Source organism: Amblyraja radiata, chromosome 17 (genome assembly GCF_010909765.2).
Source record: "Amblyraja radiata isolate CabotCenter1 chromosome 17, sAmbRad1.1.pri, whole genome shotgun sequence".
NCBI classification, from domain to species: domain Eukaryota; kingdom Metazoa; phylum Chordata; class Chondrichthyes; order Rajiformes; family Rajidae; genus Amblyraja; species Amblyraja radiata.
Genome location: NC_045972.1, coordinates 40,730,135 through 41,010,369, shown reverse-complemented (window position 1 = coordinate 41,010,369; position 280,235 = coordinate 40,730,135). Strand labels below are relative to the sequence as shown.

General features: G+C 42.6%; 2 protein-coding genes and 1 long non-coding RNA gene across 7 annotated transcripts; 2 read left to right on the top strand and 1 right to left on the bottom strand.

The window, feature by feature from the left end:
* Positions 1 to 54,679: 54,679 nt before the first annotated feature.
* On the top strand, positions 54,680 to 167,531 carry nfatc3 (nuclear factor of activated T cells 3). Of its 2 annotated transcripts, none has more exons than XM_033036302.1 (10): positions 54,680 to 55,035; positions 83,459 to 84,572; positions 98,915 to 99,077; positions 117,361 to 117,560; positions 120,370 to 120,542; positions 121,541 to 121,681; positions 127,946 to 128,001; positions 128,618 to 128,744; positions 134,493 to 135,239; positions 163,319 to 167,531. In XM_033036302.1, exons 1-10 carry the CDS (start codon positions 54,948 to 54,950, stop codon positions 163,423 to 163,425), a joined length of 2,916 nt encoding a protein of 971 aa, XP_032892193.1. In that variant the 5' UTR covers positions 54,680 to 54,947; the 3' UTR covers positions 163,426 to 167,531. The 2 variants fall into 2 exon arrangements, with proteins under 2 accessions (XP_032892193.1, XP_032892194.1); XM_033036303.1 differs by lacking the exon at positions 54,680 to 55,035 and adding an exon at positions 55,580 to 56,445.
* Positions 167,532 to 193,958: 26,427 nt separating this feature from the next.
* LOC116982959 lies at positions 193,959 to 202,178 on the top strand. The gene is made up of 3 exons (XR_004414578.1): positions 193,959 to 194,058; positions 194,904 to 194,908; positions 202,139 to 202,178. It is a non-coding gene; the product is annotated as an uncharacterized LOC116982959 (long non-coding RNA).
* Positions 202,179 to 227,776: 25,598 nt separating this feature from the next.
* Positions 227,777 to 267,287, bottom strand: esrp2 (epithelial splicing regulatory protein 2). Of its 4 annotated transcripts, none has more exons than XM_033036300.1 (17): positions 267,057 to 267,287; positions 266,742 to 266,951; positions 266,398 to 266,526; positions 260,667 to 260,780; positions 254,833 to 254,947; positions 253,407 to 253,505; positions 253,264 to 253,318; positions 251,252 to 251,359; positions 247,820 to 247,952; positions 247,681 to 247,723; positions 246,337 to 246,638; positions 242,591 to 242,809; positions 238,580 to 238,778; positions 237,694 to 237,883; positions 236,010 to 236,190; positions 231,566 to 231,682; positions 227,777 to 228,657 (listed from the first exon to the last, which is right to left on the bottom strand). In XM_033036300.1, the coding sequence occupies exons 2-16, from the start codon at positions 266,868 to 266,870 to the stop codon at positions 231,593 to 231,595; spliced, it is 2,106 nt and encodes a 701-aa protein (XP_032892191.1). In that variant the 5' UTR covers positions 266,871 to 266,951; positions 267,057 to 267,287; the 3' UTR covers positions 227,777 to 228,657; positions 231,566 to 231,592. The 4 variants fall into 4 exon arrangements, with proteins under 4 accessions (XP_032892191.1, XP_032892192.1, XP_032892188.1 ...); XM_033036301.1 differs by having other exon boundaries at positions 238,592 to 238,778; positions 251,252 to 251,362; positions 267,057 to 267,286; XM_033036297.1 differs by having other exon boundaries at positions 251,252 to 251,362; positions 267,057 to 267,283.
* Positions 267,288 to 280,235: the final 12,948 nt, after the last annotated feature.

Sequence of the window (280,235 nt, the reverse complement as noted above, 5' to 3'; positions counted from 1 at the left end):
GCAACATTGTGAGCAAATGATAAATGAAGGGATAATTAGTTTGCTTACTACGTTAATGGACTTCCTGTTTGCCTTATAATTAGCTGTTTAATTGGGGCAGGATATATTGTAAATGCGTAGTATGCATTGTGCAAGTCCACCACAAAGTCTTCCAAGCCAAGCAAGCTTCACTGTATTACACAATGCTCCCAGAAATTCCACCTCCATCTCGTTCCTGTTGATGTAATTGCCTTTTCATGAATCTCACAAGCTTGGGCTGTGCAATGAATTATATTTGAAATGAATGCACCTACTTAAAGGTGTAGTTCCAAACTTCACTGATCTTCAGATTTTCTTCTTTGTTTTTTCAGTATCACGCGTGCAAAATTGCAGCCTGTTTACAAAACCTGTTGGTGAGACTGTGTTTGTAATCTATATATTATTCTAGACACCCATATTGTGGTCGTCAGCATTGTTTATTTTTGCACATTGAATTACAAAATCCACTTGGATTTTAGAAGTGAATGTTCACCAAAACATAAGGAAGAATGTGCTGGCCTCATTAAAGTAGTTCAACTTTCTTTGTGATTTGGTGTGCCCTTTCGCCTCTGCAATCTTAGCACATCTTTAAGGTCACTTGGTCCCCAGTATACTCTCAGATTTTGTTTTTGTTGGGCATCTTGAGTCCTCAGTAGTTTATTACTCTCCAATGGGCAACTATGGACTTAGAAAGAGCCTTATGAGTAAACATTTACTTTGTCCAACGTCTCCATATAGCCTCTAAAATACCCGTAAAATTGTAACATTTTAGATTGCATAATTGGCTTGAAAATGAAATTGAATCTCATGACTTGCAAGCGTGGGTAGTGTTATAAATGTAAAGTGTTGATGATGGTGGGGCAAGATAATAAAGCAGTTATCTTTTTAAAAAATCCTGACCTTTATGGATCAAAGCAAAGACGACAAGCAGCTGAAAAGATGTGGCTCACCCACGTCACACATTAGTTTGCCCTCAGCTGGAGGAATGTGTCCAATTCTGATCAGAAAGAATGTGAAAGTTTTGGATGACTTTTGAAGAGCTTTTTCAAGGATGATCCCAGCGGTGAACTATAGTCAGTGAATTTATCACCCTTGGAGCAGGGAAGACTAAGAATTAATCCATTTTTAGATGATTATAGTCGATGAACAGAAACTGTATCTAAAGGTTAAAGGGCTGTTAGAGTTAAAACTTCAACTTGATTGGAGGAAGAACAAAGTTTATTTTCAATCCAATTTTGGGATTAGGAATATGTTGCCCGATCAGATGATGGAAATTTAATAGAAATAGTTACTTGAAGCATTTTTTTAATGTATTGAATTGTGGTAAAAGTTGAGAAATTATAATAACTGGATTGTTTTTTGACCAGACTCGATAAATTGAGCGAACTTTGTGTACTGGTCCATATCGTTCCACATCCTACAGCCTAACACTGATATATGCCTCCTTTGTTCAGACTAGAGCCTCAACATCTTCTAAGATAGATAAAGTGAAGGAGTAACTCGGCGGGTCAGGCAGCATTTCTGGAGAAAAGGGATGAGTGACGTTTCAGGTCGGGACCCTTCGGACTGAATTAAGAGGGGGGGGGGGCAAAGTGGTTTCTCTTGAGATCACACCTTTCATAACCAACAATGGACCTACCAAGTTCCGCTCTGCCTGAGGTCATTTGTGGTTGGCCCTGATTGGTTCTGGTCTTTCTCGCCTCCAGCTCTTCCCCCCCACCCCCCCACCTTTCAGTCTGAAGAAGGATCCCGAACCGAAAAGTGACCCATTCTTTTTTTCCCAGAGATGCTGCCTGACCCACTGATTTACTCCAGCACTTTGTGTCTATCTTTGGTATAAACCAGCATCTTTGTTTCTACTCAACATCTGTCAACATGGTTCCCTAAATTTCTCAGCTTTGCCCTTGCCCTTCACCCTAGCATGAGCATGCTGGCCCATTTAAAAAACCTATTGCATTTTTAAAAGCCTCCCGCTTGCTAGACATCCTTTTACCTGCAGATAGACACAAAGAGCTGGAGCTGAAGCAATAGCTGGACCCGAAAGGTCAGCTATTCCTTTACTCCAGGGTTGTGTTTTGTGGATATAGAAAAGCCTAAGAGCCCAGGCAAATCTGAAGTGTGGTGTTGAAGACACACCAACATGAGCTAGCCGAGTTGTTTTATACAGCTACAATGTTAACATCATCCTTACGACTTAAACGTTTGTCATCATCTTCTAATTGTCAGTAAAGTGACATGTGGTGGAACCAAGTCACGCCCAAATTGTTAATGACTTATGTGTAAGCAGGAACAGCAGATGCTAGTTTATACTGAAGATAGACACAAAATGCTGGAGTAACTCGGCGGGACAGGCAGCATCTCTGGAAAAAAAAAGGAATGGGTGACGTTTCGGGTCGAGACCCTTCTTCAGACAGAGGGTTAGGGGAGAGGGAAACGAGATATGGAAGGCTACAAAAAAACATGTATGGTGTGAAAAGAACAGATCAAAGCAGATGATGATCAAGGAAATGTAGAATGGTTCATTGTTGGATGAGGGGAAGGTGACAACGAGACATACAAACAGTAAAATTAATCAGGAGGACAGTGAAACTAGTAGAAGAACTAGCCTGGGGGGGGGGGGGGGGGGGACAGAGAGAGGGAAAGCAGGGGTTACTTGAAGTTAATTACTGAACCCAATGCTCTCAGTTCAATCTCCGCAGAACATGCTCTGGTCCAGACAGCAACGTGATCTCAATGAGCACAAGTTGAATCCTCAGTAAAGGTGAAGAAAGGCCAAGGCAACTTTCTATGAGGGTTTATTTATAATCCACCAAACAATCTCCAATATCACAAGTGTTATTAAAATAATGGCTGAAAATATTCACAGATTTAAAAGCAACTCATTTAATAAGATTCATTGTGAAAAGCTGCAGCTTTAATATTTTCTAAAAGGAAACAACCTTCCTATTTACCTGTGGCCAAGAAAGCACACCAACACAGCTACTTCCTCAAAAGTCTAAGGTCTTCAACGACTCTTACCAATTTCTACAGATGACTCAGGGCAAGTAGCCTATCGGGGTGCATTGCTGTTTGGTTTGGCAACTGCTCTGCCCAAGATCGCAAGAAATTGCAGTGAGTTCTAACCCAGTCCATCACGCAGACCGACTTCCCCATCAACAACTCCATCTACCCTTCACACTGCCTCGGGAACGGAACTAACATAGTCAAGACCGTTTTCACCCTGGTCATTCCCTCTTCTCCCCTCTCCTGTCGGACGGAAGGTATAAAATCTTGAAAGTACGTAGCACCAGATTCAAATACAGCTTCTTCCCTGGTGTTATCAAATAACCGAATGGTCCTCCTGTAAGCTAGGGTGCCGTCTCGATCTTCCAACCTACCTCTTTGCGAACCTTGGACTTTTTCTCGAACTGTAACACCATAATGTGCAACACTACAATGTCCTTTGGCATTTTCCTCTTTGCATTGTTGTACTTGTGCATGACATGATTGTATCATGTACAGTACTATTTGACTGGATAACACACAAAGCTTTTCACTTTATCTCAGTACACGTGACAATAATAAAGTACTTGTATTTCTCTGCATCTGATTAGTCTTTAAGAAGGAACTGCAGATGCTGGAAAATCGAAGGTACACAAAAATGCTGGAGAAACTCAGCGGGTGCAGCAGCATCTATGGAGCGAAGGAAATAGGCAACGTTTCGGCCCGAAACACGATCGGCTCGAAACGTTGCCTATTTCCTTCGCTCCATAGATGCTGTTGCACCCGCTGAGTTTCTCCAACATTTTTGTGTACCTTCTGATTAGTCTTCCTGTCTTTATCACGGCTTAATAAACCATAACCATTCAGATTATAAAAGGAAGATATTTGAGGCACTTCCATTAAAAAAAAACTCGCACTGCAAGTGCTTTTCAATTAAAAGTCACAATTCCATGTAGAATTAAGTTAAAAGAATGGTTAACATTAAAAGCGGCTAAACTTCTGATTAAAAGTTGACATTACAAGATATCAAGGATCAGTGGAATGGTTAGTCCGACAGAAATGTGATTGAAATTATAACCAGCTTTACTGATTACTGGAGTCAACTGGAAAATGCAGCTTTTCCTGAATGCATTTCATCCAAGCTGATTGAAGCTACATATTTCTGGGATAACAGTAACAGCAGTTAATCATGGAATATTACATCGCTCACTTATATACATCTGAAAGAAACATGAGATGTTTCCAGATAGTTTCAAAAAATTACAACAGAATTATAATATCTGTTTTCCATCTGTAACCTTCTGCCCATTTGTTTACAGCTGCTGTTGAAGAAAATTATGTTTGCATACAAAATTACTCCATGGGTTTATGTGTCTGACCCAGCTGGCTAAGTATTTTTGGCAATAGAAAAGAGCTGAGTGTTGCAAGAACAAGGAAAGGTCATGAGGTGCAAAAGGTTTACCCAGCACTGGACCTCCTGTACTCACTGGAGTTTGGAAGGATGAGGGGTAGCACCTCATTGAAACTTACCGAATAGTGAAATGCCTGGATGAAGTGGATGTGGAGTGGATGTTTCCACTAGTGGGAGAGTCTATGACCAGAGGCCATCGCTGCAGAATAAAAGGACGTACCTTATTTCTTCAGTCAGAGAGTTGTAAATCTATGAAATTCATTGCTAGAGAGGGCAGTGGAGGCCAAGTCAATGGATATTTTTAAGGTGGAGGTTGATAGGTTCTTGATTAGTACGGGTGTCAAGGGTTATGGGGAGAAAGCAGGAGAATAGAGTTGAGGGAAAGATAGATCACTCATGATTGAATGGCAGAGTAGACCTGATGGGCCAAATGGCCCAATTCTGCTCGGACAACTTATGAGCTCAACTCCATTTTAGTTCTCAATTCTTTCTCCCTGGAAATTCGTGGAAGCAAAGTTGGATGGCCTTCAGTGCTGAGTGTGAGTGTCGTAGGTTGCATCAATCTATTCCCATTGATTACAATGCAGACAACGGCCACCGTTGCTGCCTACTTAAGAAAAGTTCACACTGCGCGTCAAGCTAACAGTTCTCATGATGTTGCTACACATCAGTAAAGACCTCACGATCATGAGCTGTGAGCACTAACTAGCTTCCATTGTTTAAAGCCAGGCAATTAAATTATATCTGGTAAAGTGAATCTAAATGCAAAAGCAGTAAATGATATGGAGGCGGTGGCAGAGAGCTCCAATATTCTTGGACATTATACTGAAGTCATGTTGGAAATGGGGGGAGAATGGGAGAGAGATATGCTAGAGCCACGAGGCTCTCCTGAGATCCATGCATCCACACCCGAGTGCTCAGTCCCTGCACAAGGAGACCACCGATTAGGTTTCTTTTCGAGCTGCCAGGAGTCTCCAGAAGCAGGACTTGGCTTAAATGTGGTAGCCTTTGACCCATTTCTATATCAACCACAAACTACCAGGATACATTGAGAGAAGATGCAACTGGAGATGAGGTAGGAAAGCTGCCAAATGGAAGTGAAATATTCCCTGGTGAAGGTGACAACAGGTTGTCTCGAGCATTCGGCTGTTGTGAAAAAAAGGAAGGCCGGTCATGTGACTTGGAGCCTCAGAGGAAGGGCGAGTAATATTGACAAAGGACACACATACAGCGATATAACTACAGCGGAGTAGACTCCATGGGCCGAATGGCCTACTTCTTTCTGCTCCTATGACTGATGAACTAATGTAATGAAGGCATACTTCAGGACTCAAGCATTTTGTGTGGTGTCTCACAGAAAATAAAGGCCTGGAGTTTGTTTTGCAGAAACGAGAACCTGCAGATGCTGGTTTACAGCAAAAGGGACTCAAAATGCTGGAGTGACTCAGCAGGTCAGGTAGCATCTCTGGAGAACGTGGATAGGTGCCGTTTCGGGTCGGGATCCTTCTTTGTGCGGTGCCACTGGTTAGCAGGTAAAGCGGGTATTGTATCACGATGGCAGTGCAGCGTCGGTTTGGAAGATTACGGGAGCAGTGATGAGGTTGAAGAACGACCCTGTAATGCGAGGTAACAAATCAGAAAATCGAACCAGAATGAGACATCCCAGAGGAAAAGATGTTCCTGTGAAGGTCCCACATCATGATTAGCGCTCGCTAAAGGCGTTATTTTGTTAGTGACACAACAAAGTCAGAACAATGGGACTATTTTCAGACTTTTAAACTTTAGAGATACAGCATGGGAACAGGCCCTTCGGCCCACTGAGTCCACGCCAGCCAGTGATCATCCCGTACACAAGCACTTTCTGACACACTAGGGACAATTTAAAATCTACAGAAGCCAATTAACCTGCTAACTTGTACGTCTTTGGAGTGTGGGAGGAAACCAGAGCACCCGGAGAAAACCCACGCAGTCACGGGGAGAACGTACAAACTCCGTACAGACAGCACCTGTAGTCAGGATTGAACTCAGACCTCTGGCACTGTAAGGCAGCAACTCTACCGCTGCGCCACCCTGCCGCCTCCATTCAAAGGTAGACACTTCACAGGAAGAGCCTGTCGACAACTATGTCAGTGAGTCCATAAACAAGGTTCAGTGCAAGGTCGTAGCCATTGACTCTGTCAAAAGCAACGCAGACCGAGAAGTTGAGGTTTCTGGAAAACTGGAAGAGCGCTGTTGCCACAAGACTCTAGCTGTTTGCAGGGATACTGAGCGGACTGAATCGAGCACAGACCTAGCTCTGTGCTTTGAGGGAGGAGATCATGGCAACACTGTGAAACTCTGAAGATCCTCTGATGAATGTTGCAGTCAGCTCAGTACACAGCAGCCTGAGTGCCACAGAACAGACTGAAAACAAACATGGCAGAGTTGAAATCCTTGGCAGCAATTGAGAAGGAAAGTTCAGAGAAGGTGACTTTATATCTTCAATGGGGTCAGCAGGTAAAAGCAAAGATTATTCTTACCTCGGCCACAATGGCCTGTTTCCTTTACCATCGTTTCTCTTTTGCATGTCTTTCTTTCATTTGTTCTATATCTCTACATCACCATCTATATCTCTTGTTTCCCTTTCCGCTGACTCTCAGTCTGAAGAAGGGTCTCGACGCGAAACATCACCTATTCCTTCTCTCCAGAGATGCTATGGGACCCACTGAGTTACTCCAGCTTTTTGTGTCTATATTTAGCTATTGCTATTATTGATATGAGTTGGATTCTGTGCCAAGTGCTATGTAACCTGAAAGGACTCAAAGTGTTGGAGTTACCCAGCAGATCAGGCAGCAGGCATGGAGAGGTTGGACTGGGTGAAGTTTCGGGTCGAGACCCTTCTGGGGACCCTTTATGTAAGCTGGACGCAACACAAAGAATGATGGTGATCCATGACGACAATGAGGTGAAAGCATCAGAATATGAGATGGCAGGAAGGAACTGGTTTACACCGAAGAAATACACAAAGTTCTGGGACAGGCAGTATCTCTGGAGAGAAGTAATGGGTGACGTTTCAGGTCGATACTATTCTTCAGACTGAGAATCAGGGAAGAGGGCGACTTAAGAGATATAGAAAGGTAAGGTGTGAAAACGAGGGATCAAAGGGGATGAAGCTCAAGGAAAATGAAGAATGGATCAATGTTAGTTATGGGGAAGTTGACAACGAGGCAGGCCCACCATCAATAAAATTTAATCAGGAGGACAGTGTAACTAGTCTGAGAACTAGGATGGGGGTGAGATGGAAAGAGAGGGAAAACAAGGGGTTATTTGAAATTGAAGACAATATTCATACCACTGGGTTGTAAGGGTTAAAACCGAGATGAGAAGAACTTTTTTCACACAGAGAGTGGTGAATCTCTGGAACTCTCTGCCACAGAGGGTAGTCGAGGCCAGTTCATTGGCTATATTTAAGAGGGAGTTAGATGTGGCCTTTGTGGCTAAGGGGATCAGAGGGTATGGAGAGAAGGCAGGTACGGGATACTGAGTTGGATGATCAGCCATGATCATATTGAATGGCGGTGCAGGCTCGAAGGGCCGAATGGCCTACTCCTGCACCTAATTTCTATGTTTCTATGTTTCTATGTAAGCTGCCCAAGCGAAATATGAGGTGCTGTTCCTCCAATTTGCGTTGGGCCTCACTCTGACAGTGGAGGAGGCCCAGGACAGAATATGAAATGGTACATCTGAGCACCTACATTGTGAATTCCTAGTGCCGGGAATGGGTGCAGCAGAGATGCCAACTCTGATTGTCTGATCAACAAGTGAAGAACGTTTGCGCACAGAGGCCAGTGAAGAATCTTTGGCAGTTCCCTTGGAGCAACTTGTAAGCATGGAAGGACCAAACATTTCTGGAATTGAAGCACCAAAAGACGAACTTTACTTTAGAGATAAAATCCGGAAACTTACCCTTCGGCCCACCAAGCCGTGCCAACCAACAATCACCTGTACACTACTTCTAAGGGCCTGTTTCCATGCTGAATCTCCAATCTAAACCGAATAAAGCACATTTTAAATGGAAGATGCTTTAAGTGGTGTCGCATTTGCTGTGGCAGTATGCTGCATCAGGAGATGCATCACTGTCGGGCATGCACCCATGCTGAATCACACAAGGCACTGAATGGTAGCCACGCATTACTCTGCTGGTGAGTACGTCAGTGGGAAAGGCATCTTCATTCCCTCGAGCAGAGGTGGATCGATCTGTTAATGACAGACGACTGGGAGAACAGGTTGAGCCGCCTCCTGTGTGTGCATCACCGATCCATGAAGACAGCCATGCTTCATCTGCTTGCCCAAGTGATGTGTTTGCTGCCAAGTGCAGACTCCGACCTCTGCAGCGAGTCTCTGTGCCAACACATGCCTTCTGAGCATCAATCTGGACATGTGGAGTGTCCAGAAACAGCCCCTGACCATTGGCCCTTTAAGACATCTGTCAAAACGCTATTAATATTTCTCACACTCAAAAAGAAAATTCCACCAAAAAATTGACCAAAATTTTTTTTGGAAAACATTAAACACCTGTAGATTGTTTTATTTTACTTTGGAGATCCAAGGAAATGCCGAAGTACTGGAGGAACTCAGCGGGTCAGGCAGCTTCTCCGGAGGACATAAGTGACATTTCAGCTCAGGTCCTTCGTCAAACTGGCTATCAAACACCACCTCGCCTGTGTCCACCTATTTATTACCCGCCACTCTTTGTCTTGCCTCTCCCCTCTTCTAGCGTTCTTCTCCCCACCCTACATAAATCAGACTGAAGAAAGGTCTTGACCCGAAACATCACCTATCCATGTTCTCCAGAGATGCTGCCTGACCTGCTGAGTTACTCCAGCACTTTTTGTGTATTAACCAACATCTGTAGTTCCTTGTTTCTACATCCCAACTGGAAACATCGCCCATCCATGTTCTCCAAAGATGCTGTCTGTCCCTCTGAGTTCCTCCAGCATTTTGTATCTTTTGCTTTCTAAAAACGGCATCTATCCATGTCCTCCAGAGATGCCGGGACCCGTTGAATTCCTCTAGTACGTTGTGTCTTTCCCGCCCCGAAATGTCATCTATCCATGCCCAAATGCGTACATAGGAACCTCAGATGGAGCTTTTAAACCGAAGATAGACACAAAAAGCTGGAGTAACTCAGCGGGTCAGACAGTATCTCTGGAGAAAAGGAATAGGTGACATTTCGTTTCGAGACCCTTCATCACACAAAATGTTACCTATTCCCTTTCTCCAGTGATGCTGTCTGACCCGCTAAGACTCCAGTTTTCTGTGTTTATCTATCCATGTTCTCCAGAGATACGGCCTGACCTACTGAGTTCCTCCAGGACTTTGTTTATTTTAATTGTATTTTCACATTTTACTTTTAAACTAGGGGGCTGCCTCTACCTACAGTCTCTGTTTTTTTCCATCTTTTTTAAATTTTTTAGTTTGTTTAAAAATATGTTGAGGAGGTTTCTTTAGTTTTTCTATGTGGGGGAGGGGCGTAGGGTAAGGGGGAAACCATCTCCCAGTCGCCTCCTGGCGAGGATGCGACTATTCTCTAGGTATGTTACAATACTTACCTTCGGCGGCGCTACAATTCTGCCACTGGCCGTGTGCGCGATTTTGGCGCGTTTGAGGGGGGGGCGGGGTTAAAACGCGGTTTTCTCCGAACTAGTCCTGGATTATATTTTGTTGGAGTGCAAGATGTTGCTAAAGAATCGTTCCGACGGCCGTTCTGTGTGGTTTTTTTTTTAATTCGCCCGACAAGTTAATCGCTGGAGTGATTTTAAAATCAGCTTCTGAAGCCGTCAACGCCGACAACGGGGACGGATTTTACGTAGAGGACAGGTAAAATAAAGTAGTTTATTTATATGTATAAAGTGTTTATTAAAAAGGCAACTATAACACACTCCTTAGTTTCCTGCATAAAACTTTATAGATTTTGGAATGATATTTTTGAAATATTTACAAAATTATTCAAGACAAGAATGGAACCTAATACTGAAATGATTATATTTGGCGTAATGGAAGATGGGAATAAATTGAACACATCTCAAAATCTATTCCTTAACTATGGTTTAATAATAGCAAAAAAATTAATTCTTAAATTTTGGAAGGGTACATCAATACCAACGCTTAAAATGTGGATTGCAAGTATGTTGGACACCACTCATCTTGAGGAAATGCGATTCCTCCTAATGGATAAATCAGACCAATTCATAACGAGTTGGTCTCCATTCGTCGTTTTTTTGGAATCATATGGTGCAACACAATTGTAAAAATAACTTTCAGGGCTGGACGAGGGTTGGTCAAGATTATAAATAATGATCTTTTCTTTTTTATTTTATTTATTTTCTCTATTCTCTCTCAACTTTCTTCATTTACTCGTTTTAGATGCATTTAATTCACATTTTAAGTTGCGAAACGGTGATTTTTTTCCCCGTACGAACCGGCAGTGTTTTTGCTGCCGATATGGGGGACTAAATCACCGCAACCGCAACGTTCCAAATGGTCGCGTTCCAGATAAGCCCACTCGCAAGCTGATTTAAATGCCCATTAATTTACAGGTATTAAACATTAAATTCCTTCCATTTGGTCTATAAACCCATGACAATGAGATTTAAAAATTGTTATATTGTGAATTATTGTGTGAATGTTATTTGGACACTTAGGCTATTTAAAAATGTTAATCTATTCTTAAGAAATGTTTAGATGTTTAGATCTAGTAATTGAATTTTGTAATTAGCTACAATTAGGTAACTAACTAATTATATGCTTTAATTTCGTGATCCAAGTAAGATTGTTTAATATTTGTTTCAGAATGCTTCAATCTACAATAACTGAAATTTCTTTCAGTTCTCTTAATTTTTAAGAAAATAATGGGCTTTTGACTGTTCTCGATCACAACTTTTGTGTTAAATCAATGAAAAAGCAATAGGGAACAAGATGCTAATTTCCGAGTATGTAAATGGCCATAACCTTTTTAATACTGAAGATATGAAAGTGAATTAGGTGTCAAATTAAACTTCTTTTTATGCTTTATCTGATGGGATAAATTACAGACTTGATTTTTTAAATCTCAAAATTTTGTAACATTGTTATATTCTCCGAGTCGCGCCTCCGCCCCCCTCCTCGCGGCCTACCACCTGGATTGGAGCGGCCGCAGAAAGACACGGTCCGTTTTGAATTCAGCACAGGAAAACTATTGTGTGCAAGTTGCTTACCTATCAGTAAGCAAAATACAGTACAGTACAGTACAATACAGTACAGTACTTGCATTCAGTTCTTCATTATGAAAATGGTGAACCTAGCAGACTCCTGTAATTATGGATAATTGTTGGCCAAATCGTTCCTGCTGCTTCATTAGGATTTATGTAGTAAAGTGATTTTTTTCGAGTGCTGATTGTGAAGAGATGCACAGCTTCCGACTATTTCTCCGTGCAGGAAAATACATCCGGAACTCTCCACTGAATTCCCTGCCACGGCGACGCAGCTGGTGGTGTTACTGCCTCACAGCGCCGGTGACCCGGGTTTGATCTTGGCCTCGAGTGCTGTCTCTGTGGTGTTTGCACGTTCTCCTCGTGACATCGTTGGTTTCCTCTGGATTTCGCTTAATTCAGAGATACAGCATGGAAACAGGCCCTTTGGCACACTGAACGTGCCGACCAACGATCACCTGTACACGCGTTCTATCCTACGTACCAGGCAAAATTTACAGAAACAATGACCCTACAAACCCGCACATCTCTGGCAGGAAAGCAGGACACCCACAAAAAAAACCCCACGCAGTCACAGGGAGAATGTGCAATCTCCGTACAGCAGTACCCGTAGTCAGGATCAAACCCGAGTCTCTGGGGCTGTAAGGTAGCAACTCTAACACTGCGCCACTGTGCCGCCCTAGGTTTTCCCATTTCCTCCCACAGCCCCAAAACATGCGGGTTTGTCGGTTAATTGGCCTCTTTAAAGATTGCCTCTAAATGTGTTGGGAATGGTGGAGAATGTGGGATAACATAGAACTCGTGCGAACGGTTGATCGATGGTCGACGGACTCAGTGGTCTGGTTTCATGTTGTATCTGCAAACTAAACTAAACTAAAGCTGTGTAAAAATTCCAATCAATCCATCAATCTGAAGACAGGTCTGATGATTGAAAATAATTGTCATTAGTGTTGTGAGAAAGACATTAACATTTGTAAACGAGTCAAGCGTTCTCTGCAAGGGGTAATCAAAGGATAATAGTGGCCAATGGTAACACTGGCAGAAAGTCAGTAATCTGTTTTGGATTATCATGGCAAAACCACTTACAAAATTGCACACTTATTTTTAGGTCTGAAAGGCAAAGTCCCTCCCACTGAAGGCTTTTAGCGCGATTAGAATATATTACATTGCACAAACTCCAAAGGATTTTATATAAAATAATCTAAGAAAAGAAATGTTACAGTTAATATAAATATTACTAATACTGCAAATTATTTGATATGGTGCTTACAGTTGTTGAAGACTTTTATTTTAGCTGATCATTCAGAATAATTTCCTGGGTTCCCCTCAACAATCCTCTTCCCCATGCTACAATAGCCAATTGTGTTTCAATGTTAGACACAAAATGCTGGAGTAACTCAGCAGGTGAGGCGGGATCCATGGAGAGAAGGAATTGGCGACGTTTCGGGTCGAGACCCTTCTTCAGGGTTTCGATGTTTCCATGTTATCTAGAAATCCATTCCTTTTATCGATCTTTCTCTTCCGGTCTAATTCAGTTTAGTTTAGCTTAGAGATACAACATGGAAACAGGCCCTTTGGCCCACTGAGTCCGTGCCGACCAGTGATCCATGCACACTTTCACTACCCTACACACGCTGGGGACAATTTATTCCAATTAGCCTAAAAACCTGTACGTCTTTGGAGTGTCAGAGGAAGGGGAGAAAACCATGCAGGTCACAGGGAGAACATACAACTCCCGTGATCAGGATCGAACCCCGGGTCCCTGGCGCTGTAAGGCAGCAACTCTACCGCTGCACCACCGTGCCACCCATAGTTCTGTAAGGGGAACCTCCAGCAGGAAGTGAATTCGTACAAGTGCAAGTCAAGAACATTTAACAGGTAATTTCAGTCTTTACTTTAGACTTCAGAGATACATCGCTGTAATAGGCCCTTTGGCCCCACCAAGTCCACGCCGTCCAGCAATCCCCATACATTAACACTATCCTGCACACTAGGGACAACCTACAATTTTACAGATGCCAATTAACCAACAAACCTGTATGTCTTGGGAGTGTGGGAGGAAACCAGAGCACCCAGAGAAAACCCATGCAGTCACGGGGAGAACGTACAAACTCCGTACCGACAGCACCCGTCGTCAGGATCGAACCCGGGTCTCTGGCGCTGTAAAGCAGCACCTCTACTGCTGCCCTAAATCGTAATACATTATGAGTTTCTAACCTTTAATTTTACAATCTGCGCTTCACTGGAGTGATGCTACAGTCTAATCGTCGAGTCAGTCCCGTTCCAGAACGAAGAATGTCCTCCCATTAGTCTTGCTCTGAAAGTCTGAAGTTGTACTATTTCCTATCTCATATGTGTGTATATATTATACTTTACAAATTGCTTTCACTCACATCTAAGCAGAAATACTCCAGCTTCCCCTCCAGACTCAGCCTGCCAGTATAGCAGCTCAGTGTTATGTTTCTTTGATCCACGTTCAGTGGTTGAAAGCTCCTTGCATCCTCGTGACTGGAACTTAGCACGACGGTCAGGCTGCACACTGAACAAAGTGTGACATTCAAAGGCACATACTCTACCATTTGTGCTGCATGCTCCGGCTTTTTATCCGATGGTTTTAAACCACATGTGTAAAATGCTATTTCTGTACGATTTTTCAGGGAAGTTATCCTTAAAGTTCGATGCCTTTCCAAACCCCCCGCTACGTTGGAGGAAAATGCTCATGAGGTAATCCCTGCGATTGATGGAGGAACTTCAGAACTGTAAGAGGAAGAACTCTTCACAGTGACACCAGACTGAGGCTCTTGCGGCACTTGGTTCAGACATGTTGAGGAAGTCGTGGGTATGTTGTCTAGCAAGTTGCTCCTCTAATGGATTATTTTCTTTTAGTTAAATCATAATCATAATCATATTTTATTAGCCAAGTATGTTTTGCAACATACGAGGAATTTCATTTGCCATATAGACATACCAATAAAAAGCACCAGAACACACAGAATACATTTTAACATGAACTCCTCCGCTTTCCCCACTGTGATAGAAGGCGAAAACAAGTTCAATCGCTCCCTTCTTTGTTCTCCCACGGTTGGGGGCCTCTAACCTTCCATTGACGGAATGATCTTACCCCCGTAGCCGGCAGCTGGCCTCCTCGTCGGGGCGATCAAGTTCATGCATCGGGGGGGGAATCTCAGCTCCTCCGCACCGGGCGATCTGCCCCAGGTCGATGCTAGTCGAACATGGTGCGGCTTTTGGAGCTTCCCAACGACAGACTCTGCCTGAGACCGCGAGCTCTCGATGGTAAAATTCGCAGGCCACGGTTGGAGCGTCGATCCCAGGCAAGGGGTGGGCTCCAATGGTAAGTCCACGTTCCCACGGTGGGGCTCAAAGTCAGTCCCGAGCAAGGCCTCCAGCTCCACCATGTTAGGCCGCAGAGCGACCGGAGGTAAGGTAAGAGATTGGAAAAAAGTTTCCCCCACCCCCCACATAAAACAAACCAGAGAATATTAACACAAACTTTCAAAACACACTAAAAATAACAAGAAAAGGACGGACAGACTGTAGGCGAGGCTGCCATCGAAGCACCACCCGGTGGTAATATTAGAGATACAGATACAGCACCGAAACAGGCCTTGAGGCCCACCGAGTCCGCGCCGACCAGCGATCACCCTGTACACTAACCTACACACATGAAAAAAGGCCCTTCGGCCCACTGAGTCTGCACTGACCAGCAATCCCGATACACGAGTTCCATCGTACATACTAGGGACAATATTTTACAGAAACCAATTAACCTACAAACAAGCACATCTTTGGAGTGCGGGAGGAAACCGGAGCACCTGGAGAAAACCCACGCAGTTGCAGGGAGAACGGACAAACGCCATACAGACAGCACCCGTGGTCAGGATTGAACGCACGTGTCTGGTGCTGTAATGCAGCAACTCTACTACCACCATGACACAGTACCGGCCCATTTGTAATGGGAGGCGTAGACTGTTGCTGCCCCTGTTGAACGGAATGGTCACCCTGCAGTCCATCTGAGGCCACAAAACAGGCCGCACCAACTGCACACGAGATGCTCTGGCAGCTTAGAATTACAACATGCTAATCAGAAATAGCAAGCTCACAACTTGACAAAGTAACATCCAGCTTTGTCTTGTATCCTGTAAAACTGTCAAAATTAACCTCTCAGCTCAAGTACTGTGAACAAAGTATTTCACTCAAAAGAGACAAGAAAGCAGTCAATCGAGTCATACATCACTGAAACAGGCCCTTCAGCCCAGCTCGCCCATGCCAACAAAGGTGCTCCATCTACACCTGCCTGCCCCAAAATGCAAATTGGAGGAACAGCACCTCAAATTTCACTTGGGTAGCTTACAACCCAGCGGTATGATTTTGATTTTTCTAACTTCAAGTAGCCCTCTCTCTGTCCCACCCCCACCCTGGTCCTCCTACTAGTTTCACTGTCGTGTCCACTCATTATCACCTTCTCCACCGCCAACAATGGACCATTGTGGGCTCTATATTTCATTGATCATCTGCTGGGGGCTTTGATTTTTTCTTTTCATACCTTTCATTCATTTGTTCTTTGTACCTTGTCATACCTCTAGTTTTCCTCTCCCCCGACTCTCAGTCTGAAGGAGGGTGACGACCCGAAACGTCACCTATTCCTTCTCTTCAGAGATGCTGCCGTGTTTCTCCAGCTTTTAGTGTCTATCTAAAAATGAATTGTGTTGTGAATGATCACTGCTTGACTTGCATACAGTTATGTACCCTTGTATCTTTATCACCAAAGATAGACACTAAATGCTGGAGTAACTCAGCGGGACAGGCAGCATCTCTGGAGAGAGGGAATGGGTGACGTTTTGTGTCGAGACGCTTCTTCAGTCTATCACCAACCATACAGTTGTTTCTCTCTCTCATGCATTTCATTTAGTTTTCTTTACCATTTCAGTTCCGTCACTTCTACGCCTCCTACGTTCTGAAGTTGTGTTTTATATCATTCCCTTGGGGTGACCATTTCTTCTTTGAGAACAAAGTGAGCTTTCATAATGTTCTAGGAAAACGAGTAGCAAGTAGCTCGTAACCTTTTTGTCCGAGTTACTAGGAATTAATCCTGTTCCTAAGAGTACTCGGAATTGTAGAGCATGCATCAAACCTTGCTTTAAGTAAGTTTGAAATCTTACCTACATTTAGAAAATGAAGGAGCAAATAACTTCAGGTATATTAGATTACGGGTGTACAGTAGCGAGCATATTGACTGGTTGCATCACGACCTGGTTCGGCAACTTGAGCACCCAGGAGTGAAGAAGGCTGCAAAAAGTTGTGAACGCTGCCCAGTCCATCACCGGCACTGACCTCCCCACCACCGAAGGGATTTACCAGAGTCGCTGCCTCTAAAAGGCAACCAGCATCACCAGAGACCCACACCACCTTGGCCACCAACTCATTTCACCCTTGCCATCGGGAAGAAGGTACAGGAGCCTAAAAACTGGAACATCAGGACCGGCTTCTTCCCAACATGTATGGTTGGTGATAGACTGAAGAAGCGTCTCGTCCCGAAACATCACCCGTCACTGCCGGGCCCGTTGATATTTATCATCTTCTGTAAATCAACAATTCAGATGAGAGTAGACAAGGAAGTTTGTTGGTGTCACTAAAACAGGTGATATATACAGTGAAGATGGGTGACAAGAATGACAATGGAATCTCGATCAGATGGGTAAGTGGACTGAGGAATGGCTAACAGAGTTTAATTCAAATAAGTGTGAGGTGTTGCATTTTGGAAAGTCAAATAAGAGCAGGGCTTTCACAGTGAGTGGTCGGGCACTGGGGAGTGTGGTAGAAAAAAAGGAGTAATGTACATTTTTCTCTGAAAGTGGAGTCAGGGTGGTAGTCAAAGTGGTGTAGAAGGCTTCTAGTCTTCATCAATCAGTGCACTGTACAGAAGTTGCAATGTTATGTTGCAGTTACATTGGGGAGGGTGCATTTTTAGTATTATGTTCAATTTTGATCACTCATCAATACTTCTTCTCCTTGCCTATGGCGTGCACAGCCTAAAGTTGTAGATCAAGGGTAGACATCCAGGCCAGGACAGCATCAGTTACTGGGTGGATGGCTTTGATGCCATCAGGGAAAAGCCTCAGTGGGCAGTCATTCACGGTGTGTAGGATGGTCTGGTCTGGATGTCCGCAGTCGCAAGCAGGGGTGTCTGTCATCCCCCACTTATGCAGGTGATGGGCTGTTCTTGCATGGAGGGTGCGGATTCTGTTCTGGGTTAGCCATTGCTTGCTATGGAGGTCAAAGCCCGGTGATTTCACTGTGGGGTCTGGGATGACCTCTCCGTTGTTGATGTTGGCAACTTTCCAGGCTCTGCGCCACTCACTCTTGGAGTGCTGGAAGGTTGGGAGATTGCAACCTTCACGTGGTCCACCCTGTTTCAACTAATGCAATCAACCTGACATGTACAAACTCATCAATAGGAAACATGCCACTAAGCAGGAAAGGGTGCAGAAAAGATGTTTCCAGGATTTGAAGGTCTGGGTTACAGGGAGAGGTTGGGCAGGCTGGGACTATATTTCTTGGAGGGTAGAAGACTGAGGGGAGGTGTATAAAATTACTTGGGACTTAGATAGGGTGAATTTTCCCAGGATTGGGGAATCAAGATCCAGGGGACATAGGTTTGCTTTTTTTAAGGTTAGAGAGGAAATATTAAATAGGAACCAGGGGGGACATTTTTCATACAGAGGGTGGTGTGTTCATGGAACGAGCTGCCAAAGAAAGTGGTTGAGACAGGGGCAATAACAGTTAAATGACATAGGAAATAGGAATATGGGTTAAACAGTGGGAAAAGGGACCAGGGCATCTTGCTTGGCATGGATGAGATGGGCCGAAGGGCCTGTTTTGGTGCTGTATGACTCTGAAGCTCATTGTACACTTTTGAGTTCATGTAGAGGCTGAATTTGGTTCATCCGTGTTCCTGGTCAAATGAGGACGTTTCCCCACGATGCCGTCTGGCCAGCGGATCGGAGTTGAAGGATCTATATAAATAGCTGAGAAATGGCTAACGAATAAAGACGGTGAATCTTTAATCTCTGAGGTCTTTGCTGTCTTGTTACCAAGTGTTTTTAATACCAAATGCATCAGGAAGGCCAGCATCTTAACTTTCATGGAAAATTCCCTTTGGATTTCTCAATTTCCATTGGGAATTTAATGTAATTGAGTTTACATTGAGGAAGAAGGCTGTCTTGCTTACAAATTTCCATTCAGTCTGGCTTTCTTTTATCTTACCCAAAGAGGCTTCTTTTTAATGGATAAAAGCCTTCATTCTCTTAAGTCCCAATCAAGCATTTTGCCACTTAATGAGGGTCGCGAACATCGGCAATCCATGTCCTCCAGAGAGGCTGCCTGACCTTCTGAGTTACTCCAACACTTGGTGTTCTACACAAGTTTCCAGCATCCGCTGTTCATTGTGACCAAGCCTTTTTCCCACTGCTCAGTCATAAGGCTAGTTTTGTTTAGAGATACAGCCTGGAGGCAGGCACTTTCAGCACACCGAGTCCATGCCGACCGCCAAACCCATACACTAGACAGCCTACGTCCACACCCCCAGTCTGAAGAAGGGTCTCGACCCGAAACGTCACCCATTCCTTCTCTCCAGAGATGCTGCCTGTCCCGCTGAGTTACTCCAGCATTTTGTGTCCATCTTCGGTTTAAACCAGCACCTGCAGTTCCTTCCTCCACAAACCCATACACTGGCTCTATCCTCCTGGGACAATTTACAGAAGTCCAATTAACCTACAAACCCACACGTCTTTGGAATGTGGGCGAAAACCGGGGCACCCGGAGAAAACCCGCGCGGTCACGGGGAGAATGTACAAACTCCATTCAGACAGCACCCATTGTTGGGATCAAACCCGGGTCTCCGGCGCTGTGAGGCAGCAACTCTACCGCGGCGCCACCGTGCCATGAAAGAAACAGTTTTAATACAGCATATCAAGTATAAATGTCCCCAGTCATTATGGCATTGGCCAATGGAGGCAAACATGTCTTAGCATCAATTCTGTCTTTATTCTTCGGCTAATTGGGCTTCAATTAAGTTTGAGCTACATTAATTCTGGCTTATTGGCCGATATTCGGTTTGCACAGACCATGTTGTTTTGACTGCTGTAGTCTTAACATTCTTACAGCTAGACTTTTATTTGGCCCTGTCAATTTTATCCTCTTGTAAATGAACTTTCTTTTTATGCAACTTCTAACTTTTTTAACGTTGTTTAGATTAAGTTCTTTAAGGGTTTCTGTTTCCAGTCAGAGGCTAATTGTGTGGAAAGAATATGTATGTGATGGGGAAAGATTGCAGTTCTTTTATTGCTCCACATACGTTGTTGGCTTCTTATTTTAAGCCAACTATAAAAAGTGAATGTAATCTGAAAGAGGCAATAAAAAATAGCAGAAATTCTCTGCTGTAAACATCCCACTGGGTCGTACCTCTGGTTCATTCCAACGGCCTATAAAATTTCCATACATTAACTAACACAGGATTTACCAACCATTACATACAGATTAAAATCTAATTCACAATCTTTAAATCAAACATGAATGTCAGAACTGACTCATGAAAAACACACCAAGATGGATTTAGCGTGACCCAAAACGTCACATATCCATTTTCACCTGAGATGTGGCCTGATCCACTGAGTTTCTCCAGCACTTGGTGTGTATCTTCTGTATTTAGCTTGAAGGGGTCAGCTTTAGACTTTAGAGATATTGCGTGGAAACAGGCCCATCGGCCCACCGTGTCCGCGCAGACCAGCGATCACTCTGTATGCCAACACTATCCTACGCACTCGGGACAATTTACAATTTTACCAAAGCCAATAAACCTACAAACCTGTACGTCTTTGTAAGGTGGGAGGAAACCGGAGCACCCGGAGAAAAAACATGCGGTCACAGGGGGGAACGTACAAACTCCGTACAGATAGCACCGGTAGTCAGGATCGAACTCGGCACCTTCGCGCTATAATGCCCCTGTCCCACTTAGGAAACCTGAACGGAAATCTCTGGAGACTTTGCGCCCCACCCAAGGTTTCCGTGCGGTTCCCGGAGGTTGCAGGTGATTGCCGGAGGTTGCAGGTAGGGAGACTGACAAAAAACCTCCGGGAACCGCACGGAAACCTTGGGTGGGGCGCAAAGTCTCCAGAGGTTTCCGTTCAGGTTTCCTAAGTGGGAAGGGGCATTAGGCAGCAAATCTACCGCTGCACCACTGTGCTGCCCGCTGTTGTGATGAAGGGTCTTTGATCCGAGACGTTAACCATGTTTCTCTTCCCACAGATGCAGCCTGAACGACTGAGTATTTACAGCATTTTCTGGGGGTTTCTCAAGATTATCAGCAGCCGCAGTTTAAAAAAAAAATGTCATTATTTAGCTGGAAGATTAGCTGCGCTTCTTAAAAAACACAGGTTTAAAAGCCTGTTGGGAAACGAGATGTAAAACAGGCCGAAGATGAAAGAAGTAACGACTTTGGCCATGACCTTCTGGAAACTAATACAAAGTAAAATAAACTTTTCTTTGACAAGAATAAATTTCATAAAACCCGTCACCAGCTAGATAAACTGAGAACTGACAATTTAGTTGCTCAAGAATATTGTTAAAGTCACTAATCAAATTAAAAGCTCCAATTAAAAAGTCAGTTGATGCAAAAACTAAAAGTACATGATATCATGGAACTAAAACGTATTGCCTTGAAACAACAACTGGAATTGACATAGCTTTCCATATTAAAGCATGTTTTCGAGGGGTTTGGGATGAGGGGAGGTATCCAGGCAGAAAGAAAATTAGTAATCATTGAACTGGTGTATTTTTGATTTTTTTTGGGGTTATAATAGGTGGAGCAAAATGTTTTTAGTTTAGTTTCAAGATACAGTGCGGAAACAGGCCCTTCGGCCCACCGAGCCCACACCGACCAGCAATCCCCGCACATTAACACTATCCTACACACACTAGGGACAATTTACACATACTCCAAGCCAATTAACCCACTGTACATCTTTGGAGTGTGGGAGGAAACCGAAGATCTCAGAGAAAACCCACACGGTCATGGGGAGAACGTACAAACTCCAGTCAGGATCGAACCCGGGTCTACGTCACTGCTAGCGCTGTAAGGCAGTGACTCTACCGCTGCACCACCATGCCACCCTCTTTTGAATGTTCCAAAACATAGAAACACAGAAAATAGGTGCAGGAGTAGGCCATTCAGCCCTTCAAGCCAGCACTGCCATTCAAGCCAGCACCGCCATTCAATATGATCATGAACTTCCAAAATCAGCCGGTTCCTGCTTTTTCCCCATATCCCTTGATTCCGTTAGCCCTAAGAGCTAAATCTAACTTTCTCTTGAACACATCCAGTGAATTGGCCTCCACTGCCTTCTGTGGCAGATGATAAACATATAATATATGAGATAAAAGATAAACATTTAATATATGATGCAATCAGACCACAGTACGTGCGCCTACAGAACAGTGTCTCGGGCACCATCTTGAGCAGCACAGGGGCTCCACAAGGAACTGTGCTGGCTCCGTTCCTGTTTACCATCTACACAGCGGATCTCCAATGGAACACCAACAGCTGCTTTTTGCAGAAATATTCGGATGATACAGCTGTTGTCGGCCTCATTAAAGGGGGCAATGAGGAGGAATACAGAGACATTATAAGTAACTTTGTGGAGTGGAGCGCACACAATAATCTCCATCTCAACACCAAAAAAACAAAGGAGATAGTGGTGGACTTTAGGAGGGGGAGGAGGAGGACTCAAGCAACGCCGATCACCATTAAGGGCACTGAGGTGGAGGTGGTTGCTAATCACAGGTACCTTGGGGTGCAGCTTGACAGTGAGCTGAACTGGAAGTGTCATATGGAGGCGGTGTACAGGAGGGGACAAAGCCGACTGTATTTTTTAAGGAGGCTGAGGTCTTTTAATATCTGCCAACCCCTACTGTGCAGTGTCTACCATTCAGTGGTGGCCAGTGCTCTGTTCTTTGCTGTGGCCTGTTGGGGAGATGGCGCCCGTATAGCGGATAAAAACAGATTGGACAAACTGATCAGGAAGGCCGGCTCAGTGGTCGGGGCTGAGCAACGAACGGTCCAGCAGGTGGCAGAGGCCAGAACTCTAAATAAACTAGGTTCCATAATGACAAACCCCACTCACCCACTCCATGCCCTGAAGGTGATCAAGAGCAGCATCTTCAGCCAGAGGCTGATTGCACCAATGTGCAAAACGGAGAGATACAGGAAGTCCTGTTTACCAGCTGCTATAAGACTTTTTAATGAGCATAAATAACTGCACTTTTTTTAAATTAATTGTATTTTAACTTGTATTTTAACGTATTTTAACTTGTTATGTATGAAAGCGTGGTGTTATGTTTGTCTTGAAGCTGTCGTGGCACTGTAATTTCCTGAAAAGGATTATTAAAGGAATAATCTAATCTAATTAGAATAGTTATGAATTTAAATTTGATTACCTGTTATGCCGCGTAGTCATTAAAGCACAAGTTCTGAATTCTCAAACAATGGCCAAGTTTACTTTTTTTCCAGATACAAGGAACTGCAGATGCTGGTTAACAAAAAAAGGCACAAAGTGCTGGAGTAACTCAGCTGATCAGGCAGCATCTCTGGAGAACATGGATACGTGACGTTTCGGATCGGGACCCTCCTTCAGACTGATGTTGCCCATCCATGTTCTCCAGAGATGCTGCCTGACCTGCTGAGTTACTCCAGCACCTTGTGTCTTTTTTTCCCCCAGAGATGCTGCTTGACCCGCTGAGTTACTCTCCCAATTTGTATCTTTTTTTAGTTTTGTTTTCTCAGACATAAGAGAATCTAATGACGTCAAATGAACAGTTCTCAATAAAAGCACTAACACAAATAAATAAATCCATCATTAGAAAGGCATTTTGAAGTTACAACAAGAATTTAAATTGTAAACATGGTCCTTCAAACATACAACAAGATGAAAATCCTGAATTATGATAAGGGGTGACAGACAGTAGGATGCTGGCAGGTTTATTGGTCATTTGGATTTGCCTAGGCCAACACAATTGCACAAGCTTGTGTTTCTTTTAATTGAGCTATTCCAATAATTGATGTTGATATCATCTCACACAGAGAGCTCGGAGAGGAATCATTCTAAATTCAACACACAACGAGGTGGAGGAACTCAGTGGGTCACCAGCGTCTGTGGAGAGAAAGAACAGCGACGTTTCAGGTCGGGACTTTGTGTACAAAATCGTGAGAGGAATAGATTGGGTAGACGCACAGAGTCTCTTGTCCGGAGGAGGGGAACCAAGAACCCAGAGGACAAAGGTTTGAGGGGGGAATGATTTAATAGGAACCTGAGGGGAAACCTTTTCACACAAAGGATGGTGGGTGTGTGGAGAAGGTAGTTGAGGTTGGTACTATCGCAATGTTTAAGAAACATTTGGACAGGTACATGAATAGAACAGATTTAGAGGGATATGAGGCAAACACAGGCAGGTGGGACTAGTGTATGTGGGACATGTTGGTCGGTGAGGGCAAGTTGGGCCGAAGGACCTGTTTTCACACTGTATCACTCTTTGACTCCGTGACTGTGACTTCTTTACTGATTCCGATGGTGAGGCTGGTGGGGTGAAAGGTGAGGCTGAGGCTTACTCTATCAATGTTCCATCTGTGGGAGTGGGGGAGGGGGGATGGGGGGGGGGAGTGAGAGCAGAACTGCAGGATACGGAGGGGACACGGGTGAAGGCGGTGTCCACAACAGGAAGGAAGAAGCCGAGTTTACTGAAAAAAATAGGATATCTGGGATGGCGTTGAGTGTGAAGCCTCATCCTTCGAGCAGATGTGACAGAGTCGGAGAAGTGGAAAGCAAAGGATGGTGTTCCATGTGACAAGCAGGGTGGAGGAGGTACTGAAAGTAACGGTGGGAGTCAATGGGATTGTACAAGATGGCTGGTGCTAGTTTGCCCCCTGTGGTGGAGATAGTTCAACAGTCTGAAGAAGGGTCCCAACCCGAAATGTCACCTGTCCTTTCCCTCCACAGATACTGCCTGGTCTTTAGACATTAGACTTCAAGCATACAGCAGGGAAACAGGTCTTTCGGCCCACTGACCCCGTGCTGACCAGCGATCACCCTGTACACTAGCATTATCCTACACACACTAGGGAAAAGTCACAATTTTACCAAAGCCTAATTAACCTACAAACCTGTACGTCTTTGGAGTATGGGAGGAAACCGGAGCAGCCGGAGGAAACCCTACGCGGCCACAGGGAGAATGTACTAAATCTGCACAGGCAACATCTGTGGTCAGGATCGAACGCGGGTCTCTGGCGCTGCAAGGCAGCAACTCTACTGCTGCACATTGTACCGTCCTGCTGAGTTACTTCAGCACTTTGTGTTTAGCTCAAGATTGCAACATCTGCAGCCTCTTGTGTAAGAGATCTAGATATGTAGCGTGTCTAGATCTGTAGCATGTCTAGATCTGTAGCTTGTCTAGATCTGTAGCGTGTCTAGATCTGTAGCGTTGTCTAGATCTGTAGCGTGTCTAGATCGGCTTGTCTAGATATGTAGCGTGTCTAGATTTGTAGCGCATCTAGATCTGTAGCGTGTCTAGATCTGTAGCGTGTCCAGATATGTAGCGTGTGTCTAGATCTGTAGCGTGTCTAGATCTGTAGCGTGTCTAGATCTGTAGCGTTGTCTAGATCTGTAGCGTGTCTAGATCGGCTTGTCTAGATATGTAGCGTGTCTAGATTTGTAGCGCATCTAGATCTGTAGCGTGTCTAGATCTGTAGCGTGTCCAGATATGTAGCGTGTGTCTAGATCTGTAGCGTGTCTAGATATGTAGCGTGTGTCTAGATCTGTAGCGTGTCTAGATCTGCTTGTCTAGATCTGTAGCATGTCTAGATCTGTAGCGTGTCTAGATCTGCTTGTCTAGATCTGCTTGTCTAGATCTGTAGCGTCTCTAGATCTGTAGCGTATAGATCTGTAGCTTGTCTAGATCTGCTTGTCTAGATCTGTAGTGTGTCTAGATCTACTTGTCTAGATCTGTAGCGTGTCTAGATCTGTAGCGTGTCTAGATCTGTAGCGTGTCTAGATATGTAGCATGTCTAGATATGTAGCTTGTCTAGATCTGTAGCTTGTCTAGATCTGTAGCTTGTCTAGATCTGTAGCGTGTCTAGATCTGTAGCTTGTCTAGATCTGTAGCTTGTCTAGATCTGTTTGTCTAGATCTGTAGCATGTCTAGATCTGTAGCGTGTCTAGATCTGTAGCGTGTCTAGATCTGTAGTTCATGCATCAATGGGGGATGGAAACGGCAACCTATAACTGGCTGTGTGACTCAGGGGGGAATCCTTCCACAAAGACATCTAAAGGGGAAGCCCTGTACAAACTCCGATAACAGTGAGGCCACTGCGTTCTTTAATTAAAGACGGTGTGGATGGAAAAAAAAACAGTCGGAACATTGGTGAGTCACCAGTTCCTGGTGGGAATTCTGCTGGAAGCATAAACCAGAAGATTGAGGAACACGAGGAGCGTGGGTGGGAGCCAGGAATTAAGTTTGCCTGGAAGGGTAAGACCCTGCTTTAAACAGTGTAACCGAAAGATTCCCGTGTATTGGAAAAAGTCTACAAGCCCGAGTCAAAATTAAAAAATTGCGAGTGGAAAACAATGATTCCAAAATATTTATGCCATGAAGAGAGAATTCCACTCGATTAAGTCCAAGAATATGTTTTCGCTTAACACCCTCGGTGAGAAAAACTGGGGAAAAGGCAGTGTGTTGTGCAGCTAAGTCATTGAGCAATTCGACCGTGATCCACAGAAGGCCAGGATTCACTGCAAGTCAGGCTCGAGGGATTTGGACGCGATGTATGGTACGATACCGAGCTCTGTTTCTTCATTTAGTTTTATGCTTGAATAGTTCACTTGACAATTTTGACTAATGCTTTATTGCTGGGTAGCATTTGCATCTGTTGAGTTACTTATTGGATCGGCTTCCAGACAAGGTGTAGCTTTCTGGTGTTTACACCCGTAATGTGCCACAAGTCAAATATTCTGTGCATTGAACCATGTTAAGAGTTTACAGTGCATTTTTGAAAAGGACTTGTATTTATACAAGAGTTGGATTTTAAATATATTCACTTAGAAGTGTATGAAACATAGGCAACTGAAACATCCTATCATCATGTGTGCTATACATCATGGAAATGGGCCCTTCAGCCCATCTTGTCCATGCCGACCAAGTTGACATTCTGGACTAGTCCCATTTGTCTGCATTTGGCTATAGACCTCAAAACCTTCCTTATCCATATTTCTGTCTAAATGTCTTTTAAAAGTCATCATTGTATCAGCCGCTGTAGCTTCCTCTACAAGTACGGACTACTCTCTGTGTGGAAAAGTTCCTGCTGAGGTCCATCTTAAATCTCTCCCTTCTCCCGCTAAGCCTATGCCCTCTAGTTTTAGAATCCTCAACCTGGAAAAAAAGACTGTGACTGTTCACTTTATCTATTCCCCCCCCCCCCTCCCCCTCATGATCTTGTACATCTCAGTAAGGTCACCCCTCTGTTTTTGCATTCTAAAGAAAAAAGTCCCAGCCTATCCATTCTCTTCCTATAACCTGACCATCTATCTATCCATTTTCTTCCTATAGACTCTGACTATCTTTAATCGGTCTTTACTGGACTTTATCCTGCACTAAACGTTACTCCCTTTATCCTCTATCTGTTCACTGTGGACGGCTTGATTGTAAATTTTGCATAGTCTTTCTGCTAACTGGATAGCATGCAACAAAAAAGCTTTTCACGCTACCTTGGTACACATGATGATAAACTAAACTTAATTAAACTAAACTAAACTAAACTAAACACACATAAATCCCAAAGTAACGGCATGATAATGACCATATAAAACCTTTCAGTAATGTTGGGTGTGGGATGGAGATTGCCAATTGATTAAATCTTGTACGATTCTTTGTATACAATGCTTCTTCTTCCTCTTTCGTGTCCAAGTTCCATGTTTCAAATGTTGACCTCGCTGTCATCGTCCGTCTTGAAAAGGACGCAAGCTTCCGGCGACAATCAGTGGAAGCCACCATTTGTTACAATAGATGATGGTGGTAGCAGAAATAGCTCGGGAAACTTCCAGCGTAGACGCTTCTGCTGTGGGGCCTAAACGTTGAAGCAATGTGAAGCAAATCTGAATTAATTTAAGTTCAATTCAATGTTATGGTAAGCCCAGTACAGGCAAAAAAATAATGAATCAGTAGCCAAGTGTTATTTTTCCTAAATCCATGTAGACTAAGTGCATAGGAAAGAACTGCAGGTGCTGGTTTAAATTGAAGATAGACACAAAATACTGGAGTAACTCAGCGGGACAGGCAGAATCTCGGGAGCGAAGGAACGGGTGACGTCTGAAGAAGGGTCTTGACCCGAAACATCACCGGTTCTATCTCTCCAAAGATGCTGCCCGTCCCGCTGAGTTACTCCAGCATTTTGTGTCTACCTTAGACTAAATGCATATTCTCTGTAAACAAGTGATTGTGTTAACAACACCTTCACTCACCTGTGTAACTGCTTGGAACATCCACTTTGCTATATTAATAGATCTACCCATTCCTTTGAGACAAGTTTAAACATTGAGGAATAAAGGCTTGCTGGCTGTGTTGTATATGGCTCTGTGGGCCCGGGAATTTTAGTGTGTTGTTTAGTTGTAAGTCATGCAGACTCCATGGAATATGATTAGAAACATAGAAAATAGGTGCAGGAGGAGGCCATTCGGCCCTTCGAGCCAGCACCGCCATTCATTGTGATCACGGCTGATTGGGTAGAAGAGGATGGCATAGGGTGGCACATCAGTAGAGCTGCTACCTTGCAGCATCAGAGACCCGGGTTCGATCCTGACCTCGGCTGCTGTCTGCACAGAGTTTGCACGTTCTCCCTGCGACCTTGTGGGTTTTTTCCGGTTGCTCCGGTTTCCTTCCACATCCCAAAGAGGTGGAGGTTTGTAAGTTAATTGGCTTCTGTAAATTGTCCCTGGTCTGTGGGTTAGATCTAACTGGTCGGTGTGGACTTGATGGGTGGAAGGGCCTGTTTCTACACTGTATTTCTAAACTAGAATCTCATCTAAACTAAAGATATTAATTTCATCCATCTGGATGAGAAGTCTAGAAACGGATGGAATGAGCCTGTATAGGTGTTGTCTCCTGTAAAATGTTCTGACAAATAGTTTTATGGTCGGGAATGTTTCAGTACATTAGGTGACGCACTAATGATAAATAAACATTTCAGAAATAACAAATTAATATTTTGTTTTAGTTGGAACATGTCCGGTTTCTAAGAGAAGGGAGATTTCTGATTGCAGGGGATTTGTTTTAGTCATTTGGACTTTGTGAATCTGTGAGCACTGGAATGTTGCTAATTACCAGAGAGGAATCTTCCAGACGAGTTTCTTAATGCCCACTGACCCTTGTTTTTCTTTCTCCCACTCCAGGACATAGTGTGGTCAAGAGAGGCAGCTGAATGGTGTGTGTATGGTTAACCTGGTGACTGAATGGAGCAGATTTCGTTGGGTTTAATGGTTTATAACACATCATTCATTTAGTAGCATCAAATATCTCTGCATATTTCTTCATGGCCAACAGAGGGGATTTTCATGACGTATTCTAAACTGGTTTTGACATCTAGTTCACTTCAGCAAAGATAAACCCAGTGTCTAGAAAGACCCAAAGATAGTTGGGTTATGGATATGGGCCAAAACACAGGAAGGTGGATTGGTGTAGATGGGGCATGTTGGTCAGTGTGGGCAAGTTGAGCCGATGGGTCTGTCTCCATGTTGTACGACTCTATGATTCGAAGGAACTGCAGATGCTGGAATCCTGAGCAAAATCACAAAGTGCTGGAGTAACTCGGCAGGTCAAGCAGCATCTCTGGAATAAAAAGGATGGATGACGTTTCGGATCGGAACCCTTCTTCAGACCGAAAGTGGGGGGGAGGGGAGGGGAGAGGAAGTGAAGAGGTTGAGGCCCCAAATAAGGACCAATCAGAGCCAGCCACAAATGACCTCAGGCGGTAAGTTGGCTGGTTGGCTTGGGATGTTCATAAGTTCATAGGTTATTGGAGCAGAATTTGGCCATTCAGCCCGTCGAGTCTACTCTGCCATTCAATCACGGCTGATCTATCTTTCCCTCTCAACTCCATTCTCCAGTCCTCTCCCCATCACCTATGACACCCGTACTAATCAAGGAAGGTGCGATCTCAAGTGAAACAATGTGGAGTAATGTGGAACTGGTAAAATGACTAGGGAGGAGGAAGGGGGCAAGGAGGGAGGGGAGAAGGGGGAGTATGAGATGAACTTACTTAAAATTAGAGAATTCAGAATTCATACCGTTGGTTAAATGTTGCCCAAGCGAAATATGTGTGACATCACTCTGGCAATGGAGGAGGCCCAGGACGCAACTTTAGTCTCAAATGTTGTGCCTCTCTGTGTCCCCACTAGCATCAGGTTAGTAATCGCAAGCGTGAGTGTTTTATCTTGGTTGTGACATAAATTAAACTTCAGATTTGTAATGGATTTTTCAGTCTTCAGACACCATTTTTGCTTAGTCTTAGTTTAGAGATACAGTGAGGAAACAGGCCCTTCGGCCCACCGAGCCCATGCCAACCAGTGATCCCCGTACATTAGCACTATCCTACACACACTAGGGACAATTTACTATTTTTACCAAAGCCAATTAAACTACAAACCTGTACATCGTTGGAATTGGGGAAGAAACCGAAGCGGCCGTAGAAAACTCACGTGGGTCACAGGGAGAACGTACAAACTCCGCACAGGCAGCACCCGTAGTCAGGATCGAACCCGGGTCTCTGGCGCTGTGAGGCAGCAACTCTTTAGTTTAGTTTAATTTATTGTCACGTGTACCGAGACACAGTGAAAAGCTTTTGTTGCGTGATGTCCAGTCATCGGAAAGGCAATACATGATTACAATCAAGCCATAAAGGGCCTGTCCCACTTGGCCGTCGTTTGCGCACCACGCAGGTGGCGCGCAAAGATTTTGTACATCACAAAATCCTGCCACGCCGCGCGCAGCCATGCGTCACTGCCTATGTCATCACGCATCATGCGCGCACCATGCGCACGTAATGTGCACCATGCACGCATCACACGCGTGTCACGACGCATGCGACGTGCGTCATGACGCGTAAATTATATCGCGTAAATGACGGCCAAGTGGGACAGGCCCTTAAGGGAATATTTAAGAGTGTGGAGCGATTGCAATATGTGATTGTAGATCTGCATGCAAATAGTCGCCTGCATTGCACCTTCGAAGCTCTACCACTGTGCCACCGTGCTGTTGTGAGGTTCACGCCTCCAGCACTTCACCTCCCCCCCCCCCCCCCTCCCCACTCCCTACCCTCAGTCTGTACAGCTGGGGCAGTTGTAATTGCCATTACCAAGTCTAGCATTTATTATCCATGTCTACTCATCCTTGAGAGGGTGATGAAAGGGTGCTTCAGTTTACAGTTGTTTACAGCAAGACAATTTCTAATTGCACCTCAGGGCAAGGTGGGGAGATTCATAGCTCTGAAAGTCCTTGCTATGTCTGATTGCTGGGGTTTTTTTTTTAAACACGCCTGAAACCTTCTGCGGGCGTGTGTAAACGGTGAACAAAACCAGAAGATTCCAGAAAACAGGTCGGGCAGCGTCAAGGAACCGGCTGGTTTAGGTTTTGGATGTGGACACTTTGTCAGAACCTGTCTGAAAGGTGGTGATGGAGAAATACTTGTGTGAGAAATAATCAGCACCTGATTCCGTATGAAACAAAAGGTTCACTTACGTGGGATCTACTGGCAGTGGCAAGGCAGTGCCACGCTCTGCTCTGCTGTCTGGTGGATCCACCCATTGCCAGGGATGGATCTTACAGCAGTCGCCTTTAACCTCTTCAGTGCCACCCTCGAGTATTCTCAGGTCATAGAAACATAGAAACATAGAAATTAGGTGCAGGAGTAGGCCATTCAGCCCTTCGAGCCTGCACCGCCATTCAATATGATCATGGCTGATCATCCAACTCAGTATCCTGTACCTGCCTTCTCTCCATACCCCCTGATCCCTTTAGCCACAAGGGCCACATCTAACTCCCTCTTAAATATAGCCAATGAACTGGCCTCAACTACCTTCTGTGGCAGAGAATTCCACAGATTCACCACTCTCTGTGTGAAAAATGTTTTTCTCATCTCGGTCCTAAAAGATTAGCCCCTTATCCTTAAACTGTGACCCCTTGTTCTGGACTTCCCCAACATCGGGAACAATCTTCCTGCATCTAGCCTGTCCAACCCCTTAAGAATTTTGTAATTTTCTATAAGATCCCCCCCTCAATCTTCTAAATTCTAACGAGTACAAGCCGAGTCTATCCAGTCTTTCTTCATATGAAAGTCCTGACATCCCAGGAATCAGTCTGGTGAACCTTCTCTGTACTCCCTCTATGGCAAGAATGTCTTTCCTCAGATTAGGAGACCAAAACTGTCCGCATGGCCAATAGTGTGTTAAAAAAATAGTGAACGAATGAAAAAAATTAGCCAGTGAACGGGTCAGGTGTTATCTGTTCCAACACGCCTGGCTCAGACCTCCCAGAGCAGGCGTCACAATAACTAGCAGAAATCCCTGCCACCCAATTGCTTCAAAATGACATCCCAGAAGTGTTGAAGATAGACACAAAGTGCTGGAGTAACTCTGCGGGTCAGGCAGCATCTCTGGAGAAAATGAATGGGTGACATTTCGGGTCAGGACCCTCTTCCTCAAAAAGTGCTGGAGTAACACAGCAGTTCACCCCCCCCTCCCCCTCCACCCCCTTTTCAGTCTGAAGAAGGGTCCCGACCCGAAACGTCACCAATTATTTTTCTCCAGAGAAGCTGCCTGACCCGCTGTGTTACTCCAGCACTTTGTGTCTATCTTCGGTATAAACCAGCATCTACAGTTCCTTTCTATACATCCAAGGGGTGCCACCAGGCTTAAAGGTTACCTCTGCCTATAGACTTTAGAGATGCAGCACGGAAACAAGCCCTTTGGCTTACCCACACCGCGCCAACCAATGATCACCCCGTACTAAAACTATCCTACACATTACCGACATTTTCCAATTGTTTTTACCGAAGTCAAACAATCTACAAACCTGCACGTCTTTGCAGTGTGGGAGGAAACCGGAGCACCAGGAGAAAACACACGCAGGTCATGGGGAGAACGTACATTCTCCATACAGACAGCACCCATGGTCAGGATCGAACCAGGTCTCTGGCGCTGTGAGGCAGCAACTCTACCGCTGCGTCACTATGCCGCCCACACATTCAGAAACATTTAAAAACTATTAAAAACTAATCACGCTAATGCCAAAAAAAAAATTTAAGTTCAAAGTAAGAAGTTAAAAAGACAAAAAGGGACAAGTAACCAGCAGAAGAAAACAAACTATTTCTAACTCGAATTTCTCCTTCACTGATTTTTGGCTCCATTGTAAAGAATAGAAACACAAGTTCAGAGCACAACTTTGGTTCATCCTCAGAGGAGTTTGCTAAAGGTTTGATGTAGTCTTGCAAGTTTAAGTATGCCCTTCCATTTCAATCTCTAGGGTTTGGCAATGATGGAGTCATCAGCTAATTATGTTGACAGCCCTGGCCTCACCCAATCAGACATACTCTCTTTGACCTAGAAACTATCTATATTACTAAAAGTCTGATCTTGACCGCTTTTGGCCCACTGTGGTGCGATTACCGAGAGAACGCCGCCACCTATGGCCGTCATTTTTGGCCACCTCGCTCAGCGACCCCCTCCGCCTTCCGCCTTCCTGGACCAGAGGATTTTTCCCATCGATGAAAAATCAGAGAGATATTAATGTTTTTTTTTAAATCCCCATTCTCTCTGCTGCCCCAGCTGGCGGCAGGGGGAGGGACTATAAAACCCGGAAGTGTAGTGCCTCACTCAGTCTCTGCCAGTCCCAGGAAGGAAAGGGTCACGGCTCGCTGAGCTGCGAATAACACTGAACGCACGTCTACTCCACGGTGAGTCCCCTCGATGCGGCTGTAAAGTGGCTGCAGCCCAATTGTTTGCCTCGCCTTTTTATAAAGTTTGTGTTCACAAAATGAATTTTGGTTGTCAGGTGGCTGCAGTAGCACAGCAGGAAATCGCAGCACAGAAGGCCAAAAGCGGTCAAGAACAGAGATTTAGGAATATAGATATAGATATATTTTATATATATAGGAAGGAATTGCAGATGCTGGTTTACACCGAAGATAGACAAAATAAACTGGAAAATCTTTACAGAATCTGAAGAAGGGTTTCGGCCTGAAACGTCACCTATTCTTTTTCTCCAGAGATTCTGCCTGACCCGTTGGGTTACTCCAGCTTGTTGTGTCTGTCTTCAGAGCTTATTTGGCGTTTGCAGTGTTTAATAGCCTGATGGTTGTTGGGAGTTTGCCTTTATCTAAATCTTAACTACAACTAAATCTTAACTGCCTTTAGCTAAATCTTAACTACATTGCACTTTTAACTTTTGCACTTTTTATAATGCATTTTTAATTTTGCTTTTCTTTTCTTTTAGTTCTTCTATTTTATTTCATTTTATTATTTCATTTATTGTATGACATGTTTTTATGTGAAGCACTTTGAGTCTGCCTCGTGTATGAAATGTGCTATATAAATAAAGTTGCCTTGCCTTGCCTTGCCTTGCCTTTATAAAGGTTATTGCTCTTAATGGTTGAAAATGTAGTTGTTATTGTCACAAATACCGAGGTACAGTGAAAAACTTTGTTTTGCATGCTCTCCAATCAAATCAAATACTATTAAGCATGAAGTACAATCAAGCCAAACTCAGATCAAGTAGGTAGAGTAATGTGAAACTTACAGAGTGCAGAACATAGACATCTGGTACCACAGAGTGACTGCCATACTCCATGGATTTACTGAAATCTAAATAACATTAAAGAGGAAGACCTTCCACGTCTTCCCAGCTTACACATCTTGGAATGTGGGAGGAAACCGGAACTCCCGGAGAAAACCCATTCAGTAAGAGGGAGAACGTAAAAACCCCATACAGACAGCACCTGTAGCCAGGATCAAACCTGGGTCACTGGTGCGGTAAAACAGCAACTCTACCATTGTGCCACTTTGCCGCTCAAATAATGTAGGCTTTCAACCATAAGTGACACTAACTTTCAAAATTAGTTTGGGGGGAACAGAAGATGTTTTTCTATGTTCTTTCTGCGTTGAGAGCAGATCTTGATATTGTTTAAATTAAATTTCTTTATTTATATAGCACATTTTTAGTCAACTTGCATTGACCCCAAAGTGCTTCACATAATTACATCCACACACACAGGCAAAGGTGGGTGAAGTGTCTTGCCCAAGGACACACACAGGCAAAGGTGGGTGAAGTGTCTTGCCCAAGGACACAACGACAGTATGCACTCCAAGCGGGATTCGAACCAGCTACCTTCCGGTTGCCAGCCGAACACTTAGCCCATTGTGCCATCTGACGTTTCAGGACGATTCAAGAGAGAACATAGAACACAGAATACAGAACAGTATAGTATAAGAACAGACCCTTCGGCCCACAATATCCGTACCAAATATCACGCCGTTAAACTTCTATTAACCTTTTATATCTGCACATCCTTCGATTCCCTGCACATCCACGAGCCGATCTTATAGAAACATATAAAATTATAAAAGGACTGGACAAGCTAGATGCAGGAAAAATGTTCCCAATGTTGGGCGAGTCCAGAACCAGGGGCCACAGTCCTAGAATAAAGGAGAGGTCATTTAAGACTGAGGTGAGAACAAACGTTTTCAACCAGAGAGTTGTGAATTTATGGAATTCCCTGCCACAGAGGGCAGTGGAGGCCAAATCACTGGATGGATTTAAGAGAGCGTTAGATAGAGCTCTAGGGGCTAGTGGAGTCAAAGGATATGGGGAGAAGGCAGGCACGGGTTATTCATAGGGGACGATCAGCCATGATCACAATGAATGGTGGTGCTGGCTCGAAGGGCTGAATGGCCGCCTCCTGCACCTATTTTCTATGTTTCTATGATCTAAATGCCTTTTTAAAAAGAAATTTGTACTTATTTCAGAATTAAAAGCGTATGCAGGCACGATATAATGTAGGATTGTTCCCTGTCGGGAGCCTCTACCCTGGGATACACATCAGAAATCCACACCAGTCTGCAAGTAAAACTAATGGAAATCTGTACCCTTGCAAAATGTTTAGAGTTAAATGCAATTCCAGATGTCATGCAAAGATTGAGATCCATTGGACCATCACTGATATATTCTATCACTGCACACTCGAAGGAGATGTATCTGGTTCAGATTTATTGAAGGCAAATCCTTTTCCATGACACAGTCCCAAATCCCAGCCTGACAGATTATTTCTTTCCCCTTGGTGCTATCTATTTCATTGTTTGTTTTGGTAACCCCTGATCTTCCTGCCACTAAACGCTCCCAGCTTTAATGATCTATTTTGGAGGATTGTATTCCTTCTGTTTCATGTATTGACCTATGTCTGGATTGACTCCAAACATATCCCTTTGGATTCTTAATATCTTGAATCTAAACTGCATTGTAGAATGCATCAAGACATCCTATAGTCTTCAGTCTGAAGAAAGGTCTCGACCAGAAACTTCACCCATTCCTTCTCTCCAGAGATGCTGCCTGTCCCGCTGAGTTACTCCAGCATTTTGTGTCTACCCTCAAGACTTATTTTGTTGCCTTTGTAAACAGCTGTACCTCTGCATTATGGAGGATGGTGACAAACGTTAGGATATTAGGAAACCCTTTTGTAGACATTTCTTCAAAACCAAAAAAAGTTGTTTACCTTTAATTTGTTCTTGAAAATATAAGCATCAACTTTGCTGTATTCATTTTAACTATGATTTTGACAAGTTTCATAAAGACTTTTACATATCTATGACTGCTGCATTGGTGGAACAATGATAGAGCTGCTGCCTCACAGCACCAGAGACCCGGGTTTGATCCTGGCCTCGGGTGCTGTCTGTGTGAAGTTTGCACATTCATCCTAAGACCATGTGGGATTCCTCCGGGTGTTCCGGTTTCCTCCCAGATCCTAAAGAAATGCTGGTTTGTAGGTTAATTGCCCCTCTGTAAGTTGCCTCTAGTGTCTAGAGGGTTGATGCGAAAGTGGGAAAACATACAACCAGTGTGAACGATGGCCGTCATGGACTCAGCGTTTCCAAGTTGTATCTTTCAATTAATTAACTTCTGAGTAAAACGTTGAGGCAGTAAGTTACTGAGGTTGTAAATGAATAAGAGTTTCTAAAGGATGAAAGGTCTGGCCTGAATCGATTGCAGCTAGTTAGGAAATAAATAGCTTTGGCATTACTACATATAATTAACATGATGTGAAAAATGGCAAACGGGTGTATGCGTGTATGAATGTGGATGAGTTGAGACACAAGTTCTCCCAATTACCTTGTTATTTTCGATTGCAATACATTTGACCTATTGGTGTTTATGGCAACATTGCTTGTCATGATTACAGATTTTCAAACATATTTTAGTGCTGTAAAGTTTATCCTCATTCGACTGTTTCGCCAAAACTTGCGCTTGGTCCACCAAGGCCTACTGGATCTCTTGGCTGCTGACCACATCCTCTTCCCATTCCCCATGCTGACCCTTCTGTTCCGGGCCTCCTCTATTGGCAGAGTGAGGCTACACACAAAATGGAGGAAATGCACCTCATATTCTGCATGGGTAGCTGCCAGCCCAACAATATGAACATTGAATTCTCCAATTTTAGGTAACCTCTAAGATCCTCCCCTCCCTCCCTTCTTCCCCATGACCCTCTCCCTTCTTCCCACCTCCTCACCCTTTCATCTGCCCCCCCCACCCCCCCGGACTCACACCTATTTCTCCCCTCTCACCAACATTCCTTCCTCTAGCTTCACAATTTGAAACTCTGCAATCTTCTTGTTTCACATCTCTGCCCTACCATCTGACTATCAAACCCTAACACCCCCCCCCCCCCTTGACCTGTATTAACCTATTATCCGCCAGGCTTTATGCTGCCCCTCCCCTCTTGCAGCTTTCTTTCCCTCCCCCCCCCCCCCCCCCCCCCCCCCACCACAATCAATTTGAGGACGGGTCCCTACCCAAAATGTCAACTATGCATGTTCTCCAGAGATGCTGCTTGACCCGCTGAGTTACACCAGCACTTTGTGTAAACCAGCATCTGCAGTTCCTTATTTGCTCATTCGACACTGTTGCAACCTTACCACAGCTTGGTATCAGTGTTAATGTTTTCCTGCACGGTAGATTGAATTAAAGAATGGTGTGGTTATATAAATTGAAGTATTGCACTTAATATAAATAAATAACATCAGCCTCCTGACCAACTCACGATGCTATTGTCATAACATAACAACATGTTGCTGGTTCTTTGAAAATGGGAATCTGTTTTCATGGGTATTTTCATTCAGATTTGCAATTTAATTGTCTTGGTTGACTGCCTTGCTGATTACAGACTTCTGCCAGGCCAGGGGAATCGTAGGATAGAGCAACTGAATGGATACACTCAGTGTAGACACAAAATGCTGGATTAACTCAGCAGGACAGGCAGCAGCATCTCTGGAGAGAAGGAATGGGTGACGTTTCGGGTGGAGACCTGAAGAAGGGTCTCAACTGGAAAGGTCCATTCCTTCCCTCCAGAGATGCTGCCTGTTTCGCTGAGTTACTCCAGCATTTTGTGTCTATCTACCAAATGAATGATATATTATTGGAGTGCATAAAGATGATTCATCACTGTATGAACTGTCACGTCTCATTGGATGCTTTTCAGGAGGAATGAGTGTATCAAGTGAAGTGCTTTTTACATCTCAAGGATACGACACTCTTTGCCTTTTGGCTCGGACTCACCCCCCCCCCCCCCCCCCCCCCCCCCCCCCCCGCCTCTTCTCCCCTCTCCCATCAGGCAAGAGGTACAGAAGTGTGAAAATGCACAGCTTAAGATAAAAGCTGATTCCCAGCTGTTATCAGGCAACTGAACCATCCTATCATCCACTAGAGAGCGGTCCTGACCTCCCATCTACCTCAAACTATTTTTAAATGGACTTTATCGTTCAATAAATGTTGTACCCTTTATCCTGTATCTATACACTGTGGACGGCTTGATTGTAATCCTGTATAGTTTAGTTTCGTTTAGAGATACAGCATGGAAACAAGTCCACACCAACCTTTGACTACATTAACCTACAAATCCGCACGTCTTTGGGATGTGGGAGGAAACTGGAGCACCCGAAGGAAACCCATGCAGTCACAGGGAGAACGTGCAAACTCCACACAGACAGCACCCAAGGTCAGGATCACGTTCACAAGTTATGGGACTAGAATTAGGCCATTCGGCCCATTGATTCTACTCCGCCTTTCAATCATGGCCGATCTCTGCCTCCTAATCCCATTTACCGGCCTTCTCCCCATAACCCTTGGCACCCGTTCTAATCACAAATTTGTCTATCTCTGACTAGTCAGGGCAGTCAGGATTCAAAACTAGCAATGACAAACACATGACTAGATTCACTGGTAATATTCAATGAACAACCAGGAACATAATGACTAGAGTCAGTAAAATCTTAATATTTGTTATCAGTTCTGGCGTTCTGATTACCGAATTAATGATGTAGGAAGGAACTGCAAACGTTGGTTTACACCAAAGAATTTGATCGGTGTGGGCAAGTTGGGCCAAAGTGCCTGTTTGCACACCGTATCACTCTAGGACTCGAAGGCTTTGTGTGCATTGGTATTCCACATCCATGCTCAGATGCTGTTATCCCCACTGACTCTTGGTTGACTGCCTTGCTGATTACAGACTTCTGCCAGGCCAGGGGAATCGTAGGATAGAGCAACTGAATGGATACACTCAGTGTAGACACAAAATGCTGGATTAACTCAGCAGGACAGGCAGCAGCATCTCTGGAGAGAAGGAATGGGTGACGTTTCGGGTGGAGACCTGAAGAAGGGTCTCAACTGGAAACATCCATTCCTTCCCTCCAGAGATGCTGCCTGTTTCGCTGAGTTACTCCAGCATTTTGTGTCTATCTACCAAATGAATGATATATTATTGGAGTGCATGAAGATGATTCATCACTGTATGAACTGTCACGTCTCATTGGATGCTTTTCAGGAGGAATGAGTGTATCAAGTGAAGTGCTTTTTACATCTCAAGGATACGACACTCTTTGCCTTTTGGCTCGGTCTCACCCCCCCCCCCCCCCCGCGCCTCTTCTCCCCTCTCCCATCAGGCAAGAGGTACAGAAGTGTGAAAATACACAGCTCAAGATAAAAGCTGATTCCCAGCTGTTATCAGGCAACTGAACCATCCTATCATCCACTAGAGAGCGGTCCTGACCTCCCATCTACCTCAAACTATTTTTAAATGGACTTTATCTTTCAATAAATGTTGTACCCTTTATCCTGTATCTATACACTGTGGACGGCTTGATTGTAATCCTGTATAGAGTTTCTGCTGACTGGATAGCATGCAACAAAATAGCTTTTTACTGTGCCCTGGTACATGTGACAAGCATAAACTAAACTAACACTAGCAGTGACTATGTTGTGGATTTTGCTACAGTTAATGTAATTTTCTGGTGCTAAATTAGGATGGTTGGTCTGACACAAAGACCTTTGTGCATGTTTACAGAAGCTACTTGCTTGGTTTCCACAACAGCTCTATAATAATTAGTCAAATTGAATACTCAGCCCTGTTCTAAAGGATCTGTTCTAAAGGATCACCTATCCAAGTTCTCCGGAGATGCTGCCTGTCCTGCTGAGTTACTCCAGCATTTTGTGTCGACACTGAGTGCATCCATTCAATTGAATTTCCACCTGGGTCTATAGTTATTAACGTATTTCAGACAACTAATCGCAGAAGGTTAAGGGGGGACTTGATAGAGGTCTTTAAAATGATGAGAGGGATAGACAGAGTTGACGTGGATAAGCTTTTTCCATTGAGAGTAGGGAAGATTCAAACAAGAGGACATGATTTGAGAATTAAGGGACAGAAGTTTAGGGGTAACATGAGGGGGAACTTTTTTACTCAGAGAGTGGTGGCTGTGTGGAATGAGCTTCCAGTGGAAGTGGTGGAGGCAGGTTCGATTTTATCATTTAAAAATAAATTGGATAGGTATATGGACGGGAAAGGAATGGAGGGTTATGGTCTGAGTGCAGGTAGATGGGACTAGGTGAGAGTAAGTGTTCGGCACGGACTAGAAGGGACGAGATGGCCTGTTTCCGTGCTGTAATTGTTATATGGTTATAATCAACAAAGAGTTAATTCACCACATACATTACTGCCAGACTAATTCTCATTCTCGTCAAGCTAAAGGATTAAAATAGCTTTCTTTAATATTCGTGGATCCCTTTTGTTGCCAAAATGTTGTGTTTGTTTTTTATAAACATGAATTATTTATTGACAGGAAAATTCATTGGTTGCTCTTGGTTAAACAAATGACACCGGGCTCTTTGCACCAACAGAAATCAGTTGTCCTTCAGCAAGTGGTCGGTAGAAGTAAAAGCTTTAGGGTAGAAGTTGCCACTACGCAAACAAGCCTCGGGAAGGAATGAAAGGAATTTGCATTGACAGTACATGGTCACAGGTAATCCCTGAAGGGATTCACTGTTAATGAAACGCGCCCAGAAGTGTTGTCACCGCTGGAATGTGCTGAAAGACACCCGCCAACTCCACACGTAGCAAGGCCACGAGTCCATCGGAACGTCCGGCAGGCACTGCAGGGAAATGACTCCATGGATCCAGTGGCGGGGTTCACCGAGCAGACTGTCCAGCTTACACAAAATTGCTGGGGAAACTCAGCGGGTGCAGCAGCATCTATGGAGCGAAGGAAATAGGCGACGTTTCGGCCCGAAACGTCGCCTATTTCCTTCGCTCCATAGATGCTGCTGCACCCGCTGAGTTTCCCCAGCAATTTTGTGTACCTTCGATATTCCAGCATTGCAGTTCCCTTTTGAACAGACTGTCCAGCTTGTCTGGCGAAATGCCTCATCGTCACATAACTCACCAACAAGCACCAAGCTGGCGGTGAAGGGAGCCCTCCCATTCAGATCCTCCCTACACCGTTAGAATCTCACGACCAGCGCACGGTTCCCTCGGGACGGCTGCTGCGGAGAGGAGACGGTTGCCCACCTCTTCGCAGAGTGTGGATTTGCAAAGGGAGTCTGGAGAGTTCCTGTCACGGTTTATCCCAAACAGTCTGGAACAGAAGACTCCCTGATTTACGGACTGTTCCCAGTGACGCATGCAGAGACGAATGTCGAGTGCTGCTGGAAGGTCATCAACTCGGTGAAATACGCTCTTTACTCTGCCCGAGCATTGTTGACCTCCCAGCAGCGTGAGATGTCCGTTGGGGAATGTTGCTGACTGGCCCATTCCTAATTGCTGGAGTACGTGCAGGGCTCCGTGGGGGAGGACCACAGTCTAGGGTCCTTCCTCTGCTGGACATTTGGGGGCAGGGTCTGGTGGAGACAGCCCTCAAACAAGGGAAGGGATGTCACCCCAGGGGGCCACATGGGTGACAAGGGTGTCGGGTAACATTTGTAAACACTACACTACAACACAATGCATGTATGTCTAGCCTCTGAGAATGTCGTGAGGATTTTTGCCCCTACCTGCTTTGTCAATTTTCTTACTCTGAATACTTTATTTTGAATTTTAAAAAAAAGGTCTGACAAACATCCGGAAATGTGGAATACCATGCACGTAAAGACATAGTCATAGAGTCATTCAGTGTGGAAACAGGCCCTTCAGCCCAACTTGCTAACACCAACCAACATGTCCCATCTACACTAGTCCCACCTGCCTGCATTTGGCCCATATCCCTCTACACCTGTCCTATCCATGTACCTGTCTAATTGTTTCTTAACTTCTGAAGCAAACATACTGTGGGACCAACGTTCTCCGTGAAGAAGGACATGTAGCCTTTAACCTGAAGATATCTTCACTAGAGGTCCACGCCAATTTGGTACCTTCCAAAGCGCAGGTCTGCAATGTTCAGTTGTAGTGAACGTCAAGCACACCTCTAGCAGACTGTGGATGTCTTTCACCCTATTTGGGGCGGCACGGTGGCGCAGCGGTCGAGTTGCTGTCTTACAGCGGCAGAGACCCAGGTTCAATCCCGACTACGGGTGCTGTCTTTACGGAGCTTGTACGTTCTCCCCGTGACCTACGTGGGTTTTCTCCGAGATCTTCGGTTTCCTCCCACAGTCCAAAGACGTATAGGTTTGTTGGTTAATTGGTTTGGTATAAATGTAAATTGTGCCTTGGGTTAGTGTGCGTTGGTCGGCGCGGACTCGTTGGCCAAAGGGCCTGTTTCCTAGCGGTATATCTTAACTAAATTAAACTAAACTAGGCATCATGTTCAGCACAAACATTGTGGGCCAAAGGGCCTATTCCTTGTGCTGTACTATGTTCTGTGGAAGTGGGAGTCTCAGTAACACCATTTGCTGCCCTCGAGATGTCTACGTTGGAGTTTGTATCATCACCCTTTTAAAATGTGTGTTTGCCCAGAAGCTCTGCAAGAGACAATGATCTTTTGTTAAGCTCCATCCCAATACGACAGTGCAACATGGGTCTCTGTGTTCTTTCGTCATTTTCCGAGGGATTCTGGCTGTTTACCAGATGCTTGAGGTGATGCTAACGTAACTCCACTTTACAAGAAAGACGAAAGAAACAACCCTGGAAACTATTGACCAATTTCATTGACATCAATTCCATGTAAGATTTTGGAACGTATCCTGCATCATCATCAGGACCAGCCTCAGGAGGTGCGGGGCCCAATTGGGAACAATTTTGGTGAGCCCCAGGTTCTCAGCCAAGGTCTGTCAGCCCTGTTATTTAGTATATATTATGAAATTGTACACTAAGGTGCTATGGATTATACACTATGTGAATCTCTCCTGCTCCTGTCAGTACCTCCACTGGCTTCCAAACCTTTACCGTAGCAGCTAACTACCATTAAACTGCATTATGTGATTGGACACAATGCCCTTGGAGACAGCGGCTGATTGGACGGGTGGAGACCGATTAGCTCTGAGGTCTAACAGAATCAAGGGATATGGGGAGAAAGCAGGAACGGGGTACTGATTTTAGATGATCAGCCATGATCATATTGAATGGCAGTGCCCGCTCGATGGGCCGAATGGCCTACTCCTGCACCTATTTTCTATGTTTCTGTTTCTATGACTAATAGAAATGCATGCTCCATTCCTGAAGGTATCTCGTGCGGGATTTGAAATCCCCGTCAAGTCATAACGTGCCAATAAAGATGCTCTGTTTTCTTTCCATAGATTATCTGCTCTAGTTTAGTTTAGTTTAGTGATACAGCACGGAAACAGGCCCTTCGGCCCACCGAGTCATCACCGACCAGCAATCCCCGCACACAAACATTATCCCACACACACTAGTGACAATTTACATTTGTACCAAGTCACTTAACCTACAACCTTTACGTCTTTGGAGAGTGGGAGGAAACCGAAGATCTCGGAGAAAACCAATGCAGGTCATGGGGAGAACGTATAAACTCTGTACAGACCTCCGTACAGTCCCGTGAATTTTATCCAAAGGAACACGGCGTCATTAATACTTGGTCAAAACACAATTACATTTACAGAGGAATGTGGATCGATGCATTGATGACACATTGTATAAATGTGAGGTTATCCATTTTGGTGGCAAAAACAGGAAAGCAGACTATTATCTAAATGGTGGCCGACTAGGAAAAGGGGAGATGCAGCGAGACCTGGGTGTCATGGTACACCAGTCATTGAAAGTGGGAATGCAGGTGCAGCAGGCAGTGAAGAAAGCGAATGGTATGTTAGCTTTCATAGCAAAAGGATTTGAGTATAGGAGCAGGGAGGTTCTACTGCAGTTGTACAGGGTCTTGGTGAGACCACACCTGGAGTATTGCGTACAGTTTTTGTCTCCAAATCTGAGGAAGGACATTATTGCCATAGAGGGAGTGCAGAGAAGGTTCACCAGACTGATTCCTGGGATGTCAGGACTGTCTTATGAAGAAAGACTGGATAGACTTGGTTTATACTCTCTAGAATTTAGGAGATTGAGAGGGGATCTTATAGAAACTTACAAAATTCTTAAGGGGTTGGACAGGCTAGGTGCAGGAAGATTGCTCCCGATGTTGGGGAAGTCCAGGACAAGGGGTCACAGCTTAAGGATAAGTGGGAAATCCTTTAAAACCGAGATGAGAAGAACTTTTTTCACACAGAGAGTGGTGAATCTCTGGAACTCCCTGCCACAGAGGGTAGTCGAGGCCAGTTCATTGGCTATATTTAAGAGGGCGTTAGATGTGGCCCTTGTGGCTAAGGGGATCAGAGGGTATGGAGAAAAGGCAGGTACGGGATACTGAGTTGGATGATCAGCCATGATCATATTGAATGGCGGTGCAGGCTCGAAGGGCCGAATGGCCTACTCCTGCACCTAATTTCTATGTTTCTATGTTTCTATGTTTACTTGTTAACTACTGGCGCGGGGCCCAATTGGGAGCAATCAGTCCAATCGACTTAAGGCCGGCCCTGATCAGCATATCATGAATCATTTTGACCAATATCACATCTTAGTCGACGTGCAACACGGTTTCCGCAAGGGACGTTCCTGTGACACTCAATTATCAGCTCTTGTTGTCGACCTTGCAAAGATTTTGGATAATAAAGACCAGGCGGACCTGATTATCATGGACTTCAGTAAGGCGTTCGATTCTGTGCCCCACCGACGTCTTTTCAAGTGGATTGAGTATTTCCTTACAAACCGCCACCAACAAGTTGTGCTGGAGGGTGTTACTTCCAACAGAGCTAAAGTTTCATCTGGGGTTCCCCAGGTTACAGTCCTGGGACCCCTACTATTTTTGGCATATATCAATGATCTGCCTTCGAAGGTCCACTCAAAGGTTAGACTCTTTGCGGATGATTGTATTATCTATAAAAGAATACAATCCATGGAGGACTCGGAGAGACTCAAACAAGACCTTGATGCTTTAATCAAATGGGAAAGTGATTGGCAGATGTCTTTCAATTCTTCTGAGTGCTTCAGTATGAGAGTCACCCATAGAAGGAACCCGGTTAGTGTAAATTGTAATGTAAATTGTGCCTTGGGTTAGTGTGCGTTGGTCGGCGCGGACTCGTTGGCCAAAGGGCCTGTTTCCTCGCGGTATCTCTAAACTAAATTAAACTAAACTAGGCATCATGTTCAGCACAAACATTGTGGGCCAAAGGGCCTATTCCTTGTGCTGTACTATGTTCTGTAGAAGTGGGAGTCTCAGTAACACCATTTGCTGCCCTCGAGATGTCTAAGTTGGAGTTGGTATCATCACCCTTTTAAAATGCATGTTTGCCCAGAAGCTCTGCAAGAGAGACAATGATCTTTTGTTAAGCTCCATCCCAATACGACAGTGCAACATGGGTCTTTGTGTTCTTTCGTCATTTTCCAAGGGATTCTGGCTGTTTACCAGATGCTTGAGGTGATGCTAACGTAACTCCACTTTACAAGAAAGACGATAGAAACAACCCTGGAAACCATAGGCCAGTTTCATTGACATTAATTCCATGTAAGATTTTGGAACATATCCTACATCATCATCAGGGCCAGCCTCAGGAGGTGCGGGGCCCAATTGGGAACAATTTTGGTGAGCCCCAGGTTCCCAGCCAAGGTTTGTCAGCCCTGTTATTTAGTATATATTATGAAATTGTACACTAAGGTGCTATGGATTATACACTGTGTGAATCTCTCCTGCTCCCGTCAGTACCTCCACTGGCTTCCAACCTTTACCGTAGCTGCTAATTACCATTAAACTGCATTATGCGATTGGACACAATGCCCTTGGAGACAGCGGCTGATTGGACGGGTGGAGACCGATTAGCTCTGAGGTTCAAGTTCAAGTGAGTTTATTGTCATGTGTCCCTGTATAGGACAATGAAATTCTTGCTTTGCTTAAGCACACAGAAAATAGTAGGCATTTACTACAAAACAGATAAATGTGTCCATATACCATGATATAAATATATACACACATGAATAAATAAAATGGTAGTGCAAATAACTGAAAGTGGTTGCTAATAATCAGAGTTTTGTCCGAGCCAGGTTTAATAGCCTGATGGCTGAGGGGAAGTAGCTATTCCTGAACCTGGTTGTTGCAGTCTTCAGGCTCCTGTACCTTCTACCTGAAGGTAGCAGGGAGATGAGTGTGTGGCCAGGATGGTGTGGGTCTTTGATGATACTGCCAGCCTTTTTGAGGCAGCGACTGCGATAAATCCCCTCGATGGAAGGAAGGTCAGAGCCGATGATGGACTGGGCAGTGTTTACTACTTTTTGTAGTCTTTTCCTCTCCAGGGCGCTCAAATTGCCGAACCAAGCCACGATGCAACCGGTCAGCATGCTCTCGACTGTGCACCTGTAGAAGTTAGAGAGAGTCTTCCTTGACAATCCTACTCTCCGTAATCTTCTCAGGAAGTAGAGGCGCTGATGAGCTTTTTTGATAATTGCGTTAGTGTTCTCGGACCAGGAAAGATCTTCAGAGATGTGCACGCCCAGGAATTTGAAGTTCTTGACCCTTTCAACCATCGACCCGTTGATATAAATGGGGCTGTGGGTCCCCCTCCTACTCCTTCCAAAGTCCACAATCAGTTCCTTGGTTTTGCTGGTGTTGAGGGCCAGGTTATTGCGCTGGCACCATATGGACAGTTGCTCGATCTCTCTTCTGTACTCTGACTCATCCCCATCAGTGATACGCCCCACAATAGTGGTGTCGTCAGCGAACTTGATGATGGAGTTCGCACTGTGGTTCGCTACGCAGTCATGGGTATAGAGTGAGTACAGCAGGGGGCTGAGCACGCAGCCTTGAGGTGCTCCTGTGCTGATTGTTATTGAGGCTGACACATTTCCACCAATACGAACAGACTGTGGTCTGTGGACGAGGAAGTCGAGGATCCAGTTGCAGAGGGATGCGCAGAGACCCAGTTCTGCGAGTTTGGTAACCAGTTTGGAGGGGATGATTGTGTTAAATGCCGAGCTGTAATCAATGAATAACAGCCTGACATATGAGTTTTTGTTGTCCAAGTGGTCCAAGTGGTCCAGTGCGGAGTGGAGGGCCAGCGAGAACGCATCCACCGTTGATCTGTTGTGGCGGTATGCGAACTGCAGTGGGTCCAGGTTTTTGTCGATGTAGGAGTTGATTTGCTCCATGATCAACCTCTCAAAGCATTTCATCACCACCGGCGTTAGTGCCACTGGTCGGTAGTCATTGAGGCATGTCACCTTACTCTAATTGATGCCCCTTTAAAGCAGGTGGGGACCTCAGACCTCAGAAGTGAGAGGTTGAAAATGTCCGTAAAAACTCCCGCCAGTTGGTCCGCGCAGGTTTTTAGAACACGGCCGGGTATACCATCAGGTCCAGGTGCTTTTCGGGGGTTCACCCCTCTGAAGGATTTCCTGACATCGGCCTCTGTGACTGAGACTGAAATGCCATCGCAGCGAATGGGGGATCGGGAAGGCACATCAGTATTCTCCCTGTCAAAGCGTGCGTAAAACGCATTGAGCTCATCAGGGAGTGATGTTACACCAGCATTCGAGCTGCCTCCTGGTTTTGCCTTGTAGGAGGTGATTGCATTCAGACCCTGCCACAGCTGCCGAACATCTGTCTCGTCCTCCAGTTTGGAGCAGAAGTCCCTTTTGGCCTTTTTGATGGCCTTACCAAGGTCGTATCTGGTCTTCATGTAGGCCACTGTATCATTGGAGGTGAATGCCCTGTGTCTGGACTTCAGGAGAGTGCGGATCTCAAAGTTCATCCAAGGTTTCTGATTGGGAAAAACTCGGAAGGTTTTTGTAGGGATGCAGTCCTCCACACATTTCTTTATGAAGTCTGTAACGACTGTGGCATATTCGTTCAAGTCCGTTGCCGAGTCCTTGAACATTGCCCAGTCTACAGACTCCAAACAGTCCTGGAGTTGTTCTTCTGCCCCCCCCCCCTGACCAGCTCTGTGCTGTCCTAACTTCTGGGGGTGCGCTCTTTAATTGCTGCTTGTAGGCAGGAAGAAGCAGCACCGCGGTATGGTCGGACTTACCGAAGTGAGGGCGAGGGATAGAACGATAGGCATTCTTGATGGTGGTGTAGCAGTGGTCGAGGGTGTTAGGTCCTCTGGTGCAGCAGGAGACATGTTGGTGGAAGTTGGGGAGTGATTTCTTGAGGTTCGCCTTATTGAAGTCCCCAGCAATGGTGGTAAATGCCTCGGGGTAAGACGTCTGGTGTTTGTTGACCACGGCCTGCAGCTCCTCCAGTGCCAGACGGACGTCTGCCTGGGGTGGGATGTAGACCGCGGTCAGGATAACGGAGGTGAATTCTCTCGGGAGGTAGAAGGGACGGCACTTCACCGCCAGATGTTCGAGGTGTGGTCTAACGGAATCAAGGGATATGGGGAGAAAGCAGGAACGGGGATACTGATTTTAGATGATCAGCCATGATCATATTGAATGGCAGTGCTGGCTCGATGGGCCGAATGGCCTACTCCTGCACCTATTGTCTATGTTTCTATGTCATAACGTGCCAATAAAGATGCTCTAAGGTACACACAATTGCTGGAGAAACTCAGCGGGTGCAGCAGCATCTATGGAGCGAAGGAAATAGGCGACGTTTCGGGCCGAAATATGCCTACTAATAAAGATGCTCTGCTTTCTTTCCATAGATTATCTGCTCTAGTTTAGTTTAGTCTAGTGATACAGCACGGAAACAGGCCCTTCGGCCCACCGAGTCATCACCGACCAGCGATCCCCGCACACAAACACTATCCCACACACACTAGTGACAATTTACATTTGTACCAAGCCACTTAACCTACAACCTGTACGTCTTTGGAGAGTGGGAGGAAACCGAAGATCTCGGAGAAAACCAATGCAGGTCACGGGGAGAACGTATAAACTCCGTACAGACAGCACTGGTCATCAGGAAAGAACCCGGGTCTCTGGCGCTGTGAGGCAGCGACTCTACCACTGCGCCACCGTGCCGCGAAGGTTTCTCGTGCGAGATTTGAAATCCCCATCGAGTCATAATGAACCAATAAAGATGCTCTGCTTTCTTTCCATGGATTATCTGTTTAGTTTAGTTGAGAGATACAGCGCGGAAACAGGCCCTTCGGCCCACTGAGTCCGTACCGACCCCTGCACACTAACACTATCCTGCACACAGTTCTTCAGACTGAGAGTCAGGGGAGAGGGAAATTAGAGGTATGAAAAGATACAGAACAAACCCCAGAATAGAATGATCTGTTGTGTACCTTTTCTCACCTCTAGTTTTCCTAATATTATGGAAACCTTTGAACCATTGAAACGAAGATAGACACAAAATACTGAACTCGGCGGAACAGGCAGCATCTCTGGATACAAGGAATGGGTGATGCTTTGGGTTGAGACCCTTCTTCAGACCCTTCAACCATTGAACCAGCTCATTGGAGGTCTGTGAAACAGTGCAGGTCAATGCACCTTCTAGTTTTTTCCAGCACATTGGGGAAGTGAGTTATGCTTTACTCTAAAACCTTGGCAACAAAAGTCAATGACCCTCCTCCTCCCCACAGAAAGGAACCGTCGATGCAGCCGTCACCGCAAAACGTCAATGATTCCGGAAATGCCGAGGCGACAGGGTGAGAGAGAGGGAGTGAGAGAGCGAGAGAGAAGTGAGATGGGGAGCGGGGGAGAGAGAGAGGGAGGGAGAGAGAGAGCGAAAGACAGATAGACACAACGTGGGTCGGTAGGTGAATGACTAACCTGCACATCAAGAAGAAGTTCGCTGTCCCGAGCCCTCAATCATGATGGTGAGTTTTAAGAAATTTTCAACGTGTCATCAATGCATCGATCTGCATTCCTCAGTAAATGTAATTGTGTTTTGACCAAGTATTAATGACGTTGCTTTCCTTTGAATAAAATTCATGGGAGTCCTGTGAATTTTATCCAAAGGAACGCGGCGTCATTAATACTTGGTCAAAACACAATTACATTTACTAAGGAATGTGAATCGATGCATTGATGACACATTGTATAACTACTTGTTAACTACTGGCTGTTAACAAGTGCTAACAGTAGTAGTTAACAAATCGTTTTTGTCTGATGGTCGGTGCAGTAGTTTTTATCCATGTTCGTTTAAAAAGGAAATGCGTATTTAACAACACAAATTCGTATTTACATACGAAATATGGAAAATTAGCGTGGGGCCCCCCTTAGGCGCAGGGCCCAATTGGGAGCAATCAGTCCAATCGGCTTAAGGCCGGCCCTGATCATCATATCATGAATCATTTTGACCAATATCACATCTTAGTCGACGCGCAACACGGTTTCCGCAAGGGACGTTCCTGTGACACTCAATTATCTGCTCTTGTTGTCGACCTTGCAAAGATTTTGGATAATAAAGGCCAGGCGGACCTGATTACCATGGACTTCAGTAAGGCGTTCGATTCTGTGCCCCACCGACGTCTTTTATGAAACTTCGCCACATAGGAATTAGAAACAACGCAGTGAAGTGGATTGAGTATTTCCTGGAGGGTGTTTCTTCCAACAGAGCTAAAGTTTCATCTGGGGTTCCCCAGGGTACAGTCCTGGGACCCCTACTATTTTTGGCATATATCAATGATCTGCCTTCAAAGGTCCACTCAAAGGTTAGACTCTTTGCGGATGATTGTATTATCTATATAAAGAATACAATCCATGGAGGACTTGGAGAGACTCCAACAAGACCTTGATGCTTTAGTCAAATGGTAAAGAGATTGGCAGATGTCTTTCAATTCTTCTGAGTGCTTCAGTATGAGAGTCACCCATAGAAGGAACCCAGTTACAATGAAGTACAAGATGGGGCAATCCACCCAGGAAGATGTGAAACATCATCCCTACCTGAGAGTGGAACTTAGCAGTGATTTGAAATGGTCTACTCACACTAACCAAGGCTAACAGAATGCTGGGATTGTTGAAGATGAATAGTTATTATTGCCACAACAGAATCAAGTCTATAGCCTACAAGACTCTGAAAAGACCCAAACTTGAGTATTGCTCCGTGTGTCTGGGATCCACAACATAAAACAGGTGGGGACAAGTTAGAAAGAATTGAAAATAGAGCTGCAAGGTTTACCGTTGGTGATTACAGCACGGAGTCCAGTATCACTAAAATCCTTGCTGATCTAGAGTGGGAAACTCTTCAAGACCGTAAGACCAAATTACTCCTGATGACCATCTATTAAGAAACTTACGGGTTTATTCCAAGCAACATAAGAATCATCTTCAATATACAAATTCATACAGACAACCAAAGACCAGGCAATCGGGGGTTTTCAAATACAACATCATCCAAATAAATAAGGACAGTTATAGGTTTTCACTGTACCCAAAGACAATTCGCGTAGGGAATCATCTCCACCATGACATTCGCACTGCACCCGACGTCAAGACCTTCAAGACCGTTGGAAACAATCGATATTAAGATGCTGACTTCTAAGGCCCACTTTAATATTTAATTGCGACTTTGCACATGACCCTCCTAACGTATGCAACAACCAATGATGGTGATTATACGTCAAGATACAGATACAAACTTGTTACGCATGAATTGCTGCCGGAAGATGATCATTTGTTTAGTTTTTAGTTTAAAGATGCAGCACAGAAACAGGCCCTTCGGCCCACCGAGTCCACACCGACCAGCGATCACCACACACTCACAGTATCCAACACACACTAGGGACAATTTACAATTACACTAAGCCAATTAACCTGCAAACCTGGACATCTTTGGAATGTGGGGGGGAAACCAAAGATCTCCGAGAAAAACACGCAGGTCACTGGGAGACGGTAAAACTCCATACAGACAGCACCCGTAGACCGGATCGAACCCATATCACTGGTGCTGTAAGGCAGCAACTCTACCGCCGTGCCACCGTGCCCCCCCCCCCCCCCTCCCCTCCCCAAATAGGGTGAATGACATCTCCCAGTCTGCTAGTGGTGTGCTTGGCGTTCACTGCAACTAAACGTTGCAGACCTGCCCATTGGAAGGTACATGACTGTGTGTTGAGGATTAAAAATCAAAATATACTTTATTCAGATTAAATCATATATACAAAACACGAGCAGTGCAAAAATTCTTCTGACATTCTTGAAGGCTGTGCATACATTCATTAGCATCGTATCATAGTGTTCCCAAAAATGTCATTATGCTCGCCACCATTGCCATTCATGTGCACCCCTGGGGTGATATCCGTTCCCTCATCTGAGGGGCGTCTCCACCACACCCTGCTCCCCAATGTGCAGTAGCAGAAGGACCCTAGACGGTGGTCCTCCAAGTCCCAGAACCATGGCGTTGGCTGCACCAAGCTACAGTCTGAGTGCTTTTACTAAGAAGCCGATCAGGAATTCCAATTCTAAGGTTTCTCTGTATTGACATCTTTAAGATGCTCATTAAAACCACTCTGATAAAGCCTTTGGTGACTATCTTTATTTGTCTTAAAGACAGGATATCCTTATCTGTTCGGTATCAAATTTGGTTGATAATGCCCTGAGGAAACACCTTGGAACGTTTTACGGTGTTCACGCAAAATGTTGATGTTGACGTGCGATGCAACATCAAAGCCAAACGTTGATAAATATTTCTTGTCTGTTGATAAACGTATTTGTGTTAACTCGTTATACAAAAGCAAGATTCTGCAGATAGTGGGAAACAAACAGTTGGTTTGAAACAGGCTGGGAATTAATTACTTCACTTTCCTTCCTGGCTCCTGCGTTGCTCGAGTTGTTTATGATCGCCTCCGGTAAGGGAGCCCACCTTTCAGATCTCTTATCACTCCATCCTCCACTCCATTCCAATTAAAAGAGGCTGGGAATACTCAACAGTGACAGCACCCTGTCACATTTCACCCATTTGCAAGTTCTGCAGTGACAGCGTGAAGACAACTTTCGAGACGCAAGGAACTGCAGGTGTTGGACTCTTGAGCAAAACACAGTGTTGGAGGCACTCCTGCCGGGCAGCATCTGTGGAGGGAAATGGACAGGGTCGGGTCCCTTCTGTAGACTGACTGTCCCGAAACGTCGTCTGTCCATTTCCCTCTACAAATGCTGCTAACGCACTGAGTTCCTACAGCACTTTTATATTTTGCTCAAGAAAGCTTTGAGACTCTTTTCCAACTGCATTTCATACAGGCACGCAAAAATAGACTACAAATGCCACCCTGAAGAAGAGTCCTGACCCGAAACGTTAGCCTAGCCATTCCGTCCAGAGATGCTGCACTTTGTGTCCCAGCATCTGCAGTTGGGACTTTGTAGACAAGTTTACAAACAGGTGGCACAAAAGCTGGAGTAACTCAGCGGGACAGGCAGCATTTCTGGAGAGAGGGGTTTGAGGACCCTTCCTCAAACTGAGAGTTGGAGGGAGAGGTTTAAACCAGCACCTGGTTCCTGGTTATTACAAAAGCGGGGGGGCTATTCCTGCACCTATTTTTCTATGTTTCTATGAATGAAAGAGTTCATCATCGTTACTTTTTTTTTTTGCATATGTTTCATTGTTCATTATTCTTCATCTCTCCACCTATATCTCTGGTAAATGTGGAGAGATGCACCCATTCCTTCTCTCCACAGATACTGCCCTGTTCCCCCCCCCCCCTTCCTCCGCTGAGTTACTCCAGCTTTTTTTTTTGTGTCTACCTTCGATTTAAAGCAGCATCTGCAGTTCTTTCCTACACTTTATTGGCGAGAAAGTGGGGGTGGGCGTGGGCGCGAAAGACTGCAAGTACCGTGGTGCGTTGCGACGGGCGCGCACGCGCGGATGAGAGAGAGAGAGGTCCCATTGGGGTGCGCTATGTCTGGTGCGTCGGCGGGTGCGCGCACGTACGTGTGCGTCAACAGCAGCAGCAACAGCAGCCGCCACCAACGGCGACGGGGGGGGGGGGGGGGCGCGTGTACGCGCGCGCACGAGGACGAGCGGTGGCGGGAGAGAGAGCGAGCGAGCGAGCGAGAGATGAGGGCGGGCAAAGTTTGAGCGGCGAGCACGGGGTTAATAAACCGCTCGGCAAACGGGACGGCGGTGCTGGCGGAGCGTGAGTGGAGAAAAGGACCGCGGCAAAAGTTGGCGCAGAGAGCGAGAGAGAGCGAAAACAAGAAGAGAGAGAGAGAGAGAGAGAGAGGAAGAAAAAGAGTTCGGGGGCTCCCATTGTTATGAACTTATTAAGCAAGTAGGCGAACGGGAAACTGATAACCGATGACTACTGTAAACAGTGGCAATGACGAGTTTGACTTTAGACTGATATTTGGTGAAGACAGTCCGCAGCCCGGACTAGGCCCTGCAGGTTTGTACCCGAGTGGGGGCGCTTCCAGATTGATGGGGTTAACGCGTTGCGACAACTAAAAAGTTCCCGTCGTTTTTTGTTGTTTTTGCATAGGCTAATTATCAAAAAATATGTGTGTGTTGAGATTTTTGTTGCTCATGGCGTGTGTTGTATATCTCTCCGCAGTGTGGATATCAGCAGTATGGGGAGGCGAGGGGGAAGGTTCAGCAACCACTCTATTCTGTTCGACTTCTCTTTACACATTCAGCAACATTTCCATTCTGTTACCTTTCCTCCTTTAAAGGTTCAGAAACGACAGCATTCTGCGTTCAGCAAACACTCCATTCTGTCCTACTTTCCTTTCTTTAAAGGTTCAGCAACTTTCCATTATGTTATCTTTAAAGGTTTAGCAACTACTCCATTATGTTCTACTTTTCTTTAAAGGTTCTGTAATCGCTCCATTCTCATACCTTTTTTTCTCCCCCCCCCCCCTGCTCAACGCGCGGAATATACGCGTAATTCATGGAGACAAATTGTATTGTTTACACACACAACTGGGCGCTGCTTTTGTTTTGCTCTACTGGTGAAAAAGTGTTCTGTACACAGTCGCTGTTTCTAGAGGTCATTTAGTTTTTCTTTGGACGTTTAACTTTTTTTGTACTCGGAGGGACAAAATCTATGATGCATTTGTTTTGGGATATTTCAATTACCGAGTTTAACTGAACTCCACATTCGCCTTTATTTAACTTCACCCCCCGCCCCCCCCCCCCCGCTCCTCTCCTCTCCTTGAATTTGTTTTTTAGAAACTGGTTTGGCAAAGTGCTTTTTTTTTTCTGTGCCTGTGTATTTATCGTTGGTGGCCTCATCAGACTGCACGCTGAACAACGTAAATAAGGGAAGGAGTCTCTGCGAGCCCATATGGGACGTGGGAATATACGAAAGTAGACTTGGAAGTTAGCCCAACATTCAAGTCATCAAATTTGCCGAGACACGCCATGTGCAGTTCAGATGACAGTGGAATTTAAGACGAGGGAAGTGATCAGAAAGGTAGATCCACTTCCAGCAGCGCATGGGATAGTACAGTTCTGCTGCTGGAGGTGATTGCTAATAAAATTGATGCCAATTTGCCACCGATTTGTCATATCGTAATATACTCGACCCTGCTCTTTCAAGCGGCCTCCGGACCTAATAGGGACATCGACAGTAAAAGACTCGGGAAAAAAAAGAAAGTGGAGTACCAGCTCCTTTAGTGCCCGTGATTGGACGACTGTAATTTCATCAGGCTTCTGGTTAATTATAATTAAATATCAGACTGACTTTGCCGTGAAAGGACTATCAACGTCTCTAAAGTTTGGAGGAGTCTTTCTTTTAGACTTCTAGCTTATTTTGCACAGTGCTGGGGCTACAAAATGCTTTGTGCCACATCAGCAGGTGAGCAGCAGTTTCTGAATTAGCTCTCATGGTTTCTTGATAATTAGAGGTGGATCAGTTGTTAACATTGTCTAATAATTAATTTCCTTTTCATGATTTTGGTGTAATTAAAATTGTAACTGCACGTTCTGTGTTGGTTGTCTCAGGACTTTTTAAACAAACTAATCATTCTTTTTCAGAACATTATATCTGTTTTTTTGTGATTTGTTTATAATGTCAGTCCTAGAAGGAACATTTCTATAATTTCCAAATTGACTGTTTTATGTACTGGTTACTATGTGTTTTGCTAAATAATGAGCAGGAGATTTGTTTCCATGGAGTAGAGATCAGATAGCTATGTGCGGTATTTCAGTAGGTTAAATTTAGTGTGATAGTAACTATAGAAGTGTAGTGACATGGCTGATTCTTAGTGATGTAGAATATAGTTACTGAACTGTAATCACATCAAATTCTGCTTTGTAATTCCAGGATTATCAATGGAATTTTACAATCGTCTTAGTTATTTCTTCCCAAGTCCAATGACTTTCTTTAAAATAATAGTCTATCTATTTTGATTTTGATTTAATTATTATTATGCTGTTAGACCAGGGGCTGAAAGCTGCTACTTTGTTCTCCATGTGTGGGACGGAACTGCAGATGCAGAGATAGACACAAAAAGCTGAAGTAACTCAGTAGGCCAGGCAGCATCTCTGGAGGAAAGGAGTAGGTGACATTTTGGGTCGAGACCTGAAACATCACCTATTTCTTTTCTCCAGAGATGCTGTCTGACCCGCTGAGTTACTCCAGCTTTTTATGTCTCACTTTGCAGTCCATATTGGCTCTGTGGAATGAAAGGGGAAAAAATAAAGCACTGTTTTTATTTCTGGCCTCACGCAACTTTATTTCAATGTATCTAATCTGAAGGTAATTAAAGCAATCATTTTCAATGAATTAGATGGAATACTGAAAAGGATAATTTTAATTGGTAATAACTCTGACAACATGTAAATGAAGCAGAAAATCATTGAAGATGCACATGTAATTCAGCTGGACTAGACAAAAAAGGAGATGAAATATTTTGTTTAAAAAAAATTAAGATTTGTCTGACTGCGCAATGGTTGCCTGCACCTGTAGATAAAAAGAATGGTTAAAAGATAGAGGATTTCTAAATTGATTTTGTTCATGGTTGAATTTGGGGGGGGGGGGGGAGCAGAAAAGTGTAGTAGAGCCAAAATCAATCCTGTTAGATTGATTTGAGTGGTGGAGCAAGCTACTGAGGCAACAGAGTGGTGCAGCAAATAGATCTGCTGTCCTGTAGCTCCAGTAAGCTAGACTTCTGGTGGAGTTGGCACTTCTTCCGAATGGGTTTCGTCATGATGCTCTGGTTTCTTTTCGCATCCTAAAGAAGTGCAGGTTGATGGGTTAATTTGCTACTATAAACGGCCCCCCAGTAAACTGCAGGTGAGCTGTAGAATCTGGGGTTGGTGGGTGGAGTCGCCAATGGAAATGTGAGGCAAAAGGGATTAATATTAACGTAAATGACTGCTCAGGGCAGACTGGCTTGAAGGGCCTGTATGTGACATTGACTCAAAGGGCCATTGTAGCTCACTTTGCATTTATTTTTTTAAGTTAGTGACAGGTGTCAGATTAAATTATGAGTAATGCAAAATTAGATTTCTTTTTGTACTTTGAATATGGGATGTAAAAAGTACTAAAATGTAAAAGTGATTTATTTATACCAAATCATTAGTATGCTTGTGTTTCTGCTCTTGTTGATCGTGCAAGATGGTTTATCTTAAGAATCGCATAATATTTAAAGTTTCAGCAGATATTGCTTTTGACTTTTGAAAACTAATTTCACTTTGATTTATTCAATTCAATTTGTGCAGGGTGTTTTGAACAATATTTATCGAATGGAACCATTTGATAATGTATTGTCATTCAGTTTAGATGATTATTGTTATATGCAATTAAAATAATATGAACTGTTCAAGAAGGAACTGCAGGTGCTGGAAAATCGAAGGTAGACAAAAGTGCTGGAGAAACTCAGTGGGTGTGGCAGCATCTATGGAGCAAAGGAAATAGGCAATGTTTTGGGCCGAAACCCTCTCCATAGATGCTGCCGCACCCGCTGAGTTTCTCCAGCACTTTTGTCTACCTAAAATAATATGAAGATAGCTTCATTTTGGCCTCACAGGGTTGTTGGATAATGAAATTCAGCTATTGTTTTCCCTGTTTATTTATGTAATATGTTTTCATTTTATCAATGAGTACAAGGTTTAGACATCAAAAAGTGGAAGTGTTTATCAGTAGGAATTTTGGGCCTAGTGTTGGTTTTTGTGTAGGTGGTAGCTAATTATAGCAGTGGTATTTTGAAGTAACACATCAATGTTGTGTTGACAGTTAGTAGCATTTAGAGTTGTTTGAGTATTTTCTGAGTGGATAAATCAACTATGGCTTCAGCTACATGTTGATTTTAGCTGATTTAAAAAAAATCTGATCCTGGGGTTCTTTTCAGTTTTTTTAAGTTTACCCATTGATTATTAATGTGATTATTTATTACAAAGTGTTATTTTTGTCACTGTAAGCATCTTATTTACTGGTGTGAATTATGCAGCTAATGTTTGAACTGTCATTTGCTTTAATACCAAATGATATCTCCAGCTGTGTTTACAAAACCTGTTGCCCTCAGTTCACTGAACTGTAGGGGAAAATTGTTAATTAATATGCAGTTCTTTGCAGAGCTAACTCTCAATATCTGTGAATGAATTTAGATGTTCTGGTAGTAAAATCGGAATCTTCTTGTACAAATGTAAATTAGTTCCCCTGTGGGTACAGTTTTAGAAAAGGAATGAAATTAGTTTTTATGTAAGAGTGGATATTTCGGTGTTGTGCTACCTGAAATGCCTCCTTGGCTATTTATCTCTAACTCTTAAGCACTTATCTGCAGATCAACTGTAAGATTTTATCCAACTAGAAAATATTGGCTTGCAAAATACCATGGATTAAATATTCCCAATTAAAATGAATAACTGGCAATATTATAACAAATGTAGCTCACAAGCAGTGTTTGTCTTCCCAAGGCTGCTTGGATGACAATAAAGTTTAGCAGTTTCTGCACAATAAGGTTATATGCTCCTCCCGATATTTATTTCATTTTCTTTCTCGTTGGCCTTTATTTAATGCAAGGTTGAGTAAGTGCGGCATAAGGCATTGGCTGAAATATATAGGCTTACAATAGCACATGGTGGCAACTTGATAGATACATTTTATTGGAAATTGGTATGGAGTTTGAGTTGTAGCTTGGGGTGCATATTAGCATGCATAACTTAAAATTAATGCCCATCATAGTTATTGACTCTTACATATTTCATCATTGTTTTTAGTATTAAACAATAGTTATTCATTTTTGGGTTCTATGGTTAGCTATATACAGTTAGAGAAAGACCAAGTGTTAGCCTGAAAAGCAGCCTGGCTCATTTTGAGCTGTATTATTTGACAATGTAAACTGAGTGTGACCATTCCTGCTCCATCAGGAGATTTATGGTTTTTAATTGGTGTTAATAGTGTTGAGTACATTTTATGTTTTTTATTGGCAAGCGGGATAGAAATCCAACCTATTTCTATGCTGAGGCATCGTATGCTGAAGAAAGCAAAGCTAATTTTGAAACTAGACTTCTAGCTTCTAAGGCAACTTGCTCGCTAGTAAGCCAGAATGAAATGGCCCCTGTATTTCCTTTTAGCATTGAAGTACAGTGGATACATGCAGTAGAACATATTACTATATATTGTTTAAAAAACAAAAAAAGGACTACATCCATCCTGAGTATCTAGTCTTTCACAATTCAGACTTAACACAAATATGCATTCAACAGTGAGTAGTGTACTTAAGAAGACTGAGTAAAGGCAGTAGGATGAAATGCAGTTTTTGTGAAATAAAAGCTGGAATCACAGGAGCACCAATGATTGCGACAGTGACTGTTCTAGGATGTCCACTGACCATACTTTAATATAGGAACATGTTTCAGCACATATTTGCTAAGCATGTACCACTATTTATTCCAAAGCTTTTGTAGTCCTTCTCAAAAACGGTTGAAATCATGGTGGACTGTTGCCAAGATCCCCAAAACAGTAATAAGGTAATGATGAAATAAGTTATTAACAGTAATGCTAGCTTCTGAACAGATATTAGCCAGGATATCCCAAAAGACTTTCCTGGCTATTTAAATAGTATCACATGTAATTGCATCCATCTGAGAGGTTAGATTGAGGTTTAATGATTGCACTTTGAACAGTGTACTCTCAATTTTGGTTTCCATGGATTAGCAATCAGCAGCTGTGTTGGGTATTTATGTAGAATTTTTGTATACAAGTTTGTCGAGTGGGACCCAAACCATTCAAGTGTTCCACTGAGGACGTACTTGATAACATTTGGATCTAGCTGATACAGAACCTGCACAAAGAGTTCAGCGATTCTTAGCGAGAAACTACCTTGGCCTTCCAGAAGATTTGGCTGTTGGTGTTTGGGGAAAAGGTAGAGAGAGCGCAAACGCAAGGGCGCTTTTCTTCATCTCCTTTGGCTCTTGTAGTCTACAGTACCACCCCACTAATATTTCAAGCACACATAGGTTTAAATACACATACCAGTGCAATCCACAAGCTAATGGAGATGACGTGTGCCATGAGTGTGCTTATTCTCTTACAGTTATCAATCAAAACTGAATCCAGCTGCATCATATTCCACAGATAGCCATGTGTAGACAACTCTGTATCAGGGTCACTATGTTTGGAAATTTTTAGATAATTATCCTACAAGCAGATTCTGAGCTCTATCTTGAATTTCCATTAATATTTAAACAAACCTGCCCAGTGTTTAATTAATATACATTTGCTTTAAAAGGACATACAACTACATGGTTAGGGCAGATTAATATACTGGACCAGATTGTTTAATCTGCTCCTTGGCTATTTTCTATTTTCTATGTTTAAGCCAAGGTGATGAGAAATGTCTTCATTTTGGGGCTAGTGAGCTGTGTTGGCTTAGTGATTCAAAGTAGATTTCTATATATTGAGGGAACCAAAGCATAGGCAGGAAATGTCTATCCCTGCAGGATTAGTCTATCCCTGCTCCTACCTGGGCCTGCACTTCATTCTCCAGCACCTAGACCGCCAGGGGACCTATGCGAGGATTTTGTTTGTTGATTTTAGCTGTGCATTCAACACCATTGCGCCAGAGCTACTGCACTACAATCTTTCAGAGTTGACTGTGCCTGAACCCCTCTGTTCGTGGATCACCAGCTTCCAGAAGGACAGGAAGCAGCATGTGAGGCTGGGAAAGCACATCTCGGACCCGCAAACCCTCAGCATAGGAGCACCACAAGGCTGCGTACTCTCCCCTCTCCTCAACTCTCTCTACACCAATGACTGCACCTCCACTGACTCCTCTGTCAAGCTTCTCAAGTTTGCGAACAACACAACTCTGATTGGACTGATCCAGGATGGGGAGGAATCTGCCTACAGACAGGAAGTGTCACAGCTGGCGTCCTGGTGCCATCGCAACAACCTGGAGCTCAATGCTCTTAAGACAATGGAATTGATTTTGGACTTTAGGAGAGCTCCCCCTCCCCTCACCATCAACAACACAACAGTCACATCTGCAGAGTCTTTTAAGTTCCTGGGAACCATCATCTCCAAGGACCTTAAGTGGGGGGCTACCATCGACTCCGCAGTCAAAAAGGCACAACGTAGGATGTACTTCCTGTGGCAGCTGAGGAAGCACAATCTACCACAGGTAATGATAGTCCAAATCTATACGGCCATCGCAGAGTCTGTCCTCACCTTCTCCATCATGGTCTGGTTTGGCTCAGCCACCAAGCATGACACCCGGAGGCTGCAGCTAATTGTCCAATCAGCTGAAAAGGATATTAGCTGCAACTTTCCCTCTATTGACAAGCTGTACACTGCAAGGGCCAGGAAGCGAGTGGGTAAGATCATCTCTGACCCCTCTCACCCTGGCCACGAACTCTTTGAATCTCTTCCCTCTGGAAGGCGACTGCGGACTGTCAAAGCTTTTTTCCACGAGTAACAGCTATACTCAATAACCAAAAATGTGTAGCCTCCTTTTGCTCTGGTATTTCATTTAATTCACATGCTTAGTCAATAATGTTTTATTATTAATGTTTAATGTTTTATGTATCATTCTTAACTGTCACTATGTCATGTTGTCACTTGTGGGCGGATTCCCAAGGCAAATTCTTTGTATGTGAATACTTGGTCAATAAACTTATTCTTATTTATGATTCTGACTGCACCATTCACTGCTATGTTACCCTTAATGTCCTCATGCTGCTGATGAAGTTTGGCAGCCACCATGTCTGGTGAATCCGTGCAGCATGGACAGCAGTAGTTCATGCTGAAGATCATTTCACCGTGTGCACTGTTGTCATAATTTCCTTCATTACGTAGATGGTTAACATGAAAACCTTTGTTCTCAGCTCTTTACATTTTTGGGGTGAGGATGTGAGCACAGTGCTACTTCATACCACAGGAAAATATAAACCAAGAAAGGTTTACACTGGAGGAAAGGGGCATTTCATAAAAATATTTAGACAGGTTCTGTCTTTATTATTCTTCCCCCGCCCCAATCCATATGGAGCCAGAAACTCCATTCCTTCCCAGGGACTCAGTCATTCAGTGGCATCGCTCCCTTCAATAGTTCAGCTGCACTGAAAAATGTTGGTAGTGCCTGTATTGCAGGGAGCAGAGGCCATCTGCCAGTTCTAAGGGTGGGTGCCTCTGAACTCCAGGAGAGCTCGGCAATGCAGCAACAATTTGGTTTGGTGCAAGTGATGGTTGGAGAATGGGAGGCATTTACTTCCGGACATGTACAATTCACTGAAGCACTTTAATTTCTTGAGAACGGTTTGCAAAAATAAACTAGCCTGCTATTTTTTTTTTCAGTAAAATTTATTTTACTTATAAATTCTTTTTAAAAATTGAATCTTTTATCTTTCACCTGAGCATTTTAAAAACACTTTGAATGCTATTGACATTATTAGGAGAATCTCAATTTGGAGAAATTGGTGAACATAACGTTGTGAGGGTTCAGAGTTAATAGATCACTGAGGTAATCTAGTTCAGTTCCATGACATTTGAAAATGGGCGTTGAAAATAACACGCTATTGAACCAGTTTGGTCTAATGAACAATTTTTAAAACTACCATGCGTTTGCCATAGATAGACTGGAGTAACTCAGTGGGACAGGCAGCATCTCTGAAGAGAAGGAATGGGTGACGTTTCGGGTCGAAACCCTTCTTCAGACTGGTATTCAGAATGGCATTTGCTATTGCAGGCCCGAGTGCTACTCTAGTCAGTTCCCACAATTATGTCATTAGCAGTCATTGTTTAATATACATTGTAAATTTATATTAAACACTGTGCCTTTTCACCAACCTGTTGTTTCTTGTTAGTGTTGCTGTTTATGCTGGTCCAGCTGTACAGGTTACCTGTGGCTCGTGCATTAGGGTTCTGCACCATGCAGTGACTAACTGGATATGATTTGTTTTTGAGGACTAAGGTGCATCGGATGGTATCAACTTGGATTTCAAATATAGATGGCACCTTTGATACCTGTAGTCTCTTATGTAAAAGTACAAAGATAAAGTGCATGAGAATAATGTAGTATATTTTAAAATATGGAAACTATTCTTCCTGTGTTCGTGTCTGTGTTCAAATTATCATTGGATGGGAGAGGTTTATAGTGTCCCTGCTTGCAACAATGTAAAAATCACAATCTGTTTAAAATCTCAATAAGCAGAGTTTCACTTTAAAACTGATCTGTGTACACACATTTTATATAATGCAAGTGTTTCAATTCCTAGTACGCTGCTTCACATTTGGACAGTACATTGGTAACTTTGTGCTAGGGATGGAATTCCATGACAGAGTACTGAGAGAATTAACACTAAAATGGATTATTACAGTGTTATTTATACTTTTATATGTTACTAGACCAACTGCAGACCCGTTGGGTCTGCTCACGCAACGCACCCATTCCCTACCCGTAGCCCCCAGAGGAGGCGTAGTCCTCCAACTCAAGCAGTTTCCAAACGTAAGATTCCAGAACTACCTTTTCCTACCTCGGCAGTGATCTTTAAAAAATAAAATAAAAATTAAAAAAATTCCAATTGCACTTGCCCTGAGTGTTACAATTGCAATTTGCCCTCCCCCCCTGATAGTCTATCCATTGTGACGTCATCAGTTGAAGCTGCCATTGTGACGTCATCAGTTGAAGCTGGTCGGTTTGAAATTGAAGGTATTTTGATTTAAAAAAAACTTTATTCGGTAATAAGTCGAGAAATAAAGCATAAAATGTTCAGTGAAAGTGGTCTCTGCCTCGAGGGGAAAATGTGAATCAGAATATGCAAAAATCTTGTGAAAGTTGCTATTTTTAATGCTTTGATCGCAAATAATGTGTCAAATGTCTTCATTCGGGCTGGTCTCAGCTAACTTAGCGATTGTGACGTCATCATTTGAAGCTGGTGCTTTTCATTTCAAAGTCTTTTCATGGCTTTAAACTTTAATCAGTAATAAGTCGAGAAATAAAGCATGAAATGTTCAGATAAGGTGATCCCGGCCTCAACGGGGTAAAATTTCAACCGGAATATGTAAAAATGTTATTCTTACTGCGTAGTTTTTTCACGAAGATGTAAAGACAACCACATATATACACAGACACACAGACACAGAAGATCAGAGTTGCCATGGCTCTCGTGCATGTGTCCGCCCTCTGAACTTAATTCAATGTGACATGGATGTCTGTGACGGCTGGTGTTGGGCCTGGAGGGCTAATGATGTTGGCTTGTCCCTGCTGGGATTCTTGCCTCAGGCTTGCGCCCTTGGGAAGCATGATGAATGTGGCCTTTACTGAGGACAGGCAGAAACTGCTCCATGTGTTGACTGACCACCTGAATGCTATGGTCTTGTAATCCCTTTGTGGATGTGATGGGAATTGTTGTCACCTCCATTAGCTCCACAACTCTTGCCAGTCCAGAGTTTTTTTTTAATGGTAACAAGCTCAGTGGCTAGTGACCACTAAAGTGAATGTGTTTTAATAAGATAGTTAATTCCATTACATTGTGCTTAATTATCCTGATCAAATCTATGGAACACGTCCCAATTTCCCCCATTGACTTTCAAATTAACATTGAGTTACAGTTTCAGCTCACCAATATTTACACAAAATGTTGGGTTTAATTGTATATAATTCAAGTGTACTGATTCAAATACAAATTCAAGTGTAATTCAAAAGTCTGAAGAAGGGTCTTGACCCAAAACGTCACCCATTCCTTCTCTCTAGAGATGCTGCCTGTCCCGCTGGGGTACACCAGCATTTTGTGGCTACCTTCAAGTGTACTGCCTTGCCTTGCAAATAATCCATTACCTCTTTGGATAACTGCTGTTTTTAACGCAGTTGTGAAGGCATTTTAAATGCAATTTCGAAGCCTCAAACCATCTTGATGTGGTGCTTGAGGTATAGATTTCACACATGTGAAGAAAAGCCTGGAGCTGACAAGAGACAGAACTAGGAATGGATTCCACAGAGGAAGGAAATAAAGCTCTTTTTAACTTTAGGGAAATAATCTCTGGATTGTTGTTTAAGTCGTGTGCAACTTAATGAATGGTTGAAAGAGTGGTGCAAATCAAGAGTTTAGATTCACGGGTGCTAGCACAAGCATTGGGTAAATATGGAGCTGCTACTTCATGTAAACCATGCTGGGATCTAGGGCCATTTGAGTCTGATAACTATGGTTAACGATGGAGCTTGACACATGGTCTTTCTGTTTATTAATTACAGCAATTGCAAATTAAAAATTGTTTTTCTGCTAATCGCATGACCTGAAAAGAAAATACAGATTTGTTAAAATAAAACTTTTTTACACTATCTCCCTTGGGCAAAATCCAGTCCAATAATGAATCAAACTATGTTCACAATTTGTTACAGATTTGCCACAGAAGGCTGTGGAGGTCAAGTCAATGGATATTTTTAAGGCAGAGATAGATTGTGTGAGGGGTTATGGGGAGAAGGCAGGAGAATGGGGTTAGGAGGGAGCAATAGATCAGCCATGATTGAATGACGGAGTAGACTTGATGGGCCGAATGGCTCAATTCTGCTCATCACTTATGACCTTATCTCCCCCTTCTGCCGGCCGGACCCCATCTGCCATTTGGTCATGGATTTGTCCCTCTTTCCAGCTTGCATGCCATAACAGAGATCGGGGAATTATGGGGTGGATGGGAGAAGGGCAGTTTGGAATATAAAATGCATCTTTCAAAACAAGTGTTTTACCATAAATCCCACAGCTCTTGCTGCAGGGCTGACTCTAGTGTATTGGCCAGTTGTACCTTCCTGGATTCCTAAACCTGATACTTCACACTTCATCGAAGAGACAGTACTTTATTGTTTAAGAATAAGATGTAAACAAAAAATCATTTAAAAAAAATTACCTGCTTAGATGTAATTTTTATGTTCAACAGCTCTAAAGAAAGTAGGAGGGTTTACGTATGAGTAAGATCAAAGTCAGAGCGGAGCAATTTGGAGCATTTAACAATAATAATGCATCAACATATCAAGGGAAAATATTAACAAGGTAAAATTGACGGCTCTCTGAATAGACAACACTCAAAACTAGATATGAATTAATTGAAATTAAAGTTTGCATCCATTTCAGAGATGTGGTTGCATGGTTTCAGACTGAAGAAGGGTCTCGACCTGAAACGTCACCCATTCCCTCTCTCCAGAGATGCTGCCTGTCCTGCTGAGTTACTCCAGGTTTTTGTGTCTATATTCTGGGTTACTTGATGTTTAAAAATGACCAGATCCCCTCATTCTACTGAATTCCAATGAAATGAGGGCCAACCTGCTTAAGCATTTCTTCATATGTTAACCTCTATCCTACAAATCAACCTAATATATTGCTTCCCTTGTGATTGCATCATCCCTTTAGTAGGAAGAGCTAACCCAAACGCAGTGCTAGTATGCAGCTTCCCCATTCCCTAATGATGTTGCATCAAATTTCCTATTATACTCTACTCCTTGCAATAAAGGCCAACATTGGCCTCTTTTATCATGTGCTCAACGTATATTAGCATCTGTGTCATCCTCACAATTTGTTAACCCACCTATTTTGGTATCTACATTTGTGGCTGTTGTATTGTTCATCACTTTCCGAACCAAATCAATGTAGAAATCAATGTAGATTGCAAATTATAAGGTGTCAGCACCGATCCCTGGGTCCCACTTGTCACTGACAACCTGAAAATAACCTATTTATCCGTACTCAATTTTCTGCTGGTTATTCACTCCTTTTTCATGCAAATGTATCTCCCAGCTCTTTTATGTGCCATATTATCAAATATCTTCAAGAAATCCAAATATGTAACATCTAATGTTTCACATTATGCTTCCTGTTTGTTACATCCTCAAATAATTCCAGCAAGTTTGCTGAACACTTTTTTTTGTTGAAAAATCAAGCTAAATCTGTTTGACTATTTTAGGATTTTCCAATAGGCCTGCTATCTCCTCCTTGCTAATCAATTCCAGTATTTTACCAGTGATAGATGTTAAGGTTAACTGGCCTAAGGTTTCCTGGTTTCTATCTCCTTTCTAGAGTAGAGTTGCATTTGCTGTTTTGCAGTCCTCTGGGATATCTTCTGAATCCAGGGAATTTCCGTAGATTGCAACCAATGACTGCATCAACTATCTTGGCAGCTACTTCCTTTTGAGAAGTTTAGGATTCGTTGGGGTCAGGTATCCGTGCTCCTCTAATTTTGGGCTTTACTTATCTGTAAATTCAATGTTAATGTAATCCCAAGAATACCCCCTCAAATTTTTGCCTCCCTTTTTAATGTGCTTTTTAAAGCCAAGACTTTGACCAAGTTTTTGATCATCTGCTTTAAGAGGTTCAGTATCCAATTGTTTGCTTGGTAATGCTCCAGTGAAGTATCTTGGTTGTTTACAATATTTTAAAGTTGCCCAGGAAGTTAATGAAATCCAAAGAATGTCCTGGATCAATTACTTATGATGTCAACTAGCATTTTTTTGTAAAAAGTGGATCAATAACAGCAAAAAATGGAGGATTGTGTTATGAATATTCATTGAATATCACTAGAAATGTGGTCCATCCATGGCGAGCTATGGTCACTAAAGTAACAGTAACCAGTAAGAGATAAAAGGATAGCTTTCCTTAAAGAAAAATATATCCATTCTTCTGATATAAAAGTTGTATAATAGTTATTCTTGGCCCAAAATTTAGGATAAAATCTCAGTGACTGTTGAACCTAGCAGTATTGTGTAGCTGGACAGGTTGGTTTTTGGTGGCTTCATGAACGTTTTAAAGGTAGGTGATCTTAACAGCACTGAAGAATCCATGCGTGGTAGTCATTGACAAATTGCTGTATCTGCCAGAATTGTTCTACCTACCACTTGTTCTTTAGGCTGCAGGTCCTTGTTTGGATGCCCTAATGCCCATATTACTGTGTTATTCCCCAAAAGTCATGGTGATATTGTCTTGTGTTTATTATTTATTTACTCCTGGATCTGTTGGCTGTCCTTAACAAATGATTCTTTCTAAGAGAAGCTCTTTGCAGGTGCTAATTATGATGAACTTCAATAAATCGTCAGTTCGGCTTCGGTGTTTATTGAGTAGAGCTTTCTTTTGCATTGTTTTTGACTTTCAAAATTAATTTTCTAGAAAATGCAGACAATATTGATTCAGGCAACATTTGTGGGGAACCTGGTATCTAAGTGTTCTAAAACAAAAGGCTACAGAGCCAGTGCATGTAGTAATCTTCCAAAACGTCTAAATTCTGGAATAGTCCCAGCAGAGCAGAAAGTAACATGTAATATGGCCAAGGAGAGTAAATAGAATTTTATCAAAATTAATAAAATAGAAATTGCTTTAAGTACCCTTTAGATGAATGACCATTGACTTGAAATGTTAATTTTGTTTCTCTGTTGACATCCCAAAGTCTGCTGAGTATTTCCAGCATTTTTGCTTTTATTTCATATGTTCAGCATCTCAAGTATTTTTTTGTAAAAGGGAAATTTTGTTTAACCATATTAAAGACATTCTTTGAGAATGTAACTTTCAGCATAGTTGGGGGAAACCGTTGTTTTTCTTTTTCCAAAATTAATAAGGTACCACACAAGATTCTTTCATAAAGTAAGGATTCTTGGGCGTTGGGTGAGAAGGATGACAAATCCTAAATTGGGATGGATTGACGATGAAGGACAATGGAAAAAGAGTTTGTTTTAGGTCGGCAGATGGTTATTTGTGGAATACAGCTGACTTAACACCACAAATTCTGACTATCGGTTATTCAGCAATTTGAAAACCCCGGCACACCTGGTTTACGCCCTTCCTTTGCTAAGAGTGATAGCTTGATCGTTTTAAATGTTTGCTGGACTAGCACAGTGTACTGACTTAATTTTATTGTTTTTGCAGTTTGCAATTTATAATAATTTGATTGGAGTAATTAGAATGTAACCATATTTGTTGCTGATACAAAGTTGGGAGAATGATCAGAGAAGCAAGCAAATAAACTGCAAAGATATTGACACCTTGTGTTTGTGCAAGAAATGGGATGGAATATAGTGTGAAAAGTGAAAGAAGTGGTCTGAGGAAGGGCCTTGACCCGAAACGTCACCCATTCCTTCTCCCAAGAGATGGTGCCTGTCCCACTGAGTTACTCCAACATTTTGTCTCTCATCGGTGTAAACCAGCATCTGCTGTTCTTCCTACATATAGTGTGAAAAGAAGCAAGGTTATTCATTTTTGTCGGAAGAATAGATCTTTTGGGTGAGTTGTCAGTGAATATTGATCTGGGTGTGTTGGTATACAAAACATGAAATCTGCTGATGTGCAAAACACGAATGTGTAGGCTCGGGAAGCAATTCGGAAGACAGATAATGCGATGATCTTTATTGCAAGGCAGTCTTAGTACAAGAGGAAGTTTTGTGCTTTATTGCAACTACAGGTAGTGCTGACAATTGTTTTGATTTCTGTGCTTAGGAAATTCTGTATTAACCTTGAGTGCCGCCTAGCTTGGATTCACTCCTGCGATAAAAGAACTCGACTGTAAGGAAATATTGAATAGAGTTGTTCTATGCCCATTGGTGTTTGAAAGAATAAAGTGATCTCATTGGAGCAAAATATTAGAGGGATTGATAAATACTAAAAGGCTGCTTCTCGTTTTTTAGAAGGGTATTTACTAATTTCTGGCTAATTGTGTACTTCGAGCTTATTTCTCAAATAACAGTGTTACATTTGTTACATTCTGATCTGCTCAGATATAATTGTAAAATGAGTTAACGGTTCAGGACACAAGTGCGGAATAGTTTCTATGCAGATTGAGTCTTCAGAATTATGAGTTGAACACGCCCAGTTGTCCGGTTCGAAAGATTGAGAAATGGTTGTAACTTTGGATGAACTGCAGGAATATCGGTTTGGGGGGAAGGTAATGTGGTTAGAATATTTGGGTTTATGTGGCTTATTGCTGTTACTGTGTTACTGTGAAATGTGTGGTTAAAGGTATTGGCCGATTCATCTAACAGTAATGCTGGAGAACCATCGTCACATGAACTGTTTGGATTGAAGAAGCTGTTTAAGAAAGAACTACAGATGCTGGAAAAATCGAAGGTAGACAAAAATGCTCGAGAAACTCTGCGGGTGAGGCAGCATCTAAGGGGCGAAGGAATAGGCGACATTTCGGGTCGAGATCCTTCTTCAGACTGATGGGGGGGGCGGGGAAAAGAAAGGAAGAGGCTGTGGAAGAGCTGGGAAGGGGAGGGGAAGGAGGGAGAGCAAGGCCTACCTGAAATTGGCGAGGTCAATGTTCATACCGCTGGGGTGTGAACTACCCAAGTGAAATATGAGCCGCTACTCCAAGTTGCGGTGGGACTCTCACTGGCCATGGAGTAGGCACAGGACAGAAAGGTCGGATTCGGAATGGGAGGGGAGTTGAAGTGCTGAGCCACCGGGAGATCAGGTTGGTTAATGCGAACTGAGCAGAGGTGTCGGGCGAAGCGATCGCCAAGCCTGCGCATGGTCTCACCGATGTAGAGCAGTTGACACCTGAAACAGCGGATGCAATAGATGAGGTGGGAGGAGGTGCAGGTGAACCTCCGCCTCACCTGGAAAGACTGCTTGGGTCCTTGGATGGAGTCGAGGGGGGAGGTAAAACGACAAAACATGTCCTGCGGTTGCAAGGGAAAGTACCAGGGGAGGGGTGGTTTGAGTGGGAAGGGATGAATTAACCAGGGAGTTACGGAGGGTGCGGAAAGCCGAAAGGGGGGGAGATGGGAAGATGTGGCCAGTGGTGGGATCCTGTTGGAGGTCGGAGGATTATTTGTTGTATGTGACGGGTGGAAGGTGAAGACAAGGGGGACTCTGCCCTTGTTACAAGCGGGGGGGGGGGGGGGGGGGGGGGGATGGGGAGTGAGAGCAGAGCTGCGGGATATAGAAGAGACCCTGGTGAGAACCTCATTTATAGTCGAAGAGTGGAACCCCCGTTCCCTAAAGAATGAGGGCATCTCCGATGCAATGGTGTGGAACAACACCTCATCCTGGGTGCAGATGTGGCGTAGACGGAGGAATTTGTAGTAGGGGATTGCGTCCTTACAGGAAGCAAGGTGGGAAGAAGTGTAGTCCAGATAGCCATGGGAGTCAGTGGGTTTGTAGTAGATGTCGGTGGACCTGCGATGGAGAAGGTGATGTCTAGAAACGGTAGGGAGATGTCGGAAATGGTCCAGGTGAATTTGAGTGCCGGATGGAAGTTAGTGGTGAAATGGATGAAGTCAGTGGGTGCAAGAGGTAGCACCAATGCAGTCGCCAATGTAGCGGAAGTAGAGTTCGTGGATAGGGCCACAGTACGCCTCGAACAAGGATTGTTCGACGTGCCCTACAAAGAGTCAAGCATAGCTGGGGCTCATGCCCGTGCCCATAACTACGCCTTGGATTTGGAGGAAATGGGAGGAGTCAAAGTAAAAGTTGTTGAGAGTAAGGACCAGCTCCGCTAGGCGGAGGTGAGTTAGTAGACAGGGATTGGTTGGTTCTGCGGTCGAGGAAGAATCTGAGGGCTTTAAGACCCTCCTGGTGGGGGATGGAGGTGTAGAGTGACTGGACATCCATGGTGAAGATGAGGGAGTGGTGGCCTGGAAAACAGAAGTCATGAAAGAGACGAAGAGCGTGTGAGGTGTCTTGGACATAGGTAGGAAGGGATTTGACCAGGAGGGATAGGATGGAGTCGAGATATGTGGAAATATGTTCAGTGGGACAAGAACAAGCAGCAACAATGGGTCTGCCAGTGCAGTCAGGTTTGTGGATTTTGGGGAGAAGATAAAATCAGGCCGTGCGGGGCTGGGGAACGATGCGGTAGAGGCTTGGGAGGGCAGGGAGCCGGAAGCGATGAAGCCAGTGATGGTGCTAGAGAAGTGGCGGAAGTGGCAGTGCTGTTAACAGCTGCGGCTCGCCTGCAGTCCGTCTGTCTTTACATTTTTCTGTTGTTTTTTTTTGTCTTGTTTTGGTTAAGTTTTAGTTTGTTGGGTTGTGTTAGAGGAGGTGAAACAGGTTCTCTGTCTCTTCCTTCGGGGGAATGCGACTTTTTCGTGTCGTATCCCCCTTCTCTGCCTCCGTCTGCGCTGAGGCCTAATGGCGGAGCTGGCGGCCTCCAGCCTGCGACTGACCCCAAGGCTCCGGAGGCAGAGCTAGCCAGGACTTACCAACGAGAGGCTGGCCGTCTTCGGAGCTGAGGCAGCGGTGGCCCGACTTGCTGGTGCGGCTTTCTGGCTTTCGGCGGCAGCCTGGAGCTGATACAGCGGGGCTCGGAGCTGAGACTGCGGGACCCAGAGCTGGGGCAGCGGCCTGGAGCTGGGGCGGCGGCCAGGAGCGGAGACTGCGGGACCCGGAGCTGGGGCGGTGGCCTGGAGCTGGGGCAGCTGCCCGGAGCTGATGCTGTGGCGGTCCGGCTTTTGGCAGCGGCAACATCACCATGGAGGTCCGCTGGACTGGAGGACGGCATCTTCGGCCTGGATCAATCGCCTCAGCGCAGAGGGAGAACAAGGAGGGAAGAGACGGAGACTAAGACTTTGCCTCCATCACAGTGAGGATGTGCTTGGTGAACTCACTGTGGTGGATGTTTAATTGTGTTATTGTATGTTTTGTTATTATTGATTCTATGTATGACTGCAGGCAACATAATTTCGTTCAGACCGAAAGGTCTGAATGACAATAAAGGAATCTAATCTAATTCTAATGGCCTGGTGCTCGTCTGTGGGGTCATGGTTCAAGGATAAGTAGGTGTCCGGTAAAGACCGGTAAAGGTCAGCGCGCCGGACTACCACGGCACCTCCCTTATTGGCAGGTTTGATCAACCAGTCGGGGTTGTTGCAGAGTGAGTGGAGCTGTACATTCAGGGGGGGAGAGGCTAGAGTGAGAAAGGGGAGTGAAAAGTTGAGGTGGTTGATGTCCAGTCGGCAGCTTAAAATAAAAAGTTCTAAAGCGGGTAGATGGCCACGAGGGGGAGCCGAAGAGGAGTGGGTTCGTTGGAGACAGGAGAAGTGGTCATTACTGGGACCCACCATCACACCCAAAGGGCAGAGGGGACACTCCTGCCCCCTCTGCCCTTTGCCCCCTCTGCCCTTTGCCCCCTCTGCCCTTTGCCCCCTCTGCCCTTTGCCCCCTCTGCCCTTTGCCCCCTTTGCCCCCTCTGCCCTTTGCCCCCTCTGCCCTTTGCCCCCTCTGCCCTTTGCCCCCTCTGCCCTTTGCCCCCTCTGCCCTTTGCCCCCTCTGCCCTTTGCCCCCTCTGCCCTTTGCCCCCTCTGCCCTTTGCCCCCTCTGCCCTTTGCCCCCTCTGCCCTTTGCCCCCTCTGCCCTTTGCCCCCTCTGCCCTTTGCCCCCTCTGCCCTTTGCCCCCTCTGCCCTTTGCCCCCTCTGCCCTTTGCCCCCTCTGCCCTTTGCCCCCTCTGCCCTTTGCCCCCTCTGCCCTTTGCCCCCTCTGCCCTTTGCCCCCTCTGCCCTTTGCCCCCTCTGCCCTTTGCCCCCTCTGCCCTTTGCCCCCTCTGCCCTTTGCCCCCTCTGCCCTTTGCCCCCTCTGCCCTTTGCCCCCTCTGCCCTTTGCCCCCTCTGCCCTTTGCCCCCTCTGCCCTTTGCCCCCTCTGCCCTTTGCCCCCTCTGCCCTTTGCCCCCTCTGCCCTTTGCCCCCTCTGCCCTTTGCCCCCTCTGCCCTTTGCCCCCTCTGCCCTTTGCCCCCTCTGCCCCGCCCCTTGCCCCGTCCCCGCCCCTTGCCCCGTCCCCGCCCCTTGCCCCGTCCCCGCCCCACTGCCCCTCTGCCCCCCCCCACTGCCCCCTGCCTCTCTGCCCCCCTGCCCCTCTGCCCCCCCCCACTGCCCCTCTGCCCCCCCCGCTGCCCTTCTGCCTGCCCCTCTGCCCTTCTGCCTGCCCCTCTGCCTCCCCCTCCCTCTCTGCCACACCCCTCCCTCTCTGCCACACCCCTCCCTCTCTGCCACACCCCTCCCTCACTGCCACACCCCTCCCTCTCTGTCACCACTCACTCTCTCGGGAGACCAGCCCTCCCCTGTGATGCCATGCGCCCCCCCCCCCCGGTTGGGGATGGGACCCAACGTGTCCCACGTGGTCTAGTTGCATTTTAAAATCTCATGTACGTACAAATGCTCATTCCTACAAATAACAGAACTAGTTTTCCCTCTCTACTTTTAGTAACTGTTCTTTATTAGCAGCCTTGTATACTCTTGATGTCATTCATTAAAATACTGAGGATGTATGGCTGCCATATCAAGGGATTTTTGTGTATTTTCTGACTTGTGGGCAACAGTAAAAATGAAACGTTCGCCAGCCAGGGAAGATTTGTGATTTGATCAACAAAAAATGTTCTAACCCTGGCAAATAGAAAAGAAAAATGCACAATTCTCGTTGAAATACATGGCTCCATAAAGTGGACTTAAGGGGGATAGCTCCCCAAGGCTGGATAATGTTTATCCCAGGCTACTTTGGGATGAAGTGGTTAATTATCTTCATTAGTTGGGCAGTTGAATACAAGAGCATGGAAGCTATGCTCCAACTTAATAAAATGTTGCTCAAACCTCGGCTGGAGTACTGCAAGCTGTTCAGGTCGCCTTACCATGGGAAAGGTGTGATGGCACCAGAGGAAATTTACCAGCATGTTGGAGCATTCCAGTTATGAGGAGAGACTGGAGGCGCCAGGTTAAGGGGGATATGATTGAAATGTATAAAAGTATGAGCAGTATAGACAGGATGGACTGCTAACACTTTTTTCCATAAAAGATGTAGATAAAACTGGGCACATAAATTAAGGCTAAAGAGTTGGGGGAGGGGTCCTGATGGGATATTTTTCACCCAGTGAGAGAGTACATGGAATTCACTGCCTGAGTGATTAATGGAAGCACAGTTGCTGATGGCAGTTAAGAAATGTCGAGAAAAGCATTGGATTGCCAAGGCACAGCAGTATGCTAAATGCTGGAAGGTGGGATTAAAATCTCATGCCCACTGGTCAGTGTGGATGTGGTGGACTGAATAATCTATTTCTATGCGACAAGATTTTCTAACCAGTGAGGTTCCCAGGATTCACCTATCGTCTAAGACATGCATTTATTTTCAGTGTCTTTGCATTGCTTTTCAACAATTTCAGATTCCGCATGATTAATTGGTAGAATCCCTATGAATTTGGTTGTTACATAAATGGCTTTACGCATCAGCTGAAACTCTGAGAAAAATCTCCAGAATCTGAGCTCTTTCCTGTTTAATATTATCTCATAAAACCCAGAACACAAGGATTAGCCAATTCAAAGTTTCCTTTTTTCCCCTTAAATATAAAGAGTATCATTGTTAGTTGGCTGAGTACCTTTAGTACAGCAAAGATTATAGTGACTTTCAGATTTTATTTTAATAGTGATTAAATATGGTGTTATAACTTAGTTGGCAAATGAAAACTGTACTCAATTGGTACCAATTTAGATGCTGCAGAGACGAGTATATTAATTTTTAAATCCATTAGTACAAAACAATGGTGCAATTCTGCTAGCTAAATGTGCTCCGATTGACTACTGCTTAGAAGCTCTTAGCATAATGCAGTCTATTTGACATTTTAATGATCAGTACTACCTAAAGTGCCTTTATTGGCCCAGCCCCACATTTACAGTACTTTCTAATAAGAAGCTGGTCATTGACTTCAAGAAGCAGGATGGTGTACATGCCCTTCGCTTTATCAAGGTGCTGAAGTGGAGAGTCGACTTCCTCAGAAGGCTAAGGAAAGTCAGTATTTCAATGACTCACTGATTTCTATTGGGATGCTTTGTAGCTTTGTACGGCGATTACTCTGCCAAAGACCATAAGAAATTGCTGTGTGGTGAACGCAGCCCAGTCCATCACACAAACCGTCCTCTTCTCTTTGCTCTCTCCCACACATATTGCTTCTGTCTGCATAAGCAGCCAACAAAATCAGGGGCTACTCGCGCCTTGGTCATTCTCGTTCCACCCCCCCCCCCCCCGCCCCTCCACTTCCTTCAGACAGAAGATACAGAAGCTTCATAGCACTTACCACCAGATTTTAAAAAACAGTGTATTTTCCATTGTTATCAGACTCTTGAATGGACCTGTTGTATGCTAAGGATACAACAGTGGACTTGTTGTATGCTAAGGATTCCCATATCCGCACTTTCTCTGGGACTGTAACCATATTCTACCTTTTTAGTCTTGCACTACCCATGCATGGTTTGATTTGCCTGGATGGCATGCAAACAAAGTTTATTTTTCACGGTATCTTGGTCTATGTGATACTAAATTAATGCCAGTTCCTGGAAAGTAGAATCTTTAACCATTTTGGTTACGTTTTTCACAACTCTCATCTTCATTTGTATCACACAAGCAATTGCATCTTTTATATAATCTGAACATTCTTTGGAAAATTAATCCTCGTTATGGATGTCCAATTTATTTGTTTACCCGAAGATTAATTCAGTGTTACAAACCAGGAATGCTTCTTGCTATCATTTCATAGGATATTATCCAGGTCAATTGGATGTTGTATAAAAATGTAAACACACATTTAATTTGGTGAATGATGCTTTCTACAGAGGTCAGTTACTCATAGGACCAATATGCATACACCTGATCCTGGGTCTGCCACTGGAGTGAAACTTGCAGCTGAAAACTATGAAAAATTTAAATAGAACATTTTTAAGATTTTAGTCAATCTCTGGAAAAATTCCCTAAAACCTTTGGTTCAATGTAGACTTAGACAATTAGCATTTTATATGGTGATAGGATAGTGTTACTGTTATTGTGGGCCTGGGTTGCACAATGGTATTCATGCCAGAATTGTTGGTCCATACTATTATCAGTCTGAGAAACTGACAGCAACTTCAGAATGTTTGAGATCGTACAGATCAATGAATAATTTGTGAAGTTGTTTTGACACGCCTTCACAGATTGTGAGGTTTTTGGCCACTCTATAATCAAGGGAACCCAATGGAAAGGACCTTAAATTCTTAATCCATATAGCATGAGGTTGGTAATATTTTTGCAGACTCCTTAATGATAAGTACTGTTTTGTAAAGTATCTGGGCCTAAAATACAAATTTTACAGCGCCTTCCATAATGTTTGGGACAAAGACCCTTTATTTATTTGCCACTGTACTCAACAATTTGTGGTTAAAGTGCACATTGTCAGATTTTAATAAAGGCCATTTTTATACATTTTATACATTTTGGTTTTACCATGTTAAAATTACAGCAGTGTTTATACATAGTGTGTGTTTTTCTTCCCCCCCCCCCCCCATCCCACATTTCAGGGCACCATAATATTTGGGACATTCGGCTTCACAGGTGTTTGTAATTGCTCAGGTGTGTTTAATTGCCTCCATGTAGGTAAAAGAGAGCTCTCAGCACCTAGTCTTTCCATCACCTTTGGAAACTTTTATTGCTGTTTATCAACATGAGGACCAAAGTTGTGCCAATGAGTCAAAGAAGCCATTATGAGACTGAGAAACAAGAATAAAATTGTTAGAGACATCAGCCAAACCTCAGGCGTACAAAAATCAACTGTTTGGAACATCATTAAGAAGAAAGAGCACTGGTGAGCTTACTAATCGCAAAGGGACTGGCAGGCCAAGGAAGATCTCCACAGCTGATGACAGAAGAATTCTCTCTGTAATAACAAAAATCCCCAAACACCTGTTCGACAGATCAGAAACACTCATCAGGAGTCAGGTGTGGATTTGTCAATGACCGTTGTCTGCAGAAGGCTTCATGAACAGAAATACAGAGGCTACACTGCAAGATGCAAACCACTGATTAGCTGCAAAAATAGGATAGCCAGGTTAGTTTACCAAGAAGTACTTAAGAGCAACCACAGTTCTGGAAAAATCTTGTGGACAGATGAGAAGAAGATTAACTTATATCAGAGTGATGGCAAGAGCAAAGTATGGAGGAGAGAAGAAACTGCCCAAGATCCAAAGCATACCACCTCATCTGTGAAACACGGTGGTGGGGGTGTAATGGCCTGGGTATGTACTGGCTCACTTATCTTCATTGATGATACAACTGCTGATGGTAGTAGTAAATGAATTCTGAAGCATTTGGACACATCCTATCTGCTCAAGTTCAAACAAATGCCTCAAAACTCATTGGCTGGCGGTTCATTTGACAGCAAGACAATGATCCTAAACATACTGCTAAAGCAACAAAACTGTTTTTCAAAGCTACATAATGGTCAATTCTTGTGTGGCCAAGTCAGTCACCCGATCTGAACCCAATTGAGCATGCCTTTTATATGCTGAAGAGAAAACTGAAGGGGACTAGCCCCCAAAACGAGCATAAGCTAAGGATGGCTGCAATACAGGCCTGGCAGAGCATCACCAGAGAAGACACCCAGCAACTGGTGATGTCCATGAATCACAGACTTCAAGCAGTCATTGCATGCAAAGGATATGCAACAAAATACTAAACATGACTACTTTCATTTACATGACATTGCTGTGTCCCAAACATTATGGTGCCCTGAAATGGGGGGTACAATGTATAAACACTGCTGTAATTTCTATGTGGTGAATCCAAAATGTATAAAAATGGCCTTTATTAAAATCTGACAATGTGCACTTTAACCACATGTGATTTTTAAAAATATTACAAATCTCAAATTGTGGAGTACAGAGGCAAATAAATAAATGATCGGTCATTGTCCCAAACATTATGGAGGGCACTGTATAGGGCTCTCGCTTAACTTTTTTTCCCTGTTGCCAGCCGGGCAACCTTGGCAGCTTTTTAGGTTGCCAAATGACATTTTAGGTAGTCATTTAAGATGGCTTGCATGACGCATGCTCGGACGAAGTGCGTAGTTACCAGTCGGAATTATGCTCAATGAAGCATTCACATATTATTTCTGCTTCAAATAAAGTCACAAACTAACATATTCACCAATCAAGACATGATATATACGACAATGACATGCAGCAAAATTATAATACGGTATCTCAACTCTTTTTACACATTGCAATGAATGCAATTTTTATTATTTCTTTCCACTTCCAAACAAAAATGTGGTTGGATTATTCAGCGTATGATCAACCTGTGTCAATAAATCCTGGACCTTGATAACATATATGCTTAACCATGCACACTACAGATTGATGCATATTTTCTGTGAAGGACTGAAAACTATCATGACATGGCAATAGCATGGGTCGTTATTGCTATTGGTACAGAAACACTCTCGCTTCCCACTTAATTTATCCACCACAAAATATACAGGTTGCAAGGAATTTTCTAAAGGCATTTTATAATAATAGCTGACAAAACTGACTATACCCATCTGACAGGTTAAACATTACACTAACTGACAAGAGATGGCCAAAGGACATAAATGCAGTAAATGTTTGGTAATATATTTAAAGGTGTCAAGACGCCACATTACGAGACATTCAGATTAGATGTATGTGGCAATGAAGATACCCAGTTTGTAAGCACCATTTAAAAAAAAAATTGTTGATAAACGCTTTTTCCATCATTCCCACTTCAGAATTAACATTACAATATCAACTGAAATATCTCCTGACCAGATTTGTGATGTATCTGACTGACTGTCGAAGTAAAACCTGGATAAATCCAACGTATAGTTGTGAATGTTGCTCATTAAATAACTACAGTACTGATACTCCATATTAACATCATTGATTTGCCATTAAAATGAATTCTGTAATAACGTGTCAGTGACAATCGAATACTGCGGTTTTAATGTTTCACGTGTTCAAAATTTAATTAATCCATCTTTATGGATTAAAACAAATAATAACATTGGGAATTAAAACATATTTGATTGCATTCCGTTATCAAACATAGTCAATGTTAGCTCTGAAGGCATTTACAGCACAATAGGGTCGGGAGGGGAGGGGGGGGGGGGGGGGGGGGGTGTGGTGTATGAATCAGTGCAGGATGGATAGATGGTGGTGGTGATGGGGGGGGGGGGGCTTGAGAAGGCAATCGGTGTGGATTGGATGGATTGAGGCAGGGGAATTAGTGAGTGTTAGTTGGAGTAGGTAAAATTATGAGGGGAGAGCGCGGGGGATGTCAGTGGGGTTGAATGGGGGGGATCTGTGCAGGATGGATGGGAGGAGCAGTGCAGGATGAAGGGGAGAAGCATTGCAGGATGGATGGGAAGGGGGGTCAGTACAGGATGAATTGGGGGACCAGTGTAGGATTGATGGGGAGTGGCAGAAGAATCAATGCGAGGTGGCTAGGGAGATCAGTGCAGGATGAATAGATGGGGGGGGGGGGGAGGGGGGGGAGCACAGGGGATGTCAGTGAGGACTGAATAGAGGCAGGAATGGGGATCAGTGCAGGATGGAGAGGAGGGGTCTCAGGATAAGGGGAGTGGAGGGGGCGTACAAGAGAGAGAGGAAGGGGCAGAGGAGGTGGGAAGGAAGGCCAGCGCTCCTCGGACAACATCTATCAGGCACAGAAATCGCAACCAAAATATGGAGGGGACCGCGGACAGAATATCTTGGCAGCCGCGCGCGCATGCGCTCACTCGCACGCGCGAGGATTCGGAGGCCCCGTGAACGGTAATTTCAGCTCAATCCAGCGCTAAATGCAGCTCAACTGCCTGTCTCGCCTACAGCCCTGTCTCAATCCAGACAGGGCTGTTGGTTAACCTGGCGGGACAGGCAGAGTGAGCTGGGTTTTGCACTGGCTGTGGGCCTGGGGGCACCGCGCCCGTCTGACTCCCGACGCCCTGGCCACCCCCGGGCGTGTGAAGGCTCTCGGGTGGGGACGGGGATGGCCCAGTGGTGGTTCGGCAGCGATTGCAGCGCCGGAGACCGGGATCGATCCTGGCTGCGGTGCAGGGCTGCCGAGAGTGTTTTGGCAAGTCTCCCTCCTCCAATCACCATCCCCCCCCCTACTCTACGTCCGCCTCTGACCGACACCTCTCTCCTCCAAGGGTCTGTTTTGAAAGTGCCGTTGGCGTGGCAGCAGCTGCTGCTAACAGGCCGGGCGGGTGCGGGAGGAGGAGATGTCGCCGTCGTCACTGCTGCCTGTCTTTAGCTCCGACCCTCCGTCATGCCACACTTAGCATCTTTCCCACAACCGTCGCCGACACAAAACGTCACGTTCCTTTTCTCCAGAGATGCTGCCGGACCCGCGGAATTATTCCAGTTTTTGTGTGTCTATCTTCGGTATAAACCAAGTTGCCAAGCCGGGCAAAATGACTCGCCGTTTAGGTTGCCCGGCGGCACTTTGAGTGGTTATTGGCACCCGGGCAACCGCCAATTTCGAGCCCTGCTCTATATGTGCACTCATTCCCTTTTAATAGTTTGAAATATTTCAATAAAATGAAAATGCTGGATATTTTAGCTTCTGCCTAAATGTGTCTTTTCTATTTGGCACCGTATTATGTTTAAAATATGTGTTTTTCCTGAAACACTTTGAGACCATTCTTGTGATTGACTGGTCATTCAATTTGATATTATTGACTTTCTTGAAGAGAAGATACCAGATAGTGGCAAGTTTCATTAAAGGTGTTCTTGTCACGGAGATAACTGGATCTTTGATAGCTTTCTAAGGTTAGCAGCTAATGCCACTACTTCACCATTGTTTGCAAATTCAAGGCCAGAGAAACAATGTTGAATGTAGTTACGTTCATCCTAATGTATCATTCATTGTATGTTTTAAAGCTGTTCCCCAGCGTCACAATTCTATGTTTAAAAGTGCTGTTATTTAAATTTAAAGGAATTATCTTTTCTTGTATCGAAAGATTTGCAAAGAAGGTTTTAAGACTTTCCAATTTCTTGTAAAAGTTTCAAAGCTCTTTGAATACGATGAAATCCAATATATTTATATTGAACATAGAAACCATGCTGTGCACCATAAAATCTTACAAAGTGCAGTGGCCTTCATTGACATCACTGCTGTTTGTTCTCGGGGATCTTTAAAATGCTTTGAATCATTGGACCAGCTGAAAAAAAAAGTTTTTATCTCACCTGAGGGACAGCGTCTTTGACAATTGTCTTTGACAATGTTGTGTACTTTGGACGCAGAAGTGCTAGCCTATATTTAATTGCTTTAAGTCTTGGAGTAGGTTTTGGTCTATACCAGTCAAGTTAAATGTATACTGATATAATATTGTACATCAGGATACAGAAGAGTTCAGGTAATTTTTCCTCTTGGAGGCTAATTCTGTCTCTTGGCCATGCATTTCTTGTAACATGCATTAAAAAAAATCAATGGTAAATACATTGGTAAATTTAGCAATGCTTATGCACATACACAAATCAATATCCCAATATCTTGCATCATTTACATGTGATAAAATAGAAAAGGGAGAGGGATGTTAGTGGACTTCAACTTTATACCACAAATGCAATTAATCTTGTAGTAAGTAGTTCTATAATGATAGTAGAAATATAGCAAAATAAAGGTATAACTTATTTCTCTTTTTCTTTCAGATACAGAGCCTGATGATTCTGCATCATTTTACAACTTTAATGATTGCAACCAATCGTCAAATATAATTCAACCAATAGGTATTCATCACCATGAAGCGCAGACATGTTCCACAATATTTTCATCGCCGCACCCACTGCAGGCTTCGAATGTCCAAGCGTCAAAGTATAGTCTAGTAGGTGCTCCTAAACCATTTGAATGTCCTAGTATTCAAATCACCTCCATCTCTCCCAATTGTCCACAAGGAATAGGACCTAATGAAGAAGTGCATGCAAATGGCACAGATAATGACTATTTGGACAGACCATCCAGGGACCATCTCTACCTTCCTCTTGATCCTTCTTATTACAGGGATGCATCGCTAAGTCCAAGTCCTGCTAGCAGCATTTCTTCCAGGAGTTGGTTTTCAGATGCTTCATCTTGTGAATCTTTCTCTCACGTATATGATGATGTAGACGCTGAGTTGAATGAAGCTGCTGCTCGATTTACACTCGGTTCTTCTCCTAGTGGATCACCTAGATGTTGTCCAACAGATGAGTCGTGGCATCCAAATTATGCTTTTGTAAATTCGGTATCGCCTAGACAATCACCTTGCCATTCACCTAGAGCTAGTGTTACTGATGAAAACTGGCTCAGCCCTCGTCCAACATCAAGACCATCATCCAGACCCACTTCTCCCTGGGGAAAGCGCCGGCATTCAAGTGCAGAGGTCTGCTATGCAGGCTCACTTTCACCCCACCATTCACCCACACCGTCTCCTGGTCACTCTCCAAGGGGAAGTATCACAGAGGATACCTGGCTGAATAACACTCTTCTTCATGGTGCCTCCAGTCTAAGTCCTGGGCTCATTCCATTTCAGTGTTGCCCTCCAGAGACTGACATACCTTTAAAATCGAGGAAGACCTCCCAGGATCAGGCTGCTACTGTGTCAGGGAAAATAGATTTGACTTCAGATGATCAGGGAAGATTATCACCTTCAGTTGAATCTCCAGTAGATGATCTGTCTGGGACTCTACATCCTTTAAAGAAAGATTTGTTAAGTGAACAGTTTCTTTCTGTTCCCTCACATTTTACTTGGAACAAACCAAAACCTGGTGGCCATACACCAATTTTTCGGTAAGTTCAGTACTTTTTTTTATGCATGTTGCCTTCAAGAATTTTTATAAAGCCAAGCCCACCAAATTGGAGCTAAGGATGTTTGCAGTTTGGCATAAGAATGATGATTAATATTTTTTTAATTAGAAAATTAAGACAGTAATGAGTGTTTCTGAGTTAGCATGTTCTTTTCCTTTGAAATGGCCAAAAATGAAGTTAAAATAATTATTGCATTAGGAGTCTTGATGTTAGGTTCATCTTTTGATTGACCTTAAGATGAAATTCCATGTAAAAAATAATTAAGTGCGCCAAGCGAGAGGCGTTTGTAGCAAAACCTGTAATTTGTAATTTTGTTCCTTGAGTGAATAGCTCCTACCATTCTCAGGTCCATAACCTCATTCAGTCTCATGAATTATTTACTCCTGCCAATAATCCCTAAATTTCTTTATATCAGTTAGGTTCCAATAATTTCTCTGTCTCTCAACAAGCCCATTAATACCTACCATATATTTGAGTTTTATGAAACTTTGGTAGTTCGCAAAGGGCTCCAGGCTGCAGGGGGACCTGGATTAGTGCTGGAAAGTGGGTGAATTGTTAAGAGTTGGTAAACCATATGGGAAGAGTTTCATAAATAAAGGCTTGGAATGTAAATGCAGGGGAGTTGGGATGAACTGTTTAAACCAAAAAGTAGGGTAGCAACTGGTAGCTTGGCTACATTTAGAATGAGATTGTGCTGCTTGTTTCAAATAAGCTTTGTTTTGGAGGATACATACAGGATTGCAACTGATTTAGATGGGGTTGTGGAGGGAAGCTGTTCTATTAGCAAATGATTCAAGGTTTAACATTTTGGTCAAAAGGTATAAGATGTGAAGAAAAAAACATTTTAGTACTCAAGTAGATAAGGGTTTGGAAAGCAATGACTAAAGTTGATGGAAAGTGAAGAGGGGCTTTGAAAGCCAAAGATGCTTGAGAGAGGACATTTTTTTGAGGGCTTTAGGAGAAGTGTTGGGGAATGGGACTGATGGGATTAGCCTCAATGGGTTGAATGACTTCCTTTGTTACGGTTATACGTTTCTTTGATTCCGTTATCCATCCCAGAGCTGAAAATTTCAAAACTCGTATTAACAGATTTTTGTTAAAGTTTGCCACTAACCATGTACTGAATGAAGTATTAAGTTTGTATGGCTTCCGATTTTGAATAGTTTTAGGAGCATGCTAGCACAGAATAATGTGTTCCTTGAGTGAATGGATGGGATCATTACCATGAATATTAAATTAGGCATATCTACACATTTAAAAGAAAACTGAGGCAGTACAAATGATGGAAAACCAAAGTTAGCATTTATTGACTTTGTGTATCCAGAATGTGCTCCAAGATCATTATTGACATGAAAGCAACGTATCATCTCTACAGGACCAATCCCTTGGAAAAATGCAACAATGAAATAGCGATCGTGCTTTTTCAATCGATCCTTTCCTGGCCAATGTGCCAGAATTCTCTAACCCTCCCTGCAGCTATCTGCAGTTGACTTGCAATCTGAAATGTGTGAGGTTGCTGTTTTAGCCAATCTCTTGTTGTATCAGAGCAAGTCCCTTGTCCCTTTGCATTGAGTTGAAATTTCAGAATAAGTGATCAATTCCTCCACCTGTAATTGGATTAGTAATCTTATTCAGAACAGTGACTTGGTGCTTTAAGGGAAAAATTGCCTTTGAAGACTTGTTTCAGGTGTTTTAATAGCAATATATATTTTGAAATGTTGTGGGGTTGCAGAGTTATTTTTCATTTCACAATTCCATCCTTTATCAACCTTAACTTTCCTGCACTCCATACCTTGCTCCCATTCTCTTCCACCATCAATTTCAATTTATTTTGTTTTTCACCTCTGCATTTATTACTAATTTCCCTGTCCACTTAATTCCTTGCATCTTTATGAAATGCTGCTAGATCTTGTTTAATTTAGTTCTTTATTCGAATGTGACCATTTAAACTATCACCTGATTTCTGATTCAATATTTAAATTATAGCATTCTATTAAAAATTTAATGGACCAATATTGAATAGAATGCTATAATTCAAATATTGAATCAGAACAATGTCCATATAGTTTTGTATCTTGCCCAAGTGATCATTATTAGAGAAGAAAAATAAATTAAGGTTTTCTTCTGAAGTTAACAGTACCCAAGGGAAACAATCTCAAATGGAAGAACTTCAGTTGCCCCAAGAATCTCCATGGTATAAATGCCAGAATTTGTTTGTTAACCCCTCTCCCTCTCCCTGTATTGTTTGCAACAAAATCTGATTCCTGATGAAGTTAGGACAGACTTGCAGTGTTGGCAACTGTCTCGCTCATCTAGACTCTCAGTCTGAAGTTACATTTGTATATTATATTTGCATCATAGCCTTGTTCCATTCCTAATCACTATATACTATTTGCTATATATTTCTTTTGGCATTACAGCTGCAAAATGCACCATATATTTGAAGTGGAAATAACTAGATTCCCCATGAGTCAAAACTAGAAATTCAAACCAATTCAAAAAATAAAATGTAATTGATTTAACAAATATGTGTTGTAACTGTTGATTCTGATACTGATAAGCATGTTCAGACAGTGCAACGACCAAAATAGATTTCTCCTGAGATTACAAACAGAAGTTACTTTGAAGTGTTGTTTGAAGCAGGTGTTATAAAAGAAAAGTACAGCTCAAACCTCTATATTCACTCCCCAAATAACATTTCCTCTTGAGCTAGACTTGCAAAGACCCGAAAGTCTGATTCAAACACTGGCTTCAGTGTATTCATTGACTTAATCACCAAGAAACCTTGAGACTAAATATACCAGGCTTGTTACAGTTTTAGTCCCTTGGTACTTTTCAATTTTGCTACTTGCTGAAATCTTTCAAGGGAATCTTGGCCTGTATTTTCAAAATAATCAGAAGATCGGCAACTAAAACAAACATGTGAAGGTTAAATAATTTACATCAGAAATTATATTTGCAGAACCAGATACTTGGAAACAAAATGCTGAAGGGGCAGATTCTAAGGGAAGGTTAAGTTATAATTTAAGATGTTTTAATGTTTTAGAATTACTTTGTTAATTAATCACGAGTGTTTCTGATTCTATAAGTATGCAAAACAATTACTCTGCTTGTTACCTGTACGAAACCTTCTTAATAAACCTGGACTAAATACCCTGGCAACTAGAATTATAGATTACTAAAGCAAGTAATTATAAGAATCAAATTTAATTTATGAACCAAAAATTGTTTTTATAAATCACTCCAGGCTGCCTGCTTCCCCATTTGCTTGTGGAACACATGATTACCTATGTGTTTCAATCTAATTATGTTGAAAGAACAGCCTTTGTATAGATTGGTGAAGTATCAGATTGAAATAGTGGAATTATTGTTACAGTTTTGAATTATTGCCAATGCAGTCGCAAATTAGTGTTCTATTTTGAAAACGACAATTCCAAACAAGGTAAATGGGAATAAATGTAATTCGCTCTGCAATTCCTAACTTTTAAATAACAGGTTATCAGTTTTAAATAACAGGTTATCAGTTCACATCTGTAGAAACAAAGAACTGCAGATGCTGGTTAATGCATAAAAGGACATGAAGTGCCGGAGTAAGTGAGCAGGTGAGGCAGCATCTGTGGAGAACATGGATAGGTGAAGTTTTGGGGTCGATACCCTTCTTCAGACCCTGATTTGTCCAGTATGAAGAAGGGTCTCAACCTGAAACATTTATCTATGTTCTCCAGAGATGCTGCCCGACTTGCTGAGTTACCCCAGCACATTGTGTCCTTTTGTGTCTAAATCACATTCGTTCTTAAATCCATTATAAAGTAAGATGGACAAACATTGATGTCTGGATATCGTTAAGTGTTTCACAGTCAATTAAAATACTTGTGTTTAATCACTATCCTGGTACCTCATTTAGTGTGCAGGATGCATTCCCAGGAACAAGTGATGTTGTAGGTACCATGGGCGTCTCTCAGCTCTGGTCACCTATTCAAACCCTTTGGTGTGATTAGTGAAATGCTTGTACTCCAGGTGGTCTGTCAACATATAGAGCAGATGCTGCCAATTCCCAGCAATCGACCACACTCAACTTACTGGCCAGGCTGCAGCCCTGAACTCCACAAATAAGTGCTGACTAGATACATTGCTTGCCTGCCCTATCCCAACACCAATGCTCACATATAGCATCTCCACACTGAGCAGTACTGCGGAAGCCATGGATTTGCACCGTGTTCCTAGCAGGCCGCTTCCTGGTGCAGCGGCATGTAGCCTGGGTAGATGCCTTTTTTCTAAGTGGAGGGATGTACATACTTGAGTGTTTGGGGGGGCCAAGGACATTATAATGAATCAACATTCTGCAGGATAACACTGAGTATGTAATGTAATTTGCTTTGCAATTCATAACTTTTAATTAACAGGCAATTATCAGTTCACATCTGTAGAAACACAGAACTGCAGATGCTGGTTAATACATCAAAGGAGTCAATGTGCTGAAGTAACTCAGCAGGTTAGCAGCATCTCTGGAGAATATGGTTCATTAAAGTTTTCATCAGATCCTGACCTCTAAATTCTGAGTATGTACATGTCTATCGTAATTTAGGAACATTTCTGTTAACTCCTAAGTATCTCTTCATATGAACTCTGACACCTCTACCTCTGCATCTCGTCAACTTTACCCATCATTCTAACGTCTATAAATCTACTGAGCTGTTGGTTTCTACGTTTCCTTTAATGATCAATTCATCCATGATACAGTCTCCATCCTACCTCTACAATACTAGCCATGCCTATTTCTGACTGCTCTGACCTTGCTATCACTTCCCCGATTACCATTTTTATGGTAATGATGATCCTTTATTCAGGTTTTATTGCTGGGTCAGTCTTATTGTCACCCCTGAACTCTGGATCTAGCCAGTCACTTTCTTTCTTCTTTTTGAAGAAATCTCTTAAAACGTAATTTGGTTTTGGTTATATTTACACATGAAATGCTTTGACAAAGGTGATAAATAACTCTTATGATTTGGAAATTACTTACACTTTATATTTATTTTCAAAGTATCTGAAGTGAATTGGGTTAGTAATCCCCATAATTTGTGTAACTTCAACAGTAATTTGAAACAACCTGCAGTGTGGGATGCTTCTGGTACAGAAATGCATTGTTGAAGCTGAGGATATCAAATAAGATCAAGATCAATAGTTTCTAAACTGAATAGAATCTATCCTGTAAACTATATATACAAAACGATGTTCCCATATCTGAACTCTTGTTTAATGTTGTGTAGATGCTATTTAAAAAAAGGAAACGTGCCAAAATAGTTTGCTAATGTAGCAGTGGGGAATGGTCCATGCCTATTAAAACCCAAAAGGTCTGTTAAAAGCTTTGTAATGATTTTCTTTAGTAGCGGCTCTTGAGAATACATAGAAGCAATTATGGAGCTATAAATAATGAAAAAAGTCATATCGATGAGATAAAAAATGTAATCTTAATGAAAGTAGAAAATTTGTCAGCTACTGCTTTATTGAAAGTAAATTTTGTAATATAAATATTATAATTCATTTCAGATATGTTTCACTAATTTTCACTAGCATTGTGATCCAACATAAGTAAATACTGCAGAGAAATAGAGTGAATGTTATTTATATGAAAAAAAAACTGCTCTCTCCCTAGCAATGAAAACTTGGCCTGCAAAATGCCAATTATGACAGAATAGAAGCCTCAATGATTTAAAACAAATATATATCTATATATACACCTATATATATATATATATATCAGAGGTGGTAATTTGGGCATTAAACAACTGGGATAGTTTACCAATAGGGTGAATTTGGTGGGTCGGATACTATTACTGATCTAAGTTGTAAATCTATTTGTATGAAACAAATGGATGGGAAATTACATTAGGATGCTGCCGCCAAAGTTAAGATAAAGTGAAGGCTAGTTAATTAACTTAGTGTTAAGCTCCATTACAGCCGCTATGATGCAAATAGTTTGAGTAAACTTTAACACAGCTTTAACATCCCATAAATGAATATCCATAAGTACTAGACTAAGTGGGACCCGTTGGGTCCCATGTTCATATGGGAGGGCTGGTCCCCCAACACAATATTCCACCTCCACCATATTGGTGGCCAGTCGGGGGGGGGGGGGCTGCTTTTCTGGAGCGCTAGTATGGGTGTTGTGGGCTGAAGGGACTGGGGGGGAGGAGGGGACCCAGCACCAACAGCCATTTGCAGTGCAGCATTTCAAAGCAGTTACCACCACCAACAACCATTTGCAGTGCAGCATTTCAAAGCAGTTACCACCACCAACACCCACTTGCAGTGCAGCATTTCAAAGCAGTTACCACCGCCAACAACCATTTGCAGTGGAGCATTTCAAAGCAGTCACCACCACCAACAACCATTTGCAGTGCAGCATTTCAAAGCAACCACATTCTCATTTTCAAACCACATTAAGGGCACTCACAGTTGAGTAGACATGTGTTCAGTGTTATTCACAGCTCGGAGACGTGACCCTCTCGCTTCCTCCATCTTGCAGAGACTGAGTGAGGCACAACACTTCCGGGTTTTATAGTCCCCCTCCCACCAGCAGGGGCAGCAGAGAGAATGTCAACATTTTTAAAACATTGCTAAATCTTCTTTTTCATCGATGGGAAAGTAGTCATGTTTAGTATTTTGTTGCATATCCTTTGCATGCAATGACTGCTTGAAGTCTGATTCATGGACATCACCAGTAGCTGGGTGTCTTCTCTGGTGATGCTCTGCCAGGCCTGTATTGCAGCCATCTATAGCTTATGCTTATTTTGGGGGCTAGTCCCCTTCAGTTTTCTCTTCAACATATAAAAGGCATGCTCAATTGGATTCAGATTGGGTGATTAACTTGGCCACTCAAGAATTGACCATTTTTTATATGTGAAAAACTCCTTTGTTGCTTTAGCAGTATGTTTGGGATCATTGTCTTGCTGTAGAATGAACCGCCGGCCAATGGGTTTTGAGGCATTTGTTTCAACTTGAGCAGATAGGGTGTGTCTATACACTTCAGAATTCATTATGCTACTGCCATCTGCAATTGTATCATCAATGAAGGTAAGTGAGACAGTACCTTCAGCGGCCATACATGCCCAGGCCATAACAACCCCACCACCGTGTTTCACAGATGAGGTGGTATGCTTTGGATCTTGGGCAGTTCCTTCTCTCCTCCATACTTTGTTCTTGCCATCACTCTGATGCAAGTTAATCTTCGTCTCATCTGTCCACAAGATCTTTTTCCAGAAATGTGGTTGCTCTTTTAAGTACTTCTTGGCAGGCTGTAACCTGGCCATCCTATTTTTGCGGCTAACCAGCGGTTTGCATCTTGCAGTGTAGCCTCTTTCTGTTCATGAAGTCTTCTGTGGACAGTGGACATTGACAAATCCACACTTAACTCCTGAAAAGTGTTCTGATCTGTGGGGCAGGTGTTTGGGGATTTTCCTTTAGTATAGAGATAATTCTTCTGTCATCAGCTGTGGAGGTCTTCCTTGGCCTGCCAGTCCCTTTGCGATTAGTAAGCTCACCAATGCTCTCTTTCTTCTTAATGATGTTCCAAACAGTTGATTTTGGTACGCCTAAGGTTTGGCTGATGTCTCTAACAGTTTTATTCTTGTTTCTCAGTCTCAATGGCTTCTTTGACTTTCATTGGCACAACTTTGGTCCTCATGTTGATAAACAGCAATAAAAGTTTCCAAAGGTGATGGAAAGACTGGAGGAAAGACTAGGTGCTGAGAGCTCTCTTATAGCTGCATTAAGGAGGCAATTACAAACAGCTGTGAAGCCATGTGTCCCAACCATTTATGGTGGGGGCGGGGGGTGGGGAAACTTTTAAAATCTTTCCCCTGCACGGAGAACCCGACCTTTTCTCTGTCGGGTCTCCGTTGTTGTTGGGGCCTAGCACCGTGGAGCGGCCTCCAACCGGAACGACCTGGGGCTCCAGTCGCGGAGCCTGCGGACTTACCATCGCGGAGCTGGCCGAGTTCGGTGCGGGAGGAGCTGTGGTGGGGTGCTGCTGCAGCCCGACCCCAGAGATTCGGTGGCTCCAACCGCAGGTCTGGTGGACAGTAACACCGGGAGCCCGCGGGTCTCTGCTGGGAGACCGCTTTTCGGGGCTTCCGCAACGGCGACTTCTCCCGCCCGAGTTGCGGGGTTGAAAATTACCTGGAGCGGGGCCTTACATCATCGCCCGGCGCGGCTTTAACGACCGTGGGACTTGCTAGCGCCGGCCGGGGGGCTCCAACACCAAGACCCGAAGCGTGGCCTTGCATCACCCGGCGCGGCTTTAATGGCCGCGGGACACTTACCATCGCCCGCCGGGGGCTTTGACTCTGACATCGGGAGGAGAATGAGGAGTGCAGGGGAGAGATAAGACTTTGCCTTCCATCACAGTGAGGAGGAGATTCACTGTGATGGATGTTTGTGTAAATTGTGTTGTGTCTTGGTTCTTTTTCTTGTGTGTATGACTGCAGAAACCAAATTCCGTTTGAACCTCAATGAGGTTCAAATGACAACAAATAAATTGTATTGTATTGTATTTATGGTGCCCTGAAATGGGGGGACTATGTATAAACACTGCTGTAAATTCTACGTGGTGAAACCAAAATGTATAAAAATGGCCTTTATTTGACAATGTGCACTTTAACCACATGTGATTTTTTTTTTCTATTATATATCTCAAATTGTGGAGTAGAGAGGCAAATAAATAAATAATGGGTCTTTGTCCTAAACATTATGGAGGGCACTGTAGAAAATTGCCTGGGTATATCGTGACCACAAAACAAGATAAATCCAAACTTACCATTGGATTTCCATCCAATTTGTTTGCTTTCAGCAAATTAATGGAAGGCTCTCTTGACAGTGCTGTCAAACATCACTTAACTTGCTTATAACTAATTCATTTTTTGGGGGGGAGGAGGTTGGTGAGATCACTTGGCTGTAGCCTTGGTCCAAATATAGCCCAAAGTAATGAATTAAATGGCGAGCTGAGAAAGTGGTCCTTGACATTTAAGTCATAATGCACTAAGGAAGAAACAATTCACTGAAATATACCTTGCACAAGACAAATGATTGAACTTATTGGAGAAGAGATAGAGGTAGTTAGCAGGTAAAGGTGTGGGCAACAAAGGGGACATTGGTGTCTCGGGATGTTGAGGACCACAGACAGAGGTTTCATTTTTACCAATGTGTAAAGGAAATCCCTGCTTATTTAGCAGTAGTTTTGTTTTAGAGATACAGAGTGGAAACATGCCCTTCGGCCCACTGAGTCCGCGCCGACCAACGATTCCTGCATATTAACACTATCACACACGCGCGCACATACACATGCCAATTAACCTATAAACTTGTACATCTTTGGAGTGTGGAAGCCGAAGGGACCTAATGTTGAGGCTCTAAGGCGCTGGTAAGGCCGCATTTGGACAATTTTGCAATTTTGGGTACCATATCTGAGGAAGGATGTGCTGGCTCTGGAGAGGACCCAGAGGAGGTTTACAAGAATGATTCCAGGAATGAGTAGATTAACCTATGATGAACGTTTGTCAGCACTGGGCCTGCACTCGCTGGAATTTAGACGAGGGAGGACATCATTGAAACATACAGAATAGTGAAAGGCTTAGATAGATTGTATGGAGAGGATGTTTCCACTATACAGTGTGGAAACGGGCCCTTCGATCCAACTTGCCCACACCAGCCAACATGTCCCAGCCACACTAGTCCCACCTGCCTGTGCTTGGTCCATATGCCTTCAAACCTGTCCTATCCATGTACCTGTCTAATTGTTTCTTAAACGTTGGGATAATCCCAGCCTCAAGTACCTCCTCCGGCAACTTGTTCCATACACCCGCCACCCTTTGTGTGAAAAAGTTACCTCTCCGATTCTTATTAAATCTCCCTTCACCTTGAACCTATGTCCTCTGGTCCTTGATTCCACTACCCTGGGCAAGAAACTCTGTGCATCTTCCTTATCTATTCCTCTCATGATTTTATACATATCTCTAAGTTCACTCCCCATCCTCCTGCGCTCCAAGGAATAGCGAGCGACAACCCAGCCTGCTCAACCTCTCCCTATAGCTCACACCCTCTAATCCTGGCAATATCCTCGTAAATTTTTGCTGAACCCTTTCAAACTTGACAATATCTTTCCTATAACATGGTGCCCAGAACTGAACACAATATTCTAAATGCGGTCTCACCAACGTCTTATACAACATGACCTCTCAACATCTACATCAATACTCTGACTGATAAAGGCCAATGTGCCACTAGTGGGGGAGTCTAGGACTAGAGGTCATAGTCTCAGAATTAAAGGACGTTCTTTTTGGAAGGAGATGAGGAGAAATTTCTTTAGTTGGAGGGTGGTGAATCTGCAGAATTCTTTGCCAAGAAGGCTGTGGAGGTTGTCTGGATATTTTTAAGGCAGAGATTGATTCTTAATTAGTACAGGTGTCAGAGTTTATGGGGAGAAGGCAGGAGAATAGGGTTATGAGGGAGAGGTCAACCATGATTGAATGGCGGAGTGGACTTGATGGGCCGAATGGCCTAATTCTACTCCTGTTCCTTATAATCTCGGAGAAAACCCAGGCGATCACGGGGTAAACGTAAAAACGACAGCACTCGTACTTTGGATCCAACCCAGGTCTCTGGTGCTGAAAGGGCTGCAAGGCTGCACCACCGTGTCGCCCAAACTGGACAAGCAATATAACAAGTTAAAGTCAACTTGGTGTTATGAGGAAAAGCTGAGTTAATACCTGACTTCTAGTCCAGGAAGCTTTTGCTCAGTAATTTCCTTAACCTGCAACTTTTATTATTAAAAATTGTAACAATTGTCAGATCAGTTGGAAGGGCATGGATTAACTGGATAATCTAGTATATTGGTATTCAACATATGATCAGTTCTGCTCATTGTATTAATTTTTAATAGTGTACATGCCAATTTAATTTCATGTATCTTGTTCCTTGTGTTGTAGCATTTAGTTTAATACAAAATTAAAGTATGAAGTTGCTGAGCAGCAAATTTACTCATTTTAACATACATCACATTAAGCAGACCATTTCCTTTAGCTCAAACTACAAGAAGGCAAATGGCATGCTTGCTATCATCGGTCGGGGCATTAATTATAAGAGTCAGGAAGTCATGTTATAGTTTTATAGGACTTTGTTTAAGGCTGTATTTGGAGTATTTTGTACAGTCCTGGTTTCCCCAATATAAGAAGCATTTATGAAGCAGTTAGACGGGCACATGAATACGACTGGTTTGGAGGGATATGGACCAAATGCTGGCAGGTGGGACGAGTGTAGCTGGGACGAAGGACCTGTTTCGTTTCGGGGCTTCCGCAACGGCGACTTCTCCCGCCCGAGTTGCGGGGTTGAAGAGCACCTGGAGCGGGGCCTTACAGCACCTAATAACAAGACCCGGTGTGCGACCTTGCATCACCCGGCGTGGCTTTAATGGCCGCGGGACAATCGCCATCGCCAGCCGGGGGCTTTAACTTTGACTCTGACATCGGGGGGGGGGGAGTGCAGTGGAGAGATAAGTTTTTTTGCCTTCCATCACAGCGATGTGATGGATGTTTGTGTAAATTGTGTTGTGTCTCGGGTCTTTTTGTTTTTGTAATGTATGGCTGCAGAAACGTCATTTCGTTTGGACCTCAAGGGGTCCAAATGACAAATAAATTGTATTGTATTGTATTGTTTCCACACTGTATCACTCTGATTACGAATAAAATGGAGGCATCAAAGAGGATGCAGAAGATTTTAACTAGAATGCTGCCTGCATTAGAATGCAGCATTCCAGTAAACCTCTTCTGCATCGTCTTCCATATACATGGATAAACTTGGATTGTTTTCTCCGAAATGTTGGAGGGAAGATTTGATAGAATTGAGAGCCATTTATTTTGTAGACAGTCGGAACCCTTCTCGAAGGGTGGAAATGTCAAAGACTAGAGGCTCGAAGGGCCGAATGGCCTACTCCTGCACCTAATTTCTATGTTTCTAGAGGGCATAAGTTTTAATCTGAGAGGGAAATAGTTTAAAAGAGCTGTGCGGGGCAGGTTTTTACAACATTTGGGTGCGTGGAACACGCTGCAAGTGGCAGTGATGGAGGCAGATATGATAGTCTTTTAAATATGCGCATGGATGTGCAGGGAAGGGAGAGATATGGATCACATGTAGGCAGAGGAGATTAGTTTATCTATGCAGCATGTTCAACATGGATATTGTGGATCAAAGGTCCTGTCCAGTGCTGTACTCTTCCATTTTCTATGTACAAGAAGCGTCAAGATTTTTAATGCATTTCTTAGTGCAGATTGAATGTAAATATGATAATTTCTAAGATAACATTTATTTATAGCGTAACTCCATAAAATTGATCTTTTTCGTAGATTTCCATGCAGTCCTGATCTTTCTTGCCGATTATAACACTTTGTGCAAGTCGCCAGCAGGTTATGGTAATACAGGTCCCCTCCAATTTATGAATGCCTAACTCTTGTACCGTCTATACACATGACCGAGCACTAGGGGGACAGATGGATTTGTTGGTTGTTGCGGGGCTACAGAAATCTTCTGCGGGCAGGAACTTGGTCCTTGGCAATATCTGAATGGTTGAGTTAAGCACCTGAGTTTAATTACATATTGTCCTTGGTTGGCGTGTGTTTCTATTTAAATCACTTGTGTTACGAACAGTTCTTAGAATCCTGTCATAATCTGCAGTACACTTCTGCATTAAAAATCAGACGTTTGAATGTAGTAAGTTCATTATATTATCATCAGATCTAAACATCTGATCTGGATGCTTCTGATGAGACAAAATGTTTTAAAGGGCTATTACCAGGTATGTTAAATGTACGAGGTGTCTGAATTCTCATGTGATTAAACATGCAATGGATTTCAGCTGAGGAGGATGTTCTATTTTAAATGATCAACTAATAAAAAGATTTGACTGCTGTCCGAATTGCATGATACTTTTTACAGGAAGTTCACTAAATAGCAGATCTGAAACCAAACCCCAAAACAGATGCACTTAATTTTGATTTAATATAATCAGTTCATAAACACACCTCAGGCTGAGTATTCTGTGGTGATTGACTTGCTTTCTAGCTCCTTGAAGCCACTGTCCTGAAGCTTTTATCCATTAATGTTACCACAAAGCTGTGGTGCACTACATTTATAATATGTATTGCTCACTTCATCAATGTTTTTTTCCTTCAAAAAAGTAGCTTTCAAACCTGCTGCTTCCACCAGCAATGTGAGACTTCCAAGTTCATCTTTGTGTCATTCACCATCTAACTTGACATGTATTCCCTTTTCATTCCAGCTGAGTCACCCACAGTTTATCAACAGCAAGAATGTACAATGACCATTTAGGAGTGTGCTGTGCTCATTCAGGCACTATTGAGGTATAAAAAGGTGTGGTCATGTATGGAAACCATCATGGTGTGCTGCTGCTGTCACCATGTTTCACACCTGCTTGGATGCACTAGAATTTCTAGGTCTCTTGAGTGATCCATTAGAAAATATAACCAGCTTAGCCACAAGCTGACTCGCCCCCAATAAAACTGGAGCACCTTATCTTCAGGACTGCTGGTATTCAGGATCTTAAAACATTGTGGGTTGGTATTAAATGCCAATGTATTACTGATGCTTATAGGAGAATTGAAGATATAAATTTGAATAACCCCCAGCCAACAGCATGTACGTGCATATAACCAAAATAACTTTTTTAATATATCAAATATCCAACTTTTTAAGATACAATTAGCCTGATTGTGCTTAGATCTGTAAAATTATGAACATTCATTTGTGCACTGCTGTTCCGTAATCTCAAGTTCTTATATGGTTAAATAGTGGACTGGGCCAGCCATTGGTGACAGTCTTTTCTTATACATTGAAAAGTACTATCCTGGAAGGAGAAAAAAGGTTTGGATGGTAACTGAAAGCATATTGAAATGTTTCAAGGCAAAGTTTTTCTCACATATAATCGTAAGATCAACATAGAATCGTGAAATGGTACGAGAGTGAAATTGTCCTTTTTTTGGTTCATCTCTTCAAAATCAGCCATGATGCCTATCTTTGTTAATCACATTTGCCTGCATTTGGTCCTAATTGGTCTTGAGTTTCCTATCCAGGCACTGCTACAAATGCCTTTTAAATGTTATTGTATCTGCATTGAACACTTCTTTTGGCAGCTCCTTCTAGATATTTTTCACCCGATGCCATCTAATTCTACTTAAGGACCTTCTAATGGTAATGTTGAAATAAATACAATAATATTTTACAGGATACTTAAAGCATATGTATATTTTGAATTTCAGTACATCATCGTTGCCTTCCTTAGATTGGCCTTTGCCAAGTCAGTATATGCAGTATGATCTAAAGATTGAAATGCAGCCGAAGACTCATCACAGGGCTCACTATGAGACAGAAGGGAGTCGAGGAGCAGTGAAGTCGTCTTCAGGTGGACACCCGGTTGTTAAGGTACTTATTTTGCTAGTTTGCTGGCAAGGGCTAGTTGTTGACCATTGGTATTTTAATTGTGTACTATTTTTTATGTGACATTTAGTCGATGGTTACATTCCAGATTCCTTCCCATATTGGTAACAGGATGCACAGTTTCTGAGAATTTAAGTAAGAGATCTATTGCTTCTGTTCACTTTTTGATATAGTTCTACAAATGTAATACTGATTTGTTTCACCAATGCTCTAATTAATATTGCATGCGATTTCCCTGGTTTGTCAAATGTTTCTTTAAGTTTTTGACAGGTGAAGGGAAAGCAGAACCACAATTTTTCATGTTGTTTGTATCACTTATTGTCATTCTGTAAAATGATATCTTATTTATCATTGGTGGTGATCACGTGGCCTACAAGTAAAGCATCACCTGTTGATGCATTGAAAATGAAGCAGCAGGGACAATTGATTGTTACTATGGTTTCATTGTGTTAAAGTTTCATATTCTCTTACCTGTTAGCAGATGTCACTACTGTGATATTCTGAATGACTTTTTTGAGAAATATGATTACTGCTTGGAGAAAAAACAAATAGTTTAAAGTTTAACATTTAATGGTATATATATGCAAAATTGTGAATGTAATCTGTTTTCCATTACTCTGCGATGGTGACTTAAATTTTCAGACACTTTTCCTCCTAATCTGCTTGCATTGAACATGTATATATTTGGGTGTAAATCAATTATTTTTTTAAATAATGATGTACACTCAGGATTTGCTTCCAACTTTATTTCGTTTGATTTAGCTTAACCTCAAATTGGCATTTTTATCAATGTGGCTGACTGCATTTGGGAATCTTGCGAGATGAGAAGAACTTTTTTCACACAGAGAGTGGTGAATCTCTGGAACTCCCTGCCACAGAGGGTAGTCGAGGCCAGTTCATTGGCTATATTTAAGAGGGAGTTAGATGTGGCCCTTGTGGCTAAGGGGATCAGAGGGTATGGAGAGAAGGCAGGTACGGGATACTGAGTTGGATGATCAGCCATGATCATATTGAATGGCGGTGCAGGCTCGAAGGGCCGAATGGCCTACTCCTGCACCTAATTTCTATGTTTCTATGTTTCTAAAAGCTTTCAGCAAATTCTGCTCATATTGTAGTTTTCATCTTGTATCTGAACCAGCCCTGATGATTCTGGAATTGCTCTTTTTTTAAATGTTTTAGAACAATTAGAATTTTATTGTGCAATGCTTGTAAAACAAAGTGTTAGAGGATGGTGGTTTATTTATAAACTAATATTGGGAAAGAAGCCATGATTGAATGCTACTTTCCAAGCCCAGAGTTTTCATTCCCCTCTTTTTCTAGTGTTTTGTGGTGTTGTGGTAAAAGCAATCATCCACACTGCCCATTCTTCAGCTCAAACAGAAGTGCATTGCAATTGCTCTTAAACTTGCAAATGGGAATGATTATGAATGATTGTTGAGAATACAGTAGTTTTAAACATTTTCGTAGACAGTACATTATCTTGGTTTTGCTTTATTATTGTCACGTGTACTAAAGTCCAGTGTAAATGTTTTTTGCATGCTGTCCAGTCAAGTCATTCCATCCAGGATACAGTCAAACCATACACAATATAACAATTAGTGCAAAGAATACAGTGTTACAACTTTGGAGAAGTGTAAATAAACAAGCGTGCATGGGTCACTGAGATACATTGGGAGATTGGGACTGCCCCATTAGCTTACGAAGGGTCCATTTCATTGCTGATAACAGCAGCGATGAAACTGCTGCTGAACCTGATACTATGTGCTTGCCAGCCTTAGTATTTTCTGCCAGATGGGCGAGGGGGGGAGACACTTAGCTACTTTCCTGAGGCATATCTCCCGGAGACCCAGGTGGTCTTATTTGACGAGCACTGGGACACTACAATCTCAGTTTAACTACTGTGGGTGTCTCCCTCCTCTGTCTGTCCCTTCTTCAGGATTCCACTGAAGCCCCTCCCATGTGGCTTGCTCAGGTCCCTCACCCCCTTCATTGCACACAATTCTTCCCGTGCTACAATGATTTTGTGTGACTTAACTGGAATGATTTTGTCTATTTATCTGAAATGTCTCTTCAATCCTGACCCAGTTATCTTAAATTTGTATGTCTGTAATCTTGTCCCAAATTTATTGTATACTCGCAAACAGATAAAGGCAATCTCTGCTAACTGGTTACGACCAGAGACATACCGTCATAATGGACCGGAGAGGATGATTTTAGAATTTAGTTATTTTAGAGATCTAGTGTGGTAACATGCCCTTCGCCCCACTGAATCCTTGCCAACGAATGATCACTCATACACTTGTTCTGTGGTATCCCACGCTCGTCTACTGTACACAAGGGCCAATTTACAGAAACCAATTAACTTACAAACCTGCACGTCTTTGGGATGTGGGAGGAAACCCACGTGGTCACAGGGTGAACAAAAAAATGTTGCACAGGCAGCAACCGAGGTCAGGATCAAACTTTGGTCTCTGGCTTTGCGAGACAGCAGCTCTACCACTGCGCCTCTGTGCTGCCCTTGACTGACATGTTTTGTTACTGGAAATAGAACTTTAATACTTAGTTTGTTACTACTTCATTGTCTTTCCTGTTTTTGCCTTTTAAAAGCTGTGGGGGGGTTTTTTTTTTTTTAAAGCTGTGGCTTTTAACACTCAATGCTTAAAACTTTTCCCTACCCCACCCCCAAATTCTTCGTGGAAAAATGAGTCAAATCATCCCAGAGCTCATTTTCAAAATTAATTCTGACATAAAACTGAAATACATTGAATAATTCAGAAAAGATGCTCCCAGATTTTACCCCTGACTTTATTGCCACTGCATCTTGAACTCTCTTTATGACTTGATATTGTTTTTTTTTGTGTTTTCATTAGTGAGTTTCTTTGTTTGCCATTGAACAAAACATCTACAAATAATGTCACATTGTATGCAATGACCCTGCCACTTTATCCTTGGAATTATTGGTCTGTTTGGCAGATGAACTGTGAACATTTCAGTTTATACACAAGCTTACGTATGCCACATGAGTCAAATACAGTTTAAATGGCGAATTGAAAAGAATAATGCTCAGGTCCACTCCATTTAATCTATTATGGTTTGTTAGCTGCAATGGACTTTGTTAAACACTTATCAGCTCTGGTGCATTGGTGTACAGGTGCACAACCTTTTATCCGGAGTTCCGGAAACCGAAAAACTCCGAAAACCGGACATTTTTTCCAGGATGTCGTCTGCACACCAAAGCTCGCGTTTGGCGCCAAACTTGACCCGAAATGACCCACGGTCAACCCAGGTCTGTACTACTGTAGCGGCTGCCTCCTCCCCGGAGACCGGGGAGACACTTAAACATCTGTAAATCATTGCTTAAATGTTAGTCAGTTAGTTTGGAGGGCTTTTATGTGAAGGGGGAAACTTTAATTCTTAGTCCCCTACCTGGTCGGAGAGGCGGGGAGCAGGCAATGCCTTACCGGGTCGCCGTGCAGTAAGCTCCGGAGCGCTGTGGCCGCCGACTCCCAACATCGCGGAGTTGGGGCTGTGGGCGGCGCCGGTTGTAGCTCCGACCCCGGCAACTCTACCCGTGGCTGCGCGGCGCTCCAAATCCAGCGCGGCCCGCGGCCGGACGCCCGCAGCCCCAGCTCCGCGATGTTGTGTGTCGGCGGCCACAGCGCTCCGGAGCTTACCGCACGGCGACCCGGACGCCGCCGACTCCCAACATCGCGGAGCTGGGGCTGCGGGCGTCCGGTCGCGGGCGGCGCTGGATTTGGAGCGCCGCGCAGCCAGGGGTAGATTTGCCGGGGTCGGACCTCCAACCGGCGCCGCCCGCGGCTGGACGCCCGCAGCCCCCAACTCCGCGATGTTGGGAGTCGGCGGCCACAGCGCTCCGGAGCTTACTGCACGGCGACCCGGTAAGGCATTGCCCGCTCCCCGCCTCTCCGACCAGGTAGGGGGCTAAGAATTAAAGTTTCCCCCTTCACCCCCCCCCACCACATAAAATCCCTCCAAACTAACTGACTAACATTTAAGCAATGATTTACAATGATTCCTCGGTCTCCGGGGAGGAGGCAGCCGCTCCAGACTTTTCAAGCCGCCCGCGTTACCTACCTAATCTACGCTAAAAATCTTCCATTCGGAAATCCGAAAAATTCCGAAATCCGAGAAGTGTCTGGTCCCAAGGCTTTCGGATAAATGGTTGTGCACCTGTATGTCCCTTATTGGGGTTTGGGACATTGCTGCGAAGGCCAGCATTGTCACCACTAATTGTGAGGAGTAGTGGTAACCTAACACCTTGAATTGCTGTCGTTCTACTGGTGAAGGAGCGTTCACAGTTACATTAGTTGGGGAAATCCAGGATTTAGACCAGTGACAAAAACGAGAGGGTGGTGTGTTTCTAAGCTGGAAAGGTGTAGGACATGGAGGGAATGTTGCGAGCATGTCTCTGAAACCCTTGTCCTCCCTGATGGGGCATTGTGCCTGTAGAACTATCGGCCGGAGCAGCCTCAGTGTGTTTGTTAGCTGCAGTGTGCTTGTGCTCTCAGAGATAAATGATTAGACTAATAAAATGGCTACTGTACAGAGGGAAGCCATTTGATGTATGTCCATGATAACTTCGGAGCAACTCTAGTTTTCCCCCATTAACTGTTTTTGCAAATTCTTACCACCATATTCAATTACGGATTTTATGTGAAGTTGTGGATGAGGTACAAATCTTTCTCCCAGATTATTTAAAGCCTCTTGAAAGTTGAACTAGACTTCTACTGACAATGGAGAATATTCCAATCTACTTCCGATTTGTATCTTGTAAATGCTGGGAAGGTTTTGAAATGTCAGGGTTGTTATTTGCTGCAGAATACTATGCCATGAGCACATTCTATTGACAATATTCTATATGTACCGTATATGGCTGATACAATGAATTTCTGTTCAGCAGTGCCCCCAAGGATGTTGACGGTGAATGTTGATGCCATTGAATGTCATGGGTAAATGTTAAGCTCTCCTGTGTTATACATGGTCAATGTCTGGCAGTCTTGTGGCATGATAATGTTTTCCATTTATTAGCCCTTGAAAATTGGTTTGAGGTTTGCTTTATGAAGACATAGATTGTTTTGTATGCAGGCATTGGTTTTGTTTGAAAGAAGTTGCGGATGAAATTGCAGATTGTGTATTCTTCAACGAGCATTTTTTATAACTATAATTCTCCACCCCCTTAAATTCTCATGGCATCATTTCTTGCCCTATCACAATCTCCATGCAGCGTGATGAGCAGAATTGTGAGCAATAACTAACGTGGGTATGTAGTCAATATAAAAATGGGAGTGGTAAGTATTGTTTCTTTAGGAGTGAGATTACTGTTGATCTGACACTTTTAATTATTTTAGTTTCTTGTCAGTAATATGATTTATTGAGAAAGAGCGATGATTAAAACTCAGCTGGTGTATTTTGTGCAATTCTGTGCATCATACATTAGGAGAGATATCAGATCCCAAGAGTAAAGAAAATTGATTAGAATTGTATCATATGAAGGATCTCTACTCGACTTGCCCTCCTTATAGCAGAGATGCTTATTAAAGGAATATTTAAACTAATGAGTGATTTAGGTTTGTTGAATGAGAAAATATTTCTGAGCTTTTGAAATAATTAACCGAAGGAGACAACTTTAAAACAAGGTTATGAAGTGAAATTCACAAATGCTGATTCAACAATATCTTCAAACGTAGGAATACCTGTTAAGAAACACAGAGCTGAATGGTAGAAGTAGAGGAGTGGGATAAACAGGATAGCTCATCTAAAGAGCACCTGCGTCTGAATTAATTGAATACTTACCTTCATTGCTGGATGATTACACCAAGCTAATTCACATTTTCTGTATTTCCTGCTGTTATAAAGTTAAAATCAAATGTATTACTCACAGATTATCAATCCTCCCAGACAGTCCCAAAAGGCAGCTCTTTTGGAGTCTGAACTCCACGCTCCTGACCTGAGTGAAAAGTGGAATAAAAAGTGAAAGGTAATACAAATGAAGCTTTTCCATAAATGACAGTTGATGTTTGGACAGCTGTTTATGTTAAATATGGGATACACATCTGTTAACCAAAATGAATAATGGTATTAAGTAATACGTAGGTTGGTACGTGGAATATGTTTCGGATGGATTTTGATCTCTGCGGCTTGGAATAGGCTTGAAGGGCAAAGTCGCCACTGAGTCAAGCTATATTATAATTTGAAGGGCGTTGTTAAAAAAAAACATGTCTGTGCATACAATGGAATCCTCCATAGGCTTCAATTAAAGCATTTTAGATCTGATAAGCAGATGTTATGTTAGACTTGTTCGAAAGTTGATTTAGGTACAATTGGGGCCCAGCACGCTCCATAGCATGAGGAAGAATGAAAAGGTATAAAGCAGATTTACAAGTGTTCAGAATGGAGCGTTAAACCCATCAGGGAGGACTAAACCAACTGGAGCTTTATTATCCAGGAAAAAAAGGCTGACAGTAATCTAATCGAGGTCTTTAACATTTTAATTGGAAGCATGGTTTGAGAATTCCCAAAAGTCATGCCAGATTCTGATTTATTTTAAATGTTCATTTTTTTAAATACTGGTTAGTCTGTTCTTTTGGCTATATGTTAAATATTTTCTGCCATATTATTATTCATTACTGTGCGCAGGTGATAGTGCCTTTGAGAGAAGGCTCTTGGGGAATTTAATATTTGCAGGGGTTCCCCAAACAGGAAAATCATGAAAAATGCCAAGTAATTAAGTTCTCAGCTTTCGTGCATCTCAGAGCTTCCATTCAGTTACCAACAAAAAAGGGGACTTTCTGAATTAATATTTTGAAACCTTAATAATCATCGAGAATTAGTTAAGGTATTTTCATACTTTTTTGGTTGAAGGGTGGAGCATTAGTCTATCTAAGATTACCTACAGTTTGCAGCGTAATGAAAATTCACGACCTGCATTGCTTTAGATATCGAATGGTCTTTTGTAAAGTTGGGTTGGGGCTCATCTTTTGACTAATTGTAGTTGGGGGGAGAAAGCAGGGTAAGAGGTGAGGCCAGGGCAAACTCTTTAGGGCAAGTGATAGGTGAATGCAGGGTGAGGGGGTGGGTGGACAAGAGCCTGAAATGAAAAAGAGACATTAGGCTGTGAGATAAGGAGAGGAGGTGCATGAATTGTGAGGCTAGAGCAAGGGATATATATGGAAGGGGGAAGAGTGAAGAGGAAAGGGGGGTGGGGGGGTGCAATAGTGGGAGAAATGGGTGTGCATCCAGCTGGGCACAAGGAAGAGAGGGGGGAGGAAATGGATGGGGCAGGGAGTGGTTTAATTAAAATTAGAGAACTGAATGTTCGCGCCATTAGTCTGGAAGTGATCCAGTGAAATAGAGGTGCTATTCCTCCAGTTTGTGTGTGGTCTTCATATTTAGCAATGGTTTCATTAATGATATGGTCAGAATACTTCCATTATTACTTAATCAATTACAGTTATCACAGTGTATGATTAGGCAGGAATGTTCAGAGTACAGGCAGAAATCTGATGTTATGCAATCATTAACTCCCACGTATCATTGGAATTAGCAGCATGCACTTCACTTTGAAGAATGATTCTAGTGCAGTCAGCATAAGCAGCTGTCATGTGCCTCCATGGTACAGTATTTTTGTTTTCTCAGCATCCCTCAGAGAAATATTGCTCTTGAAGTTACGTCAGTCTCAAGATCTTGGGCACACGAGTACTTAATAAATCAGACTGATAGCCAAAACAGATAAAGTTAGAGTTCCCTGATACACAGGCTTTTGTATGTTCATATTTATGGTAGTAGCAGGGCTCTCACTTTTTTTTCTCTGTTGCCAGCCGGGCAACCTAGGCAGCTTTTTAGTTTGCCAAATGACAGTTTAGGTGGTCATTTAAGACCGCTTGCATGACGCTCGCCCATCTTGCAGAGACTGACTGAGGCACTCAACACTTCGGGTTTTATAGTCCCTCCGGAAGGGGCGTGGCCTTCAGGAGAGTGAATCTCAACATTTTTTTAAACACCAATAACTGAAGCCAGGATGTTCAGGTGCTAAAAAACTGAAATAGGCAGGCAAAAAGGCATAATAAAAGTACAAAAAAGGCACAAAAGGGCATTTATTGACAAAAAAGGCATAAAAAGGCATTTATTTCCACCACCGAAATATGGTTAAAATTGCTAATTATAAAGGTATACAACATTAAATAACCAAAGTTGCCTGGTTGCACATAATTACTAGCATTTTTTTCAAATTATCTGGTGTTAAACTATGCAGTCCATCAGACAGAATATGCTTCAAATGTGAAAAACCTATTTCTAGCCCAGCTGAGGTCACTGGTGCATACCCAAAACAAGCTACCAACTCTATATTCACGTTGACTAGTAATGGCATGAATGTATAATGTTGCTTTTAGGTTTGTAAAAGGCTTTCATCCGTTTTATTTTTTCTTAAGGTTTTTGGCCTTAGTTTTGGATTCCATGCAATCCGTAAAAATCTTTAAAGGCTTTACTTTCTGTCCCACTGAAGAGAGGGGCACAGGAGGAAGAAAGATTACAAGGCCAAGTTCCATCTGCACTGTTTTTGCAACACTTACTGTTGTCAGAATCACAAGATTGTGGATCCCTATGTTTACTAGGAATGCATCTATCCCTCGTTTCCCTTATCCCTAACCTGTCTGAAGAAGGGTCTCAACCAGAAACGTCACCCATTCCTTCTCTCCAAGGATGCTGCCTGTCCCGCTGAATTATTCCAGGTTTTTGTGTCTATCTTTGATTTAAATTATCAGCTTGCCATGTGGCTATTGGTAAATATTTTGGATAGCACTGTCCTAGTAGTCCTTGACTACTTTCATTATCAGTAGAATCGATATGCTAATTTATATCTGTTCATTTCAAGTAGAGCATTGTGCCAGTAATTTGAACATCCTACATTCTCAGTGCCATCAATGGATGCATTGACATTTTCATGGAGTTGAGAAATTGCATGTATATTATCCAAGCAAAACGGAGAGCTTGGTCATGATAGATCATATTTATTAACCAACCTTTTCCAAATAGGTATCAAGCTTCTGAACAATGAATAGAAATGATAAAGTTCCAGATTGCAGTGTATCCCCATATTATGGACCTTCTAGTGACAGAAATTCACCGCAGCAGAAATTATAAATTACCATCAAAATGAAATTGAATTGCAGAATGAAAATTTGCTCTGGGGGGAATTTACGTGAGAAAAGAATAATTGGAAGATGTTAAAGAAATAACAAATCTTGCCAATTTTTATCAAGGGTTCACAGTATGGAAAATGGCTGTACATATGGTTTTTTTTAAGGAACACAATTACTCTGTCACAGGGACGGGATGTACACACTCTGTAACACATGGTAGGATGTTGTATTTTAATATTTTTGTTCAAATGCTACTTTTAGCATTCAAAATCCAGTTAATTTCTATTTGGTTCCAATTTGAATGTAAGCATCAACATTTGCAGCTGTAGTTTTGTAAAGGAATTTGTTTCCTATTCATATTCAGCTAACTTCATTATATTTGTCAAATTCTTCAGGGTAGAATGTCCTACACGAATGAGGTGCTTTCCACTGAGAGGAAGGGGGGATTTGCAGATACTACGAGGCCTTCTATGCAGCCTGCTTGAATGGCATTGGCAGAGAAATCCTAATTGTAATGTAAACATTAGTGACGTCTAGGGAGCATGTGACCAAAATAGAAATCTGGGCAGCTGTTGAAATCGCATGATTCCCAGAAGTCAAAATGGTTTGAAATTGGGTTTGTCACCTTTTTTTTAAATGTTGAAGGCAAGTGTCCTACATATGCTCGGAAATTGAATCCAAATGCTAGGATGCCAAGTAAATTAATTCATTCGTCGCCATCTAAAATATGGAGTTGCAACAAAAAATCAGTTTCTTTCCAGACTTAATAAAAAAATTGCCACGTGTAGAATTAATGTGATATTAGTTGCTGTGCTGAAAACAACGTGCTGGTTGGGACCATTGCGCAACTTCTGTAGTTGTACATTCACAGAAAATTCTGTTGCACACCTTTAACATGCTCTCTGTATTTAGTACATGTATCCAATTCTGTCTTTGTTATTTTGAGGCTTCTGGAAAGCAGCCAAACACAATTCCCCTCCACCTGGCCATGTGTGGTTGTTTACAACCATTTGCCTTTTCTTTTACTGTTATTCCCAGGTTACCTTTGCAGGTAGGAATGCTATTTTTACCTCAGTAGACAAAATGATTTCCACTTCCCTTCACACTGATGCCAAATATAACTGCAGTATAATAAATGTGGGCCTTATAAACTATCTATAAACGAAGGTGACAGTGAAATGTATGTATTTTACCAAAAGGCCAAAGGTGACCAAAGGTGACATGGCTGACCTCTGCCTCCTAAACACATTTTCCTGCCTTCTCTCCATAACCCTTTACACCCTTTCTAATCTCTACATTAAAAATATCCACAGCCCTCTGTGGCAATGAGTTCCACAGATTATCTACCCTCTGACTAAATAAGTTCCTCCTCTCCTCCTTTCCAAAAGAATGCCGTTTAATTCTGAGGCTATGACCTCTGGTTCTAGACTCTCCCACCAGTGTAAACAACTTTTCCACATCCACACTATGCCTTTCATTATTATGTAAGTTTCAATGATGTCCCTCCCCCCCTCCTCAACCTTCTAAACTCCAGCGCGTAGAGGCCTAGTGCTGTCAAATGCTCATCATATGCTAACCCACTCATACCTGGAATCATTCTTGTAAACCTCCTCTGGACCCTCTCCAGTGCCAGCACATCCTTCCTCAGATATGGGGCCCAGGTTGGATAGCCTTGGATTGTTTTCTATAGAATGCTGGAGATTGAGGGGAGACAATAGAATAAAGTATATAAATTATGAGAGGCATCGATAGGGTAGATGGTCAGAACGTTTTTCCCAGGGTAAAAATGTCCACATTGGAGGGCATGGCTATAAGGTGAGAGAGGGAAAGTTTAATGGAGATGTGCAGGGCAAGTATTTTTTACAAAGAGACTAGTGGGGACTGGGAATGCATTGCTAGGGGTGGTGGTGGAGACAGCTATGATAGTGGCATTTAAGGGGCTTTCAGGTAGCACACAGGAAAGTGTAGGGAATGGAGGGATATGGATCATGTATAGGCAGATGAGATCAGTTAACTTGGCATCGTGTTCGGCACAAACATTGTGGGCTGAACGGCCCTTTTTCGTGCTAAACGGTTCTATGTTGTGTATAGTTCTGCAAATTTGGGTCTAATTTTGTGGCCCCAATTTAGGTAAATTTAGAGATCTCGGCAGGTTTGGAGCATCTCTGGAGAACATGGACAGGTGATGCTTTGGGTAAGGGCCCTTCTTCACACACGTTGCATGTTCTCCTGAGATGCTGCCTAACTCGCTGAGTTACTACAGCCCTTTGTATATATTTTTTGTAAACCGGCACGTGCAGTTCCTGGTTTCTCCAGTTTTTTTTCATGTTCCTGCCCATCCAATGACATATCAGTATACAGAGGGCTGAATAGGCTGTTCTACCACTGGGCTCAGTAAAGTCCAGTGAAGAAGTAGGGAGTTAGATTCTAACTAGTGCAAACATGGTGATGATATTTACACTCCTGGAGATGAATGCAATTAGTCAACCAGTAAATCATGCACACCCTGACCTTTCCAACATGGGTTACTGTAATCTGCTCTCATTGAGCATCATCAGAAAGGTAGCCAGATATTCTCTGAAGGGCAATGGGCATTGGAATAATCCCAAAGGGGGTGTAGGAAGGAACTGCAGCTGCTAGTTTACACTGAAGATAGATACAAAATGCTGGAGTAACTCAGCAGGATGGGCAGCATCAATGGATTGAAGAAATAGGCTGACAAATGAAGTGAGTAAAAGGGGACAAATGGACATTGTATGAGTTAATTGGGGGAAAAAAGATGTGGGCAAGATCATATGCCTGTGTGTGTGTGTGTGTGTGTGGGTGGGTGTACGTGTGCTTGCTAAGCCAGAACATTTGTCTTGGATCATCGTGGTTGGGCAAGGACTTTACTTCATCAAGACCATCTGTAACAGCTGTTCAGTGGCCAATTCACTTGCGTACAGATCTCAGAACTGTAGTGCAAGTAAATCATGATCTTGTGGGGCTGCCTAACAACTGAACAATTTTGTCAAAATATCATTCCAATATATATGGCCTTTTGGCTGAGTAATTTGAAATAACTTTTTTTGGTTTAAACGTAGTTAACTGTATACAACTTAAGACATTCACAGTGATTGTAGTCTCAGTTATTTGGAACTCGGTTGACTTTATCCTGTGGCGACCTTTAGTGTTAGCCCCTTCACTACAATTTTACTTACGCATACACTAACCTTTGCCATAGAAACGCAAGAGAAACACAAACAGCTTGGCAATGGTCCCATATAAAAGCAACGGGTGTCTGTACAAGTGTAGTGTTACATTAATGGTCGAGAAGGATACTTTGGAGAGAATAGGCCCAACTTCAGGCACTGCGTAATATCTTGGTCAATGTCAAAGTACCTTAATGATTTTTAAGTGCTCAAAATGGGTTTTTATTCAGTTCTTAATAAGGGAAAGTAATTTTTGCATTGTTTATAGGATGGTCTTTTGCTATTTCTGGCAAGTGCTGACAGAACAGATGACCAAAATAAAATGCCCTTAAATTAGATGATCAACATGTGTAATATTATACAGCAGTTTTATTTTAGTTTCTGTTTACTATCCCGGTAGAAAGGGCATGTGGTTGTTTTACTGATCTGGACAGTATAAATGTCAGTATTTTAATATAACTCAGAATTCATATGCTTGAGTTGTGATGTGTAGCAGCTGGTTGACTGGGATTAGTTAGATTAAATAACATTCAACCCTGTAGACATTGCATGCTTGATCAGTGCACGGTGTGTTTGATCCATACTTGTCACTGCAATTCGGCTTGCAATTGGCAAGATGATATTGTCTTCATATCCCTGGTTATTTTGTGTTTTTTAAAAAAAACTAACTTTTAATCCCAATAATTTGAAAAGTATACATCACTCTTCTTCCTGATTTTTGCCTTTTGTCCAGTGTTAAGCCTTTTGGCATCAGAACTCATTATAGATTTATAGTCTGTTTGGTATTTTTATTTCTGACAGTATAGTCATCTGCTCATCAGTTCCTGAAACTGCTTTATAACTTTAATGACTGTTCATTTTAATTAGGTTGTGTAATTAATGAATTATACAATTTTTTTTTGTGTTCAGATGTCCTTAAAGCAAACAGTTAGCAGGCAGGTGCATGATATGTTGGGTGGTGGGGGAGGGGATGCAAATAGCACATTGAGAGAGTCTACAAATGGGGAAGTATTCTTACTGTTGTAAAGGGAATAGATGAGATCACATCTGGAGAACATAGCACAATTTCTGACACCTTATTTAAAAAAAAAAAGGCAATCCAAAAGAAAGTAATTAGGTAAATGTTTGGTTGAGAGGGTTGTCGTGTCACGAACAGCTACATAAATGAGATCTCTGGAGTTTAAAAGAAAGGGGAGTGATTTTATTGAAATATAAGATCCTATGAAGGTATGACAAGATATATATTGGGACATTTCCACCAATGCAAATATCGTGAACAATGTTACAAGGTATGGCTGTCACTAAACCTAACCCAACACAAGCTGCAACACAAGATGTGTATTCAACGGTAAAATCAGCATGTCATGGACAGATCGAAATGATATCACAACCATCAGACCAGATGGAATCCTTGCAGTCCAACCATTTCTAGTCACGAAAGGCAGTGAATAAGCAGCTAATAAAAAGATGAAGCTTCAAGAGTGCCCGCAATCCTCTCTGGTATGGCTAAGCATTGTTTTGTATCATCTACAGCTCTTAGTTGCTTCCATCTATCACTGCCCAACCTTTAGGTATTTGTACCTTTTCCTCCCCCACTTGACTCCATCTTCCGATTAATCCCCCCTCGCTGAGAATAAACTGAGCTGATTCGATTCACCACTTGCCAGCACTCTCCCCCCCCCTCCCCCCGCCACCCTTCCTCGCCTCCACCTACTGGCTATTTCCCCTTTACTTTTTCAGTCCAGATGAAGGATTTTGATCCAAAATATCGAGTATTTCTATCCACTAGAGTTGTCTGGCTGACTGAGTTCCTCCAGCAGCTTGTTTGACTGCTGTTTTAAACATTCACTCCCTCCACGACTGGAACTCTATGACTCCAATGTGCATCTTCACAATGCATTGGATTTACTTGCCCAGGCTATTCCAGCAGCACCTCTCAACTAATAGACTAACTAAGAATGAGAATCGCGTTAAATGCCTGGGAATACCATCACCTGCAGGTTCCTCTTCAATTTCACTTACCAATCTGACAAAGAAATGGATCACTAATTCTTCATTTTTGCTGGGTCAAAATCCTGGAACTCTCTCACGAACAACACTACGGGTTCACCTTGTTGCATCATGTGGCAGCTCACCATGTTCTCAAATGTAATTTGTAATGGGTAATACGCACTGACTTTCCCATCTGTGCCCAGATCCTAAAAATGATTTTTTTTAGAAATCAAGACTAAATCATTGATATTGAACATAGAGGGCAAGGAATGGAATAGTGAATCTATTGGTACCAAAAGTCCTTGTTGCATAAAAATCTTTTGGCCCTTATCCTAGGATTCCTACCTCTAAACCCATTTTAGATCCAATTTGTCACTCTGTTTTGGATCCCTGGAGCTTTTATTTATTTGACAAGCTTACCTTGTGGGACCATGTCAAAAGCATTGCTAAAATCCTTTATTGACAGCATCAAATGCATTGGCATCATCGGCTCTCCTTGTCGACTGCTCAAAATAATCAATTGAGTTATTCATAAAGGGCCTTCTAATGATAGATCCATATTAATTGCCCTTGATTAATCTGTACCTTCCTAAATGAAACTTAGTATTGTCCCTTGCTGTGATGATACATGTAAATTTTGAGGATTTGAATAAATGATTTGAGAAAGAACACTTCAAGATTACAGAGAAACTGTTTACGAAAACATATAAGTAAAAGATTAAGTCTCAAATCTCACACCCTTCCGCTCCTTGGGTCTTTCTTGATGCCAGCGGCGCAGGTAGCAACAAGTCTCATGCCTTTCTTTTGTACGCTGGGACTTCCTTAATAGCGTGGCCATGAAAGCTCTAGGATCTTGGCACCATTCTGGATCCCGGTCCAAGATGATGCCCAGTGTACTCACTCGAGGCATTCACTTGTTTATTCAATAAACCTGCAGTTCTTCCCTAATCCACAAACACCTATCAACTACATTATTAAAACCAGGTGTCTTCCTTGGTGATGGGAACAGGGGTTATTATAGCAGGTTTGAGCTAATCTCAGAGGGCCATTGGGAAAAAAAGTTTGTCTTGTCTGACTGCAAGATGTCTTTGAGGCTGCATGATTTGAGGCCTGTGAGTTATTCATTTTTCCAAGTGAGCCTAATTATTTTCCTAAGCACCCAATTATTTTTCGAGGCAAGCCTGCATGCTTGACATGGGGACTGTTAGAAAAAACATCATTTTAGCTGAAAAGCCTGTTTTAACCCTTGCATTACATGCCACCTCTTGGAATTGTCAGTGTACAGCACTCATCTAACCAGATGCACTCAAATAACGGTTCCACTGGGTGGCCTGGCAGCGCAATCTTCAGTCTTATGTACAAATCTCCCCAGGAACATAATGTATGTACTTTTTAACGAAATGTCATTTAAAAATAGAATAATATGTTGTAATATATGAACAATTCAAAGAAGCACAACAATTACATGTGATACGATGCAAATCCTGGATTCCATAGTTCCAGATGTGATCCCACACACTTGGGTTCTGCAATTCCTCTACCGTGTTATCCTTTTATGATGCGCTCACTGGTGACATACCTAATCTGTGCTGCCTTACAATTTTCTCGATTCAAAACAAAATCTGCGCTGATTGGCCCTGTACTCTAATCCATGGCGTGGTACCTTGCCCATTTGCAAGAGTTTCAGCCATTTGTCGAGGGTCATTTGGGTAGTGTATCCAAAATCTCCCGCTTGCACACATTTGGAGATCTGTAGAGAGGGGGCGCATGAGAAGCTTGATCTGTTATTTAGACAGACCATTCATCCTCTCAATCAGGCCTGACCCTTGAGGATAGTAGGGAATGTGTGTTAGTCAATACACACAATTGTCAGACGCCCATTCCTATACCTTCTGTCATGAAAAGTGGGTTCTATTATCAGACTATTTCAAGAGGGTCTCCCGGGTAGGATATAAACTGGTGTCTCTTGACGGAAGGAATGGCTGCCAAATGGCCAGAGTAGGTGATGACCATTGTTAAAAAATATTGGTTTCTTAGTTTCGAGGAAAGTGGGCCTATGTTGCCAAACTTCTAAAGCTACGTAGGGCTGCTCCCGTGCTTGTTTTGCACCATGGGGCTATTTAATAATGGTTGGCTCTTCACTTGTCGGCACACTTCACACTGAGATGCACTCTCTAACTTTGTCAAAGGGCTCTTTGTTTAGAACATTCTGCAGTGCCCTGATTTTACAAATGTCCTGATGTTCTTCTTCAATGCTTCCAATGGTTTTTAATAATATGATCTGATCCATGGTGTGATGTAAAGCCATGTCAATCATCTTTCATGCGTGTGTCCACTCAATAAACAGTAATAGCCATGCAGTGGGCTTTTTCAAAAAAGTTTTACCATATGGGTTTGCCCCAGATAGTCTTTCACTGTATTATTCACGCCATTCTTTTTCAATATTGGCTGCACACAGCTATGCCATTGGGGCTATGCCCAGGACTTAGCGTATATATGTGTTCCTTGTCTTTTTCCTTCTAATACCAGCATTATGGTGCAGAGTGGCACAGTGGTGCAACAGTAGAGTTGCTACCTTACAGCACCAGACACCTAGGTTCGATCCTGACTATGCTGCAGTCTGTGCGGAGTTTGTACACACTCCCTGTGACTGCATGGGTTTTCTCCGGGTGTTCTGGGATCCACAACATGTTTGGAGGTTAATTTGCTTCTGGAAATTGTAAATTGTCCCTAGCATGTAGATAGTGCTAGTGGGCTAGGTGAACATTGGTAGGCATGAACTCGGTGGGCCGAAGGGCCTGTTGCCACGCTGTATTTCTAAAGTAAAATCTAGATGTATCACAGTCAATTCAGCAAGCATATTGGCTGGACCCTTGAGTCTTGTCACTGTAAAATAATCTGTGGATGGGCTTATCAGCTTTTTAACACTCCATATCGGGCTTCTGTAGCCAGAGACTGCTGTTCTGATGAGGCCTGTCTATGGTTTCTCCGATTTTCTTCCTGGCTCTCTGGTGTACAGTACTGCTTTATGGAAACTACATGGGCATCAGAATCAGCCAGGTTTCTATTTAGCATTGCCAACTGCCACCATCACTCTCTGTATCCCTTAAGAGAATTTTACCAAAAGCGTCTGTTTAGTATGTCCCCTTAACAGATCCATGTCCAGTATGATTTTGGGTACACCTGAGATTAAAACGGGGACAAAATGATCACAAAAACAGCAACAAGATAAATGACTGGTTAATCAGGATGGACGGTCGTATAAAACACAATATTCGTTTTTCAGTTGTTGAGAAATTAGACACGAGGCCTAAAAGTAACACTATTTTCTAAATAGATTTCTTTTTGCAACATAAAATTTTAATGAATCACCAACATGCTGGTTTATGAGTGTGAAGTGCTGTACCGATACTGTGCACATGCCATTGCTAGCACAAATCGAGGGCACTTGTTTTTTAATTTAGGCAACCATAAACTGGGGTGACATTTTTCCATTTATTTTCTATCAATCAACAAGTGTTTTGGTTACAAACCTTTGTCTGGAGGAAGAGGGTGAAGGGGAATTGTGATTGAAATACTTGTGCATCATGTGTGATTCTAATTTCCTTAATGTTTCCAGACTTCTGTCTTTTAAAAAAAATATTAACTCCAGCTGTGTCTATAAAATGTGGAAACAATATTTCATGAGATGTTGTTGGAAGCAAAATTCTCTCTTTTTTAGAACTGAAATCAGAATTATTTACACAATTTCGTGGCCAAACTGGATTAATTTTAGTAAGGAAAAAAAGTAATAGAAACTTGGTTCCACTATGGTCAATTAAATCTCTCCATAAGTGTAATTCATCTTTGGGAGCCTATTTTCTTTGCTTTCTCTCCAGCAAATCTACTACATTTTGCTTATCGTAAATGTGTTTTCGTTCACAGCTTCAAGGTTACAATGAAAAGCCAATCAACCTGCAGATGTTCATTGGAACTGCTGATGATCGCTATTTAAGACCACATGCATTCTACCAGGTGCACAGAATTACAGGAAAGACTGTTGCCACAGCTAGTCAGGAGATCATAGTTACCAGCACAAAGGTTCTTGAAATTCCACTTCTACCTGAAAACAATATGATTGCCAGGTACTTATGCAAACCTAAGTGAAATGATATTGTGTTTTTGTCCACTATCCTTTATCTGTGCACTGGGCTTGATTGTATTTGTGTATAGTCTTTGACTGCATAGCACACAAACGAAAGCTTCTCACTGTACAGGATAATTTAATTTAATTATACCGATACATGACAGTAATAAATTAAATTAAACTATCCTGTTCAATGTTTTGCATAATCGAACCATTAAAGTCAGTTGGAACGTGTACATTTTTATTTCATTTAATTACATTTAATTTAAAACCTTTGCCATTTTATTTAAAGCCTGTATAATTAAAAACCTATGAATAATGTTTCAGGCAGGGCTTATACAAATGTAACTAAGATTCCTTTAATATACCAGGGTAAGGAATTGATACAGCTTTGCTGTTTTTAAATTGTACAGTTTGAAATTATGATTCATGTTCATGATGTAGTGGTAGTTTCCTTTCATGGTTTTATTTGTAGGTCCAGGTTTAAAAAAGTAAATGTCTTGACTCCCCTCAACCCCTCTTGAAAGCAGGAAATTAAAGTTAATAGAAATACCACTAATAGCTCCTAATTTGGAACAGAGTGGTCACCAGCGACAGATTGTCGGATAAAGAGAAATGTTTTAGAAAGTTGGGCATTTTTAATTGAATGCTTGCAGGTGCAATTGTTGCAAGAACTTGACCTGGAGTATTCTCTTAAGCATATGTTTTGATAATGAAGTTGGTTCAAAGCAGACTGTCAAAAATCGTGGACATAGATGAAGTGTATGATTTATCTAGTATAAATGAATCTGATATGAGGTTGACATTTTGGTGGAAAGTTGCATTCCCGATTGACAGGATTGCCTTTCAAATGAATGACTAGATAGCGATTTTGGTCGTTAATGCATTTCCCAATAAGCAAGGGAGATCATTTGATGTAAATTGCTCAATATATTTTACATTGTTTGTATTGAATGTAATCTTGCTCCTATCACATAAATTTATGAACAATATCCTTAATCAGCCACTGTCTTTCCAAATGCGCACATGTGTTCTATCCTTAGGAATCCTTACCAGTAACTTACCTACCGCAGATGTTAACCTCACTGGTCTAGTTCCTCGGCTTTGCCTTACTGCTACGATTCCCACATACTGCAAGCTGAAATACTACTGTTGCCACTGCTGTCTGCTTTCTACCACCATTTTTGTCTTTTGACAGATTGTGCACATTGTTCCTTTCCTGTTGATCAGGTTTGGCTTTTATCAGTTGGCTGTCAACTTGTGGTTTTCGAAATTAAAATTAATTAGATCCAGTATTATGATCTCTCAACCTTTCTTTACCTTCAATGGTAGATTTGTTTTAATTTTTTTTTAAATGAGTGTAATATTTGCAACCTTTCAATGTGCTAGGATACATTCCTCTGAGATTGGCTGACTTTTAGCTAACCTTTTAAATAGGCCACTATCCATTATCCATTCAATTTCTATACGGTCTCTTCCTTTACCCATGACATTAGCAGCAGCATATTTTGTGAATACACATGCAAATCATTCATTCAATACCTCGGCCATGATCCTAATAGATCACTTCCTTAATTTATCTTTACTATTTAACTTTCAAAGGCAAGTTTAAATACTTTGTGTTTCCAATGTGATGGTATCAAACTGGTGGATCTGTCAGCATGACCTGCCACCTGTTTCAATTGTCATTCTTCTATCGAGACAAATGAAAAGATTAGGGGAAAGGGTCAAGGGTTACCTCGACTGGAGCTACGGTACCCATTTTCTTGCAGCAGTCTGAGTGCATGTCTGAAGTGTAGCCTCCTGTTGAATCACTGCTATGTTTTTGGTGAATGCACACAGTGTCTTACCCAGGTTTGCGGAATCAAGCTCTCGATGGCATAGGTTTAAGGTAAGGGGAAAGATTTAATAGGAACCCGAGGGGGACTTTACCAGATGGTGGTGGGTTTATGACATGAGCTGCCAGAAGAAGTGGTTGAGGCTGGAATAGTGATGGTGAAGGACAGTTGGACAGGTACTTGGATAGGAATAATTTTGAAAGATATGGGACTGGTTTAAAAGATCATCTTGGTCACTGTGGAGTAGTTAGGCTGAAGGGCATGTTTCCATGCTGTATGATTCTATAGATACTCAAATGTTTGACTTCTAGATGTGCTGCAGAAGAAGCTGAGACATCAAGCTATATGTGCATTTAAAATGGAGCTTCCCTTGTATCCTGGGGAAATTGGGCTTCAGGCTGTGCATAAAATTCTGTCCAATGTTGGTGCTGGACTACCTTTCCTATAAGCCTGACATTACACCAGGGATACCATTGTATGTGGCCATTCACCTTATGGACTGCAGCATCAAAGTCTTTGTCCAGGTAACAGGCACTTGGATTATTGGAGAACAAACTGGGATGTAAGAATGAGGATTAAATCCTCTTCAGTGGTCTTGAAGTCACAACCCCCATGAACATTGTCATGGTCACTTCACGTTGAATAATCTCGTCCCTATGGTAAGATCCAGCAGGATCTGAATCATGTTACTTTGTTGCTGGGTGTGCTTATTGTGCACTACTTTGTTCTGAAAGAGAGAATTGTACTTTGTGATATGTCAGACCCAGCTAGACGTATTGCTGGCAATGTGTGCTCATGGACAACGTGAGAGGGTGGCACTTGTAGGGTAGGGGGAATCAGGAGGGTTAGCAGAAAAGGAACAGGATCATATTCTAGCTGAAGTTGCTGTTTAACCAACTTTCTAATTAGAAATCATCTGAATTTGATGTTAAGTTGGAGTGCTTAAAATGTTTTCTTGTTTTGTTTCAGCATTGACTGTGCAGGAATTTTGAAACTTCGCAACTCTGATATAGAACTTCGCAAAGGAGAAACTGATATTGGCAGAAAAAATACAAGGGTTCGCCTTGTTTTCCGTGTGCATATCCCACAGCCCAATGGGAAAGTTGTCTCGCTGCAGGCATCTTCCATTCCTGTTGAATGCTGTTAGTATGAAATTTATTTCCATCCATCTTTTTTCTGCATATTGTTTTTATTCATATTTTCAGATATTATTGTGTTTATAATCTGCTTTATTTGGAGGGTTCTCGCTGTATAGATTGTGTGCCTTCTGTAACATAATTAGCATGTTGAAGATGAGCTTTAGGAGAAATGTTTCCTTCATTTGAAATGTACCAATTTACTGATGAACACACTGTGAATAAAGTGTCAAAATGAGTTCATAAATATAATTACCATACCAAATAACTGGCATAAAGTAAGAAGAAAGTTTAAAAGTAAGCTGGCCTAATAACATGTCAAAAAGCTGGGATTTAGGACATTACATGGAGCATTGTGAAGTGAATCCAAACAACATTGTCTTGGCCACTGCATCTAGATACTCTATAGCTGGGTGGGTATTTTCGCTAATTTAATGCTAATACCAGCTAATTTCGCTAATAAGTATGAAATGCCACTATTAACACGCAACATTATCACATACTTAGTACAACTGCTGTTTGGGTTTGAACACAAATTTATTGCCTCTAATTAAACATTTTGAGTGCTTCTCGTGCTTGATAATTAGTGAAAATAAAGTCACTGAGAAGCACGATCACATCTTTCAGATGGAGTTAAGTAATGATTGAATTTGTTTCTTCTATCAAGTAGCATTAATTCATTACAAAAAACTGCTAAAGTTGATGGCTTCTCTGATTGGATTTGCTTTAAATGTGCATATTATAACCATGAACATTTTCCTGTCTTAATTGCCAATAAATATCAACGGGATTTCATGAGATACTTGCATGCAAGCTTTTTTTAATTCTTTAAGAGTGCATGATCATTAAGGCTGGAAAAATAAGTTAAGCTGATTTCTGTGTACATATTAAAAAAATCTGTGTACTTAATTTTTTTGAAATTATATAAGAATTGATGCGTTAAATTCAATATAATTTCAGTAATCAGTATATATTTGGTAATTTCAATAATCTGATTAAAACAGCCCAACGATCTGCCCAGGAACTCCCTCAGATTGAAAAGTACAGCATCAATTCATGTTCCGTCACTGGTGGAGAAGAAATGATTGTCAATGGTTTCAATTTTCTTCCGGAGTCTAAGGTTATCTTCCTTGAAAAGGGCCCAGGTATGTGAAATATAATTCTAAGCTATACATATATATAATTGTATTACCAAAATGGTGCAAATATGCGTTTCTCTGTTAATACACCTATTTATGTTTAAAACCGGTTCTCTTTTCCTTGGTTATCCTTTGCTCATTTTGGATAAGCATTTCAAATGGAATATATTTTATCACCTGTTAACCAGAACTATTTGGCTATGCTCTTACAATGTCATTAATTTGGCTATTTTATTGGGGGGGAGGGGGGAGGGTTCTATCAGATTATTTCAGCTACATTGATTGTTTGGAAGGGTGTAAATGCTTTGAGGAGGGGGCTGAAGAGGTTCAGAATTAGAAAATCAGGAGGGTGGTGTAAGCAGATATGATAGTGATGTTTAAGAGACATTTAGACAGGCACATGAGCAGAGGGAAAGAGACCATGTGAGTGCAGATGGGGTTAGTTTAATTTGGTATCATGGTTCACTGTTCTGACGTATATTTTACGATATGCTCATTCTTTCTCTTCTATCTGAACATTCAAATAAGCGGCGTATCATTGCTGTGGCACATAATGACTTGGCAAGTTTAACCTGACATGAGTTTGGTGGAAAATGTCAAGAAATTGCAGTTAAAAAATACTTGTACGGTCTGTAAATCCTGTTGTACGAGTCAAGGGTTTGAAAATGCAAATATTTGTAAGCGCAATGCACATTAATTTTCAATTGCCATACCTTGTAGTAAAACTTCGATTCAGGCCACACAGGTGCTGCAAAAGTTCAGGTCAAGCACAATCATACAAGCTTGCATGGAGGTCTGACCTTCTGTTCATTTACACAGGCAAAAGAAGGCAGTTCCATGAAGAAGTGCTGCCATTTTAGTAAAGTTTTATACTTGTGTAAAGAATTTGAATATTCCAAAGTGATAAACACTAAAATATAATTGCACTAGCTTGTTATTTATTTTGTCTCTTTTAATTATGTAATTGGTTGTTGTAAATAAATGAACAAACACTTAATAATCACTTTTTTTAAAATGTAAATGTACTCATTTTCTCCCTTTAAATATCTTTAAAACGGAAGTTGCAAAGAATATGTGATGGATTTGGGTGATTGTAAGCTTACTGTGTTAATCACCTGCTTTTAGATATTTTATCAGGATATTTTCATCAGTTTAGAGAATCTGAAAAATAATGGGAACAAAACAATTGCAATATTTTTTCTGACCTAAATTTGGAAGCTTCGGGCATAATGCAATCAGCATCCAGGAAACAACATTTAAATTATGAATGTTTCTGTTGTTTACTTATAGTTGTCAGATGCTACTACTTTACTAGGCTGGGCAGTTTTAATCAGAAACATTACTAGATTGCATTACATGGTTAACCATTCTGACTATTTTAATACAGCATGTTATTTAACCTGGCATGAAAGTGCCTTGAGAAAAGTTCTAGTTGAGTGATTTCTCCATGTTAACACTTTTTCTGATGCATCATATTTGTATTTTATGTTCAACCACTAATACAGATCATTATTCTTCCATAATACAGAAAGTCAAAATCATTTGTAATCTATTATTGTCCAATTAATATATTTACACTTTGAGCAGGAAAAAAGCAATCAGATATAGCATCAGACTGTTCATAGTTCGCACTTTTTTTTTTTGTAGCTGTCAAGTGATTTTGTACTTTAAGAAGCAGCATAACAAATTATGAGAAAGCTGTTAACATTAGCTAATGTTCAAAATGCCCATCATTGTTTCTGCATATACCCACATCCCTCTCCCATGCCTAGTGCTTGAGCGCATAATGTGACGGTGTGGTGAGAATTCCAGCTCACATGGACAGATTTTGGATGCTCCTCAGAGTTAGAGATCTGTTAGGGGGGCTATACTTTTTGGAGATATAAGGAACCCCTGGTGCTAGTTTATATATATATTTTTAAAGACACTGCTGAGGTATCTCAGCAGGTCAGGCAGAACTCTGGAGAACATGGGTTGGTGACATTTCGGGTCAGGACCTTCTTGAGATTCCTGAAGACTTTGGACTTCAGCTACTGTTTTTCCTTACAGCTGATGAAATGACACCAGTTAGATATTTCCATATGAACCAGTTTAAGATTTTAAAATAACAATTCATGGGTGAAAGGGAAAGTCTTGTAAATTATCGATACTTTGTACAAACATCCAATATCTTACCATGAATAATGAAAATGTAGTAAGAATTATTGCCATACATCGCAGAAACAAGCCTTTCAGCCCAAATTGCCCATGCCAACCATGATGCCCCAACTCCACTCGTCCCACCTGCCTGTGTTTGGCACATATCCCTCTAAACCTTTTCTATCCACGTACCTGTCCAAATGTCTTTTTCGTTGAAGACGGACACAAAAGGCAGGAGTAACTCAGTGGGTTAGGCAGCATCTATGGAGAAAAGGAATATGTGATGTTTTGGATCAAGGCCCTGTGTCACATATAAGGCACAATAAGGATCTATTGATATGTTGATCAGGGGAGAAACTGGTATGGTGCATGCACGCCTCTGACTCCAATTGACTGCAGCCCATATTTGACAAGTTGTGAAGCAGAATTAAACATGTCCAGTGATGTGGACTTTACTTTTTTTTTAAAGTGGACCACAAAAGCTTGAGTACCATAAAAGTGCAACTAACTTTCTAATACACTGCTGTCTGGCCTAAGAATGACTTCAGTTATTCACATTTCATACGGTCAGGTTGGATAGGAGAGAAGCAGAAGTCAAGAATTAAAGGATGTTGGGCAAAAGCGTTTCAATACTATAACATATGCAGTGGGAAGTTGGGGTGGGATGAAGGAGCAGCAAGAGAGGTTAGAGTGAGTTTCAATATGCATGAATATTCATAAACTAACAACAACATTGCCTGCTGCTAATATATCGCTGTCGCACTAAAATTGTGGGATTCCAAAAAAAATGTTTGATTTCTAATTATCCTGAGCATACATTAAAAATGGGTCCAATTAATGGTCACTTTCTGGGCACAAGGACCTGTTTCCGTGCTACATGGCTCTATGAATTGTCATATGTACAGATAACGGAACAGTGAAATTCTTACTTGGTGTAGATTTGCATTACTGTTAATGCAATAACACGTAGATAATATAATATTTAATAATCATTACACAATAAATAAATAACCTTCAAACTAGGTTAGCATATTATGTAAAACCAAAGTCCACAGTGCAACAAAGACACAGTCCATAGAACCAGTTACTGAGGTTAGTGTGTAATGTTCAAGAGCCTAATGGTTTGGAGGTAACTATTCTTGAACCTGGCGACCACGGTTTTCAAGCTCCTCTACCAACTTCTCAATGATAGTAATGGAATGAGTGCGTGGCATGGGTGGTGTGGGTTTTTGATATTGGCTGCCTTTTTGAGGCAGTGCCTCCTATAGACTCCTTTGTTTATTGCAGTCTGAATTCACAAAATAGAATCTTGCGCTAAGTGTAGGATTGCCTTGAATTGGATGTTATGTTCCCTGATGTACCATGAATATTGACCATGTCATACCATTGTTTCTTAAATTAAAAAATTACTTTTTGGTCGTCAGAAAATCTATCAATCATGTCCCATTTTAACACGGTTAACTCTTAAAATTGGTCCATTTCTTTTCCTTTGCTTTTTTGGGGTAAAATAATCCCAATCTAAATAATGGAATACTTGTGGATAAGTGCTGCAGTGTCACACCTCACAGCATTATAATGGCTTCACTGAACTTGGTGTAAAACCTGACTCCTGTACCAGATAGACACCAAGTGCTGGAGTAACTCAGTGTCTCTGAAGAAAAAGGATGGGTGACGTTTTGGGTTGTGACCCTTCCTCAGTCTGAAAGGCGAGGGGGGTGAAGAGCGGGAGAGCTGAAATTGATATTTGAGGAAGCATTGCAATTGGATCATATAGAGATTACATTAGAACTGTAAAATGCATAATGCCTTTAACAAATGTCTGCTGCTGAGATTTATCTCAGCAATTTGCATTGGCCCCCACTTCTCCTGTTTCAGAAACTTATGGTGACTTGTTAAATGTACAGATAATATAAAATAGATATACTTGGGTCTGGAGAGAAAGCTACCAAACTGCAAAATGTTTCAGACAGTACAAGTTGTACGGTTTCTACCCGTACCACACTGTAAGAATTGTTCAGATGTTAGAATACAAGGAAACCATTCAAAAAGCAAAAGGAGTTCAGCGAAAAGTCACCACAATCCTCTGTGTCAGAAGATGTAGTCGGTAGAAGAGGCCTGAAGCTTTGATTTTGATATTTGAGGGGATGCAATGAGGGAAATTATGATGTTTTTTTTCCACGGTGGATAAGCTAAGGTTAGTTGTAAGAACAATGTTATCTTGTATCAGATGTTATATATAGAAATTACAAATTAATTTAGAATTAATTTTTGAATGTAGTTATTTTTCCAAACTTTAATGTTCAAGGAATGAAATAAATATGTTCCACCTGCATTTCCCAAGAACTAATACGATTAACAATATGAGGATCGATTTGGCCATTTTTTTTTCATATTTGGAGAGCTTGCCTCCAGAGAATTATCATAAAAGCTCGAGGCCTGTTTACAGACTAAAACATTTTTGTTTGGAGTATTAGTCTCATTTTTTTTTTTTTTTTAAACTGCCTGCTTTCAGAAACACAAAATGCTAATGATATCCCTTGGGTAATATAAAGCACATTGTTTTTAAACTATGAACTTTGCTTAAATGAAGTACTTTGAAAATATGAGCTTAAAAATGAAGAAACAAATATCTTTGTTAAAAGTGCATTTTCTATAAAAATATGATTTGCCACATACTATTATTTTATTCTCTGCCGTTGCCCCATACAAATCGGGGGTGTTACACTTTGATTCTGGTCTACAAGGATCCAGTAATTGTACAAATCAGACAAACTGCTGGAGGAATTTGATGGGTCGCTTATCCGTTACTACCACAGATTCTGCCTGACCCACCACGTTTCTCCAGCAGCTTATGTTATTTTATAATCAAGATTCCAGCATCAGCAGTCTTGGAACTCAATGTCTGAGTCACCCTGACTCTGTTAATAGCGTGGTTGCGAAGTCAAAAGATTTTGGACTTCTTTCTGTGGACATGCGGATCAGATGTAAGCTATGAACAGGGCAGGAGATGTGAATTAATGCATTAAACTGGAAGTGCCATTCTTATAATGAAACATGAAACAAAACAAAAGCTCATTGTGTTTTGACTGAGTAATAACCGTACTAAATAGTTGTTGAGAAATATGGAAAGCACTGTATTAGTGTTAGCCGATGTGGAAGCATCCACATGCGTACATTCTTCCTCCACCCCAACAAACAAACACGCACGACCATGTGGGCATTTGTGTCCTCCCCCCGCCCCCATGCTCCTACACATTTCTAACCCCTCACATAAATGACCTATAGGTGCATGTTGCCACATAAAGAATGGGAGCAGATTTAGGCCATTCGGCCCATCAAGTCTACTCCGCCATTCAATCATGTCTGTGCTATCTCCCCCTCCTAACCCCATTCTCCTGCCTCCCCCCCCCCCCTCATAACCCCTGACACCCATAATAATTAAGAATCTATCTATCTCTGCCTTAAAAATATCCATTGACTTTGATTAAATAAATTCCCCCTCATCTCCTTCCTAAAAGAACGTCCTTTAATTCTGAGGCTATGACCTTTAGTCCTGGACTCTCCCACTAGTGGAAACATCCTCTCCATATCCATTCTATCCGAGCCTATCACTACTCTGTACGTTTCAATGTGGTCCCCCCTCATTCTTCTAAACTCCAGCGAGTACAGGCCCAGTGCTGTCAAACGCTCATGATATGTTAACCCACTAATTCCTGGGATCATTCTTGTAAACCTATGCGAGTGATCCGTTGTGTCAAGGCCACTTTATTAACTGATTTCCTTGTCGGCCAATCCAAAAAATGATCCGACTAGTCTTGAATATGTCCATCAGCTGCCCATCCAGTGTTCCGTACATTGCACCTCATCTTGTTATCCACATGCACTTTTCCATTTTCAATATTAGCTCCACACTAAATGGAGATGTACAGTCGTTGGGTTCATACAGATGCACCTGCACTTTCTCATCTTGCCGAAATACATATGTACACAGTTTCACATCCTGCCCCCCTCGTGTGCACACGGATTTGGTGAAGTTTCCATGGATGCTCAGTATTACAAGTCTTTATCAGTTGCATAGATGCAGTGTTTTTGGTTAGAGGTAAAGTTAATTATTTGTATGTGTTCCCTCAGATGGACGTCCTCAGTGGGAGGTCGAAGGCAAAATTCTCAGGGAGAAATTTCAAGGGGTAAGATATTTAATTTTCTATTTAAATAGTATTTTCAAAATATATGTCTCTTGTCCCTTGAGAGATTTTACTGCAGTTTGAATTGTTTACCCAAATTGCTAACTGTGTAAACTCTGAGGTTCAAAGCAGATTTCAATAAACTAAATGTATTTGGAACTTGAAGCTTTCATTAAAATTGATTATTTTGATTGGTGTAAGACTTTAATCCTGTTCATTATCTTAAGAGCTGAGGGAATTGATAATGATGTCAAATGTTGACTTTAATTTCAGCAGATTTTCAGTTTTTAATTGCGAGCAAATTATGATCATTGTTATAGCTCGAATATTTTGTGACGTGAATAAAGCTTATTTTTGCATACAAATTCTGAATGTTCCAAACGTACATTTGACGATTTGGTACCTCTCATTATTTTAAAACAATAGGTTCAGTTTTATTCTTCCTCTGCCCACCTCCAAAACTTATTCTGTGAACTGTTCTTATAGTTTTAAATTTTCGTTAATGGAGTAATATGCATAAAGCCCCTTGATGATGATGATGGATGGAATGTACTATTTTACTTCAAGCCTAAGTAATGGATTGTTCTTGAACTTATTCTTCAAAGTTATTTTGTTTCAGGTTAATCTTGTTGTTGAAGTTCCTCCTTACCATAATAAAAATGTTACATCTGCAGTTCAAGTACAATTTTATGTTTGCAATGGGAAGAGAAAAAGAAGTCAGTCCCAACGCTTCTCTTACATGCCAGGTAAATCAGTTATTTCATTTGGTTACATTTTGAAAACACAGATGTGGGGAAGAGGGTAATTTCTCTGCAACAGTGAGTTGGAGTAAAAAATGTTTATTAATTCAGTACTAATTCTAGAAGCTGTTCTTCTATTAAAGTGAGCAATGTTTTTATTAATGTAGCATAAAGCAGACAATTGTACTGTGTTTGCTCAAGTTTCTCAAATTGGATACTGAACACAGACAACATTCTCCACAAAAATGGATTGTCCTCCGATTTCCCCTCTCATTCCAAAGACATATGGGTTTGTAGCTTAATTGGCCTCTCAGTTGCCTCTCATGTGAAGGGAGTGGATGGCGACACAGTAGCACAACAATAGAGTTGCTGCCTTATAGCTCCAGTGTCCCGGGTTCGAAACTAACCACAGTTACTGTCTGTACAGAATTTGCACATTCTCCCTGTGTCCACTTGGGTTTTCTCTGGGTGCTCCTGTTTCCTTCCACCCTCCAAAGACGAGCAGGTTTGTAGGTTAATTGGCTATTATAAATTGTCCCTAGTATGTAGGATAGTGCTGATGTACAGGATGATCGCTGGTCGGCATGGACGCAGTGGGCCGAAGGGCCTGTTTCCAGGCTGTATCTCTGAAATCTGATGAGAATTTAGAATGTGAACATGTGATAGATGGATTGATGGTTGGCATGGATTCAGTGGTTGGAATGGCCTGTTTCCAAGTTGTATCTCTCAACTAAACTAATCTGTAGTACAACAATGCAGTGAAGACGAGTCATGCATTCTGTGAAATCCTAGGCATGTGTTCATATGGAGTCACGTGAAGGTTTGTGGAGTTTACTATTATTTTGAACTGCAGTTGGGCCCTTTACGTGAAGACACACGTTAAGCAAATGTTTTTAAATAGCCCATTAATATGTGACACCGTTAATTTTATTTGTGCGATTGACTGACAACTCTTTGGTTCTGTTTTTTAATGCAATGGGCTAAAATTGACTATGTAAGAAACTATGAAGCGCGAGATTCCATTATGTTCTTCTTGAAACAAAATTAGCGTGCAGTTAGAACAAGAAAGTAGGAGACGGATTGGAATTTTGACCTTTTATTGTAAGCAAGATGAAGTTCAAGAGATAGGTAATCATATTGCCATTGTCAGGTATGATGAGACCAGGTCTGGAAAACTGCATATCAACCTGGTCTCCTTATTTGGGGAAAAGCACACAAGATTCACCAGATTCACCTGGAATGACAATAGGTTGTGCAAAATGGGCCTTTGCTTTTTGGTGTGTAGAATAAGTGGGCGTTAAAAGTGGAGCAATGAACACTCGGAGGAGGCTTGACTGGTTAGATACTGTGAAGATATTTGATGGGGAGAATCATGATTGTGCACTAAGATACAGATAACATGAGGTTTTGGTTTGTACAAAAGCCAGAAGTCAAACTGATTTTTTTTTTTGCTGAATTATGTTCCAAAAGAATTAAGATTCTGAGATAAATATTTGCAAGAAGCTTGGTAGGGGAGAAAAGAGTGACTGCAAATGACAAATTATTTTTCAAATATTATCAGATTTAATATTTAAGAAGATTCGGTGTTTGTTTTTCTCCCATTTTATGAAACTCTTGTCAGTTAAAAAAAAAATGAATTTTTCCTAAAATGGGTAAGCCAAACTTTAGGGGAGCATTTAATTTGTTTATTTCACTGCAATTTTATTCTCCAATCAATATTATTAGTTTTTTAGGAAAGTAATTCAATATGTCTTATATTGTGTATTTTGTGGGAGACTATAGACTAATAGCAAATAATAGTGAAGGACAATACAAGGTACTTGCAAATGAGCCAAGCCATTACTTTCACCGTAGTTCATGCAGGAAGATCTTGTGTTTTTATGTAAAATTGCTCACACGCTGTATCAGAAAGCGTTAGAATTTTGCTGGTAGTGAGTTTCTTGACAATGTGTAGAAGGGTGCCTGGTATTTATCATTCCTGAATTGTATTAGTGAGAGTCATGGGCCAAGGAGTATCACTGCATGGGCCAAGGAGTATCACTGCATGGGCCAAGGAGTATCACTGCCAAATCAGACTCTGGTGATTTCTAATCACTGGTGCCAAGGTGGTTCCCCACTGACACATCAGTCACTTGCCCAGTCTCATTTCCCAAGAAGAGGTCAACTCTAAACTTGGTTCACTAACTAATTTCCCAGCCTCTTGGCAGAACTGAGCAAAAAAAAATCTATTGGGATGCTATGCTAGTGAGGTGACACTGATAATAAGATGTCGGCTGCAGGAGTACCAAAGTATAGGTGGAAAATGGGATCCACTTAATTCCTTGTCCAATGGGCAAAAGTTAATCTTCCCATTCTGTCTGTTAGCGTGTAAAATGTCCAAAGTTTCTTTGTGGAACAATAAAATAACGAGTTATTTCACTAAAGCTGAATGCATATTATGCAGCCCACAATATGAATATGTTTTGCTTTCATTGTAAGAAACATGTACTGGTCCAATGGTGGATCGGGGCAGGTGTTGGCAGGAAGTGGCTTGTACTGCTGAGCAGGAACCAGTTATTATCTATAAACCACTGTCTCCTGCTAAACCAAGTGTCAGAAGCTGAGGCTTGAACTAGTCAGAAATTGTTTGCTGCTAACTACAGAGTATGTGTGGGTGTATGGCACCCAAAGCCATAGGAAAATGGTGCAAAAAAAAAACGTGTTGTCCTCACGTTATTTCAAGAAGAGCAGCCAAATCTTTCAAGTTAATTCAAATACTAATTTTTAATAATTTGTTTATTTTGGGGGTGAAAAGCTATTAGGTCTTTTACAGATGTTTGACTTTTATTAAGCCCTCAGCAAACACCATTTCTTGAAATATTTTCCCATTTGATAACTATTAGGTTACAAAAAATAAGTTGTAGCTTAATATCTGGATGAGGATATTTTGCTTCTAACTGGCTCATGCCTTACTCGCACCTTTCTGAGAGGCTGTTACAAATATTTAATCGGGTAGGATGAGTGTGAAGTTTTGAATGGAAGTAGCATAGTAAAAGAGGATGTTTTAAGAAGTTTAGCATCTTTGAAAGAAGAGAATACACCAAGGTCAGATGAAAGATATTCCAAGTCATTAAAAGCAAGGAGGGAAATTGCAGAAATATTACCATAATTCTTCAGATCTTCCAGATTGTTATACTGAGACTTGGACTCCTTTGTGTGAGATACTCCAGCAGATTGAAACAGCCTTCTGCAGCCTTTCTTGTCCCTTTCAAAATCATATGCATGCTGTTTCTTACATCGAGTCCACCCCCCCCCCCCCCCCCCCCCCCCCCTTCCTCCCCCCCCCCACTCATACATATATTCCCTCCACCCCCACTAGTTCACATTTCAAACATTTGTTGTTTTTTTTTAAAGGAAAAATTATTCAAATAATTACTGAGCAGTAACTTTAACTACATTTAGGTGTAGACTGTAGAAGTAAAGAACTGCAGGTGCTGGTTAATATACAAAAGGGCACAAAGGGCTGGAGTAACTCAGCAGGCCAGGTCTTATCTCTGGAGAACATGTACAAATTGCTGGAGTAATGTTCTCCAGAGATGCTGTCTGACCTCCTGAGTTTTCCCAGCACTTTGTGTCCTTTTTCGAGGTACAGATTATTGGAAACTATGCAATTAGAAATTATGCATTTGGAGAAGTGCAACAAGGCCAGTGAACATGTGAAAAATGGAAGGATATTGAGTGTTGTGAATGAACAAACAGATCTTAATATTTATATCCAGAGGTGTTTAAAGGTATCAGGCAACAGGCAAGAGTGTTTTCCTTTTATTTGTTGAGGCACTGAATATAACAGGAAAGTTACGCTAGAATGCATAATGCCATTTAGACCATAGCATGAGTACATTGTACAGTTCTGGTCATCATATTACAGGAAAAATGTGGGTTTTTTTTTGGCAGTTTTAGATATTTAGCTATGAGAAATGGGGGTAGGGGAGGTTTTTGGGGACTTGATCAAGATTAATCATGTTTTGGGTGACTAATGGAGTGTTTGGAAGGTTCTGTTTCTCTTGGGTAATTGGTAAATCAATTCTAAGGAACTAATGATTCAGTAGGGGTGTAGAATTTGCTGACTAAAAAAGATGATAGTGGTAGAAATCTTCATAATACTTAAAGTACTTGTACATGTGGTTAGAGTTGTGACCTGTGAGGCTATGGACCTACTGCTGGAAGGTAGAATTGAGTTAGCTAGTTATTTTTCAACTAGCACAAATAGGAAGGGCTGAATGGCATCATCTGTATCATAATATTTCTGATACTCTGAGAATGAGTTATTTTATGATATTAAAATGCTTATCATTGGTGAATGCAAAGCTATAAAATTTAATGCATGATCCAGTAAAAATGATGTTTATGAGTATGCCTTGAAAAATAATTTGGGTGGAGATGTGGAACACAGCTGTTAATGTTTGTTGTCTCAAATCATTTGATATGTTTAAATGGGATCAAACTACCAGTGCTTTGAAGTTTTTGATATCATCTGGCTGCACAGCGTGGAAAAAAATTGGTTTGGAATTTTTCTTAACTCTTTCCATACTATCCTAGAGCCGAGTTGCACTTCTACCAATTTGTAAGTTTAACTTACAAAAACTATTGTGGTTAGGGACTGGTTGTAATATACAGATTTTTAGATATTGATCTTTACATTTTTTAAGTATTGTATAGATCAGGATACTTCCCTTTGCTTTGAGTTGTGCTAGCTTTGACACTACTTTTTTGTTATTTTGCTGCTATTGAATCTGTTGTATAAAAGGATATGAACATTATTTTTAAAGGGTTCACTTTAAAGAGAGAGTCATCTGTTCAGTTTTCCTCTTATTGCTACTAAAAATAAATTGCTAATTCAGTTGAGGCAATTTACATAGGAATTGCGTGTAATTTTGATCCCCTGGTTCTTGAGCACATTTGTGACTTGTGGGCAAGAGTTTGTTTGAACACCAGGTGCATTCTTCTTCAGGATGTAATCATGAAGTAGTTGTCTTCACACTGAGTTAGCATTCTAATGTTCAACAATACATTTGTTTCACAAATGCCTTGTGTAATTATCGAAAATAGAATCTTGCAAGGTACACAATTTCAATTTGCAAACTAAATTCCAAACTATAAAATACTTAAAGTAAAATTGCACTTATTGTGAAAATCATATTATTGTGTTCAATACACTAAAACAATCATTGTTGATATAGTGGATGAAAAATGTTTTTCCTGTGCGATTAGAAGCCAGATATTAGGCAAATTGGTTCCTGGTTTTATTTGAATCACAGTGATATGGTTGTACATTCCAGAGGAAATAATTTGACTTCTGTTGGTTATCTCTCATTTTTAAAGAAATGTATGTTCATATATGATCAAGCCATCCACCAGTGCTCAAGAAAACTTTATTCCATCTTTCACCTTTCAACTTGGAAATAAAACTGAATTGAACGATTGTGTTGTTTTTATGATGTTGTTTCAGGGGATAAGTTCTTGGTAGTCTTTCAATAATGCACAGGATCTTCGTATCCTTTGACAATGTCATTGTCATTAAGAGGAGCATTAAAATGTCAGTTTAAACTATGTACTTTACACTGTGTAAGTCTTGATGTCCACAGCCTCTATTTGGTAAAGTACCTGTTAAGCTTTAGTCCCATATTAAAGGAGAAATAGTGTCAATTCAGTATGATTTGGTGCATTCGCATGTGTCTATCCATAACCTTAAATTCTTTTTTATCATCTTCGCAGTTTTAATCAAGCGGGAACATAACGATGAGCTGGAAATGCCCACGATTCCTACTCTTCCATTGCCTATTGCACATACAGCTAATATGTCTGGTCTACATCAAGTTGGATCTCAGCTGCCTTCAGCGGATACTGGACACCATGAAAATTTGACATCTGCTTCACAGAGGAACCTTGGACCTCCACTGCAGCAAACATATGTATCGATGATTTCTCCATCAGTACCATGTTTGCCGCATCTGCCATCAAGAAGCATTAGCCCGGGTACTGAATGCCCTATCATGGCTCCCTTGGGGCACCAGTCTTTCCCAAAACCAGCTCCACCTCTTGGGCCTTCTTACCAGCCTATGCAATCTAACATGATGTATAATGGACAACCAGGTCTTCCCATGAATTCTGTTTCTAGCCAGGGATATGAAAGAATATCTTATCAGCCTGATGTAGTTGGTCCACTTCAAATGAACCTGGGATGTCAACAAATGCAACAAATGTACTGTTCTCCAAACCCAGGCCCAGCCTCATCGCCATCCCCAACAGCAACTCATCCTTTGGGACATTCGCCACACTCTGGACAATCTTCACCACAGCTACACAATCTATCAGGGCCCCCTCCACTGACGCATCACAATGTGTGTAATCCTTCCCCATTTTCAACACCAGAGAGAGCTTCGCTGAACATTAAACAAGAGCCAGAGGACAATGAGCTACCTTTCCAGACCATTGGACTGCAGGATATAACACTTGATGATGGTAAGTAATCTAACCTATTTTATACAAGGATTTTTTTGTTTAAAAGAGCTTTATTAACTAAGAAAACATACATATGTACTCATCCTGGTAAATTTTCATCTTATTACTACTAACCTTTTGCACAATGTAAATTGTGCCTGTAATGCATTTCTTAAAAATAATATTCAGATCCAAATGTCACCTATCCATGCCCTCTCAAGATGCTGCCTGATTGGCTGTTACACCTGCACGTTAGGTATCTTTTTGGTAAACCAGCATCTACAGTTCCTTGTGTCATTATTTCCTTAACGCACCCCAGCATTTTCCCTGCCACTGATGTCAGGTTAACTTGTTTGTAGCCTCCAATCTCTTAAATACGGATTAAATAAAGAACAACATTATATATTCAGCTTTGCAGGTATATAATTTGAAAGACTAAATTTTGATTAATTTGTTCCCAAAAGTGGCGGCTCTTCCTTGTTATAAATCGCAGAGGAAGGAAGCACTTTTGAAGTAGTTGTTGAGTTATCTTTCAATTTATTTACTATAGTCAAAATGACATAAATCCCTTTTGTCGGACCTTGGATCAGTTAAATGCTGAGTGTTTTTATGATAAACAACCACATTTCCTTTCTTTACAAATTCTATCTGACCGAGTCTACGAGGTGTTAAGCTTTTTGTGTGCAGTTAATATTTGATTATATCCCTGACTACGCATGGGCTGGGAGACCCTGTGGTTTCAGACAGTGGGCTGAAGCCTTCATTGCAGAATTCCCACCATTATCTTGCTTACTTGCTGATAAATCTCTAGACTTGAAAGTCTAGCATGCAGTAACTGAAAGTAAGCAGGCAGGTACAGCAGGCAGTGAAGAAAGCGGTCTTCATAACAAGAGGAGTTGAGTATAGGAGCAAAGAGGTCTGGACTTATCACATAATCATCCATGATTCAAGCCAACTTGTGCATCCTGGATTTTTGAATAGAAATAGGAGTTACAGCATTAGAGATCATTCAATCAAATTGCCCTTATTTAGTTTACGCAGAATTAACAACATATGACTGGTCAAACCCATTTTAATAATCCAGAATATCATGGTTCAGAATTGGAATTTGATTTATTCAGTCTAAAACTAATTTTGTGCTATTTATTTATATTCATGAACATGATTTCTCCATTGTGTGTAAACCATTCACTTAAGCCACCAAATAAGCTAACCCGTCTTTAAGGTTTTAGATTTGATCTATAGTCTTGGCTCATTTTGTTAATCTGGCACTGGGCAATAATAAGGGAATGTGCTTGGTGTTTTCACATGTTATCATTCAGGGGTTCCTACAGAAAATACAGATGTATGGTTGCAGAGTAATATGATCTCAAATTGATGCACTTCGTGGATACAAGAATGCCATTGCACATGTGGAGCCAAAGCAAGGAATCAGCCTTTTGAAGAGAGAGCAAAAAAGATAGTGAAAATGGAGAAATCCTTTTTTGAAAAGATAAATCTTGGTGCTAATAAATTAGTAGAGACCAATTATTCATACTGCAAAACTAGAATTTGTGAATGTAGTGAAATGTGATGCCTTAACGTGTGAAAGTGTCATTTACAAATATATTTAAGATGCCAGTCTGCAAAAGCTTAAGTAAATATGATAGCTCATCTTTGGGCTGCTGAATTCAAATTTAATTTATTATTGAGCTTTACATACCTTTGCAAATCTGTGTTTATACAGTTGAATATTGAGCACCAAAATGGGCTGCTATAGTGTGTTATCGTGTGGCATAAAGGGCACTGCAGTTGAGAATAAGGAATTCAACATACCAATTGTAATCTTTTGATGAAGATGATGCTTTGAAAATCATCTTTTGTGCGAAATGAAATATTTTGGCATTTCCACATTCATCGTCTACTCGTTACAGACACATCTCCCCTGTACATGTTGATAGATGGACCACGATACTTGTGACAATATAGTTGAGGGCATCTCCATTCACATTATGTAGCACTCTCATCATGTTAATGGAGAAGGATTGAATGTAGGTGGGAAGTGCAAGCATTTGGGTCCCTGCAGGCAAAGGAGGAAAGTGACATCTGTTAGCATGCAGCTTGTCTCTACTCAATTTTGGAAGTTCACTTGCCGTTTACCACGATAATTCATGGAGCAAGATATTCAAAGATGTTTAGTTTGATGCAATTTAAATCTGTGGAATTGTGCTATAATATGATTTTGAGCCTGTCAATTATGTGTAATTTTTTACAATTTCAAAAATATTTAACAATTGCTGTATTTTTTCTTAATGCACTATAAAGATAAATAGGGTGCAAAGAATAGTTTTCTAATTTTGCCGCAAAGAGTGAATAATGTACAAGCTTGCCAGGACTTGAAAGGTGGTTGGTACATTGATGATGAACTATTCAGTGTTATCTACAAAAACATTCACCACCAACACTCATTTAACCAACTAATCTACATCATTATACTGTGTGCAATATAAATGAAACAAAATATTAATCACTTAATTTGCAAAATTGCATTAAAATGTATATCACTTTGAATTGTGGTGAGACCACATCTGGAGTATTGTGTCCAGTTTTGGTCTCCTAATTTGAGGAAGCACATCCTTGTGATTGAGGCAGTGCAGCGTAGGTTCACGAGACCGATCCCTGGGATGGCGGGACTGTCATATGAGGAAAGATTGAAAAGACTAGGCTTGTATTCACTGGAGTTTCGAAGGATGAGGGGTAAAATCTTATGGAAACTTATAAAAGGACTGGACAAGCTAGATGCAGGAAAAATGTTCCCAAAGTTGGGCGAGTCCAGAACCAGGGGCCACAGTCTTAGAATAAAGGGGAAGCCATTTAAGACTGAAGTGAGAAAAAAACGTTTTCACCCAGAGAGTTGTGAATTTGTGGAATTCCCTGCCACAGAGGGCAGTGGAGGCCAAGTCACTTGGTGGATTTAAGAGAGAGTTAGATAGAGCTCTAGGAGTTAGTGGAATCAAGGGATATGGGGAGAAGGCAGGCACGGGTTATTGATTGGGGACGATCAGCCATGATCACAATGAATGGCGGTGCTGGCTCGAAGGGCTGAATGGCCTCCTCCTGCACCTATTTTCTATGTTTCTATGTTTCTAATTTGTGAATTACATTTAAATTTTAACGGTTTCAATAACCTAAATCAAAACCTTGTATTACTTTCTCAGAAGGAAGCCTCAAAATAATGACAAGGACAAAATACATTTCACAGTAATACTGGTGTTATTATGTAGTCTTTGCCTCTGCTAAGCGCACACAATTTTAAGAAAACTTAATAAATGTCATCCAGCTGTGATGTGCTATCACTTCCTCGATGCTCTTGCAAGTTTATATTGAATGATGTCACCGACATCCACCACTTTCTTTCATTTCTTGCCTAGCTCAATGGGGCCTACATTATTTGGAACCGGTCTTCCCATTCTGATTACAGTAATTCCCGTATAGCTTTCCCTGTACTATTCCTATTGCACTCTTTAGTAATGCAGATATACACATCCACTCCCCAGAACTTTTCATTCTTCTGGTTCTTCTGGCTATTTACTTTAATATTCACTTTTTAAATCAAATCAGTTAAACCTTAGTATGGAGAAACAGGTCCACCGAGTCCACTCTGACCAACCTGTTTACTAGTTCTATCCTGCACATTAGGGACTGTTTACATAATCCAATTAACCTACAAATCTTCGTCTTTGTAGTGTGGGATGAAACCAGAGCACCCTGAGAAAACCCACGCGGTCACAGGGAAAATGTACAAACTCTGTACAGACATGCAAATGTAGTCTGGATCGAACCTCAGTCTCTGGCTCCGTAAGGCAGCAACTCTACTGCTGCGCCAATATGCTGCCCTAACATCTACACAGTTGCACCAATAGCTTAAACTGTTTCATGGTTATATATTTGTGCCATTTTAAATCATTAGATATTCTGTTTAATGCAAGTTGCTATATTTCTGTGGGTGTAATGTGTCATAGTGCATACAACATGAGGCTGTTGGTTCCCTGCAATTCATTCTCTTTAACTCCACTGTGGTGCTTTTGCCATTTACCTACATTGAGGAGTAGCCAAATAATCCACTGGCATATTTTTGGGATGTGACAGGAAATTAGACCACCCAGAAGCTCATTCAGTCATCAAGAGAGCAGACAAATTCAGCGCCAGGATTGAAACTGGCTTGCAGGAACAATGAGGCAGCACCACTCACTGCCAACTCACAGTGCATATTTTGATGAAACACTGGTTGTAAATGTGAAATGAAGTCTATTCGAAGAGAGGCAAAAACATATTAAACCATGCTTAATATTCTATAGCATTACTCAAAAGTTACGTTATTTGAAATGATTCTATTTGTACACTCTTGTATCATCATGAAGTTCCCATGTCTACCAAATGTTTCTTGATCCAGCTAGCACAAAAAGATTGCAGCTGTTGCTCCACTATGAGAATAATCTGAGCTAATTATAGGTGAAGGCTGCTGCTATGGTGAAAGTTGACACTGTACCACTTACAGGTTTCACTCAGCCACAGACAAATCTAAATATACTTCACTGGATAATCTGGTGCAGCTACAGGGAATCTCTCCGTACCCACAGCTGTTAAAACTGGGCCTTTAGATGACAAGCTACAGGCAATGTATGTTAAACTTCCTTGAGACTGACCGTTAATCTGACTAATTGATTCTAAGGTCCAAATTGTTTTCAGGATTCACTGGACTTTCAGTGGGAATAGCTAAAATTAAACAATGGAAGCTCATAAACAAAATGATGAGCAATTAACCTGCTTCTGCTAAATAGAATGTGGGCAATACAGAACTTTATACCATCAGCTCATTCCCATGATGGCGATGCCTTCATCGTTGACTTCAATGTATTGAATGAATCAACAGACATCAAATCATAGGTGGCTGCAAATGGCATTTCTTAAAGCTGTACCTCCTCAAGAGGATGTAATTTGAAGAATCTTAACACCTGTACGCAACTTACATTAACACGTAAAAATTAAATAATGCTGATTATGGAGGTTGGATGGGGGAGTCATTCCTTGCTTAATGTATCTTCAGCTCTGCAAGGCTAAGGAAGGATGCAAGCTGAAGTATTAAGCTTAGATTGCAGTATAGGTACCAGTAATGTCAAAATATCATCCTGTGACTTTTGAAAGTAAGCTTTGCCAATTTGACATCTAGAATTTTGCTCACACTATAGTTCACACTATAGTTGCATTTTGAATGAAACATGTTACAGCACCAGTACTAGTGGTCCGCACTTTATACTGCGTTTTAATCTGTTTTTATGTTTCTGCAATCACTATTGCAAAACAAATAATGGTATTGTATATAAACTGTAATAAAAATGCTTCCACTCTACCCCAGTGCTTTCAGTATTGCAACTTGCAACACTGGTAGATTATTTTTTACATTTATTTAAAAAAGAAAATGTAAAGCATAATAGTTATATTTTGGTTTGCATAATTTCCAAATAGCAGCTTAAATTTACTGTAAAGGTTAAAATTAACTTTGTCTTAACAATATAATGATGTAACGTAATCATCTACACCAGTGGTTACAAATACATCTATGCATTTAACATTTTTTATGGAAGTCTCATAAAATAATTAATTACAACTTAAAATGCTGAGCTAAATGTTGCAAAATTCATTGGCAAAGCTCTGTTCTGTCATTGTGTACATTTTTTTGCTGAAGTATTTGCTTTAGCTGTACTAAAATTATATCAAATAGTTTTCTATTTTAAAACCTACTTTGAATGAAATGTTCTTACTGATTTCACTTTAAGATGAAGTTTGGGACATTTGCCTATTTTAGCTAGGGAATCTGAGCTATACGTGACCCCAATTCCTTCTAGGCCACATATACTTTTCCAGTAAGTACCATTTATTGAATGTAAAGTTATTTATGGAATGGGACAAACCATCATGGTACTTAAGCAAAATGCAGAGTACATTATGGACTCAAAGTAAATAGGAACACTGTTTTCCTAGGAGAAAAGTATATTGGAAAGTATATCTTGTCCTGGTAGCATGTGATGTAATGCTGGATACCATGCAAAATAATTGCATAAAATCACAGATAGATCTTGGCTGGCTTGCAGAAAAATACTTTTACTTGCTGGCAAAAATACAGTGTTTCTTGTGGGTTTCAGAAATGAGTATCTCCATTAGCTGAGTGGTTTAGAATATGACTTCTATTCCAAAATGTTGAATCATCCATGGACGCAATCAGTTTTTCCTAAGAGGTACTACTTGAAGTCAGATGAATGATTTGAAGTGAAATTTCACTCTCAACAATAATTAACATTTTGATTCATTTTCAGTTTCATGAAGTTGATTTCTTTAAAATGTTTCTATCTGATGGAAGGAAAGAGAAAAATAGCAATTCCCTGCCAACTTCTGAAATTTTTATTCCAAAATGGAAGTAGCTGTAAAGATCTGCTTGCCACATTTGCCATTGCAGTTCTTATGTCATGCATGATCTCATTGAATACCCATGCTTGCAAACATGACAGAAATACATTTTAATTTAAGATACCTGTTCTTTTTGATTATGCTTCTTGTCCAACAAGTACATACTCGGATTACTAATAATAACAATAACTAAATACCTTGGAGAATTTTGCCACATTTTAAAATATAAGGGTATTCTTGGGTTGAGACATCTGCTTGACCATCTCCAATGCACACATTTTTCACTGCCAGCCTTTTACAGCATAGTTTTATTAGTTCTGTGATGCACATTCATCTGAAGCTTTGGCCAGTTAAACAATTTCACCAGATTCTAAACCTTGGGTGATATTCAGCTAATCCTCTTGCATTGAATATACAGTGACATTCCATAGTAATAATTCAGAATTAGTTGCAGTGCTGGGAGACCTTTCTGCGAGTGAGAATTGGATTCTGTTTTGGAGGCAGGTACGATTGTCGGAAGCTGACACTAATGATCTCAGTGGGTTTGAAGTTGGTGGTATGAAAAGGGAGGGTTGAAGGTGTGTGGGGAGCTGGTGGTGGCTATTGTAGCTTGAGGTCATTTCTCAAAGCTTGCAGAACCATTGTTATGACTTAGATGCCACATTGCATGTATAATTAATCTGTGATTATTACTGAATGGCATTAAGTTTACTGCCAACATAACAGAGTTTGATATAGAGATTACATGGGTGTCAATATTTTACTGACTGACACGTTTTCTAAAAAATAAATAAATTTGTAGTCCTGTTCCATATGCAAACAATGCTCATTCTCATAGCCGGCAGGAGACAAACATTCCATCTGAGAAATATAACTATTCGGAAAGAAGCCCTTTGAATTTTTCTTTGTAAATAGGACTATGGCAATACTTTGGCAGATTCTTGGAACTGCTAGATTCCCACTTATTAATTTGGACCATTTATCTAAAATGTGACATTGTCTACCTGTGATTCTGTACATTGTGATTTTTGCATATTGATTCTATCCACTGTCCTTTGAGTCTATGTATCATTTTCGGAGTTGGCAACAGTACCTTATTAAATACTACTTACTGTGCAAAGTTTTCACATGTTGACTTTCTCAGTTACTTCAAGAGTGTTTAATTGTCATATGTCCTGGATGGGACAATGAGATTATTACTTGCTGCAGCACAACAGAATATGTGAATATGTAAACATAGTACATAATGGGGAAGGGGAAAAAAAGTTCAATAAATATCAAATATAGTGCAATAATAATATAGTATTTTGCAGTTCAGAGCTCAGAGCTTATTCATTGTTGTGTTTAATAGCCCGATGGCTGTAGGGAAGAAGCTGTTCCTGAACATGGATGTTACAGTTTTCAGGCTCCTGTACCTTCTTCCTGATGGCAATGGTGAAATGAGTGTGTGGCCAGGATGGTGTGGGTCCTTGATGATTTTGGCTGCCTTTTTGAGGCAGCGACTACGATAGATCCCTTCGACGGTGGGGGAGGTCAAAGCCAGTGATGAACTGGGCAGTGGTCACAACTTTTTGTCGTCTTTTCCGCTTCTGGACGTTCAAGTTGCCGAACCAGGCCACGATGCAACCAGTCAGAATGCTCTCTCCCGTCCCGTGCACCTGTAGAAGTTTAGGAGAATCCTCGTCGACATGCCGAATCTCCCTAATCTTCTCAGGAAGTAGAGTCGCTGATGTGCCTTTTTTATAATTGCATCTGTGTGCTGGGTCCAGGAAAGATCTTCGGAAATATGCACACCCAGGAATTTGAAGTTTTTGACCCTCTCCACCATCATCCCATTGATGTGAACAGGATTGTGGGTTCTCATCCTTCCCCTACCAAAGTCCACAATCAGTTCCTTGGTCTTGCTGATGTTGAGAGGCCCGTTGTTGTGCCGGCACCATTTGGTCAGTCAGTCGATCTCACTTCTATACTCTGACTCATCTCCATCTGTAATTCGTCCAACAACAATGGTGTCGTCGGCAAACTGGTTGATGAAGTTCGCACTGTGTCCGGCTACACAGTCATGGGTATAGAGCGAATGAAGGAGGGGGCTGAGCACGCAGCATTGAGGTGCTCCCGTACTAATTGTTACTGAGAATGAAGTGTTTCCACCAATTCGAACGGACTGTGGCCTGTGGATGAGGAAGTCAAGGATCCAATTGCAGAGGGATGCACAGAGACCCAGTTCCGTGAGCTTGGTAACCAGCTAGGAAGGGATGATGGTATTAAACGCCGAGCTGTAGTCTATAAACAACAGCCTGACGTAAGTGCTCGTATTGTCCAAGTGGTCCAATGCGAAGTGGAGAGCCAGTGAGATTGTATCTACCGTTGACCTGTTGTGGCGGTAAGCGTACTGCAGTGGGTCGAGGTTCTTGACAAGGTTGGAGTTGATGTGCACCATAACCAACCTCTCAAAGCACTTCATCATCACAGACGTTCGTGCCACTGGTCGATAGTCATTGAGGCACGTCACCGTACTCTTCTTGGGCACCGGTATTATTGATGCCCTGTTAAAGCAAGTGGGAATCTCAGAAGTGAGAGGTTGAAAATGTCCACAAAAACTCCCACCAGTTGGTCTGCACAAGTCTTGATAACTTGACCGGGTATAACATCAGGTCCAGGCGCTTTCCTAGGGTACACACCCCTGAAGGATCTTCTGACGTCGGCCTCTGTGACTATGACTGTAACTGTAATATCGTAAGGGCGAATGGGGGCTCGGGAAGGCACATCACTATTCTCCCTATCGAACCGTGCGTATAACGCATTGAGCTCGTCAGGGAGTGATGCTTCGCTGTCGTTTGAGCAGCCTCCTGATTTTGCCTTGTAGGAGGTGATGGCATTCAAGCCCTGCCACAGTTGACGAACATCCGTCTCATCCTCCAGCTTAGAGCAGAAGTCCCTTTTGGCCTTTTTGATGGCCTTACCAAGGTCGTATCTGGACTTCTTATAGACCTCTGCATCGCCAGACCTGAATGCCCGGGATCTGGTCTTCCGAAGAATGCGGATCTCATGGTTCATCCAAGGCTTCTGGTTAGGAAACTCTCGGAAGGTTTTTGTTGGAACGCAGTCCTCCAGACATTTCCTTATGAAGTCTGTAACCACTGTGGCGTATTCATTCAAGTCCGTTGCTGAGTCCTTGAACATTGCCCAGTCTACAGACTCCAAGCAGTCCTGTAGTTCTAGATACATTTAACATTTGATGCCATCAATGCAAATATACCTTAATGTCAGATTATCATATGTCCTTGAATGTTTGCTGAAAATTACCCCCTCTAGTTTTAAATTTGCATTTGAGTATGTTTTTCAGTTTAGCTTGATGTCCTTTTCAGCAAAAGGAAATGCTGAAAGTTCTGAATAATGCACACTGACGCTGAGGATAATGCACTCATGCTGAAGATTTTATCTTGCATTTCTGACAGCTGTCTAGCATCTGATCTACCAGAAACACGATTAAATGCAGTCTAGTATAATTATACACAATGAGAAATCTGAAAAGCTGACCACCCAAGAATGTTTACAATGTTCCCTGAAAGACATCTTGTTGAAGTCAGCACCTTTTCATACAAATACAAGGGAAACTCTTCAATCAGAAGATTTATTAAAGACCTCAACAGTGATATGCTTAATGTGTATTCTGACAGGCATCCTTGCCTAAGAATTCATGACCATTCTGTAGATGATTTTTTACTGTAGAGTTTTTGTCTATCATGGACTTGCTTCAATACCTTCAGTTTCAGGAGAAATTAAGTGTTTTCATATATGGAATATAAATGAACAGTGTTTGGAATATTCATTCACCTGCAAATAAATTCTCTGAGCCCAAATACCTCCCTGTCTAAATTATATTCCAAATGCTTAGGACATTTGCAGAGGTTTGCACTTATCTGATGAACTCCTTGCAAATCCACTGGTGCAACTCATGTACTCCAGTGTTAGATCAGTGCTCGGAGAAAGGCCAAGCTGGAGCCTGTGTTTAGGAATAATCCAGTTATGGGTTTATCTGTTGGAAAATGCAGTTGAAACCTATCAGAAGTTGTGATCCAATATTTGTATTTTAGTCTCCCTCAAACATTCTTATGATGGTGCCCTTAGTTGCATAGCTTACCATTAAAAAAGTATTTGAATTCTCAGTTACAATTGCCTGGAATATTTGATTAGATTTGTTGATACGGCGTTTTCTGTGAACTATATCTCATGAGTAATTAATAATCATACCCATTTTGCTTTCACTTAAGGTGACGTGCACAATTAATATTTCATTCATTAAAACCACGTGAATTTGCATGTTGCTTCATTAAACTAAATTTAATATATTGTTAGGAAAATTTAAATCTAGCATATTAAAAAGAATATTAGAATATAGCAACCTAGTCAGCTATTCTAGTAATCCCTTGGGTGCATTTTCCACCACTATCAATTTAATTAAAAACTAATCATTCCATTTATTTTGATGAATTTGTTTTATCCACCCCTTTCCACCCTTATTTGGGTTGCCATTGGAACTAATTTAGTACCTTTTAAAATTCCTCTGTTGTAATAGTGATTTATTACTGTTGGCTTTGGAATTCCAAGTCAAGCTTGATTTTAGTTTTATATTTGATTATACCATTTTATTAGTTCATGTGCGTGCACAAACTTAAAGAACTGCACCAATGATTGTTAAATTTGAGTTGTAAGCCCTCATGAAGCTGGGAATAATCAAATTATTTCTCAATGCGTGTGAATTTAAAAGGAGTGATATTTATTTTTATATATATATTATAATCTCCAGATTTTACCAGGTTGTGTGTGATTAAATTATATATAGATCCAGCAACATAGGTTTTGTTCAAGATGAACTATCTAACATATAAATTGTACCAAAATAAAAACAACCAAAATGAAATAAACTTGGTCATTATTTTTAACAAGCAATTCAAAAATAGTTGATTCTTTTAATGGTGGTCTTCTTAACATAATGGTAGTGTTGTTCCCCTTAATTTAGATCTTAAAATATATTTTTGTGCATTTACTTTTGTAAAAGACCGTTCAGTTAAATGGCTAACTATTGAAGTGAATTTTCATTACAAATGGGTGAATCGTTCATGGGCCAACTATAATAATAACTTCTGCTCTGCTTTTGTTTGATAGTTATGATTACACCTTGGAGTCACAAAAACAATGCCAAACAATTATTAAAAATTGGCATATTTTATTTTCCTTATTTTAGCTCACACATTGTTGGCAGCTGTGCAATTTAGTCCAACCCGACTCTGGATTAGTTCGCAAGGATCATTGAGTCTTTTTTAAATCTAGTTATGTAATTTTTTTTCAGTCATTTCGATGCCCCTTTTACCATTGTACTTTATTTTGCCTACTTTAAATCTATGTCACATTCACTTTAAAACTTTTTGTTCAACTTTTGTAGGTTTAGCCAGAATGTCCTGTTTTATCTTCCATTCTGGATCTAGGCGTTGCAGGTCAAATGCGGAACTTTTCAGCTAAATCAGATTTAGGACAATGTGGTTTTAGTTTGTTCCATTGTCATTAATGGACAAAGCCTTTGTTGTTTTTGTGAGCTTTCTTTATGGGGACAAGTAGAGTAGGTATCATGAAGACTTCTAACATAGTACTGTAGTGGCAGTAATCCTAACAAAGTATTGTGTATTATTTTGTTCAGATTAATCTCTCTAGTGTGTGTGTGTGTGTGTGTGTGTCAATGGACAATGGCTTTATTGAGAATTGTGTGAAATTTCAACATCAACATTTGAAAATTATTAATATTCTGTACCTCAAAATTATGGAGTATGAGCTGAAAAAGGTAATAAATTAAGGGCCATTTCACTTGTAAAGTTTGACATTTTCAGAAGAGCTACCAACGTGTTTTGTCATGTGATGATAACGTCAGTCCTCTGTCATGTGGTGAGACTGTTTCCTATCTAAACATGAACCATGATTTTTATTAAACATTTTTTATTTAATTTTCAAGCCTCCTCAGTTCCTTTTAAGTTGTCTTCAACTTTACATGTTGAGAGAGGTTTTATATTGATAAAATACAAAAAATACTTCTGAGGATATTTTGTAAAGAGCTTTGTCATAATGTGCAAATAGAGGATACACTATCTAAATAGTTTTCTGTAATATGCTGGTTAGAAGTTTAGTTACATGGAAAAGTGTTTAATTTTATACCTTCATCACTATGAATGTTTATCTGTTTAAAACCTAGGAACGAGATGTGGTTTAGAAATCACTTGAGCAAGCAGTTTTTATTTGGCGGGGGTGGGTGTTTAAATTTCAAATAATACCTTGTGGTTCATGTCACGCCAAAACAAGATGGGTCAACAGGAAACAATTTCATATTATGTACTAAGCTATGTTTGTTTTATAATACACCATATTGATGCGTTTAATGCGAGTGTCAACAAGATTTCTTACGAATTGCACTTTGCTGCAATTTACACTCCTCTGCCATTAGTTTTAACAGAATGAGTTGTCCTTGCCATGTTTTGGAACTTAAATTGTCAATTTTACTATGTAAATGGTTTGTGCTTATATATTACAATGTAAGGCAAGTTTATTAATGATTTCTCCAATTATGTTTCTCCAATGCTAAACAGAAAGGAGTTTAATTCCTTTTTGGAAGTAAATAGTTATGAGGTTTTTTTTTAAGTAGAGACTTTAAACAATATTGTATTTTTCTGTCCTTCAATGCTTGAAAGGGTCAGGTAACTTTTTAATGTGGATACAGCAATCTATGTAATAAAGCCTGTGGGCTATTCAGAATCATTGTTGCACAGAAGTCCAGAACTTTGTATCGCCTTTGTGCTGCAAGATTGGCCGTGGACGAGGTAATAACCAGGTAGAATAAGACAAAGGAGACTACAAATGCTGGAGGCTTATGGATCTAACGAAGTACAGCCTTCCTTCCATTTCCTTGCTCAAGATCGGCAAGAACTGCAACAGTCATGCACAGGATGAAGTTGCCTCTAAAATGTGTTTGCGGCCTCGCATTAACTTCCTAATGTAAATGTTAAGGAAAACGGGTAGATGTGAATCTCTTTTTCATCAACATTTAAACTGAAGTTAGGTAAGTTTACAGTGTGCCAATAGGGATTTAAAGAGGCAGATGGCCATTTTTAGGCCAGGCTTTGACGCCATACACTCCATGCAACTCATCACTAAGCTCCAATACCTGGCTCTCTGTACGTCCCTTTGCAACTGGGTCTTTGACTTCCTCATCAGCAGACTTCAATCAGTGTGGATTAGTAACAACATCTCACTGCCCATCAACATGGGTGCACCTCAGGCTAAGTGCTTTGCCCCTTGCTCTGCTCTCTTTATGGACATGACTGTGTGGCTAAACACATCTCCAATGCCATCATTTTCATTGTACCTGTACCTCATTGTACTTGTGTATGGGACACTAAACTTAACTTGGCTTGATGAGATGTTAGTCCAAAGCAAAGCAGAATTCCTTTCTAAGAATTCTCAGTAAACTTTGGTTTAGAATTGAGAATTGTGTAGTTTGCCTAATGTTAGTACATTGCTATCAGGTTTACCAGGTAATTGCATCTTCATTGTTAATAGAGAGATTTAGTATGCATTGCCACTTATTGCCACTTATGGACTTCACAGTGATACATATTTAAGTATTTACTTCAAACTTGCACTTGTAAAACCAATTGATTGAACGTGTTTTGGCATGGAAAAAGTGGCAGTAAAAGTTCTATACAATGTGCGACAGTTTGTGGTTATAGTTTCCACTGAGATGGACGTTGATTTTATCCACATATTGATCAAGCTCTCTCTATCTCAGATAGCTTACTCAAAGTGTCTTGAGTTCAAGTTAACATTTTAGATCTCATAATTTTAAAACCACCTTCTCATGACAGAAACCTGTCAGATTCAAAGACACTGTTAAGCTCATTGTAATTGAATTTCCAAGCTTTTCACTTATAGTTGCTCAAATGCTTTATCTTGTTATAGTTTACTCAATGGGGAAGAGGCTTAATTTTTCTATTTAAAACAAAGCAATATTTTGTTTCAAGGCTTCACTGTTGTATGGTACTCCAGTAGTATTTAGCTTTTATGCACAGAAAAATGACAATTTTCAAGTAAAGATAGGTGTAAATACAAATTCCGTGCATGGTATACTTCATGGTATATAGTAACTTTGTAAGCGCCCTTTATGAGTGACTATTTGTATACTTTGGATATGCAAGCAAAGAATTTCACTGTGACTTTTCACATGTGATAATAAAGCATTCATTCATAAAGATTTTGAAATGGAATCTTATCCTTTGTGGAGGCTAATCCACTATGACTTCAGTTTGCAGACTAAAATCCAAAAAGGTTCTCGCAATTTTGTTTGACTTTTTATGCTTGTTGTGCAGTAGCAAGCAGAGAGATCGTAAAGCAGAAGTGTCCCACTGTGGTGAAATATTTAAGGAGGGACAGTATCCTAAGTTATAGCAGTATGTTGAGAGAGTCTAACCTCCATTTGGACACTCCCAGATACCAATGCCTCCAACCTTACCTAAACCCGCAAACGGTTAGTTAAGATCGAACTAGTGCCTCTTCCCCAGCTCTATAAATCTTGGCAATCTGTGCTCCTGTTGAAATGATGAATATGAACATTGCTTCCGATTGCTGTTCTTGAGTGTATTGCAATTGTTTAAAAAAATCTGCCATTCCAATCCAATTGTTAACCCATTTGCATTGAAGGAATTTATGCAAACAAATGCAGCATATGTGCAAATGTCTTTGGGAATTTACCCTATTTCCAAGAGCATGTGCCTTGAGGTCTGTAAGATCTGCACACCCACCAGCCTCATTTGAAACACTTTTATTTCCCTCTCATCTCCTGGCAGCGAATTGACTCATTCTGAGTCGGGTTGTGAAATTTCAGCCAATCGATTGGCATGGTAAATGTTTCTTTTCAAACCTGTTTAATTTGGGAATGGGTGACAACGCTGTTCAGTGAAGCCTCAAATCTGGTCCTCTAAATTTTCTGCATTAATGCAAAATGAGATGCAGATACAACAGTTCCCATGTTTAAAAAACAAGGTGAAGGCATTATCATGCTGTATTTTTGTACCATCCAGCCTCAGTTAGGGAATCATTGTGCATCTGATACACAGCCATTTAAAAAATAATTTATGTAGACTCTAATTGTAGAAATTTAATTTCATCTTATTTTAGCCAAATTTACTGGCTTGTGTCTGTTTTGGGGAAGAGTACCTCTCTTTTAGAAGAAAAAGTGCACCGAAGAGGCCAGTCCATCTTGCATAGTAAAAAATGCTGCATCAATAAACATCAGGTGGTGCTTCATAATATAGTGTATTTTCAGTTTTTATTCAGTATTTAATGTGGTTTTGTAATTTTCAAATTTTCATATTGATCATGTCTCATGGTAGGCTAAATGTCTTTGTTCATAGCTTCAAATGATTCAGTGCTCAGGTATAATTTCCCCCCTGCTAACTGCTAGTACTCTAAGAACTATATAACTCCACTGGTAACGCAAACGTTTAAAATATTGGTTTGAAGTTTCAAATTAAACAGGTTTGAAAAGGAACATTTAGCATCCCAATAAATAGGTTGATTGGCTGAAATTTCACAACCTGACTCCGAATATGAGTCAATTCGCTGCCAGGAGATGAGAGGGAAATACAAGTATTACAAACAAGGCTGGTGGGTGTGCTCCGAATGGTCTCGACCCAAAATGTCACCCATTCCTTCTCTCCAGAGATGCTGCCTGTCCCGCTGAGTTACTCCAGCGTTTTGTGTTGATCTTATGTTTATGCTTATCCGTAATGCAAAAAATCTCCCAAGTGTAAAATTTGCATATCTGTGCTTCTTAAGAAAATAATTACAGGTTGTTCCCAAGCTGTTTTGAGCAAAAAGCAAAAACATAACCTTTGATATCCGTTTACTGAACGTAAAGCATTCTCTTTTGTCTGCAAAAAATTGGCTATTGGTCTGATTATGTATCAGATTTCCTTTATCAGAATGGTGATTCATTAGTGTGGTCTTGTTAGCAAAGCAAATCCATATACATTGCAATGACCAATGTACCGTTGAGGAAAATCCTTTTGAGTGTAGAAAAGCTGATGGTGTTCTCTAAATTAGTTTTAATCATTAAGTTCCCAGAGAAGCAGATCGTCAAGTCGTGGAGTGAACAAATCAAGAAGTTCTTAGGTTAAAGTACCACATGTAAATAAGCAAGAACTTGACAGGGAGATCAAAAATTACTCAAGATGGAGGACTTTCTTCATTCAGGTCATCAAACCTTTCTTTACTTTTTTTTTTGTTTTTTACTTTTTTGAAATAAATGTTTTAATAAATTGTTAATATAAATGTATTCTCTTTCGGCTAAATCTATGGAAAATGGTAGGTGGCTCACATCAACTTCCCCCAGATCTTTTTGAATTACTTTGTTGCTTCACACTACCAGCTAGTTTATGATTAATATTTGAATGATTGGCCTTCAAAAATAATCTAGTGATAATTTTCTGTCAAATTCTAATTCTTAGTTTACAACTTAGAGCCTTAGATTGTAGCTTTAATGCATTTCCAAATCTGAATTATTGATATTGAAAAATCTCTATTTTATTTTCTGCCATCCCACAAGCAATTTATGATCTGATGAATTCAAAGTCTGGAATATTTCACTTCAGTTGTAAGTTATTTTAGCCAGTTCCCTTTTGAAATAAAAATTATGTGTAGACCCCTGTTCTACAGTGCTTGATGCAGCTGTGTGACCTGCAATGAAAGTGATCCTTTGCGGACTGTGATGGAGCAATATGATCAAATGTCAGTAAACTAAAGAAATGTGTGATTAATATTAACATTTCGATTTATTTAATGCATTTACTTTGGAAATCATACTTTTCATTTATTTTTGTTCATTTAGGCTTAATAGTATGGCAATAAATAGGCAATTGTGAAATATAGACTACTTTTGTAAAGGTGAGGAAGCATGAACAGGCAATGTGGATGGAAATGAATAGAGGAAGAATAGGAAAAAAGTTAGAGCAAAGGCAAGAATGACGATATATTTAAAAAAAAATTTTTTTTTTGAACCCACAAATTTAAAGTCAAGCTGCCAAGTTGGCTGCCAAGTATAGTTTTGTGATTTGTGTTAACGCATCCCGATTTTGATAGTCATGCTTTTCTTAGTTAAATTTTGGTTCCAGACTGCCACTACTGTGGTTTGATGTATTATAAAGGTCCAGAATTAAGTTGGTTTTCAATTTTATGCAGGAGCTTTGATACTACTTTTAACTCTGCAAACAGAGATGAACTTACATAAAGTTTAAAAATTTGGAAGTAAAACGAAAAAATATGTAACTGAGACATTAGGCAGCAAAGAACCCTTGGAAGTTCAAATTTAAAAACAAATCAAGGAAAACTCACCAATGTTACAAAGCTTTTCATTTATGGTTGGTGGCCAATCCTCACATTACAGGACGCCAATGTTTGTATGGGTTTCTCAGCCACAGCTTGGGCCTGATCATTTTAAGCAGCAACGTATCCTGGGTTAGAGGATCAGGATGGGAATGTTTACCTTAATTGCAACCCCTTGGACAATTAAGTCATCTCATGGGTGGCATGATCTATATAATCTTAAAGCGTGGACTGAAACATGAGGAGTAATATTTTTGTCGCAAGTAATAAAAGTGACACACTTAAGCAAGAGGAAGGCTTGACTGCTTTATCTTCAAATAACTTAGATGGAACTGTCTTCATTAAACTTAACTAACCGAGTTCCTGGGAGTTACATGAAACTTATCTCAGAGGTGTGTGGTTTTTCTGCAGTAAATTAGTTGTCACCTGACTTTCCAATATCTTTGCACTCTTTGCAAGGCACAACTTAGGTTATGAAGAAATGCTCTGCTATTGCCTGAATGAGTGCAGGTCCTGCAACATACAGGAACTTAAAAACATTTGATGAAAAGTTGGTTCCCCATCACTTCAATGATTGATTTCCTTCACCACTGGTGCTCTGCGGCTGCTATGTACGCCACCATGAGATGTGCAGCAGCAGCACCTCAAACTCCTGACCTCCACCATTATGAATTCCAAGTCTTTTCTTTATACCCCAATTCGGAGAGATTATTTTCTCTGACGTTTCCCAATTCACGACCGTGCTAAGAATGGGTAAGAATCCTGGACTCTCCATTGCACCATCTTCAGCCAGTGACTTTTTTTTGGGGGTGGGGGGGGGGTGCAGGGAGGAGGTGTTGTCATTTTCCATGTTTCTTTCCTCTACCACCTGTGCCTGCGAATAATAACTGCTCATCACTAATTCCATTCCAAAACCCGGTTGGTCTTTCCGTCTCCCTGGATTGTATTTAGAGATGAATGTAAGTTCCCCAAAGACAATTCATCATTTAAGCATGGTGTAACAAAGTGGGGTTTGTATTAATGCATTAGCAAGTTTTTGATTTAAACATCTTGCTTCACACTATTATACAGAATTGAGAGGCTTTAACTGGGAATATTTACTACAAAATTACAAGAAGTTTGAAATGTTACTATGCATACAGACTAGTGGCCAAGAATGCATTCTCCTCTAAAATAATGGTTGGCTCTTGTAGGATGGTTGGCTGGACCATTAGTAAAGCTGTTGCAGTTAAAATAGTAGGGTGTTACTTCCAGCTGTCAATTTAACTGAGCCAAGAACGTTGGTAATCCAAGAGCTGGTGCTATTCACAGTATCCGTTTGACAATGATGGATTGTAATAAAATGTACTCATTGGAAAGACAAAAGATGCTAGTTTGCAGAGCCACACATAACATTCAGAGTAGTATAGCAACTAAGAATTTACTATTTTCAATTTATCATTGCAGTTTAATTTCTGGATGCAGACTTAACCTAGAATTGGAGCAGATCTGTAAAACCATCAAAGTAAAACCCACATTTGGCTAATTTGAAAGCCTAATTGTTGAAGCTGTTAATGTTCAGCAGTGCAAGCGTGCGAGCCTATAGAGAAGCATGTGGAAATGGCCTTGTGAATTTGATCCTCTGAAAATGGTGTTTTGTTAATGTCACAGAGCTTCTTTTGATCATAGCACTGTAACATGAATGGAATACTGAACTCTTTCAGTTTATTTGGATGGAAAAAACTTCACATAAGAAATAAGAGCAGGAGTTGTTTGCACTGCCATTCATCAAGATCGTGATTGATCATGTATCTGAGAGCTCACATTTGCATTATTCCCATATTCTTGAATTGCCTTAAAATGCAAAATCCTTAGTATTCATTCACAACAGACTGAACCTCCACAACAACTGGAGCAGAGAATTCTAAAGATTCACCATCCTCTGAGTGAAGAGATTTCTCCTCATTTCAGTGCTGAGACTATGAATCTAGGTTCTAAACTGCTCACTACTCCCTGCATCTGACCCATTGAGCTCTGTGAGAATTCTGTAAGTGTCTGAGATCACTTGTTCTTATAAATTAAAGAATGCTGGCCTAGTTTGCTTGGTTTCTCCTCACAATGAGTATCTGCAGCAAGTACATCCTTAATTAAGGAATCCAAAGCAGTATGTAATGATCCAGATACAGTCTGAAGAAGGGTTTCGGCCCGAAACGTCGCCTGAGTCTGAAGAAGGGTTTCGGCCCGAAACGTCGCCTATTTCCTTCGCTCCATAGATGCTGCTGCACCCGCTGAGTTTCCCCAGCAATTGTGTGTACCCACAGTCTCTTCAAAGCTCTGTCCTTCAGCAGAAAGACTTCCTGCATACAGATCTTCTCATAAATACAGATAACGTAACATTTGCCTTCCTCATTGTTAGATTCACTTAACGTGTTGGTTTTTAATGACATTCCCCTGCAAACATCAACGCCACTCAGTCTAACATAATTTAAATGTTAATTTGTCTTTTTTCTGTTTTGATAGCCTCACATTTATCCACATTATGTTCCAGCTACCATGCCAGACTACTCTCATATTCTAATTGGCCTTTAATCAATGTTTTGGTCCTCTACTTTATCTTAACTATAATCTTGCAAATTATTTTATGATGGTAGCTTGAAGTGATAACCAAGTCATATTAATTAAGCAGTACACGTCTTTTTCAGTGTATCTGAAGTTACATGACTGGGATCATGTTTCAAATATATTGCATCAATCTATAAGAATTCTTCAAAATATTGTTTGTGTGCGCGTTTTTCTCATATAGGATTTTGGGGTGATTTTAGACAATGGGTGCAGGCGTAGGCCATCCGGCCCTTCACGCCAGCACCGCCATTCAATGTGATCATGGCAGATCATCCACAATCAGTACCCCGTTCCTGCCTTCTCTCCATATCCGTTAACTCCGCTATCCCTAAGAGCTCTTTCTAACTCTCTCTTGAAAGCATCCAGAGAAACAGTCTCCACTGCTCTGAGGCAGAGAATTCCACACACTCACAACTCTCTGTGTGAAAAGGCTTTTCCTCATCTCCGTTCTAAATGGTTTACCACTTATTCTTAAACTACGGCCCCTGGTTCTGGACTTCCCCCAACATTGGAAACATGTTTCCTGCCTCTAGCGTGTCCAAACCCTTAATAATTGTAATTGTTTCAATAAGATACCCACTCATCCTTCTAAATTCTAGAGCATACAAGCCCAGCCACTCCAATCTATCAACATATGACAGTCCCACCTTCTTTAACCTTGTGAACCTACACTGCACTTCCTCAATAGCAAGAATGTCCTTCCTCAAGTTTGGAGTCAAAACTGCACACAATACTCCAGGTGTGGTCTCACTAGGGCCCTGTACAACTGCAGGAGGACCTCTTTGCTTCTATACTCAACTCCTCTTGTTATGAAGGCCAACATGCCATTCACTTTCTTCTCTGCCTGCTGTACCTGCATGCTTATTTTCAGTGACTGATGAACAAGGACCCCCCAGATCCTGTTGTACTTCCCCTTTTCCCAACTTGACACCATTTAGATAATAATCTGCCTTCCTGTTTTTAGTGAGCATCTTTTAAAATTTTAAGCATTTCTTTTTAGCTTTAAATAGATTTAATTTGCATTTTTAGTGAGCATCATTAGTTGCTTCACAGTCGGAAGTCACATCCAAGCAGAAACATATTGGAGAGGTTACCAAATGTAAGTTTTATTGAGGCAGTGCATGATGCATCCTGGGAATTGAAAGACTTCAAATGTGGAGGTGTAATAATGAAAGAATAAAATAATATGAAGTTATATCTGTATTTAAAACCATGATGCAATAAGAAACAAGAAGATATGGGGAAAATGGATCGTTTATTTGAGCCATGACACCAACTAGATAAATGCCGAGCTAGATATGGGAAGACTGTTATATAGAACTAGATGGTATGTTTGTGCGAATATTGAAATATCTCCAGATAACTAAATGTAATTTTTTTTTAAATTTGGTAAGTGAACCATACGGTCTTATTTTTTTATTTTGATTGTTTTTCTTATTTTGTTTTATTTATGGTGATGGTGTTGCACTGTTTTGTATATATCTCTGTGAAAAATCAATAAAAACATAAGTGAAAAAAAAAACAAGTAGTGGGAAGGATCAAAGCAGAGGTGGATTTTTTATTGAGGTAAGGGTTTAAAAAGTTTTTTTCAGGTAGTTTAATCTTTGAAGAAGTAAGATTTTGTGAATCATTTAAACCTGATAAGGAATCAGTTTACACTTGCATTTGGATTGATATAGATAAGAAGAGGAATATGGGCCAAATGTAGGGAAATAGGACTAGTCCAGAATGTAAACTTGGTCAGCATGGACAATGTGGGCTGAAGGGCCTATATCTGTGATGTATAGCTCTGACTTCATGACTGTTAAAAGAGAAGGTTCATGGCAGCCTGAAACATAAAGCCCTGTTCAATTATTCACCATTTTCATTTCCTTCAAAGTAAAAAAAAATTGATCAACTGATTAGCAATTCAAAATGATCGTTTCCAAAATTGTCAAAATTTAATTTGAGGTCTTTGGAATTAAAAAAAAAATAATGATTGCAGGATTAGAGAGGGGAAGGTATTTCTTCAAAACAACCTGTGGAACTATCTGGTCAGATATTTTCTAACAATACTTACAAAATCCTGATCTTTGCCTGAGAATTTCTACCGGTCTTTTCTTACTATATTTGAAAATCAACTAGGTTATAGAGAAAGCCAAATATGTATTAGCTTTTATTTTCCATACATTAATTTAAATTTAATGAATGTAGCACTGCCATTCTTTGAACATCATTGTAGTCTTAGCTCCATAGAATATGACATTTTGCATTTGTTTAAAATATAACAAAACCAAATTGTAGCTGCTGAAAAGTTGTTGTTCTTCAACTGAATAAGCAGAACACTTTACGAATAGCTTATTCCTATTATTTTAACACAATGGTATGAAACTGAATATTTTTACGATACTATTAACCAGCCTTGTCAATTAAAATATAAATCTGGGTTATTCATTCTGTAATCATATCTGTTTATTCCTTGGATCGCAGAAAACTGAAGGGTCATGATCTTCGCGTATAAGATCACGAGTGGAATAGATGGGGTAAATGCACAGTCTTTCACCCTGAGTAGGGGAATCAAGAAACAGAGAACAATAGTTTTAAGTTGAGACCAGAGAGATTTAATAGGATCCTGAGGGGCACCATTTTCCATGCAGAGGGTGCACGTGGCCCTTGTGGCTAGAGGGATCAGGGGGTTATGGAGAGAAGGCAGGTACGGGATACTGAGTTGGATGATCAGCCATGATCATATTGCAGGGCTCGAAGGGCTGAATAGCCTACTCCTGCACCTATTTTCTATGTGATAGGTATATGGAATGAGCTGCCAGAGGAAGTAGTTGAGGCAGGTACTATGATAACATTTAAAGCTCATTTGGACAGGCACATGGATAGGAAAGGCTTAGAGAGATATGAGCCAAACGCAGGCAAGTGGAACTCACTTAGGCATCTTGTTCGACATGGGAAAGTTGGCTGAAGGGGGCCTGTTTCGTGCTATATGCCTCTGATAACGATTTAATTTTAAAAAGGGTTTTGTGAAGCACACAAAACACAGGACTTTACTCTTTCCCTGTTAGCAGAAGCACTGGTAAGCAAATTAAATTGAGGTAAATACCTTTTAATTAAATTTTCACCTTCAGGGATCAGTGCTATGTTTTTGCTAAGATATCCAAATGATCATTGTTGTTAATAAGCTACTCAGTTAGAAATCAGTCCAGACATTTATGGTTGTCATCGACTATTTTGAAGCATTGACAATAATATATCCTTTGTGCATTTGCAGAAGCAGGTGTTTCATGTGCACGGTGTAAAGGATAAAAGAGATTGTTGACTAACCAACTTTGAGTTAGCAAGCTAATATATAAAAGGAATCCTGAATTATCAATGGTTTATTAGGGTTGTTCATTGTATTTCACCACTTGAGTCCTTCTAAAAGAACACCTCCTGTTCAAATATTTCCACTAATTCATAAATGGAGTTTGGCATCCTGCAGATTTAAAAAGGATTTTTTTTAGTTGAAGAATGACATGTACTACAGCTAGATTTTTGAGAGCATATCAGCTGGATGTACATTTTAACCAGAATATGTGTTTAGAACCTTTTAAAAGGTCACTTGTCTTTCAAGATGCTGTCTGTTTTGAGAGAGTTAAATCTTTTTATGTTTGTTTTCAAGCGTTTGTGTGTGCTACTTTACATTTTTTGTTTTAGTTTAGAGATTTAGAGATACAGCGCGGAAACAGGCCCTTCGGTCTGAGTCCGCGCCGACCAGCAATCACTGTGTACAATAACACTATCCTGCACACACGAGGGACAATTTACAATTTTACCAAAGACGATTAACCTACAAACCTGTGTGTCTTTGGAGTGTGGGAGAAAACTGGAGCACCCGGGGAAAACTCACGCAGGTCATGGGGAGAACATAGAAACTCCATACAGACAGCACCCATGCCCAGGATCGAACCCGGGTCTCTGGCGCAGTAGGCCGCAACTCTACCGCTGCGCCACCTTGTTAAATTGTTGGCTCAGATTTACTTAACTTCCTTTAATCTTTGTACGCGGAAGGAAAATGCTTGTAATTGCTCATTGAGTTATTTGCAAGTATAAATTTGTATAACAATTGTCAGGTTAGAGTTGAAACTAGTTATCAACTAGTTTCACTTTAGATTTTGCAGAAATCATATTTAAGGGTCAAAATATGTGGACAGGAAGGTATAAACCAAATGTCACACTATGTTTGTGCCATTTCAGCTTTTGCTGTCGAATCCAGTGCTGGTTCAGGAGAAGTATCAATGAATGACCCAGTCTGTCGCTCATGATCATGATTTGGAAGAGTAAAACTATCAGAGAAGGAATTGATTCACCCTATTTGTTACAGATAAATGTACAATCTAATGCTGTATCTGGTAAGATAAACTCAAAAAGATGGACTAACTCAGCGGGATAGGCAGCATCTCTGGAGAGAGGGAATGGGTGACATTTCGGGTCGAAACTCTTCAGTCTGAATACACTTGAAAGAGGGAAAGTGCCACTGCTCCATTGTTAAATTGTAGAGTTTTAACTGGTTAAGTTGCCACATTACTCCTGCATACACTCAGGTACCCCGAGTTGGTTTCCAACAATTTTTTTGAACTTCATTAAATGGAGTTGTCCATCTGGTACAGAAGTAGGCATTAATAACATTCATTGGCATGCCTTTTTTTGATGTAAGATTTCCTTAGATCAAATTATTTATGGTACAGGTCTTTAGGTTGCAACAGGGATCTGTGAACTGTGAAATGTATAATTAAACCAGGGCATTGAACTCAACCATATTGCGATGAACTGCGTTCCCACTTGTCAGGAGGTTCCAGCAGCTGGTAAATCCACTCTGTCGGTCTCCTAAATGCTTACTTGTATGTACGGCTGTACATAATTCAGGCGTTCGTAACCTTGGGAGGACAAGTTGTTTGTGTGGAAATACAAGTTCCAACGTAAAACCATTTATAAATATTTATCATGGGAACCTGCCTGAAAACTCTTCTCTTCATTGTAGTTTTAAATTTGTTTGTGGACAGAAACATGTCTATTTATTGTATTTAACATTGTATTTAACATTTTAACCTGGATTCATTTATTTTTTAAAAGGAGCATGTTTGATCCCTCTAGTTTTTGTTTGTGACTTTTTCAAATGATCCAATGGTAAATCTACATTGAATATTTTGAGACATGTTTATCCAATCATTTTTGTCATAACCCCGAATAATCCAGAGTTTGTCTAAATATCAGTGGCAAGTCCATATGGCACTGACTCATTTCAAATGGTGATCTAAGCCCAACAATCTTTCGATCCAAACTGTGGATGCTTTCAGTTTAAGAGTGCCAACTCCATGTAAAGGCATGCCACCATTGTCACGTCACGTTGTCCGGCTTGGTTTCCAGAACGCCAGACAATCTGACAAGTGGACATTTCAATGCACAACACTATCCCACTAAAACTTAACCATAGCGCAGTAAAGGTTACTTCTCCAATGGATTAATCAGAGTTCATTCTTGACATTTTACACACACTACTCTTTTTAATTCAAAGACATTTAATTCAATTTTTTTTGGAAGATTCAGATCATTTAGGAAGTACAGCTACATTGTTATGAAAACACTAAACTTGTGGAGCAAAATAATGAATGGTAAGGAATGAGTAAATGAGAGAGTTCTTCTGAATTGTAACCATATTCCTATATGGTTACGTTCATTGCTTTGATTAATATTTAAGCACTATCGTTAATGAAATACACTGAGAACCTATGATGTCAAATGTAAAGTACATTTTATTTCAATTGTTCAGTTCAATGAGTTGAATCAGTTGAATCCTCAGTTCAAGTACTCATCTAAAAAGATCAAAAGATGTAACTTGATTACACGGATGACCTGTTTTCAGTTACCTACATCTGTGATTCAAGGAACTGATAATTTTACCTGTTTTTGGGTCAACAATATCTTGTGGTTTTCTCATTTAGCCACAAAGCAACTAGTGAAATCATTAACGGATCCACTTACTGCAGAAACAAATTATCCTGTCCAACGCCAGTCTAACAGAAAATTCTCCTTAATTCATGTCAATCTCTGTGAAACTTTTAGGCGTTGACTTTTCTCCAAATTTAAAAAATATATATAATTTCCCTTTCTGACTGCACTTTATTAACTTTCTTAAAATAAAAGACATCACAAAGGCAAGAACATCAAACATTTCCTTTAAGGATTACAATTTGTTACCAAAAATTTGTTTTGTCAGCGAGTAGCCACCTAAAAATAAATCAATGTACAAGCATTTACATCACGATGAAAATCAGAAATTAAACAGAGAAACCTCAGTAGGTCAGGCGGCATCTGTGGAAAGAGAAACAGAGTTACCATGTCAAATTGAAGAACCTTCAAAAGAAAATAGAAAGAGAAATGCAGTTAGTTTTAAGCTGTAGAGAGGTGGGGGACCACGGGAATATCTCCGAGAGACCTGTAATGGCGATGAGCTGCTGACAAAGTAATTTACGATGGCTAGAGCTGCCGGTCTTTCTCTGCTCACACTTGCGTGTTCCAGCCTTCCAAGGTGGAGCTGACCATTTCCTGGCTATCATCCCAGTACACTTCAACAGATGAGTTGAAGTTTGCTGATATTCTCCAGCATTTACTCCAGGTTATCCTACCTTTTTATCCTTTGCCAGGATCTGTAAGAACCATTGATTTAATTAGGAATTTTCAGGCTGAGAGCCAAAAAGTAAAGAATAACATAATATTTTGCTTAAATTAGTCCAATTTGTGAATGTATGCGTTTAATCAGTTGATTTCCTTTTTTTGGATTTGGACAAATTATTAATTTCTAGTAGAGCTGTTGATAACATAAACACAAAGACAGTTTTGACAGCTACCAAAACTAGAGGCAAGGCTCTTCCAGCTGTCGAAAACTGTTAGCAGAGTTCCATGGCTGGACCTTTTTCTGAAGTGACCACAACACTTCATTATGTCTTAAATCCTAACCTCAACTCGAGCCCAACCTTACAACTTCAACACCACCTGGCCAAGTATGATTATATTCCGGATTTGGCTGAAAAAAATTCAGGAAAGTGGCAACCACAAGTTGCATTGATGGTCAATGTGGCAGTAAAATCCTGGCCATTAGGTTTATTTACTTTAGTTTACTTTTACCAATGTATGTTGATCAGATGATATGCTGCTACATTTCCATTCGACAATACCTGCCCTGATTTACTGTATGAAACAGACTCAACTCAATTATAGCACTGTGTTTGAATCCTTGGTCATACTGTTCATGTTGGCATACTTTCCAAGATTGAGCAGCAAATAATATCAGACGGGTTGATATTGGTTTATTCATTTTGGAGTGCAAGTGTTGTTGGCAGGGCCTGCATTTATTGTCCAAGTGATGGCCCTTATTGAACAGCTGCAGTCCCTTTGGTGAGGGTTTCAGTTGAGACAAAATGTTCAAATTCAATATCTTCACCAAAATTGTTGAATCGTTTTAATATATTCACGATGTTAAGTCTGAATGCTGTACTTGATTTGTCAATTATTTAAACAGAACTTTTATTTGATCAGATATTTGCACATTAGATTATTGTCTGTTGCTAGAAATGTCCTGATTTTTCTTCCTTTTTTCTCTCCAGTGAATGAAATAATTGGAAGAGACATGTCGCAGATTCCATCTTCTCGTGCAACAGCACAGTGTGCCTGCCCTGGAGCTTTGGAAAATGAGATACTCGATGGTGTGTAACGTCAACTACAAACAGCACACATTTAATAGTCTTGCTGATCTTCATCAAGTTGTTGCCCGGCATCAATCTCACCCTCACCCCCAACTTTAAGATTTGCTGTGCTTCCAACATTGTGGCCTTTTATAAACTGGAACAGTTGATCCTGGCGTAGTTCTACAAGGGGTGCTGCAGTTCTGTACTGTCATTGAACCATATCGTGTCAGTCCTGCATTGTAATGTTCCATAAATGCTGTCTTCTGTTTCCTGCATTTCACAGCAGTGGGAAAAATAATTCTGAAAAAGCATTTAGGCGACTTTAACAACACTTTGAGAGCCAGCTCTCCCAAAGTAGATTAATTCAAGTAATATGCTGTATATGGAGAATGTTGTACTACATTTAAGGTGATTTGTATCTGCTGTGGTACCTACCTTATATTACACACAGTTTAAGCTAAAATGGGGTCTAGTGAGGTCTGTGGTTTGGTGTTAATATAAATAGATGGTAAAGGAATTGTTGAAAGTAGTGACATCTGCATTTTGTCATTCTGAAGTGCTTGTGGGTTTCTTGAGAATGGGAACTTCCAGAGACAAGAAAACCTGCCCGGTGTAGTTAACATCATGAAACCATCAATGTAAAAACGACTAACAACTTATCTGTTAATAGGAAGCAAAGCCAAATGTACTATTGCATTTGTTTATAAACTTAAATTGGTATCTTATAGATTTAACAGTCCATTCCATCATGGAAGTATGTGGTCAGGATGGGGAGGGAGGGTGGGGGAACCTAACATTCCAAATTCAAGGAGTTTTTTTGCAACTTTAGATGTTCAGGATAGCACAAATACAAGCGCCTTACTAATTTAGCTTTTAGAGTTTGTCAAAAAATAGAGTTAATGCATTTTGTAATAGGACCTATGGAATAAATGCCTTTTACTATGTCACAGGATTTAAGTTGAAGCCATCAAATTTAAGTTAAATGACAACAGTTTGCAGAAGATTTCAAGTGGTTTTGAAGTGTTTTAGTCATTTGCAGTAGCCCATGTGTCTCATGAATCTCCACTGGCTGAGTTTAACCTGCAGGTCCCTTTTAAAAAAAAATAAAAATAAAATAAGGAGTCATCCATGCAATATGGGGATGATGGGGGAGATACTAGTCCATGCAGTACTACACCATTTCATACAGCAGCACTGGTAATTGAGCTTTTATACTTATTTAGGATTGTTTAAATCAGATATATTCTGGTTTGCATCTTAAATAATTATTGATGGAGCTATAATTCATGACGTTGTATTTGGTAAAATGGAAGTAAAATTGAGAAACAAATTGACCTGAATTTTAGGTTGTAATGGTGATGGAATTATCAGCGCTCACTGTCTTAGCACCGGAAAACTGACAGCAAATCCGTGTTTAATGCAGGAAAGGTGCTGTCATTTGATTCGGCCTTCCCTGCAGTTGCTGTGTATTGTACCACCAGAATTGTGGGAAATTGGTTGAATTTAGAGTACGGTATCTAAGCTATTTTCAAGCTCACTGAAAATACTTTTGCTTTATTAAGGTCAAAATGTGTTGTTAATTATTAAAGGATAATGATAGTTTAACAAACTTTCTGGCCCCAAAATTAAATCCCTCGTATAAATAGTCAAAATATTAGTGGATTTTAAAATATTTATTTTTTAAGATATTTATATTTCAGCTATTACCATAATCATTTGTGCAAGTTCCGATCTCTATTTTTCCAAATGAATTGTTTAGAAATGTTTTGCTAAATATTGTGAAAGTGTCTTTTTCCTTTTTGGTTGGCTGTCAAAGAGATTGTTTTAATGTGATTGAGCTGACCAACCAGCTTGATGTAGTGATGTTCAAGAAGGAACTGCAGATGCTGGAAAATCGAAGGTAGACAAAATTGCTGGAGAAACTCAGCGGGTGCGGCAGCATCTATGGAGCGAAGGAAAAGTGATGGTAGCTGGATCATGTTGAATTGATGTAGTGATGGTAGCTGGATCATGTTGAACTGATGTGTGACAGCATTCAACATCAGAAAGGGAAAAACATCCCACTGCCCTGCAAATCTCATTCCCCCCCCCCCCCCCCCCCATCCCCAAGAAACTGCTGGATCTTTGAGGACAGCTCTTTTTGAGATCAATAGCAAGTGCCATCACTTCACCAGTAAGTTCAAAATCTGGGCCTAGTTTTTTCCCCTCAGTGAAACTGCAGCATTCGAAGAACGGGCGAGTAGAGTAGAAGTTCTGTTTGTCTAACTCCATAGCAACCCGAATCATCACCTTCTTAAAAACAACGCAGAAGTCACAGGTGCAGAATACCACTTTAAAAAACAAATTTTAAAGGTGAAATTCAAATGAAGCAGCTCCACCATTGGTCCATTCTGTATTTATGTTTTATATAATATTCAGACTTTGTAAAATAAAACAAATACAAAGAAACAGAATTATGTAATATAGAAAATGAAACAACGGTTGCTGTCATTCCTGTCAGCACAATAATTTGTTCTTTTGTAGGCTTGGAATGTTAAGGAAATTATGATAAATGGAAACAAAGTGTTTCCTACAAAAAAATGTTAATTAACTACCCACCCCAGAAAAAGACAAATCGATGGACAATTCCAATTACTATGAGACTCGTAAAAAGCCCCATACGTAATTAATAGGGAGTTATTTGTTTTGAGTTTTTTTTTAACGTTTGGTGTTGGTCTTCTAACTGCCAAATTGCAATTTCACATTCAATAGTATGAAGTAGTTAATGGAGCAGGATCACATTTTGATGCCCCTGCTCTGAGTATTAGGAAGCTCTGACCTGAGTATCGTTCTTACCGTTAGAATGCGCTTATGCATTAGGGAAAGGTTCGGTTGTTTTCCCTCTCCCTATACTGAACCACTAGCATAATTGTCGGGTTTGGTTTATTTCACATTATATGTAGCACTTATTGCATAAAGTAATCTATGATGACTTGTACTGTTTTCCAGCCTTGCCTTTTAACCTTGGATATCATAGCATGTGGAATTTGCAATGATTGACATACCATGTGAGTTGTCTTTGCAAATTCTCCTACGTGACTTGTGAAGTTGTACTATACTAGTGTATGGAAGATACCCAGAAAATCCTATGCACTCAACCTTCCATTGCCTTCAAATTACCTTAACGCCTGAAGACATAGAAATTCTAGAACTGCTTTAAAAAGCTTGTAGCTGTGGATATCCACTTTTTCCCTATATATATAGATATGGATATATATATATAGATATGGATATATATATATATATATATATATCTGCTTTGTCGAGGATTACATACAACAGGTCTTAATAAAACAGCATTTTGTGGGTTTATTTCTTTAATAAGTATGTAGAGAGAAACAACTTCATGAAACTTGTTTTGTTTTAACTGATTGTCATAAAAGCACAGACTTTAGGCTATGCAAATTCAGCTTTGTTAACAGCACAGTGGAGTTTTGGCCTGTTGGTATTTCCAAAAAAAAAGCTGATATATATGGTGCCCTCTGCGCTGACTGGATGTGTATTTAATTTTTAAAAACACTCGTAGAACTTTTGGAAAACTATAGGGAAAGCCTTAACACTTTATTCAAATGCTACAAAAATCTGTAAATTTCAAAGAACTGTGGTTGTATTTTAGTAAAATAAACTACATTATGGGTACTAGATTATAATTGTGTTAGTTATAAAAAGGATGGAATGGGGATTGTATAATTTGGAACTGAAACTAGCTTCAGTGCAATTATGTTCATCCTTTGGAAAACATTACTGTGTCAATGGAACTGCCATCCTTTTTTTAACCAAAGAATAAAACTTTCACTTGCTGGTGTGAACACTTGCTTTAAAACTCTATTTTTGATACTCAAAACAGATGTCATTCCTAATGGTCGATTTATTCAACAATTGTATGTTTTGTAGAAGGAGTTGAGGAAACTACTACAGGCTACGTCAGCTGTTTTGCAGATGTTTACAGAGCCTTGTAATTTCATGTACATTTTGTATTTTTAAATTTTGTAAGGAATTTTAAGATTGCTGTGCTGTTGAGAGACATACAAATGAAAGAACTTACTCCTAGGCTCTTAAGTCATAGTGTTTAAATAAAATGTAAGATGTGTAACATTGAGTGTTTTTATCAGTTACTTGAAGTTATAGGCAGAAGGCATGAATGTTCTCTTCATAATTGTTATATATTTCACTTCTTGCAAATTCGGTATGAACCCCACACATTTTATAGGCAGAGTAGAAAACACTAACATAAGATGGCACCCACGAGTAAATGATGAAAATAGACTAAATGGCATTGATGAAATGGTTCAGATAATATTCTAAATCTCAGTAGTTACTGATAGGGGCCTACTAGTTGGAATCCGGCCAATGCTTGTTGACAAATAAGTATAAATCCTGAGGAGATAAAGTTGTAATTTATATTTTAAACCAAAGCTGACTAACTAAAGATGCTCCTGCGTATAAATGCATTCCAAAATTCTACATTAAGCTGACATGTAAGCTCTTATAGTTTAGCCATTGCGGTAACGTTTTTAATGCCCCAGTGGGTCACCAAGGATTGTTGGCAAGTAGACCTCTAAAATGGAATAGATTATTCATACCTACATTAAGTCATAGTCTGTTGGTATGCTTTAATATTCTATTAAGTCTATGGAAATGTTCAACTGTTTGCCTAATCCCTCAAGATCAGAATATTTGATAGACATAAAATGCTGGAGTAACTCAGCAGGACAGGCAGCATCTCTGGAAAGAAGGAATGGGTGACGTTTAGGGAGTCGGAGACGGAGTCAGGGGAGAGGGGAACTAGATATATGGAAGGGTAAGGTGTATTATTTTTCAACCTAACCCCACACCTTTTTGAATATACCAAGGCTGTCTTTACCTGTTTGTGACGTGACAGAGTTCAAAACAGTGCAACTGTTTGAGGAGACTGCCGTTGAGTGATTGACCTGCCTGTAGGATAGTGTAAAAATAAGATCGCAACGTTGAGGATGTTTGTCTGGAAGGGGACGTTGACATTGATTTGGAAAATTTTGTAAAGACAGTTTTGATAGTCATCCAGTCAGTGGAAAGACAATACATGATTAAAATTAAGCCATTTACAGTGTATAGGAGAGCAGGGATCACTATTGTCCTCTGAGCCATGTGCTGAGTTTTGAGCTGTGTTTGAGGTCTTCAGTATCAAATGTGTTTTTCCAGAGGACGCTACAGCTTTTGGCAACGCTCGGAAGCTTTGAGTTTCATCTATATCTGCCTTATCTAAGAGGTGATTCTTGATATATAGTGAGAGGTCCAGGTTTTTCAATGTTTAATTGTGGATATTTATCAGAAGGCAATGTTTGAACAGGATTCCATGTGTCCTGCAGATTAGCTCAAGTTGTTGCATTAGGTGCATAATCTGTGCAAGAAAGCTTTACTATCATAAGTCCGTATTAAAATAGGTTCTGTCGTGGACATGTTGGCTAAGAGCTTGCATGGCATCGTGAAGCAGGCATAATATGGAGACAGCTTTGTGTGAGCAGCTGGATTTGAGAAGGATATTCCATTGCCCCTCTTAAATAACAATCAAAAACTTTGGTTTCATGTATAATGGACGCTGGTGCTCCCTGCTTTTCTCTTGAAGCTGCTAAGCCGTAGAAATAAATGGAATCCAAGGAACAATTCAAGAGGAAATTCTTGTACCAGCGGGAGTGAGGAGATGTGGAATACTCTGATGAACACTTCCCTGTGGCAAAAAGGTGGGAGACTTGGCTGTAGCAATCCGGAATTATGAAGTTACTCTTTTTATTTCATTCTATGTCTGGCAACAAACCAGTTGTGAGAAAATCAGTCGGATCTGTACTATTTTTTTTTCTCTCCATATTATTTCTGGCAACCTAACACTGGAGTAGCTTGCGAGGAAGAAGAACGGGACTAAACTATTAGGAATGGTCTGTGGCATACAAAGTTATAAAAAGGCGAATACATACACTGAACATTCAGGCACCTTGATAAATGACAGGTAAAACTATTTTACAAATTCACCCTCACCTTGATAATGGCCTACTTTTGATTGGTTTAGAAGAAAGTTAATTGGAGGTTAATTTAGACATGTGCTACCCTCTGCTTAATTCTGATGATTTTTCGGTCGATTGCAGAGGACAAATAGAATTATCTCAGGCAAATACACTTACATTTTGTGTTTAGCCTACCAGATGAAAATGCCCTAATTACGTCAGGCACATTCACAAAATCATCAGGAAAAGGTTTAATCTAATTAATTATAGTTCCTCTATGGTTGATTCCTGGCTGTTAGCTGCTATACTCTCATGTCAGATTCATCTTAACTGCAATGGGCTGTTTCTGCCAATTCCAGCATTTTTCCTCCCCTTCCCTTATTTATCGCCTTCTAATCTCCTCCAGGCAAACAACTGAGTAAGAAATCTTCATAGAAACATAGAAAATAGATGCAGGAGTAGGCCATTCGGCCCTTCGAGCCTGCACCGCCATTCAATATGATCATGGCTGATCATCCAACTCAGTATCCTGTACCTGCCTTCTCTCCATACCCCCTGATCCCTTTAGCCACAAGGGCCACATCTAACTCCCTCTTAAATATAGCAAATGAACTGGCCTCAACTACCTTCTGTGGCAGAGAATTCCACAGATTCACCACTCTCTGTGTGAAAAATGTTTTCCTCATCTCGGTCCTAAAAGATTTCCCCCTTATCCTTAAACTGTGACCCCGTGTTCTGGACTTCCCCAACATCGGGAGCAATCTTCCTGCATCTAGCCTGTCCAACCCCTTAAGAATTTTGTAAGTTTCTATAAGATCCCCCCTCAATCTTCTAAATTCTAGCGAGTACAAGCCGAGTCTATCCAGTCTTTCTTCATATGAAAGTCCTGACATCCCAGGAATCAGTCTGGTGAACCTTCTCTGTACTCCCTCTATGGCAAGAATAAACTCCACTCTCAGCTAGCACTTGTGAAGATATTAGTTTAGTTTAGAGATACAGCGTGGAAACAGACCCTTCGGTCCACCGACCAGCAATCCCCGCACATTAACACTATCCTACACACTCTAGAGACAGTTTTTTACACTTATACCAAGCCAATTAACCTACAAACCTGTACGTCATTGGAGTGTGGGAGGAAACCGAAGATCTCGGAGAAAACTCACCCAGGTGACGCGTGAAGATATAAACTCCGTACAGACAACACCTGTAGTCAGGATCGATCCTGGGCCTCTGGCTCTACTGCTGTGCCGCCCATAGCTGTACCCGTGCCGTTACATTATGTTTCTAAAAGCATAATCGTACATGCATTAGGTGACGTTTTGGGTCGAGACCCTTCAGACTGAGAGTCAGGGGAACAAGAACTATAGAAGGATTTTCTACATCTCTCGTTTCCCATTCCCCTGGCTTTCAGTCTGAAGAAGGGTCTCGACCCGAAACATCACCTGTTCCTTTCCTCCAGAGATGCTGCCTGACCCGCTGAGTAACTCCAGCTTTGTGTCTCTTCGATTTAAACCAGCGTCTGTAGTTCCTTCCTACAGATCCTACAGGTATTAATTATCAGGTTTCACTCTTGTCTAATTGGCCCATTTGTATGTGAAACAGTATTTCCCATCTCTAAAGTTGTATTTCCAACTCAGTCATTCAAAACAACATTTCTCTGGCTGTTCCGAGGTTGAGCTGTTATCATGCGGACTAACCGCGATCATTGCATAAACAAATTGTTCACCGTTCACCCTTTCCACGGTGTGTGCTGGTTTAAAAATCCAGGAAAGTGGATATTTCCATGTTATCTCAATTACTCATTTGTTATAATGGATGCGGTCCAACGGCAACAATGATGTAAGAATACACAATTTCACTTGCCTTGAGAAATAGTATGATGAAACAAAATAGCTGTATACAAATCTTAGGATTTATTATCTTCATTATTTAAATTTGTTCTTAAACCATGCACTTTAACATTGTAAATGCTGCCAATTTGAGAGTAGTTATCTGGATTGATTCGCTGATACTCTGTCACAAACCTAGGAACAGTGAATGTGTACAGTAATGCATGTGTAGTTACTAATCACAGATATATAGTAACAACAATAGCTGAAGAAATAATTGCTTCAATATGTTGTACTCCAGAGAATTCTTTTCAGTAATCGCTCTGGTTTTAGATGTGTCGACACTGAGTTACTCCAAGAACTAAAATTAAATCGTAGACCCTCGCATTAAATGAGTTATGGAACACTTTATTTGACTTTGCTCATCCATATATGATGCTCTAAACCACAGGTGCCTGGACTCTTAAGCCCAGAAACTGCCATTCAACACCTCTTCACCCTGGTACCCATCCAGTTTCTCTATTCTTCTTAACTAGGCATAGATACATATCATGCTTATATTGTTTAATATTAATCAAACTGTGTGGCCAAGCAATCAGTCTAACAATTTTGGCAGTCAATAATATTCATGTTTGGTAAATGAGAAATGGAAAAATAGCACCAAAGATATTTAACAGGGAAGAAACAGTGATTTATGGAACAGAAAACATTAAAATTATGCATAGTGGATATGCATCCATTGGAAAAGGTGCAACTCATTGGTGAAATTATCTTGGTGTATGATACTCCCGACATAACCTCAACAACACCCTGTACAAGAAGTTTAGAAGAATGAGGGGGGACCTCATTGAAACACAGAATAGTGAAAGGCTTGGGTAGAATGGATGTGGAGGAGATGTTTCCACTAGTGGGAGAGTTTTGGACAAGTGGTCATAGCCTCAGAATTAAAAGACGTCCTTTTAGGAAGGAGAGAGGAGAAATGTCTTTAGTCAGAGGGTGATGGATCTGTGGAATTCTTTGCCACAGAAGGCTGTGGAGGCCATCAGTGGAAATTTCTACGGCAGAGATAGAAGTTTGATTAGTACAGGAGTCGGAGGTTATGGGGAGAAGGCAGGAGAATGGGGTTAGGAGGGAAAGATAGATCAGCCATGATTGAATGGCGGAGTAGACATGAATGGCCTAATTTCACTCCTATCACTGATGACAAGACTTCCCCAATTTCTCGGCTCCAGCAGGTTAAAAGGTTAGGAAAGTGGGTGTAACTGGTGGTATCTAAAGTTGACATTGTTTTGAACTTGTTTTTCATGCTACACCAGTTTATAATTAATAAGCTAACCATACAGATCCAGAAATTTAGCTGTATCAATGCTAAAGAATATAATGTCGTTGCAGAGTATAACTCTTTTTTTAATATAGTGCTTGAAAAATGCCAATATTTACAAGGGCATGTGTGCAACAAAACATGAAAACCCAGCTGGAGCAGGAACAAAACAGCCCTAATGCTCTATTTGTTTATGTAGAATCATCGGAAACAGGCCCTTTGGCCCAACTCGATCATGCAGACCAAGATGCCCCATCTAAGCTAGTCCCGTTGTCCGTATTTGGCCCATATCCCACTAAGCCTTTCCAACCCACGTACAAGACTCTGCATGAGAAATGCAACGTTATAAAATAAATGAGTTTATACATGCAAATTGACTCTCGTGTATAATCAGTAAGCTTCCCCACCCCATCGCAAAACGTTGCAGGTGGAATCTAGATTGCAACTCGTGATAATATTAAATAAAATGCTGGGGATTTTCTCAGTTTCGCACTGCCTCAGCCATGCATTTAAGAATATCATGCGTCTAAAAATGGTTCAAACATTATCTCTAAAAACTTTTTTTTTTTTCCTATGCATGTACTGTTTTTTTAAGGTCCCTGCTGGTTAACACATCCTACACATTTCCTCCTTTGGTTAACTCTCGCACCTTGCTGCCCTGTTTGCTGCTTCAGTGTTTCTGAGCCCACGTCATTTATACAGAGGGTTAGGGTTAGTCACTTGCTATTTGTGACTTCTTTCAGCAGAGCCTTGAGCATTGACAATTCCAGCAACCCACCATATCTGAGGAAGGATGTGCTGGCTCTGGAGGGAGGTTTACAAGAATTATTCCAGGAATGAGTTGGTTAACATATGATGAGCGCCTGACAATTTTACAACTAACCAAAGCCAATTAACCGGCAAACCTGTACATCTTTCGAGTGGTGGGGGGGGGGGAAACAGCACCTGGAGAAAATCCACGCAGTCACGGAGTGAACGTACAAACTCCGTACAGACAGCACCCATAGTCAGGAACTAACTCGTTTATCTGGCGCTGTAAGGCAGCAACTCCACTGCTGTGCCATTGTGCCGGCCTTTTTTTAAGGGAAGTTTTAGTTTGGTTCCTGGTGGAACTCATAGGTCGAGTTCCTCAGAGCGCGGAGACATCTTCGAGTCTTTATTGTCTCCTAGTCAACTAGTCAGTAAGTCTGGAGACTTCAAGAAGTCGGAGAGGGTGTTTGCGTTGCAGCATAAGACATGGCAGCTGCCTAGGAAGTCTGCGTGACCACAGAAATATAGGTTCAGTTGCACGGACCAGCTGCACGTTGATGTCTTGGAGGCCATGTGTTTCATGAGCTCTCCTGAGTGAACTGGAGGCAACTGAATGCCACTCAGTACTCTGCAACTGCACCTACAACTAGCAAGAACCACAAACCCACCCGCCAGCTCAACCCAGTGCTAATAAAGTTGATAAAACTCAGATGCGTTGCAAAAAAAAACATTTGGCCAATTGGTTGCAGCATTTTAAGGGGCCGAATAGAAGATCCCACATATTTTTTGTTTCGAGAAACAGGCCCTTGGCCCACTCAGTCCACACCGACCAGCGATCCCTGCACACTGACACCAATTACACATTAACACCAAGCCAATTAGCCTACAAACCCGTACATCTTTGGAGCGTGGGAGGAAACGGGAGCTCCCGGAGAAAATCAACGCAGGTCACAGGGAGAACTTACAAACTCCACACAGACAAGCACCCGTAGTCAGGTTCGAACCTGGGTCTCTGGCGCTGTAAGACACTAGTTCCACCGTTGCGCCACCATGCCGTCCTTCCTGGCATTCCCAAATTGCAGTCGAAACTTGGAAGGAATCCTGAGGACAAAATCCTGAGTTTGGCGTGCCTGACCTGCTGAGTTACTCCAGCATTTTGTGTCTACCTCTCATTCATTTGTTCCTTGTACCTTTTCATACCTCTGACTCTCAGTCTGTAGAACGTCACCTATTCCTTCTCTCCAGAGATGCTGCCGTTACGCCGCCATATGAAGAAAGACTGGATAGACTTGGCTTATACTCGCTAGAATTTAGGAGATTGAGAGGGGATCTTATAGAAACGTACAAAATTCTTATGGGGTTGGACAGGCTAGATACAGGAAGATTGTTCCCGATGTTGGGGAAGTCCAGGACAAGGGGTCACAGCTTAAGGATACGGGGGAAATCCTTTAGGACCGAGATGAGAAGAAACTTTTTCACACAGAGTGGTGAATCTCTGGAATTCTCTGCCACAGAAGGTAGTTGAGGCCAGTTCATTGGCTATATTTAAGAGGGAGTTAGATGTGGCCCTTGTGGCTAAAGGGATCAGGGGGTATGGAGAGAAGGCAGGTACGGGATACTGAGTTGGATGATCAGCCATGATCATATTGAATGGCGGTGCAGGCTCGAAGGGCCGAATGGCCTACTCCTGCACCTATTTTCTATGTATCTATGTTACTCCAGCATTTTGTGTGTATCTTTGGTGTAAACCAACATCTGCAGTTCCTTCCTACACATGAGTTTGGTGGCAGCTTTGTTATCTACTGGTGGAGACTGGATGCAAGTTTTGATCTGATGTATTAGCCAGTGCCTTCTGGGATACTGAAGTCAAGCTAGTTTCTCCTCCACCTGCACACTCCACATGGTTAGTTTGGCCTTCTGCGTTGTTCATCTCTCTGCTATTCTTCATGAGGCTCCTGTTATTGTTCACAATGGTAGACATCACACACTACCAAAGCATTAGTAGCATTCATGGCGACATGGCCAGGCAATTAAAAACTTAGACACAAGTAAGACTTCCAAAAATTGAAAGTGAGTGCCACCTTTCACTAGGTTAGCTCATACTTTAGTTTTAGATTTTTTTCATTTTAGAGACACAGGCTCTTCGGCCCACCAAGTCTGCACCGGCTAGCAATCCTCGCACTATCCTACACACACGAGGAACAATTTACAATTTTTACCGAAGCCAATTAGCCTACAAACCTGTCTGTCTTTGGAGTGTGGGAGGAAACAGGAGCACCAGAAAAAAACCCACGCAGGTCATGGGGAGAACATACAAACTCCGTACAGACTAGCACCCGGAGTCAGGATTGAACCTGGGTCTTTAGCACTGTAAGGCAGCAACTATACCGCTGTGCCACAGTGCCACCATTTATTACCCATCTAACAACACAATTCCTGTGGAATAAAAGCAGGAACTTGAGCAGAGCTGCAGAGTTCGTGGAAAAATGTATCTGTGTTCAGCTCTTCAATCCTCTGACATTGCCACTGTATTAAAGTTCTGGAGTAATTCAGCGGGTCAAATGTAGGCAGGTGGGACTAGGTAGATGGGACATATTGGCTAGTGTAGGCAGGTGGGACTAGGTAGATGGGACATATTGGCTAATGTAGGCAGGTGGGACTAGGTAGATGGGACATATTGGCTAGTGTAGGCAGGGTGGGACTAGGTAGATGGGACATATTGGCTAGTGTAGGCAGGTGGGACTAGGTAGATGGGACATATTGGCTAGTGTAGGCAGGGTGGGACTAGGTAGATGGGACATATTGGCTGGTGTAGGCAGGTGGGACTAGGTAGATGGGACATATTGGCTGGTGTAGGCAGGTGGGACTAGGTAGATGGGACATATTGGCTAGTGTAGGCAGGTGGGACTAGGTAGATGGGACATATTGGCTAGTGTAGGCAGGGTGGGCCGAAGGACCTGTTTCCATGCTGTATGACATCATGACTCCATGAAAGTAATTACTTGTCCTACAGCAGAATATGCTGATGCCAACATGTACTTTGTACTTATGGAAACACACCATCACAAGAAGCAGGAATAGCGTGTTGGATTTATATGCATGTTTATGCGTAGAGCTGCATTGAAACATAATTATTTTGATGAGCCTGAAATAAATATTAGATGAAAAAGAATGTTAAGCACAATAGGACAGTGGCTTTTAAACTGATTATTTCCAGTAATTATGTGTTCAAAGGGAATACATCTGCAGGCTTCTCAACAAAGAATTAATGGATTAAACTGAAGGCAGCTCGAATGTTGAATAGAATGAACAGCGTTTGTCTGTGAACACAGGGTACATATCCAACTGCTATCATCAGTTATACCTGTTGACATGTTAAGTGCAAGAGGTATATTTAGAAAACTAAAATTGACAATTAAGAGCTTTTGTTCTCTCCCTTTTGTTTGACTGGTTCACACTTATTCATGACCTCCTTGGCATCGGACTGGATTATTGTCACTCACAGCAGAGCAGCATGTTGACACCCTGCATCTCGGTGTCACGTCCCAGTGTGTTTCAAGGCAGCACACAACCTGCCGGAGGTTAGAGGCACATGGAACTACAGATGCTGGTTGAATAAGGAATAAGGAAAAAGGACAAAGTGCTGGAGTAACTCAGCAGGTCTGGTCAGGTCAGGCAGCATCTCAGGAGAACATGGATAGGTGATGTTTCAGGTAAGTAAGTAAGTAAGTTTATTGGCCAAGTATTCACATACAAGGAATTTGCCTTGGTGCTCCGCCCACAAGTAACGACATGACATCCAGTGACGGTTAGGAATGAGTCAGTAAACACTAAACATTAATAATAATAAAACATTAATGATAAAATACCATTGATCAAGCATGTGAACCAACAAAATACCAACAAAGGTTGGGAGCCTTCTTCAGACTAATAATAATAATAATAATATCTTTTATTGTCATTGCACATCAGTGCAACGAGATTTAGTATGCAGCTTCCATCCGATGTCAAAGAAAAGTAAAATAAATAAATAAGCTGTGTGTCGTGACCATCCGAGGGAGACAGTCCAGGGGGGGTGGGGGACACTCAGCAGGGCCGGTTCAGAGCCGCTATAGCTCTGGGAATAAAGCTGTTTCTGAGTCTGGAGGTTCGGGCGTAGAAGGCCTTGTAACGTCTGCCGGAGGGAAGTAGTTCGAACAGACCGTTACAAGGGTGTGAGGAGTCTTTATGGATGCTGATGGCCTTCCTGAGGCACCGTGTGTGGTAGATGCCCTCCAAGGCTGGTAGCTGTGTCCCAATAATCTTCTGAGTAGCTCTGTCCCAATAATCCTCTTGTGAAGGGGGGGGGGGATGGAGACACAGCCTGGGGAGTGATAGGTGGATCCTGACTACAGGTGCTGTTTGTACATACCCTCCATAACCGCGTGGGTTTTCTCCGGGTGCTCCGGTTTCCTCCCACATTCCAACAAAGTACAGGTTTGTAGGTTAATTGGCTTCTGTAAATTGTAATTTGTTGCTAGTATGTAGGATCATGCTAGTGTGCGGGGTGATCACTGGTCACAGTGGGCCGAAGGGCCTGTTTCCACGCTGAGTCTTTAAAATTTAAAGTCAAAAGTCGAAATTGCCCCTAGTGTGTAGGATGTGAAACTGGGATAACATTGAACTAGCGTACGGGTTGGCACAGACTTGGTGGGCAGAAGGGCTGTTTCCATGCTGTCTCTCTAAACTAAACTAAAATGAATGGCTATAATGTCCACCATTTCTGTAGTTAGAATCTAAACATGGAGGAATTTTGAATCAAGAGTTGATGATCTGGAGTCTGAGATCCCTGCACTGAAATTCAGACAACACTCCCTCCTTCAATAGACACAAAATGCTGGGGTAACTCAGCGGGACAGGCAGCATCTCTGGAGAGAAGGAATGGGTGACATTTCGGGTCGAGACCCTTCCCACAGACCAGACCCAAACCAAAACGTCACTCATTCCTTTTCTCCAGAGATGCTGCCTGAGCCGCTGAGTTACTCCAGCATTTTGTTCATTGGTTATCTATGTCAGGTTTAAACCATTACCTGCAGTCCATCCGACACAAGCTCTCCTTTGATGGGCGGCATGGTGGCGCAGCGGTAGAGTTGCTGTCTCACAGCGCCAGAGACCTGGGTTCGATCCTGACCACGGGTGCTGTCTGTACGGAGTTTGCACGTTCTCCCCGTGACCGCGTGGGTTTTCTCCGAGATCTTCGGTTTCCTCCCACACTCCAGGACGTACTGGTTTGTAGGTTAATTGGCTTGGTATAAATGTACATTATCCCTAGTGTGTGTATGTTAGTGTGCGGGGATCGCTGGTCGGTGCGGACTTGGTGGGCTGAAGGGCCTGTTTCCATGCTGTATCTCTAAACTAAACTATACTAAATGTCAGCAAGTCAAAGGGGTTGGTTGTTGATAAATGGATATTGAAGCGGGGGGGGGGGGGGGGAAGGTTCCTGATGTAAGTAGTCCCAACAATTGGTGCTGATCCTGGCACGTTGAAGCCACGAGGCCAATAAAAGCATGCCTCCGCCTCTGCTTCCTCAGGAGAGTAAAAAGCTCTATAGGTCTGTAGAATGGGGTACTGATTTTGGATGATCAGACATGAATATATTGAATGGCGCTGCTGGCTCAAAGAGCCGAATGGCTTTCTCCTATGTTTTTATGAGCTAGTTATTGGATTCAGGAAGTGGGGGGGAAGTTCCCAGATGTAATATCACCAACAATTAGTGCTGACCCAGACTCATTGAAGCCACGACCATAAAAGCATGCCTCGCCTCTACTTCCTCAGGAGAGGAAGGGAGCTCTGTATGTCTCCCACAAGTCTTGCCATCTTCTACATGTAGACCGCAGTAATGCATCCTATTGGGTTGCATCACAGCTTGGTATGGGACAGCCCAAGACCGCAAGAAATTGTAGAGACTTGTGGATGTGATCCAGTTCACCACACACAACAGACTCTCCACCATTGACTCCATCATGCTGCCTCTGGATAAACAGCCAGCATAGTCAAAGAGCTCTTCCACCCTGCTCATTCACTCACCTCCCCTCTCTCGTCAAAGGTGGAAATTGCTTGCCACCAAATTCAGAGACAGTTTCTTCCCCTCTGTTATCAGGCTAGTGAACAGTCCTCCCATAACCTAGGGTGTGGTTCCAATCTTCCAACCTACCCTCGTTATGAAAACTGCGCTTTTCCCCCCTGTAACTGTAGCCTTGAAATGCTGTAAAACTATATTCTACGCTTTGCTATTTTCCTCTGTAGCACTTGCAGTTTTAGCTCCCTGGACCTGCCCCAGCATTCAATATTATCTTGGATGGCCATCCAAATACAGTAGAGTGCTCCTGCTTTCTCCCAATATCCTTGATCTCTTTAGCTATAAAAACTATATTTAACTCCTCCCTGGATGGATTTAATGATGTGGTTTCAACTGAATTTTAATAATAGGAAAATTCAGAGGTTCAGGATTCTTTGGGTTAAGAAAGTTCTCCTAATCTCAGTCCTAAATGGCTAACCCTGCATTCTTAGGTTGCGACCCTTGGTTCCGGACTCCTCTTCAGTAATGGTGACTTTTAAAAGATATTTGGGCAGAAACACGGATGAGGAGGGGTTTTATGGGCCAGGTGAATGGGACTAGCCCAGCATGCCAACTTGGACAAAATGGGCTGAAGGATCAATTTCCATGCTGTACATGACTCTAGAACTTCAAATGACAAGACAAATTATATCGGGGAATAAGAAACTGCAGAATTTTACTAATTAGAAACATAGAAAATAGGTGCAGGAGGAGGTCATTCGGCCCTTCGAGCCAGCACCGACATTCATTGTGATCATGGCTGATCGTCCACAATCAATAACCCGTGCCTTCTCCCCATATCCCTTGATTCCACTAGCCCCTAGAGCTCTATCTAACTCTCTCTTAAATCCATCCAGTGACTTGGCCTCCACTGCCCTCTGTGGCAGAGAATTCCATAAATTTACAACTCTCTGGGTGAAAATGTTTTTTCTCACCTCAGTCTTAAATGACCTCCCCTTTATTCTAAGACTGTGACCCCTGGTTCTGGACTCGCCCAACATTGGGAACATTTTTCCTGCATCTAGCTTGTCCAGTCCTTTTATAATTTTATATGGTTTCTATAAGATCTCCCCTCATCCTTCTTGTATGCCTTGTCACATTCCCCTCAACTAACAATGATCCATTCTACATCATCCCTGACCCTCGCCCCCTTTGATCTCTCATTTTCACACCTTACCCTTCCATATCTCTGTCTCCCTCTCCCCTCACTCGGTCTGAAGAAGGGCCTTGACCCATTCCTTCTCCCCAGAGAAGCTGCTGTCCCACAGAGTTACTCCAGCATTTTGTGTCTTATCTTCGAGAAAAGATGTCTCTGACTTCCCAAAATATACGGAACTCCCCCCCCAGAAACAGAGAAAGACCAAGAGAGCTGAGGAATCTATTTGAGATAGAGCTTGATTAATTATTTTATACATCAAGAGGGTCTAGTGATATGGAGTTGGGTCAGGATAGAGAGGTTGAGATGAGAGAATTGCCTCGATCTTAGTGAACGACTGAGCAAGTAGCTGTAATTTCTCTGCTTCTCGTTAAATGACAGGTGAAGTGGCGCAGGGCACGGTGGCGCAGCGGTAGAGTTGCTGCCTTACAGCGACAGAGACCCGAGTTCGATCCCGACTACGGGTGCTTGTCTGTATGGAGATTGTATGTTCTCCCCGTGACCTGCGTGGGTTTTCTCCAGGTGCACCGGTTTCCTCCCACACTCCTAGAGACGTACAGGGTTGTATTGGCTTGGTACAAATATAACATTTCCCTAGTGTGTGTAGGATAGTGTTAGAGTGCGGGGATCGCTGGTTGGAGCAGAATCGGTGGGCCGATGGGCCTGTTTCTGAGCTGTATCTCTCAACTAAACTAATCTAAGAGAGGCAGTCAGGATGTTGGAAGCCTCACAGCTGTAAAATGTTTGCTATCGAGCAAGTGATCCGCTTATTTTATCTTTATTACATCAGCATTTAAAAGTCAATGCTGTAAATCTCCTGATAATATCCACATCATCTTATATCATACCAACTATTGATTTTTCATCTGCCTGAATATAAATATTGCATTGTAATCGACTTGTTTTCAAACTGCGACTGGTTTAAATCCCATACAGATTCTGTCTTGAAGGTTGTTCACCAAATGCAGTAAATTCAGGGAGATCCCCTGGAAATGCAAGTTAAATTGTGTCTGGTATCAGGATTAGCAAAAAGAGAGCATGAAGATAGACACAGAGAGCTGGAGTAACTCAACGGGTCAGACAGCATCACTGGAGAGAAGGAATGGGCCAAAACGTCACCCATTCCTTTTCTCCAGAATAGGTGCCTGACCCGCTGAGTCACTCCAGCTTTTTGTGTCTATCTTCTGTTTAAACTGGGGTCTGCAATTCCTCCCTACACAAACAGAGAGAAGGAGAAGTTAAGCTAGAAAGGCAGCTGTGAGAACTAAGGCTGCCCTTTGTAACAGGAGTGTGCAGAGCATAAATAATGGTAAATCAGACACATCTTCAAGTACAAGCAGTTCTGTAGCTTTTTGAGATCTCATTCTCCCATGTGGATGAAGCCACCAACCTTATTCACCATTATGTCCTCACTAAGTGAAGAAACAACTTGCAACCACAGCTCATCCCGTCTCACAGATCTGTCTCCACACCATTGACCCCATCAATGCTGCCTTGGAAAAGCAGCCAACATAATCAAAGACGTGTCCCACCCTGGTCATTCCTCCTTCTCCCTGCTCCCGTCTGGCAGAGGGTACAGAAGCTTGAAAGCACGCACCACCAGACCTCCATGGACTGTGTAGGAAGGAACTGCAGATGCTCATTTAAACTGAAGATAGACACAAAAATCTGAAGTAACTCAGTGGGTCAGACAGCATCTCTGGGGGGAAAAAGGAATAGATGATGTTTTGGGTCGAGAGTGGCTGACCCACTGAGTTACTCCAACTTTTATCCTTCTATCCTCTACAGACTTTGGTTGCACTAAGAACCTTTGGTTTTTTTTTGCACTAGTATTGTGCAAAAAAATAATGAATAGATGTTTTTGTTTATTATATTATCTGTATGTATTACGTTTACAGGCTTGTTAAGATGCTGCAATTAATAATGTAATTGTGTTATCGGCACCTATGACAATCAAACTTGAGTCTCGACTCACGACTGGACAAGATGAAGACTCGGGCTTCTACCTGCACACGGCTGCTCTTTAATTACTATTTTACTTGGAAAAGGGATTTCCAGGCGAAGAAAAAATTCTTAGAAGGAAATTGAGTAGATTTATTTGTGACCAAAATGTAACAAACGTGACATCAATCAATTTTATTTCGGGGAAGGTCTCGGATTATCGTGGGGAATTTGACCTTCTGAGAAACGTTAGACTGGGTGGTTGGCTGAGAAGTTCACATCTTGGAAATGATGCAACATATTTAAACACAGGCATTTTGGTGACTTGGTGCCTTACAGCGCCAGGGACCGGGGTTCGATCCTAATTATGGGTGCTGTCTGTACGGAGTTTGCAAGTTCTCTCGGTGATCTTGTGGGTTATCTCCGTGAGCTCCGGTTTCCACCAACACTTCAAATATGTACAGGTTTGTAGGCTAGTAGACTTGGTTAAATTGTCCCTAGTGTGTGTGTGTGTGTGTGAGAGATAGTGTTAGCGTGCGGGGATCGCTGGTCGGCTCGGACTCAGTGGGCCGAAGGGCCTGTTTCCACGCTGTATTTCTAAAACTAAACTAAACATACGGCTGCTGATTTTTCTAATAAAACATCTCTATCCTGAGGCACAACTACAGATGGAATTAAAAGGTGACAAAATCTAATGCCACAGTTAGATAAGATCAAATCCATGTTCTTTGTAAACATCTCCATCTGCAACAACTCCAGCTATGAATTAGACACACCTGTATTACCAGCTGAGCTAGCGTAGGGATTCAAGGCATCAGCACATATTTCTGAACACCAGATGGTAAAACCTTGTCAAAGCTGGGCATCTCAGTCAGAACCGTTTTATACAACAGTTTCGGAACTTCCACCATCGTTCAACTCTTGTCATGCAAAGTCTGTAGTTACTCTAGCATCTGCCTTCAGGTGTTTGGCTTTTTTCCCTCTGAAATCCCACCACATACATGTGGGTAAAATCGCTGACACATGAGAGGTGTGATGGACAGAGAGTATATTTTAAATACCGACATCACTGATGATGAGATTGCAGCAACTCCTTGGCATCTAACAATGAGTTATTTTGGAAGGAAAGGAGGAGAAAAGGGCCTGAGATACAACGCAGACACAGGCCCTTCAGCCCATCGTGTCTGCACCGACCAGCGATCACCCCGTACACCAGCCCTATCACACGTACTTAGGGGCAATTTATCATTTTTACCAAAGACAATTAAGCTACAAACCAGCACATCTTTGGGAGGTGGGAGGAAACCAGAGCACCCAGAGGAAACCCACCCAGTCACAGGAAGAGTTTAAGGGAATGGCCCGTTCTGTTACCCTTAAAGCCAGAACTGCTGGGGCAATAATCTAACGTGGTCTCCCATCAAGTGAATCAGATAAAACACAAGGCACATACAGTAGGTCCAATACAGTCTGACATGCAGTTGCTTGAGAAAATGCATCAGTATGAGTGTTCCAATTGCCAGCCAATGATCACCCCCATCACGCTATCCCACTTTCTTGTCCACTCCCTGCACACTAGGGACAATTGACAGCGGCCAATCAACCTGCAAACCAGTCACGTCTTTGGGATGTGGAAGGAAGCCAGAGCACCCGGAGGAAACCCACGCGGGCGCAAGGAGGTTGTGGAAAGTCCACGTAGACAGCACCTGAGGTCAGGATCGAACCAGGATCTCTGGAGTTGGGAGACAGCGGCTCTACCGGCTGTGCCATTGTGCTGCCCTACAGCGAGGAGGCAGAATTGCAGAATAAGTACCTGCTGCCACCGATCTAGACAAGCCTGCAGCTGGACACCTTCCTTTCTCTATCCTATAGTTATAAACAGTGTTAGCTTGCGATTAGAATAACTTAAGATAGGCACCAAGTGCTGGAGTAGCTCAACGAGTCACGCAGTATCTTTTACTTTTAATTCTTTTAAAGATACAGTGCAGAAACAGGCCCTTCGGCCCACCGAGTCCATGCCGACCAGCGATCAACCAGTGCACTAGCACTATCCTACACACACTAGGGAGAATTTAGAGTTATGCCAAGCCAATCAGCCTACAAACCTGCACGTTTTTGGGAGTGTGGGAGGAAACGGCAGCACCTGGAGAAAACCCACGCAGGTCACAGGGAGACCATCCAAATTCTGTACAGACAGCACCCATAGTCGGGATCGAACCCGGGTCTCTGGCACTGCAAGGCAGCAACTCTAAAGCTGTGCCACTGAGACACCCCTCCATCTGTGGACAGGTGGTATTGCGGTTTGGGACCATTCTTCAGATAAGAATAACTTTTAAGGGATAGAAGTTTAGGGGTAACATGAGGGGGAACTTCTTTACTCAGAGAGTGGTAGCGGTGTGGAATGAGCTTCCAGTGGAAGTGGTGGCGGCAGGTTCGTTGGTATCATTTAAGAATAAATTGGATAGGCATATGGATGAGAAGGGAATGGAGGGTTATGGTATGAGTGCAGGCAGGTGGGACTAAGGGAAAAAAATTGTTCGGCACGGACTTGTAGGGCCGAGATGGCCTGTTTCCGTGCTGTAATTGTTATATGGTTAACTTACTTTGGTTTACAGGAAGTTGGGAAGTATTTTATTCGGGTGAAGCTGCCAGACCTTCAGCACCTGAGGGTAATCACTCTCAGTGTGTTACTCAATCTTAAGATAACAACTGATACAGTATTTCACTTGTTCGTTTCGTAACTACCGTGTTGAAAGTTCAGCTGCGATTAGTTTCAACCTTCACCTCTCGACTTCCTACCCTGACAGTGCACAGACACAAGACGTTGACCAGTGCACTGCAGCTAGCTGAAGCCTTCAAGGAGCTGCTGACTGAGTATCTGCTCCTTCCAACACTGCTTATATTCCCGCACCCACCAGCAGGAACTCGGCACGGTGGTGCAGCGGTAGAGTTGCTGCCATACAGCACCAGAGACCCAGGTTCGATCCTGACCACGGCCGCTGTCTGTATGGAGTTTGTACGTTCTCCCCGTGACCGCGTGGGTTTTCCCCGGGTGTTCCGGCTGCCTCTCACACTCCAATGATGTGCAGATTTGTAGCTTAATTGGCTTCTGTAAATTGTCCCTAGTGGTGGGATAGAACTAGTATATGGGCGATCGCTGGTTGGCACAGACTCAGTGGGCCGAAGGGCCTGTTACCGCACTGTATCTAAAATCTAAAGAGTAACGTCTAATTCCAGGCTCCTGCTTCATATCCCAATCTCGGCTACATATTCATTTTATTTCTAGCACAAGCGCCCCTCAACATTTGCCTGCTGCTTTAATGGATGATTGAACAGAAAAGGGTTAAGCAAAGGACAGCACGGTGGAGCTGCTGCCTCACAGCGCCAGAGACCCAGGTTCAATCCTGGCCTAGGGTGCTGTCTGTGAGGAGTTTGCACGTATTCTTTCCGTGACCGCGTGGGTTTCCTCCGGGTGCTCCAGTTTCCTCCCACATCCCAAAGACGAGTTTGTAGTTTAACCTGTAAAATTGCCCCTAATATGCAGGGAGTGGATGAGACAGTGAGGAGGTAACATAGGACTAGTGTGTGAATGGGTGGCAGATGCTCAATGTGGACTCAGTGGGCCAAAGGATTTGTTCCCCTACTGTATCTAAACTAAACTCAACACTGCGTTTTAACAGCTGGATGGGAATTCTGTTATTAAATCATTTTGTACATTTTCATTAATAAAATGTTATAAAATTCACGAAAGGAAATAGATGGTATTTCTTAAAAGATGTAAGCATGTTTCCCTCACTCAGTTTGGAATGGCGTTTAATATTCTAACGTGAACACTTATTTTGTGCTATAATACATGAACATATGGCATATGGGATCCCTGACTACAACCAGCATCTGCATTTTTAATGCACTGCTTTTAATTAATATTTAATAACATCTATTCCAAGGCCTTCAATGCAGTCACTGGTTGTAAACGTATGCACTTTAATTTGTGTAAGCACCACCGGCCCTTTTTAATTTTTTGTCTACAGTCTAAAATCATTATCACTGTAATCTTTCATTGATCATTAGTGAGGAGGCAGAGTTGAGGAGCACCATGAATAACACATTACCCCAAACAACAGGACGGTTTAGAACGATCAGCAACTGAGGTCTTAGTTTCAGCATCGTAGATCACAACATCAATATCAAATAAAATGGCCATTTTACGCATGAAAGGGGAATACATTTTGGTTCCATTAAATTTTCTTGATACTTTAAATGGAATGTGGACTTGTAAATGCTTATGCGAAATAGCATTGAGTCATACAGCTTGGAAACAGACCCTTCGGCTCAACTTGCCCACGCCGACCAACATGCCCCATCTACACTAGTGCCATCTGCCCACACCTATCTCATCACGCAACAAAAGCTTTTCACTGTACCTCGATACACGTGACAATAAACTAAACTGCACTATCCATGTACATGTCCAAATGTTTCTTAAACATTATGACCGTTCCTGCCTCAACTACCTCCTCTGGCAACTCGTTCCATGCACCCACCACCCTTTGTGTAAAAAAATGTTACCCCTCAGGTTCCTATTAAATCTTTTCCCCCCCTCACCTTAAAAAGAGTGCGCTGAAATATTAGTATTCCCTTCTTCTTTGTTCCCACCACAGGCCTTAGATAAAGCTGATTTTTTTAATAGCCATCTAGTATTTTCATGGCTTCTATTATTCTCTTTTTTAAATTCCAAATCTATTTGATGCCGAATTTAAATTTCTCAACTGACATGGTGGGCTTTCAGTGAAAAACAAGGAACTGCAGATGCTGGTTTGCCAAATGTTACACCCTCTATCTAAACGTTATTCCCTTTATCTAAACATTAGTCCCTCTCTCCTGTACCTGCACGCCATGGAAGACGTGATTGTAATCATGCAGTCTTTTTGCTGTAATCGCTAGAATTTAGAAGATTGAGGGGGGATCTTATAGAAACTTACAAAATTCTTAAGGGGTTGGACAGGCTAGATGCAGGAAGATTGTTCCCAATGTTGGGGAAGTCCAGAACAAGGGGATCACAGTTTAAGGATAAGGGGGAAGCCTTTTAGGACAGAGATGAGAATATCATTGTTTACACATAGAGTGGTGAATCTCTGGAATTCTCTGCCACAGAAGGTAGTTGAGGCCAGTTCATTGGCTATATTTAAGAGGGAGTTAGATGTGGCCCTTGTGGCTAAAGGGATCAGGGGGTATGGAGAGAAGGCAGGTACAGGATACTGAGTTGGATGATCAGCCATGATCATATTGAATGGCGGTGCAGGCTCGAAGGGCCGAATGGCCTACTCCTGCACCTATTTTCTATGTTTCTATGTGATGCTCTTCCTAAGTACTTGAGTAACTTAAGTAACAATGTAGATTGTAAGTACTTAAGTAACAATGAGTAATAAAGGTTAAGTACTTGAGTAACAATGTAAGTGGTTGTACTACATTTGAGGGCATTTTGCAAGTTCAATGGTACTTTTTTGTCACATGTACCAAGTGAAATTATTTTAGGCATACATTTCAGTAAATATATTACTATACAGAAGCAGAATCTTAGATTAAGTACAAGTTAAGTACAAGTATTAATGTTTGTTGGAGTGGGGAGATAATCTCGTGAAGTACATGTTTATCCCCAAGTGAACAATCCTTGTGAAAATGACCTGACTCACGGAATCAGTCAAAATGTGAAGGAAGGAACTGCAGATGCTGGTTTAAACCGAAGATAGACACAAAAAGCTGGGGTAACTCTGTGGGTCAGACAGCATCTCTGGAGAGAAGGACTGAAGTCTGAAGAAGGGACTCGACCCGAAACGTCATCTATTCCTTTTCTCCAGTGATGCTGCCTGACCCAGTCGAGTTACTCCAGCTTCTTGTGTCTATATTCACAGAATAAATCTACGTTAGTGACTATCTGCTGGTCACACTCACGGGATGGTTTGTCCTACCCAGATCAATCAATTACATTTTCTGAATGACTGCACGCCTTTCTTATTGAAAAGAAAACTTCTATAAATGAGTCTTGACACGAGTGACTCAGCATTGAAACTATTGGGCTCCAATTTATTTCAACGGTTTACCGCTTCAGTTTACATCTAGTGATAGACTAATCCAGATGTATAAACTCATTTCTACAGTCATAGGAGGAAATTCCCCCTGCAAAGACCCACACCACCCTGCCCACACTCTCATTGCACTCCTACCATTGGGAAGAGGTAGAGGAGTCTGAAAACTGTGACCACCAGGTTCTTCCCAACAACCAACAGACAGTGCTCTTGAACAAGAAACAACACTAGCATCATAGAGTCATAGAATGATACAGTGTGGAAACAGGCCCTTCAGCCCAACTTGCCCACACTGGCCAATATAAACCAGATACACTAATCCCACCTACCTGCGCTTGGTCCATAATCCCTCCAAACTTGTCCTATCCATGTACCTGTCTAACTGCTTCTTAAACGTTGGGATAGTCCCAGCCTCAACTACCTCCTCGGGCAGCTTGTTTTATACACCCACCAACCTTTGTATGAAAATGTTATCCCTCAGATTCCTATTAAATCTTAAGCCTATGTCCACTGGTCCTTGATTCACCTACTCTGGGCAAGAGACTCTGTGGATCTACCCGATCTATTCCTCTCATGATTTTGTACACCTCTATATGACCACCCCTCATCCTCCTGCACTCCAGGGACTGGAATCCCAGCCTACTCAACCTCTCCCTATAGCTCACACCCTCTAGTCCTGGCAACATCCTCGAAGATCTTCTTTGTACCCTTTCCAGCTTGACAACATCTTTCGTATAAACATCAACTATGAACTCCTGTGGAATGTCTTTGATTGCACTAAGGACTGGGATTTTTGCACTGGTATTAGAAACATAGAAAACAGGTGCAGGAGGAGGACATTCGGCCCTTCGAGCCAGCACAGCCATTCAGAATCAGAATCAGAATCAGAATGCTTTATTGTCATTGCATGTGTCACATACAACGAGATTACTGTGTCTCTCCATTTAAAAGAACTTCAAACATTCACATATACTTTTTACACTCCCTCCCTCCCCAAACCCACCCATGGATTCACATTTACATAAATTAACACTGTCTCCCACCCCCCCCTCCTTCCCCATAACCCCCATACCCGAGACAGAGTTCAGTTCCAAGATTGCTGATGAGTAAAAGCTGTTCTTGAGTCTGGCAGTGCGTGACTTTAGCGACCTGTACCTTTTTCCTGAGGGCAGCAGTGTGAAAAGGTGGTGACAAGGATGTGTAATGTCTTTCACGATATTACAGGTCCTGCTGCGGCATCTGCAGTGGTAAATGTCCTCCAGAGGGGGCAGGGGGAGTCCAATGATACCCTGGGCAGTTTTTATCACCCTCTGGAGAGCTGCTCCATTGTGATCATGGCTGATCGTCCCCTATCAATAACCCGTGCCTGCCTTCTCCCCATATCCCTTGACTCCACTAGCCCCTAGAGCTATTGTGGTTATTTTCTCTTTGTTATATCTTATCTACATATATTGTGTTTACAAGCCTGTTATAGTGCCACAAGGAAGGATTTGATTGATATAGATGCTGCCAGACCCGCTGACGTACTTCCACACTTTGTGTTTAATGCTTTAGTTTAGAGGTACAGCATGGAAACAGGCCCTTCGGCCCACCGAGTCTGCAGCGACCAGCGATCCCCGTACATTAACACTATCCTACACACACTAGGAGAACATTAGGCGTGGATGACGCAGTCCTCTACATGCTGCACCGGATCTACTCCTTTTTGGACAAACCCAGTGGCTATGTGAGGATTATGTTCTTCGACTTCTCAAGTGCGTTCAACACCATCCAACCCCTGATTCTGAATGACAAGTTTAAGAAGATGGGGGTGGATTCCACATTTATCTCCTGGATATACGACTACCTGACGGGTCGACCACAGTTTGTCAAGCTGGGGGACAGTGTCTCTGGCACAGTGGTGTGCAATGTTGGAGCCCCACAGGGAACGGTTCTGGCCCCGTTCCTCTTCACCCTGTATACAGCAGACTTTAACTATAAGTCTGACACATGCCACGTACAGAAATATTCAGATGGTACAGCGAATGTGGCATGTGTAAGGAACGGGCAGGAGGAGGAATACAGGAACTTGACCAGTGCCTTTTGTGCCTGGAGTGAAGAGAACTGTCTCATCCTGAACACAACTAAGACTAAAGAGATGGTGGTTAACTTTGGCAGGTCCAAGCTCCCCCTTCAGCCGGTCAACGCTGCAGGGGCTGACATTGAGGTGGTGCAGACATATAAATACCTTGGAGTGCACCTCGATAACAAACTGGACTGGTCTGTCAACTCTGACTCCCTCTACAAAAAAGGCCAGAGCAGACTCTTTTCCCTCAGAAGGCTCAAATCCTTCAATGTGTGTAATGATATGCTGCACATGTTTTACAACACTGTGGTTGCAAGTGTTATTTTCTACGCTGTCGTCTGCTGGGGCAACAGCATTAGTGCAAAAAACGACAAGAAGCTGGTCAAACTGGTTAATCGAGCTAGCTCAGTGCTGGAGGGGAGAGTAGACTCTGGGATGGATGTGCTTGAGAGGCGTATGAGGCACAAGGTGCAGGTCATCCTGAAAAACCCCGGGCATCCCCTCCATGTAATTCTGGAGAGTCAAAAGAGCACTCGGAACAACAACCGGCTCCTCTCCCTGCCCTGTAGAACGGAGCGGTTCAGGAGATCCTTCACCCCTGCAGCCATTAGATTTTATAATTCGGACCGCTAGGCTGTAGGGGGATGCATTTTGCAATTTTTAATTTTTAATTGTTAATTATTGGTCTTTTTAAGTATTTATTGCTCTCAGGTAGTGTCCACATTGTATTCTATGTATTTTCTGTCTGCGTTCGTTTTGAATCTGTGGGTTTGTTGGTTGGGGGCTTCTGGACATCTGAATTTCCCTGAGGGGATCAATAAAGTATTTATTATTATTATTATTATTATTATTATTATTTAGGGACAACTTTACAATTATACCAAGCCAATTAACTTACAAACCTGTACGTCTTTCGAGTGTGGGAGGAAACTGAAGAGAAAACCCACGCAGGTCACAGGGATAACATGCAAACTCCGTACAGACAGTACCCGTAGTCAGGATCGAACCCAGGACTCTGGTGCTTTACCGCTGCGCCACCATGCCGCCCAAAGTTTGTCCATTAAAAGAAATATCTTTTTTGCGACCATAGGCAGGCTAAAAATTACTCCATGCACGAGCAATTTTTTTCTTGCCTTGCTCTCCATTGGCTGTAATGCAGGAAAGAGTTGAAGTGCATCAATTAAAAGATAACAAATATTTACAACTACTATTTATCTCAAGGTTACACATAAATGAAAGCTCCTACAGTGTAAAATAAGCACATTTTCCAAGATAATGCCACGTTACCAGTTGAACTCTAAGCTTTGACAGCAGGGCTGGTTTGTGCTACTGTGAATAGACACAAGATGCTGGAGTAACATAGCGGGTTAGGCAGCATCTCTGGAGAAAAGCAATAGGTGACGTTTAGGGTCGAGGCCCTTCTTCAGCCTGATGGTAGAAGGATAACGAGTTATACAGACAGTGAAGTTCAAGAGGACGACAGTGAGACTAGGACAACGACCAGCGTTGGGGAGGGACGGAGAGAGAGGGGGTGCAAAATGGAAATGAAACATGAACATGAGTGGGACGGAAGAGTAGATGTCGAAGAGATTCTTCTCCTAGTGGGGGGCATCTAGAGCCAAGAGGAATAGTTTCAGATCAAGGTGTTGCCCATTTAGATTGGAGGTTGGGGGATTTTCAATCTCTCAGATGCTAATCATTTTGTTGGAGTTCATGCCCAGGGAGCTGAAGAGGTGGAGAAAGCGAAATATTCAAGCTCAAGGTTGACATTTAAACTCCACGGAAGTCCAAGGGGATGAGAGAAAGAGATAGAAACGGGAGTTAAGGCCAGGACTGCCCATCATCTGCTCTGACCTCCCTACCATCGAGGGGATCTATCGCAGTCGCTGCCTCAAAAAGGCTGGCAGCATCATCAAGGACCCACACCATCCTGGCCACACACTCATCTCCCCGCCACCTTCAGGTAGAAGGTACAGGAGCCTGAAGACTACAACGACCAGGTTCAGGAATAGCTACTTCCCCACAGCCATCAGGCTATTAATCCTGGCTCGGACAAGACTTTGAACATTAATAGCCCATTATCTATTATTTGCACTTTATCAGTTTATTTATTCATGTGTGTATATATTTATATAATGGTATATGGACACACTGATCTGTTTTGTAGTCAATGCCTACTATGTTCTGTTGTGCTGAAGCAAAGCAAGAATTTAATTGTCCTATCAGGGACACATGACAATAAACTCTCTTGAATCTTGAATCCTGATTAGTTTTTCTGAGCAGTGGAGTAGATTTGAGACCAAATTTACCAGAATGCTGCCTGGATTTGAGGGTATTACCTGTAATGAGAGGATGGGCAAACTAGAATGGATGTTGAGGGGAGACCTGATAGATGTATATTAAACCATGAGAGGCATAGATAGAGGAGGCAGTCACTACCTTTTTCCCCCAGGGTAGAAATGTCAAACTCGAGGGGTTTTAAGATAAGCGAGGAATATTTTAACACCTCCAGCACTGGTTATCCTAATCAACCAATAGATAGAGATAAAATGCTGGAGTAACTCAGCGTGACAGGTAGCATCTCTGGAGAGAAGGGATGGGTGATGTTTCAGGTCAAGGTCCATCTTCCCAAGCATTAACTCTTCCTTACCTGGATCCACATATCACCTGCCTGCTCCAGTCCCACCCCAGGCTCTCACCCCTAACACCCAGCTGATGTGCAGGGAGTGGGTGGGTGAGAAGGTGGGATGTTATAGAACTCGTACGAACCAGCGATCGATGGCTGGAGTGGACTCAGTGCATCGAAGGGCCTGCCCCTCCATGCTGTAACTCACACGAGTCAAGAGGATGAGAGGGGATCTCATTGAAACATATAAGATTGTTAAGGGCTTGGACACGCTAGAGGCAGGAAACATGTTCCCGTGGTTGGGGGAGTCCAGAACCGGGGGCCACAGTTTAAGAATAAGGAGTAAGCCATTTAGAAAGGAGACGAGGAAACACTTTTTCTCACAGAGATTGGTGAGTCTGTGGAATTCTCTGCCGCAGAGGGCAGCGGAGGCAGGTTCTCTGGTTGCTTTCAAGAGAGAGCTAGATAGGGCTCTTAAAAATAGCGGAGTCAGGGGATATGGGGAGAAGGCAGGAACAGGGTACTGATTGGGGATGATCAGCCATGATCACATTGAATGGCAGTGCTGGCTCAAAGGGCTAAATGGCCTACTCCTGCACCTATTGTCTATTGCCTAAGAGTGTTTTATTGTCATATCTCTAAGCTCGAGACTTTTAGGTCAGGCACTTGGAAGTGCAAGATATGGCTCATGCACATGCAGATGAGATCATTTTAACTTGGCCTCATGTTCTGTGCAAACATTGTGGGCCGAAGGGCCTGTTCCTGTGCTGCACTGTTCTATCTTCTATATTCCTTTCCCTCCACAAAGGTGGCACAGTGGCGCAGCGGTAGAATTGCTGCCTTACAACGCCAGAGTCCCGGGTTCGATCCTGACTATGGGTGCTGCTTGTACGGAGTTTGTACGTTTCTCCCTGCGAGGGTTTTCTCCGGGCGTCCCGGTTTCCTCCCACACTCTAAAGACATACAGGATTGTAGGCTATTTGGCTTGGCTTGGTAAAATTGTAAATTGTCCCTAGTGTGTGTGTGTGTGTGTGTGTAGGATAATGTTAGTGTGCAGGGATCGCCGGTCAGCTCAGACTCGGTGGGCTGAAAGGCCTGTTTCCAGACATGTATCTCTAAACTAAACTAAATAAGATGTTGCCTGACCTGCTAAATTCCTTCAACAGTTTGCTTTCTGCACTGTTTCTTTGTTTCATTTGGTAACATTAGCTTCAAAAGAGAATTTTTTTAGCACCCATGTTATTTCACTTTGAAATTGGACAAAAAAAACGAACGCAAAAAGACTTCTAAAACACTGGCCCAACTTCCAGAAAGACTATATATGGTGTTCCAGGCTCACAGGAATCTAGAAGATTTTTCAAAGCTATCCTTTTATGTGCTTCATCAGAATCACCTCGAGTGATTTGCAGAGAAACAGATTCCGGCAGCCCTGGGCAAGCTCGATCATGACTGGAAAAAAAAACAGATTGATTTAACCCATTTAACCTTCAGGAAGGGAACTCAAGTATGTTGAAATTAGATCGGCTGACCAGAAAAGTCTGTAGTTCACTTTGTGAGTCACCAACGCCGCTGACAGATGCTGGCTCTGTCCATTAATAAGTTCAAGGTTTGAGTGTTAGATTCTGTGGAGCACCCAAAAAAAAACATATGGAGGAATAATTTTGAATCCAAGGTTACTGAGCCATGTGTAGCAGATAGAGAGAGAGAGAGGGAGGGCTGTTCTTGTTAAATCTAGCAGGTGACATCATTTGGGGTGGGAGTGAGCAACCCCATCTAATTTGAATCTCTCCCACTCCTCGTTTCATGTCTTGGCATTCTCTGAGAGTGGGGATTGTGCGGCACGGTGGCGCAGCGGTTGAGTTGCTGCCTCACAGCGCCAGAGACCCGGGTTCGATCCTGTCTATGGATGCTGTCTGTACAGTCTCACCGTGACCTGCGTGGGTTTTCTCCGGGTGATCCGGTTTTCTCCCACACTCCAAAGACGTACAGATTTGTAGGTTAATTGGCTTGGTCCAATTGTAAATTGCCCCTTGTGTGTATGTGTAATGATAGTGTGTGTGTGTAGTATGTGTGTAGGATAGTGTTAATGTGCAGGGATCATTGGTTGGCACGGACTAGGTGGGCTGAAGGGCCTGTTTCTGTATGTATCTCTAAACTAAACTAAACTAAGCTGACTTTGGTCATTGTGGGCTCCACACTATACTGGGCTGTAGGCTGTGGTTACAATACAGCAGGTGATAAAATCCAGGCCTCGACCTTATAGCAGCAGATGACACACTCTCTCCTGGTGGGAATGGAAAGGTCAGAGTGGACAGTGTCACTACACAGGCTGCCGTAGTCAAACACCAGAAGGTAGACACAAAAAACTGGAGTAACTCAGCGGGACAGGCAGCATCTCTGGAGAAAAGGAATGGGCGACGTTTCGGGTCGAAGGTGATGAAACTGTGGAATTCTTTGCCACAGAAGGCTGTGGACCCCAAGTCAGTGGATTTTTTTAAGGCAGAGATAGATAGATTTTAGATTAGTACACAGGTGTCAGAGGTTATGGGGGTAGAAGAATGGCAGGAGAATGGGGTTAGGAAGGAGAGAAAGATCCGCCATGATTGAATGACGGAGTAGACTTGATGGGCCGAGTGGCCTAAATCTGCTCCTATCACTTATGATTTATGACCTTGTGATCTTCTTCAGTCAAACACCATCTGCATGTGGTAGATATGACTCACAGATCACCACCAAGAGACCGAGTAGGTTGGACACAATGTGCTGGAGTAATTCAGCGGGTCAGGCAGCATCTCTGGAGAACACGGATAGGTGGCGTTTCAGGTTGGGACCCTTCTTCAGATTAATGCAAGGACTCGCCATGTTCTAGCATCATCTTGCATCTTTAAAGTCTCAAATCTCTGAAAAGTCCCACTTTGGTCAACAGACATAATCAACTAATGTGAAGAGGTTCACCTTGCCAGCTGCATCTTGGCAAACTGTCCATTGGCACAGCTGGTCAATGTCTTTCCTCAGTTTTGGTCTCCTAATCTGAGGAAAGACATTGTTGCCATAGAGGGAGTACAGAGAAGGTTCACCAGACTGATTCCTGGGATGTCAGGACTTTCATATGAAGAAAGACTGGATAGACTCGGCTTGTACTCGCTAGAATTTAGAAGATTGTGGGGGGATCTTATAGAAACTTACAAAATTCTTAATGGGTTGGACAGGCTAGATGAAGGAAGATTGTTCCCGATGTTGGGAAAGTCCAGAACAAGGGGTCACAGTTTAAGGATAAGGGGGAAGTCTTTTAGGACCGAGATGAGAAAATCATTTTTTACACAGAGAGTGGTGAATCTGTGGAATTCTCTGTTACAGAAGGTAGTTGAGGCCAGTTCATTGGCTATATTTAAGAGGGAGTTAGATGTGGCCCTTGTGGCTAAAGGGATCAGGGGGTATGGAGAGAAGGCAGCTACAGGATACTGAGTTGGATGATCAGCCATGATCATATTGAATGGTGGTGCAGGCTCGAAGGGCCGAATGGCCTACTCCTGCACCTATTTTCTATATCTATGTCTATGTTTCTATGGTAGAGCTGCTGCCTCACAGCGCCTGAGACCCGGCTTTAATTCTGACCTCGGCTACTGTCTGTGTGGAGTTTGCACGTTCTGACTGTGGCCACGTGGCTTTCCTCGGGATGCTCCGGTTGCCTCCCACATCCCACATGTTAGGGAGCGGATGAGAAAGTGGGATAACAAACGACTAGTGTGAAGGGGTGATCGATGGTGGTCGCGGACTCGGTGGGCCGAAGAGCCTGTTTCCATGCTGTAACTCTAAACTAAACTAAGCCCTATGTAGAGGTTTAGTTATGGACCAATTTTGTCGGAACCACAATAGGTTTCCAATGCTGCGTGCTGCATTTAGCATTGCAGTGGACTTTGTCATGAGGGTTGATTGCAACAAAAATATGTCCATAGCCGGAGATAGTCAAACATAAGCGAAGGGGAAAATGGTGCCATTCTAATGACAACCTAACAATGTCACTCAATCGCTCACCAAAATCCCACCTGTTTTTCCTCATTATTTCACATACCCTGTGTGTCACAGCACTCATCTGCCTCATGAACTAGTCACTAAATAAATCCTTTCGGACAGACGGTAATAGTCAAGTATCTGAAGCATCCATTGCACTCAAGTCAAGTGCACACATGCTCAATGCCGCAGCCAAATAAATCCTTGGCCTGGCCTGAGTCGACCTCATCCACCTACAACTGCCTTCCTCCACAATTGTCCAACTCTGCCCCATCACACGCTTAGTTTTAGTTTAGTTTAGAGATACAGCGCGGAAACAGCACCTTCCTTCCGCGCCGACCAGCGATCCCCGCACATTAACACTATCCTACACTCACTAGGGACAATTTTTACTTTTACCAAAGCCAATTAACCTACAAACCTGTACGTCTCTGGAGTGTGGGTGGAAACCGAAGATCTCGGAGAAAACCCACGCAGGTCACGGGGAGAACGTGCAAACTCCCTACAGACAGCACCCGTAGTCGGGATCGCACCCGGGTCTCCGGTGCTGCCTTCGCTGTAAGGCAGCAACTCCACCGCTGCACCACAGTGACCTCCCCCCTAATCAACCCTCAACGCCAACTCTCAGGGACACTTTCACCCTCCTGTTTAGAAGAGTAAGGGGGAACCTCATTGAAACGTACAGAGTAGTGAAAGGCTTGGATAGAGTGGATGTGGAGAGGATATTTCCACTAGTGGGAGAGTCTAGGACTAGTGGTCATCGCCTCAGAATTAAAGGATGTTCTTTTAGGAAGGAGATGGGGAGAAATTTCTTTAGACAGAGAGTGGTGAATCTGTGGAATTCTTTGCCACAGAAGGCTGTGGGGGCCAAGTCAGTGGATATTTTCAAGGCAGAGATGGATAGATTTTTGATTAGGACAGGTGTCAGAGGTTATGGGGAGAAGGCAGGAGATTGGGGTTAGGAGGGTGAGACAGATCAGCTATTATTTAATGGCAGAGTAGACTTGATGGGCCAAATGGCCTAATTCTACTCCTATTCCCAATGACCTTGTGACCTGTCCACCCAGGATTCATTTATCCTGGCAGTGTGCCGAGCAACAGAAGATGGTGGAATTTGGGCCTTACGTGGAAGATAGCACAGCACGGCACAGTAGCAGGCCCTTCGGCCTACAGTGCCAATGCTGAACATGATGCCAACTTAAACTAATCTCATCTTGCCTGCAAGTGATTCATATCCGTCAGTTCCCTGCATATCCATGGTCTCTGGCACTGTAAAGACAGCAACTGTGCCACCTTTCAATTTCTCTAGATCAAGGGGTCACTGTCCCTAAATAAAGGGGTCAGCCATTCGGGACAGAGATGGGAAGACATTTCTTCACTCGGAGAATACTCTCTAAGCCACGAGGATGTAAAAGGCCAATTGGGGAATGAAAGATTTTAAAGTATTATGTGAATCAAATGACGCGGGACTATTGGTGAGGTAAAGATACAGCCACAATCTCATTAAATGGAAGAGTAGGCACAGGACTTGAGGGCCTGAGCTACAGGGCGAGGTTGGGCAGGCGAGGAGTTAATTCCTTGGAGTGCAGGAGGATGAGGAGTGATCTTATAGACTGTATAAGATCTTGAGGGGAATAGATAGGGTATATGCATAGAGTCTTTTACCCAGATTTGGGGAAACAAGAACCAGAGTACATTAGTTTGAGGTGAGGGGGGGAAAGATTTAACGTGAACCTGAGGAACTACTCTTTTCACACAGAGGGTGGTGGATGTATAGACAATTGGACAGATACATAGATCGGAATGATTTAGAGGGATATACGCCAAATGTGGGTAGGTGGGGCTAGTCTAGATGGCCCATCTTGGTCAGCATGGGCAAGTTGGGCTGAAGGGCCTTTTTCCATGCTGTGCGGCTCTATGGCCATGACTCTCCGAGTCTGAAAATGCTTCTCTTGCTTATTTTCTGATTTCTTATTCTCCATAAAGAACAGGAAAATGCATCCTTTTAGCTCTTGTTTTTCTCTTTCAAACACATCGATGTAGGTTTTCAATATTTGACCGCCTGCTTCTCAGAGATCAGACGATCCGAACAGTTCTATTATTTCAGTTGAAAGTATTCTTTTATATTCATGAAGGAGAAAGACTGAGGCAAATGTTGTGTGTACGACATGAGGGAAGCTCATCATGGGTGTAGCCCTGAAGGTGGAGAGGAGGAATGTGTTCACACCAGGCCGCACCCAGCTGCTATAGGCAACCTGTTCCCCATCACTTGTTCAGGGCGAGATCTTTGCCTCAAAGTGTCTACAAGGCAAGATTTTTTGAATGTTAGTAAAGCATGATTCATATGAAAATCACACTTTGCACATTATTTGTGCATTGATGGTAAATGTTGTCGTGCGTGTTCCCCAGGTCAGACTCCAACATTCAAGTTATTTTGGTGCCGGCCTCTCACAAAGCCGAATGTCCTGCCAGACTAATGTGGATGTAAAGGAGAGTGAGAGAGAGAGAGAGAGAGAGATAGAAAAAGAGAGATGGCAGAGGGCAGTAGAGGCCAAATCACTAGATGGATTTAAGAGAGAGTTAGATAGAGCTCTAGGGGCTAGTGGAGTGAAGGGATATGGGGAGAAGGCAGGCACGGGTTATTGATAGGGGACGATCAGCCATGATCACAATGAATGGCGGTGCTGGCTCGAAGGGCCGAATGGCCTCCTCCTGCACCTATGTTCTATGTTCTATGGAGATTTGGAGAGAGAGAGAGAGAGGGAGAAAGAGTGAGTGGGGGTGAGAGATAGAGAGGGGCTAGAGAGGGAGAGAGGGAGAGGGTGAGAGAGACGGGGTAGAGGGTAAGAGGGTGAAAGAGATGGAGGGTGAGGAAGAGAGAGTGTGTGAGTGAGTGGGGGAGAGAGAGGGTGAGAGAGTGGGAGGTAGTGAGGGTGAGAGATAGAGTGGGTGAGAGAGTTAGAGGGTGAGAGAGAGAGTGGAGGGGGAGAGAGAGAGTGGAGGGAGTGTGAGAGAGAGGGTGAAAGTGAGAGAGAATATGAGGGGGGAGAGAGAGTGAGGGTGGGAGAGAGAGGGAGAGGGTGAGAGAGAGAGTGTCAGTGAGTTATTAAATTAATTTCCAGCAGATTTGGTACTTGGAATGGCTCCAACATACTCCTGTAGCGTCCCCTGGTGGACACAATACATTATTGCAAGTTATTAGCCAGAGCTTAAAATGAGTTGCTTCTCAGCCCCACACAATTCCTAATTCAGATAGTTGTTTTAAGTTGTATTTCCCATCTCTGGGAAAAAGGAATAGGTGCCGTTTTGGGTCGAGTCCCTTCTTCAGACTGAAAGTCAGGGGAAAGGGAAACGAGAGATATAGACACCAATATAGAAAGATATAGAAGAAATTCATGAAAGGTATGCAAACAAGTGACGATGATAATGGAACAGGCCGTTGCTAACTGTGGGCTGGGTGAAAACAAGTGAAAGACAATGAGATGGATCCAGTCAGGTTTTTTTTTACACAATATATTGCAATCTGTTTCACTGCAGATATCGTCAATGCTGAAAGCAAATACAGGGGCCATTTCATTCTGGCTTACTATCTAGAACGTTGCCTTAGAAGCTAGAAGTCTATTTTTAAAATAAGCTTTGCTTTCTTCAGCAATAGATGCCTCAGCATTGAAATAGGTTGGAAGTCATAGAGCTGTGGACTAGGTGAAACGGATTACAGACAACGAGACTCAACAAGACGACTTTGAATGTGTAGGAAGGAACTGCCTAGTTTAGGAACTGCCTTAAACTGCTGGTTTAAATCAAAGATAGACACAAAATGTTGGAGTAACTCAGAGGGACAGGCAGCGTCTCTGTCTGAAAAAAAAACACGGCCACACCCCTGTCATCAGTCTGAAGAAGAGTCTCGATCTGAAACGTCACCCATTCCTTCTCTCCAGAGATGCCGCCTGTCCCGCTGAGTTACTCCAGCATTTTGTGTCTAAGATGACTTTGAAAGTAGCCGCTACTTCACCTGTCTTTACAGAGAAGCATTGACACCACTTGGCCAGCTTCTCCTTCCCAATACCATGCCACAGAGATGCAAACTGGTCACAGTGGTTCCACCATTCCAGCAACAACTTGCATATATAAAACATCCCAGATGCAATATCAGACGAAACCCCAGTGTGAGAGATGCCTCAATAAAAGGAAATCTTTATTTCCACTCATTTCTGACTAAAATGTCATGAAGCTGGCCATTAACTCGAAGCTTGAAGTTCAGCCTCACAGCGCCAGAGACCCAGGTTCGATCCTGACTACGGGTGCTGTCTGCGCGGAGTTTTTACGTTCCCCCGTGACCAGATAGGTTTTCTCCGGGTGCTCCGGTTTCCCCCCACACTCCAAAGACGTGCAGGTTTGTAGGTTGATTGGTTTGGGTGGGAATTGTAAATTGTCCCTAGTGTGCAGGATAGTGCTAGTGTATGGGGATCGCTGGCCAGCACGGACTCGGTGGGCCGAAGGGCCTGTTTCTGCACTGTATCTCTAAACTAAATAAACTAAACTAACATATGATACCATCTGCAACATTCACTGGAGTAGTGAGAGGTACAAGTTTGGGGTACATCACTGACCTCTATTCCAACTATAATGTTAATAGGTATATGCATGGTTTAAAATATCTGATAATCATTAATCAATGACAATCAGGACTCAGAATAGTGTAGTACAGAAACAGGCCCTTCGACCCACCATGCTCATGTCAACCATTTTGCCCATTTATACTCATCCCATATGTTCCCATTCGGACCCATATCCTTCTGTGCCTTGTGTAGGAAGGAACTGCAGATGCTGGTTTAAACCAAAGATAGACACAAAAAGCTGGAGTAACTCAGCGGGACAGGCAGCACATCTGGAGAGAAGGAATGGGTGACGTTTCAACCCGAAAACATCGCCCATTCCTTCTCTCCAGAGATGCTGCCTGCCCCGCTGAGTTCCTCCTTCTGTGTCTGCCTAAATGCCTCGTAAACACAATATCTTATCCCACCTCATCTAGCAGCATATTTCAAATATCAATCACTCTGATCCTCTTAAATCCCTCTTAATTCTTCTACTTATCACCTTAAAACTATACCGTCCAGAGGCCATAGGCTCAGAATAAAAGGCCATTCCTGTAGAAAGGAGATGAGGATGGATTTCTTAAGTCAGAGTGTGGTGAATCTGTGGAATTCATTGCCACAGACGGCTATGGAGGCAAAGTCTATGGATATTTTTAAGGCACAAATTGACAGATCTTTGATTAGTAGGAGTGTCAGGGGTTATGGGGAGAAGACAGGAGAATGGGGTTGACAGGGAGAGATAGATCAGCCATGATCGGAGACACATTGGCAGAATGGCCCAATTCTGCTCCTATCACTTACGAACATGAATTTAGGAAAACTACCCAGTTTTGAAAATCCTTCTGAGGAGGGGCCGAGAGGTTACGAGACACAAAGTGCTGGAGTTACTCAATGGATCAGGCAGCATCTCTGGAGGTGATGGATAGGTGATGTTTCAGGTCGGGAACCTTCTTCAGTCTGAAGACAGCACCTGTAGTCAGGATCGAACCCGCGTCTCTGGCGCTATAAAGCAGCAACACTACCACTGTGCCACCGAGCTGCTCGCCACAATGATGAAGCATGGAGTGAAATTCCCAAACACTCGCTATCTTTGCCTCTCCACTTCGTCTGCTCAATTCCGTTCACAGATATTTAAATGTGTAAATGTCCAAAATATCAATGAAATTATTTATGATTTCCCAATGTCTTCACAACTACAACATGGTATTTATATTGGGTGAGGCAGCATCTACGGAGAGAAGGAATTGGCGGCATTTTGGGTCGAGACCCTTTAGGTCGCTAATTCCTTCTCTCCATAGATGCTGCCTCGCCCGCTGAGTTACCCCAGCATTTTGTGTCTACCTTCGATTTACCAGCATCTGTTCTTTCTTAAACATTACATTTATATATTGCCCGGCGCGGCTTTAATGGCCGCGGGACATTCCAGCGCCTGCCTGGGGCTCCAACTTTGTGACATTTAGACCTGGAGCGGGGCCGTACATCGCCCTGCACGGCCTTAAACGGTCGTGGGACTTACCAGCGCCCGCCTGGGGCTTCAACATCGGGAGAAAAATGGAGAGCAGGGGAGAGAAAAGACTTTGCCTTCCATCACAGTGAGGAGGAGGTTCATTGTGATGGATGTTTGTGTGAATTAAATTGGTTGTGTGTCTAGTAGAAATCGTTTTTGTTTGTATCGCTGTAGAAACAGAGTTTCGTTTGAGCCTCACTGAGGTTCAAATGACAATAAATATTGTATTGTATTGTATATTGATGAACTAAATGAAGCGTGAATGTTGTTTTAATTATTCACTTTTAATTGCACCTAGAATTGGCACCTGATGTAGATTAGACCATTAACTTTGCCAGGAACCTGCTCAGAAATGGTCAGTGTTTATAGTGGGAATGGCTCAACAATTTCAGTCATCTGAAATGGGGAGGACTACAAGACATGCATTGTAGTGAAGAGTAGACCTGGTGCCCAACTGGAAACGTTATCACACTCACTCATTAACTAATAACCCCATGGTTCTTGCTAACACAGGTCTCGACCCGAAACGTCACCCATTCCTTCTCTCCAGTGATGCAACCGGTCCCGCTGAGTTACCCCAGCATTTTGTGTCTATCTTGCCAACACAGACACTGACTCTGTATTTGGCGCCTGAACACTGGAGACCAACTTCACATAACACATGTTGTGAAAGTATCTATTTGTTTGAGTTGCGAGAACAAGAATGGCGCGACGGTGGAGTTGCTGCCTTACAGCACCGGAGACCTAGGTTCAATCCTGACCACAGGTGCTGTCTGCACAGAGCATGTACGTTCTCCCTGTGACCGCGTGGGTTTTCTCCAGGTGCCCTGGTTTCCCCTCACGCTCTAAAGACGTAAAGTTTATAGGTTAATTGGCTTCGGTAAAATTGTCCCTAGTGTGCAGGATAGTGTTAATGTCTGCTGGTTGGTGTGGATTTGATGGGCCAAATGGCCTGATTCCACACTGTATCTCTAGAGTCTAAAGGGCATCGTTGCATGTGCAATTATAAAATGTATGATTTTCTCTGTGCAGAAACTTAAAGAAATGAGATTTCATTGTTTTAACTTATCACTAAAAGAATATTACTTAAGTTAGAATAGTTTCCAACAGTAGATGCAAGAGACTTTGCTGTGATTATCATTAAGTTTCCACATTTCTTAGTTTTGGTCATAACATAAACAGTGTAGGAAAAGCAAGGATTATTTCTTATGCGACCAACAATGCTATTTTAGTTCATTGGTTTTCAATTTACTTAAATATCAACATTATTCTGAAGAAGGGTCCTGACCCAAAACATCACCTGTACATTTCTTCCAGAGAAATTTAGGGTGGCAGGGTGGTGCAGCGGTAGAGTTGCTGCCTCACAGCGCCAGAGACCCGGGTTTGATTCAGACCACTGGTGCTGTCTGTACGGAGTTTGTACGTTCTCCCCGTGACCTGCGTGGGTTTTCTCCAGTTTCCTCCCACATTCCAAAGACGTACAGGTTTGAATGTTAATTGGCTTCGGTGAAATTGCAATTTGTCCCTAGTGTGTGTAGGATAGTGTTAGTGTGCGGGGATCACTGGTCGGCGCGGACTCAGTGGGTCGCTGGACCTGTTTCCACGCTGTATCTTTAAACTAAACTAAAGATGGTACACTGCCCACTGAGTTTGTCCAATACTTTGTGTTTTGCTCAAGATTCCAGCATTTGTAGTTCCTGGTCTGTCCTGACAATAATTCCTTGATTTCTTACTGAGCAATAATCACAATCACAATCACAATAATACTTTTTTGTTTAAAGAAGGGTTTCGGCCCGAAACGTTGCCCTTTTCCCTCGCTCCATAGATGCTGCTACACCCGCTGAGTTTTCCCAGCTTTTTTGTGTACCCACTGTAGTGTATTTGGATGCTTGGAACTGACTCAAAAGAACTCTCAGATACAGGAGTAAACTAAGAAGCTACTTTATTGCTGGACGCCACCATGAGTCTCCCCTAGCGCATGCGTCCCCTCACACAAGACATTACATATGCTAATTATATTACATAACCATATAACCATATAACCATATAACAATTACAGCACGGAAACAGGCCATCTCGACCCCTCTAGTCCGTGCCGAACACATAATCTCCCCTAGTCCCATATACCTGCGCTCAGACCATAACCCTCCATTCCTTTCCCATCCATATAACTATCCAATTTATTTTTAAATGATAAAAACGAACCTGCCTCCACCACCTTCACTGGAAGCTCATTCCACACAGCTACCACTCTCTGAGTAAAGAAGTTCCCCCTCATGTTACCCCTAAACTTCAGTCCCTTAATTCTCAAGTCATGTCCCCTTGTTTGAAACTTCCCTACTCTCAGTGGGAAAAGCTTTTCCACGTCAACTCTGTCTATCCCTCTCATCATTTTAAAAACCTCTATCAAGTCCCCCCTTAACCTTCTGCGCTCCAAAGAATAAAGCCCTAACTTGTTCAACCTTTCTCTGTAACTTAGTTGCTGAAACCCAGGCAACATTCTTGTAAATCTCCTCTGTACTCTCTCTATTTTGTTGACATCCTTCCTATAATTAGGCGACCAAAATTGTACACCATACTCCAGAATTGGCCTCACCAATGCCTTGTACAATTTTAACATTACATCCCAACTTCTATACTCAATGCTCTGATTTATAAAGGCCAGCACACCAAAAGCTTTCTTTACCACCCTATCTACATGAGATTCCACTTTCAGGGAACTGTGCACAGTTATTCCCAGATCCCTCTGTTCACCTACATTCTTCAATTCCCTACCATTTACCATGTACGTCCTATTTTGATTTGTCCTGCCAAGATGTAGCACCTCACACTTATCAGCATTAAACTCCATCTGCCATCTTTCAGCCCACTCTTCCAACTGGCATAAATCTCTCTGTAGACTTTGAAACTCTACTTCATTACCCGCAACCCCACCTATCTTAGTATCATCTGCATACTTACTAATCCAATTTACCACACCATCGTCCAGATCATTGATGTACATGACAAACAACAGTGGACCCAACACAGATCCTTGTGGCACCCCACTCGTCACTGGCCTCCAACCTGACAAACAACCATCCACCATTACTCTCTGGCATCTCCCATTCAGCCACTGTTGAATCCATCTTGCTACTCCACCATTAATACCCAACCATTGAACCTTCTTAACCAACCTTCCATGAGGAACCTTGTCAAAGGCCTTACTGAAGTCCATATACACAACATCCACTGCTTTACCCTCATCAATTTCCCGAGTAACATCTTCAAAAAATTCAAGAAGATTAGTTAAACATGACCTTCCAGGCACAAATCCATGTTGACTGTTCCTAATCAGACCCTGTTTATCCAGATGCGTATATATATTATCTCTAAGTATTCTTTCCATTAATTTGCCCACCACTGACGTCAAACTAACAGGTCTATAATTGCTAGGTTTACTCTTAGACCCCTTTTTAAACAATGGAACAACATGCGCAGTACGCCAATCCTCCGGCACTATTCCCGTTTCTAATGACATTTGAAATATTTCTGCCATAGCCCCTGCTATTTCTACACTAACTTCCCTCAATGTCCTAGGGAATATCCTGTCCGGACCTGGAGACTTATCCACTTTTATATTTCTCAAAAGTGTCAGTACTTCCTCTTCTTTGATCCTCATAGTTTCCATAGCTACTCTACTTGTTTCCCTTACCTCACATAATTCAATATCCTTCTCCTTGGTGAATACCGAAGAAAAGAAACTGTTCAATATCTCCCCCATCTCTTTTGGCTCTGCAGATAGTTGGCCACTCTGACTCTCTAATGGACCAATTTTATCCCTCGTTATCCTTTTGCTATTAATATAGCGGTAGAAACCCTTCGGATTTACTTTTACCTTACTTGCCAAAGCAACCTCATATCTTCTTTTAGCTTTTCTAATTTCTTTCTTAAGATTCTTTTTACATTCTTTATACTCCTCAAGCACCTCATTTACTCCATGCTGCCTATAACTCTTGTAGATCTCCCTCTTTTTCCGAACCAAGTGTCCAATTTCCCTTGAAAACCATGGCTCTTTACAATTTTTACGATTTCCTTTCAACCGAACAGGGACATAAAGATTCTGTACTCTTAAAATTTCACCTTTAAATGTACTCCATTTCTCTTCCACATTTTTCCCATAAAACAAACTGTCCCAATTTACTCCTTTTAAATCCTTTCGCATCTCCTCAAAGTTAGCCTTTCTCCAATCAAAAATCTCAACCCTAGGTCCAGTTTTGTCCCTCTCCATAATTATATTGAAACTAATGGTATTGTGATCACTGGACCCGAACTGTTCCCCAACGCATACCTCTGCCACCTGACCCATCTCATTTCCTAACAGGAGGTCCAGTACCGCCCCTTCTCTAGTAGGTACTTCTATGTATTGTTGCAAAAAACTATCCTGCACACATTTTACAAACTCCAACCCATCCAGCCCATTTACAGAATGTGTTTCCCAGTCTATGTGTGGAAAATTGAAATCTCCCACAATCACTACCTTGTGCTTACTACTAATATCTGCAATCTCCTTACATATTTGCTCTTCCAATTCTCGCTCCCCATTTGGCGGTCTATAATACACCCCTATAAGTGTTGCTACCCCTTTCCCATTTCTCAGTTCCACCCAAATAGCCTCCCTAGACGAGCCCTCTAATCTATCCTGCCAAAGCACTGCTGTAATATCTTCCCTGATAAGCAATGCAACACCTCCACCTCTTGCCCCTCCAATTCTATCACACCTGAAGCAACGAAATCCTGGAATATTTAGTTTCCAATCACAGCCCTCCTGCAACCATGTTTCACTGATCGCCACAACATCATACTTCCAGGTGTCAATCCAGGCTCTAAGTTCATCCACTTTTCTTACAATGCTCCTAGCATTAAAATATACACATTTAAGAAACCCACCCTCTCTTATTCTCTGATTATTTTCTTTTTCTTCTCTCTCCCCTACATTTTGGGTCAGAGTGCTACCATTCTCTGCCCCCTGCTTCACACACTGACTGCTAGCTTTCCCAATTTGAGTCCCTCCCCCCAACCATACTAGTTTAAAGTCTCCCCAGTAGCCTTTGCAAATCTCCCCCTTGAGTTCAAGTGCAACCCGTCCTTTCTGTACAGGTCGCACCTTCCCCAAAAGAGGTCCCAATGATCCAGAAACTTGAATCCATACCCACTGCACCAGTCTCTCATCCACGCATTTATCCTCCACCTCGCTCCATTCCTACTCTCACTGTCGCGTGGCACAGGCAGTAATCCTGAGATTGTTACCTTTCCAGTCCTTCTCCTTAACTCTCTACCTAACTCCCTAAATTCTTCTTTCAGGACCTCTTCTCTTTTTTTACCTATGTCGTTGGTACCTATATGCACCACAACCTCAGGCTCCTCTCCCTCCCATTTCAGGATTTCTTGGACACGTTCAGACACATCCCTGACCCTGGCACCAGGGAGGCAAACTACCATCCGGGACTCCTGTCTGCGTCCACAGAATCGCCTATCCGACCCCCTGACTATAGAGTCCCCTATTACAATTGCCCTCCTCTTCTTTTCCTTACCCTTCTGAGCAACAGGACCGGTCTTTGTGCCAGAGGCCCGGCCGCTGTCGCTGCCCCCAGGTAGGCTGTCTCCCCCACCCTTACTCAAACATGAGTACTTATTTTCAAGGTGTACAGCCACCGGGGTACTCACCAGTCCCTGCCTCTGCCCATTGCCCTTCCTAACTGTGACCCAGTTTTCTGTCTCCCGTGGTCTTGGAGTGACCACCTCCCTGTAACTCCTTTCTATGACCTCCTCGCTCTCCCTGAGCAGACAGAGGTCATCGAGTTGCTGCTCCAGGTTCCTAACGCGGTCCCTTAGGAGCCCCATCTCGACGCACCTGGCGCAGATGTGGACGTCTGGAGGGCACTCCGACTCCATGACCTCCCACATCTGACATCCAGAACAGTAAACTGCCCTGGTCCTCATTCTCCTCCTTATCCGAATACAATAAAGCCTTACCCGGGATACAAGCCAATCAACTGCTTCCTCTGGTCCTCTTCCACCAATCAGAGGCTTCCACCAGAATCCTTCTCTGGAAGTGAGATGGAACGTTGCAGCTCCAGGTAAGTCCTCCTCTCACCAACGGCTCCCCGGGCCTCTGTAGAAGCAAGCCCCGCGCTGTATTTATACTTACAGCTGCAGGTAAGTCCTCCTCTCACCAACGGCTCCCCGGGCCTCTGTAGAAGCAAACCCCGCGCTGTATTTATACTTACAGCTGCAGGTAAGTCCTCCTCTCACCAACGGCTCCCCGGGCCTCCCGTGACATACATCACACTGCTCCCCCTTTAGCTTGGAGGCAGGTAACACCATTTACATGATATACATTACACTGCTCCCCCTTTAGCTTGGAGGCGAATAACATCATTTCTATTACATTAAATATAATTGATTAACACACTGTTGCACAATTATATTATTACAGTCATCTTACATTACATCCTCATAACTGTAATAATCGTACTAAAACTTAGCGCTTATAATGGTTCATTCCACTCATCTTTCTAATCACTCTAGCTCTACCTGTATCTCTGCCTCTTCCCTTTTTAAATATCCTAATCTAATTTGCAAATTTCTTTCCTGTTTTTGATATTCTGCTAAAGTTAACATTTCCTCTGTTTCTGTTCCTTATTTGTAGGTGGGATCTGACACATGACTGCAGGTTTTCGTTTTTCAGTCGCTCTCTGTCGTTCAATTTCCTGGCACTACGTATTTATCTGCTCTTGTATAATGACATTCTGCAATGCATAAACATTTGTCCATTGCTCAGTGAAGGAAGCTCCATGCTGGACTATACTGAAGTGTCCTAATCGCAATTGGTCCTGCATACTTTTGTCTCGACCGACAAGCCTCTCGTCTTTAGACTTTTCTATTAATAGCGTTTTGCTCATCGTCACACATTTATTTAACCGTTCTTTGCAACGTTTAAGCATTTTCTGTTGTTCGTCTATTTGTCTTCTTAAATCACCTTTCTGGTTATTCATCAAGAAGTAGGACCTATATTGTCTTTGCCATACAACAGTGGCTTTGATTTGCACTCTGTATATTTTTCTTACTACATAAGCACAGTAGTGATACTGCACTACAACTGCTGTATAAATCGGTTTGAGGAAGTCTTTCCTACATCAGAATTTCCCCTGAATAAGGGGATTAATAAAGTATTTATCTATCTATCTATCTATCTATCTATATCGTTTAAGCCTCTTGTATCATTTCAGTCTTTTCTGTTGTGCATCTATTTGTCTCCTTAGGTCTTTCCTATACCAACTCATACGGAGTACTGACTGGACTTTTACAGTAGCTCTCTTTTGCTTAACCCACTGCCTAACCACCATACTCTTGTAGGCAGTTTGAAAGGTAATAGTTGCATCCTTCATTGACTGATCCCTCAAACTGGGAATGCCCTATTTTGCATGCTTTGTACCATCTCTGGATCGAAATGACTGCTTGTCGCATAGCTCTGTACCTTACCCTTAATTGGTAACCACGGTATGCAGCTTGCAGAGTGACTACAGCCGCCTTTTGCATCAAGAAATGCTTTCTTGTAATGCACATTCTTATGAATGACTCAATACAGCGTGCTGCCCTGGTTTTCTCTACCAATACTCTGGCTTTGATCCCGCGGTATAAGGCCTGAATACAAACCACTGCTTCTCTCAAACTCTTATACTGTCTCACTTGGACATCTCTTATATGGCATGCTCTGTATCGTTGCTGTACCGCAATGGCAGACCAGCGTAGTTTCTTAAAATACTGACGCTGTTTATACATCTGATAATATGTCTGTATGACCTTGACAGATTTATGCATGCCCCGCAGTTGCCTTCGAACAAGCATTCTACGGTAGGCTGCCTGAAGCAGTACAACGCTTCTGCGTACCTTCATGTAAGTTTTGCGATCACTTTCCATTTGAAGGTGTGCCCTATAATGGGTTTGTACTATTGTAGCTGCCAATCTCATTGCCTTGTATTGACGGTATACTCTGTGCCTTCTAAATACTGCTTGTATTACCATTGCTGCCTTCTGTTTGTTCCAGATTTCTCTCCGTACCTTCATACCCCTGAATGCAGCTTGAATAGCTAGGGTTGCCCTTTGGATGGCAATTTCTCTTTGCCTTTGACTTCTGCCACTTTGCATTTGCCCTTTGTCCCTTTGCACTTGACTTGTGTCCCTTTGCACTTGACTTGTGTCCCTTTGCACTTGACCTTTGTCCTTTTGCACTTGACCTTTGTCCTTTTGTACTTGACCTTTGTCCTTTTGCACTTGACCTTGGTCCTTTGAGGGACTCTCTGCCCTCTTTAGTTGAGGCTCCTTGCCTCTGGATGCCCTTGGAGGTTTCGGCGAGAAATGAGCCATTAATGCCTCCTTACACTCCTCATACATTTTATCTGTGGGCTTTGTTGGCAGCAGTAACATACGCAAGGTCTGATAACCCTCTCTTCCTAAGCCTAATATGAACCATGCTCTCTTCTTCTCCTCTGCAGCGATATCATTGGAAATGAAACAAGCCTCCAAGACTTCGGTCCATTTTTCAAAATTACACCCAGAATCTAACTGGGGCACGTTTCCTACAATTTGAAAAGCCATGCTACCTGTTGCTATTCAGGTGCACTATCTTCTTTTCTCTCACTGTGTATTCTGCACTAGACTTAATCCTTCTACACACTAAGAAGTGATCCAGCTCACTGACTATTACTAATTCTTATAATAATAGATTTATACTATTAACCAACATTTCATGTTAATAGACATTTAGAACATTTTAACCATATTCCTGCTATGCACACAGATTTACTATTAATAACAGTGACCAATGCATTACATCCAAATAGTCCCGCTTTTACTGTGAAGGAATAGTGAACAATGCATTACATTCTACAGTCCTGCTTTTATTTTGAAGGATTTCACCAGTCCAGCTTGTCGGCCTATGGACTCCGGGGCCTTCTCGACCTCCCGAGCTGTCCCCACCGGTACTTTTGCTGCTGGCCTCACCAGACCTCCACTTTTGCTGCTTTTGCTGGCTCCTCCGGGCTTCACCGTTACTTTTGCTGCCGTTGGCTCGCTGCCAAGTCGACTACTGCTGCTCTGCTGACTTGCCTGCCCGCTGTCTCCACAGCCCTCACGACCGGGCTAACTCTACTCCCGACCGGGCTGAAGTGCTTGAGTGCTGTCCTGCTTCTCTCGTGCGGACCCACTCTTTGCTCGGGGCTGGACTTCCTCTCACGTCCGGGCTTTCCCCCTCGGCCAGTCCGCTTCTCTTGCGCGGCCGGACCCTCTTTTCTGCTCACGGTCGGGCTGACTCTACTCCCGACCGGGCTTTCTTTCACGACCGGTCCGCTTCTCTCGCGGCCAGTTTTCTTTTACTCTGCCGGTCCGCTTCTCACGCGTGGCCGGGCTTTTTTTTCTCGCTGCTGGTCCGCTTCTCACGCGGCCGGCTTTCTCCCTCGACCGGGTTGACTCTTCTCCCAGCCGGGCTGACTCCATTTCGTCGGTGGCTTCACTGGACCTGTCCGTGACCTACCCGGTACTAGGCCCTCACTCTACGTCGTTGGCGGCTCCTGGGCCTGGCTGTGGGCTACACAGCCCTGGAAAACGTAGGAAGTCGGTGGCGGCTACTGGGCCTCTTCTGCACCTTTGCCTTGGCTACACAGCCCTGGATAATGTTCCAGGTAAGTTGACACCGTCGCTGTCCTGCTGGTTAGGCTTCCAGCTTTTGGCTGATTTCTTCGGTGACACTTACTTACTGCCCCACTTGTTTTCCTTGCTTCCTGTTCCGACCTTGCTTTTCTTTGGCGCCAATCCAAAACCGTTTGGCGCCAAATCTTTTGGCTTGGTGCCGTTCCACTTTGTTTCCAAACACAACCTTTTTTCTTTTTTTTTTGACAGTCCTTCTTCTTTCCTTTTCTGTTCTTTTATCCTCTTCCTGCTGTTGTTGTGTGTTTTGGTGTAAAAATTCACCTAAAACTTATACAAAGACTATTCAGCTTGAGGAATTTGACAAAAGGAAAACTCAGTCTAAAATGAGTAACAATCCGAAGGACGACATCTTGCCACGTAGACACAACATAGAGATAGCCTGACAAAACTCGCCGACTTGTACAGCTGATGTTTTAAATGCAGGGATCTGCAGGCCTCTCTTGTCCCGCTCGCAAACAACTTCGACACAACTCCGTATCTACAGTTTAAACTGTTAAACAATCTAGTGTGTTGCAAAACAGTCCTGTGGGTGAGTTCACAAACTCTATCCCATCCTCGTCGCCAATTGTAGTGTATTTGGATGCTTGGAACTGACTCAAAAGAACTCTCAGATACAGGAGTAAACTAACAAGCTACTTTATTGCTGGACGCCACCATGAGTCTCCCCTAGCGCATGCGTCCCCTCACACAAGACATTACATATGCTAATTATATTACATACATCAAACCCATAATAATACTTTATTAGCCAAGTATGTTTTGCAACATACGAAGAATTTCATTTGCCAACTCAGTCATACAACTAAAAAGCAACGGAACACACAAAACACAATTTAACATAAACATCCACCACAGTGACTCCTCCACATTCCTCACTGTGATAGAAAGCGAAAAAAAGTTCAAATCTCTTCCCTTAGCCCTCCCGTGGCCGGGGGCCTGGAGTCCTCCGTTGCCGGGACAATCATAGCCGGTGGCATCTGGGCCTTCCGCATCGGGGCGATCAGCTCCTGCATGGGGGGAGGGGGGGGGGGGGTTGTAAGCTGCCCCATGCCGGCGATCGGACCCCGGGTCAGGGCTGGTCGGACCTTTGCGCCGTTGGAGCTTCCCGACTCGGCCTCTCCCGAGACTGCAAGCACACGATGGCAAAGTCCGCAGGCTGCGGCTGGAGTGATCCCAGGCAAGGGATCAGCTCCAATGTTTAGTCCACGCTCCGCGGTGGAGCTCAAGTCAGTCCGAGGAGGCCTCCAGCTCCATCGATGGTAGGCTGCAGAGCGACCGGAGAATGCGATCTGGAAAATAATCCCCTCACAGGCAAGGTAAGAAACTGAAAACACGTTTCCCCCGCCCGACACTCCCTCCTCCCACAGGGAACAAACCTGAGAACATTTACCCAAACTTTTAACACACACTAAAAAAAAATTTTAAAGACAAAAAAAACAGACAGACTGTTGGCGGGGCTGCCAATCGTACGGCGCCCCTTGTGTGGTTTCACAGGCGATGGAGTGCAGCATTAGTCAGCCAAAATGCATTCCCATGAACTATGTTGACTCCCTTTTTATCCTATTCAGTTTTGGTAATTAAAGATTATGTAATATAGCAATTGCTGGCTAAACATGGATGGTTTGGAAATCATCAGTACAACTCATTACCTACGATGTTGTCCACTGCAGCATGCTCCAGTTAGTTAATGTACTAATCACATTGCCCTTCTAATCAGTCTTGAATACAGTCTAGAGAAGAGGTAGATAGATTTTCAATTTGATATCTGCACTTTACCGCCCCCGGTGGTAGAGTTGCTGCCTTACTGCGCCAGAGACCCGGGTTCGATCCTGACTGCGGGTGCTGTCTGTGCTGAGTTTGCACATTCTCACTGTGACCTGCGTGGGTTTTCTCCGGGATCTCCGATTTCCTCGCACACTCCAAAGACGTACAAGTTTGAAGGCTAATTGGTTTGCTAAAATTGTCCCTAGTGTGTGTCGGATATTGCTAGTGTGCAGGGGTCGCTGGCCGCTACAGGCTCAGTGGGCCGAAGGGCCTTATTCCGCACTGTGTCTCTGAAACTAAAAACTAAAACTAAGAGTCCCAACCCGAAACGTTATCTATTCATGTCCTCCACAGATGCTGCATGACCGACTGAGTTGCTCCGGATACTTTCAAGAGAGCAAGTCAGCGAGGCAGGCAGCATCTCTGGAGAGGCAGGTTCCCATGATACTTTCAAAAGAGAGCTAGATAGGGCTCTTGAAGATAGCGGAGTCAGGGGGTATGGGGAGAAGGCAGGAACGGGGTACTGATTGTGGATGATCAGCCATGATCACATTGAATGGCGGTGCTGGCTCGAAGGGCCGAAGGGCCTACTCCTGCACCTATTGTCTATTGTGTTACTCCAGCACTTTGTTTTTCTTTTAACCTGCACTTCAAATGTACATTAATATACTCCCTGATTTTCATACAGTATATAGTTATTTTAATCCTATACTGCAAACAAGTCTAATGTATGTGTAGTTTTATTTTGAAGTGAAATATAATTTATGATTAACACATTTTTTGCAGAAGATGGGGAAAATATTGTGGATTCTGGATAACTGCAATGTTAAAAAAAAATGTTGGAATTAGCCGATATTTAATTTGGAAGCATTGTTAAAATTTTGGCTTAACGCAATTTTATCTGAAGAAAACATAAATATGTAGGAAGGATCTGCAGAAACTGGTTTACACCGAAGATAGACAAAAAATGCTGGGGTAGCTCAACGGGACAGGCAGCGTGTGTGGAAAGAAGAAATGGGTGACGTTTCGGGTTGAGACCCTTCGTCAAACTACCGACAGTCTGAAGAAGGGTCTCGACCCGAAGCATCACCCATTCCTTCTCTCCAGAGATGTTGCTTGTCCCGCTGAGTTACTCCAGCATTTTGTGTCTATCGTCATCAGACTAGTCTAACTGCAGTCTGAAGAAGGGTCTCGACCCAAAACGTCACCCAGTAAAAAAATAATTCCACCTGTTCAAGTTTTGACCAGATGGTGGAGACAGACCTACGTATCTTTTGAGAGGAGGGGATTTCCATGAAAGGTGGCCTGTTTTCACAGTTTGTGACAATGATGGGTGTTACCACCTGCTCCTTCCACACCATTTACCTTAATGTCTGTAAGACTTTGGCAGGCAGATTTTCAGTTTGCCAGAGCTTTCTGTTCAGAACTTCTTCTTCTTCTTTCGTGTGGCGTGCACAGCCTAAAGTTGTTGGACAACTTATTCTATTTGATCTTCCGTTTGTGCACGTCGAGTTGATTGCATTAGTCGAAACAGAGCGGACCACGTGATGGTTGCAATCTTACACCCCCTGTTCAGAATGTTTATTTGCTTCGTTATCACCTCTTTCACAGCCAACAATGGACCATTGTGGGCTCCACCTGTTCTGGTTCGTTCTGAACCTTTTCATGCCTCTAGTTTCCCTCTCCCCCGACTCTCAGTCCGAAGAAGGGTCTTGATACAAAATGCCACCTAATCCTTTCCTCCCGAGGTGAATTACTCCGGCATTTTGCATCTATAATCTGTTTGAAATTGCTTGATAGTCTACAGCATTGTTAACTCACGGATCAGGACACTGACAGCTTGTCAACACCTTTCCTAACAAGATCTGCTTACTACCTCATTAATTGTGCCATGTTTACTGTGTAACCTATCGGAATAAGCTCCCACATTGTGGTGTCTTGTTTTCTGGTTTTGTTTACTTTTAGAGACACAGCATGGAAAAAGGTCCTTCGGCCCACCAAGTCCGTGCCGACCATCGATCACCCACTGACACCGGTTCTATGTCATCCCACCTTCTCTTCCACTCCCTGCGCACTAAGTGTAACTTACAGGAAGCCAATTAATCTTCAAAGCTGCACCTCTTTGGAATGTGGGAGGAAACCCAGGTGGTCGCAGGGAGAACGTGCAAACTCCGTACAGACAGCGCATGAGGTCAGGATCAAACCTGAGGCTCTGGCACTGTGCGTGAGTAGCTCTACCAGTGGTGCCACCCACCAGCACAGAACTAAGGGGCGGCACCGCGCCGTTAGCGGCAGAGTTGCTGCCTTGCAACGCCAGTGAACCTGGTTCAATCCTGACTGTGGGTGCTGTTTGTACAGAGTTAGTACGTTCTCCCCGGGACCTGCGTGGGTTTTCTCCAGGATCTCCGGTTTCCTCCCACATTCCAAAGACGTACAGGTTTGTAGGCTAATTAGCTTGGTATAATTGTAAATTGTCCTTTGTGTGTGTGTAGGATAGTGTTAGGGTGCAGGGATCGCTGGCCGGCGCGGACTCGATGGGCCGAAGGGCCTGTTTCCTCGCTATATCGCTAAACTATACTGAAGTTTATTTTGTTGCTTGTTTATAGCCAAGACTCTGCAGGTTGTCAAAATAGGACCTTCCTTTTGGCAAATGAAGCAGTTGGCATAGCAAACTGATTGTAACAATAGCAACAGGTTTAAATCGTCTCACCAGTACAATTTAAACTGTTTCCTGGCACTGGGTTCTGCTCTAGCTCTTGACTGCAAAACTGTTGCCATACGAGTCACTTGTGGTGGACGTAATTCCCTGGCAGTCAGCTGCCATTTGCATTGATGCAATGTCACACGCAGATCCAAATCTCAAGCATTGCATGCATACATTTGTATGAATGCAGGATTATTCCACAAACCGACTCGTAGAGCAGGATCTATCAAGGCACCAACACTTGATGTATGGGTAAATTATCTAATGAAACAATTCCGTCTCTTCAAGTCTCATCGTCCTTGTCACAAACTTAGAATGTGGATGAAGGGTTTAGTTTAGTTCAGAGATTCAGCGCAGAAACTGGCCCTTCGGCCCACCGAGCCTGTTCCCGCTGACCAGCGATCCCCGCACACTATCACCAACCTGCGCACATCAGGGATAATTTACAATTTTACCAAGGCAATTTGCTTACAAACCTGTACGTCTTTGGAGTGTGGGGGGGAAACCGGAGCGCCCGGGGAAAACCCACGCAGGTCACAGGGAGAACGTACAAACTGCCTGCCCTGGAAGAGATCTATAGCTCTTGTTGCCTGCGGAAGGCATCACGCATCCTAAAGGACTCATCTCATCCCGCACACCACTTGTTTGCCCTTCTGCCCTCAGGAAAGCTGCACTGAATACACACCCCCTACAGCCAATATTTTGTACTGCTATAGTGTGGAATATTGCACATTCTGACTTGACTTGTTTTTTCTTGCCATTTTTGCAGTTTTCATTGTCGCTATTTATTTATCTGATACGCTGGAGTTCCGCACGGGCAGTGCGCCTGAAATTTCATGGTATGTATTTACAAAGACAATAAAGTGTATTATTATTGCTATTACAAGCACCTGTAGTCACCCGGGTCTCTGGCGCTGTACAGCAGCAACTCTACCACGGCTCCACCCATAATCGGAAGCGTAAACTGCCCATTCCCACAAGTGCTGCCTGACCCGCTGAGTTCCTCCAGCTACTTTGTTTTAGCTACAGATCCCAGCATCTGCGATCTCTTGTGCTTCCCGAGAGCTTTAAGCTTGATCTAACGGCATCAGGTCAACAACTGTGGACATGGCGGGTAGTTGAATGACGCTGGCTCCTTCCCCATCAACAATATTGCATTTCATGCTGCTTACTGATACAGCTCAGAAGAATTTGATCATTTTGAAATGCTTTTACACGCTTTAAAATGGACAAAATACCTGCAGAGACTACAAGATGGTCCTGTAGAAATCCTCAGCCCCGTTATTGTCTTTAGTGTCAATACTTTCGGGCTCAAACACAGCAGTCCAGGCAGATATAATCTTTTCATTCTCGTAGCCTTTCTCACAAGTTCATCTGTTTGTTTATTTGTGTGGAAAATTCAATGTCATAGCGACATTGGAGTGTAGAGAGATATTAACAATAGAGTCGTGGAGCCCTTTGGCCCAGTTTGTTCTTGCTGACCAATATGCCCATCTAAGCTCTTTCCATTTGTCTGCATTGGGCCCACATCCCATCGGCCCACCGTGTCCGTGCCGACCAACGATCACCTGTACACTAGTTCTATCCAATACACTAGAGACAATCTACAGAAGCCAATAAAACTCCAATCCTGCACGACTTTAGAATGTGGGAGAAAACCAGAGCACCCAGAGAAAACCCACACGGTCACAGGGAGAACATGCAAACTCCATACAGATAGCAGCAGAGCTTAGGATAGAACCTGGGTCTCTTGCGCTGTAAGGCAGCAACTCTACCGCTGCATCACACTCTAAACCTTTCCAGAAGATCGTGCAGCATCCCTGGAAGAAAATGATTAGGTGACGTTTTGTGTGGGGACTCTTCAGACTGATTGCAGAAGTGGGGTGGGAGGGGGTTCTGGAAGCAAGAGAAGACCAGGACAGATGGTGGCTGGCAGCAGATGACGTCAGGAAAGGGGGTTCCCCGATATGCTAATTACTGCTCGGGATGAGTTCATGTGTTGATAAGTTTTAGGAGCAGAATTAAGTAATTTGGCCCATCAAGTCTACTCCAGAATTCAATCATGGCTGATCCATCTTTTCCTCTTAACCCCATTCTCCTGCCTTCTCCCCATAACCCCCGACACCCGCTCTAATCAAGAATCCGTTAATCTCTGCCTTAAAAATATCCATTGACTTGGCCTCCACAGGGCAATGAATTCCACAGAATCACCACCCTCTGACTATAGAAATTCGTCCTCATCTCCCTTCTAAACATGTGTCCTTTTATTCAGAGGATATGGCCTCTGGTCCTAGACTCGCCCACTAGTGGAAACATCCTCTCCACATTCACTCTGCCCAGGACTTTTACTATTCGGTAAGATTCAATGAGGTCTCCCCTCTTCTAAACTCCTCTAGTCATGGTGTGATCGGAAGAGGGATACCCAAAAATGTGCCACTATTCGCTTCCCCTTTGCTCATCTTTTTCATCCCACCACCACCGCTCTATCTCACCTGGTTCCCCCCGTCATCTTTTCCACCCATCACTCACCGTTCTCCAGCACACTTCCAGGCACGGTCTATTTTCCCCTCTGCACTCAAACCTGATGAAGGGTCTCGAGCCTAAACAGCAAAAATCCTGTTGTCTCCACAGATGCTGCTCGTCCCAACGAGTTCTTCCAGCAGTTTGCTTTTGGCTCCACACTACTTACCTTCATCGATTGCCTTCATTAACTAGAGCAGATGTTAGACACATAGAAAAATAGTTGCAGGAGTAGGCCATCCGGTCCTTCGACTCAGTTCCATAGAAAATAGGTGCAGGAGGAGGCCATTCGGCCCTTTAAGCCAGCACCGCCATTCATTGTGATCATGGCTGATCGTCCCCTATCAATAACCCGGGTGAAAACGTTTTTTCTCACCTCAGCCTTAAATGGCCTCCCCTTTATTCTAAGACTGTGGCCCCTGGTTCTGAACTCGCCCAACATTGAGAACATTTTTCCCGCATCTAGCTTGTCCAGTCCTTTTATAATTTTATATGTTTCTACAAGATCTCCCCTCATCCTTCTAAACTCCAGTGAATACAAGCCTAGTCTTTTCGATCTTTCCTCATATGACAGTCCCGCCATCCCAGGGATCAATCTCGTGAACCTACGCTGCACTGCCTCAGTCTCCGCTGTTCCGCGTCAGTCTCCAAGTTTTCTAGCTTGATTGTGCAAGGTAACTGCAAAATGCTGTCAGCAGCTCACCATTGTAGTGAGCTGTGTACAAAAGCAAACACCGATGAATTACAGCACGGGGGCATTCATTCCTATACGGCAAAGTCAAACCCAGGTTTAAGGTGAGAGGGAAAGATTTAAATAGGAACCTGAGGGACAACTTTTTCATTAAACAAAGGGTGGTAGGTATATATGAGCTGCCAGAGGAGGTGTCTAAGACAACGTTTTAATAAACATTTAGACAGGTATACGGATAGGACAGATTTAGAGGGAAGATAGACATAAAATGCTGGCGTAACTCAGCGGGACAAGCAGCATCTCTGGAGAGAAGGAATGGGTGATATCTCTTCTTCAGGCATCTGGACCCAAAACATCACCCATTCCTTCTCTCCAGAGATGCTGCCGGTCCCGCTGAATTACTCCAGCATTTTGTGTCTATCTTTGATTTCAACCAGCATCTGCAGTTCTTTCCTACACATAGATTTAGAGGGATGTGGGTCAAATGCAGGCAGGTGCGGCTAGTGTCGATGGGGCATGTTGGCCAGTGCGGGCAAGTTGGGCCGAAGGGCCTGTTTCCATGTTGTATGATTCTATGAGTCTCTAACTCGGTGATAGCAAATTTCAGAAGCAAAGTAGAACAAGCAACCTTTGGTGGATCTAATTTCTAGATGGAAATCTTTTTATTCAAGTCATTGATACATGTTATAGACGGCCTTTAGCACAAAACCAAGCAGTAATCATATCAGAAAAAAAGATTTCGAAAAACTTTGCTGTTAAATTAAGATAAATATCTTTAAAACCTACACATGTTTTCAAGAGAGAGTTAGGTTTTGCTCTTAGGGTAAGAAGAATCAAGGGATATGAGGGAAAAGCAGGAACGGGGAACTGATTTTGGATGGTCAGCCATGATCGTATTGAATGGCGGTGCTGGCTCGAAGGGCCGAATGGCCTACTCCTGCACCTATTTTCTGTTTCTGTTTGTGGCCACTAATACGGGCAGTAACAGCAGATGATTTATGCCTATGTAACGAAAGGCAGGTGGTGTCTTGAACACATGACAAACGCCAAGCTCCTGAGTCACACGCTATTGCATCAAAACAAGAACATTTTCAAAGCAGCTTGGCTTAAGGAGACACTCCCACGATGAAGAAACGTGCTTTGGAGCGTGACTGGTCATGAGAATTAGAATTCGAAAAGGCTGCCAACAAGGAAGCTCAGCAAAATACAGGAACATAGCAGGTTGTAACAACCTGGTTGGGATGGGTCAAGTCAGTCAGAAACTGTTCTAAAGTCATACAGCAAGGAAACAGGCCCTTCGGCCCAGCCTTCCCATGCCAACCAATGTGCCCCATCTACTTTTACACAGAGAGTGGTGAATCTGTGGAATTCTCTGCCACAGAAGATAGTTGAGGCCAGTTCATTGGCTATATTTAAGAGGGAGTTAGATGTGGCCCTTGCGGCTAAAGGGATCAGGGGGTATGGAGAGAAGGCAGGTACAGGATACAGAGTTGGATGATCAGCCATGATCATATCGAATGGCAGTGCAGGCTCGAATGGCCGAATGGCCTACCCCTGCACCTATTTTCTATGTTACTCTAGTCCCACCTGCCCACATACCTTCAAACCTTTCCTATCTATGCCATTTCCAAATGTCTTATAAATGTTATAGTTTCTGCCTCAACCACCTCCTCTGGCAGCTCATTCCATATACCCCACCACCCTCTGTACACAATATAAAGATTGCCTCCCAGATTCCTACCAAACTTTTCCCCTCACCTTAAACCCATGTCCTCTGGTTCTAGATCCCCCTACTCTGGGTAAAAGACTGCGTATTCACCCTACCTGGTCCCCCCGTGATCTTATACACCTCTGCAAGATCATCTCTCAACCTCCTGCGCTCCAAGGAACACAGCCCTCGCCTTCCCAACGTCACCCTACAGCTCAGGCGCTCACATCCTGGCAACATCCCCATACATTCATTGCCACAGAAGGCTGCGGTGGCCAAGTTAGTGGATATTTTTGAGGCAGTGATAAGATAGATTCCTGATTAGTACAGTTGTCAGGGGTTATGGGGAGAAGGCAGGAGAATGGGGTTAGGGGAGGGATAGATAGTATAAAGTATCCTTTATTGTCATTCAAACCTTTGGTTTGAACAAAATTACATGCCTTGCAGTCATGACAGAGAATAAAATAACAGAACACACAATGAACACAGTTTAACATCCACCACAGTGAGGCTACCAGGCACCGCCTCACTGTGATGGAAGGCAAAAGTCTTAAGTCCTTGCCTCTCCTTCCTTGTTCTCCCTCTGCGTTGAGGCGATCCAGGCTTTCGATGTTGGGCCCCCCGCCGGGTGATGGTAAATCCCGCGGCCGAATCCGAGCTCCGTGAACGGGCCGGTTCAAACTCCGCGGCCCGGGGCGGACGATGCTGCCACCCTCCAGTCCAGCGGACGAAGCTGATGTTGCTGGAGCTCCGAAGAATCTGGACCTGCGAGCTCCTGCTGTTGTTGTCCACTGGACCCGCGGCCGAAGCCTCCGAGGCTCCCAAGTCGGGCCGCTGCCGCAGCGCCACCACAGCCCTGAAGTCGGCCAGCTTCGCGATGGTGAGTCCTGGCTCTGCCTCGAGGTCGGTCCCAGTTGGAGGCCGCCAGCTCCGCGATTAGGCCTCAGCACAGTCGGAGACGGAGACAGAGATATGACAAAGAAAATGTTGCACCCCCCCCCCCCCCAAGGAAGAGACTAAAACAAGTTTCTCCCGCCCCCCCCCCCCATATATACACAACTAAAAATAAACTAAAACACACATCCAACAAGACAAAAGAAAACAAAACAAAAAAAGATAAAGTCAGACGGACTGCAGGCGAGCCGCAGCTGCTTGGGCAGCGCCGCCACTTCCGGATAGATCAGCCATGATTGAATGGCGGAGTAGACATGGTGGGCCAAATGGCCTTATTCTGCTCCTATCACTTATGAACATAAATCTTCTCTGTACTCTTTCCAAATGAGTGTAGAAAATTATTCCTTCCTCCTTAACCTTCTGCTCATTCCCATATCTTTGTCAGAGATTATTTGGAACTAACTACACCCACCTACAGGGCACAATATAATTATATCCTTCACTTTATCTAATTGGCATGTTATCCCTCCTACAGCAGGGAGATTAATTAAATACAGCACCAAATATACCCCTCAACCATTATTGCTCCAATATGTTTAATTAACAATGAAACTGAACACTTTAATTGAAGTTTAATGAAAACATCAGTTTTAGCTCTCATAGTGTAAACGGTCTTTCCAATTGAACACCATTTCCCTCTTTGGGAGAATTGATAAATGAGATGGTTGGCTTATTTGTGTGAGTGGTGCTAAACTCCATCTTCCCACCGAGAGCATTGTCTCTTTTTTCCAAAAGATCAGAACCTTTTCCCTTGTCTCATTCATTCTTATGCCAAGATCGTGTTTTTTTTTTGTGTGTTATCAGAAGATTAATCTGAATTGGGCAGCACGGTGGCGCAGCGGTAAATTTGCTGCCTCACAGCGCCAGAGAGCCGGGTTCGATCCCGACTACAGGTGCTGTCTGTACGGAGTTTGTACGTTCTCCCCGCGAGTTTGACCCGGGATCTTCGGCTTCCTCCCACACTCCAAAGACGTACAGGTGTGTAGGTAAATTGGCTTGGCACAAATGTAAATTGTACCTAGTGTGTGAAAGATTGTGTTGATATTCGGGGATCAATTGCTAGTTCGGACTCGGTGGGCAGAATGACCGGTTTCCGTTCTATCTCCAAACTAAACTAGAATAAGTGTTCCAGTTTGCTCAAAGTTTTAGTCCACATTAATTCCAACATAGACAAAATTCAGATTCACAATTAGAAACAGACATAGAAATAGGAGTAGGAGTAGGCCGTTCGGCCCTTCGAGCCTGCACCGCCATTCAATATGATCCCGTTCCTGCTTTCTCCCCATATCTCTTGATTCCGTTAGCCCCAAGAGCTATACCTCTCTTGAAAACATCCAGTGAATTGGCCTCCACTGCCTTCTGTGGCAGAGAATTCCAGATTCACAACTCTCTGGGTGAAAAAGTTTTTCCTCATCTCAGTTGTAAATGGCCGACCCCTTACTCTTAAACTGTGACCCCTGGTTCTGGACTCCCCCAACATCAGGAACATTTTTCCTGAATCGAGCCTGTCCAATCCCTTAAGAATTGTGTATATTTCTATAAGATATCCTCTCATCCTTCTATATTCCAGTGAATACAAGCCCAGTCGACCCATTCTTTCATCTTATGTCAGTCCTGCCATTCCCAGGAATTAACCTGGTGAACCTACGCGGCACTCCCTCGATAACAAGGGCAGCCACGGTGGCGCAGCGGTAGAGTTGCTGCCTTACGGCACTTGCAGCACCAGTGACCCGGATTCAACTCTGTCCGCACAGAGTTTGTACATTCTCCCCGTGACTTTTCTCCGAGATCTTCGGTTTCCTTCCACACTCCAAAAACGTAAAGATTTGTAGGTTAATTGGCTTGGTGTATGTGTAAATTTTCACTAGTGTGTGTCGGATAGTGTTAATGTGCAGGGATCGCAGGTCGGTTCGGACTCGGTGGGCCGCAGGGCCTGTTTCCGCGCTGTATCTCTAAACTAAACAAGAATGTCTGTCCCCAAATTAGAATGAATGAATGAATGAATAAGTTTATTGTCATTGCACAATACTGTGCAACGAAATTCCATTACATCTCCTCCGGTTTAAAAAAAAAAAAAACAAACACGACAACCATTAACACATATGTACACTTATTAGTAAATAATAAATAGGTATTTTAAAAGAATTTAAAAGAATTTGGCGGCATTTCTTGGAATTACATTTTGCTTCCCCAGCATTCTCTGCCTTCAGAGTCCTGAATCGCCTCCCAGAGGGTAGCAGAGTAATTAGGGCAATTAGGAGACCAAAACTGCACAATTATGTTGCAAGTTTTGTCCAGCTCATACCCAAACTGGTTTGCTCCATCCTTTAACAGCCCACTGTTACTTCATTGTAGAGTCATCGTTTTGACACACAGGCTGATTAGCCCTTGCTTCACCCAGCTGACAGGAATTAGTGAAGGAAAACACAATTGTCAACCACATCGATCCCAAATTAATACTTTGGTTCCAAATTGTATCCGTTTCACACACACACCTCCTTCATTGCTGTTGCTACAAAGCCATGAAAATAATGTGCAATAGACAAGTAACTATTTAAGGCAATTACTTTGGCACTTTATTATAAAGCACTCACTTTCTCTTCCACAGTAACTAATGATTACCTGTAACAATGCAGAAACAAGGAACTGCATATGCTGGTTAACAAAAAAAAGACACAAAGTGATGGAGTAACTCAGGTCAGGCTGCATCCCTGGAGAACATGGATAGATAATGCCTCGGTTTGGGTCCCTCTTCTGACCTTTAATGTCAGGGTCCCAATTTAGCCCGTAATATATTTTATTTATTTTATTATTAATATACGTGTTGTGCTGCTGCAAGAATTTCATTGTTCTATCTGGGACATACGACAATCAAACACGTTTGACTATTATGCTGGTGGCCAATTCCTCCTTGGTGCACCCAACTTTCTAATGACAACATGTTTAACGGTCTTCCATGCATTATGAATGCCTATAAAATTAACGAGATTTAAACCAAACTAATTAGGGAGATTTACTTGGATAAACGAGGATCACAGATTTGATTCAGATGGCCTGAGCTTCCAAAAATAAGATTGAGTTCTCACCTGCTTATACTACTGGTCCACCTCCGATGTTCGGGCAACTGGTGATCCTGCTTCTCCTTCAACCTGGGGGAAAAAAAAATCACGAGCACACGTTCGAAATCCTTCCTGGAAGTCCCGCAGAAAATGCAGCGTCTAGGCCAGGTGAGGCAACTGATCTTGACCTCATTGTGATTTCCATGCCAATCGGCAGGTTGTATTTGCTCCCTGCAGCGGAGGGCGCGAAATTGCTGCCCAGCTGGAACCAGCATGGCAAAGTTAGTCTCTGACTAAATAAAAATAACATGCATCATGATACAACCTCCAAAGTTGTTAAATTCAAGACATATCTAATGTTTTTGTTTAAAAAAGACCTCTGCCCATGCTGACATTCTTGCTATTGAGGGAGTGCAGCGTAGGTTCACCAGGTTAATTCCCAGGATGGCGGGACTGACATATGATGAAAGAATGGATTGACTGGGCTTGTATTCAGTGGAATTTAGGATGAGGGGATCTTATAGAAACATATTTTTTGGGGGGGATTGGGCCGGCTAGGTGCAGGAAAAATGTTCCCCAAGTTGGGGGAGTCCAGAACCATGGGTCACAGTTTAAGAATAAAGGGTAGGCCATTTAGGACTGAGAGGAGGAAACACTTTTTCACCCAAAGAGTTGTGAATCTGTGGAATTCTCTGCCATTCATTGGATGTAGAGAAGTTAAAATATGCATCACTTTACACTTATCAGAACCACATTCCTAGTACCTGCCCAATATATCCACTGATCAATATCAATATCACGGTGGCGCAGTAGCATTGTTGCCTTCCAGCGCCAGAGATCCGGGTTCGATCCTAACTACAGGTGTCTGTCTGTACGGAATTTTGTACGTTCTCCCTGTGGGTTTTCTCCAGGATCTCCAGTTTCCTCCCACATTCCAAAGTACAGGTTAGTATGTTAATTGGCTTGGCTTAATTGTAAATTGTCCAAAGTGCGCGTTGGATAGTGTTAATGTGCGGGGATCGCTGGTGAGTGCGGACTCGGAGCGTTTCCACGGTATATCTCTAAACTATACACCAAGATTGCCCACTTCTCTATCAAGCTGTACAGCACAAAAGCAGGCATTTGTCCACAATCATTGCCCTGTAATGCCAAGATTACAGCAAGATTAAGTGATATCCTTTAAATGGGAAGTAAAAGACAATATCTAAAGTTGTACATAAACTAACAGATTCATTTATGCATCTTTAAACTTTATTGGCTATACAAAGCGTACAATTTATACTTTGCAAGTTTCAAACTTGCTCTATTAACTAAAGTACATACAACTCATTCAACCTCACAAGAAGGCCTGTTCAAAATCTTGCTCTGCTGATATTGCACTTTGCGTTAAGGCACATAGGGAAGAAAATCATGGATAACATGGTGTTAGTGCTCCAACAGCAGATTATTTGTCACTTAGTCATCATAGCGTAAAAAAAAATTCATCCTTATTGCTTATAGGCTTATACAAAAAAAATTCTATTTCATGCATTGGAAGCATTACCTATAAGCAGCATCTTTGTATCATAATATACAAACGGTTTAACATAAACACTGCATGCACATTAAGAACAGCAAGTCTACATGTGGCTCTGAAGCTACTAGGCTTAAATAAAATATATAACTTAACTAGTTAGCATTGTCAAGTTTTGCAAGTCACTTCCATGTCAGTATAAAGTCAAAATCATAAATGTAAGTTGGTAGTTAAAAAGGTAGATGAAGAATATTGCAGTTCATTATGGCTTTTGCATTAGTGCACAACCCTTTGGCAGGAAGGGGGTGTCCCACACTTCAGTATCCTTTTATTTTGCCATGTTCTGTACAAGGCCACTTTCCTGTAAGGACTCGGTGCGTTTCCACGAGTAAAAACAAACAAACAAAAAAAACAAAAAAAAATTTTTGATTGCAGATCTTACACCAATCTGAGGTTTATGCAGTGATGACCAATAAGTTGTCCGTTCTTTTCCGACATAGCTCTCGTCGCCGTCTCAAGGGTTGGGAACGTCACCAAAGCTTCGCCGCTGGGCTGGCCATTGAAGTTATACAGAATCAAGATCGTATCTGCATGAAGCTGTGGGAGGAGAGGAACACAAAATTGAACTGGACTGCAACATGGGAGATCATGGGCAGGTGTTACATTTTGGGATTGGCAGTGAATGGTAGGGCTCTATGTAGTGTTGTAGAGCAGAGGGGTCTAGGAGTGCAGGTGCATAATTCCCTGAAGGTGGAGTCACAGTAGATCGGGTGATCAAAAAGGCCTTTGGAACATTGGACTTCATCAGCCAGTATTGAGTATAGAAGATGGGAGGCCATGTTGCAGTTGTACAAGATGTTGGTGAGGCTGCATTTAGAGTGTTGTGTAGAGTTTTTGACACCGTGTCATAGGAAAGATGTTGTTAAGCTGGATAGAGTACAGGGAAGATTTATGGGGATGTTGCCAGGACTAGAGGGTCTGAGCTATAGGGAGAGGTTGAATAGGCTGGGATTCTATTCCTTGCAGCGCTGGAGGATGAGGGGTGATCTTATAGAGGTGTATAAGATCATGAGAGAAATAGATCGGGTAGATGCACAGAGTCTCTTGCCCAGAGTAGGTGAAGACGACCAGAGGACATAGGTTTAAGGTGAAGGGGAAAAGATTTAATAGGAATACGAGGGGTACCTTTGTCCTAAAGGGTGGTGAGTGTATGGAACAAGCTGCCAGAGGAGTTAGTTGAGGCTGGGACTATCCCAACGTTTAAGAAACAGTTGGACAGGTACATGGATAGGACAAGTTTGGAGGGATATGGATCAAATGCTGGCAGGTGGAATTAGTGTAGTTGGGACATGTTGGCCAGTGTGGGCAAGTTGGGCTGAAGGGCCCGTCTCCATGTTGTATCATTCTGACTCTACTTGGAAATTGGTGGACAATTGGAGATTCTTCAGCACGACCAATGCAGCAACAGGTTGATAAATCAGCTCCGTCAATCTAATGATTTTGCCTCAATGTCAAGATAAACAAAAATGGGTGTCATATCTAAAGAGCAAATTTTTCAGACTTGACGACCTTTGATCCCACTGCCACGCGTAAAATTAGAGCATTTTAAAAAGGTTTGCTAACAGTATCACGACAAACTGAAAAGTTGGAAAAACAAAGAAAAGAATAGCAACCAACCGCCAAGAAGAACAAAGATCTGTATCCCTTCAATGCGTAGCCCCAAAGGTCATGGGGGGGGGGGAAATGGTGCCATTCCAATGTCTTATGGTTATATAAGACATTCATTATGTAATTTCATGAGCACTAGATTGACTACGAGCACTAGGTCGACTCTATTAAGAGCCATGTTGCACTTTGCCAAATGAAGGTTTATCTCATAACTTACGTCAAGATCATCAGATTTGCTCAGAGTTTGGTTAAAGCAAAAATTGGCAGATTCTGGAATTCTGAAAAGATAATGCTGGTAATTGCAGCTCCAGCAACACTGGTGGACAGTGACACAGTTTAAACGAGACCTTTCTCTGGCCTGCTGTGTATTTGCAGCACCCACGTTGATATGCTAATGGTGAAGGAATCTAGTCCTGGTAATTTGGAGGTTCAATTTTCGGAGCGCACCATTTTGTTTGCAAGAAAACATATCCATTTCCTCTGAGCTACACACTGAACTTTTTTTTTTGCTCTCTCGATGATCATATTGATCACAGTATACTATGTTTACATATGCTGTTGTGTGCTGCTGCAAGTAAGAATCTCATTGTTCTATCTGGGACGCATGACAATAAAACACTCGACTCCTGAAAATTATCATATTTCACACTCGACAAACCGCAATTCACTAGAGAAAGACATTTCATGTAAACACATCCTTGCATTGTTCAACTATGTTTCGCTACCTTTCCAGCTCTTCAAACCAGCAAGGAAACTGTGGAGATTGGAACATTCTGCAGAGCGTTACCCTCCAATCCTGTACCACATTTCTCCAGTTCGTTTTCAAAGGATGGAAAGCCACGTATGAAAGGAAAAGCATCTCCACTAAACGGCAGGGAGACAAAAGTGCTGGAGAAACTCAGCGGGCGCAGCAGCATCTATGGAGCGAAGGAAATAGGCAACGTTTCGGGACGAAACGTTGCCTATTTCCTTCGCTCCATAGATGCTGCTGCACCCGCTGAGTTTCTCCAGCACTTTTGTCTACCTTCGATTTTCCAGCATCTGCAGTTCCTTCTTAAACCCACTAAACAGCAATTCTCCGCTCACTCTGGTTACCAATTCATATTGCACATTTCACGACTAGACGTGCCTTCCAGGAAGGGCTGGTTGGTCGGAGGGACCAGGAAGCCACCTGAAGGCTCAAATTCTTGTCGGTCGGTGGGGCATGGCCTGAAGGGTCATCAGTCGGCGAGACCAGATACCCACGCGAAGGCTTGGCGGCTGGCGTGACTGGGAGGGAGCTGGAGATGTCGGACGCGAGGAGCAAGGGCGAACCGGGGTATTGCCTCCAGCGCCTTCAAGGTCGGCTGCAGGAGCTGCCCCTGGGGCACAAAGATGACCATGGGGCGAGGAGAGGGGAAAATCAGCTCGTGGGAACGGCTCCAGTACATCGGGCGGGCGGGTTGACTGGACTTTGAATAATGGAGCCAAAAATGGCGGCGCCTGCATGTGTAATAAACGCAATAAGAATTTCACTGTGTGGGCAAATGAAGCACCATTGAGATATCTTCTGATGCTCCCTCCAGTTATATCATCTCAGCCATGCAAGTTCATGCAGCCATCCATTCATCCCACTAATCATTCCTACTGTTGAGAGAGCACTTTAATAGCCACTGCTCAAAGGGCGGCAGCGACCACCTCACCTGGGGTTTCCAGTTCCACCCTTGGTAGAAGCCAGGAAAGATGATAGTCTCAGAGACGGACAGAGAGAAATGCAAGTTGCCAGGTTTGAAACACCAGTTGGCGCCACTCACAAGTGACGCTGGCCAGAGAGGCAGCCAGGAAGTGACCTCCTTACCTTATTGACATTTGTAAAGTTGGTCATCTACAAACAGACCCACTCTTTGGGTGCCTGAAACATACTCCTTGCTTGTTCGTTCATCTGAATGAGGCCGGTGTAGTCATCAGCTGCGTACTACAGTACAAGTTTGAATACACACATCAGTCAATGAGGAACAGTGCTTGGGCCAGGGCATGACTCACCACAAATTGCAAACCTAGAAAGTTTCTACCCTAGGCTTTAACTTGGCAAGAGTGAATTTTAGTATTTTACAAAACATAACATCCCTTTGACTGTAGGACCAAATGCACCAATCTTAAGTGTTTTAGAAAGGCAACTAACTCTTGTAATACAGTAAAGCTTTGTTATAATGGACTGTGGGGGTGATACATGGTGTCAGTTATTGCCAAATGCCCGCTATAACCAAGTAAGAGATTTGCATCAGCCACCTACGTGAAACTACTAGTTGTTTCCAATTAGCTATTGTTAACTATTAACTAAAAATATATTTTTGTTACTGCTAAAATACTAAATGCTATTTGTTAAATGTCAATTGAAGTACCGACTTGGCAATTTCAACGCCTTGGTAATTTCAATGCCTCCGCAGTGTAACTAGTGGCCCGTGTTCTTAAAGAGGCAGTCTGCTAAAACCAAAATCCATTATAAACAGGTCCATAATAACAAGGGTTGATTAACTGTCTTTGTGGAACCAATTGAGCCAAACCATGATGGGTGTGGCCAGGGAGTTCTGAAAGGAAGCGTCAACTCTCAGCCATTCCAGGTGAAGACATGAGCACCTGCGTTGGGAAAACCTCAGCAGCACGGGCCTCATTGACTGGTTCAAGGGAGCTGGTGATGAGTGTTTGCTCTACCTCTGGTCTTTACACAAGTCCAGGTAGCATCAGCTGATCTGCTGGAAAAAAATCGCACGGCATTGATTTCAGTGGAGTTCGTGGGTCACGGAATAGGAGGCATGGGGCAGCTGCCTTTTTCTGTCTTCAACAAAAATACATTAAAAACAGAATGTTGGAGTAACTCAACGGGTCAAGCAGCATCACCAAAGAAAATGGATAGGGATTGCTTCGGGTCGGGACCATTCTTCAGACACGGTGCAAAAAACAATTTCAGAGATGACTAAAAACTAATGATTTGGAATTCAGCTTTATCAGCAGTTAGGGAGCTGTGGGCTGGGGCATCTACACAGTCACCTGGACCATGGTGCTGAAGCTTACGGGGACCATGTACACGAGCCCAACATGTAGAGACACGTGCAAATTCTGGATACAGACTTGGGCCCCGCCCCGTACAACCTAGCCCTAAGGCTCAGTCGATTAGTACGGGTGACAGGGGTTATGGAGAGAAGACAGGAGAATGGGTTGAGGGGGAAAAGCAGATCATTTCTTCATATATAATTGAATGGTGGAGTAGACTTGATGGGCCAAATGGTCCCAATTCTACACCTATAAACACTTCACCTATAAACTGGAAAAGGCACACAGTCCATTGTGGTCCCCCAGAAGCCTTGTTTATAATGGTCATTTCACTTGATATAGGGTCCCTGTGGATCACTGCATTACAACACCCTTTCTATTGATAAAAGTATAATATTAACTTCATGTAAGACTTTAGTCAAAAGTAATTTTTTGAAATTGCAGATTTAAATCAATGTAGTTCAATTTTGTGTCTGTAAATTTGAGACTAAAAGCAATGTTTCAAAAGCAGATATTTAAATGTGATTTAGACACCATTCAAGTTTCTAAAATAGCTGACATTTTAGGGACAAAAAAAATAAAAATAAATAAGATTAAAAAAATAAAATAAAATATCGGAACTCAAAATAGAGAAATGAAGAGAAAGGTTAGCTATTCAATTCTGGGAGAACAAGGTGAAACCAGAATGGGCTTGGCCAGTGTCTCTTTTATAATTTCTAAAGGTGCTTAGAATCTACTGTCATCACATCTATAAAATATACAAATTCTCTCTTGCCAATTTTAAGTTACAAAAGGAACAGTGGGATGAGGAACATGATTACATCAGGCTCCTGAAATGAAAGGATCAGAATTCTGTTTTTAAGCAAGCAAGTACAATCCCAAACTGGCTCGTTGCCCCAGTCAATCTGCCATTGAATCATTAATCCTGGCAGAGGCACATCCAGCATTTACTAAAAAATTATTACCTTGCCCAGAAACATATTCTAGCTTGGGCCAGCTAGGTTGTGTAATCATTAGCATATTATCAGACCTGCACCAACAACACTTAAGTGAATTCTCTCGTGAAGAATGGCAAGCGAAGGATTCAAAAATGTATTTAAAATGTCAATGTTAGCTTGCAACCTCCCAGACAATATATCAAACCACAGACAAACAAAATGAGGACATTTTAAATATTCAGCAGCATTATTATTCCTTGCTACGAGTTTAATCTTGGTCCAGGAGATAGACAGTGAGAAAGAAACATTTAGTTTTTAGTTTTAGAGATACAGTGTGGAAACAGGCCCTGCCACTCACTGAGTCAGTGCCGATCAGTCATCACCCATACACTAGTTCTATCCTGCACACTAGCCACAATTTATAGAAGCCAAATGTACAATGTACAAAAATCTGCACATCTTGGGAGGAAACCGGAGCAGCCAGAGAAAACCCACAATGTCATAGGGAGTAGAACGTACAAACTCCGTACAGACAGCATCTGCAGTCAGGATCGAGTTTTGGAATGAAAATATCTCCTTGCATGCCAATAGCTGGTGACTATCCTACAAGCAAAACGATTGGGACTGGGACACTTGGGCAAGAAAGTCATTTTGGTTAGGAAACTGATAGTTGAATCGATACAAATGTTCACATAAAAGGAATTTAGTTCCTCAATTTAGTTTCAGTTGCAGTGGCACAATGTTGCAACTAATCGTGTCTCACCAATCCAAGGACCCAAGTTCAGTCTTCATCTCCGATGCCATCTATGTGGAGTTTGTACATTCTCCGGTTTCCTCCCAAAACTGTAGTTTTGGCAAGTTAATTAGCCAATGTAAATTGTCCCTCGTCTGCAGGGGTTAGTATGCAGAGGAATTGATGGGTATGTCAGGGGTTAAGGGGAGAAAGCAGGAGAATGGGGTTAGCAGGAAGGGATAGATCAGCCATGATTGAATAGCGGAGTAGACTTGATGGACCAAATTGCCTAATATTGCTCCTATCACATATAAACCTATGGATGGAGATTAATATGGTATTAACCCAAGCAGGGGCTATACTCAGTGGTACAAAGGACTCATTTCCATGCTGTGTGGCTCTATAATAATGACCGTGAACAGTAAGTTTAAAGCACCATAGTTTAAAAAAGGTACATTTAAGTTATAAATGCAGGCATTTAATTTGATTACGAAGGAAAGTAACATTATCCACCAGAATAAGAGAACAATTTTAGATCTTTACGTTAGTTATTCTGCCAAAGCCACAACATGACAATTCTACTAAGAGAATTTTAATTTCCATTATCTAATTTGATACAAGCAGATTCTCTCCATGTAAAAAAAGGTTAGTAAGATAATGAAAGCAAAGAGAACTGATAACAAAAGGTCAAAAATGCAAAGAATTCTGATGTATTTGGATGTTCCAGTTTGCTTCCCCTGCAGCTTATATTTGAGCATTGAAAAGAGATTTGTTAGTTTTGAGACAACAGGTTTTTTTGTTAGGAAGTGGTACCTGTTCCATGGTAGGTCTGGTGTTGCTGCAATGTGCTCATTACAGTTCAAAACATGCAGTGCCATAAAATCAAAAGAGATTCCACATAGAGGGGAACCCCAAAGGCCACCACCTCATTTTCCCCAAAAATGCAAAGATGAGTTTATATCACCATTAACAGCCGACAGGGCAATACCCACATAAAGTGCAATGCGTACAGTACACACATTTTCACATGGCCGACCATACCAAGCAAGAGGAGATCCAAGATGTATTCACTTTAAGGTCAGTACAGTATTCAACGCGTCCCAGGAGAGCCAGAGGAAGAATGCACAAGAAAATTCATTAGATCTCCTTGGGCTTTGGCCAACTAGAGAACTGTAACATTGATGCAAAGTGCTGGAGTAACTCAGCGGGTCAAGTAGCATCTCTGGAGTAAGTGGCTCGGTGACATTTCGGGTCAGGACCTTTCTTCAAGATGGATTCCCAAGGTCTCCATCTCAATTCCAGCCTACTACAACGATCAGACGGAACAAGGGTCCCGACCCATAAAACGTCACCTCTCCAAGTTCTCCAGAGATGCTGCCTGACCTGCAGAGTTACTCCAGCACTTTGTGTCTTTTTTTTTTTTTATAAACCAACAGCTGCAGTTCCTTGCAGTCAACATCAACCCACAAGCTGTGCTGCCATCTTGAGAGCTGCATTCATTACAAATGGTCTCGGTCAGAAAAGTGGGGTGCCGCAATTAGGAAAAGCTCGTCAAAAGCAGGGCAGATTAATGGGTTTACCTGATATCCTTGGAAGAAGCTGAGGATGTCTTTAGTTGCAAAGTTGTAAGGCAGACCCTGCATGCGAACAAGTGCTCCAGGTTGTGGCAACACGCCGTGGGTCGCCGATGATGCAGCTGCCGCCGCCATCGCTGCTTGTGGAGCCGCAAAGTATCCCACCGTCGTCGGCGACACTGGGGGGCTGCAAAAGCAAGTTAATGCAAGTGTGTGTGAGAGAGAGCGAGAGAGAGCGCGAGAGAGAGTGAGAGAGCGCGAGAGAGAGTGAGATTCTCGATTAGTACGGGTGCCAGGGGCTATGGGGAGAAGGCCGGAGAATCGGGTTGAGATGGAAACATAGATCAGCCATGATTGAATGGTGGAGTAGACTTGATGGGCCGAATGGCTTAATTCTGCTCCCGTCACTTATGAACTTATGCAGGCAAGGTACAGCACTCTTGCATGTGTGTGTTCATAAATTATATACATTATTAAAGGAAGGTTCTTGAGTGTTAAGTTAGCAGTAGTTTTAGTTTTAGAGATACGGCATGGAAACAGACCCTTTGACCGGCCGGGACCACACCTACCAGCGATCACCTGTACACTAGTTCTATCCTACACCAAGGGCAATTTACAGAAGCCAATTAGCCTACAAACCCGCACGTCTTTGGAGGATGGGATGAAACCGGAGCACCCGCAGTAAACCTACATGGTCACAGGGAGAACGCACAAACTCCTTACAGACAACACCTGTAGTCAGGATCGAACCCGAGCCTCTGGCGCTGAAAGGCAGCAGCTCTACTCGAATACCCAATGCAGTATTTTCATCTGAAGTGCAGGTCAGTAAATTCAATTGCACTTAGCTTCCCTTCCCCAAAAGCAATGAATCAGCTGGGTCTGGCTTGCTAAAGGAATTATTTGAAACATCACGTCCTCTGACGGTCTGATATCTGGTGAACCTAGAAAATAATATTGTGTAGCACCAGGTGCTAGTCATTCAAAGATAAAGTGGCAAGAACGAACATCTAGTTCATTGTGGGGTGGGAGGAGAGGTGGAGGAAATCAAAACGTACTGAACAGCTTTAAAAAATGTTTGGGATTTTTTTTATATTGAACACTTAACATATTGGGAATTCAGATCTAAGGTAGCTCAATGGAGTAACTGAATGACAGATAATGCATTCGACAGCAAGTATGATGGGGTGGGAATAAACTGAAATAAGACGTTGAACTGTGTAACACTGTGCTACTCATTCAAAGGAAAATGAGGCAACAATGAAGTTCGAACAACTCCTTAGTCGGGATCTGGTACCAAGGCAGCAACTCCACCACTGTGCCGCCACTAAACAGTGGTAATAGGACCGCACCAGTAGTTTTAGTTTAGTTTTTAGTTTTAGAAATACAGCACAGGAACAGGCCCTTCAGCCCACTGAGTTCGTACCGACCAGCGATCCCCACATGCTATCCTACACACACTAGGGACAATTTATTTTTATACCAAGCCAATTAGCCTACAAACCAGTATGTTCTTGGAGCGTGGGAGGAAACCGGAGAAAACCCACAGTCGCAGGGAGAACGTACAAACACCGAACAGTCAAGCATCCGTAGTCCGGATCAAACCCGGTTCTCTGGCGCTGCAAGGCAACAACGCTACTGCTGCGCCACCGTGCCGCCCCAGTAACACGAGGGATCCAGCGGGGATAGTTACCTTGGATAGTAGGTGGTGTAATTCATGTAGAGCTGAGTGGCTGAGGCTTGAGCTGGGTAGTAGGCGACGGGAGGTGTGGGTTGAGCTGACCGAGCTGGTGCCAACAAGGCCTGGGGTTGATAGAGTGCTGCTTCCGCTGGTATAACGGCCGTGCCGGGCGAGAAGGTGGGGTACGTCGGCGGGGAGAGGCCTGCAACGTCGACAACAAGAGAGCGCAAATGAGAAGCGGGAACAGTGGCTTACAAACAATGGACGTGTCAGACATCCCAAATAGATACTTGTGCGTAATTAGTATTCAAAGGGCTTTGAACTCTGCAGACAGCCACTGCAGTCGCCAATATGTATGACATTTTGCATTCATGCATCTTTGTCGGCAATTTGGTTATCCCTCCATGTTAGCTCCGGGGGGGAGGGGAAAAAAGTGACCATTTTTTAGTGAAAGCCAAAGGCTGATCACGACAATGTTTATGGCATTGTATTAAAGCGCTTCCCAGTAAAGTCACCTTATCTCTCACCCACCAACATCAACTCCCCCCCCCCCCCCCCCCCCCCCCACCCCCAAAACCTTTCCACATCCTCTCAACCAGGCAGACCTACGGCAGAGCTCCAGAAAGTACCAAAAAGCAAAGGTCGCCCAGTAACAATACCCAAATTCGGTGAGGGAGGGAAGGAGGGAAGGAGGGGGGGAGGGAGAGAGGGAGGGGGAATGGCAAGGCAGTGGGGAGACACAAAAAAAAATCAAAACCCTCATTCATTCTCAAGCGTCGATTGATGGGACATTGATCACGGCAGACTAGGTGAAGATGAAAAGGGTAAATAGAGCTCCAGCCTCCACCTACCACAATCTCAGCCTTTAGCAGCAAGAGCGTCAGAATTCAAAACTTACATGGTAACTTACATGGTGGCGGAGACAAGCCACTACGGTTTAAAGTGCCACCCATTAAAACATAGCTCATTTCATCTCCAGAACACTGAAACACCTCCACGTATCGGTCCTTCATGGTCTTCTTGTGACATTTCTGTGCAACCAAGAAAGCACGATCTGGAGACTTCATCTGAATGAAAGCATCACCGGAGGGCCGGCCCTAGAGTTAGGATGGGGGGGAGAGAAAAAACTGTCAATTGCAATTCTATTTTGACAGATGAATGAAAAATCCTTGTGGAAAGCATCAAACTTAACAGATAATTACCAATGCGCACACACACACACACACGTTGTTTCATTTATAGAAACATAGAAAATAGGCGCAGGAGTAGGCCATTCAGCCCTTCGAGCCAGCACCGCCATTCAATACGATCATGGCTGATCATCTAAAATCAGTACCCCGTTCCTGCTTTCTCCGCATATGCCTTTATTCCTTTAGCCCCAAGAACTATATCTAACTCTCTTGAAAACATCCAGTGAATTGGCCTCCACTGCCTTCTGTGGCAGAGAATTCCACAGATCCACAACTTTCTGGGTGAAAAAGCTTTCCCTCATCTCAGTCCTAAATGGCCTACCGCTTATTCTTAAAACTGTGACCCATGGTTCTGGACTCCCCCACAACAGCGGGAACATTTTTCCTGCATCTAGCCTGTCCAATCCCTTAGGAATTTAATATGTTTCTATAAGATCCCCTCTCACCATTCTAAATTCCAGTGAATACAAGCCCAGGACAGAAAGGTCAGTACGGGAACAGGAAGCAGAGTTAAAATGGTTAGTGACCAGAGTAAGCTTTGTCCACTTCCAATTATAATTTGATTTAATGTTAAGGGGATTCTCTTCTCCCTTGACTTCAAAGCTTCACCTTGTGTAGGAGTGTTTTTATTTTTTAATTTGCACGGCTACAAGTCGCGAAAATACTCGTGGCTTGCGCAGTTTTGTGAATCGCCATTTAAAAAAATTGAGTGCGTTAGATAATCCAACAATGCTTCCTCTCGGTGGGTGGATTTAAGTGTTTCTCAAGACTCATCAATACTACCAGCAATGTTAAAAATATTTTAACAAAGAAAATAGGTGCAGGAGTAGACCATCTGGCCCTTCAAGACAGCACCGCCTTTCAATATGATCATGGCTGATCATCCAGAATCAGTACCCCGTTCCCGTTTTCTCCCCATATCCCGATTCCATTAGCTCCAAGAGCTATATTTAACTCTTGAATACATTTTGATTTAAGAAACCGAATAGGAGTTAAAACTTGTTACATTTATTGATCCAACCATCACGTTAAATGATGAACATATTCTTCGCTAAAAAGGTTTAAACAATGTGATTAAACTACATCGTGGTAGATTGAATTAAAGATAAAAGGATGCAAAGTGCTGGAGTAACTCAGCGGGTCAGGCAGCAACTCTGGAGAACAAGGAGAGGTGACGTTTCAGGTCGGGACCCTTTGTCAGAATGATTGGTGGGGAAGGGATAGAGAGAGAGGCTGGACTAAGCATGGCAGCTAATTAGGTGCACATTAGTGATGGGGGGGGGGGTTCGAAATAGGCAAATAGTTTGGACAAAGGTCAGATATTAAAGCAGAAGGTGCAAGACAGACAGCTTGAAGAGTTGCTAATTGTGAAGCCAGAGGAAGGAATGGAGGGAGAAAATGTACGGGGATGCGGGTTAGAGGTGACACAAAATTGGAGAATTCAAAGTGAACTATAAGAGATATTCTTCTCGTGCACGTTGAGATAAGAAAGCAGAGTATAATGTATCCAGAGCTTGCATCTTGAGTGGATTTCAGCACAGAAAATTGTTTCATCTATCTATAATTTACAGATAGGAGGATAAACATACTCAGAAGTCAATGCATATCAAAGTACAGGATAACCTTCAATACAGCAGCTCCAGCATTGGGGTGGCATGGTGGCGCAGCGGTAGAATTGCTGCCTTACAGTGCCAGAGACCCAGGTTCGATCCCGAATACGGGCGCTGTCTGCATGGAGTTGGTACGTTCCCACCATGACCGCGTGGGTTTTACCCGGGTGCTCCGGTTTCCTCCCACACTCTAAAGGCATACAGACTTGTAGGTTAACTGGGTTTGTTAAAATTGTAAATTGTAAATTGTCCCTAGTGTGCAGGATAGTGCTAGTGAAACTATGGTGATCAATGGTCGGCGCGGATTGGGTGAGCCGAAGGGCCTGTCTCCACGCTGTTTCTCTAAAGTCTAAAGCTACACAACAGAATATTATAGACCAGCTATGATCCAAGAGATGGAGCTAGCCAGAGTCAGTGAAAAGGTTACAATAAAAAGGTCTACATGGACCTCAAGACTGTTGTCTGCCAGAAGGAGCCTCTACTCTGGAGTCGCACGAGCTTCATTGGCTCGTCTCCAGCTTGTTCAAAATGCTGCCGCTCGCCTTTTGACCGGAACTCGAAAGAGGGAGCACATTACGCCAATTTTGGCCTCCCTTCACTGGCTCCCAGTGCACTTTCGAGTTCATTTCAAAATTCTTTTATTTGTTTTTAAATCGTTGAATGGGCTCGCCCCGCCTTACCTCTCTGAGATGCTCCACCTATATGCTCCTGCCCGGTGCCTCAGGTCAGCTGATCAGCTGCTCCTTGAGGTACCAAGGTCTAAGCGGAAGCTCAGAGGGGATAGAGCCTTTTCTGTTGCTGCTCCGGCACTCTGGAACACCTTGCCGCTGCACATCAGACAGGCCCCCTCACTGTCCATCTTCAAATCCTCCCTAAAAACACATTTTTATTCTTTGGCTTTCGACACTGGCTGAGGCATTGCTCCTGTTCTTAGTGCTTTTAATGTCTTTTAATTTTTAGTGTGTTTTTTATAGTCCTTCGTTTTACGGTTTTTAATTGTTTGTAATAGCTTTTTGTCCATGAGTTCTCATGTACAGCACTTTGTGGCAACTGCAGTTGTTTAAAGTGCTTTATAAATAAAGTTATTATTATTAAATACAGAGAGAACTTCCTTGAAATATCATTTAATTATTAATGATCACGATGATAGTCAGACACACCCTAAATATTTCTGTACTGGAGAGTCATGGGTATCATTCTATGCATGGAATGGCAACGTGCATGAGGACCCACTCTTCAAAACAAATTTGAACTCCAGGCAGTCTCTGCAGTCATCATTTATTTCCAATTGAAGATAGATACTAAATTCTGGAGTAACACAGCAGGTCAAGCAGCATCTCTGGAGTAAAGGAATAGGTTCCTTTTTTTCTCCGGGTGCTCCAGTTTCCTCCCACACTCCAAAGATGTAAGGATTGTAGGTTAATTGGCTTTAGTTTAAAAAAAAAGTAAAAAAGTAAAAGTATGGGGAGAGAGAAGGGGACTTAAAATGAGAATCCAGGAACAATATTACGCAATAAATCTTTTTTCAACAGGATTAGTAAAGTTCCAGGTTTTATGGAATGTTTTATAGGTGACGTTTCGGGTTCTTCAGATTCTGCATTTGAGACACAAAGCATCCCATAATTGGGCAACTTCCAAAAGGTCTGGCAGCATAACCAGCCCAGGGCAATTACTTGGCAGACAAATCACAGTCAACCTTTAGATTTTAGAGAGATAGCACGGAAACAGGCCCATTGACTCACCAAGTCTGTGCCAACCAGATCACCCAATACTTTTACTTTTTTTTTTAACTAAAGCCAATTAACCTACAATCCTTACATCTTTGGAGTGTGGGAGGAAACTGGAGCACCCGGAGAAAACCCATAGTCACAGGAAGAATGTACAAATTCCACACAGACAGCACCCGTAGTCAGGATCGAACTCCGGGTCTCTGGCGCTGCAAGGCAGCAACTCTACCGCTGTGCCATTGTTTCCGCCCAGGAATTAATATGCAGGGTTGTCCACAAGCCAAAGTAAATCATCTGCACCCTAACAGTAAACAGGCTTGGCCACATAAGATCGACTGATACACAATGGCTTTCACATCAGCAGAAGCAGATTCCAAACTACCTGTTGATTCAATACCATGTGAACACCGTGTGGCTTTATGTCGATTGTAAATTCTCCCATGAAGTCCAGAATATCCTCAATGCTTGCCGTGTAAGGAAGGCCACGTAAACGGATACAGTCCCTGGTGCTTCCAGTAGCAATGAATGGCTGAGGTAACAAAGGGATTAATGGAGCTGGGAGTGTTGAAATTAATGGCGCGGACATGTATCTATTTAACACCTGAAACGATGGATGAGAGAATAAAACAAAACATTAGTATTTGTTTGGTTCCTATATATAACACTTCCAGCTTTGAAAAGATCATTCACAAGCATATCGACGCATTTACATTAGTATCTTGTGGAAAGCTACAAGGAATTGAGAAATATATACCACGTTCCAGACATGAGTTTAATGTTGTTTAAGAAGGAACTGCAGATGCTGGAAAATCGAAGGTACACAAAAAAGCTGGAGAAACTCAGCGGGTGCAGCAGCATCTATGGAGCGAAGGAAAAAGGCAACGTTTCGGGCGGAAACGTTGCCTTTTTCCTTCACTCCATAGATGTTACTGCACCCGCTGAGTTTCTCCAGCTTTTTTTGTGTACCTAGGAGTTTAATGTGTTGTGGCATCATGTTTGGCATGGACATGGTGGGCCGAGTGGCCTGTTCCCATGCTGTACTGTTCTATACCAAAGATAGACACAAAGCGCTGGAGTAACTCAGCAGTCAGACACCATCTCTGGAGAAAAAGGATGGGTGATGTTTCAGGTCGGGACCCTTCTTTAGAAGAAGTCTGAATGAAGGGGTGTCCTGACCCGAAATGTCACCCATCCCTTTTCTCCAGAGACGCTGCCTGACCTGCTGAGTTACTCCAGCGCTGTGCGTCATATCTTTGCTATAAACCACCATCTGCAGTTCTTTGCTTCCACAGTTCAACATGTTCCATGTTATCAGAAACCAACTCGGTCTTGAAGCAAGATTCTCCTTCAAAATAATATCCATCTCATTGATATCCAACTGAAAACCTAACACCACAACGTCTCAGTAACCCATTCTAATGGAACATTGCAATTATGACAGGTAATTCAATTGCAAGAAAATAGACGATATTACTTTCTCTACCCAAAAAAAAAGCACCAACTGGGAGATTTTAAAATGGTCATTAGTTGATACATTAAAAACAGACAACACTGAGATTTCTACTTCAAACGGTGCTGTACTGTCAAATGTGGGTACAGTGAAATTATTTTTTGCTTACAGTTCAATAACAATCTTACTGTACATTAGGGACGATCGTACAAGAGTGTAAGATCGTAGATTGCACTGAGACAGTAGACAAGACTCACCACGTTTCTAGTGCCATCTTGTTCTCTACAAGCTCAGAGTTGCTAAAAAATCTTAAGAGTCTTAACTTGCCCAAAAATGAATGTTGTTGCAAAGAGAAAGACACACATCTAGGTAAGAGTACTTGAATTTACTTCCAGGTATCAGGCACTTTGATATTTTCTCCAAGTGATAACGTGATAAATATAATCTGCAGCAGCAAGAATAATACTCATACTTACTTTGTCAGCCAAGTACGTTTTGGAACATACGAGGAATTTGATACGTGGAATAATTTGTATTATCTGGAGGTAGCTGTTAGGATGAACCTTCTACAGAGCACCAAATTGCCCAGACTTGGTTGATCACCTCGTCTGTTAACTTGCTGGAATTTCTGTTTAAAAGTACATGTTTAATCCTGATCCATCACCACATGGGACAACTACACCCTCCAGCCAACACCAATGCAAAATCACTACAGGCAGCTCCATCACCCCCTATGCAATCAGCGAGTCCAGTTTAGTTTAGAGATGCAGCATATCAACAGGCCCTTCGGCCCACCAAGTCCGCACCGACCAGCGATCCCCGCACATTAATACTATTCTACATAGACTAGGGACAATTTTACAATTATGCCAAGCCAATTAACCTACAAACCTGTATGTCTTTGGAGTGTGGGAAGAAACCGAAGATCTCGGAGAAAACCCACGCAGGTCACAGGGAATACGTACGAACTCCGTACAGACAGCGCCCGTAGTCGGGATTGAACGGGGGTCTCTGGCGCTGTAAGGCAGCAACTCTACTGCTGCACCATCGTGGCCCCAGTGTTGTGTAGAAATTTGCAGCCAACACTTATAAAGTGACGAACATGGCTTATGACAGCTGCTTAATGCAAAGATGCAGAGGGTCAAGAATCAAGATGGTGGTTCACAGAAGTTGACGCACGAGTTTTGATCGTGATCTGCATTCATTGCTGGCAGCAAACGAACAAAACTGCAAGAAACATTTTGCATAGACACCTGAAGTAAACAGCTGTTTCCCATCTTGCCTCAAGACTTTGCTTATACAAATAGTTGGATGGAGCCAAGAGCCAAGAAAAAGAAAAGGCATCAAACAGATTTTTTTTAAATTCTTCAGACTGTAGGGTCTCAACCCAAAACATCACCTGTTCCCTTTCTCCAGAGATGCTGCCTGTCCCACTGAGTTACTCCAGCTTTTTGTGTCTATATTTGGTTTAAACCAGCATCTGCAGTTCCTTCCTACACAAAACTGATCCTAATTGGTTTGATCCCCTCATTCGGAATGCATTACCCATGAGTGGTGGAAGCAGATCCAATAATAACTTCACAAAAATATAATTTGATGAATACTTTTGATTAAAACAAAATCATAATTGGGGACTAATCACACAGGGTCCCCAGAGAAATAGTACAGATGTTTGGGGCCAATTGGCCTGTTCTTTGCCATATGATTTCAAATTGAAGTGATGAATTGATCGGAGGGGACAGACCCATAAAAGGACAAATGCTTATTCATTCTAAATTGGTTAGATCGAGATTACAGTAATTCCTCTACATCAGTGGTTCTTAACCATTTTGGCACCAGTACGCGCATGTACGTGAACAAAATACTGTACGTGGTATGTACCTTTGTTAGGTTCCTAAACATGGGCTCAACATAGAAACATAGAAAATAGGTGCAGGAGGAGGCCATTCGGCCCTTCGAGCCAGCACCGCCATTCATTGTGATCATGGCTGATCGTCCCCCATCAATAACCCGTGCCTGCCTTCTCCCCATATCCCTTGACTCCACTAGCCCCTAGAGCACTATCTAACTCTCTCTTAAATCCATCCCGTGATTTGGCCTCCAATGCCCTCTGTGGCAGGGAATTCCATAAATTCACAACTCTCTAGGAGAAAAAGTTTGTTCTCACCTCAGTCTTAAATGGACTCCCCTTTATTCTAAGACTGTGGCCCCTGGTTCTGGATTCACCCAACATAGGGACCATTTTTCCTGCATCTAGCTTCTCCAGTCCATTTATAATTTTATATCTTTCTATAAGATCCCCCGTCATCCTTCTAAACTCCATTGAATACAAGCCTAGTCTTTCCAATCTTTCCTCGTATGACAGTCCCGCCATCCCAGGGATCAATCTCGTGAACCTACGCTGCACTGCCTCAATCACAAGGATGTCCTTCCTCAAATTAGGAGACCAAAACTGTACACAATACTCCAGATGTGGTCTCACCAGAGCCCAATACAACTGCAGAAGAACCTCTCTACTCCTATACTGAAATCCTCGTTATGAAACAAATTGATGTTATTTGTGTCCCCTTCGTGACCCCCGGCAAAGCCCCAAACGACCCCCATAGGGGGGTTAAGAACCACTGCTCTACATAAAGGTCAAGCCAGATGCAACATAACATGCAGTGAAGGGTACAAACCTGTTGTACTTCTGCAGCGGTACTCCTGAACAACTCTATATAACGCTTTCCCAATATCTCCTTGTGTTTTTTAAGTGCATTTTGGGCAAATTCTTCACATGCGAACAACACAAAGGCATCGCCAGTAGGTCGTCCATCGGGGTACTTAACAAAGAGGAGCCCCTCCTTTTCGCCAGTGACAGGACACTCCTGTCCAAAGAAGCCAAGGACATCCTCCACTGTGGCCGTGAAAGGCAGTCCACGCATTCGTATTATTACTTGGCTTTCCTTCGATAAAAATTGTGCCACTTCATTCGAAGTGCCTGCACGAAAAACAAATAAAGCGTTCCTAATTAGTTTAGTTTCAAGATGCAGCGCGGAAACAGGCCCTGCGGCCCACCGAGCCCGTGTCGACCAGCGATCCCCGCGCGCCAACACTATCCTACACACACTAGTGGCAATTTACAATTTACCAAAGCCAATTAACCTACACACCTGTACGTCTTTGGAGTGTGGGTGGAAACCGGAGCACCCGGAGAAAACCCACACAGGTCACGGGGAGAATGTGCAAACTCCGCACAGATAGCACCCATAGTCAGGATCGAACCCGTGACACCCACAGGTACCAGATACTACAGTGGATCGATTATGCAACTGCCCTTTTACAGTCCAAATATCCACAATATACCAAAGAAATCTTGAGTTGGCGATAATGGGATCCCATAATTAGTTTTGGGACTTGCGGTAGGGGTGTTGCCCTACAGCGCTAAAGATCCAGATCCGATCCTGACTACGAGTGCTGTCTGTACGGAGTTTGTACGTTCTCCCTGTGACTGCGCGGGTTTTCTCCAGGTGCTCTGGTTTCCTCCCACACTCCCAAGACCATGTGTGTTTGCAGGTCGATAGACTTCAGTAAAATTGTAAATTGTCCCTAGCGTGTAGGATAGTGTTAGTGTACAAGTGTCAACCCAATGAGCCAAAGCATGGGCCCAGTCACCGACTACATTTTCATAGGTTCTAGGAGCAGAATTAGGCCATTTGGCCCATCGAGTCTACTCCGCCATTCAATCCTGACCGATCTATCTTTCCCTCTCAAGCCCGTTCTCCCGTCTTCTCCACATAACCCCCGATACCCGTACTAATCAAGAATCAGTCAATTCCACCCTAAAAATATCCATTGACTTGGCCTCCAGAGCCTCATGTGGCAATGAATACCACAGATTCACCACCCTCTGACTAAATTCTTTTCAGCTTCAAATCAGTTCCCAAACATAAATAAGATAGATGATTAACTTTGAAAACATCTAAATTGAAATGTTTTTTAAAAAAGTTGTCTATCTGTTTAAATTCTTCCCAAAAACTTACCTCCAGCTATTTTTAAGAATTCTTCTCTGGTAGCCTTGTATACCTGGAAAGGAAATTTCAGGTGAACGAGATGCTTCTTTTAAAAAGGAAAAACAGAGCTAAAAAGTAAAGTTAGATGCCACGTGATGTTGGTTCTCACCTCAATGTATCTGCTCCCCATATGATGCTTGTGTCTCTCCAGTGCAAGGTCCCTCTGTTCTCGATTGATGAATCTGACCAGAGCTTCTCCATTCCTCCTTCCTTGAGAGTTCAGGCACAAAGCTACACCACCCCTTCAATAAATCCAGAGTCACCCCATTATTAAAAAGTATTCAAGAACTTCCATTATCAACAAGTCCATTTAACAGTTCCGTTTTCTGAGTTTAGTTATTAAGGGGCAGCACAGTCTCACAACGCCAGAGAACCTGGTTCAATCCCGATCTCCGATGCTGTCTGCATGGAGTTTGAATGTTCTCCCTATGACCGCATGGGTTTTCCACGGGTGCACCAGTTTCCTCCCACACTCAAAAAACGCACAGGTTTGTAGGTTAATTGGCTTCAGTAAAAATTGGAAATTGTACCTAGTGTGTAGGATAGTGCTGGTGTGTGGGGAACATCGCTTGTCGGTGAGGACATGGTGGGCCAATTTTTACCGAAACCACCTAGCCTACAAACCTGTACGTCTTTGGAGTGTGGGATGAAACCGGAGCACCCGGAGAAAACCCACGCGTAGAACGTACAAACTCCGTACAGACAGCACCCGTACTCAGGATCAAACCCGTGTCTCTGGTGCTGCAAGGCAGCAACTCTACCGCTGTGTCACAGTGGGTGTTACAAAGAAGCTCAGCGCAATGATTAATCAAAAAAAAATGCAACACAAAATCTTGAACTCAAACTTTATCCAGCGATGCTGGGAACAGTGGATAAAGATCCTGCCAATTTAACTACACTTTCACGATGGGTAAATATTGATCAATATTAAGTCAACATGTGAACAGTGACTTGCCTGAGAATGGTTTTTTGGAGGAGGGGAAAGGGAAGGAATTATTCTCTGTACAAATCAAGCCTTGAGGAGAAAATCAAGAAATAATCTTCCACTTTTCTGCTTGTGCAGCAGTCATCAACAACTGACAACATTAATTCTCAATGGCCAAACCCCTTGTGTTTATTTCAAGTTTTCTTCTTGGAAATTCACACCTTCAGATTTTTAAATTCATTCATTTTTGGAGATCTGGCCATCTCATTGCCATGGTCAATGCAACATCTCCAGAGACCGTACTTTAGACAAAAATGCTGGAGAAACTCAGCAGGTGAGGCAGCATCTATGGAGTGAAGGAATAGGTGACGTTTCAGGCTGAGACCCTTCTTCAGACCGTATCCATTTGCTCTTTCTCACACTTGCCATTTACCTACATCATCCTCCCTTTCCTCACCTCACTGATCCAGATCATTGGACAACCCTAGTTTGTTTCCATTTAGTGTAGAGATACAGTGCGGAAACAAGGCCCTTCGGCCCACCGAGTCCTCGCCGACCAGTGATCCCCATACACTAACACTATCCTACACACTAGGGGCAATTTACAATTTTACCGAAGCCAATTAATCTACGCACCTGTACCTCTTTTGGTGTGGGGGAGAGAAACCAGAGCAACTGAAGAAAACCCACGCTGGTCGCGGGGAGAATGCACAAACTCCATACAGACAGCACCCATAGTCAGGATCGAACCCAGGTCTCTGGCACGGTGAGGCAGCCACTCTACCCCTGCACCACTGTGCCACCCCATGGTTGATCACAGCCCAGGTAACTCTAGCATCGCCTCTGCTTTGACAGCGTGGATGTCCACTATGTTATCATATGATCAACCTTTTAACCCCCAAATTCTGCAACTATTATCTACACTGCCAGAATACATTCATTGTAGCCATTGCCAGAAGAGTGATTCATGGAATCTTGACCATGAACTCATCATCTATTGGTTTCACCTCATCCAAAGTTACAGCATTATGACCATTCCAAGGCGTGAATCCACAGCTTCCTTCTCTACGCCAACTCTGGTCTTACTACTCAATGCCAGCATCCTTGTACATACCTAATGTGTAATTCAGAAGTATCATCTTTTTGCCAACCTTCTTAACAGAGATGGTTCCTGCAATCCAACTAGTCTACACTGGTTTCCAGAAACTTTGTCCCCATTCCTACCTCCCACCCTGTTCAAACCTCCCCTTGGGCTAATCACACTCAACTTTCCACTACTTTGCATTCATAGCAACATAGAAAAATAGGTGCAGGAATAGGCCATTCGGCACTTCGAGCTAGCACCGCCATTCAATACGATCTTGGCTGATCATCTAAAAATCAGTCCCGTTCCTGCATTTTCCCCCCAATATCCCCCGATTCCTTTAGCCCCAAGAGCTAAATCTAACTCTCGCTCCTTTTACCAAGAGCCACATGCCATCAGATGTCTGCGCGCTTCTCATCAACACATTTGGACAATTGCACGCCCTACAGAGCGCAAAGGAAAAGGAAATTTGTTGACAATGCCAAGGCTAAGAGAAAGATGCAGCCAATTAAAGGGAGTAGTCAGGTAAGTGCAGATAGACACAAACATGCCGCATTAACTCAACTGGTCAGGCAGCAGCTCTGGATAAAAAGAATGGGTGACGTTTTGGGTCTGAACCCTTCATCTGAAAGTTGGACAGAGGAGGAGGAAATGCCAGAATAAGAGGACCGGCAACAGATGACCTCAAGACGGTGGAGGCCACAATGGCTCATTGTTGGCTCTGGAAGGTGTGATAACAAGAGAGATACAAGGCTGGCAGGACAACTAGATGTCCTGGGCCACCTCCACTGACAGAGTGAGGCCACATGCAAAGGGGAGGAACAGCTCCTCACAATTTGCTTCGGCAGCTTACGAGCGTTGATTTCTCTAATGTCAAGTACTTCCTGCTTTCCCTCCCTCTCCCTACCGGTGGTAGTTGGTAAACTTCACACGCTCAGCCTGGGCTGGTGTCAACCCTGGGCCATCACTACAACATGACCAAGCTGCACTCAAGACACCCAGCATTCAGCTGCTCGGGCCCAGTGAGGAATCAAGTTGTAATCTGACTGCAGCACATCTCCAAAGATGTCAAAGAGTGTATTTAGCTTCTGAATTGCAAACCTGCCCAACATCTTCCTTCAACAATTGGAACACAATTGGCTGCAAAACTACTAGCAATTGAGAGGAGTATCTTTAGTGCGAATACAGCCCAGAGTTGCTTTAGAGGATTAAGATAAACAAGATGCCATAGCAGAAAGTGAAATGTCATTAAAATCACTAAACATTCAGTAAAAGGCATGGAGTACTGATAGCCTTTGCTTCAAGAGGGGAGTGTGGAGGGAACTAGAGAATCACCTCAAGAATATACACACATCTTGGAAATAATCACATTTTACGATGAGGTCGCTATATACATTTCCCCTCAGAGTTGTTAACAGTCAAAGTAGATAACTGAGGCAGATCTCCTGAATGGCATTTGATGTCAAATCATGAATGGTTAGAAAGTGATTGCACATTCACAGGATTAGGTCCTTATTCCAAAGCAGACTTACTTGGCAATATTCAGTCCTTTGAAAAACCGTGCTATATCTTGGTCCGATGATTGCCACGGCAACCCTCTGGCCCTAATTACTGTTTCGCCGTCCACTCCTTCAGCTTTGCTACTGCATTGGACACAAAGTGTCACTGATCAGCATTATGTCAAGAAATTACTATTATACAACATTTAGTGTCTTTAGACTTTAGAGGTACAGCATGGATGCATGCCCTATAGCCCACCAAGTTCATGCCATCCAGCGATCACCCTGTACACCAACACAGTCCTACACACACTGGGGACAATTTACAATTTTACCAAAGCCAATTAACCTACAAACCAGCAAGTCTTTGGAGTGTGGGAGGAAACTGGAGCACCCGGAGAAAACCCACGCAGCAGGTCACGGGGAGAACGTACAAAGTCTGTACAGACAACACCCGTAGTCAGGATCGAACCCAGGTCTGTAAAGCAGCAACTCTGACAGCGCCACCGTGCTGCCCGCGTCTTCTAGCAAATGCCACTGGTTTAACAAGCTTTGCCAAGGGGGAATATCTTTCTATGTCTAGTGTTTATGCTTCTTTTGTACTATACACATGTCATTCATTCCCTGACAATCAAAACCACCACTCAGATCAATAACCGGGATACTTCCAAGATCACTTCCCTACTGTAGGCTATTAAACACCACAACCTCATAAGCTATGAACTACAATAGACTATTATTATTATTGCACTGTTATTGGCTTGGATCGGCAACGATCGCCGATAGCGGAAAAGACTGCAAAAAGTTGTAAACTCTACCCAGTCCATCATCGACTCGGACCTCCCTACCATCGAGGGGATCTATCGCAGTCGCTGCCTCAAAAAGGCTGGCAGCATCATCAAGGACCCACACCATGCTGGCCACACACTTATCTCTCCGCTGCCATCAGGTAGAAAGTACAGGAGCCTGAAATCTGCAACGTCCAGGTTCAGGAACAGCTTCTTCCCCACAGCCATCAGACTATTAAACTCAACTCAAACACAAATCTGAACTTTGATAGCCTATGGCACTTTATCCGTTTATTTATGTATATATATATATATATTTATATATTTATATATTTATATATTTGTGTATACATATACATACATTCAATGGTATATGGATACACTGATCTGTTCTGTATTTATTTATGCCTACAATATTCTATTGTGCTGAAGCAAAGCAAGAATTTCATTGTCCTATCTGGGACACATTTTAAAATTAAATTAAATTTCTTTATTTATATAGCACATTTTTAGTCAACTTGCATTGACCCCAAAGTGCTTCACATGACAATAAACTCTCTTGAATCTTGTTTGTTCTTTTTTTCTCTCCCGAGTTTTTGTTCTATTATTTATTATGATTACATATCCTGTTGTGTACTGCAGCAAGTAAGAATGTCATTGTTCTATCTGGGACATCTGACAATAAAACACTTCAGCTTCTCCCCAATTTCCTGCCCCCCTCACCATTGTGCAAGAGTCCTTTCTATGGGCCTTCACAGATCAGGACTCAGCATTGAATTGTGAAGCATAACAGGCGTGGTGGACCCATTAGGGCAAGAAAATGGTCCATCAGCAGAACATGCTTCCCTGGATCAGATTTCTTCCAGGTGTACATTTGCATCCTCAAGGCACATTTCTAACTCCCTCACACAACCTACAACCAATAGACTATTAAACACTACAACCTCCAAATAAGCTCTGAACGACATAGACTTGGGGGCATTGCTTCTGCCTGTGCACTATTATTGTTTGATAGTTTTCAATTTACACATACACACCAAACCTTTTTTTGGTTTTATTATGGTGTCCACAGTACAATGTTTACATTTATTTTGCACGGCTGCAAGTAAGAGTTTCATTGTTCCACTTTGGGACAAACGACAATAAAACACTCTTGGCATTAATAGCTAATTCTGCCAAGCATTTCTTGACTGCAGTTTCCCCACAAATTACTGAAACGCAACACCTTCCACATAAAAAGTCAACAAGTGCACTCACCAGGGACCAGTTTCAAACTTGTAGTTGACGGTTTCAAAGTTTTTGAAGCTGTAATCTGAAAAAGAAAGTAACGCAACAATGTGTCATGCAGCGTCCACAGCTGATCAAGAATGAATGGCAAATGCAAAGGTCAAGACACTTACTATAAGGCTCGCTAATTAAATGCAAAATAATTTCTCCCATGGTCGCCACTTCAGATGCACCAAACTCTTTAGCTTCATCGTCTGTATTCAATTCCAAGTCTGTACACATCATTAAGGAAGTTGCTTTGGCATCATCTTGTAATTCAGGGGTGGGATGGGGGGAAATGGGGATGTTTTTTTATTTTAAAGAGAGATTTCACCAGGAAGAGATTACACCAGGTGGTGTTCCCCATCGAGTTGCTGTATTACAGCACCAGAGACCCGGGTTCAATCCCGACTACGGGAGCTGTCCATACAGTTTGTACATTCTCCCCGGGATCTCCAGTTTCCTCCCACACTCCAAAGAGGTACAGAGTTTGTAAGTTGATTGGCTTGGTAAAAACTGTAAATTGTCCCTAGTGTGTGTGTAGGGTAGCGGTAGTGTGCGGGGATCGCTAGTCGGCATGGACTCGGTGGGCCGAAAGGCACTTACCCACGCTGTAACTAAAAAAAACTAAACTAAGCAAAATAAACAGGGGATAGACAAAAATAAAAAGGGAAGCTGATTATAAAAACACTGTCAAATTGAGCATTCAATATCCATGCTCCACTCATGTGCCGTCCATAATCAGAGATTCTAATACTGATTATATTTGCTTTGTTCCCATCGTCACAGTCCCAAGGATTTTGGAGAAGTGGAAAAAGCAGAAAATAGGAACTGATACTCTTTCACTTTAGTCACGGCATGGAAACAGGCCCTTCGGCCCACCGAGTCCACACCGATCAGCGATCACCACTATCCTACACACTAGGGACAATTAAAAAACTTACAAAAGTCACTTAGCTTACAAACCTGCACATCTTTGGAGTGTGGGAGGAAACTGGAGTGCCCGGAGAAAACCCACTTGGTCACAGAGAGAACTTAAAGTCAGTTCAGACAACACATAGTCAGGCTCGAACCCGGGTCTCTGGTGCTGAGTCTACCAATGCACAACTTTGTTTTAAATAACTCTAGAGAAAAGAGGAACATCCCATGATAGATTGTGAAGATAGATGAAAAATGCTGGAGTAACTCAGCGGGACAGTCAGCATCTCTGGATAGAAGGAATGGGCGACGTTTTGGGTCGAGACCCTTCTTCAGACGTGAAGCTTCTGCTACAAGTTAATTTTGATCACAAACAGATCAATACAATCAGTTTGCGGTGTGTATTTTCTACTTGGATTACACAAGGGTGGGGTGGGGGGGAAGAGAGATTTTGTTTCCATTAGTGTGGAACTGATGGACGATGAATGGCCAAACATTATATCAACCAATCAATCAAGAACTCCATCTCCAATATGGATCAGCTTTCAGTTCTAGGAATGCCAAGTAGAATTGTATCGGATGAAAACTCAGTCAAACGCACTGAAAGAGAGAAGTCCAGGCACAAGCCAGAGGGAAGGATACATTCTGCCATGGAGCCGATGGAAACTTCTTTAGTAGCGGCCACATCCGGGCAGCATTTCTCAAATTCCTTCTGCAGGTCATAAAATGAATAGAACACATCCGATAGCACCAAGTTCTGAAAGATAAAAAGAAACGAGAATCAAATTAAATATTCTGAACACAATGGATAATGTTTGAAGAGGAGGGGCTTGAAAATAGTCCTCCTCCCGCTCAACTCACCCGCCGCCAAAGAAATGTGCATTGGGTGGGGATTACCAGGTAATGGACAATGCCTTGAATCAGATCCATAGATCGATTACAAGATCAGTACCAGCAGGGAATAAGAGCCACCAAGAGAATAAGATGAATCGGGTCCTGATAAATCACCAAAGAAATCACGTTCACAAGTTATAGGAGTAGAATTACGCCATACGGCTGATTGAGTCTACTCCGCTATTCAATCATGGCTGATCTCTGCCTCCTGATTTAATTTTCCTGCCTTTTCCCCCCATAACCCTTGACACCCGTTCTAATCAAGAATTTGTCTATCTTTGCCTTAAAAATATCCACTGACTTTAGTTTTAGTTTAGTTTATAGATACACCACGGAAACAGGCCCTTCGGCGCACCGTGACCGCGGCAACCAGCGATCCCCGTGCATTAACACTGTCCTACACACACCAGGGACAATTTGCATTTATACCAAGCCAATTTACCTACAAACCTGTACGTCTTTGGAGTGTGGGAGGAAACCGAAGATCTCGGAGAAAACCCACGCAGGTCGCGGGGAGAACGTACAAACTCCGTACAGACAGAACCCGTAGTCGGGATCAAACCCGGGTCTCCGGTGCTGCAAGGCAGCAACTCTACCACTGCGCCACCGTGCCTGCCCTTGGACTTGGCCTCCACAGCCCTCTAATCATAAACCAACGCAAACGCAATTGGTATCGTGTTTAGACACAGACAACCAAACTTTCAGAAGACTTTCTCCTTCAACTAAAACATCCTGAAATAAATCCCAAGCAATAATCAATGAAGGGTTGAGCTGTTCAATAGGAAATAGAATTGCCAGCCTGACTTAATGGAATTTTTAAAAACGAATTAAAAAAAACGAATAAATAGAAATTTGCTGGAGTGAAAAGTACAAATTAGATTAACTAGTTAGGACTGAAATACGGCAAACTTCGGAGATAATGCCAAGCATCATTAAGTAAACACTTTCTAAAGTCAACTCTGTAATATTTGTGTTTTATTATAATATGAAACCCACATCATCCTGAGCAGATGACTACCAGATTATAGACCATAGCATCCTACCTCATCAACTATATCAGCCACATACCCTCCTGTTGGTGAAACTAATTTATAATTTCCATTGACAAACAGCCCAAAATAGAGTTTGACCCCAAAGCACCAGTAATATTTTGTGCTATTTGACCCATTATTTATTATAATTCAATAATATCCATCTGACATAGAAAATAGGTGCAGGAGGCCATTCGGCCCTTCAAGCCAGCACCGCCATTCATTGTGATCATGGCTGATCGTCCCCAAACAATAACCCGTGCCTGCCTTCTCCCCATATCCCTTGTTTCCACTAGCCCATGGAGCTCTATCTAACTCTCTCTTAAATCCATCCAGTGATTTGGCCTCCACTGCCCTCTGTGGCAGAGAATTCCACAAATTCACAACTCTCTGGGTGAAAAAGTTTTTTCTCACCTCAGTCTTAAATGGCCTCCCCTTTATTCTAAGACTGTGGCCCCTGGTTCTGGACTCGCCCAACATTGGGAACATTTTTTCCTGCATCTTGTCAAGTGCCTACCCAAAACTTGGTTCTAACCAAGTTCAAAAATGGTATTACCCGCTCCTGTCCTCATGAGAGGGAGTGTGCAAATGTCCAACAGCCATGCTGTTTAGAGGGCATTATATTTGTACGTATCCTTTTAGCATCAAGTTACACATCGCTTGAAGGACAAAACTTCAAAAAGGCCGGGGAATTGCAATATTTACATACATAAACCGTTTGGATCAGGTGTCATGCCACCTGAAAATTAAGCAAACCAGGTAAGACATTTGCAGGGTAGCACTTGTAACTCTTCGTTGGTTATGTGAAAACAAATCTCCAGATTCAGACAGTTTCTTCCCAGCTGTAATCAGGCAACTGAACCATCCTACCAAGAAATAGAAAGCGGTTCTGAGCTACTATCTACCTGATTGAAACCCTCTATAATCGGACTTGGTCTTGCACTGAACGTTATTCCCTTTGTCTTGCATGTATACACTATAGACAGCCCTATTGTAATCATGTATAGTCTTTGCGCTGACTGGTGATCACGCTACAAAAAGCTTTTCACTGTACACGTGACAATAAACAAAACTATCAACAAATGCTAGTCTTTCTTTCCTCAAAAAATGTGTTACGTTTTGGGGAGCTTTGACAGGAATGTGAAAAACATAAAAGACACCGACAGGATCAACATAAATATAACCTAGTTTAATTATAGTCTCCATCTCGGCATTCAGCAGGCAAAAAAAAAAATCAAAAGCATACTGAACAATAAAGATGAGGCATTACCAACCGACGCAAAGTCAGGAAAGAGTCTGCAAGGATTAGGAGAAAGCTCCCACTAGTCAAACTAACTGCTTTGACAACAGAACAGCAGAACCCTTAACATTCTGTTTGTACACACCTCCAAAAGGAATGATTTCTATACTATTGACTGAGGCTTCCACATAGTATTTATTACTGACCAGACAGCTGTTCTTTGGGCAGCCTGGTCTATTTATTTCCACACTTCCACTTTTCCTTAGTCCTACAAATACTAATCCGGTGTTCAGCAAATCTCCATCCAAATGTTATTGTTAAGTTCCTTCATTGTCTTTAGGCAGTCTTTGTAAAAGAACCAGGAACCTCTCAAGGTGCCTCTTGTTTGTTTGGAAATCATCATAAAACCTTGATTTCAGAATGACACTCCAGCCACTCTCTCCGAGTAAAGGGCCCGTCCCACTTACACGACTTTTTTTACTCGTGGACATTTTTCATCAGGCTAGAAAAAAAACCCCTACCTACTTGATGCCACGAGTACCTACGACTACCATCACTGCCCGCTACGATCTACCTACGACCTCGTGACGACCATGCTGCGAGTACGAGTCAAGGGCAAACTCGGCAGAGGTCGTGAAAGTGGGACAGGCCCTTCCCTCCAGCATTTTGTGCCTACCTAGCCTCTGCCTCTCTCAAGTGTTGCGTTGGACTCTCACAACAACCAGTTTCTTCAGTGTCCAAGTATAACTTCTGTCTTTCTGTCAGGCGTTATTCCAAAATAACTCTATCCAAGCCTCACAAAAGAATATTTCATTTGAAGTCAAACCTACATTGCTCAAATGTTTAGCCAAATGAACAATTCCAGAAGGAACCCCAAATGGGACAAAGCAATCAGGTTATGTAATTGTACCAAATATACTACATTTGAGAGCACCACACTCCCATAGGAAGAAAGACCAAATGGAATTAAAAAGGCAACCATCTCTGGATAAGTGACTGGCAATCTCACTCACACCAGAGTAAAGTTCGCAAATCTGATATTAATGCTCAACAAAGTAGGAACATTAATAATTTTTCTGCTCAAGTAAAATCTGATTCAATTCTCAATTAGGATCAAATTAACTTAATCACACAAATAGAAAGTGGAGTATTAATAAGCAAAAGTATAGACTTAATGCTGGAAACAGAAAGTACAAAGTTCTCAGAAATGCAGATTTTGAGCAGATACTGGTGAATCTTTGGAAGAGGGCTGCACAGATATACTGCAGAGTATATTCAGCACAGGGGTAAATAGAGATACAGCATGGAAACAGGCCCTTTGGCCCACAAAGTCCATACCAACCAGCGATCATCTGGTACACTAGCACTATCCTACACATTAGGGACAATTGACAATTTTACAGAAGCCAATTAACCTACATGTCTTCGTAGTGTGGGAAGAGACCAGAGCACCTGGAGAAAACCCACAAGGTCACAGGAGGAACGTACAAACTCTGTACGGACTGTACCTGAGGTCACAATCAAACCCAGGTCTCTGGCACGGTAAGGCAGCAACTCTATCACAGCATCACCGTGTAATCCAAACGCTAGGGAGAATGATGGGATAAAATCTTTGCACAGAGAAGTGACATGGAGATAAAATACTATTTCACTGAATGACTACAGGGATGAGGAATCCAATGATCTGCTTTATGTTCCTTTGAAGAAGCCACTAAATGTAAAAAACTGATGAAGTATGAACAAGATCACAAGGTGCCATGCCAAGTAACCTATTGATCAGATTCAGGGGCGGAAAACCCGGGGGGGGGGGCCAGAGGGGACACGTTCCCCCCCCCCCCCATGTTTTGAGAGGTGGGAGACATCGTCGCCAGGTTAACCTGCCTGGGCTTGCGAGAAATATGGCCAGCGCGGAGAAGCAGCGCTGGTATCCCGTCAGTCCAGACAGGGCTGTTAGTTGACCCGGTGAGACAGGCAGTTGAGCTGCATTTAGCGCTGGTTTGAGCCTCCGAAGCCTCGCGCGCGGCCGCCAAAATATTGTGTCCCGTCCCCTCCATGTTTTGATAGTGAGTTCCGTTCTTGATCAGATTGCACTGTGGAATAATGTCCACTGCATCGGCAGGATGAATTGGGAAGGATGCAAAGAACGAGAATGATTGTGCATGCAAAGAGACTGATAATCAGCAATGTTGCAAGTCTGGAGAGCAGGGAAAGAGAAGGAGCGAATGGCAACAGTCAAGAACCCAGGCAGAGTGTTAATATAAGCAAACAAAAGAATATTAAATTATCAGGAAAATAAAAAAAGTTACCACTTAGAGGTGCGTGTTTGGAATAATATGCTAAAAGTCAAAAGACGTGGAAAGCTTGAAGCACAGTTAGTTGCCAAACAGATTCCAGTCACAGACTGAAGAACTGTTCATGTTATATTCACTATTCTCAGTTAATCATGCCACAGAAAGAATTATGTACAGGAGTACATTTTCTGGCTTAAGTAGTCATTCACACTTCAGGCCCAAGATAAACAAAAATCACTACACTTAATCAGATCCCAATTTAGAAACACTAAATGATCAATGATCAATGTAATTTGTGCAGCTGAGAGTCATGCCTATTTCTAGCAAAGATGGTGCAATGGGTGCAGCTCGGTGGCACAGCGGTAGAGTTGCTGCCTTACAGCGCCATAGACCTCAACTACTGGTGCTGCCTGTACGGAGTTTGTACATTCTCCCCGTGACCTGCGTGGATTTTCTCCAGGAGCACCAGTTTCTTCCCATATTCCAAAGGCATGCAGAGCTTGTGGGTTAATTGGCTTGGTAAACATGTAATGTCCCTAGTGTGCGCAGGATAGTGTTAGAGTGCGGGGAAATCGCTGGTCGGCGCGCTGAAGGGCCTGCTTCCTCGTTGTATCTCCAAACTTAAATCCGTACGTTGCCACATAGAATATGCATCATAATGCCCCTGTCCCACTTAGGAAACTTGAACGGAAACCTCTGGAGACTTTGCGACCCACCCAAGGTTCCCGTGCTGTTTCCGGAGGTTGCAGGCGGTTGCCGGAGGGTGCAGGTAGTGGAAGCAAGTAGGGAGATTGACAAAAACCTCTGGGAACCTCCAGGAACCGCACGGAAACCTTGGGTCGGGCGCAAAGTCTCCAGAGGTTTCCGTTCAGGTCTCCCAAGTGGGACAGGGGCATAAAAGACAGTTAAACACCAAGCACTTTAGCAGAGATCAGGTTTAGGCCACAATAAGCATTTGCCACAAGTGTTTTGTTTTTCCCTTATCGAACATTTATAACCTTAGCTGTCAAATTCCTTCACCTTTTTAGATGCTTCAGGATGCAGGACCTGCCGGACGAGTAATTGGCCATCTGTACAAAGGCAGTAGGAACTTTTCCCAAGTGCTTTCAACTCGTTCGACACAGCTTGGTTGAACTGAAAAGAAATGATTCATGTGTTTATTCAGAGCATTTGCAATTATTGGTTCACACCTTCCCAAAGAATGTGGGAGGGCTCGCGAAACCCAAAAACATTTTAACCACAAGTAGGTTCTATTGGCCAACATTCATAAAGTTCAGTACCTGCATCCTAAATGTTGATCATTTCCAATTATAGTGCTTGCATTCAGTGTACATGGGTGGGGAGGGAGTTCAAGGAAAAGTTCCTGCTCCCATATCTGCTGGCATGTTCCATTTCAGTGCAAATAAAACCATTTGGACGGCTTCAAGAGCCACTCTATCCAAGACCAGGGCGCAAGTGGAAACAAGCACTGCTTTTAAAAGTTACATAATTGTGACGCTATTGTGCAAGATGATATCAAACTGACTCAGCACAGCAAAAATATCTGCAGCAACAGTTGAGAGAGTCGTGCCAGCATTAACTATATACTCCTGGGAAACATATAGCAAAAGTAGAGGGGTGTATGTAATAGACTTTGCACAGATATGCTTAAGTGGGCTGAAGGGTTTGGTTCCACATTGTATGATGCCGACTCTAAAAGATGTACATGTCATTCTTCTTTAGACTGCTCAGTAAAATGTCCATTCATTTTCAATCAATCCAAATGTATCAATGAGCTCCATCTGCAACAACATCCATGAGGTGGGAAGGCCATGTGAGAGAACAAACTTATTCACTGAAGGACACAAAGTGCTGGATTAACTCAGCAGGTCCGGCAGCATCATTGGACAGCATGGATAGGTGATCAGAGGTTATGGAGAGAATGCAGGAGAATGGGGGGGGGTCGAGAGATAAAAATCAGCCATGATTGAATGGCGGAGGAGATTTGATGGGCCGAATGTAACTTATGAACGTGTGATGTTTTGGGTCAAGACCCTTCTTCAGGTGTTGACCCAAATCGTCACCTATCCATGTTCCCCAAAGATGCTGCCTGACCTGCTGCTGAGTTACTCCAGCACTTTGTGTCCTTTCCTTTTATTAACCAGCATCTGCAATTCTTCGTTTCTACAACTTATTCACTGGGGAAACTCTACAGCCGGGCACATTGTTAAGAATGAAAGATTTTTCAGACAATAAACAAAACATTTTTTTGCAGCAATCCATATCCAATCGCAGTCCTGACTACAAGAATGATCTTTTTTTTTTTTAAATCAAATTACGGGACTTTGTGAAATAATTATGAATTATTAAGGGATCACATCATAAAATTTCCCCACAAGAGTTGTCGATTTATCAACTTTGACGCTGTCTGACATTTGCCAAAAACATGCAATCCCTTTCATTACACAAAGAACTGAACATGGAGTAGCCAACCCTAGTAATTACAGGTGGCTCCACAGAGTCTGTCGACACTCTGCTTGCAGTCAAGGTAACATCTTTAGGACAATCACCTCCTTTACAAGTACTCAGTAAAAACACCAAACTGGACAATTCCAAACATTTACATTCAGATTCAAGGGGAAAAAAAGCAAACTTGTCCATTCCCCACACCAACGGCTGTTTGCTTCGTCTTTCAAACATAACCAAAAAAAAACAATGCAACAGAACGAATTAGGAAAGGGTTAAAAGGAAATGCTGGCTGGCTGAAAATCTTTAAGTGGAAATACTAGTTTGGTAGCCTGGTGTCAATGCTGGACAAGAATAACACGTCTGACCACTTTAAGGAGAGGCAACTAACCTCCCAAAAACCAGAAGCACCACAATCCAACATCCACAAATACTCGGGTTACTCTTCGTTAAAGACACATCTGGACGAACAGTTGTTACAGACAGGCCAAACAGTGGCAAAATAAATGAGCAAAACTAAATCAGAAGACTTGGTATCTAAGATGATTTCATCATCAAGTGTGTGAATCTTTTTTCACACAGAAGGTGGTGGGTATTTGGAATGAGCTGCCAGAGGCAGCTACTAAAGTAACATTTAAAAGACATTTGGACAGGTACATGGATAGGAAAGGTTTAGAGGGATATGGGCCAAACACAGGCAGGTGGGACTAGTGTATCACTAGTGGGGCGCTGCATGGTCAAGAACAAAAAGTTTAATCTGCGATCACAAGGATCACAATGTGTGATCAGGAAAACAAGAGAATTCTGTAGAGACAAGGAACTGCAGATGCTGGTTTACAAAAAAAAAGACAAAATGCTGCAGTAACTCAGTAGGTCAGGCAGCATCTCTGGAGAACATGGACAGACAATGTTTTGGATCAGGACCCTTCTTCAGAATTCTGAAGTTTAGTTTTAGTAGGTGTAAGATACAGGCCTTCAAGGAAGTGCATTCCAGTCGATACATTTAGAGGTAAAAAGCATGATGATGGTTAAAATACACAAGTTCCCTGTGTCTACAATTATTCATTGGCTCTGCTCATTCCCCAACTGCATGGTCAATCATAATAATATCTTAAAATCATAATTTGCAACTACTGGTGGTATCAAGTCGACAGCAAAGAACCCGACCATCCCCTTTAATCTGTTACACTGGCTGCCCAAAAAACACTGGAAAAGCAGATCTTGCTGCAAGGCCATGAATTTGGAAACCAGTGCAAATTCCATTCCTTGTGTATTGATTCCATCTCTGCCCCTGGAAACTCCCTTGTGGCCAAACCGATGCCACACTGAACCTGCCCAGGTATAATCTCCCATATTCTTGCCACTGGAATGCCACTTGCCTCCTCCTCAGTTCATGTTGCTGTCAAAACCCTTATCCATGTGACTCCTAGACAAGCTCACAAGTGATAGGAGTAGAATTAGGCCATTCAGCCCATCAAGTCTACTCCACCATTCAATCATGGCTGATATCTGCCTCCTAATCCCATTTACCTCCATTCTCCCCATAACCCTTGACACCCTTTCTAATCAAGAATTTGTCTAATCTTCATCATAAAAATATCCATCGAGCCTGCTACCTCTACGCCATCTGCCACACATTCCCACTTTCGTCCCCCTATTTTAGGCAGCAATGCTAAACAGTGTCATAACTCTGCTCATTAACCATCCTTGGATCAAGCAGAGTAACGTCTTAAAATAAAAATGCTCTTTATTACAATACATCCATCCCCATGATGCTTCTTTGCTCCATATTTGCCAACACTAACATTGCCCAACATATTCGCCAGCTCTGGTATCCTCAAAGGCTACAACAATGGAGCATCAAGCTGCCATAGCTCCAAAATGGCCTCTACACGGCTTTCTTCCAATACAGTCTTTAAAACCAGCCAGAGAGAGAGACAAAAAAATGCTGGAGTAAATCAACGGGTCAGGCAGCATTTCTGGACTAAAGGAATAGGTGATGTTTCAGGTTAGAACCCTTCTTCAGACTCAAAAGCTACCAGTTAGTGGGCTGCCCAAGTAACTCCTATCTGCCAATGCCAACTTGTGTTTGAATTCTCATGATGCACTGAGATGATGTACGATACTAAAAGTTGCAATACAAGTTATAGTTACCACCCATGGATAAGGCTTGCCATCCAAGTTAAAGTTTCTATAGAAGTACAGGAGTTGCTTCCTTGCATATGAAACTTTGACAGTTTAGATATACAGCGTGGATACACCGGGTCCCACCGGGTCCGCGCCAATCAGCGATCCCCGCACATTAACACTATCCTACACACACTAGGGACAATTTTTATATTTACCAAGCCAATTAACCTACAAACCTGCACATCTTTGGAGTGTGGGAGGAAACCGAAGATCTCGGAGAAAACCCACGCAGGTCACGGGGAGAACGTACAAACTCCATACAGATGGCACCCAGAGTTTCTTTACAGATGCTGACAGGCCCACTGTGCATTTCCAACACGACCAGCAGAAGACAATTCAGGCAAATGTCACAGCATCATTCCCCTCTCCCTTGCAAGCAGGTTCTTGCAGGCCTTACAATAAGAAGCCACAGCAAACAATAACTAGACTGCTTCAACTCATTAACTCCATAGTGTTTAAAGAAGAGATGCCAGGTGTATGCAAGGGGGAAAACTTATTCAGGAACTGGGGTAGTGCACAAGGAATCCAAGCTCCATGGGCAAAAACCTGTTAGCTACAGGTCCAATAAATGCTACTGTAAACAATGCCTTTCATTTAGAAAGACACAAAAAGCTGGGATAACTCAGTGGGACAGGCAGCATCTCGGGAGAGAAGGAATGGGTGACGTTTCGGGTCAAGACCCTTCTTCAGACATCATCTTATAGATGCTGTTACTTGCATGTTAAAAAAAACCCATCCAGACAACACTCTCGATTTGCAAGATTTCCTCTACCTTCCCTTAAAATCTTTAACCGAATCAATATGTAACCACTCTGCAGTAGATACAAGAGATTAGATTCTGTTCATTGGATTCACTGGAACCCCATCACTTCCCTTCCACCAAGCCTATGGGTTGTTAAACTCGGAGAGAGAAAAAATGTAGAAACTCTGCAATGAGCGGGGAGAGGAGAGGGAACGGGCATCAATTAAATCGAGAGGGATTTAACAAGATCTAGTTTCCCCCAACTGAAAGCAACGTGCCTCGTTACGGCTAAATAAACAGATTGGTCTTCACTTGCATATCGCTGAGACAAGACAGAGAGCTGGCACCTAGCCAAAGGTGTTTATTTGTCAAAATGTGCCGGATACGAATTGGAACAATGAAAATCGTATTTGCTGTAGCTTTATATACACCTTAGATACAACAACAACACCATTAAATACAACAAATTATCAGTTATTCCGCAGTAAACTCGACCATTTTGTCAACTCTAATTTATTAATCTCTGCAAAATCTATATGGAGTTTTTAACGTTTAAAAATCTTTTTTTTTTAATTACCCAACCATTGAGTATTAAATTGAATGTTGCATTAATGGCCATTCGTTAGGAATTGTGTTTACAGGTGACTGGAGCGGATTGGATACAATGGTTAAACAAGGGATAGATAGACCAGCCATCTGGTTTTCCATCCCCCCCACTCCAAAGATTGTGATATTTAAAAAAAAAACTATTCAGTTTAACCAGGATATAAAAGACAATGAGGTTTGTAAATTCATTTCATGTAAACAAAGTCCCCAGAAGTAGCTCCAGTGTAATTGTTTAACTCAGTTTGGGTCAATGTTTCCCTTTGCCAGTAATGATGTGGGGAGCAGCAAGACAGGTGAGCATGTTTGAGCATCACCGAGTCAGGCTCGCACAGTGACAGCCTTTTTCTGAAGGTCAATGCAAGACTCTGAAGACACACGAGCGTCATTAGCCGCTGCCCCTCCCTTCCCAAAGACAGTCCCTGCTTCTAAACTCTGGTAAAATACATTGAAACGTCCCGACTTGCCTCGCATCTGTGTACCAACCCACGCAAACGGCATTAAAAATCTGTTTACGCCAACCCCACCTCGCGAGTTGAGCTGAAGGCAGTCAAGGTGGGAATTTCATTCGGGATTCGGGTGGGTCGTTCCCAGGATTGGAATTGCTTCCTGGATTTGCAAATAGGTGACTTGTCATTATTTTAAAAAATTCAACGGCATGCCCTGTACATGTTCTCGCTGGAAACTCTCCCTTGAAAGTTCCCCATATATATAATTTTTTTAAACAAACTTTTTTTGGGGGAAGGGGGGTGATTAAAACGCCAGAATCACCTGTACAATAACTCGGTCGAGCGGCTCCGCCTTGTCGATTTCCTCCACGCAAGGAAGCAAATCCTCTTTACATTGCTCGCTCAGTTCGGGGTTGTCGGCTTTTATAAAGATTCGGTGGACGTCGCCTACCTGTTAACGTGTGGGGAAGGGGGTTGGGGAGGGGAGGAGAAGAGTTGGAACATTGCGTAAAACAAGTCGCTCCAAAGGCTAAAACACTCACATTGAAACGCAGAAGAGCATTCGTTCACCGGTGAAAACTGGCTTGTGTACAAAAAAAACAATAAAAGACAGAGAGAGACACGCACAAACAAAACAAAACAAAAAAATCCAGATCGATTGCGTACCTTCTTGTTGACTAGATCCACAACTTGCCACACCAAGAGAACTAGCTCCCTTTCATCCGAGCCAAGTTTAGCCCCATTTTCACCAGCTGTTGCCCCAGATAAAACCACCAGAGATTCGTGCGAAGCCATCACGACGGAGAACTACAAGCAGAGAATCAAACAAACAGGGGAGGAAAAAAAAAAAAGTGTTCACCTTTCGAGTGATCACCTCTACCGAAAGAAAAAAAAGAAAGAGAGGGTATAAGAAAGTCCTTTTTTTCCTTTCATTTACAACAGCAACAGCAACAACAACAAAAGAAATTTCTCTGGTTCTACCTGGTCCCAAGGTGTTTGAGGAGTTGCTCGTTCTCTAGGCGAAACTGACAAAGCTTGTCCCTTTCACTGACATGGGGAAAAACGATGGCTGCTGTCTGTCCTCATTTACCTGCCCGTTGATCAGACCATGTGACAAGGGAAGGAGCAATCGCTTGGGAGATTCCATTGGTTCTTTTGCAAACAAGGAAACAGGGACGTGGCATTACACAAAAAGTGGAACAACCCAATCGCTGGTCGCTTCACCTTGTGCTCGGTGGAGTCTCAGAAGACACCAAGCACCTCTTCCCTTGTCTCTCTCCCTTCTCTCTTGGACCTTTCCATGTGGGATAAGTACCGTGTTTTTGGTTTGCAGGAAACAGGCCACATTTTGACACTTGCTTGAAAATAGCTCATTGAGTGTTATTTCTCATTAAAACAGGTAAACCCAGGCGATCGAATTACTCTGGAGGTGGAAGTATTTCGAATCTTTCTCTTTTTTTTTAAACAAAACTTCCCCCGCACTCGACTTTGAACGTTTGCCTCCTTTCAAATGTTCTCCGACTTGGGAGCGTTTTTGTTGTTTCACTTTTATTTATTTCAAATATTACGAGGCCTCTAACAGGTTAAGTTTAAATTAGTCACAAAAATGCTGGAGTAACTCGGCGGGTCAGGCAGCATTTCTGGAGCAAAGCAATAGGCGACGTTTCGGATCGAGATCCTTCTTCAGACCCGAAACGTCACCTATTATTCGTAACCCACCCAGTTACTCCAATATTTTGTTAATTTCTTCGGTGTTAACCAGCACCTGCAGTTCCTTCACACACAAAGTGCAACTTAGTTTCGCCGCTCTGGGTTCAGCTTGTGGCTTCTGGAGATGACACGGAGTGACAAGTTTATGGGAGAGATAGAAGACATCCTTCTGACAATCTTCAACAAATCTGCATTTGCAATCTCCAAGATATCGTGTTAAGACTAGAGATTCTGGAGGAAATGCAGTGAGATCTTCTGATGCCATTATATTGCCTGGACTAACATTTCCTAAAAACCAAACACCAAGGAACAGCGATTAACTGGCCACTTACTTCATTAGATTTGGCGGGTCCAATGATCTCTGGAGTCTAATATTTGTTTAAGGCTGGGCTTTTTTTACTCGTGGACTCCACGCCTGCGCACCCCTAGTGTTTATTTTACTCACGATTGTAAAGCAGCCATGAAGTTTTGCAGTGTACTTATTTACCATACAATAACCTTAATTTGTTAATGAAGAAGGTGGTTTTAATGAGCTGATTCCAAAGACATTGCCTTTAGGAAATATGGACATTTCAACTAATTTATGTGCCTAGATATTTGTAATACCGCTCTGTTGAAAGAGAAGAAAATACTTCAACACCCTGAATTATCCATAGGAAACGGTTTCATTGATATTAATCTGTGATGGTTTACCAATTAAGCCACCGATAAAGACCATCGCACACCCATTAATGATTAATGTTGCTCTGTTGATGCAATTTTCCAGACATTTTCCATCAGATTTTTAAAGAGAGAACGTATGAAGATATTTTTGTCTCGTATCGTTAACTCAGACTTGCACTTTAATACTTAGAGCACGCCCCTTTGGAAGAACTATTTCTGATTCGGAAGAAGGGTCTCGACCCGAAAAGTCACCACCAATTCCTTCTCCCCAGAGATGCTGCCTGTCCCGCTGAGTTACTCCAGCTTTTTGTGTCCATCTTCTGTTTATCAACACTGATTTGTAGTGTAAATTGAACTCCAGCGGCAGAAGGGACGTCCATCCACGTTGACAGTTGGAAACTGGAATGTTTTGCAATGTAATGCAAAAACACAACGTGCTGGAGGAACTCAACGGGTCAGGCAGCATCTGTGGAGCGAAAGGACAAGCGACAGTGAACCCTTCTCCAGACTGATTGGAGGGGGTGGGAAAGAGAAATGGGCTGGGGTAATATTTTTTGCAATATTATGTTTGGCTAACAATAGCGAGCACACATGGACCATTGTTGCTGTGGTCTATAATGTAATCTATAAAGAGCACAGCTTGACAGGTTCTTCAAAATTATGCTCTTGGCTCTTTAGAAAGTCACACTGTCGCATTCTTTCTTGGTAATGAAAGGTAATGATTAGTTTATAGTCTGGGTAATCTCCCCATTTTTAGATCTGATTCGAATTTCCAAACGGTTGTGGTAATCGAAGATGTTAATGTGTATTGCAGCCAGTGTTTGGTGGCGGTTGTTGATAAATAATACTGATTTATTTCTGGTGGAATGAAATTGCTGAAAAGAATTAACTTTCCCCTACAATGTGCGGTTAGACACGTGGCCCGGGCTCTCGTTGTGTCTGTTAAACAATAACCAGGTATATTTGCCATTCAATGGTCGCTTGAATCTCCCCCCACCAGGAACTTGAACAGGGAGCAGACACAAGAGAGGTCCCGCGATCACCCAGTCAGAATAGATCTGGGGGGAAGTGGACTTCGAGCAGTACTTTATGTTTTTGTGGTTTGCCAGCGCCCGGCGGCTCTGTTTGTTTAAAGCTACTCGATTGCTACCGCGCAAATCACCATGGGGTTCCCATAGAAACCGTGCCACGCCTTCAGAACAAACCTGCTCACAGCCGTAATCATGACAGGAGGCCGGCCGGCCGGCCACACAATGTGGGGTGACCCTCCCTCCCTCCCTCCCTCCCTCCCTCCCTCCCTGCCTGAACTCCCGCAGCTTGAAACGAAATGCCGTGTTGTTTAGGGTGTAAAAGGGCCTGCCCCACTTTCGCGACCTTTACAGGCGACTGCCGGCACCCGTGATAGGTCGCCGAAATTTTCAACATGTTGAAAATTCAGCGGCGACCAGAAAGACGCTACGACTCTTTGGAGACCTCTCTTTGGAGGTCACTCGCAACATGTCGCCAGGGGTCGCCTGTATGGTCGTGAGAGGTCTCCAAAGAGTCGTGGCGTCTTTATGGTCGCAGCTGAATTTTCAACGTTGAAAATGTTGGCGATCTATCACGGGTGCCAGCAGTCGCCTGTAAATGTCGCGAAAGTGGGACAGGCCCTTAATGCAGCTATACCTTAGATAATGCATGGTAGGAACCACTGTAGAACCAATTTGTCAGGTATTTTTTTAAATTCTACCAAAACTTTATTTTGAGGTAAACAAAGGTGCTTAACACAAAAACACAATGTTAACCTGGCTGTGTACTTGCATGGCTCTTAAATAAAGCAAAGCAGATGGCTCAACAATTCAATGAAACTTTATTCAAGTGAAATAGGTAGGTAAAATAGGCAAGGCAAAATATTTTGGGATAGGATCTGGTAACAACGTGAACTGGAAACTATTTTTGTGTTTGTCTTCAGTTTCAACCAACATCCTCCGCCATTTCCGCCACCTCCAACGTGACCCCACCACTCGCCACATCTTCCCATCTCCCCCCATGTCTGCCTTCCGCAAAGACCGCTCCCTCCGCAACTCCCTCGTCAATTCTTCCCGTCCCTCCCTCACCACCCCCTCCCCGGGCACTTTCCGTTGCAACCGCAAGAAATGCAACACCTGTCCCTTCACCTCCCCCCTCGACTCCATTCAAGGTCCCAAGCAGTCGTTCCAGGTGCGACAAAGGTTCACCTGTATCTCCTCCAACCTCATCTACTGCATCCGCTGCTCTAGATGTCAGCTAATTTACATCGGTGAGACCAAGCGTAGGTTGGGTGACCGCTTCGCCGAACACCTCCGCTCAGTCCGCCTTAACCTACCTGACCTCCCGGTGGCTCAGCACTTCAACTCCCCCTCCCATTCCCAATCCGACCTCTGTCCTGGGTCTCCTCCATTGCCAGAGTGAGCAACAGCGGAAATTGGAGGAACAGCACCTCATATTCCGTCTGGGGTCCTTGCGCCCTTATGGCATCAACATTGAATTCCCCCAATTTGGCTAGCCTGTGCTGTCCCCTCCCCTTCCTTCACCCTCTAGCTGTCTCCTCCCACCCTCCCATCCGCCCGCCCTCGGGCTCCTCCTCCTCCCTTTTTCCTTCTTTCTTTCCCCACCCCCCATCAGTCTGAAGAAGGGTTTCGGCCCGAAACGTCGCCTATTTCCTTCGCTCCATAGATGCTGCTGCACCCGCTGAGTTCCTCCAGCAATTTTGTGTACCTTCTGCAGTTCATTCCTACACAATATATATATGTATATCTAATATATGTAGGAAAAATCTGGTTTAAACCGAAGATAGGCACTAAAAAGCTGGAGTAACTCAGCGGGTCAGGCAGCATCTATGGAGAAAAGGAATAGGTGGTATGTCGGGTGGAGACCCTTCTTCATGCCCTTCTATACATATATATTTATTCGCGAATTCTTCGGGATCTCCGAGAATAGCCTTTAAAGGTTAGAGACCAATGTGGTCAGAGCGGTTCGGATGGTTTTGTTTGGTAGCTTCTTCCAATGAATTATAGAATGTATCCAACAAGGGCGGGGTCGTTGTGAATGGAAGAATCCTAATAAAAGCGTTATCACACTCTCGGAAATGAATTGGAATTACGAAAGAGATAACTCCACGCATCGAAAGAGAAAGTTGTGATAGTGTAAAGAGTTCTTTAATGTAAAGTGTAATAATGTAAAGGAGGATGTATTTAAGAGAGAGCTAGATATAGCTCAGGGCTAACTGAATCAAGGGATATGGTCGAATGGCCTACTCCTGCACCAATATTCTATGTTCTCTTGTAAGTGAAGATAATGCTTCATAGGGTAGCTCTGGTTAAATAAACCTGTTTAGATTTTCTTGGTAGGAAGTATCTGCAGATGCTGGTTTACACCAAAGATAGACCCAAATAGCTGGACTAACTCAGGCCTGAAGAAGGGTCTCAACCCGAAACGTCACTCATTCCTTCTCTCCAGAGATGCTGCATGTCCTGCTGAGTTACTCCAGCATTTTGTGTCTATCTTTAGAGTTTCATGGGGCTGGGATTGCCCTGGTTATCAGTTCAATTCCGAGAAGTCCACACTCATCATTTGTTCAGTCTTTGGTGCCCTTACTGTTGTGGGGTTTTGTAACCAGGAATTTCCGGGATTTGACAGTACTGGCCACCACAGTAGCCCCATTAGTAATTTCATCATACGTAATGGTTAGTTCGAATTTAGAACACCCTTGAAATATGGAGGTGTGTATATATAATCTAGACTTGGAGACACAACTATCTTTCTAGATATTAAAAAAATATAGCTCTTAATGTCCAAAAATGCAAAGATATACCTAAATATAGGCAAAACACAAGGTGATGGAGGAACTCGGAGAGCCAGCCAGCATCTGTGGAGGGATTAGTAAAGGAGCCTTTTGGGTTGGGACTTCTTTTCAGACTCAAGAAGTCTGAAGAAGTGTCCCGTCCCGAAAAGTCACCTGTCCATTCCCTCCACAGATGCTGCCTTACCTGCCAAGTTCTTCCAGCACTTCCTGGTTTGCTCAAGATTCCAGCATCTGCAGTTCTATGTGTCACACTAAATATAACAATGGAACACAACTAATGCACAAAGCTATTTCAATAACATAATTCAACACTGGTTTCTTGAATAGTCTATATTTTAAGTATTTCTCTATTTGCTCTTATTTGATTGAATCTTATGCATCAATTTCTAAAGTGTCAAAAGAATATTAAAAATCAGACATAGTTATTCAATCCCCTTGTGTTTTTTCAGAGCAGGAGCCAATATATTTGCCAGGACTTCTGTCAGCAAATGTCCACAAGCAAACATTATTGAGGTGCAGTAACTTTATAGGAATAGACTTATTTATCGAACACCACATTAACTAGTGTGTAATTGTGTGTAATAAACCGTGTAGGAAGGAACTGCAGATGGTGGTTTAAACTGAAAATAGACACAAAAAGCTGGTAATAAAGTATTAGCTATTAAGCTGCATTTTAGAGAAGATTTACGAGGTCGTTGCCAGGACTTGAGGGCGTGAGCCACAGGGAGAGGTTAGGAATGCAGGAGGTGGAGGTGTGTTTTTATAGAGGTGTATAAAAATCATGAGGTGAGGGGAATAGATGGATGCACAGAGTCTTTTAACCCGGATAGAGGAATCAAGAACCGGAGGACATACAGTGGCTTGCAAAAGTTTTCATACCCCTTGAACTTTTCCACATTTTGTCACGTTACAACCACAAACGTAAATGTATTTTATTGGGATTTTATGTGATAGACCAACACAAAGTGGTGCATAATTGTGAAGTGGAAGGAAAATGATACATGGTTTTCAAATATTTTTACAAATAAAAAACTGAAAAGTGTGGCGTGCAAAAGTATTCAGCCCCCCTGAGTCAATATTTTGTAGAACCACCTTTCGCTGCAATTACAGCTGCAAGTCTTTTGGGGTATGTCTCTACCAGCTTTGCACATCTAGAGACTGAAATTTTTGCCCATTCTTCTTTGCAAAATAGCTCAAGATCAGTCAGATTGGATGGAGAGCGTCTGTGAACAGCAATTTTCAAGTCTTGCCAGAGATTCTCAATTGGATTTTGGTCTGGACTTTGACTGGGCCATTCTAACACATGAATATGCTTTGATCTAAACCATTCCATTGTAGCTCTGGCTGTATGTTTAGGGTCGTTGTCCTGCTGGAAGGTGAACCTCCGCCCCAGTCTCAAGTCTTTTGCAGACTCTAACAGGTTTTCTTCCAAGATTGCCCTGTATTTGGCTCCATCCATCTTCCCATGAACTCTGACCAGCTTCCCTGTCCCTGCTGAAGAAAAGCATCCCCACAGCATGATGCTGCCACCACCATGTTTCACAGTGGGGATGGTGTGTTCAGGGTGATGTGCAGTGTTAGTTTTCCGCCACACATAGCGTTTTGCATTTAGGCCAAAAACTTCAATTTTGGTCTCATCTGACCAGAGCACCTTCCTCCACATGTTTGCTGTGTCCCCCACATGGCTTGTGGCAAACTGCAAACGGGACTTCTTATGGCTTTTTTCAACAATGGCTTTCTTCTTGCCACTCTTCCACAAAGGCCCTATTTGTGGAGTGCACGACTAATGGTTGTCCTGTGGACAGATTCTCCCACCTGAGCTGTGGATCTCTGCAGCTCCTCCAGAGTTACCATGGGTATCTTGGCTGCTTCTCTGATCAACGCTCTCCTTGCCCGGCCTGTCAGTTTAGGTGGACGGCCATGTCTTGGTAGGTTTGCAGTTGTGCCATACTCTTTCCATTTTCGGATGATGGATTGAACAGTGCTCCGTGAGATGTTCAAAGCTTGGGATATTTTTTTATAACCTAACCCTGCTTTAAACTTCTCCACAATTTTATCCCTGACTTCTTGGGCTTCATGATGCTGTTTGTTCACTAATGTTCTCTAACAAACCTCTGAGGCCTTCACAGAACAGCTGTATTTATACTGAGATTAGATTACACACAAGTGGACTCTATTTACTAATTAGGTGACTTCTGAAGGCAATTGGTTGCACTGGATTTTATTTAGGGGTATCAGAGTAAAGGGGGCTGAATACTTTTGCACGCCACACTTTTCAGTTTTTTATTTGTAAAAAAATTTGAAAACCATGTATCATTTTCCTTCCACTTCACAATTATGCCCCACTTTGTGTTGGTCTATCACATAAACTCCCAATAAAATACATTTACGCTTGTGGTTGTAACGTGACAAAATGTGGAAAAGTTCAAGGGGTATGAATACTTTTGCAAGCCACTGTAGGTTTATGGTGAGAGGAGAAAGATTTAACAGGAATCTGAGGGGCAACTTTTTCCACAGTTATATGGAATGAGCTGCCAGAGGAGGTAATTGAGGCAGGTGCTATAACAACATTTAACAACATTTAAAAGAGATTTGGACAGGGACGTGGATAGGAAAGGTTTAGAGGGTTGTGGGTGAAATGCGGGCAGGTGGGACTAGTATAAATTTAGTTTAGTTTAGTTTATTGTCATTTGTACCGGAGGTACAGTGATAAGCTTTTGTTGCATGCTATCCAGTCAGCGGTAAGTAAATACATGATTACAATCAATAAGCCATCCTGCACAGAATGAATGCGTACGGCCGAACGGCCTGTTTTCATGCTGCATGGCTCAATTAATCTATACCATCATCTGACTTAGAGACATTAATTAAAAGGGAAATTCTGTAGCGAAAGACTATATTTATCTTACACTGTTGTGTCATCATAATACTGTCAGTTACCATATATGGGGCAATGTGGACTTCCCTCGTCTCTTTTCATTCGTGTTCATGAACACTGACAGGAGGCAGTAAGTGGACTGCAGGGTCCTTAAATCTCCTGTGGAGGAAGGAACTGCAGATGCTGGTTTAAACCGACAGACACAAAATGCTGGAGTAACTCAGAGGAACAGGCAGCTACTCTAGAGAGGAGGAATGGGTGCCGTTTCGGGTGGAGACCCTTCTTCAGACTCCTTTTATGAAACAGTCTGAAGAAGGGTCTCAACCCTAAACGTCACCCATTCTATCTCTCCAGAGATGCTGCCTGTCCCGCTGAGTTACTCCAGCATTTTGTGTCTATCTTCCTTAAATCTCCTGATATAGGTTCAGTATGAGTGTATTTTCAGTGAAGTTTGTTTTGTCCTTTTAACTTCAATGTGTGCTACTCCACGTGTGTTGAGTATGTGCGTGTGTTCGGGGTAAGGGTAGGGTGATGAGATAGACATCTAATTCTTCTCAATACAACAGGCTTCTTTCAAGAAATTATTTTCTTGCTGGGCTAAATCAATTTATCATTTTGTTAAAATAACTGTACTCACAGCTGATGTATCAATGAGTAGTCAGCAATGAAAATGTTATTAAAAACGAATAACTTGTTAATCTCTTCCCTGCACGGGGGACTTGACCTTTTCCCTGTCGAGTGTCCTTTGTCGTTGGGGCCTAACATCGTGGAGCCAGCGGCCTTCAACCGGAATCGACCTGGGGCTCCAATCGCAGAGCCTGCAGACTCACCATCGCGGAGCTGGCCGACTTCGTAACGCAGAGCGCTGTGGTGGCGCGGCGGCTGCGACCCGACTTCGGAGGCTCCGGCTGCAGGCCCTGTGGATGGTAACATCGGGAGCTCGCGGGTCCCTGGTGGGAGACCGCTTTTCGGAGCTCCCGCAACGGCAACTTCTCCCACCAGAATTGAGAGGTTTAAATCGACCCGGAGCAGGGCTTTACAGCGCGGCTTAAACGGCTGCGGGACTTACCATCGCCAGCCGGGGGCTCTAACATCAAGAGCCTCAATCAGCTCGATGCAGTTTGACTGCTTGACTGCGGGAGAAGAAGAATAAAGAATAGAGAACAGGGAAGAGATAAGACTTTTGTCTTCCATCACAGTGAGGAGGTGTTTGGAGATTCACTGTGTGGTTGTTTGTGTGGAATTGTGTCAATTGTGTTTTGTTTTTTTTGCTGTTATGACTGCAGGAACATAATCTCGTTTGAACGTTGTATGTTTAAATGACAATAAATGGCATCTATCTATCTTTTGAGCTGTTATTTTACGATCATAATGTTTTATTGGCTTATTCAATTTTCCCAAATTAACTTCAAACTCAAGCATGCACAAATAAAACAATGTTTAAATTAGTTAGCATGAATCATTTGTACTGAAGTTTTTACTAAATGATCTATAGCATGGAAACAGGCCCTGCGGCCGACAAAGTCCATGCCAACCATCGATCACCCGTTCATGTACAACAGGAAATATTGTTAGCAGGGGGCTATACGTTTGGAGGGGGTGAGGTTAGAGTAGGTAAGGGCAGTCGGAATGTTAAGGCAGTTGATGTCACGCCAGCAGTTAGAAAGGAACAAGTCTGCAGAGGGTAGAAGGCTGACTGGGGGAGTCCAAGACTGGTTGAGACAGGAAAAGGGATCGTGACTGGGTGGTGATCGAGCTAGATAGAGCTCTTAAAGATAGCGGAGTCTAGGGATATGGGGAGAAGGCAGGAACGTGGTACTGATTGTGGATGATCAGCCATGATCACAGTGAATGGCGGTGCTGGCTCGAAGGGGCCGAATGGCCTACTCCTGCACCAATTATCTATTTTCTATTGTCTATTGTGTGGGTCGGAAATATAGTAAAACTTGTAAAAGTGAAAATAGCGAATCTTCATAGGAATCAGAACTCAGCAGGTATGAAAAAAATCATTTTATCCATCCGTGCCTGAGGGAGCAGACCATGCTGAAATATTGATCGCTGAACGATCGATTGCCATCAGGAGTGACGTTTCTGCACTCCGACCTCCTTCTGTTAGTGTGAGTCACATGTTGGAGCCAGCGAGCTGTGGACAGGGAGGAGGATCAGGAGATGAGTAACTAAAATAATTATATGTTCCTGGGTAATTGCTCATAGCAGACAGTCAATACTGAAACAGGTCCTTCGGCTCTCCTTCCAGTGCCGACTTCACAGGCAGATTCCACTGGCAGATAGACCAATCTGTAAGACATAGGGGCAGAATATACCATGGAGTCTGCTCCACCATACGATGATGGCTAATCTACTGTATTTTCTCCCCTTAACCCCATTCTCCTGTCTTCTCCCCTTTACTTTTGTCATCCGTGCTAGTCAAAACCGCTTTAATAACTTGGCCAATGACTTGGCCTCCGCTGTCATCTTAGGCAATGAATTGCACTGATTCACCGCCCTCTGACTGAAGACATTTCTCCTCATCTCTACACTAAAGGTGTGTCCATTTGTTCTGAGGCTGTGCCCTCTGGTCCAAGAATTCCCCAATAGTGGAAACATCCTCTCCACATCCACTCTGTCTAGGCCTCTCACTATTTGGTAGGTTTCAATGAGACTCTCCCCCCCCCCCCCCCCCCATGAGTGCAGTCCCAGAGCCTTCAAACGCTGCTCGTATATCAACCCAATCATCCCCGGGATCGTTCTCATCAACCTACTCCTTTTCAAATATATGCCTATTTTTATTTGGAAAGTTCCTACAGAATCAGGTTCCACCACTTTATAGGCAGTGCATTCCCCTGGCAGTATTCCACTATCAATATCATTTAGTTTTGGAGTGTTTAGGGAGTGGCAATCATAATAGACAATAGGTGCAGGAGTAGGCCATTCGGCCCTTCAAGCCAGTACCATCATTCAATGTGATCATGGCAGATCATCCACAATCAGTACCCCGTTCCTGCCTTCTCCCCATATCCCCTGACTCCGCTATCTTTAAGAGCCCTATCTAGCTCTCTCTTGAAAGTATCCAGAGAACCGGCCTCCACCGCCCTCTGATGCAGAGAATTCCACAGACTTACAAATCTCTGTGTGAAAAAGTGTTTCCTCATCTCCGTTCTAAATGGCTTACCCCTTATTCTTAAACTGTGGTCCCTGGTTCTGTTCATCCATGTGATACAGTGATCCCCTTTACATTATCAAACTGCTGGAAACGTTTTATAGATTTCTTACTGCTATAACTTGTGTAATTTGTGAAAGTTACCATTCCCTATTGAACAGAGAAAATTGGACACCTGCACCAAGATGTAGCATTCCTATTTGGTTTTGTTGTGACTTTGATTTAAGATAAGTTTTGTAAATCAATGCTAAGCCTCTCACCTTACCGTATTTGCTCAGTGTTAGCGCCAAACATCAGGACTCCAACCACTGGCCATCTCTGTCTTTGCTGTGGACAGCTCGGGTCAGTGCTAGCTAGGCGAGAACGGTGCCTAGATCCGATGGATTCAACCTACGGACAAACAGAATTGCAAACATTCGGGAAAACAGTCATTGAAACTCACAGTACCGAAAGTTCTGATTGATATCAGAATGCAAATTGAACATTGAACAAGCAAATATTTAGTAACACAGTGTGAACAGTTACAATTTTCCCTCGCAATAGCTCTTCAGAATCTCAAAGTGGGTCCAGGCAGGAATTGTTAAAACATACACTGCCAGTGATGGACACAGTGTATGTATGGTTTTCCTGGAGAGCATGCAAAACTTTCACTGCCCAGGTACACGTGACAATAACAAACCCGTACCAGTATCACTCACAATTCTGGGTCAAAGTTGAGCCATCACCTTTAGAATGGAGATGAGGAGGAATTTATTTCGCCAGTGGGCGGTGAATCGATGGAATTAATTGCCACAGACGGCTGTGGAAGCCAAATCATTGGGTATTTTTTTTAAAGCGGAGATTGAGAGGTTCTTGATTAGTCAGGGCATCAGAGGTAACGAATGGCCTAATTCTGCTCCTATGTCTTACAGATTGATCTATCTGCCAGTTGAATCTGCCTGTGAAGCCGGCACTGGAAGGAGGGCTGAAGGGCCTGCACTGGAAGGTGGGCCGAAGGGCCTGTTTCTGTACTGACTGTCTGCTATGAGCAATTACCCAGGGAACAGACAATTCTTTGAGTTACTCATCTCCTGATCCTCCTCCCTGTCCACAGCTCGCTGGCTCCAACATGTGACTCACACTAACAGAAGGAGGTCGGAGTGCAGAAACGTCACTCCTGATGGCAATCGATCGTTCAGCGATCAATATTTCAGTATGGTCTTCTCCCTCAGGCAGGAAGGACATTGCCTCTCCCTCTCTCCCTCTCTCCCTCTCTCCCTCTCTCCCTCTCTCCCTCTCTCCCTCTCTCCCTCTCTCCATCTCTCCATCTCTCCCTCTCCCCCTCCCTCACCCTCTCCCTCTCCCCCTCCCCTCCCTCTCCCCCTTCCTCACCCTCTCACTCCTCCTCCCCCTCCCTCTCCCTCTCTCCTTCTTCCCCTCCCCCTCCCTCCCCCTTTACCTCTCTCCCTCTCCTCCTACTCTCCTTCTCCCTCTTCCTCTCTCTCTCCCCTCCCTCTCCCTCTACCTCTCCCTCTCTCCCTCCCTCTCCCTCTCTCCCTCTCTCTCCCTCTCTCTCCCTCTCTCCCTCTCCCTCTGCCCATGATGATGGATGCCCCAGATTTAAATAGACAAAGTCCAGCACTTTTGAAGCTACTGATATCTGTAGCAAAGAGACCAGACTCAAAATGGTTTTGTACACCGGTGAATTCCAATGATGGGACGTCATAAATAGAACCTCAGTGTCCTCTGATCATTATTGAGAGAGATGCAGATGGATTATAAAAAAGAGCAGTGGCAAAATTCCCCAGGATAAATGTTACTTATCGATATCATCCGCACAATAGACTAGTGGCTGTTGCGTTGCATATACGTGACGCTCATTCCCAATGTCTGAACGCTGGGAGTTGGGTGATGGGACATACTGTATGTTGTAGAGCAACACTCTGC

Excerpts from the sequence above, each read along its gene's own strand:
- nfatc3 (XM_033036302.1), top strand. The coding sequence starts at position 54,948 with ATGACTACTGTAAACAGTGGCAATGACGAGTTTGACTTTAGACTGATA. Across the intron at positions 117,561-120,369 it reads GAAAACAATATGATTGCCAG|CATTGACTGTGCAGGAATTT; the intron begins GTACTTATGCAA and ends GTTTTGTTTCAG. Across the intron at positions 128,002-128,617 it reads TCAGGGAGAAATTTCAAGGG|GTTAATCTTGTTGTTGAAGT; the intron begins GTAAGATATTTA and ends ATTTTGTTTCAG.
- esrp2 (XM_033036297.1), bottom strand. The coding sequence starts at position 266,870 with ATGGCTTCGCACGAATCTCTGGTGGTTTTATCTGGGGCAACAGCTGGT. Across the intron at positions 253,319-253,406 it reads TTTAATTAGCGAGCCTTATA|ATTACAGCTTCAAAAACTTT; the intron begins GTAAGTGTCTTG and ends TTTCTTTTTCAG. Across the intron at positions 246,639-247,680 it reads ATTCTTAAAAATAGCTGGAG|GCACTTCGAATGAAGTGGCA; the intron begins GTAAGTTTTTGG and ends TTTTTCGTGCAG.